The following is a 245,598-nucleotide window of genomic DNA, read 5'->3' as shown; positions in this document are numbered from 1 at the left end:
TAAGATGTAGCAGGTAATTTTACATAAAAGCAGCCATGGTAATGAGATACTGGTTTTGAGTTGTTTGTATAGTAGTTAAGTATTCTGGTATAATGATTTGCTGTTTAAACTATAATGATTTGCTGTTTAAACTATACAGATGCTCAAAGTCCGGCAACACCCTGCTGCTAAACTCAGTGACCTCAGGAAAGCATGACAGTTGAATGGAGTGATACTGGCATGAGGCCAATGAAGGGTGTGTGTATACCTGGCATGCTTGGCCTGAGTTCAGACTGTTTCTTCCAATACTCATTCTTCCACTCAGTATCAGTTCTGTTTCCACATGTATTCTAATTTATGTTTAAGCATAAAATGTGGGTATTTTTATTTCAACTTTACAGATCAAGAAATTCCTTAAGTGACAGGACAGGGACTTTGTGAATCCTTAAATCCACTCCTCAAAGTAAAAAACAAAATTCTAAAGGTTAACAGTGGCTGATGATCAACAGTCATCTCACTAAATACAAAACTGGGCAGTGGCATCAATCGCCTACAAAGTTGGTAGGTACTTTTTACACAACAGCCCAGCAGGATATGATCTTTAGGTTATAGATGAGTGAAGAAATGGAGTTTTGAATTTATCTGATTCCAAAGCATCTGTCTGCAGTATTTTAATAAGGAATTTTACAACAGGCATAAAGCAACATCCTAATGCTGAATAAATATGTGCTCAGCTACCCCCACCAATTTTGTCAAGCAGATATTAACCAAACTTCAGTCGTTACAAGACAAAGATTTAATGAAAGTTGGTCAGTGGGTATGTATTAATCCGAAGGGCTAAATAGTTAAATAGAAGTAAATGAAGTAAATGTTACATGTTATCATCATCTGATTCGTCTTCTTCCTTCAAAGATTCCTGTTAAAGAGAAAAGTGTTTAAAATCAATTTTTAGCATTGCTGTAACAGCCTGAATCTAATTAAGCACCTGTCATTAAAATTCTTTGTAAGTGGGCTTCCCTGGTGGCGCAGTGGTTGAGAATCTGCCTGCCAATGCAGGAGACACGGGTTCAGGCCCTGGTCTGGGAAGATCCCACATGCCACGGAGCAACTAAGCCCGTGAGCCACTATTACTGATAAATAAATTAAAAAAAAAAAAAAAATTCTTTGTAAGTGAAAATGAACACTGGTTTAGAATAAGACATTCAAGTAAAGAAAAGGGTAACTAAGTACATCTTGCTGTAACAATCAATGTCTATATTCTTGATAGGATACACACAATATGAAAGCATTAAATGTCCTGAAAAAACTTTGCCATTTTCACATGCACAAAAAAAATTTTTTTGGAACCAGGGCAACTTTATCCCCATTGAGGATAACCTAGAAAGTTTTCATCCTTTAGTTCAGCTCAATGCTTAAGGGTTATTTAATAGAATTCAACGTATCTCCATATCTTCAGCTAGAATCGTTTTCATGCTGTGGCTTACCTTGGCATATTTCTCTGCCTCTTCCCTTATATCTTTTGGAACAATTTCATGTCTTCCGTTAGTTACTGTAAATTAAGCCATATATTTAAATGAATTAAAAACGAGGACTGTAATTGTGATTTGCAACTACCATATAATCTAGCCAATCTACAAGTGTAATACCAGATTCTTTGAACTCATCTTTGTGTGTTTTCCCTACATAAGATATTAAATCTGCCCAAATTTAGCTCTTAGAACACATTATGCTAAGATTTATCCTGATGCTGTAAGTCCTGAGCATTCATTCACAGCATGGTTAGATTTTAAAACCTGTCCTTGAAGCCCTACAGTTGCCATGCTAGAAAGAAAAAAGGTGATTTCCCAGTAATTCTTTTTTAAATATGCAATGGATGTTTCAAAAAAAGTAAACAAACTACTCACAACTTTAGTCAATTATTAAGCAGAGCTTTTCCTTCAAAAAGAGAGTACCTCCTAAATTTGTTCTGCCTCTGTTTGTATTAGAAGGGCACCCAGTGGTCAGAACACATTGTGGCCAATATTGCAGTTGAATGTGTGCGTATTTCATGACCCAGCAATTCCACTCTTAACATATATTTCTAAAATGCTACTACATATGTGTACCACAATAGATGTACAAGATGTCCACAGCTGCACTGTTCATTTTACAGTAAACAAACACTGGAAAGTGCCTAACGAACGGTGTAACAATAGAAGAGATGAATAAAGTGTTATTTTCAGACAACAGAACACTGTACAGCAAGTCAAATGAACAAAAATACTACTGTATGTAACAACACAACTGATTTACACAAATATAATTTTGTGAAAAGAAATGAACAAAAGAATCCATAATGTCTAATTCCATTTATATAGAATTCAACAACAGGCCAAGAACTATGGTGTTTTCAGGATAGTGGTTACCTCTGGGGAGAAGCCTAAGGGGTGATCTGGGGGGCTGGTCTACTTGTTGACCAAAGCAGTATTTACAAGAATGTATCCATGTTGTGACAGTTATCAATTCATTTGTTATTTGTGTACTCTTATATGTGTATACACCATTACTAATTTTTTTTTTTTTTTAAGAAAAAATAAGGCACCCAGTAGTAAATTAGGTTTGGTACAGATGACTCTGAGAGCAAATAAATGTAGAAAAATAACTTACTTTCACCAACCCAGCTGAGCTCTAGTTCAAAAGCTTTATCCTTAACTTCATCATGTACTATGTAAATTCTAGAACAGAAAGAGGACATTAACATTCATTTGGTCTACATACATAGTTCATGCACCCAGCTCAGCAAATCAGAACAGCCATCCCTAATATAAGTATCTATAAAATTATACACACATTATATAGTCTATATTATGAAAATTACACTAGGACTGATAAAAAAATTAAACACTCACTACAAAGGATTCAACATACCTTACACCTTTACAACCCAAGTTGTTTCTTTTGATACATTCTTTTAGAGACATACCTGGAAAACGTACCTCCTAAGGAACGTATATTCAAATGGGAAAAGGCCATCATTCCCTGTGCGCCTTTTCAGTATATTTTTTTCCATTCATTAACTTGATTTTTTTAAAAAACAGACTAATCCATTAGTTTACAATTAGTGGTCTCTTCGTTCTGCACCTTCTTGGCAGGAATATTTTTAAACCCCTTAAGGTATGTCCCTTAACCTGGCCTTCAAACAGTACATGACAAATTGCCGCCAACAAGGAGGCACTGTCACACAACATATTAAAGTAGAAGTAAAAACAAAGTAAGTATCAGAGCAAAGCTTTCTTATTTTATACTTTCCACCATCTTACACAACAAAGTAACAAAAGTAATTTGGAGAGTATTCCTAAAGCCTTGCTTTGAGAAAGCACCTTAAAATTGCTAGAACTAAGTAAAAGAAGCATAGTGCTCCGTTTTATTAAATGATAAAGGGATGGCTTTCCTACACGGAACAAATTAGTCTAGTGTTACATCTAAACATAAAAGGTGCGGGAAGAACTGATTTCCAGAAGACTTCTCAGCGAAGGAAATTGAGTTATCATGTTAAACTGCTGTGCAATTCAATGAGGATTATTTACTTTTTAACTAGTTCTATTATATGTTAGTTGCCAGTGTCCCCTAGGTTGTTATCAACTGACAGTCATAGAATGGAATGGATTCTGCTTCTTCACAACTGGAATGGGGGGAAGGGTCACATGGTAAAGGGGGGGTGGGGAGTGAGGGTAGCAGGAGTGGTGGACGGTTAGTACAAAATTATAAAACACTTGTGATTTTAATACTTTGCTACAACCATCAGTATAGAGATTAAGGGTACCATTCAAATAGTATATTTATTATTATATAATAGAGCCCTCCAAGACTTTTTTTTCCTTGCATGTGTTATTAGATGTAAAACCTGAGACACGTGCACAAAATGCTGACTAGACCATGTTCATGTAGTTCTAATGTGGAATAGTTAGAATTCTCTGTGAATTCTCTGGAATGTTACATTTATTACTTTTAACTCTGAAAAGCTGGCTGCAACACCAGCATTTTATTAGATTTTTTGAAATACCAAATGCCTGCATTCTTTGATGTAAAAAAAATCATGGACTTTGAAGCACGGTCACTGAGCTTTACTGGCTTTGTTGTTGCTTACTGTTACTGTAATATGAACTACTTCAGGCTTTCTTCAGCTATTTCTAGATGTTTTGAAATACTGCTCTTCTCATCTTGTTACAACTTTAGCTGTAGACCTTAAAGTTGTAAGCTAAGGTTAATATTATTGGGACTTCTGAGACTTAAGAAGTCGGGAGCTATCAAATGAAGTCCCTAGAGGTTCACTATATCCTCCTATTCTGGAATTCTGCCACCTGAACAGGAGTATATTTGTCAAAAGCTATTTTTCCCCATCCTATTCACTGTCACCTGAAATATGGATATTCTCCTTAATGAGCCTTCTGAGAATGTTGGATTCACCTTCTAAAACTTACGCAACAAGTTATTTCCAAACAAAATGGCCTCTTAGGATTAATGTATAAGGTAAGGTCAAGTGAAATATTTTTGTCAATGCTAAGGAAAATTTCAACTTACATTTTTGCAACTTCTTTAACAACATCACGGCAGGTCATTTCTTTCATCTACAGAAAATAAAATATATATTCATTATGTTATGATTCAAAGAAGAACGCTTTCCACTTGTGTTAACTTTTCAGATTCTTTCTACAACTTTTATCAGTAACCCCATGCTCCTGAGATAGATTCTCAGATATAAAACCAAGGAAAATAACCTGAAATACAAAAAGACCAGAACCAAAGTTTTTTATTCACAGTGTAATGTTTTTTAATGATTATGCCAAAACATATTCTGGACAACCCTTGGGCACCACTAATTTTGTGAAAAATATTAAAGTTTATAAAAATCTAGATTCTTTTATGAATTTATTCACAGGCAGACCCTGACATTTAAAACATTAGCAAAGAAATGTTTTTTCTTTTCTTCTTTATAGCCAATTCAGGATAATAAAATGCAAACAAACCACGAATACCTTCTATATTCTAGAGGGGGGTGAAGGAGTGAAATAAATTGTCCCTCGTAAAACTCTTCAAGACAGAAATACAAAATGTCAGGGAAAGCTTTGAAGAACCAAGATCTGAGTGGAGTCTTAGAACATAGTTGGATTTGATTTGATTTTGAGGAAGATAAATGAACTGCACAAAGCAAAAGTGAACATTTGGAAATCAGGGTAGAAAAACAGCCCTTAAATGCCCAGCAGAAAAGTCTGCTGTACTACAGGTACTGGAAGTAACCAATGCAAAATTTATTTTAGGTATATGTGTTTCTGAACACAATTGACAAAATCAAACAAAGAGCAAACTGGTGTTCATATTCTGGATATGTGGAGGAGAACGGAAAATGGCAAAAAATAATGAATAGTCATACAGCAGTCCAGACTTCAGGTGATTCAATTACTGTGTATCTAGGCTTTTTTTTTTTTTTAGTATTTTTTTTATATTTAGAAATCTTGATGCCCCAGCTCATACAAATAGGTAAAATATTGGAAAATAACAACTGTTCACTCAATCTAGATGGAGATATTTTGTTGTACTTTTGCCCTTACAAGTTAAGTTCTATATTTAGTATATTAATTGTAACATACAAAGACAAACTTAAACAAACTTGAAAAGATACATCTTAAATGTCAAAAATATTTTACATATGTTGGTAAAGTTTATTTCATAAAATTATATTCTTGGTAAACAGAACACAAGCAGAAAAGCACACCAGAGTAATGCAGGGGTTGGCAAACTCTTTTTGTAAAGAGCCAAGTAGTAAATATTTTATTAGACTTATTGGGATATGGTCTTTGGTCCCCGTCACCAACTAAACTCCACTGTTGTACTAGGGCAAAAGCCAGAGACTGAATGTGGCTGGGTTTCAATAAAACTTTAAAAAGCACTGCAACTAGAGATTATCAAAGTGAAGTTAAGTCAGAGAAAGACAAATAACCATATGACATCACTTACATGTGCAATCTAAAATACGACACAAATGAACTTACCTATGAAACAAAAACAGACTCAGACACAGAGAACAGAGTTGTGGTTGCCAAGGGGGAGGGGACTGGGAGAGGGATGGAGTGGGAGGTTGGGGTTAGCAGATGTAACTATTATATACAGAATGGATAAACAAGGTTCTGCTGTACAGCACAAGGAACTATATTCAATATCCTATGATAAACCATAATAGAAAAGAATATAAAAAAAGAATATGTATTTGTATAACTGAATCACTTTGCTGTACAGCAGAAATTAGCACAACATTGTAAATCAACTATACTTCACTTTAAAAAAAAAAAATGCAGGCAGTGGGCCAGTTTGCTAACCTCTGATTTAGAGCATATGTTTTCATCATTAAGTGTATATGTTCCTCAATAGAAGTAATCGTTCTCAATTCTTAGGCACGATTTGTTAGTATTCCCATTCCTTGCTAGGATTTAACCACAGACAAAAGGATAATTGTACTAAACACTCTATTTTCAAATTTCCACATAATACTAAGGAGAGATGAAAGCAAAAGAGAAGAGAGTAGAAGACAGGAACTTAGCACAAACCAGGGAGTATATGATGGAAAAGAACAATGGTCTAAGAGTTATTAGGTCTGTGAATTGTTCATAAGCAATATTCTATGACTCTAGCCAGTGTGTTTAACCCAGGGCTGGACTTGGGCTAAGTGATCCCAAGGTCCTTTTGTCAATTTTATCAATACTAAAATACCAAACATAAATTAGGCTTTTATAGGTCTAGAACTTGGCATTAAATTCCAAGCACTAAAAAAATGTTTTCTAGGACCTAGCCTTAAATAAGCTGAATAAGTTAATTAGTTGAGCAAGGCTCCAGTACAGCATTAATATTTAAATGTATATAAAATTTTTTCTCACTGTGATTTACCAAAATGCTGATGAATCATACGCCTGTCTTTTAGGGAAGTTTCTGATAAGCAATGAAGAGTTGGTACTGTTTCAATATTAAGTTGATCAATTTATGGCTAAAAGGAAAGCCAGCAAATTTTTAGGAAACCTTTTTCACACTAGGAGATGATGGGTTCCCATGCCCTATTTAGCTAGGAACAAAAAGGAAAGAGAAGCAAAGGAGCACAGACTCTTAATGTGTAAGACTTCCATAGACAAAAGCTGTTTTCCAGATGGAAGAAATGATACAGTAAAAGAGCAGAGTTCTCAGCCTAAGGGTCACAGGGCTCCATGAATGGGCTTCAAGGATTTTGTGACATTACATGAAAATTTGTTAGCATTTTTTTTGGATTAAGCCAAAATCATAAAGGGATCCATGACCCAACTGTACAGGTAATATGCTAGCAGCTTTCCTACTCAGCCACCTAGCAGCTTCAGAAAGCTCTACTCAAAACGGCAAACCACACTTGGAGTAAAAGGTTTAGTTTGTGGCGATAAAACTTCACCACATGAGGATAATGCTGTAGCAAAATTTCAAGCAGTAAATATGTATGTATTACCTGAAGCTTTTCAATTTCTGTCTTTGCAGCTTGTCTGGCTTTGCCAATGGCACAGCCCCAATAACCCTATTTAAAAAGAACATACACCAGAAATACATATGTAGTATTAAATTAATATACTATCATAAGTCATTAATGACTACTGTTTTTATTTAAAGGTTAATGAAATGAAAGGTTGTTAAATGACATTCAAAAGCACATCTGGAGAAATAAAAGACATTTTAATGACCACCAAGGGACTCAAAAAAATTAAAATATCTAACTTAAATCTAGAATAATCTGTATTATTTTCAAGAAGTATATCCAAAGAGAAACAAATTATGTCATTATATATATACACTTCATGAACTAGAAGCATTTCTGAGGACAGGAATAGAAAAAATTTTAGCATTCTGACAATAGAAATGAAGTTATTTCTGAGAGAAAGAAATAATTCCTAAGAGTTAAATAAGCCTTTTTTAAATTGATATATACATATGAATTGTGTGTGTGTGTGTGTGTGTGTGTATATATGTATGTGTATATATATATACACACTTTTTTTTTTTTTTTTTGCCACACCAGCACGACTTGTGGGATTTTAGTTTCCCAACGAGGGACTGAACCTGGGGCCTCAGCAGTGAGAGCACGGAGTCCTTAACCATCGGACAGCCAGGGAATCCCCTAATTTATACTGTAAAGGTTTTTTTAACTTGTGTAACCTGTGTATAATGACAAAACATAAAGAGCCTTCATTTTTTTTAATGAGTATAATAAAAACCATAAAAATCTCAGAAGACACTTAAGAAAAGGTAATTAGAGAAAGGTCCAAGAAATCCCACTTGAAATCCTTTTTTAAAAGGGAATTGGGGAATTCCCTGGTGGCGCAGTGGTTAGGACATAGGCTTTCACTGCCATGGACCTGGGTTAGATCCCTGGGTGGGAAACTTAAGATCCCACAAGCCACGTGGCACAGCCAAAAAAAACCAACAAAAACAAAACTTTAAAAGGGACGGCATTACATTCACTTTTACATTCATTTTTAAGATACTGCTAATATTTGTAATAAAGGAAATGGCACATATTCAAAATTTTATGTTCACTATGCAGTTTCTATAATAGCGTATTAAAAGCCACAAATCTGGGACTTCCCTGATGGTCCAGTGGTTAAGACTCCACACTCCCAATGCAGGGGGCGATCCCTGCTGGGTGAACTAAGATCCTGCATGTGGCATGGCTCGGCCAGAAAACAAACAAAAAAGCCACAGATCTTTCCTCTGCCTTATATCCATAGGTTATTGTCATTAATGTTAAAACAAGAAAAATTGTTACCTTCCTTGAATGAATATTAAAGAAACCTCATATAAGCCAAATATATGATTTAAGTGCTAATGAGAGACCATTAAACTAGAAATAGAATTTCAGATGATTCAAAACTACTCACATATGAAACACCCGATGGGTCAATCATGTAGAGTTGTGCACCATCATTCACACTGTAAGACCCTAACATGAAACTACATAAAAGTAAATTAGTAATTTTAAACCATGGTTCTTAATACCAGAAAAGTATTAAAAAGTACAGTGATAAGGCTTCTCTGGTGGCACAGTAGTTAAGAATCTGCCTGCCAATGCAGGGGACCCGGGTTCGAGCCCTGGTCCGGGAAGATCCCACATGCCACGGAGCAACTAAGCAACTAAGCCCATGCGCCACAACTACTGAGCCTGCGCTCTAGAGCCCGCAAGCCACAACTACTTAAGCCCACGCGCCTAGAGCCCGTGCTCTGCAGCAAGAGAAGCCACCGCAGTAAGAAGCCCGCGCACTGCAACGCAGAGCAGCCCCCGCTCGCCGCAACTACAGAAAGCCCGCGCGCAGCAACGAAGACCCAATGCAGCCAAAAATAAATAAATTTATTAAAAAATAAATAAAATTTAAAAAATAAAAAGTACTGTGATAAAAATGCAATTGTACTTTCTAAGACAAACATTTACTAATACCCATATAACGCATAGTAAGCACTTTGATAATGTAATTTGGATAAAAACTAGTATATACTTTAAAATGTTCAAAATTCATGTGCCTTTGCTTAGTATTAAACTTTCTGATGAAACTTTCCTGAGAGGATAGCAGTGGAGAGAAAGGAGTACTGATAGATGGACAAGTAATAAGGGGGCCCAAAAGCTAAAGGAATAAACATGAAAAAGCCAAGGGGACAAAATTCCTGATGTGAATACACTGAAACTACCTAAAACTCTTGTTCCACCCTTCATTCTTTTCTGGCTATTCCCCGGTACTCCTCCATTTATTTTCCTGCAATAAAAATTGCAGGAAAATTGGTTCAATGAATTTTTTTATGCTCAACAAATTAAAATTAGGGTATTAAAAAATCATATGAATTACTGATTTTTTGAAATTACAAGTAGAAAAGAAACCAGCCTTATCATTTCATGTGCAGAATACTGTAACAGCCACATCCCATTTAAGAACATCTGACCTATTGCTTAAAGTGTATTAGATGGAAACTAATGAGAAAACTGAAGTGTCAGTATAATTGGCTACTAAATAGTAACAACATGGAATATATTTAAAATCAGTTTGCCATTTCCTGAAAATGCTTGCGTTTAGTTCCAGAGAATTTTTTCCCCCAGTTTTATTGGGAAATAATTGACATACATCACTATATAAATGTAAGGTGCACAGCATGATGGTCTGATTTACATACACTGTGAAATGATTAGCACAATAGGTTTAGTTAACATGCATCATCTCATATAGATACAATTAAAAGAAAAAGAACTCCCTCCTTTTGTTGAGAACTCTAAGGGATCTACTATATTAAAAATTTTCCTTTTTATCACACATCAATGTTAACTATAGTCATCATGTTGTACATTACATCCCTAGTACTTACTTATCTTAAACTAAAAGTTTATATACCTTTTGGGACTTACCTGGTGGGACAGTGGTTGGGAATCCGCCTGCCAATGCAGGGTACACGGGTTTGAGCGCTGGTCCTGGAAGATCCCACATGCCACGGAGCAGCAACTAAGCCCGTGCATCACAACTACTGAGCCTGCGCTCTAGAGCCCGCGAGCCACAACTACTGAGCCCACGCGCCGCAACTACTGAAGCCCACGTGCCTAGAGCCCGTGCTCCACAACAAAGACAAGCCACCGCAATGAGAAGCCCATGCACTGCAACGAAGAGTAGCCCCCTCTCGCTGCATCTAGAGAAAGCCCGTGCACAGCAACGAAGACCCAACGCAGCCAAAAATAATTTTAAAAAAAGTTTATATACCTTTTGACCACCTTCCTCCAGAGAATTTATTATAATTAGATTAAAATATTACTATGAGTTCTGTGTTTTATCCTGTCCAAATCTGCATAGTCTTTCATTTTTCAAAGTTTTTATTTTTATGTACATCATTTTATTTAATCACTGCCCTAATACTTCTTGATGATACTTCATTTTTTAAGGGTATAAAAGGCTAATTTGATTCTGAGAAAACAAATACCTACAGTACAGATATCACTGAATATCTCAGTAAATTTCATACCTGCAGCCAAAAGGTCTAACAGCACTGTAGAGTGTATAGGCATGTACATACATGGCCACTCTGTCTGCAAGATGCTGTGGGGAAAACAGAAAAGCTTATTAATACTCTTCTCTTTCTGTTCCAAAGGCTCTTCAACATGTTATCAGCTTACTTTTAGTGGAATGTTATATCCAAAGTTAGATCTAAAGTTGGAAGCCTCTTCTCTCGCAATGTCTGCTAAAGAACGAGCATCTGCCAACAAACCTGCTACTGCCTGAAAAAAAAAAAAGTACCAATTCAGTAGATAACATTCCTATCAAAAATCAAGGAAAGTATGTAATTATTACAGGCTTATTTGATATTTTTAACAAGTATCACCATTAGAATAAATCTGTTTGGCTTAAAGGTCTTTCTTTACAAGGCATTCTGGCATTTTGATGCTTGAGTACGGGATTACAATTTGGAAATTTCCCAAGTGTGACTACATTGTTTTGTCCATTGATCACATTCAGAAAAACCTCCATGTCTCCCCATTCGCCACTTCATTATAAAGAACAAAACAACAACAAAAAAGAATAAAACCATTCATTTTGGTTAGAACTGATCCTTTATTTAAAGCCATTCTGTGTTCAAAAAGTTATTAAAAGTTTTCATTTAAAAGGCACAAGCTCAAATTCCTTTTTCAGCTTACTAATAAATTGTAATGCCAAACCAAAACATGACAAACCACAAATCTGGTGGCTTAGAACTGCAATTACCAACCCACGTGCTGAGACATCCCAGGGCACTATAGTGAACTCAGAGTTGTGGGGCATTTTAAGTTTGGGGGAAACATATGTTGAAGTAGTTAACGGTTTCAACATTAGATCATTCTACATTCCTTTTACTGCCATCCGCTCGTTGAAAAGCTGGGTTGCCGTGATATAAAATAAGTACTGTGCAAAAAACAATGCGGAACAGGAAATGGGGTGGAGGTGGGGGGGCGGCATCTAATCCAATTCCAAAGTTTAAGAAGTTGTGCAGTACACATTAGTTAACTGTGATTGTTTAAAAATAAAAATATTTTTATTTTGCTGTATGTGGTGAGTTTGTTTTTGTTTTGTTTTTACAGCTACTAAGTTTTTAGGACACAACCACTTAGTTGTTAGACCTACATATATAATAAACAGAACCACTGGGTATTTCTTTTGGTCTAGGGAAGCCATGAAAACAGAAAAAACTACTGAAACACTTATGGGTACTTGGAACCAGTGGCACAGAAGATTTGCAGAATTTAAAAATAAGTACTATCAAAATTTTTAATAGCCTTTTTTCTACTGCTACCTAGTAATAGTAATAATGATGAAAATCCTTAACATATTATTGATCATTCATTACATGCTAAGCATTTTACATAATTATACATGAAAGTAGGTACTATTACCACCATAGTTTTGCAGGTTAGAAAACTGTTGTTTAGAATAACTTCCACAAGGATACCCAGGTAGTAATTTTCACCATTTAAACAATCTTCCATTGCTTTGGATAAAACCCACTGTGAAGTCTAAAAATTTATCAAATCACGTGGAGACAGAGCATTAATCCTTCATTTTCTCCAGCCCTGTTCAATGTCTAATGTTTTGCCAATTTCCAGCTATAACGAATGCCATCAGTTTCCTGGCTTTAAATAACAAATGGGACAAATGTGAAAATTCTAGGATGATAAAATTCTTTCCATCACTAAAGTGCTTATAAGCATATATGATTTTTTTCCAAAATATACCTATCTAAAGTTTTTTTCAGTGAAAGAAAGCAGGATTCACTACCTCATACCAGCTAGGTTACAATCTGGCAAGTTTCAAGAAAACATACCAGTTTCACTGGCAATAATAAATTTGTTCAGGAGAGAAAACAAGTTCAGAAAAAAATATCTGAAGAAGCAAAAAAAAAAAAAATTTATCTGTAGCTTCATAGTTTACTGGCTATATTTTGCTAGTCCTTTTTGTGTTTGTAACACATCTCATTTAGAAATAACAAAGCTACTGGTATTTCAGCAGAATGAGTGGATCCTATAGGATCTCACCCTGCAGAATGGGCTCTAGAGTAACACATAGACCATGCAGACCCAAGTATGAATCCCAGCATATTTCTTTACCACCTGTGAGTCTTTTTCTCATCTGTAAAAATGGGATTAATATTACTTGCACTGGGTTGTCAGGATTAAATGAGATAATTTATGTAAAGAATTAGCATAGTACCTAGCACACAGGTGTTCTCTTTTCTTCCTTGACTTTTCAGTAAGCAAAGTTAAAAATCATTTCTTTTCTTTTTTTGGATTGTTGTTCTTACTGAAGAAAGTCTGACATCTATATAGGATGACTTCAGTATATACCAGTAATGTATCTGTCTTGGCCTGCAACTGTGCAAAGCAGTCACTCAAGATACCAGCTGCATGAAATAAATACAGTGATGCTTATGAAGCTACTAAAAAGCATGTGTTCACTTTTCCCTTCATCAGACATCCTTTCCAGATGCTCCACCTTACTATAAAGGTCTTCTCTTTCTGATAACATCTTCAGTGTAACAGTGATCCCCAGAAAGGATACAAAAAGCCAAAGATTCATTGCCTCTCAAGCATGTACCTTCATTGATCTATGCTGCCAAGATTTCTTTTTTACCCATACTTCTCACCCCATCCCCCCTCCCCTCCTTTTCTTAAGGCAACTTGGTTTTTCATATCTATCTCCTATCAGGTTATACAATAAGAATGCTACCTTCCTTTTAGACAGTGAGCTGTTCACAAACCAGTAACTTTCTGATTACTTCTGTAGCTGCTCTCTGCTGTTTCTGCCTCAATGCTAAAGTATTAAACGGGTTCTTAACAATCACATTTTAATATATTCCAATTAGTTACTTCACAAGAAACTGGACAAGGCAAAAAGGAACATTTTTAAATGTAACCTTACCATTCCGACATGCCGATCAACATTAAAAAGTCGTTTGTTAGAACCTTCTTCATAAAGTTTAGAAAGGACTAATTTTTCTACCCCAAAGACAACGCCATCTTTACATCTGATTCCAATAGCTGTACTGAAACAAGTAGAAGAAAATCAATTTTTTTAACTGAAAATAAAAGAAACTTTGTAAACCCAAGTTTTAAAAAAAAACCCCACAAAAACAGGCAAATTTGTTTCTTAAAGCATATCAAGTCTTTAAAATAAATACATGTGAAAACTAGAAAGGGCAAACAGCCTAAAATGTGATGAATTAGATCCATATAAATAATCATGTGACCAAAAAAAATCTCATATCATGACATGGAAAGATATTAATACGTAAATGAAAAAAGATGTCAACAAAATATGTACCAAATGGCACAGTGTCTAGCATATATTAGCCATCTTATAACAAATGCCGACTAAAAAGTCATGTGCATTAAAAATGGTATGTAAGGTGCCGTGGAGCGGCTGGGCCCGTGAGCCACAACTACTGAGCCTGCGCATCTGGAGCCTGTGCTCCGCAACAAGAGAGGCCGCGATAGTGAGAGGCCCGCGCACCGCGATGAAGAGTGGTCCCCGCTTGCCACAACTAGAGAAAGCCCCTGCACAGAAACGAAGACCCAACACAGCCATAAAAATAAATAAATTAAAAAAAAAAAACTAATTTGCTTAAATTAAAAAAAAAAAAAAATGGTATGTAAGGGCTTCCCTGGTGGCGCAGTGGCTAAGAATCCTCCTGCCAATGCAGGGGACACAGGTTCGAGCCCTGGGCGGGGAAGATCCTGCATGCCGCGGAGCAGCTAAGCCCGTGTGCCACAACTACTGAGCCTGCACTCTAGGGCTCGCAAGCCACAACTACTGAGCCCATGTGCCACAACTTGAAACCCATGTGCCTAGAGCCCGTGCTCCACAACAAAGAGAAGCCACGGCAATGAGAAGCCTGCGCACCGCAACAAAGAGTAGCCCCCGCTGACCACACTAGAGAAAGCCTGCATGCAGCAACGAAGACCCAACGCAGCCAAAAAAATAATTAAAAAAAAAAAAATGGTGCATAATATGCATACAAAAGACGGGCTACATACAAACTAAAAAGTTACCAGTGACTAATCTTGGTGGAAAGATTATAATTCTTTTTCTTTCTTTTGCTTTTTCTGCAATAACCATGTGTTGCTTACAATAAGTTTAAAAGAATAAACGTTTTGTACAACTGTTTAAAACAAAGTAAATCAAAAAATAATCTGAAGTAAAATGTGGAGAAATTATACATTGCCATTTCAAGATGAAAATACATGAATTACTTTAATCTTCTAATTCTTTTAACAAAGAGAAACAACCAGAAAAATGAGCTGAGCCACAAGCACAAATATGTAAAGAATTTCAGACACTCCTTCCCCCACACTTCAGGTATCTTTTCAAGTTTAAACTCCTTGGCCCAGCTTTCAGAACTCCCCAAGAATCTGCAAAGCCCATCTAGCGAATTCAGTTTCCTGTTATAGAGGTCTTGTGCTCTACCAAATTCAACCTCACTGTCACCCCTCAAACACCTTAATGTTCAAATTTGCTTTTCTTACAAAAAAAAAAAAAAATTTGCTTTTCTGTCTTTATTGCGGTTATCCTGGGTACTAGAATACACGTCCTCCTCACCAATGCCCATTTAAATAAATTTCCAAAAACTTTTGCAAATTCACGTGAATAGCCTCAGGTAGCCGTTCCCAGTTATTCCAACTCATCATCTTCCTCACCTTTCAGAATCTAAAACATTTTTTCTAAACTAAAAGTTCTAAAAGTGTGGTTTGTGAGGTCAAAATTATTTTCATAAAAATACAAAGACGGGACCTTCCCGGCAGTCCAGTGGTTAAGATTCCACGCTTCCACTGCAGGGGGCACAGGTTCGATCCCTAGTCAGGGAAGTATAAGATCCCACATGCCACAGCCAAAAAATTAAAAAAAAATATATATATATATAAAGACATCATTTGCCTTTTTCCACTGTGTGGATGTTTGCACCAATGGTACAGAAGCACTGGTGGGTAAAACCGCTGGCACTTTAACACAAATAGGGCAGTAACAGCAAATGGCAGCAGTAAACTACTAATCATTGTATTCTTCATTGCTACGCTCTCACAGTTTAAAAAAAAGCCATTTTTAGTTAAGAATGTCCTGATAAAGCAGTAATTAATTTTATTGGGTATCAATCCTTGAGTACCTGTCTTTTTATTATCCTAACGAAATGCAAGGTAGTCAAAGTACTTCTGCTGTACATCAAAATACAATGGTTGCCTAAAGGAAAAAGCACTGATAAAACTGTTTTGAGTTGTGAATTTTTTCATGGAACATCTGTTTTTATCATCAAAGAATAATAACTATGGTTATTTCCACTTAGGTGTGTGGCAGACTTTTTTTCTAAAATGAACAAAGTGAGCCTGTTGCTTCAAGGTAAACAAATGAAAAAATTTTCTTGCCAGTGATAAAATTTGAGTTTTCAAGCATAAATTGGAATTTTAGAAAACATATTCACCACTGTGAGCTTGTCTGCTTCCCAAAACTTTAATAAACAGATTGGTGGTGATATTAACAATTGTGATGCTTCTGATAGTTTATAATGAAATATGTCTAATTTGGAAGCTCTGTTATAACTCAGTGAACCAGTATTTTCCAAATGACCAACTCACAATGCTGACGGGTAAAACATGCAAAGTGTAAGACAGCCCAACAGATTTTAATGTAAAAGTAGAAAAAGTTCATTGTTATGTTTTCAGACTCCACTCTGCAACTAATCTTTAAGAAACTAACATTTGTCCAGTTTTGGTATAGTATCAAAAAACAACATGCATAATGCTATTAAAATACGCCTCACTTTTCCAGCTACTATCCAAATGAAGCCTGTTTGTTTCACAAGCTCCAACAAAAGTAACAACATATTGAAGCAGAAGGAGATATGAGACTCTCTTTTATTAAGATTCAATTAATTATTGAGATTTACAAAAATGTAAAACAATGCCACTCTTCTCACTACATTTTTTTCTATGTTTTGGAAAAGTAATTTGCATTAAAAATGTTATTAATGTTACTCAAATATTTTAATAAATGTTAATTTAAATTATTTGTTAACATGCAACTGTGTTTATTACTGTTACTTAAATGAATTTATAAGTATTTTTAATTTTTCAGTTTTAATTTCTAATATGGTAAATATTGATGAACCTGCATAAATAAATGCTCTTCGGGGTGATGTTAAATATTGATAGAACCTACAGCCTACATAATTAAATGTTCTTCAAGGTCCTCAGTGATTTTTTTCCCCAAGTATAAAGGGGTCCTAAGGCCAAAATTTTGTGTACATTTTTGTTCCAAACAATCTAGGCTTTCAATTATGTTGCACAATCTTCCTTTCATATATTGTCTCCTCAATGAGGCTAAAGGGAAATATTATAATTTTACCCCTTTTTTTCCTTTTGCATATTACCTTCTAGGAGCGTACTTTTATAAAATAGTTTTGATCATGATATATTTTTTTTTTTAAATAAAATGTTTTTAAGTATTCACTTATATGTCAATTATTTGTTTTGGTAGTTCCTATGCTTAACGTAACAGGTACTCAAAAGTATTTGCCTTCTAAATTCCCGAGATTGAATTTCTACCTCCAGGACTTCCCTGGCAGTCCAGTGGTTAAGACTCCACGCTTCCATTGTAGGGGGCACGGGTTTGATCCCTGGTTGGAGAACTAAGATCTGACATGCTGTACAGGCATGGCCAAAAAATAATAATAATAAAATAAATAAATAAATTTTTTTAAAGAATTTATCTCTTTTTAATGCAGGAATATAATCATATCAAATTATTTGGTTAAATGTTTTCTAACCATCAGTTTATATGCCAGACTCGTAAGAAAATTCATATGTAATTTTTCTATTTTCTACTTTCTGTGCCCACAAAACAAACATTTTCAAATTTCATTCTTATAGTAAGGTATGTGAAGTAGTTAGGTTAGATGTCCACATCCCAATTTTACAGACAGAAAAGTAACATTCAGAGGACTGAATAGTGGAAACCTATGTAATATTACCATTAGGCAGCAGCTAGGAGAAAAATTCACATCTTCTGATCCTCATCCAGTATTCCATCATACCAAGTTACACAGATCCCTTTAAAAGAGGAACTTTCCTAGTAATTTTTCTTTATGCAGAAAAAAATACATTCATTTTTAATGTTTCCATTTTTTAAAATTATATTTCTTCAAGTTTGCTTAAATGTTAACTGTTTTAAACCACATTTAGAAATACTTTATAGAAAACAAATTGCTAAGATACACAGATCCTCACAGCCTACTCTCAATTTTCTGGGTTACAGATGACTTCAAAATGTATCTCCAGTTTTTCTCTTAGTCAAGACATCTCCCACCAGTTTTTTACACCAATGAAAATGCAAGAATGCAAAGGAGGAAGAGAAAAACAATGACTTCCTCAAGTCTTTCTCCAGCTCCTTGGCCTATGAGCCTGTCTTCTTTTACCAACAGGAAAAAAATGTGTCAACTTATTTTTTTCTTTTTTTTTCTTTTAGGTCTTTAATCCATTTTGAGTTTACTTTTGTGTCTGGTGTGAAAAAATGTTTTAATTTCACTCTCTTACATGTAGCTGTCCAGTTTTCCCAGCACACTTATTTGCTTTCATTTTTTTTTTAATTTTTTAATTTTTTTATTGTCAACTTTTTTCTTGAATTTGACTCTCTTCTGAACTCTTTCAGGCCTTGTACACAACAACAAATACAGTGCAGCCTAAAATTCTTAACAGCCTTACTTCTATTATATTATCAGATACTGACAGTTTGTAAGTAACAATATCTATAATAATACATTTAAACACAGAATCTACTAGCTTCATTAACAAATCCTGTAAGAAGACTTAAAATGTATTTTTGCTCAAAAACTTTAAAATACTATTTCATAAACCATTAGAAATCCACATACCTTCTTTCTACCACCCAGAAAATGGAACAAAAAATGAACATTTATTTATTCAGTAACTACTGAGGGCTACGTGCTAGCACATGCAAAGCCCAGTTACAGTCTCTACCCTCATGAAACTTCCATAATCAAATATCGAAGATACTAGTAGAAAGTGAAAAAACTACATCTACACGTGGACTTTTCTAAAATTCTGGAAACATTTCCCTACTACACAGGTTTTCATTATAATGAAAACACCGAGCCCAAACACCAACACCATTTGTTTAGTAGGCCTAAAAAAATTTTTTTGAGAGATCTGAATGAGATGACATGAACAAAATTTTTTAAGTCCTTTATTTCATCCCAAAGCTGCTTTAGAATCAAAAATACAATGATTATTTATATATATATATAACTGAATCACTGAGCTGTACACTTGAAACTAACACAACATTGTAAATTAACTATACCTCAATAAAAAAAAAATTGAAGGGGCTTCCCTGATGGCTCAGTGGTTAAGAATCTGCCTGCCAATGCAGGGGACACGGGTTCGAGCCCTGGCACGGGAAGATCCCACATGCCACAGAGCAACTAAGCAACTCAGCCCATGCACCACAACTACTGAGCCTGTGCTCTACAGCCCGTGAGCAACAGCTACTGAAGCCCCCATGCCACAACTACTGAAGCCTGCACGCCTAGAGCCTGTGCTCCACAACAAGAGAAGCCACCGCAACAAGAAGCCCAGGCACCGCAATGAAGAGTTGCTCCCGCTCGCCACAACTAGAGAAAGCCTGTGCGCAGCAACGAAGACCCAATGCAGCCATAAATAAATAAATAAACAAACAAACCCTATTAAAAAAAATTAAAAATGAAACCAGTTTGTGCAGACTATGTTCAATTAGAAATGATTTTTTTTAAAATGATCATATATGAGAAACAGATGTAGAGAACAAACGTATGGACACCAAGGGAGGAAAGCGGCGGAGGGTGGGCGTGGTGGTGTGATGGATTGGGAGATTGGGAATGACATGTATACACTGATGTGTATAAAATGGATGACTAGTAAGAACCTGCTGTATAAAAAAATTAAAAATTTTTTAAAAAAATTATCATATAAGTATAACTGATTGCAAATATTCTTCAATATAAGACTCAGAGAATTTGCCAATAAGCCCGTAATTCAACTAAGATGTTATAGTGGTGGCAAGGGATCATTTTAGTGAATTACTCTAAACAAAAAAAGACAGAGTGAAGGAAGTACAACAGGAAAATATCTTAGTGGTCCTACACCTTTTGGAGTATGGCAGCAGAAGAGAAAAATAAAAAACATCCCTGCTGAGATGATCATGTGACCACCTGCACAGGACATTTAAAACACAAGGAAATAAAAGATCAGACAGTAAAGTCACAATCCTAATGGCCAAGGAAAACAATGATATATATCAGGAATTTGAAAAAGGAAAAAAGGGCTAGCAAAGATGATGAATTTGGTTTTACGCACTTCATTTGAGACTTGGCAGAATGTCTAAGTGGATAATTCTGGAGTCAACTGGAAATATAGGCACATGGAAAGATCTGACCTAAAGAGAGATCTGGAAATGACTAATAAATGGAGATTATTTTAGGGCATATATTATTCTGTGCCAAAGTAACATAACAAACCCTAATTACCAAAAATACAGAAAAGAAGACATTTAATACTTGGTTAAAACATGCTAATTTCAAGTAAAACAATGTTTCTTACCTACTATTTTCCACAGCCTTCATAGCATACTCAACTTGAAAAACTCTTCCATCAGGAGAGAATGTAGAGGCTGACAGGTCATACTAGGAGGAAAAGGCAATAATAAGCTTATAATGATGTATCTTTGGCAGTAATAACCTTACACTTTTTTTCCTAAATGGCTTACACATCAGAAATGTGTGTTAAATCTCAACAAAGATTTTGCTTTAAAGAGAAAGGGGAAGCATGTCAGAGCAGCAACAGAAGCTAAGACAAAGTTATACACTTTAGATTTCTGCTAGAAAAGCAATGGATACAAGTCCTGCATCAACTCAGAACTTTTCCCACACAGAACATGGCTCATTTCTGAAAAAACTGCTATGGTAGAAACAGCATTGGAGCATTTTAATTCATAGCTGTGGCACTAAGAAACTGAGGGACCTTGGACACATCATTTAGCATTCAGACATTTAATAAGCATCTATTATATGTTAGTCACTATAAGGAAATACAAAGACTACTCATTCTATAAGTCCTTCATCTTCAAAAATCAGACCACGAACAAATCTAGGAGCTGAAGGCACAGCAGTAAATCAGAAAAGGTACTGTGATGAAAATAAGACAGGGTGAAGTGATAGTCTCAGGGACTACCACAGACTACCTGATCAAGTAAGGCATTGCGGGGGCAATTATATTAAGTTATTTAGGCTAAGCTAGAATTAATAACAAGTAATTAGTCATTTAGGATATGGAGGAGGAGCGTCCTGGTATTTGGCATAAAAGACCTTTGGGTACCTAAGTGTCCATCATCGGATGAATGGATAAAGAAGATGTGGCACATATATACAATGGAATATTACTCAGCCATAAAAAGAAACGAAATTGAGTTATTTGTAGTGAGGTGGATGGAGTTAGAGTCTGTCATACAGAGTGAAGTAAGTCAGAAAGAGAAAAAAAAATACAGTATGCTAACACATATATATGGAATCTAAGGGAAAAAAAAAAAAAGTCAGGAAGAACCTAGTGGTAAGACGGGAATAAAGACACAGACCCACTAGAGAATGGACTTGAGGATATGGGGAGGGGGAAGGGTAAGCTGTGACAAAGTGAGAGAGTGGCATGGACATATATACACTACCAAACGTAAAATAGCTAGTGGGAAGCAGCCGCATAGCACAGGGAGATCAGCTCGGTGCTTTGTGACCACCCAGAGGGGTGGGATAGGGAGGGTGGGAGGGAGGGAGATGCAAGAGGGAGGAGATATGGGGATATATGTATATGTATAGCTGATTCACTTTGTTATACAGCAGAAACTAACACAGCATTGTAAAGCAATTATACTCCAATAAAGATGTTTAAAAAAAAAAAAGACCTTAGGGTAGAAATAAGCTGAGCACAATAAGAAAAAGAAATAAGGCCACTGTATATTGAGCACCATAAGTGGTAAACAGAAGAGTAATCTATATCAGAGGCATATAAGGGCCAAGCTATGTTAAGTCTTTTAGGCTGGAGTAGGAAGTTTACATTTCTATTCTAAATCCAACAGAAAGTCATTGGAGTTTGGGGGGAAGGGGGGAGAGGTTATGTCTAATTTTTTTAAAACGTTGTTCATCTGGAAAATTAATTATAGAGGGAACAAGAGTGGAAGCAGAGATTAAGTATTCCAAAGGTAGTGTCTTAGACTAGAGAAAAAGAGGTGGAAGGTGTTCTCGTTGGAGGGTACAATCAAAAAAACCTTGCTAATGGATTGGCTCTAGGAGTAGAGTAAAAAAGAAATTAAAAGTGCATCATAGATTTTTTTTCATTTGCGCAACTAGAACTGGCCCATTCACCGAAATGAAAATTGTAGGAGATGCAAAATGGCAAGGGAAAAAGAAAACCCAGAGATCTACTTTGGACATGTCATTTGAAATGGCTATTAATCAAGTGGAGAGAAATGTCAAGAAGACAGGTCTTCATATCCGGAGTTCTTGGGACAAGTAAAGACAGGAGATAAGTCTTCAACAGTGGTGCTTCCTGGTCTCAGTTTGTTATTTGTTAAATGAAGATCCTCAACTCTACCACTGTAATACCGAAATATCTCACCTGGTTATATTATCAAATATTTTTAAAGGGTTTGTAGAACCCTTTAGAACACTATTAATCTAAGATAATATTAATGTAGTTGCAAAGTCAATTTGCTACAACAGGCATTACTGAGCATCAACTAATCCAAAAACGGTATGACAATCTTAGCATCTCATAACCGAATGGATTAAACCATTCCAAGTATAAGTTGCGTATTATCAAACTCGGAAAACCAGTATTTGGGCCTAATGGTGAGTATAAAAGTCTTGTGCACAGTAGGAGTATAAAATGAACTGAGAAACCCATTATTCAATGCCTCTAGTGGAAACCACCAATAAATATTTCTAAACAAAAACTGTATTTTCTACATGGAGAAATACACAAAAGGAGTAAGCAGAAGATTGCATATATGCAGTACGTTTGACAAAGTAGTAGGCCGAAAAAGTTAACAAATCCAACTCCAAAATCCTGAACTGTCTGTCCCTTCAAAGTCAGAAGCGGTTAAGCCTGTAGCTAACCATTTAAAGGCTTAACGGTATTGACAACTCATAGTGCTGTTAAGTAATTTGTACAGGAAAAGCTGAGACAAAGGAAAAATGGAAAGGATTCTTCCGATTCCGCTTTTTAGACTGTTTTTCTTATCAGTTCTGAGAAGGCTCCAGGGACTCATACAGAGCGGTCCATCACCACACTCGAAGGAAAGACAGAGAATCCCCGTGAGGCAGCAGCACCCCAGGAACTGCAAAGGGGTTCCTTGGAAAGCGGCGTCTCAGATCCTGGACTCTCAAGCCGCCTTGCCTCAGTGGTTCTCAAGAGGCTGTCGCCCAAACCCTTCACTCACACAATTTCAGGCCCCACGAGTTTCCACTTTCGGTTTCCCTAAGCGACTAAAGAAAGTGACTCAGCAACCCAAAGCGGCTCCAAATCTAACTGCTGCGCGGCAAGCCCGCCACACCTGAGCTGAGAAGCTTCAAGCCACGGTCACTGCAGACGCGGGCCTAGTAATCAGCGTCGGAAAGACCGCCGGTCCACCGCGCAACTGGAAGCGGCCCACCTGCCTCCAGGAAGTACCAGCGCACCCCGAGTCGGCGCACCCCTCGCGGTCCATCCGCGTTCCCTTCCCACGCTAATCCTTATGCTAGACTATCACGCCGAGAGACAACGAACTCACCCCGGTGCCGATTGAGCTCATCGTGCTTAAACCCACTGGGACGCCTAGGTCTTCAGGGTCTAAAGCGATCCCCCTACACCACAGCACGCAGACTAGTAACAGGCTCTCTCATTGGCTGTTCTTTCCACCAATAGCCTTCTCTGTGGCTCGTTCCTGTGGCCTCAGCCCAGGAACAGAGGATTGTGGGAAAAGGAAGGGGATGAGAGTGGGGGGCAACGCGCATGTGCAGAAGCATTAGAAGTGGGGTTAGGTAGGATACTGCTTCTTACTTCTTCTGACAGTCAGGTTTCGATCCTGAGTGTCGTTGAGAAACTAAGTTTTCGGGTGGCTTGAGGAGCGGCGCCATTCCTTTTCCTAGGAATTATTATTTATCTTTTATCCCTCTCTTTCGCTGCCTAATTCTTTCTTAGAGCAAAGCAGAGAGATGTTCTTATACTCTTACAAAGACCAGAGAAAACGGTAGGGGAGAGGGTTTCCCTCCACCCTTGGCGGCCTGGTTCTAAACCAGTATATTGATGGCATCCCCTTCATCCACCTATTCTAACAAAAAAGAAGGAACTTGCGCTCTAAGGGTTTCACCTTTAAGCTCAGGTCGGAATTTTACAGAAGCATTAGTACTCTTTTTGAGTGTGACTCTATTTAGTGGAATTAAGGATAAGACTGATTAACTATTATTTGTTGAGCTCTATATGTCCCAAGTACTCAGTTAAATACTGCTGGCTGATAAAACGGTGAAGGAGACATTTACATTCAGTGGGAAGAAATAGGCAACAGAGTAAATAGGCAAATAGTTGCATCTTGTGGTAAAAAAGAAGAGACAATGGAAGTTTGAACTTTAGACCTATTATTGATACTTGAGGAATGACTTTCTGAATGGGTGATATTTAAACTGAAACTTGGGATTGTTATCGGAATATAAACTTGGCTTGTTATAGGAACTGTCAGATCAGTGTGGCCTGTCATAGAGATTAAGTGGGGGAGAGTGACAGGAAGTGAAATCAGAGAGGTGGACGTGGGATCAGAACTTGTAGTGGTTTGGATTTTAATCTGATTTTAAATGGAAAGCCATCAGCGTTTTTTTTTTTTTAACTGCTAAATACTTCAGTGTGTATTTCCCCAAAATCAAGAACATCATTTTACATATCCACAGTAAAACTATGAAAATCAGAAAACTAACAATACTTTTTTCTGATCTGCAGACTTCATTTAGATTTTGGCAAATCTCTCAGTAATACCCTTCATAGCAAAAGAAAATCCCAAGATCACACATTGCATTCAGTTGTCATGTCTCTAGTCTCCTTTAATCTGGAAAATTGTTTCTTAATATTTCTTTAGGTTTCATGGCATTAACACTTTTGAAGAATACAAAACATTTACTTTGTAGAATATTCTGCAGTTTAGGTTTGTGTGACTTTTTTCATGATTAGATTCGGGTGATGAATTTTTTGTCAGGATGCCACAAAAGTTACCTTGTATTCATATTAGAATCTTATATTAGGAGGCACATGATGTCAGTTTGTTCCACTACAGATGATGTTAACTTTGATCACTTACTTAAGATTTCTCCACTATAGTTTCAATTTTGCCCTTTGTAATTAATAAATATCTTGTGAAGAAACACCTTGAAACTATGTAAATATCCTGCAACTCCTTCACCTTTCACCCACTAATTATAGTATCCCATGATTCATATTTGAATCAATTATTATGATAATGGTTGCCAAATGGTGATTTTCTAATTCCGTCATTCCTTCCACAGTTAATGATTGGCTTTCTACCATGAGGTCATTAGCAGTTTTTTAAGCAGAATGATATGATCTAATCTATTAAATGATCTCTCTTGCTTCTGTGTGAAGAATGATAAATACAGGGAAGAACAGAAGCACAGAGACTAGTTGGAAAGCTATTGCAGTCCGGTGGGCAAGCAGTAATGGAGAATGAGCAGAGTGGCAACAGTGGAGGTGGAAATACGTGGATGGATTTTGGAAGTGTAGGGCTTGCTGAAAAATTAGATGTAGAAAGTGAGAGAGAAAGAGGAAATTCAATTGCTTCTTTCTGCTAATGAAGCATTATAATTAAAGGTTAGTTTTTATTCTTGAACAAATGGATAAAGAAAGGATTTGGATATACTTGGAAGAGTAGCCATTTAATTTGCCTAACCCTCACTGAAATATTCTAGTTGCAATTTTTTCATGAAGGGTCCTGAGTTAGACCAGGGTAGGCCAAGAAAGTGCTGAAGAAAGCTGAAGAGTATAGTCCTAGGAGGGTTCACCTTGAAGGTAAACTACAAGTACTCCAAACTTGTTTAGGGATCCAGTTAAACTCTTAATTAACTTTCCTGCTTGTGTGTGATAAATACAATTTGAATGTCTAACGCCTACTGTGTATTCATTAATAATTATGAATTTGGAGCTCTTTCTGAACTCGATGAACTGCCTACTTTGGGGCTGGATTGTTGATATATCTCGTGTCTTGGAAGAATACATTGAATTGTGGTCTAAGGTTCGTGATTGTTTGCCTGATTCATTAGAAGACTTAAAAGGTGTGAGTATGGATGTGTTTGTTTTAATTACTTTAAATTACTTTGGAAGTAGTGCATATAAAATCGGTATGTAATCTACACGTTTTTCTTATAGGGTGATAAGGTTTTTCTGGTTAACAGAGTCTGGTTTATACTTCCATCTATTAGAATACATAACAGTGCTTTGCACATGATAGGTACTTATTAAATGTGTTGAAAATGCAAATAAATACAAATTCACTTCCCAGTTACGTTCTGCCAAGTTATAAAATGTCAAAATAAGCCAGAATTTGCAACTGCAGGAAAAAATTGTTGGTGAATAATTGCATTAATATTTCAAGCTTGGAAATTTTAAATATTCTACTTAAATCCTAGGTGCACTTTGAGGAATCTAAACATATTTTTGCCATAGCTTATTATTATGTGTTAATTAAGTAGCTCGGAAATGTGATGCCCAATGTGTTTAACTTCTAAATACTGTGTTTTAGGGTTTCAGGGATAGTATCCTAAGGATTCTGTTACTCCCAGGTTTACAATTAGGCTTTAGCGTGCTGTTCTGAGCAGTAGGATAGACACCACTCCCATCACAGAAATCTGCAGAGTGCCTTATCTAGAGAACTTCACTAGTATCTCAGAATATATGTATTTCCATAAAAGATTATTCCATTGTCTCAGCTTGTCATAATTTGGTCAGAATCAGTTCTTCTCCTTTTCTCCTAGAATTAACTTTCTTTGCCATAAGACTCACAAGTCTCTACAATCCTTTCCTCTCAGCTTGTCTCTTGAGATGGATGCCAACCTCTCAGGGTCCTATCTTTCAATTGTCAGGCAGTTACCGGAAAGAGGAGTTATTTTAACTGAACCAGTATCCCCTTCCTCAATTTAACTTTCCTTGACTAGATCCTATTAAAGGAAAATTGCTAAACTCCATTTTTCTTCCGTGTGTGTAACTAACTTCATTAAAAACTTTGTTTTTTAACGCCGCGCCCAAAATTGTAGGAATCCATTATGCCATTTGATAGAAAGTGAACAGTCTTGATACGTGTTTATGTAAAGAAGATAACGTATTGGGCAGTAAATATTTTAAAACACTTCAGAAAAAGAGATTCAGTGATTCTGTAATGAGAAACGCGTGTTTTCAGTGCCTTTGGGATACACACGCACTAAAAATTATTAAATCTAAGTACAATTAAAGACCTGTTTCAAAGAATTTAAGAAACTAATTTGGAGGTTATAGTATGACAAAGAATTAAAGGCAAACAAAATCAAATATATTGAACACTTGAAGGGAAGAGAAAATAAACCTGCTGCCGCAGTGCCCGGCTAGCTCAGTCGGTAGAGCATGGGACTCTTAATCCCAGGGTCGTGGGTTCGAGCCCCACGTTGGGCGCAGCACACCTTTTGTTACAGCACTTCATTTGCCTTGAATATTTTGAGGTCTCTCCACAGCAGTATAATTAAGAACGGTTTGGTGCTTTTTTTTTAACCGGATTAATTTAGATACTGTGAATATTAACCAGATCTTCGGAAAAAAGACCAGTTTGCAAACGAAACAGTTCTCAAACGGCGCTTGCGCACTTAAAAGCACAAGTTTTTCTTCCTTTCCCGGATCCCTCGCCTACCTCCTCCGTAAAGCACAGAAGAAACTGAAAAGGCCACTGTTTAAAGTTGAATTTGATTTTCTGTGTTACTGTGCATACCTGCATTATTGCTGATAGAGGGCAGTGTTTTATTTTATCGGAACAAAATTATGAGCCTCAATATTGGCAGCTTTTCTAAAACAAGCGATCCTATGTAAAAGCAGTTAGAGGGTCGGAGGACTTAGAAGAAAGTGCTTTCTTGTTTATTTTACTTTTTTTCTTCTCAATATAGGGCTTGTCCTGGGGTGGAGGTGGGGGAATGTCTTGTGGAGAAATACACAGTGAGAAATGTTTCATTCTGTTGTGAGATCTAGACAACCAGGGCACAATCAGGTTTTCTCCCATTGTTCGTGGGACTGTTTGGAATCTAACCATCCAATTGGATAGATATTAGGGAAATTAATATTCCGGTAGAGGGGAGGCTCTTTGAAACAGAAGCACAAAACAACTGAGACGTGAAATTTCGAATAGGCAATTAGATATTGTGGGAGGCAGGACTTCCGCCTTTTTCGCCTCTTCACGGAGAACTTTGAAGTAATCAGGAAGAGAATGTCCACATCACAGCCAGGCACGTTCCAGGATCTCACTCACCCGACCGTGCAGGTGAACGACGCATGCTCCTACCTAAAGCACTAGTTCCTGTACTCGGCGTGTTACCCACTAGCTTTTCTCCTACTAAACGACCCATTTGTCTCTCCTCGGTTTTTCCCTTCAACGTACAAACATGCTGTTAATTCTCTATCTTAAAACAAAACGAAAACTTTGACCTAGTTTCCCTGCAGGCTACCATTCTACTGTATTTCTCTGTTCCTCTTTGGGGCAAGTTACCCCACAGTTGCCTAAGGTCACATTCCTCTCCTCCCATCTCTTAAACCTGACAATGCCCTTCAGCCAAAAAAAAAATCCTTGCAGCGAGGGAGACCTGTGGGGTGTCTCAGTAAGAGGGAGTTAGAAAGAACCTATTATAGGATTGGGGCTATAGTTGTGGAATTTTGCGGAGGGTTCCTTCTGGATTGGGTGTTCTCAGAAAGCAAGGGCAATTCTATCATCTAAATAAATCTTACCTATAGGGAAAGCCGACTAAAGGATGGATAAAGCTGAAACTGGTAAAGTCACTCATTTAGCAGGAGAGGATGATGTTTGGTGTTTTGAGTTGGACAGGGACCAACTTGTCTAAAGTGAATGGTTCTGTGAGATGCCAATTCCAAGTCCAGGCCTCCCCACTTGTGACAAACCCACTATAAATCAGGGGTTCCCACAATCTCTCCTGAGGTTTGTTAATTTCCTAGAATAGCTCACAGAACTCCGGAAAACAGTTTACTTATTCCTGGTTTATTATAAAGGATACAACTCAGGAGCAGCCAAATGGGAGAGATGCATAGGGCAAGGTATGGGGAAGGAGCATGGAACTCCCACATCCTCTCCTTGGCATGGCACTCTCCCAGCACCTGAATATGTTCCCCATCCTGGAAGCTCTGTGAACCCTGTATTTTAAGGATTTTTATGGAGGCTTAATCACACAGGCATGATCAGTTATTGATCAATTTCCAAGTTCTGTTTCTAATCATGACTTAGACTTTCTGGCGACCAGACCTCATCCAGAAGTCATCCAGGAGCCCTCCAAGAGTTGCCTCATTAGAACAAGACACTCCTACTACCCAGGAAACTCCAAGGGATTTAGAAGCTCTAAGATGCTCCTAACACCCCCATCACGCAGTAATTGACAAGGATTTTAGGAGCTCTGTGTCAGAAACTAGGGGCAGACACCAAATATATATTTCTTATTATGTCACACTTGCCTAATTTGTCTTTGAGTCACTATAAGCCCAACCACAATCACCCTGACAACTACCCCACCATCGACTTTATCCTACACTATTTTTTCTATAGAAGGTATCATCTTCTTTTATTATTACCTCTCTTCACTTTCACCCACACGCTTGGAATGTTGGTCCACAAAGGCAGGATTTTTGTCTTCGCTCACGAATGTATCTCAAGCACCTAAATTAGTATCTGGCAGATGTTCAGTAAGTATGTGTTGAATTAGTGAATTAAGAAGGGTGTATTAGTTTCCTAGGGCTGCCATAACAAAGTACCCCAAACTGAGTTACTTAAAAGAAATGTATTGTCTCACAATTCTGGAGGCTAGAAGCTTGAAATCAAGGTGTAGGCAGAGTCATGCTCTCAAAGGCTGTCTTGAAAAATCTGTTCTTTGCTTCTTTCTGTTAGCTTTCTGCTGTCATCAGCAACCCTTGGTATTCCTTGGTTTGCAGGTGCCTAACTCCAATCTCTGCCTCCGTTGTTACATGCTTTCTCCTTGTGTTTCTGTCTCACATGGCATTGCCCTTTTCGTATAAAGACACCAGTCATAGTGCCTGATTAGGGCTCACCCTAATAACCCCATCTTAATTTGATTACATCTGCAAAGACTTTATTTCCAAGTAAGGCCACGTTCACAGGTTAGGAGTTAGGACTTCAACATACCTCTCTGGGGCACACAATTCAACCCTTAAAAGAGGGCTCCATTCCTTAACCTCAGCCACTGGGTGTCTGCCACTTAATAGCTTTCTATAAAGCTATTATTTCAGCTTATATTTTGTATTATTCAATAATGACAATCTTTAATAAATAATCCAAATTCTACAAAAGACAATTTTATGTTTACTACAAGAGATAATGTTAATAAAATACTGAATCCATAAAGCTGACAATGAGTACACCTATTCCTGGCCATCCCACTGGTTGGTTTCAAAGTTAAGAAATGGAGCTTTGTTCTTATGGAACTTATATTCCAGAAAGGAAGATAAAACCTGTATAGAAACAAATACAAGGTGAAATTGTAAGTGCCTCAGTTACAGATAATGTGCTTATGGGAAAGATCACTACCTTGGGGGAAAGGGTGCTGTGGAAAGCAGTAAGTCCCAGAGGACAGAGGGGTCTAACTTTAGGAATGAATATATTGGGAAACTGAATGGTAAAACTGAATTTTCATAGTTTTATTCACTGGTTTAATATGGCTTTCAAGTTCTTTGTGATTTAATCCTAAATTATAATTTGCAATGCCTCATCTCAATGCAATGCTTTAAGATTGTGTGTCGAGAATTCAGTTCACATAGCCTGGAGTAACCCCCAGTTATTGAAATTCTCCTTATCTTTCAGGAACAAGGTCAAAAGCCTCCTCTATGAAGGCTTCCTTGGCTCCCTGGTCAGAACTAACTACATCAGCAATAAGCAATTGATCCCTTTATGGCACACACCACACTGTTTTGTATCGTCACTTGTGTACACATCCACTTCTGCTAACCTGTAACCCCTCTAAGGGCAAAGGTCCATGTCTTCCTGTTGCAGCATTTATAGAATCTAAAACTATACTAGGTACACAGCAGAGAGTCAATAAATACTGAATGAATCTTAGTTTGGGGCTACTAAAGTAGTATTACATGGTGACAAAGTAGAGCTAGAAGTATTTTAAAAAGTAATACACACACACACAAATGAATCCTTTCCTATTCTTTCTTTTTTTTTAATATATTTATTTTATTTTTGGCTGCGTTGGGTCTTCGTTACCGCACACGGGCTTTCTCTAGTTGTGGCGAGCGGGGGCTACTCTTTGTTGTGGTGCCTGGGCTTCTCATTGCAGTGGCTTCTCTTGTTGCGGAGCACGGGCTCTAGGTGCACAGGCTTCAGCAGTTGTGGCTCGCGGGTTCTAGAGCGCAGGCTCAGTAGTTGTGGCGCACAGGCTTAGTTGTTCTGCAGCATGTGGGATCTTCCCAGACCAGGGCTCGAACCTGTGTCCCCTGCATTGGCAGGCGGATTCTCAACCACTGCGCCACCAGGGAAGCCCCAATCCTTTCCTATTCTTAATGCCAGGAACCAGCTCTTTCAAGTGTGACTTGGTGTTGGTATCTTCATACATAAAGCATATAGCAAAAGTACGAAGGATCCAGAAAAAGGACAATCAAAATGATTAAACTATGAGTAAAAATGGACTTGGGATATATAGTCTAGAAAATGTATAAATTCATACTCGGTCTTCAGGACTATGAGCATACATATGCATATACTTCCCATCTTCACAGGTACTTAGAAAGAATGAAACCAGCAAAATTCTAGTAAGAGGCAGTTCATTAGAAACAAAGGAAGAAAAACAAACAAAAATAAAAATTAAATAATGACTGAGTACATATTTCAAACAACCCCTGCCTTAGAAGATAAAAAGCACAAAAGAGAAGATTAAAGACATTATGAATACGTTTATAAAGCAGTTTCATAAAAATGCATAAAATGAGTATCTCCGCATAAAAATGAAATACCTTTTTTCTTAGAAATTCATAAAATAAACTGTAAAGTTAAAAAGTGAACATTTCCCCATTTTCCTTACCAAATGCTTAACTATGCTACCCAACATTCTCAGCCCAAAAGTAGCATTATTATAACATGGACACAAACATCAAAACAAAAGGATTTTAAGACACAGACCCATGTTAATATTTGAAATAACTGGAAATGGTAACATTATTCTTTAAATAAAATAATTGTTGAACACAATGAAATTAATGAAGTCTCCAATGCCCAGGACAGATTATGTGAATTGTGGAGGGACAATGTTTTCATTCTTTTTGAAAAATGAACTATGTAACAAACTTCCAAAATTAACTGCTTTACTATATTTTATTGATATAAATACAACTAATTTCAATAAGCATCAGCTACCATTCTACCATTACACCAAAGGCAAAATGATTAAATACTAATGTGAAGTATAATTACAGAAACGCTTTCACTTCTACTAAAGTCGTCTCTAACACCATCCTATATACTTTGTACAGTTTGCTTGTAATTGATGAGATATTTGAAATGAAGCAAAGTTGAATTTTAATCAAACTTTCATTTCTCAGTGGAAAATGCTCTCTTCATCAGAGGTGGTTGAGCCTTCCCGACATCAAACATCATTTCCAAAGGTGGGTTATTAAGAGAACACCAATCAGGTATACGGCCTGTCTGGTTATAATATTCCTTTGAGACTGAACGGCTCCCAAGTATGTCTTGCAGTGCTCCAAAAATAGCTCCTGTGTGGTAAACATATTTTTATAGCTGATATGAAAACTTTTACTGGAAAATTTTATGTACACATACATCCACTTCATTATATGACAAGAGAGAATAGGTAAAATTAAGTAATGCATATTCACAGTCTTCAAATTAATTCCGGTTAAGTTGTTCTATATCCTGTATTTTGAAAAACAGGGTAAGCCATAACTCCTATGTTGAAAATAACTTAAATGGCGTAAACTACATTATAGTGAAAATGATAAGTATTAATGTGTTTAAATGCAGGGAGAGTAAGGTTGAATAAGGTGGAAAGTATTTTCAACTCTGTGTAAACACAATAAATAACAATCTTAGTTTTCTTTGCCACACTCTAAGATTATATGTCAGTAAAAAAACAGCAGTGCAAAACTCAATAAGCCAACCATAATATCCTAAGAGTCTATGCTGAAGACCTTATAAAGACCCACAAGGCAGTTTCAAAAAAATAACTTAGTGACTAAATCCATTCTTCCTAGATCAAAATTACATTTTGACCAAATTCTACTTTACAAGAAATATAATACGTGTCAATTTAAAATCTCAAGACTTGGTTTTTCTCTCTAAATGATCCTGATACCTATGAGCTGTAACTGCATCATAAGACACATATCAGAACTTACAGATATACACATCCATGATTGTTCTCTCTTCAAAGTAGTCTCTTTATTTGGCTATTGCCTTATTTCAATAAAACTATCATTTCCTAAAACATTCAATAAACTCAGTCACAAAATATAGTGTAATTATAAAACAAAGAGATCAATTTTCATATATGGCTCACAAATTAGCTTTGTAAGGAATTAAAACAAGTGTTTTAAGCAATGGTCGCATAATTAAAACAAATGCATAGCTATCACTATCATTATGCGGGATGACTTTAATTGAACAGAGTTCACTAAAAAAAAATAGAAGTGCAAATGATAAGAGAAATAAGTATACAATTCTGAAAACTAATAATTTAAGGAAAAGTAAATGTTCAAAGAAAATTATTTAATAATTCTATTAGTTTACTATGTACACAATTTCAAACAATGAATCATCTATTCTAATATAACCATTAGTAATGTCATTCAGGAACCAATTACTATATAATCATTATTTTTAAAAGTGAAATTCTTGGGAATTCCCTGGCAGTCCAGTGGTTAGGACTTCACACTTCCACTGCTGGGGTGCCTGGATTCGATCCCTGGTTGGGGAACTAAGATCCCGCAAGCCACATGGTATGGACAAAAAAAAAAACAAAAACACAAAAACAAAAAACAAAAAACAGAAATTCTTACCTCCCAACCAGGCTACACAATTAGCCTTTGCAGGTGGAGTATGAATTCGGAATGTCTTGGTGCCAAGTGTTTTTTTATATTTTGGTTTTTCTACCAAATACCTTATTTCTGCAAGTAGTCTGTGGAGGAATCCTGGCAACATAGACGTGCCACCTATGACTACCAAATTCTCTGCTAGTTGCTTCCTGGTGTCTATTGGGCACTGTTATTAAAGAGAAAGAAAAAAAGAATTAACTATAAATGATGCTTGATTGAATTTAAGAAAACATACAGATTATTAGGTGATCATTTGTATTACAAAAAAGAGCCACAGCAAGGTTTCTTTTTTTAAATTAATTAATTAATTTATCTATTTATCTATCTATCTATCTTTGGCTGCACTGGGTCCTCGCTGCTGTGTGTGGGCTTTCTCTAGTTGTGGCGAGCGGGGGTTACTCTTCATTGCAGTGTGTGGTCTTCTCATTGCAGTGGCTTCTCTTGCTGCAGAGCATGGGCTCTAGGCGCGTGGGCTTCAGTAGTTGTGGCACGCAGGCTCAGTAGTTGTGACGCATGGGCTTAGTTGCTCCACTGCATGTGGGATCTTCCCAGACCAGGGCTCGAACCCGTGTCCTCTGCATTGGCAGGAGGATTCTTAACCACTGAGCCACCAGGGAAGCCCTTTTATTTTTTTTCTTTTTGTTTTTTTAATTGGGGTATAATTGTTGTACAATGTTGTGTTAGTTTCCACTGTACAGCTAAGTGGAGTTCCCTGTGCTATACAGCAGGTTCTTATTAGTTATCTATTTTATAATATTAGTGTATATATGTCAATCCCAATCTCCTAATTCATCCCACCCTCCAAAAAGGGCCACAGCAAGGTTTCTTTAACAACAGAGTTTTTCAGGTGGCAAATAAACCCCATGATGATATTACCACGTACTTATATAAATCCTTAAAGATTTAAAAAGCTAATAGTGTAGACTTTTAAATTCCACAGGGAATATAGTAGTAATATGGGAGTATTCTCATTTTCAGGGTAGAATGACTGAGCTGAGCAAAGAACATGAGAAGAAATAACTTTTCGTTTCTTTTTTAGTAAGGAAAACATGTGGAAACCTAATTTTTCTAAGGTACTATATCCACTATATCCAGAGCCAGTTATCAAGTGGGAAGATAACATTCTTAGAAAAATTATGTTTCCACATCAGTTCTCTCTAAGCATCAGGAATGTTACAGTCCTTCAATGATGTTATGTTTTTCATAAAGTCCCCAAGTAGAGCCATAGAGGTAGACAATATCTCCCAAAGTGATAGTATTTTACAGGAGTTCTATGGTCCCACAGTCATTAAACAAAAGAGACATATACCTTGTGGAATGAAAAACTTAATACTACACAAACCTGCATTTGAAGAAACTACAAGCCATACTAGGTACAAAATAAAAATGTTATTGTTGTCAGGGAAAAAATGCATGATGTGTCTATAGAACATATTACCCCGGGTTTGAAATGTTGTGGGTACCATATATAAGTGCCAAAGTAAAACTCATTAACCATAAAACTTCACATAAAAGCTAAAAAATGTAACTAATGGCTAAAATTAAAAATACAGACAATATGATTTTAAAAATTTCTCTATAAAGGGCTGTATTCATAAATTGAAACCTTTTACAAAATAAAAGTACCTGCATAAGGGAATCCAATATTAAAGTGGCAACTGATTTCTCTTCATTATCTTGTTCAAAAAGGATTTCCACAACTGAATCTCTAATGAGATTAAAAACAGAGAGTGTTTTGTTGGCATCACATAATATGACATAGTACATACCATTAGTTCTACTGACATATTTTTAGGTACCAGTACTATATTAATGTAGAGTAATGGTTAAAACACAAGGTGTTTGCATTTGTAAATGAGAAAAATAATAGCACTTGCCTCACAGGTGTTGCGATAGAGATTCAATGAGTTAATAAAACAGTGCCTGGCACATAGGAGGTACTCCCTAAGTACTAGCTATAATTATTATTATGTATAGATTTACAAATATTTTGTCCACCTTAAACCTAATAACAGAAAAGGAGCAGAATTCTGTAATAGTCGGTAGAATTCAACAAGCAGATCAGTAGTGATGCAACAGATTTAAAACCAAACAAGACCCTCCCCCACCCAGCCCAAAGTATTTCTTTGTTTTTAAAAACAATACATGGCAAAGATGGCTAGTTGCCTAATAAAATATTCATGTGCCTGTTCATTTTCAAATTAAAAGATATAGAACTATTAGGGTTATTTTTGGTAGCACAAGGAAGATCTTTGTTGTGATGGAATAGTTCTATATCTTGATTGTGGTGGTGCTGATTATGGAAAGCTACATGTGATACAATTACACAGAACAATATATACACATTGCACCAATGCCAATTTACTGGTTTTGATATTGTACTATAGTTACATAAGATGTATCCATTGGGAGAAACTGGGTGAAGAGTACATGGGACCTCTCTATATTATCTTAGCAACTTCCTGCGAATCTGTAATTATTTGAAAATAAAAAAAAGATAAAACTCCTATAAGCTGGATACAATGCCCCTCCCCAGTTGAAACACTGTATTTATCAGCCTCCCTTGCAGCTAGATGTAGCTAAGTACCAGACAATGAGATGGAGGCAAAAGTAGTATGTGGGACTGCTAGAAAGTCTCCTTTAAAAGGAGAGGAAGCATTTTTCTCTTTTCCTTCCCAGGATTGCATGCTTGAAACACGGATGGAGTAGCTAACTCCACCAACCACCCTGGACCCCAAGGACAAGGGCTACACCTCAAAGATGATAGATGGAAGGAAGCTTGGGTCACTAGTGGCAGTTATCATACCATCCTTGGACTATCTACCTCTGAACTTCTTTTAAATGATAGATAAATTCTATCTTGTTGAAGCCACTATTTTCAGGTTTGTATAACTGGTAACCAAACTGAACCCTAACCAATGCAATATAAAACTATACATATAAATATACATATACATACAATATCTTTTAAAATAAAACTGGGACCATACTATGCATACTACTTTAAAGTTTTTTTGAATCTTTTTCAAAACATAAAATTCTCTTCCTGATATTCAACCTACTTGCTAAGTGTCGATTTCATTGGTACAGTCTACTGAGGTCTACAGTATGCTGAACACTCACTCACTCATAGTTAGTTAGCCACTTGCCTCTATGCCTGCGTACTTCTCCTTCTACCAGTTGAGCTAAATACTCACAAAGCATCAGTTTTCTTTTTCCAAATCTTTGTCAGTTAATTTGATATTGAAATGACATAATTTAACAATTATCACTTAAGCAATGAAACATTACGGTAGAAAATAAACACTTATTTTCTTCTTCTCTTATTCTGCGCTCCACTAAACAATCAGGAGAAATTTTTAAGTAGTAAATTAGTGAATATAACTTAAATAAAAGGTAAAACGATAGAAACTTACTACCAAAAAGTGTTACATTCTTACTTTTTTGTTTCCCCAACCTACTATCTTTAACATCTGTATATTTATGTTCACCCTTCTAGTATCTCAACCTCTACATTAATTATCTCAAAATCTAACAGGATCTTCTATATTTATATAATTCTTTTCTGTTCATCTTCTGATCTAATATTTTACAGATGAAACTTTTATAATACAAATTTTATATAGCTTGGGTATAAACAAAAATTATATTGTTACCAATATAATCATGTAAGTCCTTGACAACTTATATTGCATCATCAGACCGAATAATGAATAATAAAAAGGTGAATTACTAACTGGTCCTAAAGATTTAGTATATTTGGAAGAATGCATTCTTTCTAACAAGACAATGTTTTAAAGCAGGAGTCAGCAAACTATGGCCTGCAAGCCAAATCCAGCCCACTGTCTGATTTTGCAAATAAAGTTTTATTGGAACACAAGTCATGCTCACTCATTTACACATTGCCTATGGCTGATTCTGCACTCCAACTGTAGAGCTGAGTAGCTGCAACAGAGACCATATGGCCCACCAAGCCTAAGGTATTTACCATTTGGTCCTTTACAGAAAAAGTTTGATGAATCCTGTTTTAAAGTATCATACTTTATTCTCCATCTCAAAGAATGGTTGATTCTGAATTACTTTGAAGAACAGAAAAAAAATTTTTTTTAAGTTTTATTTACATTAAAAAGTTGAATAATAAAAATAATCATAAATGATGAGGCTTAATGAAAAACACATAATTATTAAATCAATAATACTAAAGGTTTATACAAATATTAAGGCCAAAAATTTATTTTAGTTCATTATTTTGCTCATAAAAATTAAGGTCTAACCTGATTGATCCAAGGACATGTAAAATCTTCTCTCCATCTAATGGGTAGTCAACATTTGGCGGTGGTGAGGGACGCTGAAATATAAATATCATAAGCATAAGTATACAAATTACAACCTCTGAAAAAAAAATATACATTTATTTTTAGCTTACCTCAGTATTCCCATCAATATTAAATTTTGCTTCTTGGATTTTTAGTCCACGCTTCAGATCACTAACAAAGCAAGTGCGCACTTAAAAGAAAAGGAGACATTGTTACGGTTTGTGATTGAATCAATGTCCCAGTTAAAACAATTCTATTCAAGTGGACATGTTAATCATCTGTTCCTTCCGATTTTATAAACTATCTCCGTCTTTAGTTAGCTTATGACAATTTATACACATATAAAAAACTTTTCATTCACTGAGGAATCATAAGACATGTTCCATGTTCGTCTTCCACAAAGCCACGTTAAAAAAAAACAAAACCACATTTGAGGAAACTTATGTTCTTTGATATTCCTTGTATAAAGAGTACCATAATAAAAATAAATTTTAGCATCATGAAAATGTAGCCATTCTAATTGAACAGCATATCTCTTTGAACCAGACTGATTTATATCTAATCTTATTTATCTATCCTATTCTTTTTTAAAAATGTTGGTTGGTCAGAACACAAAGCTAAATTTTGGTCTTAGTTACAGTAACACTCCTTAGTTTAGGGTTTTCTGGCATGATTATTTTCTCCCTCTTGCACACTATATCTTTTTTCTCACTTTGAACATTTATTCTTTTAAAGATTATTTCTGTTGCAAAATACCTTTTATAATAAGCGGGTGCAAATTATTTTCAGGAATAGGTAAGGAATAAAAAATTTTTTCAAGTAGAGACAAAATTGATGTTGAGGGACTTCCCTGGTGGCTCAGTGGTTAAGAATCTGCCTGCCATTGCAGGGGACATGGGTTCCAGCCGTGGTCCGGGAAGATCCCACATGCCACGGAGCAACTAAGCCCGTGCACCACAACTACTGGGCCTGCGCTCTAGAGTCCGCGTGCCACAACTACTGAAGCCCGTGCACCTAGAGCCCGTGCTCCACAACAAGAGAAGGCACTGCAATGAAAAGCCAGTGCACTGCAACGAAGAGTAGCCCTCGCTCGCCGCAAATAGAGAAAGCCCATGCGCAGCAATGAAGACCCAACGCAGCCAAATAAATAAAATAAATATATTAATTAATTAAAAAAATTGATGTTGAGAGCAAGAAATCTAATGATTTGATTAATGACTTGCAAAACATGCTGACATAGACTTATATATCATACAAAATTCTTTTCATTTACTAATTCAAAATATATTTGTTAAGAATCTACAATATGCCAAAAACTGTATAGCGCAGGAAACTATATTCAATAAAATCTTGTAATAACCTATAATGGAAAAGATTCTGAAAAAGAATATATATAACTGGGGACTTCCCTGGCAGTCCAGTGGTTAAGACTCTATGCTCCAGCGCATGGGTTTGATCCCTGGTTGGGGAACTAAGATCCCATAGACCGCATGGCACAGCCAATTAAAAAAAAAAAAAAAGAGTATATATAACTGAATCAGTTTGCTGTACCCTGAGACACTGTAAATCAACTATACTTCAATTTAAAAAAAAAGAGTTTACAATATGCTAATATGCTAGACAGTAAGCTATGTGCTCGTTACTTACATATTTTATACTTTAAGTCCTCATAACTAAGCAATGTAAATACTTAGACTTCAACATCTTACATACTTGGCATATGAAGGTGTTCTTTAAAGAAACCAAATTCACTGAATTAAAAATCCAAGAACAGATAAATTACACTTAAGGATTTTAAAATAATTGAAAAAAATGTAGGTACTACATAAGTAACTAATATAAATGAGCGTGCAAGAGTATGTGTATGTACTGCATATTTGTTTTTAATAGAAACGGGTTCCTACTGTACATATTATTCAGCAACATGCTTTTTCCCTTAATACATTATGGATACCCTTCCAAATCAATACATCTAGCTCCTCCTTTTAAAAAGCTATATGGTGGGACTTCCCTGGTGGTCCAGTGGTTAAGAATCCACCTTGCAATGCAGGGGCATCTAAGCCTGTGCACCACAACTAGAGAGAACCCACGCGCCGCAACAAAAGATCCTGTGTGCCGCAACTAAGATCCGATGCAGCCAAAAATTAAATAAATAAATATTTTACAAAACAAATAAATAAAAGCTATATGATATTCCTTATTATGAAGTCACCAAACTTCATTCAACATACCCTCTTAGATAGGATGCACACTTTTCAATTTTTATATATATGCCAGAATGCTTTCCAAAAAGGTTAGTTTTCAATTCTTACTAATAGCAACATATTAATTTTCCCATAATCTCACGAATACTAAAGGTCTATCTTTCAAATTTTTGCCAATCTGATGTTTCCCTGGGTAATGGGAAAGTTAAACATCTTTTCACAAGATGGAAGCTATATGGAAAGAAACATTCCAAGGAATTATCAACTGTTACATCATGGGGGATAGGACTGGAAGAACGAAAGGGAAACTATTTCACTTGAGGTATTTCTGTATTATTTGAGCTTTTGCAATAAGCGTGTACAAATGACTGAAATTTTATAATAACTGAAGAGATTTTTGGTAATTATACAACATAAGTTAGCAATATAATGAAGAACAAGATCCATTTTGCAGCCCTAGGTCTAACCCTACCTATTGTGTGACAATGAACAAATCATTTAATATTTCAGGGACCCAATTGTACCAGATTATCTCCAGGTCCCATTTAACTCTAAAATCCATTATTGTCTAATTCTCTATTACATATTCTAGAGTATTAATTTTACATGACACTTTCAGTAATGAAGAACTTTACATTACAGTTTAACTGCTTTTCCTTTTAGTGAATCGAAATACCAGAAAACTCAATTTAAACATTATCATAAAAATACACTCTAGCAAAGGAGAAGTAATATATCTTATTAAAGTGAATCTAATATACTTTACCCAACTGTAGAATTTCTGAAGTCAGTAAAATGACTGACCTTATAAAAATGACCTTTAAAATGCTAGAGCTTAAAAAAATGCTAAACAACATAAAATCAGTGGCTTTCATAAGCAATGTAACTGTTAATTCATACTGTGAAAACTACTAATTCCTTAGTAACTCTCTATACTCTATTTATCATTGAGAAGTTTCTTCAATAATACATCAAAAGTAATGCCAAAAGGGAATTCTCTGGTGGTCTCGAGTGGTTAGGACTCCGTACTTTCACTGCCGAGGGCCTGGGTTCAATTCCTGGTCAGGGAACTAAGATCTCACAAGCCGCATGGTGTGGCCAAAAAAAAAAAAAAGGAATACCAAAAGCTTCCATAAATCTGATGAAATACCAAAATGTTATTTACGTTATTCCATAGCTTAAATGTTAAATATTTTTAGGATATTACATTATGAATTTAATATATTTTATATCTGTGTAAATACTTAGAAACACTTGCCCTCCAAATGAATACTTAATGATGAAGGGGACAAAAATGGGAACTTAGTTTACCTTTAATGTCCTCCAAGATACCTTCTGGAATTGAACCTAAAACAGAAATTTTATTTAGAACTACAGAACTTTATAAGCAGAAACAGTCTGTAAAATTGCATTCACATTTCCATTTTCCATTTCAGCAAACTAAAAAAAATTAAAAAGTACCGTAATTTTTTAAAAGCCAAATAAAAAAATCAACTTTGCTTTTAGGGAAGAAACTTCAGCATTCGAAGCCAAGCCAAAGCACGGAAGTTGAAGCCAGATGTGCACAAGGTGCTGAAGAATGTCACTAATACTCATAAATTTGATTAAAATAAGACCTTAAAAATATCATAGAATAATTGGCACTAGATAGGAATTGACCAAGAAAATATTTTCTACCGTAAAAAGATTTGCTGGTTATCTGTGTTAAAGTACTTAGAAGAAATGGTAGGGCTTAAACATGAGCTATTTACTTTTCTTTTACAAAAAGTGAAGTTTCAAGTTTGCTTATCTTTTCTGTGATAATAAATGACTGTCAGTGACATGCTAACCTAATACATATTTGTAAAAAGGATCACACACAGACTTTTAATTTTTTTCAAGGTAAACGTGACATTTTAAAAAATGAGTGAGAAAGTACCTATTCAAAGAAACCTATATAATACAGGAAGACTTTAGAAGATAATATTTGCATATGTTACCACTGTTATGTGATTTTGTTGCCAATAAATCTAGTTTTCCAAGTCAGACTCAGAAACAACGTTTTCTAAGTTTAGAATCTTCTAAACTCAGAATTTTTAACTCATTGTTAAGTATGTAAAAATATTCTGATTGATCTGTAAGAACAAATTATTTATATCAATGAAGACAGAAATTTATAGCTACAAAAGGAATCATGATTTAATAAGGGTAATCAGGCACTTTTTCCATCTGGAGCTACATATCTTGTTAGCTACATCTTTACGTTATGACAGCTGATGAAACTAAGAATTAAGATAAAGTTAATACCACACTTTCAAAATGTTAAGCCATAACCTTTAAAAAGTAATAAACAATATTTAATCACATTGCTTTTCTGAGAGGGAGCAAAACAAATTTACCATTAGTAAGTATGGCTTTAGAATTATTATTTTACCTTTATTATATTTTTCTTACTAAATTCTTACCTTTGTGTTTTGTAATACAGTAATAATGATACATATAGTTTATAAATAAATATAGACATAAATATGTATTGCAGGTACATGCTCAAAATTTTTTACTGATGTGGCCAGTGTGTGATCAAAAAGTTTGAAGATTCCTATTGTTAAATGTTAAAATTTATCTCACAGGGGGATAAAGATTTCCAAAATGATTTAAACCTGGCTATGAACAGATAAATGTAACTAGATTATAAGAACCTACAAATTTAAGAATAACTGCTAAAAACCATAACATTTCACATGTGCTAAACTCTCTCTAGGAATATTCAAATAAATTCCAACATGTGCCAGAGACATTTGGTAATATGAAAAACAGTTTTCTTTAGGCAACATGGAAGGCAGGCTTCAAAATAAAGGGCTTATTTTAGCTGGGCGTAGATGGTGCTTTGGGAAGGGGCTTTTCAATCTTAGGGAATAATCACAGCCATTTAAACTTTGCAAATGAGGAGTAGAAATAAGAGGCATTCACTGGCTCTGGCTTTGAAAAACCATATTTAAATTTCAGCTAATTTAGGAGAATAAGAAGTATAATATTTTATATATAATTTACTTTTCAACTGTACACTTTTCAAATCAATGTACTTAGGTTAGTCTCTGTAAGTTTTAAGTTAGTATATTCATTCTTTTTTGAACTAGGTTCTAAATACTAAATGAAAGCGGCTCATTCAAAGTTCACTTAAGGATATCTGAGTATATGTAAGACTTATATCTAATCTTTGCTAAGGACCTCGACAAGATATTTAAAATACATTTGCATTTCTGATCCTCCTAAGTGGATCCTTCAGCAAACAGTGATATGATTTAATTCCTCAATTATTAGGATTGCAGACTCAAGATTTTTGGGGCGTATGAGAGGGAAAGATTAGAATCAGAGTCCAAGACAGTTGGTTAAAGAAAGGGATGTCCAAGAACATACAGTTTAGAATTTTAAGGAAATGTCATAGTTTTAGTGAAGAGCTTTATTAAAAACATCTGGGAGACTTCCCCGGCGGTCCAGTGGTTAAGACTCTGCACTTCCATTGCAGGGGGCATGGGTTCGATCCCTGGTCGGGGAACTAAGATCCCGCATGCCGTGGCATGGCCACAAAAAAAAAAAAAGAAAACAAACTTGGGATGCTACACTAAACTTATTATCTTTGGATATCTTTTATTAACTAACTGTCATCATGATATACTAAAAAGGTAACAAAGTTTATCTGGAATAGAAAAATAATAATCTGATCTACAAAATGAAGAATGTGCTATTATCTTAACTACCTAAAGAACAACAGGAAAACAATATATGCAAGGATAAATGTCCTAACAACCCACCTTTCTCTTTCCAACATTTATTCAGTGCCCAGGCACTTGAAAAATAAATAAGACAGGGATTCTCAGTCTATTGAGGGAAACAGTTATCAGGTAAATGAGGCTGTTATATGTACTATAATAAATACTGCTGAGGGTGTAACAGAGAGGGGAGCAATTTATTCTGCTTAGGGAAAATGAGGAAGGTTTCACAATTAAGATGACCTTTCAGTTGAGGCATGTAGGGGGATCAAAAACCCAAATAGGTAAAGAAAAACACCCAGGTAAAGAAATAGTATAAATGAAGGCACAGGGTTGTTGAAGAACAATGGTGCCAGGAAGATGTATGAAATTTACTGTAGCTGAAATAAGGTGCAAAGGGTTGAGTTTAGTAGTTAAAGCTAAGAGGTAGAATAAAGTTGGATTGTGAAGAAACATGCATATCAAACAGATAATCTGGATTTTAACCTGTGGGGGCCAGCAAAAATTCTCAAGCAAAAGAGCAATGTAATAGGATTAATTTTGTGAAAGTTATTCCTGCCAACAGTGTGAAATAGACTAAATGGGTCCAAAAAGTAGGTTCCTGTAATAATCCAAGCAAGAAGCAATGAGGGCCTAGTTGACAACGTCTTTGTTTTCAGATGTTCTGTGTTGTGGAGGACAGAAAAAAAGAGATGAAAGAGAGATTTCTGAGGGAGAATTGAAAGGACTGATAAACTCTGTTATCTAAAATGGGAGCTCAGTAAGATATTATCTTTATCTAACCATGATTTGTTAAAATGAATTTAGGGAAAGAGATAATGTATTTACTTCTGGAAGTCTTAAGTTTGAGGTGTCGAGAGGGATGCGTAGTTTATATCCAGTAATCAATTGGAAATATGAATATGAAGTTTAGAAGAAGGGTTGGGCCCAGTGATACACTTAAGAATCAACAGCATACTGATGTAGCTGAAGTTATGGTAACACAAGAGATCACTTTTAAAAAGACAGCAGGAGGAAAAGAAGGAACAAAAAATAAATCCCTAGAAGAATATCAGCAGAGAAAGCAAGAGCAGAGGAAATTAAGAAGGAATACTTGGAGAAATAAGAGAAAACCATAAAGGAAGAAAAGTCCTGAAAGCCAAGGGAAGAGATAATATCAAGAGTATATGATAATCCAGATGCGAACTATTATATATAGGATGGATAAACAACAAGGTCCTACTGTATAGCACAGGGAACTACATTCAATATCCTTAAATCATAATGGAAAAGAATATGAAAAAAGTATATATATGTATAACTGAGTCACTTTGCTATGCAGCAGAAATTAACAACATTGTAATTCAACTATACTTCAATAAAATTTTTAAAAAAAGAGTATATGATAATCAATAATGTCAAAAGTTCTGGAAAGAATGAATAAAATTCAACTACTGGATTTGGTGATTAACAGCTCAATGATGACCTTATAATTGGAGCCATGTCATCAGAGTGATGTGAGAAAAAGAGAATAACTATGCAATGGGGGGAAAAAAATGAGTTGAACAAAAAGGGAATGTAAACCACTCAAAGTTTATAATGATTTTACCCATCACAGAGGGAAGGCTCTGTTCTTTAGCAGCACCTGTGTCAACAGTACATTGTTCCAATAGTTGAGTTTCCAACTCCCTGAAGATTAAAAAAAAAAAAAAAGTCACTGGAATTACAATAATGCAACTGATATCCTTTTCTTATTTAATACTTTTACTTCATAACAGATCATGATGCTTTAAATAAAAGTGGTTTTACCCTTAAAAGATGAATATACTCAAGGCTAGTAAAGAATGGAATCAATAACATTAAATGTCCATATTACAAGTCCTCTATTGATCACTGTAAAAAAATTTGCATTTTTTTTTGGCACAGGTGAAGCAAATGTGCTAAATGCCATGAAACTTACTTGTGAAGAGCTTTTCCTCCTAGGGGGAGTGCTCCCCAACAATTTAGTACTGGGATTCCTTCATATATCTATAAGGTAGTCAAGGGTATTACTATTTTAGGAGGTAAAATGTGTTTCCCTCAGTATTTTCCTCACCTCTGCATTATTGTTCTAAATCAGCTTGGCTGGCAAATTCTTATTTCTTTTTTTAAAAAGAGTTACAGAAAAATCAAAGAGTCTTTTTCCTTCTCCAAAGAAAACAGTTAAACATATACGTACACACATATATACACACACACACAGAATTCATTTGTTAGAGCTTGGGTGTCCAACAATGTAGCCACTGACCACATGTGGCTATTGAGCACTTGAAATATGGCTGGTCCGAACTGAGATGTGCTGTAAGAATAACCTCCACAGCAAACACAGAAAACTTAGTAATTAAAAAAAAAAAACCTGTAAAATATCTCATTATAATTTATTATATTGACTATATATTGAAATGATAGTATTTTAAATACATTGGGCTAAATAAAATACACTACTAATTTCATCTCTTGCATTTGAACTTTTTTTTTTTTTTTTAATAAATTTTTTATGTATTTATTTTTGGCTGTGTTGGGTCCTCGCCTCTGTGCAAGGGCTTCCTCCAGTTGCGGCGAGCGGGGGCCACTCTCCATCGCGGTGCGCGGGCCTCTCACCGTCGCGGCCTCTCCGGTTGCGGAGCACAGGCTCCAGACGCGCAGGCTCAGCAGCTGTGGCTCACGGGCCCAGCCGCTCCGCGGCACGCGGGATCCTCCCGGAGCGGGGCACGAACCCGTGTCCCCTGCATTGGCAGGTGGATTCCCAACCACTGCGCCACCAGGGAAGCCCATTTGAACTTTTAAAATTTGTAGCTCTTAGAAAAATTTTAAATTACATATGTCTCACACTGTATTTCTATCAGAGCTGAGAGGACAGTGGACAATACTGTACTGCGGGTTTGCTACCTTATTTTACATATTGTTTTTGCTGATGTTTCATAAGTACATTATTTATGAAAAAGAAAAAAGTATATTGGTAAGAGCACTGGCTTTGGAGACAAACATGGGTTTATATCTTGGCTATACACTTCTATTAACTTGGGTCAACTACCATCACAACTTTCAATCATCTTATTCATATATTGAAGAGAATAATACTTTTGTTGCAGGGTTGTTATGAGACTAACACACAAAATACTTTATATTTAAAAAAAGCTATTGCCTAATTTAGTTCTTTAGGAGCTAATGATTCTTGATTTCCTTCCCATGAGTACTTCTTCTAATAAATACACACATAGGTCTCAAAATTGCAAGAGTCTTGCATTTATGTACTTCAAACTCCTTTTCAAATGTAGCAAATGTCTACTGTAACATTTCTAAGAGATGTTTACCTATACTCTACTTAAATTCTTCTAATGATGGGGAATGGACCAGTTTATAGTCAGTAATTTCATTTTGGAACAGCTTAAATTATTAGGGAGTTCTTCCCAATGGCAAATGATATAAAAACTACAGCACTTACTGTGCAATTTATGTGCTAGCTCTTATGCTAAATATTTTACATACATTATCTCACTCAAGTCACACAATGCCCCTATGAGGTGGAATTATTATAATTCCCATTTTACACATGAGGAAACTAAGCCCAAAAGAGATTAAGCTACTTGACCAAAATCATACAACTAGAAAGAAGCTTAGCTGTCATACTGCCCCCATCATAGCCTCAGGAAATAGAAAAAAAAATCTATTTACTTTTCCACAGTGAGCCCTTCAGCTATTTGAAGGCAGATTTCACGTTGCCATTTAAGTTTTATCTTTTCTTGATTTAACTTTCTCATTTATTTCTTTAAATTTTTAACTTTTTATTTATTTATTTTTCATTCCCCTATTCTACACTCCCTCTAGCCCCTGGTAACCACTAATCTACATCTGCCTTTTTTTTTTTTTTTTGATGTGGACCATTTTTAAAGTCTTTATTGAATGTTACAATATTGCTTCTGTTTTATGTTTTGGCTTTTTGGCCGTGAGGCATGTCAGATCTTAGCTCCCCAACCAGGGATAGAACCCGCACCCTCTGCACTGGAAGGCAAAGTCTCAACCACTGGACTGCCAGGGAAGTCCCTAACTTTCTCATTTCTGTTTCCAGTTATTCTTCATATGATCTTTTCTTAGAACTTGACTATCCTACCCATCTTCTTTGACACATCTTAATTACCTGATGTTCCTCTTAAAAACTGAACGTAATAGGTCTGATCTCTGGAGTTTATACTGGGACCAAGTCATAATGACAATTTCTACAAAAAGTAAATTTAAGTCTCACAATCCTGTGAATTTTTTCCACATATGTCATATTTGTACATGATAACCCAAAATACCTTGATGCAATAAAAACAATTTGTAGTAAGCCTAATTATTCTAAAGTAGAGTAAAAACTGCAAAATTAGCTGGTTTACAAAAAAGATACAGGTAACACCAGGCTTTCCCTATATCCACAATCCAGGACCATGGCAGAGTTTATCCCAAGTGTAAGAAGAGCCATTAGATGACTTGGAGCAAGCAAGACAGATGGAACCTAGAAAACAACAAATCCAAAACAACAACAACAAAACCAGAATGAATGTCAGTAGTTGAAGGTGTTTCCCTTACATTTCAAATATATTTGAAAAAATTCATAATTATGATACCTACTCAACCATATTACGGCACTAAATTAAGAATTAGTTGATTTATTTGAATTTACACAATAAACAAAATACACTGTAATAAATAGAAACACTCTGTAAGTTCTCTAAGTCTTTTCATTCTGAAATGACAATTATGAAGCATTTTTATTAATTCAGTTCTCTCTCTTTTGGAGGGAAAACTGAAAAGGATAAAAGAAGAGGTCCAGAAACATACATTCAAAGGAAGATGCTAAATTTAAAAAATAAAGAGATGCCTTTATCATCAAAATAGAAATAGAGAAAAAGAATTCTTGATTGTCCTCATTCACAAAGTTCACAATATGAACTATATTCTAAAAATATTATAATATAGCGGTTAAAATTAAATTGAAGAACTACAAAAATCCTTAGCTCTAAGTGACATTTTTCAGTGAAAATTTGCCAGATCTGGTGACATCCCAAATATCAGGTAAATATTCAATCAAAATATGGAAGTCCATAATAACCAAGCGGCAAACAAAATAATGGCTGTATTTCCTTTATCTAAGTACAGCAGGTATTCTGGTTATATACCAGATAAGGATACTAACATAAATATAACTAAAATGCTAAGTTCAAGTAAAAATACAGAAAATCATCTATTTTATTCAGATAAGAGCTAAAGTGACTCCTGCTGTGTTTTGTGTTCTCCCTATTGCAAACCAAATTCCTGAATTAGTGACATCAGTAAGTACAGGAGGGTATGTAACCTGTTTCTCTGTGCCTGTCTTACTAAATTATAACTTAGAAATATTAACTGCCCTTATCTCATAAATACATTGTGATTTTTGATATATTTTGTGTTCAGTAGAATGTATGAAAATTACATTTACATGTGCTTAATTTCTTATATACTATACACATTTTATACACTCTTCTAAATTGCTGAAAAACTCTAAATTCCTAAGGCAGAGATTTTTTTAAAAAGTTAAATAATAAAGATTCTGGCCTACTATGAAACGTAATCATTTAAGTCATAATTTTGGTCTTTAAAATAATCTTGACTCCTATAAAATGAAAGCTACAAGTAATATAACTAATATCAAGATGTAAGAGTCACTCCTGGCATTGCCCACTTACTCAATGGGAGACATTATTTGAATACTCCATTTAATGGGAATTTAAAGCCTAAAATGAAAGAATTGGAGAATTTAGAACAGTCAGCATAACTAAGCAATGAAAACTAGAAAGACCTGGAAGAAAAACATCATTAACTTCACAGCACAGAATATAACTTTTAATTTCAGAAAAAAGTCCCAAAACTTAAAACCTGTACTAAAATAAACAAACAAGGGAAACAGCAATAAAAATAAACCTTCAATTATCTAAGTATTAGATGAAATGCTTAATACGCATGAAATAACCACACAAAGAAAGAAAATAAACGGTCAATTTGTAGAGGATTCAGTTTATTTTATCATCCAATTCCTCTTTCCAATGAAGGAAATAAAATGAGGACCTTTTAGTTTAAGCTTTGAGTACCTACTAAAAACAACAACATAAAAAACAGGTACCTCAAAATACTTGAAAAGAACACGAGTGAGTGTCTCTCTGAAGTGGGAAGGACATAATACCGACTCAATAACCACAACTCTGCGGTCTCTGGGATTCACCAATAGATGCCTGAAAAGTGATAGTTTTGTTTTTAAAAGTAAATAAAAGTTTGTATTTATTTTGGTACATAATGCAGTTTGTTAAGATTAGAGAAATTGTACCACCTTCACTTAAGAAGCTTTACAACAAAAAGACATCTTCATTTTATTATCCGTGAAAGATAACGTTTTCATTTTTTAAATTTTTAAATGTTTTTAAATTTTTTATTCAATTTTGAAAGGTTATTTTCTATTTACAGTTATTACAAAATATTGGCTTTATCCCTGTGTTGTACAATACAGCCCCGAGCCTATTGTACACCCAGTAGTTTGTGCCTCCCACTCCCTCACCCCTATGTTGCCCCCGGTAGCCCTTAGTTTGCTCTCTATATCTGTGAGTCTGCTTCTTCTTTGTTATATTCACTAGTTTGTAGTATTTTTTAGATTCCACAAAGAAGTGATATCATATAGTGTTTGTCCGTCTCTGTCTGACTTGTTTCACTTAGCATAATGCCCTCCAAATCCATCCATGTTGCTGCAAATGGCAAAATTTCCGGTTTTTTTTTAATGGCTGAGTAGTATTCCATGGTATATATCAATATATATGCCACAGAAAGATAACATTTTTGACCTCTTACTACGTGCCATGCACTGTCTCAGGAAATGTACATCTATTAACTCATTTATCTCAGAAAACAAAAACTATAGCCTATTATGAATACTAACTTGAGCCATTAAAAAGATATTTTCTTTTTTTAAGCTACAAAAGTAGTATATGCTCACAAGACTCCAAATATTATAGAAGCTTATAACTTGGAAAGTACAAAAATACCATATACCTCTACTACCCAGAAACTTCCACTTACAGCAGTTTATAGATTTTCATTATTGTGTATATATATGCATATATTTTAACAGAAATATTCATTCCATAGATGTTGTTCTGCAACATGCTTTTTTCAATTATCAGAATATCTAAGACATCTTTCTGTATCAGTACATAAAGATACAGAACTTTTTAAATGACAATATAGTGTTTCACTATATGGATGTACAATAATTAAATTATCCAATCCCCTTTATTAATGGACATTTGACTTATTTTCAATATTTCCTTATGCTTGCTAGTTTCCTAGTCTTCAAATATATTTTTGAAAAGATTGAAAATAAGAAAGTTAAAATGGCAATGGAAATTAACCTTTTTTTTGCATTAGAAATAATACAACCAAATATCAGTATGACGAGCACTAGGAAAAGCTGGGGTGGGGGGGAAAACACAATTGCATTTTACCTGAAATACAGTATGTGGATGAATTCCTTTAGGTAGGAATATAATTCTTCTGTATTGATATTATATTGTACAACTTGAATAGGCTATAAAAAATTAAAATGATTTATTAATTTATAATCATAAAATAATCTCAAACTAAAACATGCTTATTTATTTTTCTAATGGATTTTCTGGTAATAAGTCAAAAGCAATTTGTATTGAGAATAGATACAAACATCAAAAATAGATTAATCACTTAAATTAGAAATGTTTAAGAACTGGCATGTCCAAGATGACAAAATGTTTTGGTTTATGCAATGAAAATCTGTGTCCACAGTAAGTAAAGAGCTGTGCTCATCACATTTTTCTTCCATCTGACATTATTTTGGCATCACCGATAAAAACCAGCATCAATTAAAAGGCATCAAAGGCTTCCTCAAATACTCCAGACTTGGTTCAGTCCCTGTTATTTACTCCCAAAGCATTGACACTTTTCCTTTTGTAATATCACCCCACTTAATTACTTGTAAAATGTCTACCTTCCCATTAGATTACAAACTCCATGGGGCAAGAACTACTTCTGGCTTGCTTATGATATATCCTCCTTCAACTGATACAGTGCCAGGAACAAAGTAAACAGCTCATAAATATGTGTGGCAAAAATGAAAACATGCACCATTAGCACTAAAGTAAACACTACCAAACCATGGGTGCTAAGTCAACACTAACACATCACAAGGGCTCCATTTACTGTATCCTGCTCCAACATGTGCTTTTATGAAAACAAATATGTTCGTATTTGTTAAATAAGGGAATAATGTCTATATAATATGAAGGTTGTACAGTTCATATTAGGCAAGAGGAGCTGAAATGATGATAGCAGAGTTATAACCTTCATCAAGGTAAAGAAAGTCATCAACTCAGTGGTCACACAAATCAGCATTCTTTCAGATCTATTTTTAAAACGTTTAAATGATCCCATGTACCAAGGGCTCCCGTACCAGAGTGGACCCTTTCAAGACTCTTTATTGGGCTGCATTTCTTCCTGGTCCCCCCTTAACAATAGCCAGAGAGGCTCAGAGCTCACTTTTATATCTGCATTGTCTCAGCACCCACCAACCAACAGTTTCAATTATTTCATTTTATTTTAAATATCCCCAAGAGAGCTTCCAGCCACACTCAATCGCAACTCAAAGCTATTCCAATTTTTTCCTGAGGTATTAATTTTTGTTTTTGCTGATGCTCGGATTACAAAGTTCCATGGGTTTTAAATAATCTACCCCAACCTATTTTTCCCCAAAACCTGTTTTTGTTTGCTATCAAGGAGAGGTTTTTCAGGAATGCAAATACTAAGTTATGGTAGAAAAATCTGTATTTGATTTTAACAGGCAAATTTTATGGCATGTAAAATTATTCTTTCTATTGTTCTACAATTCCTACTCTGCAAAATTAACTTTGGCAAGACTTTCTTTTAAAAAATGTGTTTTTCACAGGTCTTTTGAATTACAGATAAAGAAATGAGGACCTGGCTCATATTCTGAACAGGGTAAGAATAAAATGATTCTATAATTACATTACAAGGCTCAGGCAATTATTTTATTGAGCTCAAAAACTTTCTCTTAATGTTATATAATTTCATTTATATAAATTAAATAGAAAAAGCAAATCTATAAAGACAAAGAACATCCGTGGTGGGCTCGGGGTGGGAATGGGGATTAACGATAAGCAGGCATTAGCGATCTTACTGGAATGACAAAAATGTTCTAAAACTGAACTGTGGTGATGGCTACACAACTTGATATATTTACTAAAAATCACTGAATCGCACACTTAAAATAGGTGAATTTTATGGTATGAAAAATTAAACCTAAATAAAGAATCAAAAAAGTTTTCTTGGAATACAGTCTAAGCTATACATTTAGCACTGTTCTAATCAGTCCTACTTAAAGTCACATTTAAAAATATTTTACAGTACAGCATTTATTTTGCTAATTTGTTATAAAAAAAAATTACCTTAGGCATGCCAGCTTTTTTTATCACACTAGGAATTATGCATCTTGGACCAGTTTCTCCAGCAAATCCACACCTACAAATAAATAGAAAATTGAAACAATTCAACTTATTATAACATTCTTTTTATATATTTGTCACAGAAACAAGTTTTTCTGTATTTTTTTCAAAGCAGTGGTCACAAAAACATCTAGAAACATCTCTGATGTATTCAAAGGGACAAAAAAACTAAGGAAAAGTTAATACCATCTATTCATAATTATGTATTAAAGGTAAAAAATAAAATTGTTTCAAATTAGTGACAGTGAAATAAACCAGTGTATTATTTTAGGGTAGCATTTACTTTTCTTTCTGTTTTTAATTTTACTTGAATTTTAGGTAACACATCTCTACAGTCCTGAATCTGTACTCCATTATCTGACTTCATGCCTATAATTCATGTTACTCATAATTCCATCATTCTAATATTAGCTTCCATATTGATGCATTTCCTTTGGTCTAGTTTTTAACCTATGCATATGTGACATAATTATAATCACACTGTTCGCACATCATGAATTCATAAGATTCTGCCCATATTGTTAGTCTTCACTGCTATCATTTTTTAAATTGCATAAGATATTTCATCCTTTTTAAAAAACTATTCTCCTTTCTAGAGTATTTAAGTATTTCCATTTCTGTTTCACGTAAAACAAAACTTTGCTAAAAATGTTGTTAAAAAGGATTGCCATGTAAGTTTAGTCTTAATATTATCTTTTCTTGTCCTGTCTGGTTTTCAGTACTGCTCTCCTCCTATTCCTAAATAGCTCTCTCCATCTTCTTTTAGTCACATCCCCATGTTTATTTGACTTGTACCAGTGCTCCTGAAATTCCCCAGGATGCATAAACTCATCTTATCACCCTCCTGTTGTCTTTGTCAATAACCATCCTCCTATATAGTAGTTCCATTTCTCATTTCCGCAACATACCTAAAATAATTATCTTTGGGTGTCAGCCTCAAGGTACTTACTATGGTATTTAAATAAACCTTTAAAAATAAATAAAAAATATAATTATGGGAGGATCTTGCTTAGAACAGTAAGAGAATATCATGAACTAAGGACTATGTTTAATCCAATTCTGGAGCACCTGAAGTCCAATATTCCTGTTTTTTTTTGTTTTTTTGTTTTCTTTGGCAGCACTGGGCGTCTTGTGGGATCTTAGTTCCCCAGCCAGGGATTGAACCTGGCCCTCGGCAGTGAAAATGCCCAGTCATAACCACTGGAGAGCCAGGGAATTCCCTCCTGTTCTTAAATAGGCTCTTTTGACCACTTGTTCAACAAATAGTTATTAAATAAATACTACATATCAGGCACTGTTCAGAGATACACAAAATTTTTTCAAATGTTTCCATTTCAGATAGAAGATGCAATTCTGGCTGTCACGTTCCTTTTTCTTGAGCGCAGTATAAGGGCTCCTAATCTGGAATCCAAGGACCACTGCGATGGTCCACCAACCCCTGAAATTGTGTGCAAATATTTTAAAGTTTGTGTATTTGTGGCTTTCTTTCGGTCGTCAAAGGGATCTATGCCATCCAAAAGGTTGAGAACCACTACTCTAGTGTTTACAAGTTGCCTTTTAAAATGTTAAATTTCCTAATCTAAGAGTTGGTGGGTGGGAGCAACGAAGACTCTCTAGAGAATTATCTATAGGGTTTCAGTTTTTCATGCATTCAGCCTTCCTAATTCGACTTCCTACTCTTGGGAAGCAGTAGCCCTGTCTTAAACATATTTGAATTTCCAACACCAATAGCATCTCTGTTCAATAAATGCTTAATAACGGAGGTCGTCATCAAGCATTACAGTTCGGTTGCCACCTCCCTAAGCAGATAAAGCCAGATAAGCGGGGCCTAGGTCATCGCTGTCATCCCCTGCATAGATGACCCCAAAGGGTCCGTTCAGTTTGGGGTGACGACCGGGGCGGCAATGAAGGCAATTTTCCCGAAGCCTCCTGGGCCTCTCTAGGAGTCAGAACCTGACCGCTCCACCGGATTCCCGGGATCTGCATCGCCCACCGTGCAAGTAACAAGGGCTGTCATTTGCGGAGGTCCTGGGGGAAGAACTGGAGACGGAACAAGCCGCCTCTGGAGCCTGCGACGAGGACCCGGGCTGGGCCTGAGACTCGGCTACCCGCCCTCCCCTCGGGACGACGGCAGCTGGCGCCGCGGCCACTCACTTGGTAAAAGCCTCTCCCAGGTCTATCACGACCGCCGTTTTCTCTCCGCCGCTCCCCAGGCCCTCGTACAGCGGCATGGTGGCAAACAAGCCGGTAAGGAGATGGGCGCGGACAGACCTCGGCTGCCGACAGCCCTCGGCTCTCGGGGGGCGGGGCCGGGGCGACGGCGCGCGGGCGGTGGCGACGGCGGGGGCCTCGCGTGGCCGCGGCGCACGGGGCCCGGGCTGTCCCTGGCTGTGCCTCACTCCGCGTAGGGCCTTGAACCCTCGCAGGAGCCCGCGTCCCGGGAACTAGGAAGGTACGGGTTCAGGCAGCTGCTGATCTGGATGCGGGGGACGCAGAGGACCGAGGCGATCAGGCGCGCCGGGTGCCCTGAGTTGGGGCGGAGCCAACCCCCGGGTCCTTCCCTCCGGACACGCCCTCAAGTGGTGCCGGGGCTGGGGTCTATTTTAGAGCTTCCGTGGTTAGATGTCTGAGCCTTTCCATTGCAGGCGACGCTGAGAGAAGACACGACCCCAAAAACTTTGATTCCTGCAGTCTTGGGACAAAATTTGCTGTGCCAGGTGTTTTGCCTATCATTTATTCTTCGCAAGAAATACCGGAAGTAGGTGTTACCTCCTTATGTGTTTGAACCGAATGTTCCCAGTGCCCCACCGCCAAGCCAGGATTGGACCCCAAGACTTTCTGATTTCAAAGCCTGTACTACTGATGCCTTAGAGAAGAACACGTACAGACAAATTTTTATTTGGTGGTCATTCTGCTGAAAGTTAATTTTAATCTAAAAGAAAGCAGTTAGTAGCATCTACAGATCTGTCTGTGGAGGAACAATCAAGGTGGTTTAATGGAAGGAACATTGAATCTGGTTCCTGTTTACTCTAAAACTGAGGAACTGTGTAACCTGAGAAAAGTTAGGTTAGGTCTATTTTCTTTCTGCTGAAATTGCCTGTGAAAACTGGAGTCAGTGGCGTAGGTTGCTGCCTTGTCTCTGTGACTGTAGAAAGGGGAATGACCTGTTTTTCCCCAGTGTGTCTTTCTTACCTACTGTACGTGCCTGAACCTCCCCACCGAAGGATAAGGTCCTTCTGTAATAAGAGTTAAAGCTATACAATGCATAAGCTTGGAAAATGTGACGTTAGTAGAATTCACTGATCAGTGGTCTTCCTGAAATTGAGTTGCCGGAGGTAAGAGGATGATGTTGGAGTTGTGATGGGGAAGGAAACTTCAAAAAGGTTGAGAAAGGATGAAGCATTTTGCTAACTAGGATCAGAGTGTTTGAACAGGACTCATCTCTCAAATTCTGTTTCTGCCACATTCTGTCAAGTCTCTAATACTTTTGATCATCCATTTACTTATCTATAAACTGCCCTGCTACTTCTCAAAGTAGTTGTGAGGATCAATTGACATTGTATTTTGAAACTATAAAGTATTATTATCCATTCTGTGTTTTCCCTGACTGCTCACCAGCTATATTAGTTTCCTAGGGATGCCATAACCAAGTACCACAAACAGAGTGGCTGAAAGCAATAGAAATGTATCCTCTCATAGTTGTGGAGGCCAGAAGTTTGAGATTAAGGTGTCAGCAAAGTCATGCTCTCTGTGAAGGCTCTAGGGGGATACTTCCTTTCTTCTTTCTAGCTTCTGGTGGTTGCTGGCAACCCTTGGTCTTCCTTTGTTTGTGGATGCATCACTCCAATCTCTTGTCTCTGTTGTCACCTGGTCTTGTGTCTCTGTGCCTTCATATGACGTTCTCTTCCCAGCGTTTTCACAATATTTTCTTTCTGCGTAGCTCCCTGTGTCCAAATTTCCCTCTTACAAGAAAACCAGGACTTCCTTGGTGGTCCAGTGGTTAAGACTCCGTCTTCCACTGCAGGGGGCGTGGGTTCAATCCCTGGTTGGGGAAGTTCCGCATGCTGAGCCGTGCGGCCAAAAAAGAAAAGAAAACCAGTCATTGGATTAGGGCCCCAATCCTAATCCACTATGATCTCATTTTAACTTGATTATATCTACAAAGACTCTATTTCCAAAAAAGATCATATTTTAAGGTTCCCAGTGGACAAGAAATGGGAATACTGTGCAACCCAGCACAACAGCTAAATGTTGTTCTCCACAGCCCTGCCCTCAGACCTCTTTTCTTCTTACTCTGTACCCTCTCCTTTAATAATCTCTTTCACTCCCCTGCATATACCTAGAGCTAATATTTGTTGAGTTCTGTTTGCTAGCTGTTTGCTGTATATAATCCGATTCATTTCTCACAATAACTTTATGAGCTAAGTATTATTATCTCCATCTTACAAATGAGGATACTGAAGGTGAAAGAGGTTAAATCATGTGCCCAAGGCCTCTCAAAAGGGTGAGTGGCAGAGCAGGAATTCGAACCCAGACAGTCTGACTCCAGGACCAAAACTATACTGCATGGTTATAATGTAGTTATGTATTAATTCAAGTAATTATATCTTATCATAGAATTTTACAATCTTAGTATATGAAGTGATATAAGAGTTTTTCAAGTCTAAACTCCAGCCTAATACAAGACTTCCCTGTTCATCTCTGATGAGAATTATCTCCTCATATGGTTCCAGTGATGAACAGAGAACTCATGACTGGTTGGGATCTACAAGATACTGAAAATGCATTTGCTAATACACCTAGAGGTTTAAAAAAAAGAAAAGAAAAGAAAAAAAGAAAATGCTGTAAGGCTAAGAATCACTTTTTTATTTCCTTAGGCCACACTGTGTGGCATGTGGGATCTTAGTTCCCAGATCTTTTCGAACCCTCACCCCCTGCATTGGAAGGGTGGAGTCTTAACCACTGGACCGCCGGGGAAGTCCCAAGGATAAGAACCACTTTAAAGAAACCCAACTTCCAGCAGCTTGGTATATGAACCTGAGTTTAAGTCCTAAGTCTGTTAGTCAGCCTACTGACCTCAGGCAACTCCATTAAACTCTCTGGGCTTCAGTTTCCTCCTTTGTGTTTTGTTTGTTTGTTTTTGTGCCCTGGTGGTTGCTGATTCTCCTTTGGATGGAATGATGCCTTCTTCGCCCATCAGTCAGCCTGAGTAGATAATTGTAACTAGTATCAAGATTTATCCTGGTTCCTTAGGAAACCTGAATCTTTTTTTCCTCTCCAGTTTTATTGAGAAATAATTGATGCATATCACTGTATAAATTTAAGGTAAGCAGCATGATGGATTGACTTACATATATTGTGAAAAGATTACCACAGTAGGTTTAGTTAACATCCATCATTTCATATGGATACAAGGAAAGAAGAGAAAGAAAATTCTCCTTGTGATGAGAACTCTCAGGATTTACTCTTTTTTGTTTTGTTTTGTTTTTTTAATTTATCTAATTTTAATATATTTATTTTTGGCTGTGTTGGGTCTTCGTTGCTGCTTGCAGGCTTTCTCTAGTTGCGGCGAGCAGGGGCTGCTCTTCGTTGTGGTGCGCGAGCTTCTCATTGCGGTGGCTTCTCTTGTTGCGGAGCATGGGCTCTAGGCACATGGGCTTCAGTAGTTGTGGCACATGGGCTCAGTAGTTGTGGCTCGCGGGCTCTAGAGCGCAGGCTCAGTAGCTGTGGCGCATGGGCTTAGTTGCTCTGTGGCATGTGGGATCTTCCTGGACCAGGGCTCGAACCTGTGTCCCCTGCATTGGCAGGCAGATTCTTAACCACTGCACCACCAGGGAAGTCCCAGGATTTACTCTTTTAACAACTTCCCTGTATATCTTACAGCAGTGTTAACTACAGTCATCATGTTGTACATTACATCCCTAGTACTTATGTATCTTATAACTGGAAGTTTATACCTTTTAACTATCTTCCTCCAATCCCCCCCGCCCCCCACCCTGCCTCTTTTTCTTTGAGTTTGGTGTTTTTGTTTTTTTTTTCTTACATTCCACATATAAGTGAGATCATAAAGTATTTGTCTTTCCCTGTCTGACTTATTTCACTTAACATAATGCCTTCTTCACTTGCAAAATGAGGTAGATGTATAAGCACTAATAACCTAAACTAAGTTGAACTGGAATCTTCATCCCTTTGGCTAATACTGAGTACTCTTCCCTGCTCTTCCTACCTTTTTTTCCCCCAAAGCTAGTCATTCCTATTCCTCTCTATCCCTCATTTTCATGGTTTTCAGGCCACTTATGAGCCCATTTACCTACTTCTGGAGTTTCTCTATTTTGGTATGGGCCCATAAATTACACAATATCGAAGATATGTCTGAAGAACTCATGGTATGATAGGGCTCAACTCTCTTGCTCCAGTTGCATTCTCTACTAATATGTAGCAGTAGGTTTCTTTGTTTTATTTTCAGTCATATCATACTGCTGATTCAGTTCTCTCTCACCTGGCAAATGAAAACCTAATGTCTGCCTAAATTTGGAGCTTTAGACCTCTCTCTGTTAAATTGTTTTTTTCCCTTTGGCTGTGCTGCACGCCATTCAGGGTATCAGTTCCCCAACTAGGTATCGAACTCGTGCCCCCTGCAGTGGAAGTGTGGCGTCTTAACCGCTGGACCGCCAGGGAAGTCCCCTCTTTCTGTTAACTTTAATCCAGCAAGTTTTGTTTCATCTTTCCAGCCATTCCATATCATATTTTTTAAATCCAGTTTTTTTTTTTTACATATATTTGCTTTATTAATCCTCATTAGAAAAAACATGCTGATTTGGTTTATTTAACAAATAATGTGAACAAAGGTTCGGAAGGAATGATATCACAAAATTACATGGTTAGACAATGCCACAGCTGTAGTACAAATTTTGCTTTGTTTTCCAACTTAACATTTCTAAAAATGGGATACATACCACACTTAGGTTTCACCATGAATGTGACCTATAAAATCAATAATCAGAGACCACATCCAGCAACCACAACATTGTCTACTTCCAGCTCATTCGCAGGATCACTCCCCATGTATAAGCTCTCCTATCACATGGGACTCCGATATTCCATTGTCCCCACTTTCCATCCATCAGCCCCTAGCATTCCTCATTCTTACTGCCTAATTTAATCCCCATTTACTCATTTAAACCTATTTTAATAAGACAAATGATTCTTAAGTTTATCTGACCTCTTACCATATCTCCTGATCAAGATACCAATCCCAGTGACTCAAAATTCTTCCCTATTCAGTGGCTGCTTCAGATGAAGCACATTATTAGAATATTGATCCTCATCTAAACACAGAATCACAAATCCCAGTAACTTTCTAATATATCTGGCAATCCAACTATACCTTGGTAACTATTCTTCTGTGCTCCATAAACACGTTCATCCTTTTCTGAATCTTTTCCATCTCACACATACTCTCACTTTCCACAAATGGGATTGACGCCTACTACACTGACAGATCACCTGAGTTCACTGTTGTTGGGCTGCACCCCACAGGCCTGCAGGCCCTGTACTTACCCAGCCTCAAGACCAAAGAAAGAGCCCGAGTCAGCAATGGAGACATCGATGGTGTAATGGATGGGGGGGATCTTACATGTCTGAAGCAAGGTACTGGAGCAACACCCCACCGTGTGCAGCAGACTGCAATGGGCAGGACATGCAAGACATGGCAGCAGTCTTTGCTCCCTGGGGTGGGGAAGGGGTGTTTACCAGTTTTAGGGGAAATTGATGTCAGGTCGGCTCATCGGTTACCAGGGAAACCAGCAGAGGAGCAGGCCCCTCACCACCCCTTTGATAAGTTATCTTGGTGGAGATGTTCTGATCTAAAGATTAGAACAATCACTAGCTGGGGCTAGGGGCAAGTACATAGGCATTTACTGATGAGGCTCTATGATTAAGAGGGAAGGTCAGTCAGGGGAGTAGGGTGTAGGTGAAGCAGGGACTGGTCAAGCAGGGGATGTACAGAGAGCAAGAGAACAACCATTTCGGCGGGCCTGACCATACCCTCCACCCTTACGTACCCTGCACGACCCTGACAGTCTTGGTCCACCCCTCTTCCGAGATATCCCTGGGTCAGCTATATAGAGGGGCACCAGATACCACAGATAGAATGCAGACAGCAGCAGCCGCCAAGGGCTATCAAGAGTAAGATACCCAGTATGCTAAGAACAGTCATTTGCCAGGATATGGGCAAATCTTGGAGCCAATTGCTTACCAGGTCAATGGAGAGTCGATGGCAGCAGTGTCCTGTCCAGTTATAAGGAAGGTAAGTCCACCCCCGGTTTCCACAAACCCGGAGGCACCTTCACGGAGAGGGGAAGGCCCAGCTTTAAAAGAAACATTCTGGCGGCCTAGGCAGAAGTCAGCAGTCACAGTACAGGTCTGGCACCCCACGTTATTTTGGGTGCTATTAGGGGTGGACCAATTATATGACTTTCCAAACAAAAAACAGTTAATCCTGCTAGTTGGACTTGCATGTCCAAAAGCCAGCCTATTCCATTCCACACAACATAGCCTGGGGTGGGGGTGAGGGTGGGGGGCTCGTGAGCAGTAACCTTGACAAAGTGTGTGATGTGTACAGTAACGTTTACCGATGAGGGTTCTTTTGACATACTGGCTTGCGGGACAGGAGGGTGGTTTGTCTTTTCCCCCCATCGTCAGTCATCCGCACATGGTCGCGTTACCTGGGTCAATTTTCCATGGACGTCCAGAGGAGGATGACAACAGCAGCTCACTGTAGACCCAACAGTTAGATTCATCTTGCAGTGAGGCCATTGTTGCTTCCCAGTCCTCAAAGCGATTTCCTTCGCTCAGGCTAGGGATGAAATGTAAGACATGTGTCTGAAGCAAGGTCCTGGAGCAACACCCCACTGTTCGCGGCAGACATGGCAGCAGTCTTCTCTCAATCCAAATCTTTTTGAATCAAGAGTCTGGCATTAAACATATTAAATATAGTGCAACCCACAAGTTTGAGGAGCATGCTTTCAAGGTTTTCGTCCTTTTAATAAATACCTACTGAGGGCCTATTACATGCTAGGTTCAGAAACTCTAAGAATAAAGAATGGTCTCAGCTCATAGACTGTATTGGGGAGATAGACATATAAAGTAATAAGTACTGTACCGTACTGGCGATAATATGGTAAGTATTAAAGGAAGACAGAGGAAGGGACCAGTCGACTGCCTAGGGAATGGTGAAGGGCAGCTTCAGGGAGGAGATGTTCATTTATCCATTCTTGAATTCAAGCAGATGCTCTGTTAGGCACTGGAGGTACAAATGTAAAACAAAATTACTAGCCTCAGGGGCTTATAGTCACATTTACAGACAAAAAAACAAACTTTTAAAACTATTGATAAAAGCTAATGCTTGGATGAACATGGTACGTTAGAGGCAGAGACCAGGGAGCAACTTGAAATTTTTTCGGGAGAGGTGGGAATGGGCATACATAATGGAGGACATAATACGTGAACTCTCTAGATGCTTAGTGTCAGTTTTCCAATCTAGAGCTACAGGGAGGGCATTCCAGGTTGAGATAACTGCACATGGCATGAGTCTAAGAAAGTTGGTGAGGCGTAGTAATATGCTGTCTATTGACAAGAAATGATGGGTCCAAATCATTAAGCCCTTTACTAATATGCTGGGGAGTTTGGGCTGTATAGTTATTAGTCACCATTCAAAATATGTAAGGGAAATACAATGTCAGGTTTGTGTTCAGTTTGATCAGTTTGTGTTCACTTATTCTGAAGTGGGATAGACCAGGGTGAAATGGAGGGGACAGAGAACTGTGGTGAGAAACCAATTTGCAAGCTATTGCAAGAGTCCATGAGAGAAATGATGACCGTTAATTAGGGAATAATAATGTATATGTGACAAATTACCTTTAAAATGCTATCCATATGGGAAACGATGTAATTTTATATTTAATGACAGTAAAATTGTAGTAAGGCATTGATCACAGTTTAGAGCTGTTTTCTCAAGCACTGTGCTAGAAAAATAATACTCCGATTTAGTCAACTAAAGTTACATGGTCAGAGAGGCTTTATAGTTCCAATTTTATTAGTGCCTTCTAATTAATCCTTTCTAAAGTACAAGATGTAATCATAATTGCAGCTCTCATAATGTAGCTTTATTATTTTTTCTAAATTTATTTATTTATTTTTGGCTGCGTTGGGTCTTTGTTGCTGCGCGCGGGCTTTCTCTAGTTATGGTGAACGGGGGCTACTCTTGGTTGCGGTGGGCTGGCTTCTCATTGCGTTGGCTTCTCTTGTTGCGGAGCATGGGCTCTAGGCGTGCAGGCTTCAGTACTTGTGGCTCGTGGGCTCTGGAGCGCAGGCTCAGTAGTTGTGGCGCACGGGCTTAGTTGCTCCATGGCATGTGGGATCTTCCCGGACCAGGGCTCGAACTTGTGTCCCCTGCACTGGCAGGCGGATTCCCAAGCAGTGTGCCACCAGGGAAGTCCCTGTAGCTTTATTTTTAACCTCTTTTTCAACTACCTCTGCAGGTTATGTCACCAAAATGAAAATGATAACTAGCTCTTGAACCCATGTTAACAAACTGTTCATTCTTAGTCATCAAAGCCCTCCTCAAAACTAACAGTCACTTATGTCTCCAGGAATAACTCACCTTCTTTAACTCAGAAACCAATTTTGGGTCCAGAGTGGCTGGGAAGGTGACCTAATCTTAGGCTTCTTGAGTGCACTATACAAGCTGTCCAGTTTTTAGTTGATGAAGAAGGGTTATCATCAGCACCAATGACTCAAGTAGTAGCATTTATAGCCAGAAACCTAGAAGTCTCCTAGGCCCCTCTCATTCAGTCTTTTACTATCCTAATCAGTTGCAAAGTCCCGTTATAAGTTTAGTATAAACCTTGTCTTCTCCATTCCTACTCTGCAATCAGGATTATGACACCAGCTACTTAATTGGTCTCTCCATCCTCTCCACAGTCCATTTTCTGTATTGCAGGCAGAGTGAGCACTCTCACATGCAAATACAATCATGACACTCTTTGCTTAGTCTTTCAATGATATTCTGCTGTTCTCAGATAAGGCAGCAGCTATATCAGCCTGCCAGTGGTTTCCCAAATGTATCCTGCTACTTCACACCTCCCGTAATGTGCCTAGAATGCCTGCTTTATCTAGTGTCTTTTCTTCTTTATCTTTCCAAACTCTGCTGAAGTATCACCTCCTCTGAAAAGCTTTCCCTGACCCCTGTGCTATTAGTCTATCTAGATCCTCTTATCTGGGTCTCCATGGCATCCTGTGCACATTACAGCACATTAAAATATTTTTGTCTGCTTAGTTTACTGTTGTTTCCCTAGTGGCCTAACAGAGCACCTGGTATATAGTAGGTTCTTGGTAAATATTTGATAAGTGACTAACACTTATTACTGTAAAGTGATTGCTTATTTACTGTGCCTTCACCTGGAGAGCAGGGCCTCTGTAGACCAGCACCTGGCATAGGACTGATTATGGAGTAGGCACTCACTAGTTTTTTAAATGGGTGACAATGACATGGAAAAGTGGCCAGCTGAACTGCTCCCAGCTCACTTTGTAGCTGGTTGGCAAATGACAATAGAAAACTGCTTTAAACTCAGTATGTAGCTATCCATCTACATGATTGACCACAATAGTGCTTTTGAAGCTGACCTCTCAAAGAATATTTCATGCCACATTTCGTGAATGCTCATGACACATTGTAATAAAACTTCAAGTAATGAATCAGAGCTTACAGTGAGCTGGAATTACAGTGGTGTGTCCCCTTTTACTAAAGGGAGGTAATTCACTAGAGAATAGTACCAGGAACTGTGTTAAGGTCAGGACACATTTGGGCTGATTTATTACACGCTTCATTTCTGAGGAACTACATAATGAAGATTTATTGCTAACTATGAGGTATGGCAAGATCCTAAACCATCAATCACAGAATCAGTTACCCACAGCATATTTAAGCTTGTAAAAGCAGAGAAAATTGACTTAAACATTTAACACGGATTTTCATAAACCATACATTGAGCATAGAAGTATTTGTTTGCTGAACTAGCAACCTATTTCATTAATATTCTACTATAAATGATTTTCATTCTATGCCTACAAGTGGATGGGCAAAAATGGAAGTTTTCTGGTTTCCTCACACGCATAGTTCAGGCCAGGGACAGGTTTGGAATAGAACCTAAGAATGTAGATTTTTTGATATTGTCTCTAAGATGAGAGAATTAGACTTTTTTGGTCTTTCCCATTATTTTTGTGTTAGTTTCAAACAGAAAAGTTTGATATTTTATTCTGAGAGGATAGAATAGATAAAGATGGTTGAATTGACCTAATTTTAAAAAATAGATTCAAAATAGAATGATTTAAGAGAGTGTCTATCAGCTACAGTTCTATTACTCTAAGCTCTTGTTAACATTCGAGGCAATGTAAATTATTTCTTGGCTGTCTGATCCATGCATAGTAACATTATGGTTTTGTTGAAGAACCAGTAAGAAATAACACTGCTAAAGAAAAACTATCATAGGGGAACTTTTGATAAATTATACATTTTTATTACAGAAAATTCCTCTTTTTTAACAATAGCTATGATTTCTTGATGCAGGCATAATCCTAAATTCATTATCTCATTTAATCCTCAAAAATCCTTATTGGCCAACAAATGGAAAAAAAAATCTTGCTCAGAGAGCTTAAGTAACTTGTATAAGATCATACTGCTCCTATGTGACAAGTTGGAATTGCTTTTCCTATTGCCCCACACAACCTTTTGAGAAAAATGACAGCTAAGTTATAAATGCGGACATCAGGCACGCCTAAAGGAAAAAAAAAAATCCAGAGCCAAAATATTTAAATAAATGTGTCAAGATATATCTAAAATTAAACAGTGTATTGAAGGGTGTGATTTGTTCTGCTACAGAGAAACTATTCCCAGACAGTCTAGATTATGTCTCTAATCAATATGCTCAGTGAGGGAAAGATTCCGTTTTCTGAAAAAGAGCCCACACATTTTAGCTGCAAATAGTTAATTAGTCATTTCATACCCAAAAGAGGAGAGTAATTCTTTAATGTCCATATGGCATACGTTTTCCAAGCTTATTTTTGCATTCCCTTCTGTCCTTTAAAACCCAGCCCGACAAGATCACTTGGCAATGTGAAGAAATGTTACCATGTGTATTCTATCAAGACGTGCATGGAGCCCCTCTTCTCCAAGTCTTTATCTGATAGAGGTTGTTTTGCCATCTAGGCTTGTTGCTTTAAGTTATAAATTCACATTACAGGAACAATGACTGGAAAATTTATGTTAAGCAATTATTATTATAATATTTTAGATGTGATCATGGTATTGTGGTTATGTTATTCCAAAAAAATTCTCCTGTAGAGTTGCATGATGAAATATTTATGGATAAAATTATATGATGCCTGAGATTTGCTATAAAATAATATGGGGGGGCAGAATTAATTTGTGGATGGGGCAGATTTGTCATGGTTTGGTGGTTGTTGGGCCTGGGTGATAGCTACTCAGGGACTTTTTTATACTGGTTTGTATACTTCTGTGTATTAAAAAGTAGAAGTTAAAAAAAAAACTGGGCTTCCCTGGTGGCGCAGCGGTTGAGAGTCTGCCTGCCAATGCAGGGGACACAGGTTCGAGCCCTGGTCCGGGAGGATCCCACATGCCACGGAGCAACTGGGCCCGTGAGCCACAATTACTGAGCCTGCGCGTCTGGAGCCTGTGCTCCTTAGCAGGAGAGGCCGCGATAGTGACAGGCCCGCGCACAGCGATGAAGAGTGGCCCCCGCTTGCCGCAACTGGAGGAAGCCCTCGCGCAGAGGCGAGGACCCAACACAGCCATAAGTAAATAAATAAATAAATAAAAATAAAATTAAAAAAAAAAATTAATGAACTTATATTAAAAAAAAAAAACTAAAAAATACAAAATGATTGAATCACTTCTTGGGATTTGTATTCATTTAGTGATAATTCTTACCTTCAAGTGCACCATTTAGGCTGTACATACAGCTCTCAAAGTATGTTCTGAGAAGGTTGCTTATTGTCCGCAGACATCAGTGCATATAGGACAATGTTTATATTAGGACAACATTTTTATTCCTATTTTGGCATAACTGATGTAATTTTTCTCGTTGGATTCCCCCCAAATAGCATCATTCTTCCCATTATTTCCTGGGAGGTTTTATTGTGGTGGCCATCACTGTTATTGTCATTATTGTTTTGTGCTGTTGTATTGTAATGGCAGCAGTTTCGGAGTGTGTGAGGTATCCTTTTGTGGATCGTGGCAGGTATACATCCTGTCACAATTGTCTGTGGTTTGGAAATATTTGTAAGGCATTGGTCTAATCATAATGTCCTTATCCTCACCAATTCCCAAAAAATCGCTTTATCCTTCACCAAAAAATTGGCAAAGCCTAGCTTCACACCCTTAGGAAAATTGATATGCCACAGTCTCTAAAATTGTGAATAGGCATATTGAAAGAACGAAGAGAAAACTGTCAGCCTGTGCCCTGTCATTCAGGGGCAAAGGGGGAAGCAAAAGCAAAGCAGCAAATGTTCAGCTGGTGAATAGATAAACAAAATGTGGTATGGCCACACAAAGGAATACTACTCAGCAATAAAAAGGAATGAACTGCTGATACATGCTACAACATGGATGAGCCTAAAAGTCAATTAAGCTGAGTGAAAGAAGCCAGCCAAAAAACCACATATTGTATGATTTATATGAAATGTCCAGAAAAGGCAAATCTACAGACATGAAAAATAGATTTGTAGTTGCCTAGGGCTGGGGTGGGAATGGGGATTAGCTGAAAATGGGCATTAGGGATTTTACTGGGGTGATGGAAATATTATAACACTGGATTATGGTGATGTAACCAAGCAGGATTCTATGGCACCTTCCCAGGACAAGCCCCCACCCCCCACGTCCTGTGCCTGCCTCTTGTTTGTAGAAAAGCTTTAGTTTCCCAGGCCTCCCCTGAGTCACAAAAGGCTGGCTCAAGAGTTAATGATTAGAAGAGTGTGAACATGTAGTAATGAAAGATAGCAGTTGGGCCAGAAGAACTGGTAACAATTTGAACAATAGATCAGCCATACAGTAGAGTCACAGAATCTTTAGTTCCTCCCTGAAGGACATAGATAACAGTGTCTGACACACATTCCTGAGTTGTTTTACAGATACTAAAGCCCCCACCAGATGGAAGAAGCTAACTGCCTGTTGACCATGAGCACATAGCCCCCAGATTGGCTGGAGCCTATGATGATGTTAATCCCTGTGACATCACCCTGTTACCTCACCATCAACCAGTCAGAGAATTGTGCATGAGATGATTGTGCATCCTGCAGCTCTCTCCCTCACCTTGCCTTTAAAAACCCTTCCCTAAAATCCATTGGAGAGTTTGGGTCTTTTGATCATTAGCTGTCCATACTCCTTGGTTGGTCTTGCAATAAACAAGGCACTTTCCTTCACCACAATCTGATGTCAGTAGATTGGCTTTACTGTGCGTGGGCAAGAGACCCAAGTTTGGTTTGGTAACAGTGATGCTTGCATAATTTGGTAAATTTACTAAAAATCATTTAAGTGTACACTTAAAACTGGTGAATTTTATGGTATGTAAATTATACCTCAACTAAGCAGCACTAAGGACTTGGTTTTCACTCTACTTTTGACATTACTGAACATGTGAGGTGCGGCAGTTATCAAAGCTGTGGAATGGGGTGACCCAGGGAGAGGGTTTGCTTGTCACCTCTTACAACATTGTAAATGCCTACTCTCCATCTGATTTGGAACTCCAGCACCAAGAAGCTTTGTATCAAAAAATTTTGGTGGGTGGTGGATGTCTCTTAGAAATATATCTGCATGGCTTTCTTCTTATCACAAGGGAAGAGGCTTCCCTTCTTTTATCCAAAGCTAATCCCTCCAGCTGGGCTCTAGACCTCATTCCCCGACCTATTCAGTGGCCATGCATCCTCAATTACCTGCCTCCTTCTCTTTCCCATCAGCATCTTTCCAAAAAAGAAAACCCTCCCTCAACCTATCTTCTTCTCTAGCAACAACCTTATACCTTCTTTTCCCTTCCCTTTCTTAACTCATTGCATTCTAGATTTTTCCACTTGACCAAGATTGCTATTGCTTAACACATCGGTGACTTCTTTGGTTGCTAAATCCAATGGACACATCTCAATTTTTAACCTATTATACATAACTTCTCTGCAAGTTTTCAAACTGTTTTTGGAATTGACTTTGGCATTTTATTGTGTATTCAAAATTCTGTTAATACTTTTAAGACTTAAGATTTCCCTCCATTTATAATTTATATAAACATGTACAGAATGCACAAATATAAACATGTGTAATTTATTAGTTTATCAATAAACAGAATTTATCAATTAAAAAGCGAGTCTATGTAGGCTCCTGTTTTTCCCAGAACACATTCTTGGGAACTGCATCAAAAAATGGATCATTATAAAGCCAAGGGTGCTTTCCATAGAAACAAATTAGAATCAGGTGTCCTAGGGAATTCCGTGGTGGTCCAGTGGTTAGAACTCGGCGCTTTCACTGCTGAGGGCCCAGGTTCAACTCTTGGTCGGAGAACAACTAAGATCCTGCAAGCCAGTGGAGTGGCCAAAAAACAGAAACAAAAACAAAAGAATCGGGGGTCCTGTTACTTCAAAGCTTTAGCTTCAAATAAATCATAGGCACAACTAACAATTCTTCTTGAAACTTTCTCTTCTCTTAGCTTCTACATTGATGCCCTGTTTTGGTTTTTAACATATTTTATGGGTATTTCTTTGGAGTCTTCTGCTATTCTATCTACTTCTTAATACATATTCTCTACCATTTGGCTAGAGAATCGTTATCTTTGGCTCACTTCTCTTCTCACCTCTACACACTCTCCGTGAGTCATCTCATTCTCCTCCACAGCTTCATTTACCATCTTATACTCATGTCCACCCACGCCACCCACTCTCTAACTATCTGTACCTTCAGCCCAGTTCTATTGCCTGAATTTAAAAGCTATATTATCCAACTACCTACTGATCTTTGTGGATGTCCCTCAACCATCTTAAATTCTGTATGTCCAAAAACTTAACTCTTTGTAATCCCTTGAAAAGTGGCCCCATATCCTACTTTTCTTATCATTCTGAAAGACTTTTCAGGAGCCAAAACCCAAAGTAGTCATTCTCAACTTCTCCCTCCCTCTTACTTGCCACCTTCAATCAGTCATGAAGTCCTCTGATTTCTCCTTCTTGTATATCTCAGTCTTACCTCCTCTCTATCCTTACTACTACTACTAGTAGTAGTTCAGATTAATCAGATCTTCATCATCTTTCTCTCTCACTCTTTCTTACTTTTGCTTGTACTATAAGAACCGAACATGGTAGCCACAGAAGGATTCTATGGGTTCTTTGCACTGTCACTTGAGTCTTTATGATCAGTAAATCTCTGAGAGGTAAATTTGATGAATATGGTCTCTTTGCAGAGTTCAGGGTCTGATAGCTGCAGGACTTGGAGATGGCATCAAAGATGGCTTTAGCAAAGTTGCCCATAGAAGTGCAGCTCTTAGCAGAGGTACAGCAGTTACCCACATCAGCCGTTAGCAGCAGTGTCTTAGGCACAAGAGCAGAGAGATAGTGTCAGTTATTTTAGGAACAAGAACAAGATGCACCCCTAATGAGACCCTGCACCCTGTCACCTTGCAAAGAGAAGGTCACCTGGCAAGAACAAAGTGCTTATTGATTTTGTTCTCCCTTCAGTTGCCTCATCCCACAGGAATTAAGGTGGCTTGGTCAGAATGATGGTACCATGGATGATCGTTTGGCTTTCTTGGGGCATTTGGACTGCCAGATTAACCCAATGGACGCAAATTCCTTCAGCCTCAGTCATTTACTGCCCTGGGTCTGTTTCAGAATGGACAAGATCTTCAGGACCTTGGGGGATTTCCCTGGGAAGGAGTTAAAAAAAAAATCTCAGACTCTCGGTGGGCAGAGAGAAGAAATGTCCTCCAGGGAAGTAACCTCCATGACCTTAAATGAGTGGCCCACCTTATATAACAAGTACCACTCCTTGTCTTAGGCCTTGCCTCCAAAGGCCTGACCATCACTGTCAAACGCTTCTATAAACTGCCTCAGCACTGTCCTCCAGAGTTCTTCCCAGGGCCTCAGGGTCCAACCAGAGGACTGATGTCCTCATCTGTCATTTGGTATGTTCTTTAAAGACCAAAAGCACTCATCGTCTCTTTCCTATGTTACTGCAAGTTTTCTATCTTAAACATTGTCCTGCTCCTTCACATTACTCACACTGCTGCCCAAGAGATCTTTCTAAAACCCAGCCCTGATCATGTCATCCTCCTGCTTAAAACCCATAACTGTTAGGACAAATTCTAGATTTCTCATATGGTGAACACAGTCCTTCAGGACCTGACCCCAGCTCACCAATCCCTGGCCTTGTCTTCCCACCATTCCCCTCTTAGAGCTCTAATAACCATCCTGAACTATGAGCACTTCCCTAGATGTGCTGTGTTTTTTTCAATTTACTGCTGTGGGTATACACCGCTCCCTCTTCTCTGGATGGTCTTCATCCCTCAGGACTTGGTTCAAACATCCTTTTTGCTGGGAAGTCTTCCCTGGGTCTTAGGTGCCCCTACTTGGGGTTCCATTTCTGTATGAACCTTCTATTATGTTGTTTTCTAATTTTCTCTTTTTCTTTTTTATCTACCTTTAGTATCTACTTTGAGTCTAAGGATGGTTTTTTTCTTTGGCCGTGCCAAACGGCTTGCAGGATCTTAGTTCCCCAACCGGGGATTGAACCCAGGCCCTTGGCAGTGAAAGCCCGGAGTACTAACCACTGGACCACTAGGGAATTCGCCAGGAATGGCTTTTTAACTCTGTATTCCCAGAACTGAACATACAAAGTATTAGATAAATGTTTTTTTAAATAAATCAATGATACATAGAACAATGAATGAATGAAGGATATAATGAATTAATAAAACAGAGCCTGTAATTTTTTCCCTTCATTTATAATAGCTCAAGAAGGCAAGCCAACTTACCTTCAGAGGAGAGGTCCAGACTTGTTGCTCTAAATTACTCTTGCACAGTAAAATGCCTACAAAGAAGGAAATTACTGAGAGGTTTATCCTAGTAAACTCTAAGGGAGCAAGTTCTCTTGATCCTTTCTTCATTCTGACCTTTGTTCTGACTGCTGCCAGCTGGTTTATAAACACAATCAGCATCTAGTTTCAGACTTCCCAGAGATAAATACTTTGATTTTTGGATTATTATTCCCTCTTGCGTATGAGAGAAGGCAGTGGGGAAGAAAACTAACTAGAAGTGGGTTATTTCAGTGGGTATCATGTTGCTTAACCCTACACACTTCTTTCCGGCTGTAGTCTTCTTTTGCATTTACACATCAACGTACACCACAGTGCAAATACATCATTAAGCATTTCATTCTGGGGTAGCACTTCTTTCTAATTATATCTTAATTATGATTCAGTGTTTGTTTCTAGTTTGGTAAGCAGGACACGAAAAAAATGTCAAACTAAATACAGTTGGCAGATGTTTTGCTTTAAACACATAAACAACTATTTTTTTCCCCCCCAGTTGTAATTTAATTCTTCTGGAAAAATACAAACATGCTTTGTAGTTTTTGACAATATTCAACCACTTTAAGTCCATAGAATAAAAACATCTTTTATTAACATTTTTTCTTGGCAAATATTCATATTGTACAGAAATATATCAAGCAAAATGTGCCCTTTCCCCCCACATATGTGTGGATATATACACATTGTTTTGTACAAATGTGATCATTGGTTCTAAAACTTATTTTTCACATAATATACCTTAGAAATCTAATTCAGTCTGTAATATACTCTCACCTCTCTCTTTTTAATAACTATAGTTTAATAGTTTTTCATGGATTTTTTTTTTTTTTTTTGCTGAGCCCTTTTGGTGACATTTAGGTTATTTTTAGTTTTCCACTATTATCAAAAGCTACAATGAACATCCTTGAAAATAAATATATAATGTTTGTGAACATGGACAACTATATCTATAGGATACATTTCTATAAGTGGAATTGCTCAAGGTCCGTATCAATATATGTCTATACAGATAGATATATCTTTTATATATCTGTAATGCATCTCCAAAAGTTGTACCAATTACACTCCCACCAATTGTAAAGAAGATTGCCCATTCACCTTTTCAAGCACAAGGTATAATCTGTCTTTTTAGTCTTTGCCTATTTGATAGATAGAAAATGGTATCGCATGATTATTTTAATGTAATTTTCTATAACAGTGATTGGTATTGAAGACCTTCTCATGTGGTTATTTTATATTGCCTATTTATGTTCTTTGCCCATTATTCTACTGAGTCGATATCTTCTTATTAGTGGCAACACCAGAATTTCTATATAGGAAGAGCTTAAGTTAAGCACCCTTGTTGGAAAGGTTAAAGCTAAGGACCTTGCCTTGCAATTGTGATGGCACAGTACTTTACATAAGATTGAGAAAAAGTCAATTGTCCTTTTCAAAGAACAGAGGACAGGTAATGGAAATAGCCTACCCATCTCCCAGTTCCTCCTTGATTTCATCACTGCTTTTATTTTTATAAGAGCTGTTTGTTTATTAAATAAATCCGTCCTTTTTATGTTTGCTGCAAATATTTTTCTTAGTTTTCTTTCAACTCTATTTAAAGTAATTTTCACCCTTAAGAATTGTAATTTTTATATGAACTATTTTATCATTTTTTATGGCTTCTGGAATAACTATAATATTTAGAAAATACTCCCATAATACATTTATGGTGTCACACACTTATGTTTAAATTTCTGATCCACCTGGGATATATATTTTTGAAAAGAAAGAATACAGAGATCCAGATTTTTAAAAGAATGGTTAGCTGGCTAACTTAAGGAAGATAAACACATGAGCTTCCTTTTGTTGCGATTACTCAAAACTGGTTTCTGTTGCTTTGTAATATTTCAGTGAGGACACTATTTATCCAATATTTATTCTGGTTCAGAATACACCTTAAGACAAATTAAAGGCTTTTAAAATAAAGTTATCTCAGGGGAGAATAAAATACAAAATGGCTAGATGCCTACCTGCAGTGTAGTGTAACATGAAGTTGAATTTATTGCCACCAATACAAGACAATTCTTTGTGAGCCAGTTTCTATTATTTTGCGTGTGTGTCACTCAGCAAACTTGCCCAAAATATTCTATTATGTACCTGATAGGATGATATGATATATTTAGGTGATTTCTTTTTGTTCTCTTTTTAAAAATAAAAAAATTGTTTATTAGAGTATATGATTCTTAAAGTCAGGGAGTACGTTTTATTCAGCACCATAGTGATACTAAATAATTTTTGAATAAATAGATGAATGTCAAGCTGTAGAGTATATATCTTAAAAGGTAAATTTGTGATCATTAAATTTGGGATTTAGAATTTTAAAAAGTGAGGTAGTTTTCAACCTGTGATTGGGGGTTTTCTTCTATAATTTTTTCTTTTATTAAAGAAGAAGAAAAACCTAGGTCACATTCATGTCCAGAGTTTATACACTGAGCATAGTTTAGTTCAAAATATATCAAGAGTCAAAAAAGATAACATTGTACTTGGATACAAAAGAACCCCGTCAGAAGAATGTCCTCATTTATTAAAAGGATCACCAGTAAGATAGATCAATCAAGCCACCCTCTCCTCTGGTGAGTCTTGGGAATTAACAACCCAGGATATTAACAGATAAGGCTCTGCTTCTTGCACCAATGCCCTTGAGGCTGAGGGACCATGACAATGGTGTACAGCAGTGGGAGAAATGAGTTGGGAGACAACAGTATAAAAGCATATAAAAGGTCTGAGCCCTGATCATCTGAAGCTTCTGAGCGTGGCATTTGATATTCCTCATAGGATGATGACCTAAGACTTTACCTGACTCCTCTGGCCCTCTCTTGAACTGGAGAGATGGGGCAAATCCATGCCTTGGTTTAGGGCGCTTCATCAACATCACTTCTGTTTTAAGCCACTAATAACCCTGGGGAAAGCATGACTTGGTGGTCTTTCTACTCTGGGACCAGAAGCAGGAAATTGAGTACTGGCTTTATTGGTGTCATTTTTATACTTCCCTTTTCATCTATACATATCCTAAATGAAACTTTTCTTTCTTTTTTTAAAAAAATTATTTATTTATTTTTGGCTGTGTTGGGTCTTTGCTGCTGCGCGCAGGCCCTCCCTAGCTGCAGAGGGAGCGAGTGGGGGCCACTCCTCGTCGCTGGGCGCAAACCTCCCATTGCGGTGGCCTCTTTTTTTGTTGCGGAGCACGCGCTCCAGGCACGCGGGCTCCAGGCACGCGGGCTCCAGGCACGCGGGCCCCAGCAGCCGCAGCACGCAGGCTCAGCAGCTGTGGCGCACGGGCCGGCTGCTCCGTGGCATGCGGGATCCTCCCGGACCAGGGCTCGAACCCGTGTCCCCTGCACCGGCAGGTAGACTCCCAACCACTGCGCCACCAGGGAAGTCCCTCTCTCTTTTAAGTGCTGGATTTTAATGAGTGCTTAATTCAGTTTGATCATGTGGGTGGGCTAAGGAAACTACAACAGGCAGTAATTTTTTTTTTCTTTGTCAGCCCATAGAAGTCATCCTTAACAAAAACAACCTTGGCTTCGGCAAAATGTAGGCAGTAGTATTAAAATGTAGGCTTTTTGCTTAAATTATTAAGAGAGTTTCTTTGATTTTCCTTACCAATGGGGCATTGGCCAGGGAGAACAACGTGGTAAGATTTTTGACCTCTCAGTTTCTGAAGAAAAGCTTCTCAGGGACATAAAAAGCTTTCTCATTAAGTACCAACAGTTGTTTATATGTTCACATCTATTTGTTGATTTTTATGTATTTATGTAAGATATATATTTTTCTTTATTTAAAAAATATCTTTTATTACTACCCCCTCCCTATTATCATACAATGGAGAAGTGTTCCTCGGTCATTAATTTTTTTTTTTTAAACATTCACGTGACTCGCTTTTTTTTTTTTTTTTTTAATATTTTTGGCTGTGTTGGGTCTTCGTTGCTGCGCACGGGCTTTCTCTAGTTGTGGCGAGCGGGGGCTACTCTTCTTTGTGGTGCGTGGGCTTCTCATTGCGGTGGCTTCTCTTGTTGTGGAGCACGGGCTCTAGGTGCACGTGAGCTTCAGTAGTTGTGGCTTGCGGGCTCTAGAGCACAGGCTCAGTAATTGTGGCACACAGTCTTACTTGCTCTGCATCATATGGGATCTTTCTGGACCAGGGCTCGAACCCTTGTCCCCTGCACTGGCAGGCGGATTCTTAACCACTGCGCCACCAGGGTTAAAAAGCCAAAAGTCCCTCAATCATTAATTATTACCCCCCAGGGTTTTTTTTGATGTCTTCTGTGGTTTTATTTTTAATTATAAAATTAATACATGCTCTTGATAAAATATTCAAACAATACAGAAAGGTATAAACTAAATTTAAATCCTCCTTTTCTCAACCCATTTCTACTCTTCAGTAGTAGTCACTGATAGGTAGTTTGGTGTCTTTTCAGACATTTTTTATGTGTATAAAAACATTTTAAACAAAAATTGTTCTTTTTTTTTCAGAACCCGGTTTGTATTATAGAGAAGAGAGACATCATTACTTTGGGGGGGGGATTTTTTTAAAATTAATTTCAGACTTGTAAGAGAGTTGCAAGAATAGTACAAAAGCTCTTCTACACCCTTCACTGTGATTCTCCACCTGTTAGCATTTTACCACTTTTACTTTATGATTTTCTATCTATATACAAACATATTATTTTTTCTGAACCATTTGAAAGTAAGTTGCATTCATGGTGCCCCCTTTCCCCTAAATACTTCACTGTGTACCTCCTAAGAACATTCTCTCTCTCAACATAGTACAAGTATCAAAATCAGGAAATTAACATTGATAAAAATACTATTATCTACTCTACAGCTTTTATTCTATGTCTCACTTTTAAAATGCATTATCTTTTTTTGAAAGGAATACATCAACAGATAATGTGCCTCAAAATTTTTTTTACACTTGTTCAAATGAGCAAGCTGGTTGACTAACCACAGGTGAGTGAGGCATGTCTACCTCCCTTTTAGCCCCATGTTTCTTCACCTCTCCTGCCACACACAACCCTCAGTAACCAGGCTTAGCATTTCCTGAACTTGCCTTGCCTCATGCTGTGATTCACATTCTCTTCCCCAAATGTTGTCCTCCTCCTTTCCCTTTTCTGGCTGGCAAAATTCCACTTCACATTCAAAGCCTCTATCTGAAACCTCTCCTAACTCAACCCCCCTCTGCAGAACCCCTAGTTCTGCTTCATTTATATTCCCTCAGCTTTCTGTCCAAGGCTGCTTTATAGTATTTCCCATTATACCATCAGTGTTTGCATTTTAACCTGATACTCATACTATTTTAAACTTATGGAAACCAGCACCTAGTTCAGGGCTCAAAATAGAATTGTCAATAAATGCTCGTTTAATACTGAGTGATCTATAAGTCTTTTCTTCTCATGGGTGGGTGCGAACAAAATGAAGGAAATACTGACTGCCTTCCTGTAAGTTTTATTCCTTTCTTATTTGATCTAAAGAGTGTCATACTGAAGCAAGGGAAGAAAAACTTTATAGTTTAAGAACCTACCCAAACTGGAAACTACAAAACATTGCTGAAAGAAAGAAGAAGACCTGAATAAATGGAAAGACATTCTGTATTCGTGGATTAGAAAACTTAACATTGTTAAGATGGTAATATCCCTATTTACAGGTTCAATACAATCCCCATCAAAATTCCAAAAGTGTTGTTTGCAGAAATGGAAAAGACGGTCCTTAGATTCATATGCAATTGCAAGGGACCCAAAAAGCCAAAATAATTCTGAAAAAGAAGAACAAAATTGGAGTAGTTCACATGTTCCAATTTCAAAGCTTATTAAAAGTGAGAGTAATCAAAACAGTGTGCTCTTGGCATAAGGATAGATAGACTAGTGGGGTAGAATTGAGAGTTCAGAAAAAAACCCATTCATCTATGGCCAATTGATTTTTAAAAATTGTAGTAAAATATATGTAATATAAAATGTATCATCTTAACCATTTTAAGTATTCAGTTCAGTGACATTAAGTACATTCATATTGTTGGGCAACCGTCACCACCATCCACCTTTAGAACTCTTTTCATCTAGCAAATCTGAAACTCTATACCCATTAAACAGTAATAATATGACCAATTAATCTTTGACAAATGTGCCAAGTCTATTCAATAGGGAAAGAATAGTATCTTCAATAAACGGTTCTGGGTCAGCTGGATTTCTACACGCAAAAGAATGAGGTTGAACCACCCCACCTCATACCATATGTAAAAATTAATGCAAATTGGATCAATAACCTAAATATAAGGGCAAAGCCTATAAAACTCTTAGAAGAAAACATAGAGATAAACCTTCATGACCTTGGATTTGGCAATGAATTCTTAATTTGACACCAAAAGCACAAGCAACAACAATAAAAAGTAGATACATTGCACTTCATCAAAATTGAAAACTTTTGTGCATCAAAAGACATCAAGAGGACTTCCCTGGTGGTGCGGTGGTTAAGAATCCGCCTGCCAATGCAGGAGACATGGGTTCGACTCCTGGTCCGGGAAGATCCCACATGCCACGGAGCAACTGAACCCGTGCGCCACAACTACTGAGCCTGCACTCTAGAGCCCACGAGCCACAACTACTGAAGCCCATGTGCCTGGAACCTGTGCTCCACAACGAGAGAAGCCACCGCAATGAGAGGCCCACCACTGCAGCGAAGAGTAGCCCCCGCTTGCCACAACTGGAGAAAGCCCACACACAGCAATGAAGATCCAGTGCAGCCAAAAATAAATAAATTTAAAAAGAAAATCAAGAAAGTGAAAAAGACAACCTACAGAATTTGAGAAAATATTTGCAAATCGTATATCTGATAAGGGTTTAAAATCCAGAATATATAAACAACTCCTACAACTCAACAACAAAATGACAAACAACCCAATTTAAAAATGGGCAAAGGAGTTGCATAAACGTTTCCCTTGAGAAGGTATACAAATGGCTAGTAAACACATGAAAAGATGTCAACATCATTAGTCACTACGGTAATGCAAATAAAAACTACAGTGAGATACAACTGCACACCTACTATGATGATTATAATTTAAAAAATGGAAAACGGCAAATGTCATTGAGGATGTGGAGAAAGTGGAACCATAGTACATTGTTAGTGGGAATGTAAAATGGTGCAGCTTCTGTGGAAAACAGTTTGGCAGTTCCTCAAAACTTTAAACACAGAATTAGCATATAACCCAGCAATTCCACTCCTTGGTATATACTCAAAATTACTGAAAAGAGTGACTCAAACAGATACTTACATGCTAATGTTCATTGAGGAATTATTCACAGTAGCCGCCACCTAGAGGGGTGGGATAGGGAAGGTGGGAGGGAGACGCAAGAGGGAGGGGATATGGGGATGTACGTATGCATATAGCTGATTCACTTTGTTATACAGCAGAAACTAACACAACATTGTAAAGCAATTGTACTCCAGTAAAGATGTTAAAAAAAAAGAGATACATACACCCCAATGTTCATTGCAGCACTATTTACAATAGCCAAGACATGGAAGCAACCTAAATGCCCATCGACAGATGAATGGATAAAGAAGATGTGGTGTATATATATATACAATGGAATATTACTCAGCCATAAAAAAGAATGAACTAATGCCATTCTCAGCAACATGGGTGGACCTAGAGATCATCATACTAAGTGAAGTAAGTCAGAGAAAGACAAATACCATATGACATCACTTATATGTAGAATCTAAAATAGGACACCAATGAACTTATCTATGAAACAGAAACAGACTCATAGACATAGAGAACAGACTTGTGGTTGCCAAGGGGGAGGGGAGTGGGGGAGGGATGGATTGTGAGTTTGGGATTAGCAAATGCAAACTACTATATACAGAGTGGATAAACAACAAGGTCCTACTGTATAGCACAGGGAACTATATTCAATATGCTGTGATAAACCATAATGGAAAAGAATACGAAAAAGAATGTACATATATATATGTATAACTGAATCACTTTGCTGTACAGCAGAAATTAACACAACATTGTAAATCAACTATACTTCAATAAAATAAAATTTAAAAAAAAGAATTATTCACAGTAGCCAAAAGGTGGAAACAACCCAGGTGTCCATCAACAGATGAATGGGTAAACAAAATGTGGTATGTACATATTATACAATGGAATATTATTCAGCCATAGGAAGAAATGAAGTTCTGATACATATTACAACACGGATGAACCTTGAAAACATTATGCCAAGTGAGTGAAACCAGATACAAATACTGTATGATTCCACTTACATGAAATATCTAGAATAGGCAAAACTGTGGAGGCAGAAAGTGGATAAGAGTCACCAGAGCTGAGTTGGGGGCAGGGGAAAATGGGGAATCATTGCTTAATGGGTACAGGGTTTCTGTTAGGAGTGATGAAAAAGAAAATAAATAGTGGTGATGGTTGCACAGAATAATTGATACTACTGAATTTTACACTTAAAAATGGTTAAAATGGCATATTTTATGTTATATATATTTTACAACACCAAAAAGAACCTATTTGAACCTACCTCAGTCTGAACTGCATATGGTTATTAGAAGCTGGTTACTTTCTAGAGACAGTGAGGGGAGAGACAAATACAAAAATTCAGAATCAAGGTAAGGAAGATTGTCCTCCTAAAGTTTAGAATCTAAACCTCTGGGTTTCCAACTTTAGTGTGCATCAGATTCACCCGATCCAGTTGATTTGTCCCTACCAATAAAGATCCTAATTCATTAAGTCTGAGGGGGGCTGACCACCAGCATTTTAAACAGGTTCCCCCCAGGTGAGTGAGAGGCAAAAACAGTGAAAAGAATTTGGCGTTTGCTATTGCCTGGAGAGAACCTGACTGCAACATTCTACCGAATCTCTGCCCTTTTAGTACCAAGCTCAGGTTCCTGCTCTCACAGTCTGTCCCGGCTCACAGCAAGGGTTCTGGACTCCCACTTGTGCCCCCAAGCCTGGGGACCAATCAGAGGGTCCGTCTTACGCTGACTCAGCACCAGGTCACAGTGACAGCACCAGGTCTCAACTCTTCCTCCTGATCTGATCTTGTAACCCAGCTCTAACTTTGCTCCCATTTTCTATCCCAGTTTGATAACCGGGTCTTTGTTCTGTCACCAAACCCCTGTCCTCTTCTCGCCAGTTTTCTCAGGGGAGACTGTCCCTGAATCTTGGTCTCAGGACAATGGTTTTCTTACCTTGGCTCAGATTTTAGTTTTTTGTTTTTTTAATTGAAAACACTCACCTTCAGCACTTTGTAAGCCCCACTCTATTCCCCAATCCCTCCTCACTCCCATTCCCTCCCTCCACACACGTACTTTCCGTTTAAATTCCCTTTCTTTTCCACGCCATCTCCAGGTGTTTGGTGCCTTCCCTGGGGTCCACTTCTGACTTCATTCACCTTCCCATGAACATCTGTGAACAGACTCTGCAGTTCGATCCCAGCAAGCTGTATGCCAGCTGTGGAGGTGTGTCCCCAACATACTGGCACCCAGCCCCAGCCTTATTCTCCAGGACTTGCCTTGTCTTGGATTCCCTGGTCCTGGCCCCTGGAAAATCCCATTACCTCCACTGTTTCCTTCCTGCTGCCCACTGAAGGGAAGAGAAAAGGAACTAACAGTTATGGGCCTCTTCAATGTTTTGGGTGCTTTGCTAAGAGGTATTTTGCAGATGGCATTTAATGTAACACATTATTTTAACTTCTTTCGGGGGCGGGATAAGAATATGACACAGAGAGGTACGGTAACTTGTCCACAGAAAATGCAGCTGGTAGATGGCAAGACTAGGATTCAACTGAGCTGTCTCTAGAGTTTCTGCTTTCTGGCTTTGTCATGCAGGTCTGGACTGTCCTGCAGGTTGCTGGGGGGAGAGGCATGACAGCTGCAGGTCTCCACTGCTCCCTTTCCTCTCAGTTCACTCTCCTGTGCAGTATTGGAGCACACCTGGCTCCTCTCCTGGTTTGTTGAGTATTCACAGTGTGTCCCAGCGCCAGCAAGAGGTATTTTTTCTCACATTCTTTCCGTTCTTGTTTACTGCTAATTCACTCTGTGCATGAAAACGTATGTCTTTTAAGTTGCGTGTTCATTGCAACTAAACTCCTAAAAACAGTGAAGTATCTAAAAACTCCTAAAAACACTGAAGTATCTTTTTCTTTTTTTGTTCCATAATTAGTTTATTATTATATTATAAAAAATGTATTTTGGTGTGGGGAAAATTTCAATTTAGTTGAACATTTTATCTGCACATAATCTCTAAATAGAATTAGATAATGAGATAAAGACCACCAACTCCCCCCGCAACCAAAAAACCCTTCTTATCTTTCAAAATGCCTTATGTAAATCTCCTTAAGATTGAGTTTCCTCAATGCTGTCTTCTTTTTAAAGAGGTATTGAGCTACTTTGTACAGGGCTTGTACATCTCCTACACTTTCCTTCTCATTTCTACCCTTTCTCTGATCCACTCCAAATACATAAGTCCCTGCACCTGGATGCACATCTGCCTCAATGGACATATTCAAATTACATATGAAAACTTCTGTGGTGTGACATTCTCAGAAATTCTAAAATCCTATTAGTCCCTTGATGAGTTAAGTTCAACAAACTTTTTTTTTTTTTCACACTCATACTATGTCATAATATTGACATTCAGTCCAGTAATCCTCCACTGTAACAGCTCCTTTACTTTGCAGTGAAAATTGATTTGTATATTTTTTGCCTCTGAGTCCTTGTGGGATTTTTTTTTTTTAATTCAAACAGAAAGTCACAAAAATTATAATCATCCCCATCAGTTCACTCAGTCCCATGTAATTTTTTTTTCATCTTGATCTTTTGTTAGCACTTTTATGAGCTCATCAGTTTTCCATTAGAGTTCTGAAAATGCTTATTCATTCAGTTCAACAGTATAGTCAGTTACCAGAAACCTGTACTTGTCAGAGTCTTTTCCATGAATTCCTTGAAGATGAAACCCTTTTATAGGAACATATTTGCAAAAGCATCAGAGTACACCCAGAACTGTCTGTAAATGACAAAAGACTTAAAAATGACCACAGTTAAAGATTTGATGAAAGTTCATAATAATGCAATTGACAAGGAAATTTAGTTATTTCTGAGATACACATTTTAAAGTAATAACTAGAATTATGACTTATAACATTATACCAGAACATATAAGATTTTTAGAAATTTCATGTAATGTCTGAAACATTTATATTAACAGATTTCCATACAAATAACCCAAAGAAAGTTTAGTATTAGTTGTTTTGTTTGTTTGCTTGTTTGTTCTTTTATACTGCAGGTTCTTATTAGTCATCAATTTTATACACATCAGTGTATACATGTCAATACCAATCGCCCAATTCAGCACACCACCATCCCCACCCCACCGCGGTTTTCCCCCCTTGGTGTCCATACGTTTGTTCTCTACATCTGTGTTTCAACTTCTGCCCTGCAAACCGGTTCATCTGTACAACACTGAAGTATCTTAAAAAAGCTGGAGAGTATACAGTGATGACCTGCAATCTGTACCTGTTGACCAGCAATATTTTCTATGCCCTCAAATTAGACCTGCTTTGATCTCATGGTCAACAGAAACCCACTTCTCACCAGCTGGATATACATACAGAGCAAGAAAGAAACCCCTAGAACTGAATTCCTCAGTCATTCTGTTTAGGCGATACTACCCCGGAAGGCAACTGGGTCATTGCCAAAATGCCCATAGCGTAGCTGGAGTTTTTGAATTTTTCTATAAGGAAAGGAGCATCTACAGGATTCTGATGATACTGTTAATTCCTCATATTTGTCTGGTCCTATACAAAATTTTCCTGGATTGCTTTATGGAGAGGGCAAATGCAACTTCCATCCCAGCAGAATTTAAAGACCAATCATATGTGTAACTATTATAAGGAAGCACATTTCAATTCCAAATAGAATTTAATCAATTTCTATTACTAAAACTAAAATTATTCTAGACACCGAAGCACTAAACCTTGGAAAAATTTTTAAATTCTTTTCATCTTCCAAGTCCAGTCAGTCACCATATTCAGCTGCCCCTCCCTTCTCACGAATCGCTTGCTTAGAATCCTTCCCTTTTGCCTTGTAACTAAGGCCAGATTCCTTGGCTTGACATTCAATGCAGCGACAACCCTGTCTCCAGCTTTATTTCCCATGATTTCCCTATGCAAATTATGGTAACAGAAAATGCATGTTCTCACTCCTATGCCTAGTTCATTCCATTCCCCCGACTTGGAACACCCTACCCTTGTAACCCTGAGTCCTAATTTTCCTGTCATGCTAGCTCAAGCCCCACTTTCTCTGTGGAAAATTTCCCTATGACTTCAGCACACAGTTCATGCTAGCTCAAGCCCCACTTTCTCTGTGGAAAATTTCCCTATGACTTCCGCACACAGTTCATGCTAGCTCAAGCCCCACTTTCTCTGTGGAAAATTTCCCTATCACTTCAGCACACAGTTCTCTCTGCTTTCTCTCCTTCTCCTTTGTCACATAAATTGTGCACACACTCTATTTAGCACAGTGATCCTGACACCTAGTAAGTGTTCAGTGGAGCAGGCAAGAGGATGGGCTCTGGAGCCAGACTTCCTGAGTTGGTATCTCAGCTCTGCTGCTTGCTTTGCTGTGTGATCTTTGACAACTTACTTAACCTCTCTGAGCCTCAATTTCCTCATCTGTGAAATAAAGAGTATAACTGTACGTCATAGGGTTATTATATATAAAGGTATTTATCCTTTTATGCTAATATTCCATCTTCTTCACCTAATGTTTGCTTTTTGAAGGTAAGTATTAGCAGCTTATGCCACTCATCCCACCACCTCAGAGAGAGTTCTGGTTTAGGTACAAGGATATATTATGGAGGAATACATGACTGAGAAAAGCACCATCTTGCAAATGTAAGTTGTGGGATAGCACAAATGGAAAAAAAGTCCAGAAGGAGAGGAAACAATGCTTGGCCCTGGAACAGAGGTGGGAAATGCAGGGAAAGAAGGAATGTCAGCAATACTCCTGAAGGAAAGGGATTTTCAGATCCTTAGAGAGGAGGGATGAAAGGATTTTGGCCAGTGGGTTTGAGGCCCAGTTCATTTCCTTTGGAAATGGAGTACCTTTGGCCACCTGTAGGGGCCCTCTGATTCTAGAGTGCTGGAGAAACTAGTGCAGGGCTCAGAGCTTAGGAAGTGGGGCCGAGAGTCTACTCACGACTGGCTTGAGACTCAAGGGAGCAAAGGAGGAGAGACTACAGTTTTGCTTTTGGGATGCCCAGCCCTGCTCACTGGTCTTGGAAAGGAGACAAAATCTCTATATGGTAATGTGGACCGTGGATTTGACTGGTGTGTTCCTTGGGCTGAATCATAGGAATCGGTGCTGGCAGTGACACCAGCGTGTGTGTGTGTGTGTGTGTGTGTGTGTGTGTGTGTGTCTGCATTGATGAGGGCGCTGCATGTGACAGGCTGTGTGTATGTGGGCGGGGAGCATTCAGGCTGGGGAATGGCACCAGCTGGGAGTAACGCAGGCCAGGGGGATCCCTGCTGGGGCAGGGGTGCAAAACAGGCTGCAGAATGATTCAAGCTGGGGAGATACATCCTGGGGAGATTCAGGCTTGGGAGGTATAGGCTGAGGGGATACACACTGGGGAGATAGAGGCAGGGCTTGGTTGTGTTAGTTTTCTATGGCTGTGTAACAAATTATCACAAATTTAGTGGCTTAAAGCAACACCCATTTATTAGAGGTCCAGTCATGGTGAGGCTGAGTTCTCCACTCGGGGTATCACAAGGTTAAAATCAAGGTGTCGACTGGGCCGTGTTCCTTTCTGGAGCTCAGGGGCCTCTTTCAAGCTCACATGGTTGCTGGAAGAATTCAGTTCCTTGTGGCTGTAGAACAGAGGCCCCCCTATTCTTGCTGGCTGTTGGCGGAGGCCACTCTCAGCAACTGGAAGGCACCCATAGATCCTTGCCATCAGGCCCCCTCCACATGCCCTCCCATGCTTCACATCTCTCATTTCTCTGTCTCCAACCTTTAGACTCAGATTTAAGGGGCTCATGTGATTAGATCAGGCCTACCCAGATAATCTCTCTATTTTAAAGTCACCTAATTTGGGACCTTAATTACATTTGCAAAATCCCCTTAGAGCAGCACCTAAATTAGAGTTTGATTGAATAACTGGGAGAAGGTGTGTGCATATCAGGGACCAGGCATCTTTGGAGCTGTTTTGTTTTTTTTTAAATTTATTTATTTATTTTTGGCTGTGTTGGGTCTTCGTTTCTGTGCGAGGGCTTTCTCCAGTTGTGGCAAGCGGGGGGCCACTCTTCATCGGTGCGCGGGCCTCTCACTATCGCGGCCTCTCTTGTTGCGGAGCACAGGCTCCAGACGCGCAGGCTCAGTAATTGTGGCTCACGGGCCTAGTTGCTCCGCGGCATGTGGGATCTTCCCAGACCAGGGCTCGAACCCGCGTCCCCTGCATTGGCAGGCAGACTCTCAACTACTGCGCCACCAGGGAAGCCCTGGAGCTGTTTTATTGATAGACTTCTTCCTTTCACAGGGGGATATAGGCTGGAGGGATATGGTGAGAAGATACAGTCTGGTGGGGAAAGACGCAAGCTAGGGCACATTCAGGTGAGAGGGGATGCAAGCTGGGAGGGATACAGGCTGGGATGACTACTAGTTGGCAGGGGAATATGTTGAGGGTATGTAGGTTGGGAAGGATATAGGCTGGGAGGACAAAAGCTGAGAGACATACAGGTTGGGGAGTGGTACAAACTGAGGGGGAATATAGGCAAGGGCATGATACAGGGTAAGGGGAGAATACAACCTGGAAAGTGATAGAGGCTGGAGCGGGATGCAGGAAGCAGACTTTGCACAGCACCAATGCAGAGACTGGGTGCCTGAGAAGTAGCTATTCTGAACCTGAGTGCTACGACAGAGGTGTGCCCAGGTATGATGGGGGCCTGAAGAGGGACACTTAGCCCAGCCTGGGTTATCAGAGACAGCTTCCTGGAGGCGATGCTCCAGTTGAGTCCTGAAGAAGCGTAACATCCTTAGTCAGCCAAAGAAGAAAGGTGACACAAGTGTTCAAGTCAGAGGAAAGAACAGGAGCCCAGGCACAGAGGTGTCAACGTATATTATGATGCTTCACTGTAAAGCTAAATCTTCGATTAAGCCATTAAACATGTTTCTCCCACTTTGAAACAGGACCATGCCACTAAAGATAGCCTGTATAGGAGAGGAAGAGCCCTGGGCTACAAATCCAGAGGTGAGGATTCCTGCATGGGCTTTCCCCTGATATCGGGCAACCTCTTGCAGTTTCAGTGTCTCATTTGATAAATAAGGAATTTGGAGCAGAAATATACCTCCATAACTATAAAGTGTTTTGAGATCCCTAAATAAGGTAAATCTACTGAATGTCTGTAATAGGCCAGATACTATTACAGTTCCAACCTATTTTCAGCTGCGTAAGTGATGTAATTGGTTCTAGTTAAGTGCATTTTCATAAAATGCCAAATCATTTTCAATAATAGCATAATCTCACCAAATTAAAAAACGTTTTCTCCCTATTTAAGAATATTTCTGTTTGGGGAAAAAATGTGTGTTAATGGGAAGCCCCTGGTGGACATAGTCCAAATTCCTTAGTTAAATTTGAGAACTTTATTAATTTGTTTGGTGAAATTCCAAGAAAATGCTACAGAATTATATCAAACCCATCACTCTAAAATCTATACCCAGAAAATTATTCCTTCCACCAAAACGTGAAATTTAAATAGGGGGATATCAACAGGTTTACTCCTTTTTTTTGGCTGCATTGGCTCTTCCTTGCTGCACACGGCCTTTCCCTAGTTGCAGCGAGAGAGGGCTACTCTTTGTTGCAGTGCGTGGGCTTCTCATTGCGGTGGCTTGTCTTTGTTGTGGAGCATGGGCTCTAGGCACGCGGGCTTCAGTAGTTGCGGCACGTGGGCTCAGTAGTTGTGGCGCACAGGCTTAGTTGCTCCATGGCATGTGGGATCTTCCCGGACCAGGGCTCGAACCTGTGTCCCCTACATTGACAGGCGGATTCTTAACCACTGTGCCACCAGGGAAGTCCCAACAGGTTTACTTCTGCTCTCAGAAAGTTCCTCAAAAGACAAAAAAAATCCATTAGCCATCAACTCAGGACACACCTCCTTTTATACCTAAAAATCAATACTTCATCAACTGGGTCTGCACTTTGTTTCAAACAATGGTATTTATTGAACATGTAATGTGCATTAAGGATACTGTGCTAAGTACTTTCTACACTATCTCATTTAATCCAGCAATCCTAGGCTAGCAAAACTATTATTATCCTATTTTGAAGCTAAATGCACACTCTTGGTTCCTAAGCAATACTTCTTCTTAGATTCTAGAACACTTGTTTGCTCTCTTATCCTAGAAGGCCAAAAATCCCCAGGCGACCTATGCAGCAAGTTCTACTTCCTTGTATTAGACACAGGCAGAACCCACCATTAGGGAGGGCCACTTTGTAACAAAGATGCCACTTGTGGGCTATCTAGTCTGAAAATGGGCTTTTGGGGGGGAGATGGTCTTTCTCATACTCCCTCTCTAAGGACGTCACTGTTCTGCTTTAACCAGGAAGCTACTCAAAATACCTCGAATGGCATGAGCACGACACTAACCAATCAGAAATGACCTCCGACTGTGCCAGGCATTACCTGTGCCCCACCTTTTACTTTGGGATGACAGGGAGGAGGTGGAGGAGTTGGGGCTGCTGAGGGGAGGGTTTGGAGGAACAGCTTGGGATAATGGCTTCTCACCAACTGATAAGGAAGTACTTCATTATTTTAACAAGCAGTGTGACTGTCCCAGTGTGTATAAAGTTAAACTCCACGATGGCCCAACCCCACTGAGCTTTCCTGAGGAAAGGGCACCTCTCAGGCATATCACTTCCAGTCCTAAACTGCACCTCCTCAGTGTCTGCCCTCAAGGTTACTCTTAAAGAAGGCTAGAACTGGGAAAGCGGCAGCCTAAGAGTCCCCTCTGTATCCCCTAACTCAAGTGCCTTGTTCCTCATTTCTCCAGCCAGAAGTCTACCTCCTGGGCCTGGAGGCAGGAATGGAGAAGGAGGAAGAAGGTGGCGGAGGTCATCATCTTTGCCTTTGTTTCTTTTTTTTGTGATGGGGAAAATGTTTCCAGCTACTAGTACTTTTATTTCTCCCATATCTTTTTTTTTTATCATCTGCTTATGATGCCCTTCCTGCCACATTTCCTCCTCCCACGTAGAGCCAATTGCTGAGATTGTGCCTTGGGCAAAGGAATGGGTCTGTAAAACTCCTCCTGAATGAATAGGGCATTGCATCACCTGGGATTTGGTTCTAGTCCTCGAGGCTGCCTCAAACGCAGCAGTAAACTGGAATTCAAGACTCTGACATAAAAAAGGATCGGGCCAAAGTGCCCAGGCTTGCATCTTTGAAACAAGGAACAATATACGCACTGGAGAAGACAATAAATTTCAAAAGCAGCAGCGTGGAATCTAGGAAACAAGCAGAGAGGTATGATAAAAGAAGACCAGAGAAATAGAATTTACAGGAATAATGAAGTCTGACAGGGAAAAAAAAGAAGTTTTATATTTTTGATGAACTAAGCAGAATATGGTCTGAGTGAAAAGTGCTCATCTATGGAAGATGACTGCTGAGAAAAATGTCATAAAATGAACATTAGCTGGCAATGGTAAGTGCCTTAAAATGCCTTTTACAAAGAGAGAAATGGAAGGAAAACAAAACATGTCACTAGGCCTGAAAACCACTTATAGAAAGCTCCTAAAAGTGAAAAGAGAAAAGAAAAAGCATCACGTGATCATCCCATTTATCTTTACTGGGAATCTTTTGGGGACCAATTTATTTCTTCTTTTGTGGTGATGCCTCACACTTTAGACCAGTACAAAAGTAAATAATTTTTTCTGTGTGCAACATATTTTCAATCACTCTGATTCTGAAGAAAATTTTTTTCCCTTTGGCTCTTTTTGTACACTAGTTATGGAAGAATTGCTTTGAACTCATTCTGCAAAATGCATCTTTTATGTCTCCTTTAAATAATAGGTCATAACAAAGAATAAATAAAACAAAACCTACTGCTCTGGCTATTTCAAGGGATTTGGGCCTGGATAGAATATGAGTTCTAGATTCAGCTTGAAGCAGTTTTTTCTTCTTTTTAATCTTATTCTCAGGGTATATCTTGTTTTCATGTGCAACTTCTCTTTAAATGAATATGAACTTTACCAATGAAAAGGACTGCAGACTTGTAATAGGAAGGGGACTTGATATATCAATTGGCCTAGTTCTCTGGTTTCAGACAAGACATATACAGGCATGGAATAACCCTTCCACACGGAATGTAAAAAATAATTAAATCCTAAGTCTCAAAGCCACTTACAATGGAATATATCTTCCCAATTTGTATGAGATTAATATATTTCATTCTGAAGCTGGTCAAACTTCCTTTTTGGTTAGTAGTATTTAGTTCATGCTTCATAGTTGTAAGATAATGGGCGTTACCCTGTTTATTTTGGTAATGGGCTTATGGCCGTAATTAAATAGTCAACAAATACTTTTTGAATAGCAAGGCACTGCCGTAGGTGTTTGGGGACATGTGAGACTATATAAAACACACTGTCTTAATTCAGAGAACTTACAATTTTGGGGGGAGAAGGGAAATGGTTACATAACACATGTACTAACTGTATCAGGACATGGACTTTCCACGTAGGCTTTCTCAGATAGTTCCTCTCTGTAGTGGTATCATGAAAGAAGATGATAAAAAATCAGTGCCACTTTTAGAAGCATATGAGGAACTTTTATATTATGTATTATTCATAATGTTGTGTGTATAAACTTTTTCTCTCAGCTAAACTGAAGATCTGTGAGGAAAGTGAAGTCCAATTTAGATAACTTCACATAAACCACATTCTTTTCATAAAACAAAAACCCTTGTTGATTGATTAACCATGGAGCTAAACTCAATGCCAAAATAAATGCATAGCCCACATTAAATGATGTGCTGCTCATTGCTTAATGACTATGAGACACAGACTCAATTCTGCTGCTTCTTAGACAGTTTAGCCAGAAGAATTAGCCAAAATGTATAAGGACAAGGAATTTAGCCTGAGGCTGAGTGCTATACTGAAGGAAAGTCTTTTTTTTTTTTTTTTCCACACTGATGTCCATGCCATATTTAAACCTTAGTAAACCAGTGTTCAAAATGTTCAAATTGTTGGTATTATTCTGATTATGAGTCTCAAGAACATCTTCATTGTAATGGTATTGATACCCCCTTCATCATATCCTGTTCTCTGCTTTTGCTGTCAGTGTGCTGCAGATTGATATAATGTATCCTGAGTGTGATATTGATACCCAAATCATATTTTTAAAATGTAAAATAAGCAACATTTGTTGGAAAGCAGATAGTAAACAACAATGTAGTTAGCCATAGTTAATATATTTGGTAGTTTTCCCACACTTAAAACGATCCCGGGCTTCCCTGGTGGCGCAGTGGTTGAGGATCTGCCTGCCAATGCAGGGGACACAGGTTCGAGCCCTGGTCTGGGAAGATCCCACATGCCGCAGAGCAACTAGGCCCGTGAGCCACAACTACTGAGCCTGCGCGTCTGGAGCCTGTGCTCCGCAACAAGAGAGGCCGCGATAGTGAGAGGCCCGCGCACCGCGACGAAGAGTGGCCCCCGCTCGCCGCAACTAGAGAAAGCCCTCGCACAGAAACGAAGACCCAACACAGCCAAAAATAAATAAATAAATAAATTTATTAAAAAAAAAAAGACTCCCTGTTTCATTAAAAAAAAAAACAAACTATCCCTGTAATTTCCTTGTTGAGTGAGCTAACGGTGTTTCGCCAGAAACCCCCAACCCAGCCAGCATAAAATTCGTCCTTTTTTAGAAACCTAGAACAAAAGGGAATATATAACCTCTTTCACTAATCTATTCCCATCTCTAAGAACTTTCTCTGGCAAGAGTGGTTCCTTGGACCTGAGCTTTGCTGTCCCTGGTAATGCCATTTTCTTTAATTCTGTCCTTGGTAGAGGCAGAAAGGAGTAAATTTTTCTTTGCAACGTAGGCAGTAGGTATATACACCATATGTCAATAATAAATATCTCATGCTCATTATTTAATATTAGGAATCTATTAACGTCATCGATTTATTTACCATTAGGCATGTAAAAAAAGAGACAAGGATGGAGCTAAGCTCTTTTGTCTGACATTGTAAAAGGCAATTCATATCTTTTCTAGAGTTATAGATGCCATTTTTTTTTAAAGATTTATTTATTGATTGATTGATTGATTGATTGCTATGTTGGGTCTTCGTTTCTGTGCTAGGGCTTTCTCTAGTTGCGGCGAGCAGGGGCCACTCTTCATCGCGGTGCGCGGGCCTCTCACTGTCGCGGCCTCTCTTGTTGCAGCGCACAGGCTCCAGACGCGCAGGCTCAGTAGTTGTGGCTCACGGGCCTAGTTGCTCCGTGGCATGTGGGATCTTCCCAGACCAGGGCTCAAACCCGTGTTCCCTGCATTAGCAGGCAGATTCTCAACCACTGCGCCACCAGGGAAGCCCATAGATGCCCTTTTGAATAGAGTTATTCATGATGACCAATTCATTTAGGATTAAAGGGTATACTCCACAGGGGACATTAGACCTTTGATGTTCAAATCTCTTAAATTTTTTTTTTTACCAACAGTCTCACAGGACATGATTTATGGCTGAAAAAGAGAGAGAGACAGAGACAGAGAGACAAGATTTCTTTTTTGTAAATGTTTTCAGCCTTGACTTTATCTAAAAAGTTTCTTTTCAAATGGCTGTACTGTTAGAAATTTTCTTTTTGTACCTGCATCAGTAGCTCTTTACTCTCTTATCTTGCTTTTTTAAGGCAACAGACAAAATTCCACTTGTTAGAACAGAATCAGAGAGTTCAAGGCCTAAAGAAACCTGAAACTTAATATGGGAATATAGAAAATAACAGATTTTAAAAAGAAGGGACTATAAAGCATATAATATTCTGCTTCCACAATTATAGTAGGTTTCTTGGGGGAAAGAAGAGAAGCAAGAAGATTCATCCGGGTGTTTGCATAATAAGAGTTAAATAATAAAGGTAGGTAAATATTGTGGCCTTTGTGTTGACAGTTAAAAGCAACTACAGTGTATAAAAATTTGCTGTTCCAGAAACAGACTGACAGACGTAGAAAACAAACTTATGTTTACCAAAGGGGAAAGGGGGTGGGAGAAGGATAAATTAGGAGTCTGGGATTAGCAGATACAAACTACTATATATAAAATAGATAAACAACAAGGTCCTACTGTATAGCACAGGGAACTATGTTCCTTATCTTGTGATAAACCATAATGGAAAAGAATATGAGTATATATATGTAAAACTGAATCACTTTGCTGTACACCAGAAACTTGTGCAACATTGTAAATCAACTATACTTCAAAAAAAAATTCTGCTGTTCCAAAAGTTTGCTTAAAGAAAACCATTTTATTATTGGATTTATTCTACCTACTTGTCTTCCCAGTAAATGGCATACTAAAGACATAATTTAGTATAAGGTAAAAATCTAAGCTCATTAGTACTGAAATAAGTCCTGTCAAGTGTTTGAGGGTTTTTGGTTTTTTTAAAATTAATTAATTAATTAATTAATATTTATTTATTTTTGGCTGTGTTGGGTCTTCGTTGCTGCGTGTGGGCTTTCTCTAGTTGCAACGAGCCGTGTGCAGGCTTCTCATTGTGGTGGCTTCTCTTGTTGCGGAGCATGGGCTCCAGGCGCGCAGGCTTCAGTAGTTGTGGCACGTGCGCTCAGTAGTTGTGGCTCACGGGCTCCAGAGCACAGGCTCAGTAGTTGTGGTACACGGGCTTAGTTGCTCCGCAGCATGTGGGATATTCCCGGACCAGGGCTCGAACCCGTGTCCCCTTCATTGGAAGGCAGATTCTTAACCACTGCGCCATCAGGGAAGTCCCCTGTTTGAGGGTTTTGAATGCAATGAAAACATGTATCAGAACTTAAACAGCTTATTCTAACATCATTACCATTATTTACTACATCATCATCACCACAACCATCAAATATTTATTGAATACCCAGAGTGAGTAGAGTATACTTAGCAATACTGTTTTATACTGAAGTCTACTTCTAGGAATTTCAACTTAAAAAATTAAAAGCAAACAGAAAGTCCTCAACAGAGAATTAGAGTCAGGGAGCACCTGGGCAGAGAATATTGGGAGATGCTGCAAAGCTCGTATTCATAAACTTTTAGGAAGGCCAGGAAAATAAGACAGTCTTCTGTAGTGAGAACCAAAATATCCAATATGCAAATGACCACTACTTTAGCAGCTCCTGTCCTTCTTCCATGGATGGACCTCTTTGTTGGGTGCCTTGGGAGCTTATAAGAACAACAAAATCCAAGGAAGGAGTTTTAAAGTGTTCAAAAATAAAGGGAGGGAAAATCACTGAAAGAAAGAAACTTTCAGAAAGTTGAGGGAAATGTTTTGAGGAGATTCCAGGGAAACTCAGCCTTCCAAGAAGAATTTTTTCTCGTGTGCCTCTTTCACTTAATTTTGTTCTATTGCCTCACATGCTTGTTGCTGGTATAATTTCAAACGAAAACAAAACAAAGCAAACAAACAAAAAACATCCTCAGGAAACAGCGGTGCAGAGTCTGGGGAAGTCTTGCCAGCTGGTTTTCAAGAGCCCTTAATGTGAGCCCTTAAGTGGTACTTACCTTGGTGATGTTACCTTGGTTGCAAACAGACACACACAATCCAGCTCACATACACTCATTTCAGCAGTGCCTTATAGGCAACACACATGGGGAAACAAGCTGTCAGATAGATTACTTGGTACTTGGTAAAGAAAGTTAGTTGATGTACTGTAGAGCATTTCTACCCAATTTAGTGATAGCCTTACCAAGGACACCACAATGCTCAGGTCCTCATTACCAAGACTCTCTCTTCTGGGTGGTATTTGCAGGGATGTTGTCCACTCCTGGCTCTTTGGCTGGTTATCCAGTTCTTCATGTGACCAAAACCTTTCAGACAAAAAGGTTTTTACCAACCAGGACCAGGTAATGACCTAATACTGCAAAGGTTATCAGATAAAATACAGTCAAATTCGAATTTCGGATAAACAATAATTTTTAGCATAAGAATGTCCCAAATACTGAATGGAAATTCTCTATTTTAATTTACTAAATCTGGCAACCTCAAAACTGCCTTCCTGAGCTTCCTTCCTTGTTACATTGATTGGAGTTTTGGGTGTTCCCAAATTCTCTTAATGTACACATACAATTTCTTGCTTTACCCATAAAAGGCTAATAACATTCACAGTGTGTGGATTTACTGATTAGAGTGTAACTTTTCCTGATTTATAGTTTGTGTGTATGCTGGGGTGGAAGAATGGATCTTATTATCACTGCCACGTACCAACAGCAGCTGTTGAGATAAATTGCATTCATCAGAGTTGTTTAAAGCAATACAAACAATTTAAAGCAATACAAACCATTGGGGGAAGGATAAAGGACTAGTATAAATGAGTTCCAATAAGATCACTTTAACTGCAAGCTGAAATAATTTGTATCAAGGAAAAGGGAAATAGGAATTCTACTATGGGAGAAAGGTAATTTTGGAGAATGGAAAACTTTGAGAATAAGGCAGTCTGGGAAGTGGAGTTCTATAGTTGGGACTTAAGAGTATTACGGTCTCTAAGAAAAACACTAGGATATTTGAGAGAGATGCAGAATGGGAGCCAGGAAGATGTCAAAGAAACTGAATATTTCAAGTTTGTGTGTAGGGCTGGCTCTAGATGCATGGAGAGCTGGAATCCCTTTCTCCTGCTGGCTTCTCCTATTCTGCTTGGTCCTTTGGTCCACCTGATTGATTTTGTTGTTTTTATTAGTACTATTATTTAACTGCATTTGGGTCAAATAGAATCAATTTTGCAGTCGAGCTGGGAATCTCACTATACTATATAACATTATTTTTATGAGATACGGTATGAATTTCAAACAACTGACATGAAAATAAAATGTTTTTTTTTCATATAAGAAATATCACCTTTAATTCTGGTCAAGCTTAAAGTGGCATCTACATAAGTGAACATGCTTCTGAGTGAAAATCCAACAGCTGCTAGCCCATTTTTCTTAAACAATGTTTTCTAAACAATCCACCAGGCCATCAATAACCAAAAGCCCAAATCCTGGATGTATATATTGCTATATTCATTATATAGAATATTTACTATCTTTCAACGTGAACCCACACGCACACACACCTTCTTGTTGTTTAACAAAAGTCATGTCTCATGGCCAGAAAACGTTATTACATTTTACATCTTTCACTTGCAGTGGCCTTAACAAGTAGATGGGAAGCTTCAGACTTCTGAACCCCCGGGTCCACGTCCCTGCATTCCCAGGCACGAGGGCAACTCCTGGGACTCATCACAAGGCCCCTCCAGCCCTGGCCCAGCTGGAGTGTGGGCAGCGGAGGTAAGGAGGGTGGAGGAGGCTCTGCAGCTCCCTGTGCAAAGGGAACAGCCAGCGGGGCTGAGGGACCCCGGGCTCTGCACTGAACCACAAGCGCTGGCCTCCCAGCCCCCGGGGAGGGGGGCACAGAAGCAGCAGAAGCAGAAAATAAAATGTTGAAACACATCTTGGTTCGGCTGGATGTGTGGCTTATCCATCGGGTGGATCTTGAATCCATGTAGAAGGCCTGGTCACAGTACAGTGTATTATATTGTATTACACTGAATACACATCAAAAACAGATCTTACAGATTCAGTTCAATCAGATGCATTTGACACCTATTTGACTACCTTTCTAGAAATACAAACATATTTTAAAGAGAAGTGGAGTAGGAAAGATAGTGCATAGTTGTGCATTGTGTTAGATGTGGAGGTCCAAGGTGAACAAGACCTTGCTCTGACTCCAAGATGTTTACAAATAGCTACAAAGCGGACTAAGCTATTATAAAGAAGGGAGTTAATAAGTACAAGAGATGATGTATGTGGAAAGTGCATTGCAAATGTAAAGTGCTGTGGGGTTCTTCTAGAATGGGCCTTTAGATTCTATCCAAAATTAGGAGGATCAGATAAAGGAAATTGAGTCCTTGAGAGACTCAAGAACGAACGAAGGTCATGAATTCCCGGTGGCCACCTTAGCCATAAAACCTTGGGCAACTTGCACAGCCTTCAACCTCAACTTCCTCCTTTGTTAAATTGAGCGGATTACCAATATCTATATTTGAGGGTTGTTGAGTAGATTAAAAGCAGGTAATGAGTGAAGCACCTAGCATTGTGCCCGGCAGGAGTAAGGGCTCAAGAAACAGTCCTTCTTATTACTCCTTATTTTCGACTTCTTCGCTGATTGAGAAGGGAACACTTTGTGTAGGGCTACTTTAGTGGGTCCTGCTTAGGGGCACGGCTGAGGGCTAAGCCGTACAGTTTTCACAAGGAACAACCGGCGGCCTCCAACTTAACGCCCCTCGCCCCAGTCACGGACCAGAGAAATTAGGGCTCTTCTAGAGAAAACGGTGCCCTGGTCTCTTCTCTGTAGGCACTAAGGGAGAGCTGCCGCAGAAGCCCAGGTTTCGAAGCGGGGCAGGAGGGCAGGGAGGCTCCGAAAGGGTCGCGGGAGCCCGGACGCTGGGAGGACCCGCGCGGCCCCGCGCCTCGTCCCCATCGCGGGAGCGGAGGCGGGGAAGTGGGCGCTGAGGGGCGCGGGGCGACGGCCCTCTTGTCCATGCTCGCCGAGCCGGGGCGGGCACATCTTCCCGCCGCCCAATCCCCAGCCTTAGCCGCGGCCTCATGAATAAGCAACAAAGCGAAGCGCCCTCCCCCTGGCGTCCCAGACAGCGGAGGGAGCCGCCACCGCTGCAGGGGCCGCCGCGGGGATGCCGAACGCGGGCACCACAGCTCTCCTCTGCGCGCTGCGCGGCTGAAGGCGCACAGGTGAGGACGGGCCAGGCTTCTGCCACTCGAGCGACCGCGGCTGCAGACGGTGCGCCCGGGCAGAGACGGAGCCGGAGCCCCTGGTGGCTCGGGGCCGCCCCGGGAGCTGTGCAGCCCGGGGAGCGCGGCAGCCCGGGGCGCGCCAGGTGTGCGCCCTGCGCCCCCGCCGGAACGCGGTGCCCCGGCGCGGGGGGGCTCGGGGGCAGCTCCGGGAGCGTGGGGCGAGGCGCGCAGGCCTCGGAGGACTGGCCTCTCTCCTCGCTCCAGCCCAGCCTCACGGCTCCACACCAGCGAGCGGGCCTTTGTGCTGGCGGAGCTTGCAGGGCTGGCTGCTTTTGTGTGGGCTTTTCTTTCTTCTCTCCCTCCCCTCTCAGTCTCACAGCGGTGGTAGAGAAGTTCCCGAAGACTAAGATTTGCTCCTTTCAAAGCATCGATTGCAATGACCCCGATGCCAGTCAGTGCGAGCAGCCGAGGAGCTAATGGGGGCTGTGGTGGCCGCCGAAATGTGTTGTGTTACTTTGCAGAAAACAAACAGTTGAGTGTTTAGCGCAAGGATGTCACGGAGCCTCCTTGCTCAGACCCTGACCGGTCCCCCACGACACGGCAGGAGCATGCTCCTTGGAAAGGTCACTTAATTGGAAAGAGGGCCTGCGGGTTAGACTCCAGAATGGTTGCAAGGTGATACCTGGAGGTGCCCAGATGTCGCATGTGCGTCCTGGTCACTGACAGAACCCGACCTGTGTACATTCCCAACATGCAGAGCCTGGCTGGCGAAAAATCGGCCGGGCGCACAAAATATAGGACCTTCAAGAGTTTGGAGTTCTCAAAGATAAGAAATCTTTGCCTTTCCAAGCTGATGCCGAGGATCTGCCAGGCTCTTGGCACCTCATTTCAGTGTAGAGCTGCTGTGGAGGAGAGGAGAGAGGCTGCTTTAAAGAGTCTGCTTTCTTTCTATGGAAGTTTTAGTTTGAAACTTAAGGGGAAGAGGGAGTGGCTCCCAAAACCATCCATAGAACTCTGAAGGATTGTTTTTCCTTAGGGAGCAAAATGTGTGGCCATAATTTGCATGTCTCCCCTCCTCTCTGTGAATTTCCTTCATCACAAGTGATGCTGTTGGGCTCCAAGGAGTCTTGTTTAAACACCTACAGAGTCAGTCACTGACCCACTTTCTGCTCACTTGCAGGCAGAATCCCACTGTAGCATCTACTGAAAGAAACTCAAAAGTGGGTGAGATTTCACAGTATCAGAACACGGACACACAGTAGATTTAAGGGTAGCCTGACTTACTCTTATGAATAAGGTAGAGTTGTTATATTTGTCATATTATGAACCAAGCACTTATGCAGCAGACTTGATATTGGTTGTCTTTATTCACAAAACTCCCAAGACTCAGCAAGTCTAAGGTAGCTACAGCAACAGAGCCAATTAGGGAGATGTGGATGTCTTTGTTTTCATGGGAGGCTTCTTAACGTTATATTCAGCATTTCCTGCTAGACCTTTCAATATCATAATTTGGTTTTATGGAAATGGTTTGATGCTAAATATAAGTATAGGATCAAAATGCGGACGATGGGTTTACCTGCTATGGAAGATTTCTACTCGTCAACTAAAGTTGTATTTCACTTTTTATTCAGCAGGTGTTTGCCTGAAAACTTGTGTAACGAATTGTATTTTTGTTCATTGAATTTGTGTATTCTCACATAGGGAAGCTGCCTATTCAGAGAGAACCTGAGTTTAATCTCTGTAAAATGAAAGCTCACTCTCTAATTAAGATGTGTAGTCAGTCCTGTTTTTTCATATTGTGTTTACTTGGTGATTTTAAGAAAAGTATCTGAATCAAGTTTCAGCTTGAAATGTTAGAGATTATGCTTATTCCGTGAAATGTCTACCTGGGGATTACTTTCTCCTTAAATGCCAGCTAGTATTTAGAGATTCTGTCAAGCAAATGAGGTTTGTGAACTGCAGAGAACAGAAATGAAGTGTCCCATTGGGTCATTGAAAAGAACTGTATGATGGATGGACAGGAGCTTGTTGACCAAGATTGATTAGGATGGAATTCTGCAAACATCAGACAATTCCCAGGTCATTTGGTCTACATGAAAAGCTGAAAGGGGAAGCTCCATGGAAATAGCTTAGGAGAAAAAGGATGTTATGGATGTTTCAGACTGCTCATATTTCGGTATTTTGAGGGGAATGAATGGCAGTACCACAATAATATGTCTTAAATTGTATGATGCTTAAACATTTTTTTCTTCAAACCATTTTTATGTCTATTTTCACTTTTGTTGGTCTTTCACCTTTGAAGAAAACAGAATGAGCATTATTATCTCCATTTTGCAAAGAAGAAACTGAGTTTCAGTGATTTGCCCAAGGTAGAGTTGGAACTCGAAGCCAGCTTTAAAGCTTCAAGTCCAGCTTCTTTTACCAGGGATAGGATTATCCACTGGGAGTGATAAACACAGATATCTTCATTTGTCTCCATCACTAAATTGTAGAGAATAAAGCTTGTGGGGTTGATATGTAGAATTTAGTTGTGGTCTGCAGGAATGGTAAAGCACTTTGCTGGCAGTTGCCAGAGTAATCGTCTTGACCCCAGCCTACTTATCGTCTTCCTGTCAGCACGGTGCCACTTTTCTCCTGAGGGACTATGATTTTTCTTTGTGGTTACTCTATTCTCCCTCCTTCCACTGTGGTTGAACATGCTACTGAGAGGATCATCTGTCATTCCAGCCACTTAATTTATAGTGAAGGATGACTGAGATCAGTCATCTTAAAGCCAATATATCAGGCCAAGTAACAGTAGTCAATAGCAGTGAATAGTAGTGAATCACAAATGGGGTACCTTAATGCTGTGTGCCACAGCTGGGTTAATAGGGTCAGAGTCTTGCTAAGCTCTGCTTCAGACAAATGAAATAGGCTTGGCAATGAGAGCCTTAAGGATTAAAAAAAGAAAAGGTAAGACAATGGCCAAATTATCATTGAGGATCAGGAAAAACACAAAATGGAAAGATTATTAAGACACAAACGAAGAAGGCAAAGAGTTTTCTTTTCCCATTATTAATTAGAGAATTACTAATTGGATTTTGAAAGGTGAAGGGGAATTGGGAAGCAAGTTAACCTGAAGCTCTGAAACTTGTCCCTTGTTCCTGGTGACCTCTCTCTCTCTCTTTTTTTTTTTTTTTTAAATGAAATACACTCTGAAAACCTAAAATATAGCAGAAATGAGAATACAGAAATTATTACTATTATTAAAATCACACACTGGATAAGTAGCCAAAATTGACTAGGTGATGAACAAAACGTACAGTTAAACATGGATAGACCGTGAAATGTCATTGAACATCGTACAGTATAAAATAGAGATTCTGAACACTCTTTTTCACACTTTTAAATGGTTATTTATATTCACTTTATACCACTGAATATTTATCGAACACCTCTCCTATGTGTCTACCATTATTAGCAATTATATGGTAAAGGAAGCTGAAAGACTAGTGTTTGCATGCAAAGAACATATTTTATTTGAGGTGGTAAGGCTTACAGACATGACGATTTGCGCTGGAGAAGCTAGGAGAGGGATGGGAAGAGAACGGGCCAGGCAGTTTTGTGACAGCAGTTAGTAAACAGGACGTGACCTGTGGGACCAGGGTTTGGGTATCTGGGGTAGGGAAGAAGGAGGGAGCATTCTGGCTAGTGTAATGGCATGAGCAAAACTTGGGAAGCTGAAATGAGTAAGGCACGTAAGAGGGCAATATACCCAACTGGCGACGGTGTTTGTACCGGGCACTGGTGGTGTGGGGTTGCATTATAGATGTGGAGTTTGGCAATTGTATGTTTGGGGTCATTAGATGATGTGTTTTGGGAAGGCAGAGGGTTGCAGTGGCAAAGGCAGGAAACTTGATGTCCGACAGACACGATCACACAGGCAAGTTAATTAACCTCTGTGAGATGGTAGTTTTCTCACCAAAAAAAAAAAAGAAAAAAAAAAAAAAGGAAAGGATAATGGTAGTACCTATCTCATTAGGTTGTTGTAAAGGATTAAATAACATAATTTACATAAGACACTTAAAACACGTGGCATCCCCTGAATGGTAGCCATTTTTGATTGATTATTGTCATTTTTTTTCTTAAGAGTAAACCATCTGGACCGTATAAAATGGATTGGAGAGGAGAGAGTCTGATCAAGATCATCAGTTAGAGGCAGTTAAAATAATGACAATCCAGTGTCCCCAAGAAGGGACAATTCCAAGAGATATTATGAGGGAAGGATCCACAGAAGTTGTGAATCTGGAATACATAGGAGAGAAGAGTTCAATATGACACCACAGTTTACATGAAGATGGTGTGTTTGAGGTGGCACCCAAGTAACATCCAGTAGACAAAGAAAATCTAAGGCAGCTTTCTTCCCAAAACTCCACATCAGCTATTTATGGTATTTGTGTTTATCCCCCGAAAAGGAAAATATCAGGCAGATTGTCACTAGTTTTTTGGCATACTCTACAGGCCTCCTGTGTCTCGAGTACCCTTAGGGCAATGCTCATGTTCCTTATATATTATACATGAAACTCAACTTGCTTTGAAAAAAGCAGCTTTGTCACTGATGAGAAGTGATTGAACACACTGTTTCCCTTTTGTGTCTGCATTTTGGTAACACACTGAACAAGGGCAGCATACATTTTAGTTGGAAAAATATTGACCAAGTGTTTGAAAAAAACCTGATTATTAAGTCTAACAAGACGGCTAAGGCTGTATTTTTTTATGTTGCCTTTCATTTGTCTTTGAAACTTGAATATGCCTAGACTTGACAAAGAAACAGATTCTGGACTGTATCTATTTAAGATTGTCGAAGATAAGGCTTGACAGAACAGCTTATCTGCTCACTGGTGGCAGAAACGCAGTAAATTGTTCAGAGGACTGCCAAGCCATTAGGATACCTTGATAGCGAATGACATAGTGCTATGACTTGCTCAGAAGGAGATGCTTTTTAAGCTATTAGAAGCTAATGTCCACTATCAGTTAGCAACTGGGTGAGAGTTCATTTATCTGAATTAATTTGCACTGACGGATATAGTGAAAAGAAAGGAGCCTCCAAAGTCACAGTGTAAAGGAGAAGTTAGAGAAATGTTTTGTTTGTTAAATATTCTGATATTTGACTTAATTTAAGATAATTAAGACCCAATTTCTAATAAGCAATGAAATCTCCCCTCCCTCCCCCTCCTCCAGCAAAGCAGGGCTGTAGACATCAGCCAGTATTTACTAAACATTTCCTCTGTGCCAGGCACTTTGTCAGGGACAGGAGACAATATCGAGGAAAAAAGGAAAGGCCTAGAGCCTTCAAAATGTGATTGCAGATGGTTATTGAGGCTGAAATATTGTCATTGAATTGACAAGGGTCAGTCTTTCCTTATTTATTCTCTAACATCATGCAACTCCCAGCGAAGGACACCAAACTCATGGGAGTGTCTATGTGAACCTGCGCTGTGCTTGGAAAGACAGAGAAAGACCTGGAACTTGAAGGTCATCTACCAGTTTATCTGAGTTGCAGATGTGTTCCCTGCTGCCGTTCCTACAGGCTGTCTTTTCTTCTTCTTTTAAAGTTCAGGCGTCACTTTGAATAGTGGGGAGAAGGAGCATATGGCTGGAATATGCAGACGTAGAATAGGCTTGCAATTCACCCCACTTTTTCTGTCGTAATTGGATTTAGAAAGCAGGTGGCTGACACTTAATTACAGGAGGGAAGTCTTTTAGAGCAATGGCAGAATTCCCTTCACCCAAAAATTCTAAAGCTCAAGATGTAGATGAAAATGAAACCTTGAAGGAAAAATCTGTTTTGGAAAGGCAGTAGAGGCTATATTACATCTTTATTGTTTGTCCCCACTACCCTCCAAATCTGATTTGTTCATAAAAGTCTCAGTTCACATGGCTCCAGAACATATAAATAAAATGTGAGGCATTCGTGCAATCATTTGGGTGCCTTGATGGCAAAATTGTGGGAAAATTGTGGGAAAATGAAAACATTTGTATTTTTATTTTGTGTTCTATAGATAAAATATGAAAATGGAATCATGGAGATAGAAAGGAGTTCAAAGATGATTTTGTTTGACTCCTCATTCTGTCAAAGGAGAGACTGCGGCTATTTGTCCAGTATCACATAGCATGTTTTAACAACAATAAAGCTAGGATTCATTTTTCTCATGCCTGTCTATGCCCCTCTAAACTCTACTGCCACTCATGATGGCCTGTTTTTTTCAGGTTTTTATCCAGAAGCATGGGGTCATGGAGACGCAACTTTTAGGCCACATCCTCCATCTCCTGGGGTGTTTAGTAAGATTTCACTGAATGGGAGAAATATTTGTATAGGAAAGGGCAGATCTCTGAACAGATCAGAAATGAACCAGAGAGTTCTATAGCTTTTATGTATCTTTGACTATATAGTTTATAGTTCAGCTTGTATTTTCAGAAATCAAAGGTGTAGTTTCATCAACTGTGAGCACCCTTGCTTTACAGCTATCATATGTTTTTGTTTTAAGGAAGGAAAATAGAGGTAGCTGGCCAAATACTGCTACTAATTCTGTTACCTGGCTATGAACTGGGATGCTTTATGGCTCATCCAAAGTATGGGGATAACTAATGTCCAGAATGTGCACATGCTATTCCCTCTTTTTCAAATATCTTTCTCATATTCTCTCCTTTTAAAATAATGCTAGCTACCTGTATGTAATTTAATATTTAAATACAATTGCTTCAACCTCTCATCCTACATGTGAGGAAATTTAGCACTGCTTTCACCATCTCTGAGGATTCTTGGGTGGGGTGGCTTACATTTCTCCTAGTCATCTCTGGCTTCAGTTTTCTTCTGCTTCTAAATTTATGATCCCTGATATGCTGTTCCTTTTCTGCACATGGCGTCTCATGACATCTTCCCATTCCTGTATTCTCCCAAAGAACTGTGGATTCAGGATTCCTGTGTAAAAAATTACCCCCGACTTGGTGGCAATAAATATTTATTATTTCATCCCATGTCTGTGTATTAGGAATTTGGGAGTAGCTTAGCTGGGTTGTTCTGACTCAAGGTCTCTCAAGAAGTTGCAGTCAAGATAGCAGCTGGGGCTGCAGTCATCTGAAGGCCTGACTGGGGCTGGAGGAGCTGCTTCCAAGATAATTCAATCATGTGGTGCTGGTAGTTGAGCAAGATGCCTCAGCTCTGAATTCATGGATTCCTCTTTCCTCACGTAGAAAAATTCAACCTTCTTTTTCTCTTCAGCTGTCTAGATTATGCCCTGAGCACGTGACCTTTTCTCTATCTCAAAAGGACCTGTAAGACTGAATGGGGTAACATGTACAAGCTTCAGACTCCTTAAGGGGAGAAGACCCTATGAAAATGTCAGTTTTTGTATTTGATGTGTGCACATCACATGCTTAACCCAGATAGTTTAATGATCAGACATGGAAGAAAGGAAAAGTATAACTTTTATAAAGATAAGGTCTTTATATTTAGATTTAGAATTTTCATTCCTAGGTTTAATTTTCTAGAAAACCCGCAGTATCTAAGAACTTTCTGATGATGGGATAGATAAGACCTAAAACCCTTAAGTTTGGGGGGAAATTAGCAGTTTTAATATAAGTTTAGTTGTCATGAGAGTGTGAGCAGTTTGTAAAAAAATACAATAAATCTTAATCTTACAATAATGTGCATTCCGTAAAGACTGCTAATTTAAAATGTGTTTTGGTTCTCTTAAAAAAGTTTTTTTCAAAAAAACACACTTGTTTACATTGTTTAATGATTTTACCTTTTCTAATCTTTTTTGAGACATGAAGGTTTTGCCTATAATTTTTATAGTTGTTGCAGGGAAAACAATTTAAGTATTTTAAAGATAAATTTTAATTGAAAGTCATTTATATACTTTAAAAACTCTTGAATGAAACTGGTACTGGTATTCAGTATTTTATGATGATATTTCATAAGTTTTAAAACATACTTAAAAGGTTCTGTGACAGTAATGTAAGTAAATGTTAAGATTTACTTTTTATTTCCTGGATGTGTTGCTATTTTTGTAGTCATTTGACTCCATGATTAATAGAAGAATTGGGGAGAATATTACAAATGTGACTTCAAGGGTAGTTTATTTCAAGTAGGTATTTAAAAAACAACGAACTTAGTAACTATGTGTACCCTTTGCTAGAGAACTTCAAGTTAAATCAGCTGAAAATTCAGCAGGGAAAAATGAACTGGGTTATCCACGTCTCAAAGGTACAAAGAAATGGAACATTCCTCTCCTATGTACTGTCTCTGAGCTGGGAGTCAAGGAGATTATTTTACTTCTGGTTTAATTTAAAGGGGCTTATTTACAACATATATTTATATGACAGTTTGATATGCTTTATTTTTCTGCAGGACTCAATTACTGGAATTGTCAACTCTCCCAATTTATGTGCACGTTTCTCTTTCACTATGAGCAGACCAGTTGTATTGCACATTTGTCTGGCTTTCTGTAGCCTTCTACTTCTCAGCTTTGCCACACAATGTCTGGCCTTCCCCAACGTGGAAAGAAGGGAGATAGCACCTGTTCATGAAGATAAAGGGCAGTCTGAGAGGCTGAACATAGATGACCTAGAAAATAACTCCATTACTTCAAAGTACATTCTGGTCTCTGAAGAACCAATGATAGTGTTAGCAGGACCATCAACAATGTCATTAAATAAAGTATTCCCTATTAACAAAGAAACCCCTCCTATAGGAGCTGGGCTCACGCAGCCTGATAGCCCTGGCATTTACACTGCTACTGAGCCAGTGATCTCAGCAGGGGAAGAAGTGTTTGGTTCCAGCCAGCCAGAGAGAATGTCTCCCGAAAGCCGACTTTCCAAGGCCATGTTGACCAACCCTATCACTCCAACTGCTTCTCTGAATATTGATGACAAGGAGGAACCCTCCCGTAGTACCATCATTCAGCCCATTGTGGAAGGGATCACCGAAGCAACACAAGGTTTTCTGCACTACGTGGATGATCAATTGTTTGCAACTGAAAATCAGGCAGGAGTTAGTCTGGGACATTCGCCTTTATCCTATGTGAATGCTAAAGAGTTGCTAACCACCCGTCCAAGGACTGAGAAATTTGAAGCCGACCCAGAGCATAAGACAACTTCTTTTCCTGGTGCTGAGCCCACAGCAGGCGCTGAGCCTTCCCAGATGTCAGCTGATAATACCCAGGCTGCTGCCACCGAGCACTGGCTCGCAACCTCCGAGTCCACCCTGAGTGTTGAGCCAGAAACCGACAGCCTGCTGGGAGCCCCAGAAGTCACAGTGAGTGTCAGCACAGCTGTTCCAGCTGTCTCCGTCGTAAGTGTTGAGTGGGATGACACCAAATTAGAGAGTGTAAGCCAGATAAAGACCCCAAAGCTTGGAGACAATACAGAGACTCAGGTGAGCACGGAAACGTCTCAGACAACCCAAGCAACCAGTAATGGTGTGGAAGGCGTGGAAGGGGGCGAAACTTTGACAGAGGCTGCAGATGCGGCTCTGAGGCTGCCTGAAGGGGAAGCACACAGGGGAACAGCCCTGCTAATAGCACGTGGGGATGAGAGATCATCTGCCTTCACCGATCAAAGTTCCTTTACTCCCACAAGTCCAGTGGAAGGTATGAAAGTCTCTGTGGAAAACCTGGTCCAAAATACTGCAGACTTCATGGAATCCGCCAAGGAGAACAATGCCAGGCTGTTCTTAGAGACCACTGTTTCCATCTCAGAATATGAGTCTGAGGCATATCAGCCATTGGGAAATACATTTAAAGGTAAAAGAAAGAAAGAAAAATAAGCTTTCTTTAACTTGGAATGTTTCTGTTTGGTTTTATTATTTTTTAATTGACATATAGTTGACACATAACGTTGTAATGTTTTAGATGTTTTATGTTTTTTTTTTTTTAATTTATTTTTATTTATTTATTTTTGGCCGTGTTGGGTCTTCGTTTCTGTGCGAGGGCTTTCTCTAGTTGTGGCAAGCGGGGGCCACTCTTCATCGCGGTGCGCGGGCCTCTCACTATCGCAGCCTCTCTTGTTGCGGAGCACAGGCTCCAGACGCGCAGGCTCAGTAGCTGTGGCTCACGGGCCTAGTTGCTCCATGGCATGTGGGATCTTCCCAGACCAGGGCTTGAACCCGTGTCCCCTGAATTAGCAGGCAGATTCTCAACCACTGCGCCACCAGGGAAGCCATTATGTTTTTTTTTTTTAAAGTGACAATTTAGAAGTAAGTTATCTAAGTTTTAATGAAAAACAAAAGTAAATAAAAAATGCATTTTTCATAAAAATTACATCCAAATATAACCCCTGCATATAGACCTGTGGTATTCAAATGGGAATAATTTGCGTCATGCCTTCTGCCCGCCCCCGCGCCACTCATTTGGCAATGTTTGGAGACATTTTTTCCAGTTTTATTGAAATGTAATTGACATATGGCACTGTGTAAGTTTAAGTTGTGTGGCATAATGATTTGACCTATATATATCATGAAATGATTATCACAGTAAATTTAGTGAACTTCCATCAACTCATATAGATACAAACTTAAAGAAATTGGAAAACATTTTTTTTCTTGTAATGAGAACTCTTAGGATTTACTCTCTTAACTTTCATATATAACATATGGCAGTGTTAATTATATTTACCATATTGTACATCACTAGTACTTATTTATCTTACACCTGGAAGTTTGTACCTTTTGACTGCCTTCATCCAGTTTCCCCTCCCCCCATCCCCTGCCTCTAGTAACCACAAATCTGATCTCTTTTTCTATGAGTTTGTTTGTTTTTGAAATAGAATTGGCCTAAAACACTGTGTTAGTTCCTAGTTAGTTGCACAACATGGTGATTTTGGTATTTCTATACATTACAAAATGTTCACCATGATAAGTCTAGTTACCAGCTGTCACCATACAAAGACGTTACATATTTATTGACTGTATTCCCCACACTGTACATTTCATACCTGTGACTCATTTATTTTGCAGCTGGAAGTTTGTACCTCTTAATCTCCATTACCTGTTTCTGGAGACATTTTTGGTCGTCACAATAGAGAGCATCTAGGGGGTAGAGGTCAAGATGCTGCTAAACATCCTACAGTGCACAGCAATATATTTGAGCCAAAATATATATATGTGTGTGTATATATATATCTGAAAAACCCTGATATAGATTAATATTTTTCAAACCTTTTATTATGAAAATGTGTATATTTACAGGAAAATGTGAAAAAATTAGCTATATGTTTAAATGATATAATCAACAATGTTGGATACTTATTTATACATTGTTGTAAAAAATACTCACATTCCTGATATTTCTTACCAAAAAGCCTTAGGTAAATATTTATCTCATAGTATTAACCATATGAGTTCTTTGACTTTGTTTTCCTAAAAAGAAATTCTTCTAGAAATAAGGGGGAAAAAATACCAGTACAGATAAATCCTCTCTGCTGGCTTGATTCTGTACTTTCTACTTCCTCTTGGCTTCTACATCTGTGAATGCTATGAGCTGACAATCCTTGCGTTTGTTGCTGATGGATGATGTTTTTCTTTTATTGTGTGTAGTTGGTCAGATAACAGAATGGGAAGGGAAAGACTTAGTGTAATGTGCATATGCTCATTCCAAATTGTTTTGGAATATGTACAGCTGTTACTCCAGCTAATGGAAAATAGCAAGTTAGTAATATGTTTTATAAAGTGTTATGGAGATTGAATTAGAATGATAAAAGATTGAATTTTACATGTCCAATTCATTTTTTAAAGACTGTAAGACTTAGTATACTGGAAGTTTTCATAGAAGCTTCCAGAAAATGTTTTGTAAGTTGGGTCCACATGACAATGAAAATACTAAATATGACCAAACAAGAAGTATATTTCAGTTCTCCATTACACTTTAAGATATTCCTGGAGCATTAAATCATATAGTTCCAGATTATTCACTGCACAGTTGAATCCATGATTCTTATGTGCTAGACTTGCATTAGCTTCCATTAATACAGCCTAAAAAAGTAAAATGAATTTGGTAATTGATTATTTTTTTTGATTATTGAATATGCTCCTTACTTAGTCATAATTGCCTCACTTAACTACAGTCTTTTAACAGGCAACTTCTTTTAATTCCCAGCACATAGCACAATATATGGCACATAGTAGGTGCTCAGAAAATATCTGTTCATTGAATGACTAAATGAAGATAGAGAACCATTCAGACTAGAATTATCTAATCCGATTGCCTGCATTGTCCAAATTAATCAAAAAGCTTCTAAATATTCTTGGTAGAGAGAGGAATGGTCAAATAATTCCTTTCAACTTTACTTTTTTTGTTGTTTTGTAGAGTTAAAAATAATGTGAAAAATTGAGATTACTGACAGCAGTAGTAAGAGAATAGCCAAAAAGCTTTTCTACCCATTTTCTGGTGATTACAAGTATTTCTGAGAAGTAAACTACTCAATCCCACACAATCTAGTTTTAAGAAAGGTCACTTTTGCAGAACAGGTTTGGATTTCCTCCTTGAGTCTCCTTCTCAAGATCACTAAGTGACCTCAAAGCCCCTGCCCAGGACAAATGCTGATCCTAGTGACCTCAAGGAGGGAGGGATATGTGACAGCTACGGTCTGTGGAGCCCCCAGGAGGGCGATAACTTTCACCTTTTCTCCACCCAGAGAGTGACATTGTCAAAAGAGTGCTTCAGAAATATCCTGGATTGTGTCTCATCCCAGGAGCTTCTGAAGGAGCTGGAGAAACTGCAGAGTCATTAGTTTCTGAATGAAGCCAGTGGCACCTGGTTGCATTGGCAGAGGGACTTTGGAACTGTTCTGCCCAATAAGACATTTTTTTTTTTTAATTTATTTATCAGTAATAGTGGCTCACGGGCTTAGTCGCTCCGCGGCATGTGGGATCCTCCCAGACCAGGGCCCGAACCCGTGTCTCCTGCATTGGCAGGCAGACTCTCAACCACTGCGCCACCAGGGAAGCCCCAATAAGACATTTTAATCAATCGAGAAGGTTTAGTCACACTGATGTGGTCAGCTGGTTTCACAACTGAGCTTGATTAAAATTTTTCCAATATGTTGGCCTCAGTTTCTCCATCTGGAAATGGGGAAGGCAAAATTAAATCTAAGGGCCTTCCTTCCTTATTTGTCTAAGAGGGGTGTCTAAGGTCTAGGCTCACCCCCTGCAGGGCTGGTAAATGTTACTGATGAACTGTCATGACCAAGCCATTGCATTATCCTACCACATTCTTGAAGTCAACTTTCAGCAAACCTACTGGCTGTGTTCAGATTTGTTGACTCCTGCAGGTTAGGCTCTAGAGAAATTTTATACAGGAGTTCTGTAAATGTGATGGGGGTGCAGGTTGTGTGTTTTACTCATCATCGGAAAAGAAAGAGGGAATAGGGGTGGGTATATGTGAATAGCTGATGATGGAAATTCAGCCAAGGAACTGGGGGTAGCTTCCAATACTTGGAAGATGGACTTTTATCCCTGGGTGTCCTGAATTTTTACTCTTAATTTTTACTCCATTAAAATGCCTTAAATTTCAAAAAAAAAAAAAAAAAAAAGAAGTAAACACCTCAAATACCAATCATTTTAGGGCCCAGGGACTACTTAAGGCATTCTCTTCTTCAGGGAATGCAATAATTTCTTGGCATTTTTGGGTATAATGAACAGATGAGGATCCTGAGATTATAGTCAGTTCTCTGATTCAGCTGGTTCTTCAGCTGGTTCACTTGAAGATCAGGTTTTAAAAGCAATCTATAATAATTAGGTATTTTTTCTCTACAGGAATTGGGAAGAATGAGAGATGTGGAGAAATTCTGAATGTTATTTTAAAAATTCCCATTACTATTTCTAGCTCTCACTCTTCTTTCTCTAACAGCAGTCACTTATTCAAAGTATTATACCATGCCCATTTTTGAAAAAATTTATTTGTTTTATTTATTTATTTTTGGCTGCGTTGGGTCTTTGTTGCTGCGCGCGGGCTTTCTCTAGTTGCGGTGAGTGGGGGCTACTCTTCACTGCGGTGCATGAGCTTCTTATTGCAGTGGCTTCTCTTGTTGTGGAGCGCGGGCTTCAGTAGTTGTGGCACATGGGCTCAGTAGTTGTGGCTCGCAGGCTCTAGAGCGCAGGCTCTGTAGTTGTGGTGCATGGGCTTAGTTGATCTGCGACATGTGGGATCTTCCTGGACCAGGGCTCAAACCCGGGCTCGAACCCATTTTGCCTGCATTGGCAGGAGGATTCTTAACCACTGTCCTACCGGGGAAGGCCATACCATGCCCTTTTGATATTTCTTGCTGTTTCATGAAACTATGACCATAGAGTGAACATTTATTTTGACATATTTTTTCTCAAAAGTGTTCATTATGCTTTCAAAAATGAGGGCAACATGGAGAATGCATACTGCTTAAAATGATAAAACTATATATTATCTTTTTATGGCAAACATAGCATTGTCTTAGGTGCTAAAGATACAAAAAGGGCAATGGATCCTATCTCTCAAGAGATGTGTGATCTTATTTCAGAAAAAAAACTTAATGGCACAAAGAGCAAATATGAATATGAAGCACAAGTAAGGTTGTCTTATAACCAGGTATATCAATCCATCAAATGTAAAAATCTCCAGTTCAAAGAAAAAATAGTCCAAACTGATTGGGGACCAAGAAATGGAACTGCTTGTACTAAAAAACATCCAAACACTGTTTTAAAGCAAAAAAATTGATTCTGAGGAAAAATATTTTTAGTAATAGGAAGAACAATGATGTCATTAATAAAAACTTTGAGAAAACCTTTTCACCTATTTCTAGAATGTTATTTCTCATTGCATAATTTACCGGACTTGGTAATGTGCTAAGTATCTAGGATTAGTATTTAAAAGAAGAGAGATAATAGAGTCTTCTAGAAATTAAATTTTCACAGTGGCTCAGTATTTGAAATTTCCAGCATAGCCCCTCCCTAAGAGGGGGGCAAATATTAACCCTTATAGATAGTCTTTAATAATGTATTTGAGTGGATTATAATGTTGTAAAGAAAGTGGACCTCTGATAGATACGTCATACCCCACAGGTCTGTTTCATTCTGTTTTATGATTTAAAAGCAAGTGCAGATCTTCTACAGAGGCTACTCCAAGTTGTTCCTTAGTCAATGGCAGGATTTTCTTTCTCATGGCTGAATAATATTCCTCTGTGTGTGTGTGTGTGTGTCTGTGTGTGTGTGTCTGTGTGTTTATCCATTCATCTGTTGATGGGATAAGCACAGTTAGCACAGTGGTTAAGAGCCCTAACTATGTAACCTTAGTCAGGTTCCTTAGCCTCTCTACACCTAAGTTGTTTGTAAAATGAGGTAATAATAGCTGATATTTATTGAATACTTATGAAGCACTGGGCGTGTACTATTTTACATGTGTTATCTAATTTAATCTTTGTAAAAATGCTATGAGATAGATACTCTTATTATTTCCATTTTACCACTGAGGAAGCTCAAGGCCCAAAGAAATTAAGTAATTCGTTCAAGGTCATGCAGATAGTAGGTGGCTGAGTCTGAATTGCGACCCAGGCAAATTGGGTCTAGAGCCTGCGTTCTTGGCCACTATGATATATGGCTTCCATAGAATATTAGTACCTACCTCCCCTTAGTACACATGGGAGGATAAAATAAGATAATGCCCGAGAAGCAAGAAGAACTACAATCCTGCAGCCTGTGGAACAAAAACCACATTCACAGAAAGATAGACAAGATGAAAAGGCAGAGGGCTATGTACCAGATGAAGGAACAAGATAAAACCCCAGAAAAACAACTAAATGAAGTGGAGATAGGCAACCTTCCAGAAAAAGAATTCAGAATAATGATAGTGAAGATGATCCAGGACCTCAGAAAAAGAATGGAGGCAAAGATCGAGAAGATGCAAGAAATGTTTAACAAAGACCTAGAAGAATTAAAGAACAAACAAACAGAGATGAACAATACAGTAAGTGAAATGAAAACTACACTAGAAGGAATCAATAGCAGAATAACTGAGGCAGAAGAACGGATAAGTGACCTGGGAGACAGAATGGTGGAATTCACTGCTGCGGAACAGAATAAAGAAAAAAGAATGAAAAGAAATGAAGACAGCCTAAGAGACCTCTGAGACAACATTAAATGCAACAACATTCGCTTTATAGGGGTCCCAGAAGGAGAAGAGAGAGAGAAAGGACCAGAGGAAATATTTGAAGAGATTATAGTCAAAAACTTCCCTAACATGGGAAAGGAAATAGCCACCCAAGTCCAGGAAGCGCAGCGAGTCCCATATAGGATAAACCCAAGGAGAAACACGCTGAGACACACAGTAATCAAATTGGCAAAAATTAAAGACAAAGAAAAATTATTGAAAGCAGCAGGGAAAAATGACAAACAACACACAAGGGAACTCCCATAAGGTTAACAGCTGATTTCTCAGCAGAAACTCTACAAGCCAGAAGGGAGTGGCATGATATACTTAAAGTGATGAAAGGGAAGAACCTACAACCAAGATTACTCTACCCGGCAAGGATCTCATTCAGATTTGATGGAGAAATCAAAAGCTTTACAGACAAGCAAAAGCTAAGAGAATTCAGCACCACCAAACCAGCTCTACAACAAATGCTAAAGGAACTTCTCTAAGTGGGAAACACAAGAGAAGAAAAGGATCTACAAAAACAAACCCAAAATAATTACAAAAATGGTCATAGGAACATACATATTGATAATTACCTTAAACATGAATGGATTAAATGCTCCAACCAAAAGACACAGGCTTGCTGAATGGATACAAAAACAAGACCCATCTATATGCTATCTACAAGAGATCCACTTCAGACCTACAGACACATACAGATGGAAAGTGAGGGGATGGAAAAAGATATTCCATGCAAATGGAAATCAAAAGAAAGCTGGAGTAGCAATACTCATATCAGATAAAATAGACTTTAAAATAAAGAATGTTACAAGAGACAAGGAAGGACACTACATAATGATCAAGGGATCAATCCAAGAAGAAGATATAACAATTATAAATATATATGCACCCAACATAGGAGCACCTCAATACATAAGGCAACCGCTAACAGCTATAAAAGAGGAAATCGACAGTAACACAATAATAGTGGGGGACTTTAACACCTCACTTACACCAATGGACAGATCATCCAAAATGAAAATAAGTAAGGAAACAGAAGCTTTAAATGACACAGTAGACCAGAGAGATTTAATTGATATTTATAGGACATTCCATCCAAAAACAGCAGATTACACTTTCTTCTCAAGTGCGCACGGAACATTCTCCAGGATAGATCACATCTTGGGTCACAAATCAAGCCTCAGTAAATTTAAGAAAATTGAAATCATATCAAGCATCTTTTCTGACTACAATGCTATGAGATTAGAAATGAGTTACATGGAAAAAAACATAAAAAACACAAACACGGACTTCCCTGGTGGCGCAGTGGTTGAGAGTCTGCCTGCCAATGCAGGGGACACGTGTTCGAGCCCTGGTCTGGGAAGATCCCACATGCCGCAGAGCGGCTAGGCCCGTGAGCCACGACTACTGAGCCTGCGCGTCTGGAGCCCGTGCTCCACAACAAGAGAGGCCGCGACAGTGAGAGACCTGCGCACCGCGATGAAGAGTGGACCCCGCTCGCTGGAAGTGGAGAAAGCCCTCGCACAGAAACGAAGACCCAACACACCCCAAAATAAATAAATAAATAAATTAAAAAGGAAAGGAGGGGGGAAATTGATAAATGAAGATTAGTGTTACTATACGTATACAAATACATATTAAAAAAAAAAACACAAACACATGGAGGCTAAACAGTACATTACTAAATAACCAAGAGATCACTGAATAAATCAAAGAGGAAATCAAAAAATACCTAGAGACAAATGACAATAAAAATATGACGACCCAAAACCTATGGGATGCAGCAAAAGCAGTTCTAAGAGGGAAGTTTATAGCTATACAAGCCTACCTCAAGAAACAAGAAAAATCTCAAATAAACAATCTAACCTTACACCTAAAGGAACTAGGGAAAGAAGAACAAACAAAACCCAAAGTTAGCAGAAGGAAAGACATCATAAAGATCAGAGCAGAAATAAATGAAAAAAAAAAAAAAGATAATGCCCATCATGCACTTAATAGGAACTCAGTAAACATTAGTTATTGTAATTAGTATTCCTTTAATTCAAAATGTCAACTTCCTGTTCCCCTTCAGGAATGCAAATGTGAAAATTAATATATACAAGTGCTTCTGAGATTTTTTTTTTTAAATTTATTTTTATTTATTTATTTATTTTTGGCTGCGTTGGGTCTTCGTTGCTGTGCATAGGCTTTCTCTAGTTGCGGCGAGTGGGGGCTACTCTTCGTTGTGGTGGGTGGGCTTCTCATTGTGGTGGCTTCTCCTGTTGTGGAGCATGGGCTCTAGGTGCGTGGGCTTCAGTAGTTGTGGCATGCGGGCTCAGTAGTTGTGGCTCGCGGGCTCTAGAGCACAGGCTCAGTAGCTGTGGCTCATGGGCTTAGTTGTTCCGCGGCATGTGGGATCTTCCCGGACCAGGACTCGAACCCGTGTCCCCTGCATTGGCAGGTGGATTCTTAACCACTGTGCCACCAGGGAAGTCCCTGCTTTAGATAATTTTTGAACTTAGTTTTGTATAATTTGTTTCTGAACAAATTGATTATGTTGATATTCAAAAAAGGGAGCTTAGCTGTTGATTTTCCTGTTTTTTTTAAAATGTTATTCTTTTTTTTATTAACATCTTTATCTCTGTCTTAGATTGATTCATGACTCCTGAAAACAGCAACACTGAAAACATTTATTTACTGTCAGTTTGTTTCTCTCCCTTCTCATTCCCTGAAACGGCTGTCTGCTTTTTTTAAAAAAATTATTAATTATATAGTGACTTCTTCAGGTATAGGGATTTAGTGTATTTAAAAATGTTGTTTCCTCCCTTTTAAGACATCATCACTCAAGAGATGACAACAGCTGTTCAAGAAGCAGAAGCCACTTTATCTTCAGTGATGCAAGAGCAGCAGGTTTCTACCCTCGCGGTTACCAGAGGAGATGTCGAGATTGAGGGAGGGAAAGAGTTGCCCTCTGCCACAGCTGATGCTCCTGGTGTTACTCAGCTGTCGAGAAGATGGGAGCCTCTGGCCACTGTGGTTTCAACGACACCCGTCCCTCTGTCTTTCGAAGTTACTCCCGCTGGAGAAGGTCTGTAAGGGAGAGAATTGTACTCAGCGTTTTGGGGGTGGATCGTTTCTGAGTTGATAAGGAGTAGAATGAGTGAGGCAGATGGCCCTGTCACCAGGGCACACACACACAGACACACACACACACATACACACACACATACACATATACACACACACATACACACACATACATACCCCCCCACACATACATACCCCCCCACATACACATACACACATACCCACACACACACACAGACACACACCCAGACACACACACATAGACACACATAGACACACAGACACACACACAGACACACATACACACATACCCACACACATACCCACACACACAAACCCACACATACACACACACATACACACACATACACACACATACATACACATACACACACACACATGCACACACACACACACACACACACCCCTCACCTGGAGGTATATTTTTTCAGCAGGAAAGGTAGGTGAACTCTTTCTTGTTTGGAGAGGTGTGGCACAGCTAAAGGACAAGGGGTTAGTTCCCAAGTAAAATCTCCTGGTGGCTCATCTCTGAGGCCCACGAAGCCCAAGCCTCCTGAGAACTCTCTCCTAGTTTGACACGTCTGGCTGCTAGGTGCCAGAGTGGTGAAACCAGCAAGGACCTGGGGGTGAAACCAACAAAGACCTGGGTTTGAATCCCAGCTTTGGCCCTCACTAGCATTGTGGCTTCAAGAAAGTTTCTTAATGTCTCCAAGCCTTGGTTTGTTCCTCTTTAAATAATGCCTACCTGTCTTATGGGTTATTTTAAGGATTTCGAATAATGTATAAGAAGTACTTTCTATGTAGGAGGCCCTCAGATGCTCTGATATCTTAAGGACTGTGAAGTTTTCGAATCTGGGTGGTCATCAGAATCACGTGAGAATTACAAAAATTATTATTTAGTTATTATTTTTGGACTTCATGTCTCTGTCTCATCATTGGTCTAAGTAAATCCTACTTCTATTTATTAACTGAGTTATCTTTAACAATGTAATAAATACCTTCTAATCCTGCCTGCCTCCCCTGCAAAAAAAACCCTTAGGATCTTGTCAGTAACCTACAGGTAACCCCATGACCCTTCCCATCTAAACCCCATCCTCCTCTGTTAACCATTAACCTGAATCTTGTGTTCATCATTTCCTTGACTTCCTTTTCTTTTAGTTTTATCGTGTCTGTATGTACTCCTGAGATTATACATTTAAAACTTTTAGATTTTTTTACTTTATCAAAACAGTATTGTGCTGTGGATAGCCGTTTTGGGACTTATTTTTTTTTTACTTAATATTCTAAGGCCTATATTTACTTACAGCGGTTCTTTTGCTTTGACTGCTTGCAATATTCCATTATGAAAATGTATCACAGTTTATTCACCCAATCTTCATCCAGTCTTTTCTAGTGATTTGCATTTGGGTCATTTCCAGGTTTGGCTATTGTGAACACGGCTGCCATGAATATTCTTTTACATATTCTCCATTGCACGTGTGTAGGAGATTCTCTTGGGTATATACCTAGGAACTGAGTTGCTGGACAATAGGGCATATGAATATTTGACTTTAGGAGGCAATGCCTAACTGCTTTCCAAAGTGGTTGCTTCCATTTATACTGCAAACAGCAATGTATATGAGAATCTGTGGATCCATGTCCTGGGAGCTTTCACAAATAGTTTCTCAGGCTTCATTACCAAGGAGGTTCTGATTCGATAAGTTGGGATATGTAGAAAGCATGAAAACTGACATTTAAAAAATTACCTCAAGAGATTCTGATGATCCACCAAGCTTGCAAAATACTACTATTCTAGAGTTTCTAGATTTGGGAATATCTGGGGCTAAGTTTGGCTGCTTTAAAATTGAGCATATTGCAGACACAGATCTAAGCTTTTACTCTTTGACTTGATTTTTAAAAGTCATCCTTGGGGTGTATGTAAACAAATTTTTGTTAAATTTTCTACCTTTGGTAATAGGTTATATAAAATCCCACAAAATCTATAATATTGTTAATAGAATAAATGGGAGATTAACATTTGAAAACAAAGTTCTGATTTGAGATAATATATTTTCCTGGAAGATAAAGTGTTTGCCTCGGGTGGCTGGATTGGTGCAATGTGGGAAGGAAGAGCTGGTCTAAGTGCCAGACTTACTGTATATAAGATACTGGCTTCATTCGTCATTTCTTGCTTAAGAAGTAAAAGCATATGTATATATTCCCCTTACTGATCAACTTTGGGTCATGTCTCTTGTGTTTGGCAGACCTAATGGACGCAGTCACAGGGCCAAACGAGGAGGTGTTCACACCAATTGTGGGTTCTCCAGTGACGCCCCCTGGGATGATGGAGGAAGCACCTAGCACTTCCCCAGCGCTTGCTGACCCTGAGGCATCTTCCGAGAGAAGAACAGCTGCTCCATCCATTAGCTATGTTAATACAGCTGCCTCCTATGGTCTGGACCAACTCGAATCTGAAGGTATCCATGCTTTGAAGGGGATCTTTTTCTAGGACAGATTCAGTGAGTCACTGAGCAACTGTTGTCTTTGAGAAAAGATCCAGGATAAGTATATTCTGTGTGTAGTGTAGATGAGGGGTCAGTAGACCATGGCCCAGCCAGATCCAGCCTGCCGTCTGTTTTTGTATGGCAAGCTAAAATTGGTCTTTACATTTTCAAATGATTGAAAAAAATCAAAAGAAGAATAGTATTTCGTGACATGTAGAAGTTTTTATAAAATCCACATTTCAGTGTTCCTAATTAACAGCCACACTTGTTCATTTGTGTATTGTCTGTGGCTACTTTTGTGCCAGAGCAGCAGAGTTGAGTAGTTGTGACAGAGACTAACTGCCCACAGAGCCTAAAATATTTATGAGATGGCCCTTTACCGAAAAAGCTTGCTGACCCCTGCTCTACATCAGTAGTTCTCAATTACAGTTGAACATTAGAATCACCTTGGGGAGCTTTTAAAGTATCCTAATGACCGAGTCCTTCTCCCAGCGATTCTGATTCAGTTGGGATGGAATCTGGCATCAACATTTTTCAAGAGTTGCTTGAGATGATTTCAGTGTGCAGGCTGAATTGAGAAAACTGGTTTAATGGTAAACTTGAGTTTCCCCATCAGATTTTCTTGGGTGGAAGTTTTAATGTGGATTGTATTTTCGTAACACTGCTCTGGTTGTTAATGCTGGGTCATTCTCCCTTAATTACGTCTCTGGGTTAGATGTTCCACTTTTTGGAGATAGTCTCCTCACCTGTTAAGGCTGAGAAATTCTTGCCCAATTTTACTTTCCAAGACATTGGCTTTGAGCATGAAAAAAGATGCTTGGAGCACAGCTGCACATCCACAAATGAGAAGTCGGGAAATATAACGAAAGGTCGTTTAATTAATCAGCATTTTGGCAGGTGAACAGCTCCTGGCTGGATTGCAAAATGCCCAGAGATTTGTAGTGCTGTTTCTTAAACTAATCTGGAAGACAGGTAAGCTTTTGGGCACTAAATTAGCCATGTGTTTGATGCAGTAAAGACATAGGATGTGCTGTTATTTTATATTTTGTCTACTCTGTAACAGAGAAGGTGGTTCAGCCAGGTTTGCAGCAGGCTGTATTGCAGACTTTCAGGGTAATACTGGTAGTTTTCTGGCGGAGAAATGTGACATTTTAGGAGGAATGTGAATTCCATGGAGTGCTGGTTTAGGAAATGGATCAAAGCGAGCTCAGAGGCCAACAGCTCTTGCTCTCCACATTAAGATAAAAACTTGGAATGTAGTCTCATATTAGCTGTCTGCTCTCCTTGATGCCATCTGGAAAGACCAGGTTTCCCCAAATTAACCTGAGTTAGAGATGACAGCTTTACCCGGCAGGGCTCATTTAATCAGAGGAAAAAAATTGTGTTTGTGAATAATCCATACTTGTGAAACTGCAATACTTTTCTAAATTTAGTAGATGATGGCAGTTATATTGAGATGTGTGAGAATTTTCTTAACTTGCCTAAGATGTCCTAGAGTTTTAGTGCTTTTCTTCTACACAGCTCAATTCCAGCTTCTTTTTGAGAATATATTTTGTCAGTTTTGATCTAAGTTATGATCCTTGTCAAGGCTTATGAAAGACATTTTTGGTTTAAAAATATTCTTTCTGCTACGTTGTTGGGCTTAAGACAAGATTTTGAATGAGCACACCTTTTCTCCTAAATACCAGGGAGTACAATTTATATTTAATTAGTATATGTTAGTAATGTCACAATTAGTTTTATGTTGGTCTATCTAGTCCTCTTAAAGCAGGAGTGACTACACTTATTTAAATCGATAGATTCCTGGATGTATTGGAGGCCTCCATTTTCAGTGCATGTTTTTCCACTTTGTCCAGGAATATAAGTGCAGCCTGAGGCTTTGACTGGATGAAACATTTTAATTCTTCCGTAGCATTGGACCCAGGGGAAGATAGTTTATTCTTACTTAGAACGAGGTTGTGTGATGTCAAGTTATCTACCTTTCAAGTTTGAATCTCTGTGATGTGTTGATAAATGTCAATTCTCCAGTTAAGGTGTGTGTTTATTTAATTATATTATTAAACTCCCTATATGTTATTTGAATATCTTCCTTCCCACTCAGGGGCAGGAGCACTTCTCCAGAGAATGGGGTATTTGTCTCAGTGAGATATGGACAAGAGACCTGCCCCTTTTAGACACCACACACCCAAGGAGCAAGAACCTTTGTGGAAATTTCTGAATGTTTTTTCTTTTTTTTTTTTTAATTTTTATTTATTTATTTATTTATTTATTTATTTATTTATTTATTTATTTATTTATTTATTTATTTATTTATTTATTTATTTTTGGCTGTGTTGGGTCTTCGTTTCTGTGCGAGGGCTTTCTCCAGTTGCGGCAAGCGGGGGCCACTCTTCATCGCGGTGCGCGGGCCTCGCACTATCGCGGCCTCTCTTGTTGCGGAGCACAGGCTCCAGACGTGCAGGCTCAGTAATTGTGGCTCACGGGCCCAGCCGCTCCGCGGCATGTGGGATCTTCCCAGACCAGGGCTCGAACCCGTGTCCCCTGAATTGGCAGGCAGATTCTCAACCACTGCGCCCCCAGGGAAGCCCCCTGAATGTTTATTCTTTAAGGGATAGTCAATGTCCCAGATGAGCCTAAAATTTGTATCTGCGTGGTACCCTGTCTTGTTGTCTTCTCCTTCACGTCTCTACAACATAATGACTAAGAGAGTGTATTAGTTTTCTAGGACTGCCATAACAAAGTCTCACAAACTGGGTGATTTAAAACAGCAGAGATTTGTTCTCTTGCAGTTTTAGAGCCTAGAAGTCTGAAATCAAGTTGTAGGCAGGGCCGCGCTCCCTGCAAAGCCTCTGGGTGAGGATCGTCCCTCGCCTCTTCCAGCTTCTGGTGCCTCAGGCATTCCTTGGCTTGTGGCAGCATCACTGCAGTCTCTGCCTCCACCTTCACCTCTTCCCTCTTTGTGTCTCTGTGCCCAAATTTCCCTTGTCTTATGAGGACATCAGCCATTGGGTTAGGACTCACCCCGATAATTACATCTGAGCTTGATTACATCTGCCGGAACTCTATTTCCAAATAAGGTCAGATTCACAAGTTCTGTGGTTTAGGACTTAAACATATTTTCTGGGGGAACACAATTCAACTTGTAATAGGAGGTCTGCTTCTGAGGAGTTTTCCAGCTGGCTCTGAAGGCAGACTTGCTCTGCCTCTGGAACGCCCACTTGAGAGATGTGCGTTGGTAGAGTGGGAGAAGTTTGGTGTGGTTTACATTTCTCAGACATTGAAGAAAGGCTGCTTCTATAAGTGCGTACTGCCCTGTGCCTATTTCAGTACGCCTTTTACCTTGTCAGCAAAAATGCACTTTGATTTTTGAAGGGATAATGGTTTATCTGTCACCTTGCCTGATATACTTTACTTCTCTATATTTTTTTTTTTTAGGGAATAAATGTTTTCAGGATGATAAAAAATGCATTATACTTATCTCAGGCATAACTCTACTAGGGCTGTGTTCAGCATCTTTGAAATATAAACATGACAAAGTGTTCTAACTTTTAAATCAAAAATTGGATAATGGCAAAGTACATGTATATGTATATATGTGTATATATATACAGGTACATATATATGTACATAAACTAATTTTTGTTTTTTTAAAATTAATTTTTATTGGAGTATAGTTGATTAACAGTGTTGCATAATCTTATTTTTGGACATGATCTTTGTTTAGGTTGATGTCCTTTTTGGTTGACTGTTAATATCTTCCTCTGCTCCAAAACGGCAGCTTAAAATTTTTGATTGCTTATGAAAACTTACTTGGAGTTTTTTCATTTGGGTTAACTGTCTTTAAAATATTTTAATACTAATATCAAATGAACTAAGGCCTTCAATATTTCTTACTGAATGTAATTCTGCTTTCTGAATTTTAGAAGTCCAAATGAAGATATCTATTTACTCTAAACAAATCAGACTTATTTCGGCCTTTCCTATGTTTCCACAGAAGATGGAAATTCATCTGTGCTGTAAAATTGTAGCAATAATTCTGTAGGGTGGAAGGTTATGGCTTTAACAGTTCAATACTCAGAATAAAAATCTACTGTGGGTCTCTTTGTACCAGGTACTAGGTTTCTAAGAATGTGTGAGAGGTAAGAGAACAAAAACGGAGGTGTCTCAGATCTTGTGATTAAGGTGCTGGTAATCCTTCTTCACATCCCCAGCACTTTCTCCCTTAAAGTCTGGAAGTCAATAGCCGGGCCTTCCAGCTGTGAGAGGTGGGAAACCACTTGGTGCTCCCCGTGGTGCTGACCGGACAGACTTGGGAACAGGGTGAACTTGCTTGGACTCTCTCAAGATGCGCCTGGGTTAACGTATTGCTTTTCTGCAAGAGAAGAAGAAACACCAGTGTCTTTGTTCTGGAGAATGTGAATTCTCGATCTGACTGGTCCTATTTAAGGTGTTTCTATAGGCATAATAGACTGAGTGGTGGGGCTGTAAAATCCCGTGCCGTTATTCCAGACAATTCCTATTTCCTCATCTGTTTCAAAGTGCCTATTTCCTACAGGGTTTATTACAGGGTTATTGACATGCCAGGGAATTACCTTTTTTTTTTTTTTTTTTTACATATGACACATTATATATAAACATATAGCATATTACCTTTTTTAACATATAAAGAGGTTTTTAATTCTTAGTATCCAACAGGAAAGTCATGTTTAATTTTTTAATATCTTGATTTTTAAAAAATAAGACCAAATATATCATTTGACTTCAATTTTCTCTCTTCTGACCATTTTTTCCTTGTTTTTCAAAGACCATTTTGGATGTCCTTATATTTAGGTTTTGAAAGATTGTATTTTTGACATCTTTTCCCAGCGAGGAAGCACACATGGGGCAGAAAGCTGTCATTTTTGTGTCATTTGTTGTTTAATCTACTTCAGTGACGTCAATTTTCCTCCCTTCGTGAGTGTGTGTGTGTGCACATCTGTGTGTGTGTGTTTAATTTCATGGATGTTTTTTCCACAGTCCTCTGACAGCATGTGCTATATACACTTTCAGCATCTCTTAATTTCCTCTGCTGAAAGACAGTGATGTTATCTCTCCTTTCTTATCTGGAATTCTCAGTTCTGTCTCTGTTCTAGGATTCTCTCTACAATAACAGGAATTTCAATAGCATAGGGATTTCAGGAGAAAGCCCTGTTTGAAAAGTATGCCTTTGTTCAGATGACTGAGTGATATTTTTTGGCTGTGTGATCTCCTAATTGGTACTGAAAAAAAGATGCTTAGTTTCTGTCTTTTATTGGTCAATCAGAAATGAATTGGGAAATGCATTCTTTAAGTGGCTTTGTGGAGAAGCCTCAGAGATATTTTTCTTTAAGAGTTTCATTGAGGATTCTTAAGAGCTCATGTAATTTTTATGAGAGAAGTGTTTGCTCTTCAACTGCACTTTAATTCACAAAATCAATTTTTTTTGGTCTTCCCAATATGCACTCATTTTCAGAGAATATTTTCTTATTATTTTCTCAATTCTCATATAATGTTTCAACTCAGAAGGCAGCTTGAATGGATGAATGAGAAAGTGTAGTCAAAGATCTCATCTCAAGTCCATGTTTATGAAGCCAAGTTTATGTGACTTACTTTTGGGAGCTGCTATGTGGATATAATATTAAAGATCCAGTAGAGTGTTATAAATTTGAACTGTCCACTGTTACTTATGATACTGTAGTATGAAGTTAAGGATGTTCACTCTAATTTTTACTCTGAGTATGTTAAGAATGGATACAAGTTTTGGCTTTTGTTCTTGAAAATGCTTTGGATTTAATTTTGCCTCAATAACAGAGGCAATGATTTCAGTCATTGATTACCCCTTATGGTACGTCACTTTGTTGGCTTGTCCTGAAATCATCATACTTTCTCTGGCATTTATGATAGGTCTCTGTTCTTAAATACCTGTATGTTCTATAGGCTAGTACAGTAAATTATTCAACTCTCGGAGTGGTCATCACATGTCTGTTGCTAATGCTCGCATAGCCAGTGGTATTTCAAAAATATTTAGAATCAATATTATGATGTATTACCATAAAGCTTTGCTACAAATTCTGCTGTTGAAGAAAGATAACTGACATTCACTCTAAGTTTTCTGGTGTGCTTTCTTATCATAGGGAATTTATTTATTGGTGTAGTCACAATTAAGTAAGCATTGTTATAGAGTTGATTCTTCCCATTTTTTTTTCTGCATCTTTGTTGCCCAGCACCAGAAAGTTACACTGCTTAGTAAAGCTCATTCTTAGACACTTAGGAAATTTTATATAACGGCTCATGGTGACAAAAGGATTTAGCTTTGTACATATTCAGTGGTTTTGTTTATTCATTCATTTATGTGTACACTTAGCAAGTATTTGGTCATTCAGATAATAAAAAGAAGTGAGAGTAGATCTTATGTAAATTTTAGTAGAAGTTATGATAAATACATAAATAGCAGACACACAAGGTAGAAGGTGGGAAAGTATCACAAAACAATTACAGAAAAAGGACTGTGAGAGATAGGAGAGAGAACTTAGCCCCAGCTTAGAGAAATAAAAAATTGATATTTATGCTGGGGAGTCTTTTTTTTAAATAAATTTATTTATTTTATTTATTTATTTTTGGCTGCATTGGGTCTTCATTGCTGCGCACAGGCTTTCTCTAGTTGCGACGAGCGGGGCTACTCTTCATAGCGGTGCTCGGGTTTCTCATTGCGGTGGCTTCTCTTGTTGCGAAGCATGGGCTCTAGGTACGCGGGCTCAGTAGTTGTGGCTCGCGGGCTCTAGAGCACAGGCTCAGTAGTTGTGGTGCACGGGCTTAGTTGCTCCGCGGCATGTGGGATCTTCCCGGACCAGGGCTCGAACCCGTGTCCCCTGCACAGGCAGGCAGATTCTTAACCATTGTGCTGCCAGGGAAGTCCCACTACATTATTATTGAGGTAAATTATTTCTTAAGAATAGTTTTTAGATGCAGCAACCAGGTGCTCAACCTCAGGCCAAACAAATACATGATTTATAGGAAACTGTACCAGGTCTCTCTTGAGGGAATTGTTCAGAATCCTAGGCAAAATGATTGGTTCTGAGTGTTTCATCTGGGCTCATACTCCAGGACTGACAATCCCTGTGAGGAGTGGTCCAAGCAGGGCTTTCCATGTGTGGTGGTTTTTGCAGTTGTCAAAGCAAGCATGCAGCTTGCAACTGCACAATAGGATGTGGAGATTTCAAAGACATTTTAGATGTTTGCAGAAAATCAAGGCATTTTTAAAAGCATGATTTTTCAAACATGATTTTTCAGTATGAGGCTAGACATAACTATCCTTTTACTGGTATAATCATTGAGAATTTTATTGCATCGGAGTACAAATAATTAAAAACCTTAACAATGTATAAAATAATGTAAGAATATTACCAACTGCACTTTATCAGGCTGTGTTCATAACCATGAAATTATTTTGGCATCAGACTACCTTTTATTATTAAAGTGCATACATATCCCCAAAGGAAAAGATTAGAAGAAAAATATAATACATCAATTTGAATGGCCTTACAAGATTTTAAAAATGTTCACACTTGGAAATATTAAATTTGTCTTGAAAGATTTACATTGATTCTGCCTGCATTTACCTGTGTTTTTTGTTCTTTAGCCATTCTACCTCCTTCTAATTGTTCTTTTTTAAAAAAAATTAATTAATTAATTAATTTATTTTGGCTGTGTTGGGTCTTCGGTGCTGCACGCGGGCTTTCTCTAGTTGTTGTGAGCGGGGGCTACTCTTTGCTGCAGTGCGTGGGCTTCTTATTGCGGTGGCTTCTCTTGTTGTGGAGCACAGCTCTAGGTGCGCGGGCTTCAGTAGTTGCGGCACTTGGGCTCAGTAGTTGTGGCTCGAGGGTTGTAGAGCGCAGGCTCAGTAGTTGTGGCGCATGGGCTTAGTTGCTCCGTGGCATTTGGGATCTTCCTGGACCAGGGCTCGAACCTGTGTCCCCTGCATTGGCAGGCGGATTCGTAACCACTGCGCCACCAGGGAAGTCCCCTTCTAATTGTTTGATATGTCCAGACAAAATATTCTGTGGAAACTTCTTCTATAAAAAACAGTATAAAGAGGGACTTCCCTGGCAGTCCAGTATTAAGACTCCGGACTTCCACAGCAAGGGACGGGGGTTGGGGAACTAAGATCTTGCATGCTGCGCAGTGCAGCCCCCCAAAAAATAAAAAGTATAAAGACTCTCCAAGGTTTTATCACAAGAAGGAGATTCTCCAGGTGGCCAGAGGGGCCGACATTGCTCCCTCTGGGTTTTCTCAAGGTATCTGCCTCACGTGCTCTCTGAGGAGCCCTACTTCCTGTTAAAACTCCAGCTCAAGCATAGATAAAAACCCTCTCATTTGTTTCAACTAAAATTAGTGGAAATTTAAAAAATACTTGGCTTCAACCTAAGGGAACATAAAACAAATGAACCAAGAAAATAAAAGAAACATAAAATGAATTAGGCTTACGAGGTACACATTTCTCTCTGATTGTACCTTAGCTAAGGAGCTTCCAGGGCTCCCAGGCCTCGACTCATTCCATGGTCTGAGAAGGTTTTTAATATTCGGTACCCAAAGCTCTGGAACAGTTTTTCAGGCACCTTGCTAGGCTTTCTGGCTTCACAACTCTTGCCTTGTTTCCCGTTCTGAGGATAACTTATTTTCTCCTTCCCATCCCTGCCCCCATGTGGAAGAGCCAAGACAAAGATGTAAATTTCCTCCAGGGCCCACCACCTTAGGGAATCCCCAACCCCACTTACGTATCGTCTGTCCTGCTTTCCAGGTTGAAGGACACACCTCCAATCCCTAGGCAACTGACAGCCAGATAACCATCATGATTGACACCATGTACATCCCACTCTTTAGAGGAAATCCCATCTCTGTTAAAAGCCTGTCATGATTCACATCTGGGCAATATCACACTGTTCTTACTATACAAGAAATACACCTGTATAGAGTCATTCTGTCATATTGTATAGCAAATAATACTCAGTGCTGTGTTACTCCATAATCAGAGGGCTATGAAGTTAAAGTTAAAAGAGGACAGGAAGGAGAGACAGAAACCATTCAGCTCAAAGTCATCTTTCTTTCCTTTTCTTTTTCTTTCTTTCTTTCTTTCTTTCTTTCTTTCTTTCTTTCTTTCTTTCTTTCTTTCTTTCTTTCTTTCTTTCTTTCTTTTCTTTCTTTCTTTCTTTCTTTCTTTCGTCTTTCTTTCTTTCTTTCCTTCTTTCCTTCCTTCCTTCCTTCCTTCCTTCCTTCCTTCTTTCTTTCTGTTTTATATTGGAGTATAGTTGATTTACAATGTTGTGTTACTTTCAGGTGTACAGCAAAGTGATTCAGTTATACATATACATATATCTATTCTTTTTCAGACTCTTTTCCCATATAGGTTATTGCAGAGTACTGAGTAGAGCTGTCTGTGCTATACAGTAGGTCCTTGTTGGTTATCTATTTTATATATAGAGTGTGTATATGTTAATCCCAAACTCCTAATTTATCCCTCCCCCCCACCTTTCCCCTTTGGTAACCATAAGTTTGTTTTCTAAGTCTATGAGTTTGTTTCTGTTTTGTAAATAAGTTCATTTGTGTCATTTTTTAAGATTCCACATATAAGTGATATCATATGATATTAGTCTTTCTCTGTCTGATTTACTTCACTTAGTATGATAATCTCTAGGTCCATCCATGTTGCTGCAAATGGCATTATTTCATTCTTTTTTATGGCTGAGTAATATTCCATTGTATGTGTATGTATATATATATATATATATATATATATATATCACATCTTCTTTATCCATTCATCTGTCTATGGACATTTAGGTTGCTTCCATGTCTTGGCTCTTGTAAATAGTGCTGCGGTGAACACTGAGGTGCATGTATCTTTCCGAATTATGGTTTTCTCTGGATATATGCCCAGGAGTGGGGTTGCTGGATCATATAGTAGCTCTATTTTTAGTTTTTTAAGGAACCTCCATACTGTTCTTCATAGTGACTGCACCAATTTACATTCCCACCAAAAGTGTAGGAGGGTTCCCTGTTCTCACACCCTCTCCAGCATTTATTATTTGTAGACTTTTTGATGATGGCTATTCTGACCGGTGTGAGGTGATACCTCATTGTAGTTTTGGTTTGCATTTCTCTAATAAGTAGCAACGTTGAGCATCTTTTCGTGTGCTTTTTGGTCTTCTGTATATCTCTTCTTTATGAAGCTTCTCAGACCACCCAGCCTGCATTGATGAGTAGTACAGTAAAAAAATAGCTCTGGTTATGGTCTCAAATGGACATACCTGAGTCTAAGTGTTAGCTTCATCATGAATAAGCACTGTAATATTGACCAAACTATTTAATTTCTTTAGACTTCAGTTTTTCCATCTGTGTAAAGCAGAGATATTGGTGTTCCTGTCTCCTATTATGAGGTTAAATGAGAGCTTGTGTATAGTAAATAATGCATGACATAGAGTAAATACATAATAAATATGAACTTTTTATATCATTTATCAATTAAAATTATGTATTGTGATCAAGTACTATTATGTATTAATTGTTATAGTGAAATATTCACATCCTCTGCATGCAACCAGTGGGTCAGGGGCCAGGCAGATAGTGTAAGTGAGCAAAGAGGAAGGTGCCTAAGACAGTAGGGAGTGGTGTGTTTCAGTAGAGAGCACACACTCCCTCTGATCCAGACAGATTCTGCTCCTATGGTTGCCAGGAGGAGAATGTGAGTGCAGTGATGCTAGATCTCAGATTTTTTCCAAGGTAAGCTGAAAATTCCCATTTTTATATGAAATATTCTGATTTTTTAAAGTGTCAGAAATCAGGTCTAGTGTTTACCTATCCTATTTCATTTTTATTAGTATCACAACCGAAATGAATCTGTCTTCCCAGCCATTGATCATCAGTTTGTGCTCTTAACTGAATTCTCCAAACCTCTTTAAGGGCAGGGTCAGAGCTTTCTGCCCTTGTGTCCCTAGTGTCTGTAGGTACCAGGTGTTGGGCAAGTGATGATCAGCGATGTAGTGGATGGTTTTAGGACCATTATCTTCTTTAATTGATATGTTTTGATTTGACTTGCTCTACTTGTTATTGTTTTAAATCCAGTGCTTATTTTGGGCCTGAAGTTGAGCACTTTTTATGGAACAAAGCAGTGGCTCCCAATTACCTTATGCTAGAAATCTATTTCTAGTAGGAATTTGCTTAGATTTTTTGCATCCCACTGTGGGGTTGAACATTATTTCATTTCCTTCTTACTGGAATCCATACTGATACCTGCACTTAGTCAGGTAAGGCAACTCAGTAAACTTAAATTATTCTTTAAACCCACTTTGAGAAGCCAGAGTGGGAGGGAAGGAAGAAAAGCTAAGGGGGGAGGAGGGAGATCCTTCTCTAGAAACGTTATTGGAGTTAATTTGTACAAAGATCATTTCCCCCTGTGGGCCACCCCTCTCCCCAGGGTGACAAAAGCATGTAGGTGGATTTTCCTTAAAAAGTTGATATCATGCTCATTTGAAGTGAATACATAATATAAATTAATAAAAGTTATATTGGAGTCCTATAAAGGCATTACTACTTATTTTGAGGAGGAAGATAATGAATTAAAGTTCTGTTCAGTTTATTTCTGTTCAATCACCATATATTGAGGGCTGATTTTTTGCAAAGCACAATGCTTGATCCTGGGGGGTAGGGCACAAAGAAGAATAAGACAGGAACTCTGGTTTCAAGAAGGTAAATATATACAGGTATGATAAAACAAACACATTTCCACTAATTAATATGTAAACCTCATTTTGAATTACTTGAGTTATGTTTTAAAGGGGATATCTACTTTCATAGGTATTTTTGCAAAATCAATAATCAGCCTAACCAACCCATGATTTATCTTTTGAGTGTATGTGGATTCTTATACACAAGTTTTACATATGTTTGCTTAAAGCAAATATTCCTTTAAGACTACTAAGTTACTGCAGAGAAAGGCTTTATTCTGGATGGCTCAGAATTTATAGATACAATAATAATAAAGCTTTCATGTTTCTCTTTACAGCACCCTTGAGAAATAGAGCAATATTGCTGTAGTCTCATTTTCCAAAGGGAAATACATAAGAGTCTGTCATCTGAATCCAAAGTGAGTTGTTTAATGAACAGGAGCTAGACTTGAGAACTTATAATTATTGCTCTAGGGCTCTCTCTATTAAGATAACTCAGTTTAATTTGGGGCAGGATTTATAGAAGATAATGGAGAACACTAATTATATGAGGTCAGGGCTGAAAAGGGATTATGTAATGACCAGTAAATGTGAGGTTAGTTATGTAGACTGATATTTTTAGCTTGCTAACAAGATATAGGAGATTACATTATCAAGAGCAGAATCCTCTAATTTAAAAAAAGTAATATTAAATTAAACAAAAATTTTAAACGTCTACCTGAAATGTGGGTTGAATCCAAAATATCTTTCAAGGGGTGTTCGAAGTGTGCAGATTATCTTGTCTCAAGCTTTTAAATTTTCTCACGTATGTACCTTTTGAATATTGTTAAGGATAGAATGGAGGAAGTTTCTAATGATTATATTTACTATTATAGAGTTATTGGGAAGTTTGAGCTTTAGTAAAATGTTTTCAAGAAATTTGTATAGATTAGTATAGGAGGTTTTAAAAAAATCACTGTGAGGAGATTTTGAAAAGAGAGAATTAAAGAAACAAATGTTTAAAGCAGAATATTTAATAAACAATAACATTTGAGATTTTATCTAATTTAAAAATGCACCCCAGATTACAGTTGCTCTTATGAGTGAAATTTGGAATTTGAAAATGGTGTTTGAAAAACCAATAAACGCTCTCACTCAACTTATTGGACAAATGTAGATGATATGGATGCTTTTGGAAGACTCATTGTTTGGATTTCAGCTTCTGATGAAGACTGTGACAGACCCAACCATAGCGAAATGCCTAGATCTTGGGTGAAACACATGCTTTAGTACATTAATGAAATTGCAAGCAGTCAGAAAAAATCTCCAAAGACTGTACTTTTTAGCTCAATCCATCCCAAAGTGAGCTGAAACCCAACAAGTGAGCTGTAAGGAGAAAGCAAATTGGAAAGGTAAAGGCGCTCTAGGACAGTAGTAATATCAGGAGTCTACATTTGGACTTGTAGCAGGAAGAGGGACCCAGACTGAAATTTCCACATTAAGTCTGTATCTTTAAAAGGGGAATAAAGTAGTTCCAGGTTTGTGTCACAACCTGACTCCCTACAAAAGCAGATGTAAATGCTCTCTGGAAAAGAGCATGCCCAACTGAGATGCATAGTTTACCCACAGATTAAAATCAGGCAAATGTGGTATCATAATAAAAGGTCAATAAACTAACAAGGAAACAAACAGCCATGATTGAGAGAGTCAGCAGAAAAGTCAAACAGTTGATTGGCATACTCCTTATCCAGGACCTTAGATACTAAAATGATCAGAGTAGAATATAAAATAACCATGGTATAAAAGGTTGAAGGAAAGAAAAGATGAAGTCACAAAAATGAGCAAGTAATAAGAAACTAACAAAAATGACTCAGCAGATTTTTTGAAAGAACCAAATAGGGCTTCCCTGGTGGAGCAGTGGTTAAGAATCCGCCTGCCAATGCAGGGCACATGGGTTTGAGCCCTGGTCCGGGAAGATCCCACATGCCGCGGAGCAACTAAGCCCATGCGCCACAACTACTTAGCCTGCGCTCTGGAGCCCGTGAGCCACAACTACTGAGCCCGTGTGCCACAACCACTGAAGCCCGCGCACCTAGAGTTCATGCTCCACAACAAGAGAAGCCACTGCAATGAGAAGCCCGTGCACCGCAACAAAGAGTAGCCCCTGCTCACCACAACTAGAGAAAGCCTGTGGGCAGCGACGAAGACCCAATGCAGCCAAAAATGAAAAAAAAAAAAAAAAGGAACCAAATAAAACATTTAGAAATAAAAATAGAATTGTTGGGGAAAAACCTTTGATAATTAAATGGTTAAATATGCAATAAGAGAGAGTTAGTGAACAGGAAGATCAGTTTGAAGACATTATAGAGAGTGTAGCATCAAGAGACAGCAAGTGAGACAACAAGAAGGAAAAGAATAGAAAAAGTGGGAATGAATAAAGGAACAAATTCAAATATATCAATAATGACAGTAAATACAAGGGAACCAAATATGGTGTTAGCTGTGGGATTTTTATAGATGTCCTCTTTCAGGTTGAGAAAGTTTCTGCCTTTTTCTAGTTTGCTGAAACTTCTTCGTTTTGTTTTGTTTTTTGGTCATTAATGGATATTGGATTTTTTCAAATGGTTTTTCCGAATCAGTGTTTCGAATTGAGATGATGATATGGTTTTTCTGTTAATATGGTGAATTATACTAATTGATTTTTTTATTGTTGGAGTATAGTTGCTTTACACTATACTGATTGATTTTTTTTTAAATTTTATTTATTTATTTATGTATTTATTTATGACTGTGTTGGGTCTTCGTTTCTGTGCGAGGGCTTTCTCTAGTTGTGGCAAGTGGGGGCCACTCTTCATCGCGGTGCACGGGCCTCTCACTATCGCGGCCTCTCTTAATGCGGAGCACAGGCTCCAGACGCGCAGGCTCAGTAATTGTGGCTCACGGGCCCAGCCGCTCCGCAGCATGTGGGATCTTCCCAGACCAGGGCTCGAACCCGTGTCCCCTGCATTGGCAGGCAGATTCTCAACCACTGCGCCACCAGGGAAACCCTGATTGATTTTTGAATGCTAAGACAACTTTGTAGTTTTGGGATAAGCCCAACTGTATCATCCTTTTTATGTGTTGGTTTCAGTTTGCTAAAATTTTCAAACAAAATAAAATTTAATACAAAATGCACTAATGGACATATAAAAAATAGTGTACCAAACTATTAGAGAATACACATTATCTTAAAGCACACATGAAATATTTACAAAGACTGACCATATGCTAGTCCATAAAGCAATCCTGACAGATTTCAAAGAACTGGTACCATGCAGGCCAATTCCCTGATGTCTGTTCAATTAGTTAGACATTTAAAATAGAAAGATAAATTGTCCTGTACCTTTGAAAATTAAAAAAACACACTTCTAAATAACTTATGCATCAAAGAAAAATTATAGTATAAAATAAGAATAATTAAAACAGAATCATAGTGAAATATTATATCAAAACTTGTAAGATGAAGGTTAAACGAATATTTAAAAGGAAATATTTAGCCGTTAAAGCTTCTATTAGAAAAGAAGAAAATCTGAAAATTAATGACCCAAGCAGCCTCCACCTTAAGCTATAAAAACAGAAGAACCCCAAAGAAAATAGAAAGAATGAAGGAATAAAAATAAGATTTCATTATTATATTTTTCCATTTCATTAATCCATGACAGTTTGACTAACTTATTGTAAAAATTTGTATTGAAGAACAAAAGCCCAAGAAGTAATTGCCAGTGCACTGCTGAAGAAGAGGAATAAATTGGAGGAGCCCAAGAAGTAATTGCCAGTGCACTGCTGAAGAAGAGGAATAAATTGGAGTCTTTATATTAAGACTTATAAAGCTCTTATTATATCTTTATATATTCAGACAATGTGGTCATGGACAGGGATAGTTAAAATAACTAATGGAACAGAATAGAGAGCATTGAAACAGACACACTCCTGTAGGGGTTCTTAATGTAGGATAGAGATGGCACTACAGAGTTGTGGGGAAAGCATTTTTTTTTCCCAATAAAAATTTTGGGACAATTGGTTGTCCGTTTGGAAAAAAATTAAATCAGATTGAATGTACCCTGATACACAAAACCCAATTCCATATGGTTTAAAAACAGATGTAAAAGATGAAACAAAAATCTGAGAAAAATTATAAAATATCTTTCTGAACTAAGGATACAGAAGGATTTTAAAAATCATGACACAAAAATTGCTTACCACAAAGGAAAATATTGATAAATTCAGCTATATTAAAACTGAAAACTTTTCTAAAAATATACTAGAAAGGCAGTGAATGTACAACTTCTAAAATTAGGGAAGGTATTTGTAATACATATCACTGATGAAGGATTGTGTCCAGAATAGAAAGAACTCCAAAAAATCAATAGGAAATGACAGACAACTTAAAAGAAAAAGGAGCAAACATGTGAATAGGCATTTCACAGAGATACACAAACTTATGATAAGATACACAACCTCATAAATAATTAGGGAAATGCAAATTACCTCTACAGTGACCCATCATTTTATACACACTAGATTGAAAAGAAAAAGTTTGACAATAGCAAAGGTTGGTAAGGATGTGGAGCTAAGGAAATATATCTAGACATCATTTAGCATGTTGAACACCTCTATTCCTTTTGACTGAGCGAGTCCACTTTTAGGAATATGCCTTAGAGAAACCAGTGAGTAGATCCACTAGAGATCATATATGAATGTTCATAACAGTACTATGCATAACAGCAAAAAAAAATTGGCAACAACTAAATAACCCAAAAGTTTATTCACATGAAGCTAAATAAATAAATTGTGACATGCTTGCAAAATGGAATACCATAAATTGGTGAAATTAACAAACCAGTGTTTTGTTAGATGTGTGAAACCTAAAGTCATAATTTTGAGTGGAAAAAAACATCCCAGAATATAACATTCAGTAATTCTTTCCCCGTTACATGCTTCTAATTGAAGTACAGTTGATTTACAATGTTTCAGCTGTACAGCAAAGTGATTCATCGTTCAGTAACTTTTTATGGCGTTCAGGGGAAGTAGGTCGTTAAGATGATAGAGGAATATGCAAATAGATGCCACAGTAGTAATATTCCAGTTCTTTAACTGAATGGTGAGTTCTCTGGAGGTGATTTCATTATTATGCTTAATAACAGAAACATTATATACATATTCTCTTGTATATATCTAATATTACATGATAAAAATGAAGAAGCACTTAGTTGGCAGAAATATTTAAGATTTAAGAAATGTAATGAAATTTAACATTGTGAGCTGCTGAATTTTGTGGTCTTATTTCAGTAGTTTCTGGGGTTTCTCAATCCCTTTCAATCTCAGGGAGCCATCTGCTGGAGAATTGCTTCATCTCCTCAAAACAAGTTTAATCTTTTTTTTCTCTGGCCTTTAAGTTTTGCATCCCATTTGAAGCCAAAGTTAAAAATAAATCTGGAAAATTAAGGCAGTACCATCCTTAGTACTTCAGTCGCTCTTTATGTGTGGAAAACCATTTTGCTACAGTGGCTCTTGATTATATTGTATAGGGGTTCCCAGGAAAACACTTGCCAACAAGTGTTTCTTCTTTTAAAAGTCTGCCACTTGGATGTGTCACAGCCATTCTGTTTACAGGGGAAATGGGAGAAAGACTCATGCTTAGCCTCTTCCCAGAGAATTCACCCTGTTTCTTTTCATGGTATCCTTCCTCTTCTTCACGTGTCCTAATTTGTGTACCTTAGATTTAATTTTAAACTTTGTAAAGGAAAGAAAAAGAGAGGTTTGACCCTGAAACCTAATGAATAGATAGGCAAAAGACAAGGATTCAAATTAATCATTGCTATTCTAAACAGACAGAAAGTACAGGCAGGAGCCTATTTTTCCTATAAGTCAAGGATAGAGAGGTCATGTTGGGGAACAAGTGTTACAGGTGGGGTTCTTCCTACTCCTATTGTTGGGGTGACATTCTCAACCAAGGGTTCCCCTTGGACTCATTAGCAATACTCTGGGAATGCTAGGTATGTCTCTATCTTCTGGAAATCTTAAAATGTCTAAACTGTGATAAAAATAGATTGAGAGAAACTGAGCATCTTTGGTGGGAACTGCCTATTAAATGGTAACTGGACTTTGTAGCAGAACCAGATTATTCGGGCCCAGACCACAGGGCAAACTTTCTTCCATATCTTCTATTGATTTTGTTGGGAAGATCATGGCCCTGGTTCTGAACAAAATGAAAACTCTTGGTTTTGGTAACCTTAGGCAGAAATGTTTGCAGTAAATAAAGAAAACAGGCCTGACCTGGAGAGTCAAAATTTGGGGTTTAACAAACCCATTTGAGGCTCTCTTGTGATATTTGAGCACCCGAGGCAGTTATATCACCAGCGAAGTAGGCTGTAAGTAATACAGAGCTTATAAAACTTGCTCTCCTTAGCCAACTGTGTACATTTGGAGAATAATGCCTGCAAAGCATTTTGACTTCCTCAGAAGAAAAGCCCCATGTAAGTACAAGGTATTGTTATGGGTTATGAAACAGCCGTGAAGAGATTCTGTCAGAGAGTGGCCAGACACATGAAATTGGCTTAGAGATGGTACTGTCTAGACATATTTTTTTTTCTTCCTGCCACTTGCAACAGGCCATTTCTCTGTTTGAGCTGTTGCCACACTACTTAATATGATCAAGCACCTCTTGGCCATGTGGCACGTAACCTGGCATCTCTGTTTAAGGTTTTACAGTTTTAATTTTAACTGTTTCAGTTCACCTCAAGCCCATCAATCAGATATCAAACCATGTTCTAGACCCTGTTGCAGGCTGAGCTGCCTAATGTCCAAACACCTGTGTAGGCGCTTTGGCTGACACCTAAGTCGGTTTTCTCACTATTGTTAGGTGTCGGAATTCTTGACATTGGACATGCTAGCCAGTGACTTGATCTTGGTAAGAGTACTATGGAAAAATCCGTTAGCTCCACAGCAAGTAGCCTTAGTCATTGCCTGACTGTGCATCCTGAATTCAGTGGGACGCCTTGAGCAGATGCTGGTTCAGCACGAATGACCAGGGAATTTTATGTAATCCATGTCAGGTGTTTGGGAGTGGGAGCGGTGCGAAGTGGTGGGAGGATTTTGCCTCTCACGGGAGATGGTTACTCGGAAACCATCATGACTGCCCCTTTGATTGCTGTTAGCATCAGCGTTATTGTTTGGTTTTATGAAGTAATCGGTGTCCAACCTGGGAAAAAGAAGCATCAGTTACGAGGATGCACTTTCCACTCCAGGGGACATGACTAGAAGAAACTTCTTAGGCTGAACTCTCTGAACCTTCACTTCCTGGGTTGCAGTGTTCTTTAGGGATTCTCAGGACAAATATAACTTCAGTCTCTGGTCACTGTCGCCAGATGTTGATATATGAGGTGTATCTGTTATAAATGGTAAACCAAGAGCATTTTTAAAGGTTCATTTTTTCTTTTTCTGTGCTATCTTTATATGGAATAATTGTGCGTGTGTGTTTTATGTTGATCCACGTGCTTATTTGGGATTCAGATAAATGAAAATAAAATCTGGGTTTATCTTAACCCCAAATTACAAAATTCAGAAAGCATTACCCTATAGCCTTTAACATATAACCTGGTAGTGTTATTTGAATGAGTTCTTCGTTTAGTTTCAGTTCTTTGAGTTGGGGATCCTGTTATTGTTTTTGGCACAGTTTTATTTGCTGAATGATTATTTCATGTGATTATCCTTTGTGCTCAGAGGTGTTCATAACATTATTATTTCTCTTAGATGCAACTATTGAAAGACTGGCTAAATACAGATGACTTTCTTTTCAGTTTTTATTAGTGCAAGAAGCATGCATACCACTCTGGGTTCTTTTGTACCTGTCCATTTGATATGTTGCCTTTGTGCTTGTCGCAAGATTACTCAGAGGAATGTGTTACTAATTGCTTATTAAATGCTATTCTGTGTTTCCTTAGATCTAGTTGTTTTGGATCTAGCTCACTGACTGTGCATTCCTCCATCTATCAATTCATTCAGCAAATACTGAGTGCTGCAGACTGCCAGGCACTGGGTTGGTCACTGGTGATACAGCAGAGGACAAGATTGTCCTTCCTTTATCCAATAGTTTTTCACCTTTCTGGGCCAAGCTGCTGTAAAATACATTATTTTGCTAACATTAGAAAGGTTATCATACCTGTTTTTGTTACTGATCTGTAATAGTAGTCAACATTCCACTGGAAATTGCAGCAGGGTACAGGTGACATTCTACTAAAGATGTTTAACAGCTACAAAATGGTTGTAGCCTCCTAAAAAATAAGAAAATTCCCTGGCAGAAAAAGATAATGAGGGAATAAAGCTAGACTAAAGGAGAACTCTCACTCCTGTAAGGCTTGTCTCCCTCCTATTTTCTCTGCACAGTTTCTGAAACTTCCTTTTTCTATAGCTGTCTCCCCAGGCTTGCTCAGGTATTAAAAGTGACAACTAGTAAACCTTATACAGTCCTTTGTGTTGAAGGTCAGTGTTGCTGGGACAAGGAGAAGACTTTCCTCTTTCACCCCACACGTCAGACAGGGTCCTTCCTTTCCCTTTCTCAATATACAATTGAATAATTGTATATTACTCAATCATGTGTTTCTGGAGAGAGTATTCCTCAGTTTTATTGTCTGGCTTGGAGTTAGACATCTCATGTCGGGCATTTCAGGCCAGGGAGGAGAAGGAAGGCTTTACCATGGGGGGTGAGTGTGGGAGAGATTGTGAGACATGAGACACGTTGACCTGAGCAAGGTCCTCCAAATCCCATCGTGAAGGCAGCAAACATTTTGTTTGCGTAGACTTGCATAGATGCTGCCCTCTCCTCAGGATGCAAAAGGATGGAGGAAGATGACTTTTGAGGTCCCGTTCATTATTTTTATAGCTCTGTATTCCTCCCCTCAGCTTTACTGAGGTATAATTGACAAATTAAATTGTAAGATATTTAACGTGTATGCTGGTGAGTTGATACACACATACATTGTGAAAGGATTTCCACCATCAGATTAACACATTCATTGTCTCACATATTTACCTTTTTTATTTTTGGTGAGAACATTTAAGTTCTGTTCTCACAGCAAATTTCAATTGTACAATATGGTGTTTTCAGCTGTAGTCACCATGTTATACATTAGATCCTCAAACTTTATTCATCTTATAACTGAAAGTTTGTATCCTTTTGCCAACTTCTCCCTATTTCCACCTGTAACGGCAGACCCTGGCAATCACTTTTCTATTCTTTGTATGAGTTAGACTTTTTTTTTTTTTTGATTCCGCGTATAAGTGATACCATGTAGTATTTGTCTTTCTCTGTCTGGTTTATTTCACTTAGCATAATGCCCTCCAGGTTCATCCATGTTGCAAATGACAGGATTTCTTTTTTTTTTTTAAAGGCTGAATAATATTCCATTTATGTTATAATATATTTATATTATATTACACCTATTTATGGGTATAATATAAATTATATAATATGAATAATACATATAAGTATTTATAAATATATACCACATCTTTATCCATTCATCCATTGATGGCCACTTAGGTTGTTTCCCTACCTTGGCTCTTGTGAATAATGCTGCTGTGAATGTGGGGCTGCAGATGTTCCTTCAGGACAATGATTTCATTTCCTTTAGATATATACTCAGAAGTGGGATTGCTGGATCATATAGTTAGCTCTATATTTTAAAGAAGAGGAACTGACTGAACACACTGAGGACCAAATAGAAGTTGTCCTTGGTGGTTGGTGGTGGTCAGAGCAGGGGTCCCCAACCCCAGGGCCGTGGACCAGTACCGGGCCGTGGCCTGTTAGGAACCGGGCTGCACAGCAGGAAGTGAGCAGCGGGTGAGCAAGCCAAACTTCATCTGCCATTCCGCATTGCTCCCCATCTCTCGCATTACTGCCTGAACCATCCCCCGTCAACCCCCACGGTCTGTGGAAATATTGTCTTCTACGAAACCGGTCCCTGGTGCCAAAAAGGTTGGGGACTGCTGGGTCAGAGGACAACGGTTCAATGATGAGAGCTGGAAATCCATGGCTCAGAGCTCTGGCTTCGCCTTTGACGTTCTTAGGGGATCAGTATCATATTGTCACAATTATTCCATCTAGTACAACCCTCTTAGGTTTGTGGAGAGGAAACTTAACTAAAAGTGATTTTATAACATTTTAAAAATAATGAAATGTTCTTTTTAGCCTATGACAAATTTCTGTCTATAGCAGGAAGGTCAGCAAAATTGTCAAATAGTCTTGATGATCCCTGGTAGTTTTCTCCATAATCCAGTGACCCTGTTACTTTTTCTCTATCCACTGTCCTTCTCAACTTCTCTTTAGCTAGAGTCCCTGGTCCATCTTTTTTACCCCCCCAGCTTTATGGAGATTTTATTGACATATAACATATGTAAGTTTAAGGTGATGATTTGATACACACACACACACACACACACACGGTAATCATTTTGCAATATATATATATATATATATATATATATATTGCAAAATGATTACCACAGTAAGGTTAGTTAACACTTCCATACCCTCACATAATTGCCATTTTTTTTGGTATGGTGATAACATTTAAGATCTCCTGTCTTAATAACTTTCAAGTATATGATACTGTGTTGTTAATCATAGTCACCATGCTGTACATTAGATGCCCAGACACAATCAACTGCTTCTTCGTCCCCCCCTCCCCAATTGAGCTCTCCTAGCAAAACTTGGCTCTGGTTAAATGTCTCTGCCTACTCTACCCCTCCACCCATTCCTGCACCCAAGCAGCTGAATGTGGCTGAAGAAAAACACACGATCATCTTAACACGCCTTACTTTAAATTTATGACATCACATCTCATGTGGACTCATAGGGTTGCCTGGCGGTCCTACCTCATTTTCCCCAAGAATTCACTCACACACTCTTCAAGATGACTATTTCACACTTTTTCCTGTTGCCTCAAACCACCAACATTTCTCTTCTCCTTTCCATTTTTTTATTTGACTAAGTAAAGAAATATGATAACTTTCACGTATTCCCACCACCAAATCTACCCACCCGCTGGCACCTGTGCCTGCTACGGCAGAGGATGTAGTTGAGCTGGCCGTGCACTGGGTCCCCTCCCCTCTCTGTAATAGCAAAGAAGCCAACCTTATATGGTGGCCACTATGTGCCAGGCTTAGTTCTAAGTACCTGATATATTAACTAATGTAATCCTTACAACAGCCCTGTGAGGTAGGACTCATACCAGTTTTACAGTGAGAGAGCTGAGGCACACCAAAATTCAGTAACTTGTCCAAAATCACTCAGCCATAATAAGTTTGTGTGGCTCCAGGGTCCATGTGTGTAACCTGTCCATTATACCTCATCTCTTGGGACATTCCTCTAGCCGCTCTCTGCTCTCTCCTGCGTCATCAATTTCCCCCTGTCTACCAGATATTACTCATCAATTACAAGCAAATTCTAGTAGCTCCTATTTTAAGAACCTACCCTTGACCCCATATCTCCTTCCAGCTACCCCCTAATGTCCCTGTTCTCTTTTTCAAATTTCTTGTGTTTTCTCTATTTGCTGTGTCTACTTCCATTTTCCTAATTTTCTTTGGAAGCACTTCAGTCTGACTTTTGTCCCTACCATTCCAGGGAAACAAGTTCTGTCAAGGTCACTAATGACTTCCCAAATGTCAAAGCCAGAGTCTCAGTTTGTTACTCAGTCCCTCAATCTTAGTTTTTCTCCCACCTGTGGTCATTTTTCTGTCTCCTTTGCTGGATCTCCCTCTGCTGGCCAACCTCTAAATGTTCGATTGTCCAGGGCTTGGGCTGGACCACTTCGCTTTCATCCACTCTCATTCTCTTGGTGATCTCAGCCAGTCTCAGGCTTTAAATATAATTTATAAGTCGATGATTCCTAGGTTTTTATTTCTAGCTTTGACCTTCCTTAGACTTCCAACATTTCCATTTGTATGTCATAGGCACAAGGCACCACACAATTAATATATCTCAAATAAAATTCTTGATTTTGCTCTTTATTCTTTAGTTCCCGTTTTCAGTAAAGTGGGGTCTTTCTCCCACATCGCACATTGTAATTATCAGCAAGGCTCTACCTTCAAATTACATCCCAGATTTGACCACTGCTCTCCTTTTCCCCTGGGTTTTGAAATAGCCTCCTATTGGGTCTCCCTGCTTTGTCTCTTGCTCTGATATAGCCTATACTCCGCCCTGCAGCAGAGTCATTCTTTATAAATATATGTTAGATGTGGCCCCTGCCTACCCCTTCCCCCTCATTTCCTGTATTCTCTCTGTCCCTCCCGCCCCCCAGCCAAGTCTTCTTTGCCATTCTTAGAACACAGCAAGCAGACATCTGCCTCAAGGTTTTGGTCTTGCTGTTCCCTCTGTTCTCCTCTGCTTGGAATCTTTAATGACCTAAATGAAACAAGAGAATTCATTATTTTGGTATGATCTCTGTTCAGACTTTACCTTATCAGAAAAACTTTCCTTGATCTCTCCATCTATAATAGTAGTACCGGGCATTTTCTATCTTCTTGCTGGTTTTAATCAGAGTGTAATGTATTGTATATCTATTTGTATATCTCTTTGTTTGCTGTACATCTCCTGAGGGACATATCAGCTCCATGAAGGCAGAAACATCATTGCTCTATCCCTAGTGCCTGGAACTAGGTGTTTGATAAATATTTGTTGAATTTTTGGAACAGTGACAGGTATTAAGGCCCACAAAGTTAAAGGATATATAAGACTGAGAAAGATTAGAGGTAATATTTTTTTAAGTTAAGAAAACCTGTAAATGATAGATGAAGAGGGATATATGTGGAGAAAATTGTCTGGAAGAGGAAAAGGAAAGTCTCAGAATTCTTGGGTGGCTTTACTCCTCCCTCTCCTCTTTACCATCTAAAGAGCGTTCCCTGTTGCAATCACCACTGTGTTTGGAGGCAAGGGGGAGACCAAGGAAAAGGCCTTCAGTGGATTTTGTGGGCCCTTGTCCAGGGCTTCAGGGGTGACTTCAGGATGTGGGTGGGGGCTCAAAGTATTCCTAGAAAATTAAAATTAATGAAATAAAATGAAATTGGGGGCCTTATGTTTCCTAAACCAACAGTTTTTGAAGCACCACAGATGACACGTTGTGAATTTAACTCTTATGATGATGGTAATGATAATGATTTTTTTCATGTGTTGCTTTTCTGACTGTCCTTGATCAATATTTCATTTCCCAGTCCCCTTTAGAATTGTATGGAGAACGTTGATGTAATGGTTTCCCGTCTCTTGGGTCACTCCTCTGTAAGGAACACAGATACAGGAGTGGATTTATGGACCTCTCACTTAACACTGTTGTGAGTTCTACTCACTAATGTGGAAGAAGAACAGAAAGAAAACTGTGCCAACATAATGAATTCTCTTGTTTAGTATTATGAGATAGAAAGAGATTGGAACACTCCTTTTAAATTCTGTTAGTATTTCAGTGTGCTTTCTAACAGATAAATCTTTAATGATCTCCAGAAAACAGGAAGAGGATGTTTCCTACCCTTGTAAGTATAAATATGGCTTTAACAAAAATCCGTATTACCTGAACTTTGACTCCCAATAAACATAATGCATGATAATCATCTGACATAGCTGTGGTTTTGAAAGTTTAAAATGTGAGTATACAGTGGGCCTGTAATCCCGCAAAGCTCATATTGCTCAACTTTGGCTATAAAATTTGTTTTGAAAGGCCAATCATGATTGTTTTGTAGTGTTTGGGTCATTTCCAAAGATTCATTTGTATGCACTCACTGTATTTCTTCATGTTCCCTTTGCTTTCTTCTTGCCTAGAGGGAGAAGAAGATGAGGATGAAGAAGATGAGGAGGAGGAAGATGAGGAGGATAAAGATGCAGACTCCCTGGATGAGACCTTGGGTGGTGACACCGAGCCGCCTGGGTTTACTGTCCCTGGCATCACGTCTCAGGAACCTGGCTTAGAGCAGGGAAACGTGGTCTCTTTGGAGGGAGCCACCTACCAGGTGCCGGACACCATCGAGTGGGAACAGCAGAGTCAGGGCCTGGGTAAGAGTCATGTGTGTTTCTTTCCCTCCTCTCTCCCCTCATTTTAGTTTTCTTAGGTGACAGCTTTCCTTCACTGGCATAGATTATGGAACAAAATGGATCTTCTGTTTACGGGTGTTTCTCAGTTCTTTCTTCACTATGTTTATATTTATGCTCTTCAATAGTCAGGCTCCAAACAGTCTCCATCTGCCCACGAAGAGCACGGTTACCTAATTTTTGGAAGGAATTCCATCTTTCCTTCCCAGCTGGAGGACAGCTGTCGGCTATGGGAGGACTTCCAAATGGGGAGGAGTTGTGTGTAACCAGTCAACTGCACAAGCAGTGTGAATGGACTGGAGTCAGAAAACAAATGTATTTTGTCATCCTCTGTCCTTTTAGAATTTCCTCCCTGGGGAAATTCTTCCTTCACTTCTGGGTGAGCTTGCAGCCGTCCCATGACTTTTCTGCTCATTCTCGTGGTTGCATTTCATCATCAAATACAATCTTGTTTCAGCAGTTAGTGTCCAGACAACTCCAAGCTTACCCTCTCTTGTGCCCGGCCTGGATTTTCGGTGAGAGCCTCCGCCGATGCAGGCTGACCCCGACTCTGACACTCTCTTCCTGTCAGCAGGGACGTTCCTCTGTCCGTCTCCTCTTACCTTTTTCTGGAGAGATGCTATTAAGCTCTGGGTGATTCTTTGAGGCCTCACTCTCTTGACCTGAGGGGAAGTGACCTCTTCTCCAAAGAAATCTCCCTGAAACTCTTTTAGTCTTTAAAAGACCCGTTTATACCTTAAGTACAGCAGAGGTTAGATTTAAGAGTCATATAACCAGCGTTTGGAGTATTTCATTGAAAATTTGGATGTTGGTCTTGGACTTCACTCTGGAATATCATACTAGTGTATTCTGGTGCCTCGGTTGAAACTTCCAATTTAGAATCTTATTACATATGATTTCTTAAAGATTGTTCTCCTCTCCTCCCATGAAAACTCTTTCAGATTAGTGATGAGGAGAGGTAAGTGCATTAAAATAAGTATGGAATGGGAAGGTCGCATCATCTGTGTATCACACGCTTGTGTAGTTTAAAACAAGCTCTCTCGCTTTTTTCAAAGCTCAGACTGAAGTTGGTAAACCTTTAAAGGTTTGCAGTCAAAGGAGGAATCCTTTTCATAATCTCTAAAACTAAGGAAACATGCATAAGGATCTTTAATCTTCTCTTCCATTATAGAATTCTTTCATGAGCTGTCCTTTAGATTTGGTTAATTAATTTATCCAAAAAATGGAACACCTACTATGTTCCTTTGCAAGGCATTGGAAACAGAGAAAAATGAGGCAGTGCCTTTTCTTGATTAGAGCAGAGCCCACTCGTAAAGGCTTCAGTGCCGGGTGGGTGAATTCTATAATAAAAGTAGGGTTATAGGAGGTCAGAGCAGAAATGTAGAAGGGGGCCATTTAGAGTAGCTTGGAGAGTTCAGAGCTGTCGCTTGAAGGATATATAAGTAGGAGATAGCTTGCAGGAGAAAGAGGTCAAAGACAGAACATACACAGAGGCATTGGAGGGAGGAAAGAGCATGGCATAAAACAGATGGGTTGGCAAAGAATGTTGTAAGTGGGTAAAAAGAAGCTCTAGGAGATACAACACCAGACAAGGCTGGAAAGGTAAGGTAAGCAAGGATGCATCACGAAGAGCTGTGACTGCCAAGATATTTTCCCTTGTCCTTTATGAAAACCATTCTAGTGATAGTGCAGTGGAGGAACAGGGGAGGAGCGTGAGACTGGGGAGAGAGAAAGGACACTTATGAGACCAATGAAACGTCCCTGTGCGAAACGAAGGTGTGAACTAAGGCAGAGGAAGTGGGATGAAGAAAAAGGAGCCAACCTGAGAGCTTTTCGTCACGGGTACTAACTGATTTGGGGGGATGAGGAAAAATAGAAAGAGAGTGGAGGATGATTTCTAGGTTTTTAGACTGGGCGAGCAGGTGGAGAGTGATGTCTCTGATGAAGAGAGGGAATAGAGGGAGCGACGTGAACTTGGCATATTGGGGAGATGATCAGCTAATTCTGGGCACATTGAATATGAGGAGCCTGTGGGGTGTCCAGGATGGACTTGGATTTTGAGTCTTGAGTTCAGGGAAGAAGTCTGGGACTGAGAAATTATTCTGGGATTATCACCCTCTAGGTTGGCATAAAGGTTGTAGTTGAAATGTACCTGGGATTTCCTGTGGAATATGCTTATGGTAAGCAGAGGAGGTGATAAAGGATGGACTTCCACTGGACAGGCAGAAGGTATCATACATGTGCATACAACGCTGTATTTACTAAATTATTTCCTGAACAAATCCGGCATGTAATTGGGCAGTAATTACTTTAAAAACATATCAAATGAAACTGCTAAAAGCTTATAAATATATCAAAATATTATAAAACAAACACAAACACTGGACTGGGAACATGTGAATAAATATTTAGTCTGAAATGCACCTGTTCTACATGAACTGGTTGAGATCAATAAAATAAAATACAAAATACCAATGTAAATACAAAATTACAGAGGTTAAACACAAAGACAAAAATCTACACATCAAGTGACTCCTCAGGTAGTGGATTTATAATATGGAAGGATCATGGACAGCTGAACAGTCTTTTAAGTATGGATTGGGTGAATATTTAGGGACTGTACCCCTTTACTGGAGAGAGGGTTGCTTTTGTACAGAGGTACTCTATGGAGGCCATATGGCATCTATTCCTGGACTGTGGTCCAGGAAGCCAATTTTCCCCACTTAGGAAGTTGGCTTACCACCTATGATAATTATAAGCAATCGGAGAGGCTATGAATCTTAGAAAAATCTGTAGCGGTTACAATTCAAGGGTAGCATGATCATTTGGGCTCTAGCCTTTTTCAACACAAATTTACCATTGAAGAAGAGTCAAATTTTTAAAAAATCAACTTTATTGAGGTATAAATTATATACGATAAACTGCACTCAGAGTATGCAATTCGACGAGTCTTGACAGTTGTCAAGATGGAGGCTACACTCATGTAGCCTCCATCTCACTGAAAATGCAGAATATTTCCATCACTTCCCTTTTGTCCCCCACAATGATTCCTCATGCCCTTTGCAGTCTGTCTCTCTCTCAGTCCCCAATCCCAGGTAACTACCGATCTACTTATATTACTACAGATTAGAGTGCATTTTCTAGAATTTTATATAAGCGGAATCATATAATACATACCTTTATGTACCTGGCTTCTCTCACTTAACATAATGATTTTGAGATTCAACCATGTTGTGGTCTGTATCAGTAATTTGTTCCCTTTTTATAGCTGGGTAGTATTCAATTGTATGGATATACCACATTTTGTTTATCTAGTCACCTGTTGATGAACATTTGGGTTTTCCCCAGGTTTTGGCTAATAGCAGTTACATTTTAAGGTGCGTAGGGTATGAGGCACAGGACAAATAGCCCTATTGTCCCCCTGTCCTGCCTCCTGATTCCAGCCTCCATGCATGGCTAAGGTTTCTTAAATTAGTGATACCAGTTTAGTGATTTGCTATGCTTTTAAAAGTGATTTCCCTAAGTCCTGAATTTTTATTTCATATCAGATTTTTCCTTTTAAGAAAATTTACCATTTTCCTGGTTGTCTCCTACCTTTTACTGCCACTTCTTTTTCTGATATCTTCAGTTTGCCAACATGTTTTTAGCATTGTAGTTTTCATGGGAACCAAAATAAGGAACAAATCTTTCAAGCCCTTCCTTTTTTTCCACTGTGGGAAGACTGGGTTAGAGTAGTAGTGTCCAGGTCTAGGATTTTATTAGCTCACCAACTTTTTCTTGGAGGGACAGGAGTATTTCCTATTAACTCAAAATGAGTGACAACTTCTGGATCAATGTTAATTGATACAGTTTCCTAAATGTTCTCAGGTCATGTGAAATAGAGGGAAACCTCCCCTATTTGTGATGGATTTTGTGGTACCAAGAATAACGGCTCCCCAAAGATGTTGACATCCTAATCTTTGGAACCTGTGACTATGTTATCTTACATGGCAAAAGGACTTTGCTGATGTGATTAGGTTAAGGATCTTGAGAGGGAGAGGTTATCCTGGATTTTCTGCAAAGGCCCAGTGTGAACACGAGTGTCCTTATAAGCAAGAAGCATCAAGTCAGAGTCGGAGAAGGAGATGTGATGACAGAAGCAGAGGTCAGAGTGATGTGGCCATGAGCAAGGAATTCTGGCAGCTTCCAGAAGCTGGAAAAGGCAAGGAGATGGATTCTCCCCTTGAGCCTCTAGAAGGAACACAACCCAGCTGACACCTTGATTTTTAGTCCCTCAAGACCCATTTTAGACTTTTAACCTGCAGAACTGTAAGGTAATAAATTTGTGTTGTTTTGAGCCCCTAAGTTTGTGGTAATTTGTTATAGCAGAAATAGGAAACTAATACAGATTTCAGTAAGTATTTCATGAGCAGCTTCATTTTAGAAGTAGAGCTTGCGTGGCAGCTGTAGTCTGAGTGTGAGTGTTGTAAACTTAACTATGGTTTTTTCTTAATGAATCACTAAAAATGCAAAGATTGAGACCTTTAAAAAGTAATCCAATTTAATATAATTATACTTTAATTGGCCATCTTATTCATTGCTATTTTTAAGTGTGTTATTTTTATTTATAGACTATCACATCCTATTTTACAATATGAGTAGTATTCCAAAGCAAATGCTAAAACCCATAGAAACCTTTAAAAATGAACAGATTGAAGTGGGTAGTTGGGATTGGCTAAAAATAATACATACTCTTTGAATAGATTATCGTTTCATTTTCTGTGAAGTAACAGGAGCAGAAAACTTAGATGACTTTCTGAGGCAAAGCAGTAGATCCATGGCTTAATTCTGTGCACTTCTGTTTTCTGTATTGTCACATACACATTGCCTGTAAAGCTTTGGAGAGAGAGAGCCCAATTTCTTGATCTTGCTGTTGGGAGGTGTGATTGTGGACTGAACTATAGAGGACAGAGCATCAGGAGTGAAAGTTCCATGTTATGACTGAGGTGCATTGATTGGTAAAATGCTAGTAGCATATAGGAAGCTCTTTATTTACATATGCAGAATCAATTTCTTTTCTGATCTAACAAGTTTATTTTTAAATTTATTGGTAAGAACCTGTACAGAGAGCAGATACTGTGACCCACACTACTTCTTATCCTTTCACTATAATAAATCACACGATTATTCTTTTAAAAGTATAAAATCAATATGGGCAAAGTTGAGTCAACATATCCATTTTAATGTTTAAACATGTGCAATGTAATTAATGTCTGGTGATTCTTTCCTCTGTGCATTCTGTATCTGCTAGGATGCCTTTAGCTACACGTAGCAGAAACCTTAAATTGACTTAAAGAGTAAAGAAATATATTTTCTCTGAAAACAAGAAGTCCAGAGATGGAGCTCCTGGGTCAGTTGACTCAGTAGCTCAGCTGTCATTGGTGACTCATGTTTTTCCACCTTGCTGCACTGTCCTCCTTGGGATGTTCACTTTGGCCCCAGGCTGGCCTCCTTACAGTTGCAGTGGCTGAAGCAGTTTCAGATGTCACACCTAGACAAGACATTGTTCAGACAAAGAAGAGGACTGTCTTTTTACTGTGTTCCTTCCTCAGGAGAGAGGAAGACTTTCCAAGAATCCCCCAGTAGAATTCTCACCTCTGATTGGCTGGGATTAGGTCACATGCTCATTTCTAAACAATCATTGACAAGGGGAATGTGATCACATGACTGGTGGAATGGATGGGGGCATGTGTCAATCACTATACCTATCTATGATTTCTGTGTTTTTCTGTTTACTTCTCTTGCGGCTGATTCTTATCCATGTTTCTTTTTTTTTTTTTAATAAATTTATTTATTTATTTATTTATTTTTGGCTGAGTTGGGTCTTCACTGCTGCGCGCGGTCTTTCTCTAGTTGCCTTGAGCGGGGGCTACTCTTCGTTGCAGTTTGCGGGCTTCTCATTGCGGTGGTTTCTCTTGTTGTGGAGCACGGGCTCTAGGCGTGCGGGCTTCAGTAGTTGTGGCACGTGGACTCAGTGGTTGTGGCTTGCGGGCTCCAGAGCGCAGGCTCTGTAGTTGTGGCGCACGGGCTTAGTTGCTCTGCGGCATGTGGGATCTTCCCGGACCAGGGCTCGAACCTGTGTCCCCTGCATTGGCAGGTGGATTCTTAACCACTGTGCCACCAGGGAAGTCCCATGTTTCTTTTATCTTCCAAGAATCCTGTGACTAATCTTATTAAACTAATATATTTATCTTAAATATGTTTTGAATTCATGAGTTCTGGATGAGGGCCTGAGGGTGGTGGTATTGTTCCAAGAAGAGACCAGTTTTTGGCCACTTTATGGTTTGGTTGATGTTTGAATAGATAAGTCTTCCAAAAGCCATCAGTTAGTTAAGTGCAGAATTACTATAGCTGTCTTCACGTTTTTTTCAAAAGCCTGCATCTAACATTAGGATGGGCTCCTGATTTAGGAAGTGGAATATTTTTCTCTGGAGGTCTTTAAAAAACATGATAAATATTCAATTAACAGTATAGAGATGTTTGTGGAAAGCAGAAGAATGAAGAGCATTCATGTTTCTAGTTTCTCACCAGACATTCATAGAGCACCTACTAAGTGTGTGCTATATGTTGTGGAAAGAGTGAGAGGTTGACCTGTAAAGAGGTAAATTACCATGGGGCAAAGAATGGTTCTATAGATGTGAGGCCAGTGGCTGAACGATTACACAGTGGGGAATTGAATCATCATTTACAACCAGAGGTTTCTTTGAGCGGGCAGCCATCTGTGGGGTGTGACTTCGGGAGTGCTTGTGTGATCTCTAATTTATATCCCCCTCCCCATTTTAACATGGTGCCTACTCTTCAATATTAAGAGCCTTCCTTTGGATTGCAATAATATACCTTGAGAAGGCCTTACAAAAATGTAGATCTGCTGTCTGGATAGGATAACCCATAAGATGTTATCATGGATTTATTATTATTTATCAGGTTCATTACCTGGTGATTTAGGATGATTTTAATGTGAAAGAAAGAGAAAGTGTTTTGAATTGGTAGAAAGGTAGAATGAACTGCAGGCAAAGGGTGAGGGGGTTCGGCCTTAGAGAAACTGAGCATTGGTCTGTGAGAAAGTCAGAGCCTTCGTCCTCAAACGTGTCAGCTCTTCTCTTTCTTCTCCCATCATCCTTCTTGTTCTTTTAGAACACTTAACATGTAGCTAAGACTGAACACTTAAATATAGTGCAACACGGGCTGTGACAGCAAGAAAAAGATGCTCCGTAAAAGATAGTGGGAAGTGTGAGATTTCAAACAACTCTTCACTGCAACAAATGTCAGTGTATTTTGGCATATAACATCTTAAGCTGTGTATTACGAGGTTGCTCAGGAAGTTGCCGGGCTAACGTGGTTAAATATGTGTAAGGAAGGAGAAGGAAAGGAAACTTAATCCAACGTAACCAGCGTGATGTGAGTGGCAGATTGGCTAAAGCCCCCGCACCAGTGGTTCTCACTCTTGGCTGGAACCCCCTGGAGAGCGACACAAAGTACTGATACCTGGGTCCCACCCACGGAGCACAACTGTCCTAGACTGGGTCTGCTGGTTGTTCCCTTGGGGTGAGGCAGCTTCTGTTTGTGAAGGGGATGGAGAAAGAGGATTATCAGAAGTGTTCTGTGCTCTATGAATTGAATCTCCATTAGTGAAGATTTACGTTGCTTGTAATGATCTTTTGTGTATTGGATTAGTGTGCCTTAAAAAAAAAACCCCAGCTTTTTACAGTCACATTGAGATTAAAGTCAATATCCATGGTTTAGTTTTCCCAGAAAGCCCATGGTCACATTGATTTCGGATGCACGCAGCAGTTAAGTGGCAGCTTGCAGCATGCAGCGCGAGTAGTAGCTGGAAGCAAGATCTTAGTTCCCGGACCGGGAGTCCTAACTACTAGACCACAGCGGGTAGGGGCTAGGGCCTGGATCCCTCGTTCTTGCCTGCCTTGTCAAGAATGAATTCAGGTGAGGCGGCAAAAGGTAAAGAGAAAAGTAAAAAGTTTATTGGAAAAGCAAAGTACATGCGGAAAGATGCACGGGTGAACTCAGAGAGAGAGTTGCGCCTTTGGGAAATACTTAAATTCTTTATAAAAGGGCAGTTTTCCAGGTCTTTGTCTTCCTTCTGGCCAATCATCTTGTTTTGTCCCCCCTGGCTAATTTGTCTCAGGACCCTCCCCTTAGGTGCGCACGCACCTTTCAGCCAGGATGGATCTTGATGTGAAGGCGTCTGGGAGAAGCAAGACTCAGTGTGGCCTGGCATTGTCCCCTGACTTTTGACCTGCAAGGAGCCTTTCTGCGCATGTGTAGTGTCTCCCTTGCCCCAAGGATGGGAAGTATATGGCCTCTTGATCCTTTACTCAAACAAGGTCTAGCTCCTCTCTGCTCCTGCCACAACTGTTATCTTAAGGTGTCCACAGGAGACAAAGCCTGGCTTTTTACCCTGTTTCAGTTGTTACTTCCGTTTTGGAGTGCAAACAGGAGGCTGACTGTAAATGCCTAACCTGGAGCCCACCTATCTCCTATCTCAGGAAATGTAAACAGGAGGCTAGTTGTGAATGTCTGGCCTGAAGCCCACTTTTTCCTGCTTCATGAGATGTAAATGGGAGGCCAGCTGTAAATGTCTTACCTAGGGCCTGTCTGCCTCCTGCCTCAACATGACAGACTTCTAAATCTGTACCATGGAGGTCTGTACCCTGACTTCTGCATCTGGAATGAGTGAGCATCTCCGGATGTGAGTTTCCTTGAGTAGGTACTTGCCAGTTACTTGGAGTTCCTTCCTGTCCTCAGATGGTACCCAGGGTTTGTGGATTTAAGAGTAATGCCATTTACTCTTTCTTTGGAAAGAACTGAATTATTTTTCTGAGACAAGAGGAGCAGAACTTGGGTGTAGACCTCCTTTTTCCACATTAGGCAGGACACACTGGTGCCAAAGTTTAAATTAGAGATTGTGATCCCTGCCTCTCCCCACCTCAGGAGGATGAGTGCTTAAGGGATGTTAGGTCTGCAGAGCAGGATGCCTTCCAAGTCCAAGAAATCATTTCTTCATAGATCTTTCCATCTGAGCCATTGGTTACTTGCAGATTATTAGTAGCTGGGGATTTCTATGGGAGAAAATCTGTCCCCATGCCTGTGGTGAAAAATCTGACAAACTCAGGATTTGGGGTTTTAAATGCATTTATTTCCTGAGTTTTCCACTTATTTATTTTTAACCTGTTATATTGTAGGTATTTTTGTTAGAAGGTGTAAATCCTCTTTTTAGCATGGAGTAGGTTATAAATAGGTTAAATACATAAAAGTGAATAGACTTCCTTCCTGCTGCCCACTTCCAACCGTGCTCGCAGGTATGTTCTGAGGACACCCGTCTTGAATCAAAAATCAAAAAGATAGCTGGTCAAGGCTGAACAAAACCAGGTTCTGGCCTAAAAAGAATGTAATGTATTCTGGGTTTTGTTCTTTCATTTTGGTGTTCATGGCACTTCTGATGAGCAGTTATGTATAATGGCTACAGTCAAACTCTTATGTTCCTTCAACATAGGAAATGTTACGTCATTTGGAAGGAGGAAAGGATTGATGGCATGGATGATTTTGTGGGTTGTGTTAAATTTTCTTTTTAGGACTGACACTTAATGATTTTTCACAGCTCTATGTAGGACTTTTGCACCAAGAATTTCAGGCAGACTGGAATTGAGGCTTTGAAATTCATTAATTCCAAGAGTTGTAGAACTCAGATCATTAACACACACACACACACACACAAACACACACACAGTTCCCTTTGCCCAAGTCAGCTGTGGGACACTGCAAATTCCCTTATTCTCCTCCAAAGATTTCTTTTGAGAAAACTAGTGAGGAGTCAACTCTAAGTCAAACGCTAATGAGGGAAACTCGTAGAATAGAGTTAGTGGAGAGCACAGTGGCAGCCCCAGCCCCGTCTGCAGCTAGCTCCCCTATGCATAAAGCTTCCCTGGGGATGTTCCTGTGTGGAGGAAGGGAAATCAGTCTTGGTTGTTAAAACATTGATCTTTGTGCAGCTGGGTCTCTCCAGTACTGTATTAGTAGGTTCTGTGTGATCTCAAAGAACTGCCAACCTCTCGAACTGGCCTCAGGAAGCCAGAGATATTTTTGAAATTCAGAGGATTGGTGGTGCGAATTAAAAATACACCGCAGCAGAAGTGAAGGAGAGATTGAATATAAAATCAAGGAATCAGAGATTTCCATCAGATAACTCAGGGATGCAACAGTTCATGGGTAGGAAGCGTTTCTTATAAGTGTATTTGTTTCTTTTATACACCCCTGATATATTCAAGGACCTCCAGGATCTGTCTGGGGTCTATCTTCCCTCCTCATTTCTCTCGACTGCTTTGTCCAAGACCTCTGCCTTCATCGGGCTGTAATCACTGTCACCAGAACATGCATCAGACATTTCTGGATCCCGCATTTTTTTTCTACCATTATTCTTTTTTCCTGGAATGGTCTTCTCCATTTTCTGTCTGTCTGCCCCCTCCCCCTGCCGGCTCTCGCTGAAGCCTTTCCCGGGAACCCTAACTCCCACTCAGTCCTCCCCTGTGAAACTCCCCCAGCCGTTCTTGGCAGTAGGGCTCATTCCCACTCCAGTATCTCATTTTGCTTAGGGCTTTTTTGGAAGTGCACAGTATCTAGTACTCAGCATTGAGTACTGTTGATTGATTAAAACGGGGTTCTCTTCCAGCTGGTAGCCATGCTGGACCTGAAACTGTCCAGCACAGTTGGGAGGAGGGATGGGGATGCTTTATTGCGCTCTGACAATTAAACAGTAGTCCCTTATTTAACTATCCTGGATAGCAGTGTGGGGGACGGGAAGGGGCGTGTTAAACGGAGTTAGTTGGATTTGTGGAAAAAATGGTAACTGATCAGTACTGAGGGTTCTCTATGATGCTTATAACTGAGATTAAGCTTAAATATCACATGACAGGTAGAACTTCATGTGATCTTAACTTTCTCTGGTTCTCTCTACTTACTTCAAAATAGTTTTTACATCTACAAAGCCCTTAGTAATGAACTAATTATAGCATGCCTTCAGGTCATCAACCATAGATAACATTTTGAGGCTAGGTTTTTTTCCGGAACATAATCTAATGTTTTATATTTTTTCCAGCTGTATTGAGATATGATTAACATAACATTGTGTGCAACGTGTTTATTTGATACGCTTATATACTGCAAAATGATTACCATCATAGCATTAGCTAACACCTGCCCTGTGTTGAGTAAACTACCTTTTCTTTTTTGTGGGCAGCAATCTAACATTTTAGAATGAGCTTGGAGTGATTCTACGCCGTTTAATGATCAGACCTTGAAAATGTTGGGCCAGCTACCTTCATTACCTTAGAATCTGAATCAGATGAGAATCAGATGATTGCATTCTCATAGCGATCAATCATTTAAAAAATTTCCAAATAGCTAATTAGGTGGTTTAACGGCGATAAGGCCTTTGATAGCTTCTACCAAAGAATAAAAACAGCCATAGCATCACCTACATGGAAGTGAGAAATTTATTAAACCTGATTTGCTTTGCCACTGGATCATTGCTTCTCCAAGTCAGAGAATTGAGTTGTCTTTTTGTATCTCACTTCTGGCTGGAACAAACTTATAATATAGTATTTTAAATGTTTTAGGGTTCTGGTTTGAACAAAATTGTTCTCTTTTCATGTCTTTAAGGCCCTTTAAAAGGCCCTGGATAATAGGTTCTTGTATCAAAGGTTTAAAAAAAGAAGTAAATTTGGACTTGTTGATTTAGGAAGAGCCTTCTGGAACTAAACCCAAATATCTCAGCTTCACATTATTCATCTTTATTTCTGTTAATGATCTGTGTGAGATAATAGACTTAATGCTTTCCAGAAGTTGAAGCCCTTATCTGTATTTTCATGATTAAACTATATTGAATTAGAGAATTGGAAAAAAAATCACATTTCATTCATTAAGAGTGAATTTCTTATGTGAAAATTCAGCAGTCACTTTTCCTTTGGAGAGCTAAAAAAGGATTCTTGGAACTAAGCCAGAAAATAATCTCTTCATCAGCTACAGTTAATAAAAACATTAATAAGGCACATTATATCTGAGGAGAGTGCTTTGAACTAATTTCTTTGTAATCAGAATGCACTCATAGGCTCAGTTGGGGAATTATTAACATATGAAAACATCTAGTAGGCTCTTCTGGGAATTAAACAAGAAATACAGAGAGGACTGAAAAAAATTTCGGAAATGAAGAAACTGAGTATAAATTGTCCTCTTTGAAAAATACAGAGGAAAGTAAACAAAGATGATGTTAAAAAGCTTCCAATTGTGTTAAAACAAAACTGAGAAAGTAGTGAAAACAGTGTCCTTATCTCTTGATTTGAAGTTAATGATGCTAAATTAAGGTGAATTAATCGAATGTTATAGGTCCGCTGTGTTAAGAATCTGGAGTATTTGTAGTCTCCCCAGTTTTATTTGTCTTCCTTAATTTGGATCAGAGAAAGAATGCACTTAACTTTTGCATTTCAGAAAATAGAGCAATTCAGTAATTTCCCCCTCTCTCTACTGAGATCATAAAAAGAAGATGCTAAATCCTCAAAGCTTAGCTTAGTGATCAGCTGAGGTTGAAGTCAGCCAGTTCATTTCATTTCAGCATTTGAGAATTAATAACCATGGGGTTCTGATTTTCCAACTAAGAACTTTTCTGATTTTCTGTTGGACAGAAAGATTTTTTCACAGAATCTGGCACAAAATATAGATATGTGTCCAACAAGGAATGCCCAGTTTCAATTCATGTCAAGAATCTTTAAAATAAACTTTACAAACACCCAGATTATCAAGACCCAGGGAAGGAATTTAAAAGAGGAGTGTTTACAGCTGAAGGAATTTTTTTTTTTTTAATTTACCATTTAGCTATTTTTTTTTAAGAATTTCACTTTTTAAATTAATTAATTAATTAATTAATTAATTTTTGGCTGTGTTGGGTCTTCGTTTCTGTGCGAGGGCTTTCTCTAGTTGCGGCGAGCGGGGGCCACTCTTCATCGCGGTGCGCGGGCCTCTCACTATCGCGGCCTCTCTTGTTGCGGAGCACAGGCTCCAGACGCGCAGGCTCAGTAGTTGTGGCACACGGGCTTAGTTGCTCCGCGGCATGTGGGGTCTTCCCAGACCAGGGCTCGAACCCGCGTCCCCTGCATTGGCAGGCAGATTCTCAACCACTGCGTCACCAGGGAAGCCCCCAGCTGAGGGAATTTTGATCTACGCTTTCCACCTCTAAGTTTTCCTGCAGGGCTGAAATCTTTCTGAAATAATGGGATTTGAATTTCAAGCTGCTCCTCTTGAGAGAGGACAGCAACTGTTTGGAACAGGATGGCTTTGATGAATCCTTGGGGATAAATGCTCCAAGTAATGTCGGCAGCTTCCAACGGCATAAGGTTTGACATGAAATCAGCCACAGGCACCAGGGGAACTACCACCTAGGTTTGTTTATCACAAGCTTGATAAAGTATTGCACATCCTGCAGGACCACGGCCTTGGGCTTCTGAGCCCTGCCATGTGGGAAGCAGGTGGGTGATGGAGACCATGCACACAGAGCTAAAGTGAAGAGTTGTTGCTAGGTAGGCCTTACTGTTCAGGGCTGAGCCACAGAAACGACAGTTCTAAAAACAACTCATTTACTTAATCCACTAATGAAAAGGAGGTAGGGGAAAACCATGGGAAAAATCATGATGCGGGGGAAGTTTGTTGTGTTCTCTTTTCTTCCTCCTTCTGCCTGGTCATCATCCTTATCATCCTCGCTTTCCACCCTTCCTTTCAGCACTGGTAGTGGCCACCCAGGACTGCCCTGGGATCCAAAGAGGCTTCAGTCTTTTCTTAATCCCTTTCACTATATCAGAACACTCTTTCTTTAAGAACTTGGTTTAAAGACTTTGAGGGACCGTCAATAATTCATAGTTGTTAAAAGATATATTTTTATTTTATTTATTTATTTATTTTTAAATAAATTCATTATTTATTTTATTTTTGGCTGCGTTGGGTCTTTGTTGCTTTGTGTGGGCTTTCTTTGGTTGCAGCGAGCGGGGGCTACTCTTTGTTGCGGTGCGCAGGCTTCTCATTGCGGTGGATTCTCTTGTTGCAGAGCACAGGCTGTAGGCGTGCAGACTCAGTAGCTGTGGCTTGCAGGCTCTAGAGCGCAGGCTCAGTAGTTGTGGCACATGGGCTTAGCTGCTCCGCGGCATATGGAATCTTCCCGGACCAGGGCTCAAATCCATGTCCCCTGCATTGGCAGGCGGATTCTTAACCACTGTGCCACCAGGGAAGCGCCCAAAAATATATTTTTAAAGAAGATATAATTATGATTCTTGATATAAAATGAACATGTGTCAAAGATTTTAAAAAGTTCATTAATTAATAAAGGAACCAGGTGCATGCCACAACTGGTTCAAAGGAAAGATCAAAGAATCACAAATTTACGTGGAGTCAAGGACTGTTTCAAATTTGGCTCCAACTAAACCATAAAATTTGCAAATCACTTGTGTATTGTCAAATAAACTCTAACTTTTAAACAACAACAACAAAAAACAGACTGTTAAAATTAATTTACAAATGGATGCAGGACAGACTTTTTCCGAGGGATGGGGGCTGTTTCTCCACTGGACAATTAATTTTCTTGTCTAGAGAAGAATTATTTGTATGGCTATCAGTTATCTGCAGTTTAAAGAGTTGTGAAAGAGTCCAAAGGTGATTCAGAGACCTAAAGGGAATCAGATAATTCTCAGGGGCTCCAACACTCCATTAAAGGAATATTCAGTAATGTCTTCCTTATCTCAAAGAATACCTTGTAGCCCTAATTTGTATGGAAGCATTTGTATTGTAAAAGAATACATGTTAACTAAAAGAACTGAGTGGTAGACTTTGGATAAATGGGGATGTATCTGTCAGGGAAGGTCAGTTGCTGTAACAAACAATTCCAGTCTCAGTGGCTTAACACAGTAGATTTATTACTTCCCCTCTTCACAGTTCCACTGTCACTAGTTACACTTCCACCAAGTGTCCCCACTATCTTCTTGGGCCTATGCGACCTCAGTGGATCCTCTGCATCCAGCCAGGAGGCAGGAAAAAGAGAGAACTTAGGGAAGGCTGCTCGTAATTCCTCAGCCTGGAATGGACTCATTTTCCTTCCACTCAGATTCTATTGGTGAAAACTAGTCATGTGACCCCACCCCACCCAGGTGAAGGTGGGGCAGATGGTGGTGGTGGTGGTCATGGTGGTTATTGCAGCTTAGCTGAAGCAAAACCAGCTTGGTGACCACTTGCATTTTCAGGGGTATGCTTCCAGGGGCACTTCCTCTAGGAAGGCAAACCCCAGAGAACTGAGGAAAACCCAGTTTTCTATTTATAAATTATTACTAGATCCTTAGTGATGAGCGGAACACAGTGTCTGCTCTCCAGGAGCATATGAGTCATGGGGACGAAAACTCTATAATGTGAGACAGGAAGTGACATATGCTGTGGAAAAAAATGCTCTGAAAGTATGGAAGGGTGAAATAGTAATTTTATTTATTTATTTATTTAGGCTTCATTGGGTTTTCATTGCTGGGTGTGGACTTTCTCTAGTTGTGGCGAGCAGGGGCTACTCTTCGTTGCAGTGCATAGGCTTCTCATTGCGGTGGCTTCTCTTGTTGCGGAGCACGGGCTCTAGGCACGTGGGCTTCAGTAGCTGTGGCTCACAGGCTCAGTAGTTGTGGCTCGCGGGGGTCTAGAGCTCAGGCTCAGTAGTTGTGACACATGGGCTTAGTTGCTCTGCGGCATCTGGGATCTTCCCGGACCAGGGCTCAAACCCGTGTCCCCTGCACTGGCAGGCGGATTCTTAACCACTGCACCACCAGGGAAGTCCTGAAATAGTAGTTTCAACCAAGGGGAACCATGGAAAGCATTAGAGGCAACATGCAGGACGGCAGTTGAAAGCCTAGAATTTGGAGTCAGGACATCCTGAATTCAAGTCTTCTCTTTGCTGCCATTGACCCTGGACAAATCTTTTACTTCTCTGAGCCTTGGTTTTCCTAACTCTAAAAAAGGGCATCATAACTGTTAGCTCATAAGGTTGTTGTAACTTTACATATGTAGGTATATACATGCAAAGTGAAGCAGAAGCTCATTTATATGAGATTTTGAAGGTTAGGTCGACTTCAACAGGCAGAGAAGGCAAGGGACCTGGTAAGAAAGACTCCTGGGTTCTGTCCTTTGTCCGTATTTTCTCAAGGAGCTTGTATACATTGGGAGTTCCCAGTAAGACTATTTGTAAGAAGAGGGAATCCACTGCCCAGCACAAATTTGAAGACCTAGATGCTCTTGAGAGTGCAATAGTTGAATTATTTAAAAATCTGACAAGGATTTCTAGTGGCTTTTGCTGATTCATTCTTTTTTTTTTTTTTCCAGCATGACCCAGTGGTTGTCCACCCAACACTCCATTAACCATTCAGTTTAATGAGTGTAGTGTGAGGAGATTTAAAGTGATTGCCTGTCTTAGAGACAGCACAAATAATTGATCAGAGTTTTTCACTTTCCAGATATTAACTTCTTCAAGCTGTAGGTAAGGTTTCTGTGTCTTTCCTATATTTTTACCTCTAAGGGTTATTTTTCCCCAGGTTAATTATATATTCTAATTTTTGGAACATGTAGGACAATTATAGAATGCCATTAGGAAAGAAAAACTCACAACATGACTATTTTCAGGACATTTAGTATAAAGGCAGTAGCATTAAGATGTGAACTTGGAAATTGCGAGTGTTTTGTACTGCTTAGTAGCCTCATGCAATTTTATATTCCAACTTCTCTGCATCATGAATGTCTTAACAATAATTTTATACAGCTGAGTATAATCCTTAGGAAAAAGGAGATACGGTGCTTCTTGAATATTAACGTGCATCCAGATCACCTGGGGATCCTGGTAAAATGTGGGTTCTGATTCAGTAGGTCTGAGGAGGGGCCTCAGATGCTGCATTGCTCCCAGGAGATGTCGATGCTGCTGGTCTGTGGACCACACTGTGAGGGGCAAGGGGCCAATGGGCATACTTTTTATCTGGGAAGTTGAGGAAGCCTTACTTGGGAGATTAAAGGGTCTAGAGGTCTTTTAAAAAAGGAGTTAGAATTTTATAGTATCTGCTTTTATTAAAGCTGCAGTTGGTTGGTCCTCTCCGTCCTCCATTAAGGACAGAATTCTCTAGATCCTTAGACTAGTTAGTTTTGGCTCTGCTTTAAAGTTTTTACTTATTTAATTTATTATTATTATTTTTTTACTCGTAATGATAGCGACAAGGGCGTTTCATCTCTCTCTGCCTTAGTATCCTCAAAAGTAAAACCACCTGGCTGTTACCTGCTGCAGAGGAGGAGTGGGGATGGACTCTGCCACTCTTGGCTAGTGTGTGTAATCTTACTGACAGATCTTCTTACCATGAATCCAGCTACTCAGATCATTTCCGTGGTTATTATTTGTGCTTATAAGAAGTTTGGAATTTTAGGACTTCCCTGTGGCTCGTAAGAGCAAAGTGCCAAGGAAGCCACCCCCCAGCTCCCTTCAGGTAAGGATCACAGGCTGAATCCTAAAAAAGAGCCACGTGAATGTGCCATTTATCACGGGAGAGTCCCAGTCAGAGCAGATTAGAACAGGGCAAATCCAGCCTTGCTCTTGGGAGAAAAAACATCAAAGTACATACTTCTTCAAAGTTTTTATTGAACACCTACCTTTTACATAGCGTTTTTATGGGCACATAAATGTAGAGTAAAATTACCAGTAGTTGCTGGGTGCTTGCTCTGTACTCATATTGCAAAGCACTTGATTTACTTTGCATCATTTAGCTTTCATAGGTAGATATCATTGTTCCCTGTTCACACTTAGGAGAACATCTGGGTGTCCCACAGGTCAGAATGGCTCCCAAATTTCCATGGTCTCAAAATGGCTGTGACATTTCCGGGTATCACATCCTGATGTGATTATGGCCAGCAGAAAAGAGGGATCATCTCTTCCTTACTATCTTTTAAAAGAAGGAAGACTCGTAAAAGCTGCTCAAAGATCTTCCTTCATCTCTCATTGTCTGTAGTTATATCATATGCTCATGTCTAAACCAATCACTAGCAAAAGAAATAGAACTACAATGGTCCCTTTGCATTAGTCTAGGGGTCAAGAGAGTACACCTCAAACTCATCCTGATGCCTGTTCTTTAAATAAAGTTTTATTAGAACACAGCCCCACCCATTTTTTTTAACCTATGGCCTGTGGTTGCTTTCACCCTGCAACAGGGGTCCCCAACCCCTGGGTCGCAGACCGGTACCAGTCCGGCCTGTTAGGAACCGGGCCACACAGCAGGAGGTGAGTGGCGGGCGAGCGAGTGAAGCTTCATTTGCCGCTCCCCATCGCTGACATTACTGCCTGAACCATCCTCTGCTCCCCCCACCCCCATCCATGGAAAAATCATCTTCCACGAAACCTATCCCTGGTGCCAAAAACGTTGGGGACTGCTGCCCTACAACATCAGAGTTGAGTAGTTGCAACAGAGACCTTATGGCCTGCAAAGCCAGAAATATTTACTGTCTGGCGCTTTACAGAAAAGGTTTGCTTACTATTGGCTTAGATGAGTCAGAATCCACATCCTGCACCAAGGAGGGGATATTTGGATAGAGTTGGGGTTCTATCAACAAAGAAGGAGTGAGTGGCCTTGGATAGGCCACCAGCAGTGCCTGCTACAGAAGGGCATCTTTCTTCCAATGAAGCAGATGTGCTTTGAAGGACATTTGTCTAGGAAGGTAGCTGTAACCTCAGTGACAGTACAGGGTCCTAGGTTGAGGCTAGGTATAGAGTATTAAATGGGAATAAAAATAGAAAGAAGCAGAAGTGATGTCTCCTAGGTCTTGGCGTGTGGAAGATGTGAACAATCCTTTCAAAATTCAGACCACTGGGAATTCCCTGGTGGTCCAGTGATTAGGACTCAGTGCTCTCACTGCTATGGGCCTGGGTTTGATCCCTGGTCAGGGAACTAAGATCCCACAAGCCAGCAGTGTGGCCAAAAAAAAAAAAAAAAATATTCAGACCGCTAAACAAGTGCCAGGTCCCATGTAGTTCCCAGTGGTCACATGAAGTTGTGACAGGGAGCAGAGCAGCTCCTAAGCTTTTGTCTTGCTCTGGTGATGGTTTTAATGTCTGAAGATGAAGGAGACAAGAGGAACTGCAAATCCAAACAAGGCAGAACTGATAGCTGAAATGTAAGAGGCAATGTCCATTTCATCTTACAGTAGGAGGGATTGCTGAGCTTATTTAACCATACTCTGGACTTCAGCAAAGCAAATGTCAGGAAGCTAAGAAAGTAGTCTTATCTCTGTTCATTAACTCTAAATGGTACACAACTCAAGACTGGTATGATTGGTAGTAGTTCCTAAAAATTTCTGTTAACTAAAATGATAGTACAACTAAAAATGAACCTGATGAAGAAGAAAAGGGTGGAATTTTAAAGACCAGTATGGTTTCAAGAGGAATTTGGATTTCAGAAGATGTGTGTATGTGAGCAGTAGAGTCATAAAGAGGAGATATGTATATGTATAGCTGATTCACTTTGTTATACAGCAGAAACTAACACACCATTGTAAAGCAATTATACTCCAATAAAGGTGTTAAAAAAAAAAAAGATGTGGATTCAAATCCTGGTTGTATCACTTACTAACTCTGCGAACTTGAGAGCATTATTTGACCTCTCTCAGCCTCAGTTTCTCCATTTGTAAGTTAGGATATAATTTTTAGCCATACAGAGTATTCTTGGAGGCCAGTGTATCCACTTTTGCTCTTGACCTCATTTTTTTCACCTTGAGACATCAGTTGTCACTCTTGAAAATCTTTGGATCTTACTTATCCTTATAGGGAACAAAACCTTTTATAACTAGTGTGTCATTAATGGCTAAGAGTGGGTTAGCTCAGGGGCCGTTAGGTTGTTTCCTTCAGCCTCCCCACCCCCTGCTCTGTGTGCCTACCAAATACACACTACCACGTGCTCTGTGGGCCCCTCGTGGGGCTTAAGAATGGTCTGGGGCATTGGCCATGGTGTGGAGAGCTCACAGGGTATTCAGAGGGGACTAAGCAAGGTGACGGCTTGGACAGACATCACTGCTGCTGGCCAGTCAGGCTGAGGCCTTGGTGCAGACAAAACAAAGTCCTGGTAGGTGGCCCTGACAGGAGGGTCAAGCGGCTCAAGCCTGGGTCAGCAGTGTGTTCTTGGCAGGGCACCTGGTCTGCAGGCAGGTGGCAGTTGCTCTCACGTGACTCCTGGGCACTCAGGTGATGCTCTTTCAAGTTCCCCTTTCCCAAGTCTCCTCTTATCAGGTGGTGGCTCTCTTGCCCTCTTGGTCAGCTTCCCTAGGACCAACTTTCAATCCTCCCGGGTAGCATATTTTTTCTTTTCATTTTTAATCCAAGTAACATTGGTTTATAACATTACATAAGTTGCATGTGTACAACATTGTATTTATACTTCTTTACACCCTACAGCATGCTCACCATCAGAAATTTATTTTCCATGCATCACCATACAGTTCATCCTCTTTACCCACTGTGCCTTCCCCCCAACTCCTTCCCCTCTGGTAACCACTGCTCTGTTCTCTATATCTACTTGTTTGTTTTTATTTGGTTTGTTCATTTATTTTGTTTGTTTTTTGCTTTTTAAAAATTTTTTTTAAAAAATTTATTTATTTAATTCATTTATTTTTGGCTGTGTTGGGTCTTCGTTGCTGTGTGAGGACTTTCTCTAGTTACGGCAAGTGGGGGCTACTCTTCATTGAGGTGCGCAGGCTTCTCATTGCAGTGGCTTCTCTTGTTGAGGAGCACGGGTTTTAGGTGCATGGGCTTCAGTAGTTGTGGCATGCAGTTTCAGTAGTTGTGTCTCGCGGGCTCTAGAGCACAGGCTAAGTAGCTGTGGAGCATGAACTTAGCTGCCCCGCGGCATGTGGGATCTTCCTGGACCAGGGCTCAAACCTGTGTCCCCTGCATTGGCAGGCGGATTCTTAACCACTGCGCCACCAGGGAAGCCCTGTTTGTTTGCTTTTTATACTCCTTATATGAGTGAAATCAAACAATATTTGTCTTTCTCCATCTGACTTATTTCACTTAGGATAATACCCTCAAGGTCCATCCATGTTGTCACAAATGGCAAGATTTCATCTTTTTAATGTCTAATATTCCATTGTATATCTATACATCACATCTTTTTTATCCCTTCATGTGTTGGTGGACACTTAGGTTGTTTCCCTATCTTGGCTATTATAAATAATGCAATATAGCTTTCAAATTAGTGTTTTTGTATTCTTTGGATAAATATGCAGAAGTGGGATAGCTGGATCATATGGTAGTTCTATTCTTAATTTTTTGAAGAATATCCATACTGTGTTCCATAGCAGTTGCACCAATTTCCATTCCTGCCAACAGTGTATGAGTGTTCCAGGTCTCACTTGTTAACTCTCCTCCTTTCCAACTTCTCTTGCTTTATTAGCTCCTACGCCCATTTTTATCCCTCTTCCATTTTCCAAAGCTTTGTTCTCTCTTTCTTTCCAAAGAAATAAATATCTGGGTTGAAGTGAAAATAAACTTAGTCTTTTAATATCACTGAGCTACTTGTATAGGGAAGAAAAGATTGGACTTATGGCTGATGTTCGGCGGAGGTGCTGTCGCTATAGATATGGATGTCGCTTCAGGCCTTAATGAGTGAAGAGATTACTCCTCCACTCCAGTGAAATCTGTCTTCATTCTTTCTTTCTTCATTCCTTTCTTTCGTCATTTACTTTCTTTCTTTCTTTCTTTCTTTTCTTTCTTTCTTTTGTTCTTTCTTTCGTTCTTTCTTTCTTTATGGCTTTTACTTTTCTTTCTTTCTTGCTGTCTTTTCTTTCTTTCTTTCTTTCTTTCCTTTCTTCCTTTCTTTCTTTCTTTCTTTCTTTCTTTCTTTCTTTCTTTCTTTCTTTCTTTCTTTCTTTCTTTCTTTCTTTCTTTCTTTCTTTCTTTCTTTCTTTCTCCTTTTCTTTTCTTTTCTTTCAGTAACACTAGATAGCAGTGATTCTTAGGAAAAGAAAGGATAATGATTTGAAGACTTCATGGGTCACTCGTCCCTGGCTTCATTCCCACAGTGATTTCCATGTGGATATCTCTTCCATTTCCATAAACTTTCAGAGAAGAGGATTTGATCATCTTCCCTGGAAACTGATTACATTGCTTAATGATGAGAAAATTCTTCAACAACAAAAATAACATACACTTCTTGCATGTTTCATATGTACCAGGTATTGGCTATGATGCTAACATAGAAAAAATCTATTTTATTTATTTATTATTTTTAATTGACATATAGTTGATTTACAATATTATATTAATTTCAGGTGTACAACCTAGTGATTTAGTATTTTTATAGATTATACTCCATTTAACGTTATTATAAAATAATGGCTATGTTTCCCTGTGCTCTACAATATATCCTTGTAGCTTATTTATTTTACACATAGTAGTTTGTACCTCTTAATCCCCTACCCCTATCTTGCCCCTCTCCCTTCCCTCTCCTCAGTAGTAACCACTAGTTTGTTCTCTATATCTGTATGTTTCTGTTTTGTTATATTCATTCATTTGTTTTATTTTTTAGGTATCACTTATAAGTAATAACATGGTATTTGTCTTTCTGTGTCTGACTTATTTCACTAAGCCTACTGCCCTCTAGGTCTAAGCATGTTGTTGCAAACAGCAGACTTTCATTCTTTTTTATGACTGAATAATATCCCATTATTATATATCAATATATACCACATCTTCTTTATCCATTCATCTGTTGATGGGAATTTAGGTTGCTTCCATATCTTGGCTATTGTAAATAATGCTGCTATGAACATTGGGGTGCGTGTTTTCATTTTCTATGTATATACCCAGGAGTGGAATTGCTGGATCACATGGTAGCTCTATTTTTAGTTTTCTGAGGAATCTCCATACTGTTTTCTACAGTGGCTGAACCAATTTACATTCCCACCAATAATGTACAAGAGTTCCTTTTTCTCCTCATCCTCACCAATATTTGTTAGTTGTAGACTTTTTGATGATAGCCATTCTGACAGGTGTGAGGTGATATCTCATGGTTTTGATTTGCATATCTCTGATGATTAGTGATGTTGAACATCTTTTCATGCGCTTATTGGCCATCTGTACGTCTTCCTTAGAAAAATGTCTATTCAGGTCTCCTGCCCATTTTTTAACTGGGTTGTTTATTTTTTTGAATGTTGTATGAGCTGTTTATATATTTTGGAAATTGTCTCCTTATTGGTCATATAATTTGCAAATATTTTCTCCCATTCAGTAGGTTGTTTTTTTGTTTTGTCAGTGGTTTCCTTTGCTGTGCAAAGCTTTTAAGTTTAATTAGGTCCCATTTGTTTATTTTTACTTTTGTTTCCTTTGCCTTAGGAGACAAATCCAAAAATATTTTGCTACAATTTATGTCAAAGAGTGTTCTGCCTGTGTTTCCTTCTAGGAGTTTTATGGTATGCAATCTTATATTTAGGTCTTTAATCCATTTTGAATTTATTTTTGTATATGGCCTGAGAAAATGCTCTAATTTAATTGTTTTACAGAAAACCTGATTTAATCCTCCCAGTAACCCTAAGAGATAGTAATGTTTTCTCCATTTTAACTATGAAGAAATTTAAGATCAAGTTCATACATTCAACAAGTGACAGAGCCAAGAATTAAACCCACATCTGTATTTGGTTGTGAAAATGCTGCTCTTTTTAAAAATTGAATTATAGTTGATTTACAATATTGTGTTAGTTTCAGGTATACAGCAAAGTGATTCAGATATATATGTATTTTTCAGATTATTTTCCATTATAGGTTTTTATAAGGTATTGAATATAGTTCCCTGTGTTTTACAGTAAATCCTTTTTGTTTATTTCATATATAGTAGTTTGTAGCTGTTAGTCCTATACTGCTAGCTTATCCACCCCCACCACCGCCCCCAATCCGTTTCCCCTTTGGTAACCATAAGCTTGTCTTCTGTGTCTGTGAGTCTGTTTCTGTTTTGTACATAGATTCATTTGTATTATTTTTTAGATTCCACATATAAGTGATATCATATAATATTTGTCTTTCTCTGTCTGACTGGCTTTACTTAGTATGATATTCTCTGGGTCCACCCATGTTGCTGCAAATGGCAATATTTCATTCTTTTTTATGGCTGAATAGTATTCCATTGTATATATATATCCCACCTTCTTAAACCAATCGTCTGTTGATGGGCATTTGGGTTGCTTCCATGTCTTGGCTATTATAAATAGTGCAGCTATGAACATTGGGGTGCATGTATCTTTTTGAAATAGAGTTTTTGTCTTTTCTGGATATATGCCCAGGGGTGGGATTGCTGGATCATATGGTTGCTCTATGAAAATGCTGCTCTTACTGTATGAAGCCAAATCCCTCTCACAGTTTTGGGAGCCCCATGCTGGAGCTAGCACTTACTGAATTGCAAGAGCCAATTGTTAAAGTTTCAGGAATTTTGTAAACCAATTGTTAAATCCAGCCATTATTTAAAATCAAATTATTATTACATAAATTAAACTTACCTTTAAATAAATTTAATTTAGTTAATAAGGTAAAATTAAACTTAAATAAATTATATTAAAAATAGAAGTAAACATACTCAAAACTTTTCATTTCCTAATTATTCTACTACATTTTAGTTCTCTCTGTGCTCTTGAGATTATTTACATCTATTGTGTCTGTATGGTGGAAGTGCTATATAATGGTGGGCTGCTGTGTCTCTTTTCCCAACTCTGCATTCAGTGATGTCATATTGATAGCTTAGAATTGGCTATGGTGGGAATAATTATACCATAGAAATGGGCAAATGCTACAAATCAGGGCTTGATTTACTGTTCTGTTGATTGTCTAGAATTAAAGTGATGGAGAAAAACCTTAATAATGCAGATAAAAAGTGTGTTGTGTCTAGTGCCAAAGCTGAGAGTGGCTTCAGTTTAATGAATATAATTTGTATCAGGATGAAGAATAGCTGAACAATAGATTACACATCAGATTTAATGACAGTAAATGTATTGAGAAAAGAGTTAGTGGGATGGGGTGCAAATCCACTTGTCAAATCATAGATGAATTGCAACCGTAGGTTACTTACAGCTAGAAAAGTTTGGCAGAAACTAATGAAAGGGTGGAACCAGAGAGTTGGCACCGCACACAACACCTTTGGCATTTATGCCTTGTGTCTTTTTCACACCTTAATTCACTGGCAAGCATCCCTCGTACCAAGTTGAGCTGTGTGGCTGACAGGGTCTTGGTGCTCCGGCCGGGTGTCAGGCCTGAGCCTCTGAGGTGGGAGAGCCGAGTTCAGGACACTGATCCACCAGAGACCTCCCGGCTCCATGTAATATCAAATGGCAAAAGCTCTCCCAGAGATCTCCATCTCAATGCTAAGACCCAGCTCCACTGAACGACCAGCAAGCTACAGTGCTGGACACCCCATGCCAAACAACTAGCAAGACAGGAACACAACCCCACCCATTAGCAGAGAGGCTGCCTAAAATCATAATAAGATTACACACCGCAAAACATACCACCGGACTCGGTCCTGCCCACCAGAAAGACAAGATCCAGACTCATCCATCAGAACACAGGCACCAGTCCCCTCCACCAGGAAGCCTACACAACCCACAGAACCAACCTTAGCCACTGGGGGCAGACACCAAAAACAACGGTAACTACAAACCTGCAGCCTGCGAAAAGGAGACCCCAAACACAGTACGTTAAGCAAGATGAGAAGACAGAGAAACACACAGCAGATGAAGGAGCAAGGTAAAAACCCACCAGACCAAAGAAATGAAGAGGAAATAGGCAGTCTACCTGAAAAAAAATTCAGAGTAATGATAGTAAAGATGATCCAAAATCTTGGAAATAGAATGGAGAAAATACAAGAAACATTTAACAAGGACCTAGAAGAACTAAAGAGCAAACAAAAAATGATGAACAACATAATAAATGAAATTAAAAATTCTCCAGAAGGAATCAATAGCAGAATAACTGAGGCAGAAGAACAGATAAGTGACCTGGAAGTTAAAATAGTGGAAATAACTACTGCAGAGCAGAATAAAGAAAAAAGAATGGGGACTTCCCTGGTGGCGCAGTGGTTAAGAATCTGCCTGCCAATGCAGGGGACACGGGTTCGATCCCTGGACCGGGAGGATCCCACATGCCATGGAGTGGCTGAGCCCGTGCGCCACAACTACTGAGCCTGTGTGCCTACAGCCTGTGCTCTACAACAGGAGAGTCCGCCGCAATGAGAAGCCCGCTCACCACAGCGAAGAGTAGCCCCCACTTGCCTCAACTAGAGAAAGCCCGAGCACAGCAATGAAGACCCAATGCAGCCCAAAATAAATAAATAAATAAATAAATAAATTTAAGAAAAAAGAATGAAAAGAATTGAGGACAGTCTTAGCGACCTCTGGGACAACATTAAACGTACCAACATTCAAATTATAGGGGTCCCAGAAGAAGAAGAGAAAAAGAAAGGGACTGAGAAAATATTTGAAGAGATTACAGTTGAAAACTTACCTAATATGGGAAAGGAAATAGTCAATCAAGCCCAGGAAGTACAGAGAATCCCATACAGGATATATCCAAGGAGAAACACGCTAAGACACATATTAATCAAACTATCAAAAATTAAATACAAAGAAAAAATATTAAAAGCAGCAAGGAAAAACAACAAATAACATACAAGGGAATCCCCATAAGCTTAACAGCTGATCTTTCAGCAGAAACTTTGCAAGCCAGAATAGAGTGGCAGGACATATTTAAAGTGATGAAAGGGAAAAACCTACAACCAAGATTACTCTACCCAGCAAAGGATCTCATTCAGATTTGATGGAGAAATTAAAACCTTTATAGACAAGCAAAAGTTAAGAGAATTCAGCACCACCAAACCAGCTTTACAACAAATGCTAAAGGAACTTCTCTAGGCAGGAAACACTAGAGAATGAAAATACCTGCAGTAACAAACCCGAAACAATTAAGAAAATGGTAATAGGAACATACATATTGATAATTATCTTAAATGTAAATAAATTAAATGCTCCAACCAAAAGACATAGACTGGCTGAATGGGTACAAAAACAAGACCCGTATATATGCTGTCTACAAGAGACCCACTTCAGACCTAGGGACACATACAGACTGAAAGTGAGGGGATGGAAAACGATATTCCATGCAAATGGAAATCAAAAGAAAGTTGGAGTAGCAATTCTCAAATCAGACAAAATAGACTTTAAAATAAAGAGTATTACAAGAGACAAAGAAGGACACTACAAAATGATCAAGTGATCAATCCAAGAAGAAGACATGACAATTGTAAATCTTTATGCACCCAACATAGGAGCACCTCAATACATAAGGCAAATGCTAACAGCCATAAAAGGAGAAAGCAACAGTAGCACAATCATAGTAGGGGATGTTAACACCCCACTTTCACCAATGGACAGATCATCCAAAATGAAAATAAATAAGGAAACACAAGCTTTAAATGATCCATTAAACAAGATGGACTTAATTGATATTTATAGGACATTCCATCCAAAAACAACAGGATACACTTTCTTCTCAAGTGCTCATGGAACATTCTCCAGGATAGATCATATCTTGGGTCACAGATCAAGCCTTGGTAACTTTAAGAAAATTGAAATCGTATCAAGTAACAACGCTATGAGAGTAGATATCAATTACAGGAAAAAATATGTAAAACATACAAACACATGGAGGCTAAACAATACACTACTTAATAACGAAGTGATCACTGAAGAAATCAAAGAGGAAATCAAAATATACCTAGAACAAATGTCAATGAAAACACGATGACCCACAACCTATGGGATGCAGCAAAGGCAGTTCTAAGAGGGAAGTGTATAGCAATACAATCCTACCTCAAGAAACAAGAAGCATCTCAAATAAACAACCTAACCTTACACCTATGGCAATTAGAGAAAGAAGCACAAAAAAACCCCAAAGCTAGCAGAAGGAAAGAAATCATAAAGATCAGATCAGAAATAAATGAAAAAGAAATGAAGGAAACAGTAGCAAAGATCAACAAAACTGAAAGCTGGTTCTTTGAGAAGATAAACAAAATTGATAAACCATTAGCCAGACTCATCAAGAAAAAAAGGGAGAAGACTCAAATCAATAGAATTAGAAATGAAAAAGGAGAAGTAACCACTGACACTGCAGAAATACAAAGGATCATGAGAGATTACTACAAGCAACTGTATGCCAATAAAATGGACAACCTGGAAGAAATGGACAAATTCTTAGAAAAGCACAACCTTCCGAGACTGAACCAGGAAGAAATAGAAAATATAAACAGACCAATCACAAGCACTGAAATTGAGACTGTGATTAAAAATCTTCCAACAAACAAAAGCCCAGGACCAGATGGCTTCACAGGCGAATTCTATCAAACATTTAGAGAAGAGCTAACATCTATCCTTCTCAAACTCTTCCAAAATATAGCAGAAGAAAGAACACTCCCAAACTCATTCTACGAGTCCACCATCACTCTGATACCAAAACCAGACAAAGATGTCACAAAGAAAGAAAACTACAGGCCAATATCACTGATGAACATAGATGCAAAAATCCTCAACAAAATACTAGCAAACAGAATCCAACAGCACATTAAAAGGATCATACACCATGATCAAGTGGGGTTTATCCCAGGAATGCAAGGATTCTTCAATATACGCAAATCAATCAATGTGATAAACCACATTAACAAACTGAAGGAGAAAAACCATATGATCATCTCAATAGATGCAGAAAAAGCTTTCAACAAAATTCAACACCCATTTATGATAAAAACCTTTCAGAAAGTAGGCGTAGAGGGAACTTACCTCAACATAATAAAGGCCATATATGACAGACCCACAGCCAACATCATTCTCAATGGTGAAAAACTGAAACCATTTCCTCTAAGATCAGGAACAAGACAAGGTTGTCCACTCTCACCACTATTATTCAACATAGTTTTGGAAGTTTTAGCCACTGCAATCAGAGAAGAAAAGAAATAAAAGGAATCCAAATCGGAAAAGAAGAAGTAAAGCTGTCACTGTTTGCAGATGACATGATACTATACATAGAGAATCCTAAAGGTGCTACCAGGAAACTACTAGAGCTAATCAATGAATTTGGCAAAGTAGCAGGATACAAAATTAATGCACAGAAATCTCTTGCATTCCTATACACTAATGATGAAAAATCTGAAAGAGAAGTTAAGGAAACACTCCCATTTACCATTGCAACAAAAAGAATAAAATACCTAGGAATAAACCTACCTAACGAGACAAAAGACCTGTATGCAGAAAACTATAAGACACTGATGAAAGAAATTAAAGATGACACAAACAGATGGAGAGATATACCATGTTCCTAGATTGGAAGAATCAACATTGTGAAAATGACTATACTACCCAAAGCAATCTACAGATTCAATGCAATCCCTATCAAACTACCATTGGCATTTTTCAAAGAACTAGAACAAAAAATTTCACAATTTGTATGGAAACATAAAAGACTCTGAATAGCCAAAGCAATCTTGAGAAGGAAAAACAGAGCTGGAGGAATCAGGCTCCTGGATTTCAAACTAAACTACAAAGCTACAGTGATCAAGACAGTATGGTACTGGCACAAAAACAGAAATACAGATCAATGGAACAGGATAGAAAGCCCAGAGATAAACCCATGCACCTATGGTCAACTAATGTGAAAAGGAGGCATGGATATACAATGGAGAAAAGAGAGTCTCTTCAATAAGTGGTGCTGGGAAAACTGGAGAGCTACATGTAAAAGAATGAAATGAGAGCACTCCCTAACACCATACACAAAAATAAATTCAAAATGGATTAAAGACCTAAATGTAAGGCCAGACACTATAGAATTCTTAGAGGAAAACATAGGCAGAACACTCTATGACATAAATCACAGCAAGATCCTTTTTGACCCACCTCCTAGAGAAATGGAAATAAAAAGAAAAATAAACAAATGGGACCTAATGAAACTTAAAACCTTTTGCACAGCAAAGGAAAACATAAGCAAGATGAAAAGACAACCTCAGAATGGGAGAAAATATTTACAAGTGAAACAACTGGCAAAGGATTAATCTCCAAAATTTGCAAGTAGCTCATGCAGCTCAATATCAAAAAAACAAACAATCAATCCAAAAATGGACAGAAGACCTAAATAGACATTTCTCCAAAGAAGGTATACAGATTGCCAACAAACACATGAAAGAATGCTCAACATCATTAATCATTAGAGAAATGCAAATCCAAACTACAATGAGATATCACTTCACACCAGTCAGAATGGCCATCATCAAAAATCTACAAACAATAAATGCTGGAGAGGGTGTGGAGAAAGGGGAACCCTCTTGCACTGTTGGTGGGAATGTAAATTGATACAGCCACTATGAAGAACAGTATGGAGGTTCCTTTAAAAACTAAAAATGGAAGTACCATACGACCCAGTAATCCCTCTACTGGGCATATACCCTGAGAAAACCATAATTCAAGAAGAGTCATGTACCACAGTGTTCATTGCAGCTGTATTTACAATAGCCAGGACATGGAAGCAGCCTACGTGTCCATCGACAGATGAATGGATAAAGAAGATGTGGCACATATATACAATGGAATATTACTCAACCATAAAAGTAAACGAAATTGAGTTATTTGTAGTGAGATGGATGGACCTAGAGGCTGTCATGCAGAATGAAGTAAGTCAGAAAGAGAAAAACAAATACCGTATTTTAACACATATATATGGAATCTAAAAAAAAAATGGTTCTGAAGAACCTAGGGGCAGGACAGGAATAAAGACTTAAACATAGAGAATGGACTTGAGGACATGGGGAAGGGGAAGGGTAAGCTGGGACGAAGTGAGAGAGTGGCATGGACTTATATATACTACCAAATGTAAAATAGCTAGCTAGTGGGAAGCAGCCGCATAGCACAGGGAGATCAGCTTGGTGCTTTGTGACCCCCTAGAGGGATGGGATAAGGAGGGTGGGAGGGAGATGCAAGAGGGAGGAGATATGGGGATATATGTATATGTATAGCTGATTCACTCTGTTATGTAAAGCAGAAACTAACATACCATTGTAAAGCAATTATACTCCAATAAAGATCTTAAAAAAAAAACTAATGAAAGCATTCTGTAAGAATCAATTGGCTGTATGAGATTTACAATAAAGAATATTATGTCTCTTATGGCTATTTGTACGTTGTGTGCTACACATCCTTTATATCAATAAAATTTATAAACACACACACACAAACACACACACACACACACACACACACACACACACACACACACCCTTTTCTCAGGAGAATTGGTTGTTAAGCATTACCAGTATATCGCTGCCATCCCCACTTGTTTGGTCCTCAGTGGAAATGAAGAACATTTGCAACCATGCTACTTATGGAGTTCTTCCACAGCTTTCTCTTCTCTAAGTGGAATAATCTGTGATTCATTGATCTTTCCCTATAGGTTTTATTTTCCAAGTTTCCTCTGAGTGGTCTGGAATCAGGTAGGAACCTTTCTTTACCTGAGGGGTGCAGAACAGGACACATGACAATATTCTAGAGAGGAGACGATCCATGCTGGGTGGGATGGGAGACCTGCCTCGCTGGGGACCGCCAAGGACGGTGCCTGGAAGGAACATGAGCTGGCAGTTAGGAGACCTGGGTTACTGCCCTGCGGGAGGTTGTCCTTATGAGTTATCCCCTCAGTTATTTAATCTTAAGCAAAAGTTTGAATTAAGGTAAATTTCAGAGTCCTCTGCAGTCTTAAATTCTGCAGTCCTCTTGTTTATCAAGGTATATGAAAGTATAATAGAACCTCCTCAATCATTCAACTTGGAGGTTTAAGAGATAACACTTCCTTAAATTTGTATGGCCCTCTTAGAGTTTACTAAACGTTTTAACACACTTTGTCCTAACAATGATATAAACAGAGAGTCATTAATATCCCCACTTTACTGCTGAGAAAACTGAGGCTCAGGGTCATTCATAACTTGTTCCAAGTGCAGAGCTAGTTGGCATAGAAGCTAGATCTGGGGTTTCCAGGTCACTTTCTCCATCTCCAATGTCCTTTACCTTTGATCTGCTGAAACAGAAAATCCCACATAGTATTCGTCACATTATCTTATGTCTTCTAAGCACAAGTTGAAGAAAAAAGTCTGTTTAAAGGTAGATTGCAGCTTTAGAAAGATGATTTTTTTTTCTGGTTAAGTCAATAAGTTCATCCTTTCTGAGATCAAGCAAGGAGGCTAAGAGGAAGCAACAGTGGATTGCTTGCTAGGATAATACGTGCTTTAGAGCTCAAAGGCATTGAGCATGAATGTGCACACACCAGACTGAGCATCAGAGGACAGAATGACCTGATGAGGAGACAGCAGCTCGGGGTGGGTGGTGTTTGACTTTTTACTTTATTTCAGACAACATAGTCCTGTGTGAGATTTGGAATTTCGTAAGCATATGAGTGTATAACTTGGAATATGTTTGGCTGTAATCACAAGCAATGCTATCTCTAGTATTTTTTTTTCTTCTTTATATAGCATAAGCAGCAGATTGGCTTTAGTGATGAGCTAACACAGAGTGACTTCCTTTTTTTAAAAGAAAATATTTATTTATTTATTTATTTTGGCTGCTCCGGGTCTTAGTTGTGGCACGTGGGATCTTAGTTGTGGCATGCGGACTCTTAGTTGCGGCGTGCATGCGAGATCTGGTTCCCCGACCAGGGATCAAACCCAGGCCCCCTGCATTGGGAGTGTGGAATCTTACCCACTGGGCCACCAGGGAAGTCCCCAGAGTGGCTTCTTAAGTGAACAAGAGGCACTAGAAAAATAACGGGGTTATATTAGTTTTGCAAAATGGCATAAAGATGTTTCCTTTTACTATTCTAGGTTTCCTGATTTTTTTCCTCACCATTCATTTAGTTTGGACTTGCCACATTTTTATGGGGCAAATTCTCAAAAGGGTGGGAATTTCTTGAAGACAAATATAGACATAGAGGTAGTTTTCAGATACAGAGGAGCTACGCTAGCGGTTCGTTTCCTCTAGGGAGGCATTTGTGTGACAGTCGTCCCCCTCCTCATTCAGCAAGGCTGCATTGAGGGGCGTTGTAGCCAGGAGTCGTTATTGAGGGCTCTGTCCCTGGTTTGCTGTGGGATATGTGAATGAAATATGCACTCAAGTCTTCTATCTGTAAAATGGAGATAACATTCTGTAAGAATCATTATGCAGGATGACAGGGCGACACCTGAGTGAATGCCCTGGGGTCTAGTCTCAGGCACCACCTGCGACCAGCATGTGAAAAGATGGCTCTTCCTCTGACTTGTCAGTAGATGTCACTGCAGTCAACTGAAACTCCAGGAAAGTGCTGGCCAAAAGGATTCTATTAGAGGAAAAAGGAAAGGAGTACTAGTAGCTTTTAAAATTAACTGAGCATGTAGCTTTCTTCTCCACCTCAAACTCAAATCCTTTACAATATATTACTGTTTATTATTTTTAATAACATGTGTCCAGCTATGGGCAAATCTTTTCAGAAAAAAAGTTGATTCAGCAAACCATTCCATTCCATCTTTCTTTCGTTTACCAATTCATTCATTCAAGAAATACTAGGTGCCTATGGTGTTTGAGGTACTTGCCAGGCTGTGGACTTACCATGATGAACAGTACAGACAGTCTGGCTTCCTGTTGGGTGGGAAAGACAGGCAATTAAAGAGGCAATACCAAAAAAAAAAAAGAAGTATAGAGAGATTAGTGTAATCACAGGGCAACTACTAGATGAAAAGAAGTAGACGACAAGGGGACCTGACTGAGTGGAGGGGTCAGGGATGGTCTCTGAGATAAAATGGTGTTTCAGAAGGTGCCCATGTTATACATCAAGGTACAAATTAGAAAGCCAGCACCTGGATTCCTTCACTCTAAGATTCTCACGGGTTCTTGTGGTTCATTTTATCTCCTTTGTTATCAGTACCATCTGAAATACATAGAAAAATGTCTTCCTTCCTGATTTTATGGTACTTAGATAATTTGACAGATCTAAAAAATTAATTTTTTTTAAAAAATTTTTTTTTGGGGTTTATTTATTTAGTTATTTAGTTATTATTTATGGCTGTGTTGGGTCTTCGCCTCTGTGAGAGGGCTTTCTCTAGTTGCGGCAAGCGGGGGCCACTCTTAATCGCGATGCGCGGGCCTCTCACTATCGCGGCCTCTCTTGTTGCGGAGCACAGGCTCCAGACGCGCAGGCTCAGTAGTTGTGGCTCACAGGCCTAGTTGCTCCGCGGCATGTGGGATCCTCCCAGACCAGGGCTCGAACCCGTGTCCCCTGCATTGGCAGGCAGACCCTCAACCACTGCGCCACCAGGGAAGCCCAAAAATTAATTTAAAAAAATTAATTAATTAATGTCATTACCTCTCCCTTGAGATATTGAAAACTTTGTGCCTTTTATATGTCAGATACTTTGACAGATACTCTTGATTATTTTCTTGGTGTGTGATACTTGGTAGGTAAAACTGAATGTTGACGTGGTCTGTCTTGCCCTTGTTTCTACATTCACTCCACACTGGGGTGTATGGATTAAATGAAAAGCTTCACATTCCATTAGGGTTTGAAGTCAGCCTAAAGCATGACTGGGAGCTACTTTGGTAAGAGTTATGTGACCCGGCTGGAGGGAAGCACGGAGCATGCATTAGATCTCGAATATTTTAAGCAGATAATAAAGGAAGAAATATTGACAAGGAACATGAAGTTACTCTGTTCAATATTTGCTGTATCTCCAGTGACTCACGAATTACATTTTGAAACTCTAAATTCAATTTATTAAGAATCCCAGATAATGACTTCTGGATGAATAAAAACAAGTGAGTAAATCTGAATGCCTCCTTTTAAAGAGACTCAAAAATTTGTATTGCAAAGACAGCAGAAATGTGTTCTGGTGAATCAGTAACAACTTTTCTTGCCTTTTTTTCAGTTAAGAAATTGCAAAACTAAGCTTTTTTTTTTTTTTTTAAAAAAACCTTAACTCCGGGGTCTGCACTCATCTGTATTTAATTCATTCAAAAACATTTATTTGTCACATTAGAAAAACCATGGCCTCAAGGCTAGTATGACTATATCTATTGATCTTTCCAACTATTTTCCTTGGAATAAAGAAAACAAATGTTCCAGTGTACAGTTCATAAAACAGATTGCCAAGAGCTGAGCAGAACAGTGAAAGGCATAGCTGTACACAAGTTCTCTTAATTTACTTACATGTGTCCTCTTCCATTTCCATACTCAGGAAGTTACAGTGTTTGATATTATGTTAATTTGTGAAAGGAAATATTGTAATATCATGGGAGGAGCCCTGGGGAAACTTCTTATATTGCTCTGGCTTTGCTTCTAAAGTATGGTGTGGTCTTGGGTGTCTTTTAATTGCTCTGAGCTTCAGTTTTTTCATCTACCTAAAGGGGCTTTGAATGGATCTGAGGTCACTACATAGAAGCCCCTTTAATATATATATATTTTTTAATATTTATTTGGCTGTGCTGTGTCTTAGTTGCGGCATACAGGATCTAGTTCCCTGAGCAGGAATCGAACCCAGGGCCCCTGCACTGGGAGAGCGGAGTCTTAACCACTGGACCACCAGGGAAGGCCAGCCCCTTTAATTTTCCTCTGTCCTCACTTCCAGTGTATCGGGTCTGCCTTCCTTTTTGACTCAAAGGAAGAGGTGATCCACCCCCTGTTCAAGTCTAACCCTTCCACCTGTGGTCTGGATCCTGTTGACTTCTTCCTCCTCTTTGAGCTGATAGGGGTAACAAGCCATTTGGGAACACTCATTGTCTAAGTTAGAAATCAAGGTGTCATCTCTGATTCCTCTCTGTTCACTCAATTCCCACATCCAGTTGGTAGCAAAGTCCCATTAATTCTTTCTCCTAAGTGGCTATTGGACACATCCTTTCTTGCCATCCCGCCTTTGTTAGGCTGTCATCCTCTCTTGCCCAGACCATTGCAGGAGCCTCTTTACTGATCTCCTTCCTTGCAGCCTCTTCCACTTCTACACTGTTTTCAGTGAAATCCTTCTAAAACACAAGACCGATGATGTCTGTTGTAGTAGCAGCAACCCCACTGAACAGGTACTTATATTGTGAGAGGGTGTTAGGCCAGGTCTGAGAAACAGTCAATTTGAATGAGACAGCATAGTCCCATTGAAATGAAAACCTTGTGTTGGCTACCTCATTTACCTATGTGATAATACGAGTCTCTTTTGCATGCCCTTTAAGGCTGTGCACATTTTGGCCTCAAACCTGCCATCCTATAACCTTACCTTCTGCTACCTCTGCTCCTGCCTTGTGTACTTCACATCCCTGCCACACTGAACGCTTCTTAACCTGAGTGGGCTGTGGTCTGTCATGTGTCTGAGATTTTGCATATCCAGGCCTCTCTGTCTGGAATTCCTTTCTCCCCTTCTCCTCTTTTGGTCTGTGGAATGCTTACTCATTCTGCAATACCTGATGCAGATATCGTCTTATTGGGGAGAATTATCATGAGTTGATTACTTCCTTGTTTATACTTGTACTTCTCTTTGCTGTTAGTGTTATATTGTATTTGTTAATGTCTGTCTTCCTTATAGGATTGTGAGCTACTTGAAGGCAAGGAATCTTGCCTCATTCATCTTTGTATTCCTAAGACCTATCATAGTATATAGCACATTTTAGCAGCTCAGTAAGTGGTTCTTGATTGACTGAAATAAATGAATGAATGTACGTGCATCCATGCATGGATAGAAGTGGTAACTACAGTATTTCTCATCTCAGTGGAAATGTCAGTAACTGTGGAAAGAAGAAACTTGGAAGTTACAGCTGGCTTGATCTTCTGGGGAAGGCTTTGACATCTGCAGGTAGATTCTGACCTGATGGCCGGGGAATCTTTGGACTAGATCTTTAGAGTCCCCTTAAGCTGTAAGAGTTGATAACTTTATTTTGGCTGTATGACTTCAAATCCAAGAGTTGAAACACTTGCCTTGTAACACTTTTACCAGCTGGCTGAGAAACAAGGGTAGTTTGCTCAACACAACTTGTCATTGCCTCTTGTCTTGGTTCTCTGAAATCTACTTCTGTGTCGGTCAATGACAGATCATTAGGCTCATTCCCAAATGAACTGGTTGTCAGGTAGGCATCATTAAAACTGGTGAAACGTCTTAGTTTCCAGCTGAGCAAGGCAAATATGATGCTATCTAATCATGACAGGCATGGTGATGTGATGTTCCGAGAAGCGAGGAACATCTTTCAAGACTACTGCCTACCTCAGTGTGGGCAATTACTACAGTCAGTGAGTAGTGATCAATATGCAAAGCTTAAGGTAGAAACATTAATCCATCCTTTAATGCAAAAACATCAGCAGCTGAAGGTTTTCTTGGAGGGGGAGGAGTGAACTGATAATCCATCACGTCGTTTCCAAACGTGGAAAGTTGATTTTTATAATGAATTTGCAGACATATCCATTTTCAGATATGTGAATAATGGAAAGAACTAAAAGCTTTCACAAGATCTTTTTTCAGTATCTGCTTGTCTCACAGTCTTGCTTCCTTTTAGTCCTCTAGCCCCTATGCCACATCCATTATCATCCTGAAAACAAAAATAATTCAGACCACTTAAATGATGTTTCAATGACACACAATCCATTAGCATTCAGAAAAAGCCAGAACTTTCCAAAGAGAAATGTGACACTCTCTTTCACTTATTCTTTCTCTCTTGTTTCTTTACTTGAGGTGAAATTTCAGCTTAATAAAATAAGAGAAGTTTCAGCTTCTCTTATTATCTTATAAGAAAATAAGAAATTTTCATAAGGTGGTTATTTTTGCAGATAATGACCTGACCCCTTCTAAAACCACCGGCTTGGTTGGTTAAAAGGAGTAAGGTAGGGGTTAATAGTAGTCCATTTCATTCATTTTTGTTTGTTTACTGTGATTGTGAAGCAGTATAGGCTCAAAGCAAAAATTTTGGATAAAATATACAATCCTGGCATTATGCCCAGGAACAGCTGGGCAGGCTTCTGGCTCTGTACACCAAAGAACCTTTATTTAGAGCAGACCACAAAATAATTGGAGGCCAGAGAATGGTGCAGACATTTTGCTACCATTTCCTTTGGGTTGCCATTCAGGCAGTGCTGACACTTCTCACATGACTGGTCAGAAGTCCCTCTTTTTTGGTCTCCTACCCCTTCCTCTTTATCACTCTCCTGCTGGGGCTCCAGTTGTACCCTATGGTCGTGGTTGGAAGTTCCATAGTCAAGACGCTTTTTGTATTCACAGTCATCTCCCTGGTGTCTAGAATAATGCCTACCATGTAATAGACCCTCGATATATTTTTGTTGACTAAATGAAGTTTTCAGAGGAAAATATTGACCTAGATAAACCACCCTCTCTATTGCCATCACTTTCCCCTCTCAATGCATAACGTTGCTACCTGAGGCTAGAAGGCCCTCTTCCTACCAGAGGAAGATGGGAAGGCACAAAGACGATGAAAGGGAAGGAAACCCTATCTTGCCACATTTCAGAAGTGTTTGAAGAAGATGGGAAAACTCATCCACAATCCCTCTACTCAGAGGAAGCAAATGACCTATTATCTTCCAGTCTTTTTTTCTATGCATTTTTTTCCCATAGTTGACATTATAGTTAAAAAATTTTTTTATCAGTGTATTCTAAATTACATTGCAAATTGGTCCAGTAAAATGTATCTGCTTAGATTAGTAGCAACCATGTTTAATTTATTTGTGATAGTATTTCCCTTTGATTCTAATACCAATGATTTTTGCATTTTAATGCTTCTAAAATCATGGATAATTCTTGCAGTCAATGTGTATTTTTTTAAAAAATAAATTTATTTATTTATTTATTTATTTTTGGCTGCGTTGGGTCTTTGTTACTGCATGTGGGCTTTCTCTAGTTGCGGCGAGGGGGGGCTACTCTTTGTTGCGGTGCATGGGCTTCTCATTGTGGTGGCTTCTCTTGTTGCGGAGCACAGGCTCTAGGCGCGCGGGCTTCAGTAATTGTGGCACGTGGGCTCAGTAGTAGTGGCTTGAGGGCTCTAGAGCACAGGCTCAGTAGTTGTGGTGCATGGGCTTAGTTGCACCGCGACATGTGGGATCTTCCCAGACCAGGGCTCAAACCCGTGTCCCCTGCATTGGCAGGTGGATTCTTAACCACTGAACCACCAGGGAAGCCCTGAATGTGTATTTTTAATGTTGATGGTAAATCTTATCATCAATGACCTCTTAGAGTCCATGAGTATAGTATTTAGAAATAGTATAGAGTACAGTTGCTTTTGATTTTTTCCCTCATGGAAAAGTGACTGGACTGACCTGCCTTTGTTTTTATTTTTATTATTTATTTATTTACTTATTTGGTTGCACCAGATCTTAGTTGTGGCAGGCGGCATCCTTAGTTGTGGCTCGCCAGCTCCTGAGTTGCAGCATGTGGGCTCCTTAGTGGTGGCATGCAAACTCTTAGTTGTGGCATGCATGTGGGATGTAGTTCCCTGACCAGGGATCGAACCCAGGCCCCCTGCATTGGGAGCATGGATTCTTATCCACTGCGCCACCAGGGAAGTCCCTGGACTGACCTGCCTTTACACTTCAAAAAATATTTCTCTGAACCTTTCATAGCCTTCTTGGCCCCTACTTCTCCCTGTTTACTTTTTTTTTTTTACATAAACATATTTTTATGTGGTAAAATTCACATAACATAAAATAACCATTAACCACTTTAAAGCATCCAATTCAGTGGCATTTAATACATTCACAATGTTGTGCAACCATTACCTCTATCTAGTTCCAAGACATTTTAATCACCCCAAAAGAAGACCCATTAAACAGTCACTCCCCATTCCTCTTTTCCCCTAGCCCTGGAAACCACTAGATTGTTTTCTGTCTTTATGGATTTACCTTTTTTGGATTCCCTGTTTATTCCCGAAGGTAACTCTGAAGGACAGGCCTTCTCACCTGACCTGTGAAGGCAGAGAATGCACGGGCCTGGCTGTGGCATATTATAACATGTTTATATGTGCTAAGATACCAGTATCAGGATTGGCCACTAAACATATATGCTGTTGGCAGTTGTAGAACTGTCCTGGGAATGTTTACAAATTACTGGTCATTTTATGTGAAGTCAATGAACAAGCAAGACTACTAACATGGTGAGAAAGCTTGTAGAGATGAAGTAATGTTAAGAGCAAGGCACGGCTCAGGTCTTCTGCTTCAGGATCTTAGCTTTAAGGTAGCAGCTGAGGCTGTGGTCTCATCTCAAGGCCCAGCTGGAGAAGGTCTGCCTCCAAGGTCACATGGTTGTTGGCAGATTTCAATTTCTTGTGGGTGGTATGGCTGAGGGCTTCAGGTTTTTGTTGGCTATTGGCTTGGGGAATGCCCTCAGTTCCTTGCCACATGGGTCTCACCATAGCTCACAGCCTAGCAGCTTGCTTCATTGAAGCCAACAAGGGAGAAGGTCTTTGGGCAAGACATACATGACAGTTTTATGTAACATAGTCACAGATATGACATCCCTCACTGTTAACCATATTCTTGGTTAGAAGCAAATCACAGGTTCTGCCCGTGCTCAAGAGGAGTATCAGGACACTCAAGGACATGAGTGTTAGGAGGCGGGGATAACACGGAATCATATTGCTATATAAATGGGTCATCCAGTCACTCAGATCTGTCTGCAGAGCTGGCTCATTTCTTTTTTTATATATATTTTTATTGGAGTATAGTTGATTTACAATGTTGTGTTAGTTTCAGGTGTACAGCAAAGTGAATCAGTTATACATATACATATATCTACTGTTTTTTTAGACTCTTTTCCCATATAGGCCATTACAGAGTATTGAGTAGAGTTCCCTGTGCTATACAGTAGGTTCTTACTAGTTATCCGTTTTATACATAGTAGTGTGTATATGTCAATCCAATCTCCCAATTTATCCCTCCCCCCACCCCCCTTATCCCCTGGTAACCATAAGTTTGTTTTCTAAGTCTATGAGTCTGTTTCTGTTTTGTAAATAAGTTCATTTGTATCATTTTTTAAGATTCCACATATAAGTGATATATGATATTTGTCTTTCTGTGTCTGACTTACTTCACTCAGTATAACAATCTCTAGGTGCATCCATATTGCTGCAAATGGCATTATTTTGTTCTTTTTTATGGCTGAGTAATATTCCATTGTATATATGTACCTCATCTTCCTTATCCATTCCTCTGTTGATGGATATTTAGGTAGCTTTCATGTCCTGGCTACTGTAAATAGTGCTGCAGTGAACTTTGGGGTGCATGTATCCTTTCGAATTGTGGTCTTCTCCGGATATATGCCCAGGAGTGGGATTGCTGGATCATATGGTAGCTGTATTTTTCGTTTTTTAAGGAGCATCTGTACTGTTCTCCATAGTGGCTGTATCAATTTACATTCTCACCAACAGTGTAGGAGGGTTCTCTTTTCTCCACACCCTCGCCAGCATTTATTGTTTGTAGATTTTTTGATGATGGCCCTTCTGACCGGTGTGAGGTGATACCTCACTGTAGTTTTGATTTGCATTTCTCTAAAGCTAGTTCATTTCCACCCTGCATTGAAGAGTAAATTAGGTAAAGAAACAGGCTCATTCTGAAGGACAGTGGGGGTATGAGGAGAACTGTGCAGAGTATGCTGAATACTTGCACTGCTGCCTAGAAACCACAGCGACTCACCATTTGGTTTGATCTCTTAAGGGAAACTGGGAAAAATGGCAGTCTTTGAGGAAGATACTAAATGGTGATGCTGCCTGATGGCCTCAACCTAAATGCTTGATTGGAGGTGTTTCCTGGAGCCTTGAGGGAGCAGAATGGCTGCAGTCACAAATAAGGCAATGCAGATAGATTCTCTTAAATCAGTGGCATTGTTTGTTAAAAATTCATCCTCCAAGGTCCAGTGTCAGCCAGACTTAGTCTGAAGAAATTCCAGAACCATTGAGGGGTTCTACTGGATGCATAAAGAGCGAACTATACTCTGGCTAGCAATATACTTTTTGTGAAACATTTTTTGATCACAAATGACATGACCCTGCTTGATCAACAATATCGTTTGTCTGATTTTTCTCTGAATTGCTCCTGAATCTTTCAAAATCTATGACACCTAGCACAGTATCACATACATGGTAGGCACTGTATAAGAATTTTCTAAATTAATAAATGAATTCAAAAGAATGTTTTACATACTCTGGTGGTAATCATAGGAAAGGATTCCCTTAAAAAGTAATTTTGAGTAATAATTGGTATTACTGGAAGAAATGGTAGCCTTTGAGTTGCTTATTTGAATAGGGCAGTATCCATGTGTATAAATAGTCATGTGTTTGTTTTAAGAGCACTCTTGCCCTTTGATAATGTTGTTGTCTGCTTCCTCAGTTGGGAGTCGTCATTCTTTTTTTTAAAATTTATTTTATTTATTCATTTTTGGCTGCGTTGGGTCTTTGTTGCTGTGAGCAGGCTTTCTCTAGTTGCAGCGAGCGGGGGCTACTCTTCGTTGTGGTGCGCGGGCTTCTCACTGCGGTGGCTTCTCTTGTTGCGGAGCTCGGAGCTCTAGGTGCATGGGCTTCAGTAGTTGTAGCGCACGGGCTCAGTAGTTGTAGTTCGTGGGCTCCAGAGCGCAGGCTCAGTAGCTCCACAGCATGTGGGATCTTCCCCGACCAGGGCTCGAACCCTTGTCCCCTGCATTGGCAGGCGGATTCTTAACCACTGTGCCACCAGGGAAGCCCGGAGTCGTCGTTCTTTGCTTCCAGGTACTGTAGTGAATACAGTGGTTGTGAATTTAAAGGGCAAAGATGGTGAGAATCAGAGGTGTCTCTTGGTATTATAAACCCTTTGACAGCTACTACCTGCTCATTCTTTGTAGGTGTTTTTAATTAGAGTTTAGCTAAATTTTCATGCTTAGGATATTATGCTAAACTAGTCAGGGAGGAGTGAGTAATAATTAAACAAAAGTTTTGGGAAAAGTTAATGCATGCATAAATGTTATGAGTGGCAATTTCTTTATAGGTAACTAATCTTGTTCTGGAATTGTTTAAAGCAAAATTTTAATGCCAATATTGTGATGGTTGGAGCAACCTACTATTGCTATTTTAAGTATAGCTAATCTCTGGTTAAAAGTGTATGGATTATCTACACGGACCATTTGCTCCCAGATTGGCTTCCTTTTGCTAATCTAGCTATTTCCAGGCTACTTCCTTGGACTTCTACTTCCATTTGATATACACTGAGGGATTATGAACTAATTTTTTAAATTGCCTAAGAAAAATGTCAATTAAAAAACCAACCAAACTCCAGCCAGGTGGAAGGTTTCTGTTTGTTATTTTAATGTTTATACAACTGCTTGCCTCTGTCAGTCTGTGTGACTGAGAGTTAACCGTGCAGCTTGACATGGACATCAATTCTGCGTTCTTATTGATCGGGGAGACATGAGCTGGGGAGGTTGTGATAGATGGCTCATACCAGAATGTTCCTGGCAAAAGCTATGAGGCTGTGTCCTTCTCCAACTCATTAAATTAAAGCAGAATACTAAAAATGATATGCCAGGCATGGCAAGCCTTTCTTGGGATGCAGATAATCAGATTTTCTGCTCGTTTGGAAAGAGCCATGACCTACCTACTGATCTTTAATAAAATGTTATTTTGAAAGAGCACATACATCATCTTTCCCATCTTTATCTTTAAAAATCCTCCCCTTGGACCCATGGCTCTTGTTATGGGTTGAATTGTATCCTCTCCCCTAAAAAAAGGGATATGTTGAAGTCCTAACCCCCAACACCTGTGAACATGACCTTATTTGGAAATAGGGTCTTCACAGATTTAATCACTTTAAGATGAGGTCATTGGGATGGATCTTAATCCAATGTGACTGATGTCTCTATAAGAAGAGGGAAATTTGGGCACAGACACAGCCACACAAGGATGCCACGTGGAGACACAGAGCCACAGACACACAGGGAAGGAGCCATGCGAAGACTGAGGCAGAGATTGGGGTGATGCTACCACAAGCCAAGGAACAGCTAGGTCTACCAGAAACTGGCAGAGGCAAGGAAAGATCCTCCCCTTGAGGCTCTGGAGGGAATATGGTCCTATCAACACCTTGATTTTGGATTTGTAGCCTCCAGAATGGAGAGATAAATTTCTGTTGTTTTAAGCCACTTGGTTTGCAGTACTTCATTGTGGCAGCCCTAGGAAATGAACACATTCCCCCTTGAGCTCCTGCTTTCTTTGCCTCCTTCCCTTCATAGCCAAGTTGCAAATTGGCTGGATTACACCCCCCTCCCAAAATTGTTCTTGCTGAGGTCTTCAGGAACCTCCCATGAGGGACTAAGCCTACAGACCCTGGAGCCCACTTGACTGGGTTCAAGTCCAAACTCCACTCCCTTCTCGCTGTATGAACTTGGGCAAATTATTTAAACTTTCTGTGTCTTAGTTTGTGTTTATCAATAAAATGAGCCTATCCTGGGGGCTGTTGTAAGGCTTAAAAGACTTAATACAGCCAAAGCATTTAGCATAGTTCCTAGCACATAACTATCACTTAATGTGCATTTATTTCCATTAATACCATTTGCCACATATGTCGTCCCTTTTCAGATCTTACACTGCCTTTCTGCAGCATTGGGCTCTACTGGCCTCTTTCTCCTCTTGACTCTGTCTTCCATTGCCTTCTGGTCATCCTTCCTGCCTCTGGCTGAGCTTCTCCTAGGAAGACACTGTAGCTGGTGGGTACAGCCCAAGGGTTAGAATCTAACAGATCTGGGCTCAATGCTCAGCTTTGTACTTATTAAAGTGACTTTGGACATGTTAACCTTTCTGAGCCCTAATGTTTTTTTTGTTTTTGTTTTTTTTTAATAAAATGTGGCTAGTCTGACCTCACTGGGCATTTGTGAGGAGTAAACGAGATAATATAAGCAGAGGGCCCAGTGTAAGCTGGATTCTTCTGACTTGGACCTCCACCTCTGGCTCATCCTCCAACCCCCTAGTTTAAAGCTGCCATGTAAGGCCCTGCAGTTGGGGTCCTCCACAGCGCCAAGGGGAGTCACGTACTTGAAGTAAAAATGGAATGCAGCAGCCCTGCCCGCCTCCACCCTCCAACTTTTGATGTAGAGATAGATCTGTGGAATATTCTTAAGGAGCTGGGGAAAGTCCTACCATACTGAAACTGGTCATATTTGCCGTTTTAATCTCACTAGCCTCTACATTCAGTGGTTACCAGGTGCCATGGCTTTGCTTTCTTTTGCATCTCTTAGAAACATTCTCCTTTTGAAGAAACCAGACTCTGGCTCTGGAGAGGATAGCAGGGGAACCAGACTTGATGTCTGATGGAAATCAACAGCTTCAGCCTGACTTCAGAAATGATTGATTCTAAGGCAGCCAGTATGGGGAATCCAGAAGTGGTTCATGTGTGGTGTTACACAGAAAGGTGGGCTACAGGTATGAGAATTGGATTCTGGGAGGTAGGATGTCAGGAATGAGCCTTGGAGGAGGAACTGACATAAACCAGGCAGGATTTTAGGGCCTGACCAGTGAGCTGGGGCTTGGGGAAGGTCTCTGGTCCCAGACTGGGCAATCAATCAGAATTGAGAATTTGGATCCTCTGGACTGAGCCAGCACAGGGCTAGGGAGTAAGGGCTGCGAGGGATGAGCTAGATTCTTCTCTAAGCCTGCCCTGGGCCAGGCTAGTCATGGAGGAACCTCTCCGGGTGGGAGTACAGCCTGGATTTTGGAATGTAAATTAATTCTAAGCCTCATCAAATAGGGCGGAGGGCCTCAAGCATGGGCTCTTGGTGCAGGCTGTCTCTGCCACCGTTACCTTGGGAACTGAGGTAGGCCAAGGCTGCAACAGTGCTCCCAGCTGGGAAGACCAGGAGAGGGAGAGCCAGGGAAAATATAGCTAACAGATGCATGTCCATTATTGCTTGTGACCATTAGAAAAACACACGGAGGGCTTCCCTGGTGGCGCAGTGGTTGAGAATCTGCCTGCCAATGCAGGGGACACGGGTTCGAGCCCTGGTCTGGGAAGATCCCACATGCCGCGGAGCAACTAGGCCCGTGAGCCACAATTACTGAGCCTGCGCGTCTGGAGCCTGTGCTCCGCAACAAGAGAGGCCGCGATAGTGAGAGGCCCGCGCACCGCGATGAAGAGTGGCCCCCACTTGCCGCAACTGGAGAAAGCCCTTGCACAGAAACGAAGACCCCACACAGCCAAAAATAAATAAATAAATAAAACCCAAAAAAGTTAAAAAAAAAAAAGAAAAACACACGGAGGAAGTCCGGGAATCTGGGAACTCTGAAAACATCTTCCCTTTGTACATTTGCTGTACATGCTCTGTGAAAAGTCCCTTGACAGCCCCAAATGCCCTAGAGATACCTTTCTCCCTGGTCTTCATTGCTCTGAAGAGCAGTCACCTTTTTCTGCCAGAAAGGTATTTTGAAAATGATATGCTGACTCAGAAATGCTCCTTGTGGTTGCCTTATTTTCACATCTCTTAATACAGATTTACTGGACACAGTTCTATAGGGATATCTACAAGATCAATGTCATAGTTGTCCAGTTATTCCTTGTTAGCAATATCTGGATCTAAGACTCACAAATGCTGCAGTTTCTAGTGATCAAACCACAGTTTTGGAGGACTATTAGTTATTAAAAGGAAAAGATATTTTCAAAAGATTTATACCTCTACCAGACCTTCACCAGTCTTTGCTGATGGCAGTCAATTTTTCTGTTAGAATTAGGACCAAATTGCCTTCCATGAGCTTGATGGAGTTAAAATAAAGAGGCAAATTTGTGCAGCGGGGGGTACAAAGCCAAGAACAAGCTATTCCCTATTAGTGACAAAGAGTTACGAGGAAATAACTGCAAAGCTGACTCATCAATGCTGCTTTTACTACCCTGTTTAGGAGGCTCTAGAGATGAATTACTCAGTCTTTTCAGTGTAGGCAGACGAGTGAAAGAGTGAATGCGATATAGCTCAGGAAAAGTTGAAGATTCAAAACCAAATTCAATATTGCTTAAAATGGGCTATAATCCAATGAACTTAATACGAAGACGTTGAAAGCATTTTTTCCTTTTTGCAGATTCTAGGACCATTTTATGTTTCAGTTGGTCTGAATCTTACTTTGTTTTCTGTGTGTTGACAACATGGCTTAAACTGTAAATATCCTCCTGACAGATCCTGTTATTTAGCTTTCCAGTTGCTTGAAATCCGGAGCTGTGGTCACAAGGGAGTCCACCAGGCTGTTCATAAATACCAGAGAACTCACACACAATGCATCTTCTGGGGTTTTATATTCTACACACATCGAAGGATGTTACCTTTGGAAAAATCAAGAGAGTGTAAAATTTTTTCTATGAGTTGATAGCTTCCGGTTCTAGTCAAAGTCTATAGACTCCAGTTGGTCATTAATTCCCCATAAACGCCTTATGCAGAGAGAGTTATTGCTTCAGAGGGTTTTCAGTGGCATATTTTTGGTGAGTGAATTGGCATTTACAGGGTACTTTTGAGATGATTAGTGTTCTAAACATTAGTTGAGTCATTTCCAGCAGACTATTTGGAGTCCTCTCCACAGGCAGCAGCTGAAGAGACATTTTGAATCTCCATTCCCTAGACCTTGGGAAGGCATACTTAATGTAAAAGCCTGGCCATAAATGTTGACTTTAAAATTAGAGCTCACCCTGCGATGAGATTGAACATCCTTGCCATGGCGCTTCTGAAATCTTGCCCCCCTTTCTACAGTGACCTTGCTCTTTAGGGTGGGACAAAGTGTTTTGTAAAGTGGCCTAGTGTCATTCAGCGGGTCCACCAAGAGCGCGACCTCCCAGATTTATACGTACCCTGGGAAACCTGAGACGCTAGAAAGGCTATTTAAATATTTTATGCAGCCTTCTCCTGTTGCTGAAGACTCCCAGCCTTAACCTGTGCTAATGCAGCTCTCTTGCTTTGATCACTTATATCCCACAAAGCCTTCTCTTTGTGTCTCGACGATGGGTTATGTGCTCCACTTTAAACTGTCTGCTCTTTTTACCTCTGTCCACCGCGTTACTCAGCATTTAAAGATTCCTCCTATAGGAATCAGTCACCACTTTCCTGAGTCCTTAGGGCTTATCCCTAAGACTCTTCCCAGTTCTTCTCTTTAAATGCTATGGCCTATGATAGAGTATTCCTATGCTTACTTCTTTAATTTACTGCTTTAAAAAAATTGAAGTATAGCTAATTTACAATGACATGTCAATTTCAAGTGCATAGCAAAGCGATTCAATTTACTGCTTTTTGAGCAAGGCTGCAATGAAAAACAATGGTAGAAAAGAGCTGATTTTCCTACCTTTTCATTCTGGGACAGTTATTAGTACTGTCTTCCTTTTCTGAAGAAAAATGAAGAACCCGATTTAAACAGGAGATAGGGCAATGACCTGTGACACTCTGAAACTCCACGCATTTGAGTTTATGGGTATACCGTGGTTGTTTTATATTTCTTATTTAAACTTTTGTATGATCCTGTGCTTTCAGACCTGCTCAACCCTTATTTCTCCAGCAAGGTGTTCTGCTCGGTTCAGATTTGAGAGTGAAAGAGTGTTCACATAGGTGGTAGTGCGTGAATGATAGCTGGGTCTTTGTACGTCTGCTGCAGACTGCTAGTTGTTTCTTTAAAGATCATCTGGTTTAGGTAACACATTTAACGCTAGAGGACACTTAGGCCCTGAGAAGCTAAATAGCTCGGCCAGAGCTATAACTTGTAAAAATCCAGCTCTCTTGTTTCTTGATCCAGTGTTTCTGGTCGCCACATCTAGCTGCCACACTTATTTTATTCGCTTGATCCCTGTCTATCAACACACACACACAGACACACACACACACACACACACGGAATATAGCATTTTAGGAAACAGCACTGGCTGTAGAGTCAGTCCTACTTAGGTCTGAATTCTACTCAGCACTAACTAGTTATAGACTTAATTAATTCATCCCTTTAAGCCGCATTTTTTTCTCATGTGTAAATCGAAGATAATAAGAGTACCAAGCTCAGAGAGTTGTAGTGAAGATTAATCTAATGTGCATGTAAGTTGTTTAACAAATTGTCTGGTACCTGGTAAGTGCCCAATAACATGTCTGTCTGCCCAATAAAATCTCTTTCTGTATCTCCATCCATGTATACCAGGAACTGAGCTAATGCAAAACAATACTTCTTTTTTGTTTTTAAAAGTTTTTATTGAAGTATAGCTGATTTACAATGTTGTGTTAGTTTCTGGTGTATAGCAAAGTGATTCAGATATATATACATACACACACACACACACACACACATACACATATGTATATATACTTTTCCATTATGGTTTATTACAGGACATTGAATATAATTCCCTGTGCTATGCAGTAGGTCCTAGTTGTTCATCTATTTAATATATAGTAGTTTGTATCTGCTAATCCCAAGCTCCCAATTTATCCCTCCCTCACCCCCATTCCCCTTTGGTAACCATAAGAAACTTCTTATTAAAGTAGGAAAGTATCAGACTTCTTTTTACAGCTTTTATACCATTTCATTGAACCCTCCTTTGGTTATATTATATCAGTTATAGACTATATTGCTTAGGGTAAGTCTGGACTGTTATAGCAAAAACATCCCCAAATACTTAAGTGGTTTAAAAAAGAGAGAAGTTTATTGCTTTTTCACATGGAGTCCAAAGTGAGCATTCCAGGTTGGCAGGCTGTTCTGCTCCATGGATGATTCAGGGATGCAGGTTCCTTTCTAAGTTGCTACACTGGCATCCACTAGGGTGCTGTCAGTGTTGGGGATGCAGTTGGTGGGAAGGAGAAGGAGAGTGTGAAGGAGGCACTTCTGGGCCCCAAAGTCACACATGTCACTTTCACTGACATTTCACTGGCAACAACTTAGTCACAGGGCCAGCTCTAACTGCAAAAGAACAGAAAATTAGGGCAGCTGGGCAGCACATGCCAGATACGGTTCTGTGGCTATAAAAGAAGGGGAGGATGGATTTTGGTGGACAGCCAGCAGACTTTGCCTTCGAGCTTGATTCTAGGGAGCCAACAGTGCCGAGGGGCTGTGTGGCACGGTGGAAGGAGTTGTTGGTCAGGAGCCTGGGCTTCTCACTCTGCTTCTTCTAGAGACTTGCATCATGACTTTGGCTAAAGCACCTAACCCCTTGCACTTCAGTTTCCTTAGTAGGAAGAAAGACCTGGGATTGATGAGCTCTAAGGTTCCTTCCAGCGCTGTGAAGCCCTCCCTGACCCCTTATCTCAAGGGATCTCTTTCTCCTCTAAGCATCTCTTCACTGTGCATCTCATGGCACATAACTCATGGCAACTTTGTTAGGAGCTTTTATTCCATCTCATGAAACTATGAGCTTTGTAAGGGAACAAGTATATCTTTCTGTCCCTACAGCACTTTGCAGGTATCAGAAGATCAAAAAATATTTATGGGTTGGCTGATTGGTTGGTTGACAAATGTAAACCACTGGGAGCTCATTGGAAAAAGAAACTGTAGATATGAAGTACTGCAGACTGATTTTCTCTGGGAATGAAAGCAGAGCTGAGAGAATAACCTCTAAGGTTGTTTTTGTTTTTGTTTTTTTTTCTATGCTCACAGTTTATGATTCTGTGACTCAGCAGCTCTGAAGTTGGGAGGAATCCCATCTCAGTTCCCTCCAGTGACATTCCCTCTAGAAGTTTTTTTATCATCAGGTTGAATATCTGGACAAAAGTTTCCATCTCCTCCAGTGGCTTCTGCAAGGTCAACCTCATACATATGAAGCTTTAAAAGAAAATATTCTCACCTCTCTGAATAGAGCTATATTTTTAAATCCGTTAGTGTTTCAGGCAAGGGTCTGAGTACTCACAGGATATTAAAATGCAGGGCCATACAGTGTGCTAAGCTTTTGAATCACATTTTGTACATTTAAATTCTAAAACAAAGCCCTCCAAGATTCACTTTAAAAATAGTGAGTTAAGCATTTATTCTATAAAAATCTGAGTCCCTGTTTTGAAGTCGGCTACCATCAAGTGGTTACTGGCGGACAGTGATTGAATGCCAAATAATGTAAAGCAGTGCTTCTCCAAACTTTATGGAGCATTTGAATCATCGGGCATCTGATTAAAGTGCAGATTCTGATGCAGTAGGTGTGCGGTGGCTCCTGCGATTCTGCATTTTTGACAAGCTCCCACAGGGTGCTGTGATGCTGGGCCGTGGCTCAAGCTTTGAGCAAGGATGTAAAGAATATTTCCTATTAACATGACACTTTAAAGATGCTCTGCCACTAGTTAATTAAATATGAGGTAATTATGTTGCCTCATAAGTCAAGTTATTTGCATATATGATCCCTTTAAGACAGTAAGATCCTGAAACCCAGGGAAGAGCCCTATTTATTTCACCTCACTTTCTCCTATGAATTTAGCACACTATCATGTATTTCATAAGCCTTTAAATTATTTTTTAAATAAATGATTGACAAGTTTAACTGGATGCTTGTTTTGTTCCAAGTAGTAAGTATATCTGTTTGACCTGGGACGTATTTTGTTGCTTTCTCAGGAAACATGGCCCCATAGAGGATCACACTGGAAATATTTTTTCATAGTGCTTTATTTTCTTCTCCGTTGATGTATGCATTAGCACACGGCCTGAGCATCCTCAGGGCTCCGGGAAGACACAGCCACCATTTTGATTGAAGTCACGCAGGCTTCCATCACTTTTTCCATTTAGCAGTGGCAGCGTGGTCTGTGCATTTCTTGAAATCCAGGTCCAAGGGAGAGGGTGCCTCCAAGGACTGACCCAGGACAGATGGGAAGTAATGAGTGTGTTTGGTTGTCCTGAACAAAACCCAAATGAAATCAAAGGACGTAAGTGGTGAGGCATGAATAATTATATTTTTATCTAAATTTTCAGTGTGGTATTTTTGTGTTCAAACCATCACAAACACACTATATGTAATACTGCAGGCCTTGGTAGCTTGACTGGCAAGTGACATTCCCAAATTCTTTTTTTTTTAAAAAAAAAGAATGTCCTTGGATGGTATGTCATCGGGAAGCCATATAGATATTAACCTGGTAGGTAGCTAACTCTTCATTGCACATTTCAGTATGGTTTCAAAGCCTTTCTCGTGACTCAGTTGGCCAACATAGACACTGAGAGGAGTGGAAACTGGTCTTGATAATGCTGAGGAATCTATGTGCCGCCAGTCTCCACGTGAGAAGTGAAATGGGTTATGTAATCATTCACACCAAACCTGCTTGGCTCCATCCTCCACTTTACAGGTAGAGTCACAGCCTAGCTTTGCCATCACTCACGTGCTCTGCCAGACCATGAGCTCTGGGCCGACAGATCAGGGTTTGATTCCTGGCTCCACCACTTACTGAGTGTCCTCGTCTGAGGTATTTTGCTTTTTTATGTCTTGGTTTCCTTAACTGTAAAAGGGGGTTAGTAGAATCCCTGGTGGTCCAGTGGTAAAGAATCCGCCTTCCAATGCAGGGGACGTGGGTTCGATCCCTGGTTGGGGAACTAAGATCCCACATGCCGCGGGGCAACTAAGCCCGCCAGCCTCAACTAGAGAGCCCGTGTGCCTCAAACTACAGAGTCTACCTGCTCTAGAGCCCAAGCATCACAACTAGAGAGAGAAAACCCGCACGCTACAACTAGAGAGAAGCCCATGCACCACAGCAAATAGCCCGCGCAATGCAACAAAAGTTACTGAGTGTCCTCGTCTGAGGTATTTTGCTTTTTAATGCTCGGTTTCCTTAACTGTAAAATGGGGATAGTAGGATCAACATTCTTTGAGAAGTACTGAGGGCATTAAGTCTTGGTATTAATTTCTCAGCATCCCAGCTCTATAAATTTATTTATTTATTTATATTTATTTTTGGCTATGTTGGGTCTTCGTTTCTGTGCGAGGGCTTTCTCCACTTGCGGCGAGCGGGGGCCACTCTTCATCGCGGTGCGCGGGCCTCTCACCGTCGCGGCCTCTCTTGTTGCGGAGCACAGGCTCCAGACGCGCAGGCTCAGTAGTTGTGGCTCACAGGCTTAGTCGCTCCGCGGCACGTGGGATCTTCCCAGACCAGGGCTCGAACCCGTGTCCCCTGCATTGGCAGGCAGATTCTTAACCACTGCACCACCAGGGAAGCCCAGCATCCTAGCTCTAAGAAGTTAAACCTTTATGACTCTCTAGAGCTTACAGTCTAGGATATGATAACATATTTATAACCGTGTATGCATAGAAAAATGAAAACCATTACATGAAGACACATGCATGGTTGTCACATCAGGATGGTGACTGATGTGACCTGTGAAACATATCAACATTCTTAACTAACCAAAGTTATGGAAACCTAGGTAAGAATCCTGCAGTGCTAGAGACAACATAGCATACTCCCAGACACAGTGACTGCCCTCGTGACACCTACATTTCAGTGCGGGGAAGGGAACAGACATTAATCAAGCAATCACCAGTCTTTAAGTTACTATTATGATTAGTACCATAAAGGAGTTTAGGTAGCCAGAGATCTTATAGCAGGGGTCCTGACCTGAGGGGGATCAGAGAAGGCTTCCTGGGGCAATGTATTTGTGAATTCAGGTGCATAGGAAAGGGGGAGCAGGGGCTGAGAAAGGAGCATTTCAGGCAAAGGGAACTGAATTGTAATGGCTGGAGGCAGGAAGAAGTATCTGAGGACCTGAAAGAAAGCAGGTGTGCCTAGAGTTAAGAGGAAGTACAGGGAGGCTAGTGAACCTAATAGGGACCAAACTCTGCAAGACCTTGCTTCCCAGGGTAAGGATGTGGGATTTCATCCTGTGAGAAGTGGGATGCTGTGGAAGGGTTCTAATGTGCTATTTGAATTCTAAAGGTGTCGCTCTGGCTGCAGGATGGGTAGGGGACGCTACGGAGAGAGTGACAATGTAGTAGAGAGAGGGAGCAAGAGCAGATGAGGGAAGCCAGTGAGTAGCTTGTTGCAATCGACTGGGCAAGAGGAAAGCTGGCTTTTGCTGGGATAGGGAGGAAAATGGATGGATTCAGAGTGAGTTAAGAGGTAGAATCAAAAGGTCTTCATGGTGATTGGATCTTGGGAGGGACGGATGGAAAGTGTAAGGGTGACCCATATGTTTCTGGCTGATGCAGTTGGGTGGGTAGTGGTGTCATTACTGAGATGGGGAAGACCAGGGTATGACCCGAGTTAGGGGCAGAGTAAGTGTGGGGAGAGGGAGAGATTACTGGTTAAATTTCAGGTACATGAAAAGCACTTGAACGAGAGATATGTCTGGAGCTTAGAGGAGAAGCTGAGCTGGAGCTGTCCGTTTTGTAGTCCTCAGTATTGGATGGTAACTGATGCCATGGGAGTAGATGATATTGCCTAGGGAGCAAGTTTAGAGGGAGAAGGATGGTGACCTGGAAAGGGACCTGCGGAAGCTTTAGTAATTCAGAGATGAGATAGAGTAGGTCAAAGCCCCAAAGGAGGCTAAGGAGGAGTAAACTGAAAGGCGAGGGGAAGCGTGGTGTCATAGAAGCCAAAGGAAAGGCCTGTTTCAAGATAGAGGAGTGGTTGGCTGCGAAAATGCAGCTGAGAGGCAGGTGAACCAACCAACAACAGGTCTGAAAATGCTTGGATGCAAAGCTCTGAAATCAAGAGACAGTTCACATTAAGTATTTGTAGAATGCCCCCGGGAACCTAGCACTTCCTCAGCTCCCTCCTTTGTGAAATGGGCATGGCAGTAGAGTTGTTTTAAGAATTACATGGCATATGTGCAAAATATTTAGCACAGGGCTGGAAACCAGTAAGCATACAGTAGGTGTTAGTTGGTATAAGAATGACCAAAAGTGTTATGGAGGAAATGAGAGTTAGAGAAGCTGGGGACAGGGTTGTAGATGATATAGGGCCTGGTCTGGCTGGAGCTTGGTTTGTATCTGGGAGGGTGGAAAAGTGCAGGTGGGTCCAAATGAAGGAGGGCCTTGGATGCTGGGAGTAATCTGAGTGGGAGATGACCAAGGCCTGGGATAAGGTCAGGGCAGTTGGGGGAGCAGACAACTTTTAGATAGTATATCAGAACTTTGATAGTGGGCTGGACTAAAATAGAGAAGTTGAAAATAGTTTTGAACATTCAAGCTTAGAATATGCTAGAATTTTCTCTTTCTTTTAGTGTGTTTAATTTTGAGTTGTTAACTATGTAGTCAAGCCTAGGATGTCTTTTAAAGAATGCTCTATGAAACTCAGGTGGAAGCAATAGGCCAGTGTCACCTTGTCTCCTGATGTAGAGTGAAGGAAGGCTGAAGGCCAACGGTGGAGCCCAGAAGGACCTCCAGAGGCCAAAGGAGGAAGTTCATATAGACCTTTTTTTTTTTTTTTTTTTTTAAATTTTTATTGGAGTATGGTTGCTTTACAATGTTGTGTTAGCTTCCACTGCACAACAAAATGAATCAGCCATACACATACAGATATCCCCTCCCTTTTGGACTTCCCTCCCATTTAGGTTACCACAGTGCATTAGGTAGAGTTCCCTGTGCTATACAGTATGTTCCCATCAGTTTCATATAGACCTTTTGAATTCAGAGAAAGAGCATTTAAATCCAGAGTGGTGATGCCCTGGACTGAAAAGGACATGGATTATTTGCTGTAACAAACGATGACCCATTTTATCAAAAGTTGTGGAGAGGCTAAAGAGTTTTCTCTATTCCATAAATGTTATCTATATGAATGTATTGGCAATGAAAGTCTACTTATTTGTTTTCTTTGGCAGAACTGTTAACTTTATAATCTTAGCTGAGCTGGATGTTGCATCAATTGAACACTTAGTAGTCTTGGCCTGGACCAGTGGCGTGCTAGGATGTGCGGACAGTAGAATGAGTGCAGCCCTCTTGTAAGGGTGGTTCTATGTCAAAGTTTTGTGGCATCTGTCACCTTCCTGGCCAGGCCTATCCCAGGGAGGCTGAAGCTGCTGAGAATATATGACTTTCTTTTTTTCTTTCTCTCTCTCTCTTTTTTTTATTGTGGAGGGGCTGTTTGATTAATTTGGTGTTTTCTGAAGTTATCGATTGGCTCTAGACATGGATTTGGTTAGTTTTAGCATCATCTTTTAGTGCTGATCTTCAAACTGCATTATTTGTTTGCTGAGCTGCCACAGATTTTGCATTGCTGTAGATCACTGGCAGGAGAGTAGGAATAAATATTATTAGATTCAAGAACCTTGGATCCTTTATGGGTGTCTGATTAGCCAAAGCTGCATTCCTGAAAGAGATGCTGCCTGACTTTATGGTATACACAGAGCAACAAATCAGGAATCTTTCCTTTATTTGTAAAATTATCCTTAATTAATGTCCTTTATTCCTATTTCATTGCTGTTCGTGACATGATGTCACATAATGTTGATATTATTATGAAGTGGAGGAGTTTAATGCCACTCTACCCAGCTCTGTTCCCTCCTTCTAAGTAAACTTACCTTATAATTAAAAAACAAGAGCAGGTGGATGCCAGGAGCTGAGGGAGAAGAAAATGGAGAGTTGTTTAATGGATATAGATTTCAGTTTTGGAAGATGAAAAAGTTCTGGAGATCCATTGCACAACAATCTGGATATGTGGAAAACGATTGAACTGTACTTTTAAAAAAGGTTAAGGTGGTAAGTTTTATGTTCTGTGTGTGTGTGTGTTTTTAATCACAATTTAAAAAAAGCAACAGTGAAACAAAAACAAAAGAAAGAAGCAAACTCAACACAAAGCAAGACCGGGGAAACAGCTGGGCTCTTCTTTCTCTGGTTACTCAGCTGGGCAGCTTGTTCCCTCGCCCCCAGGACTGTTGCCCAGGAGTAACTGCAGGTCTCAGTGTCTGTGCCTGGTCTCCTTATGTTCTTCCCTTGATCGGTTGCTCACTGTGGGAGAGTGCACTCACATGGTTGATTTGTTTGCCACTGGCTCAACCCAGGTCCAATGCGGAGAGAGAGAGAGAGGAAGGCACAGGTTTGAGTACTATAAGACAGGGCTTTCAGGAATATGGTCCTTCTTGGACTTGCTTAGACTGAACTGAATGCAAGTAAAGCAGCCAAGAGCTGTATTTCAGCCTCCACAGACTTCGGAGAAGGGTCTGTTTTGTCTCCCTCCTCCCCATGTTACTTCATCTGCAGGGTTGGACAGTGTTATACTAATGGCAGTTACTTTGCCAGTTGAAAAATCAAAACAGAGAGGAAAACCATCTGGAAAATGCTGCACTTGAAGCCAACAGTTAGAAAGTGAATGTCATGCTGTGGGACCTGAGATGTAGACAAATTACTGCGAAATCCAGGTTCGAATTGGTTGTTTTGATGCCTGTGTGAGAACCTAGATGGATACAAAAGCCGTTACCAGAAATACCTCTGGGTAGAATCATTCACTCTCTAAGCCATGGGAACTTTGAATCATAAGGGGATCAAACTCAGATTCAGGATCAGGGTTGAGACTTAAAATAAGTGTTGTTCTTCTTTAGAGCTACAGTGAAGGTGCTTATGCTGTTGGAAGGGTGAGCTTACTCTGTGGCACCTCGTGTTACTAAGTCATCATCCTTGAAAATCCTCAGCGGGAACTGAGCTCTCTCCCTGAGCTTCTGCAGTAGTAAAAACACTCCTTAATTAATGCCGTCATTCATTATTTGTGAGCCATTTTTGCCATCATGGGGGCTTAACCACTTGTGTTATTCATCCTCACGAGGTCGTCCCTGTGAGATATAAGGTCTCTGAAGGCAGGGACTGTGTCTTAGTTATCTCTTTATTCATCCTCCAGCAAGTGCCTGGTCACAGAAAAATCTTAATAAATTGTTAAATTGAGTCAAAACAGAGAATCTAGGTAGGCTTATCAGATTAAAAACATTTGGTTCTTCTGGGTCTACATCTTTGCTTCTACTTTGTACCATAAAATAAATGCTACTTTTGATGTGAAACCATCATACCTAAAACTTACTGCTGACACAGACGGGGAGAGAGGCTCTTTGAAAAAAATGTGAAATGTGAGTGTCTATGATTATGACATTTTTTGTAGTTCAGAAATGAGTACGTATATGTTGCAGCAGTAAAAGATCATCTATTCTCTGTGGCACAGTTTTTCTTTGATTTTCCTTAAGTTTCTTTCTCTCTCATCAGTGAGGCTTATTAATGCTATTCTAAAGTCCAGTGGGTTGATTTTCTTATTTATGAAGTAAAAGGTTTAATTATGGGCACAAAGCATTTCCAGATTGCATTTGAATGACTTTCTCTCTTCTTACTCAATGTCAATCAGCCACTTAAAAAGGCTACTTTGCTCTCCCTTCTCTAGCTTTCATATGTCATATGTCTCTCTCCTGTTTCTCCTCTTGCTTATTAGGCTTTCACATTCTTTTTACTTTCTTTCAGTTCTTCTCATTTCCAACATTTTCCTTGTGATTTTTTTGGTTGTTGTGCCCTTCTATTAGAAGAAGCGCCAAGATCTCTCCAGGAGCAGACAGGCATAAAATGCTGACTGCCAAGGTGAACGTGCAGATAAGTTGAAGGGCAGGAAAAGCCATATTGGTCAGTATGACAAGGATATCTTTTGTCATCACCACACAAACCCAGTTTTCCTTTAAGGCAGCCTCCTATTAATTATGTCCAGATAAGGTTTTTGAAAAGCATGCTATTTAATTTTCTTGCTTCATCTGTCATTGACTCTGTAGCAACTTGATATAGCCTGATGTCTTTATATTTTTAGAATGTGAGAAGTAAGTATTAGTTAGCAAAGTTCATTTAAACACCTGGCAGATGACCAGATAAAAGATGCAGTTGCTTTGAGGAGGGAGACTTGGGTTTTTCCTGCTGTGAGCTTTCATGACAACTCTCCAGAGATCCCAGTGTCACCTTTACCTCTCTTGTGAGGGGTCCTCCTGGGCAACATGTATAAGTTCATACTCAGCTGACTGGGGTTCTTTTTTGCAGGATTCCACTGCAGCTAAATTGGCAACTTTAACATCTTCCTGTCACACTCAAGGCTGCAGACGTTTCCCTTTTCTGCTTAGAGAATATTTCTAAGTTCTGTTTCGTTCTGCTTCAGACCTGCTCACTCATCTGGTTTCCTTGGTTTCCGTCCTATTGTTATTCACCCAGATATTCCTACTTTAGCCAGCTTTTCTGGATGGATGCCTGTTTGGGGAGGGTTTGCTGGGCTTTTTTACCCAGTGAGTCCCTGAGGCCCTTTGTTTCTATCTCTATGCAGTGCAACCTCCCACCTCTCACCCAAGTTCCTAGTCAGTGCAACTCATGCCAACCTGGAACCAATGCCTCAGATTCCTACTTGTTGGGAGTAGAGAGAAGTCAGACTCTACTATTAATCTTGGAATATGAATACCTTACTTGAAAGTATATGTAATTAGTGGTAAAGAGCACAGGCTCTGGAGCCAGACCTCCTGGGTTCAAATCCCAGTCTGGCCCTTACGAACTGGGTGATCTTGGGCAAATTACTTACTCTTTCTTGCCCAGTTCTCTCATCTGCACAGTGGCGGTAATGGTTCTACCTGCCTTACATGGTTGATATGAGGAGTAAACAAGTTAGTTCATGTAAAAGGCTTAGAACAGTGTGTCTGCTGTAGAGTGAGCACAATATAGTGTTAACTGTTACTAAGAAATTGAAACCCACATCCACTGAATTCTGACTCTGCCGGAAGGAGGGCAGATGGATTAGATCAATGTTTATCAAAGGGAAGTCCACAAGTTTACTATGAGAAACTTTAAATCTTGTGCTTGCGTTTGGATGAGAATGTGAATCCATTAGGATAAGCATATTTTGGATTATTTGGATGATTCCTTAGAGCTGAGCGTGCCGCGTGATTGCATTGTGTTTATGATGACGTTCTCATGCAGTGAAGGCCACGGCATTGAGGCAGGCAGGCAGGCAGGCCCGGCCACGGTTCTTGGAGAGAAGAGGGGAGGGGATGGAGTCTCCTACAGCATGTGTGGCCTGAGCCTGCTATGCTGTCAGGGACCAGTCCTGCAGCAGTGAGTACAGTAGCCATAGAGCCACTGGTGGTGTCGATTTGGATTTTTATTGGGATTCTGTTTACTTTATGAATTTGTTTTGGTTTTACAGTCATATAAAAGAGCTATCAGGATTAGAGGTTTACATCTAGTCTTGGGGTTGTGGTTATCTAAGTAACATTAGAATAAAAATAATTTGTTAGCACTGCTATATATTCCTCAAACCTGAGAAAGACAAGACCAGTCTGTGAGTCCCAAATGCCAGTTCACAAATCGTGCTATCAGGTTATTAAAAAACAATTCCTGGGCTTCCCTGGAAGAGAATCTGCCTGCCAATGCAGGGGACACAGGTTCGAGCCCTGGTCTGGGAAGACCCCACATGCCGCGGAGCAGCTGGGCCCGTGAGCCACAATTACTGAGCCTGTGCGTCTGGAGCCTCTGCTCCGCAACAAGAGAGGCCGCGATAGTGAGAGGCCCGCGCACCGTGATGAAGAGTGGCCCCCGCTTGCCACAACTAGAGAAAGCCCTTGCACAGAAACGAAGACCCAACACAGCCATAAAAATAAATTAATTAATTAAAAAATAAAAATAAAAAAGGAGCAGGAGAGAGGGGAGGATTATCCTATTAAAAATAAAAAAATTCCTTGAGGAACTTGTTAGAAATACAGACTCTTGGGGAATTCCCTGGTGGTCCAGTAGTTAGGACTCTGAGCTCTCACTGCCGAGGACATGGGCTCAATCCCTGGTCAGGGAACTAAGACTCCACAAGCTGCGTGGAGCTGAAAAAAAGAAAAGTACAGACTACTCTTGGGCTGTGTCCTGGAGCTGCGGAGCTGGGCATCTATCTTTGCTGAGTTGCTCAGGTGATTCTGCTAAGCAACAGGTTTGGGCCTCTTTGGAACCGATGACCTCTCAATACTCTTCATAGTCTTATGAAGAGCATTCATAAGGATTCAGTGGATTCAGTGTCTTCATCTTCAAAATGGAGATAATGCTACTTGTTCCTTTCTTACTGCACAAGGGAGTAGGGAGAAGTCATGAGGCAATTTTCATAAGTATTCTGGAAGAAAAGTACAGTTTAAGTGTAATGTATTGAGGCCAGAATTGAACTAGATCATCTCAGCATGCAAATCGTTCCCTAGGAACAAAGAGGCGACTCGGGTCTATAGAGAGCATCAACAGGCTGAGTTTGCCACCAGGGTTCCAGTTTCCAAGAGCGTTGGTCCACCTTTGGCATGGAATCAAGCCCTGTGGAACCTGGTGCATTACTGTGAGATTTACAGGTCAGAAAGTTGGTGGTGACAGAGGCAGGCAGGCATGCTGGACCGGGAGGTCTAGTTTCCTTGGGCTGCCATAACAAAGAACCATACACTGGGTGGCGTAAAACAAGAGAAACGCACACAGTTCTAGGGACTAGAAGTTGAAATCAGTGTCAGCAGGGTTGGTTCCTTCTTGAGGCTGTAAGGGAGAGTCTGTTCCGTGCTTCTCTCCTAGCTTCTGGTGTTCTGGGGGATCCTTGGTGTTCCTTGACTTGGAGATGCTCACTCCAATCGCTGACTTCATCATTACATGGCCATCTTTTCCCTGTGGGTCTCTGTGTTTTCCCGTGGCATTCTCCTCTCTCTGTGTCTCTCTCTTCTTCTTATAGGGACACCAGTCATATTGGATTAAGGGCCCATCCTGCTCTAGTATGACTTATTTTAATTTAACTAATTATATCTGCAAGCATCCTATTTACAATTAAGTCACATTCTGAGATACTGGAAGTAAGGACATCAACATGTCTTTTGCAGGGGACACAATTCAACCCATAGCACCATTTTTCTGTTTACGTAAGCTAACACGAGATATTTCTGAGTGAATTCTTTTCCCCAGATTGATTTGAAACGCAGAGGGCATTACCCCTTAGAAACCATGTTATATGTCGTGGTGAGGTCCTTGGGGCAACCATAACTGCAGGTTTAGCTCACAAGATACTGGCAGCAGAATTTCTTCTAAGGGTCCTACAGAATCTAACCAATGCACCAGAAAAGGTTTCAGTGAGAAAATGTGTTCCAGGTTTCAACGTTGGGTGCTAAGAACCTATTTCTCCCCATCAGCTCTTAGAAACTTCATTCTTAGGTTTATTTCTCTCATCTTGATTTTTCTGTGCTTGTTTACATTTCCCTTTTTTTGGTGTGTTCTTCTCTATTTTGGTTCTGATATTACCTTTAATGTCGTTATCACACCTGAAATCCTTTGTGGAAGGAGTGGAGCATGGGGAAGAGAAATGCTCTGTGCCATAAAGTCTTTTTCTCACTTCTGCATTAAAGTTTGCTTTTCACAATCCTGTTTTCTCAGCATCTTCTCTGCAATTCTGACTATACCTAGCCATCCAGTACATGAACTTCTCTACTGTGTACGTGGAGTTCTGGTGCATTCCATAGTATTGAGTCAGAGGGGCTCTCAAAAATGAGAAGTAGCATATTTTGATGGGTTGACATTGTGTTTACTTCAAATTATATTGTTTAAAAAAGTCTTCGTGCTGGCTGCAGGCCTCAGCCCTCTTCCTCCTGTTCCAGGCTTCTTAATGATCTGTTGTCATCTGTTCAGGGAGGCTAGTCCTTGGCCTTAACCCGATATGGCCCTTCCTTTAGAGACCGAAGAGTTCATGGGAAATGGTTTAAAAATTTTCTATAAAGCCCTTTTCTGAAATCAGGTAGTAGATATTGGTAAAGTGTTATAAAAGCAATGTGTCCAAATATCTTCAGAATAATCAGATCTGAATAAAATCAGTTAAATAGGCTTTTCTTTTTTTCTTAGATTAAAAGGGATGGTTAGTTCAGGTCCTCTGAGAAGCAGAGTCAGGATGGGATTATGTGTACAAGAGATTTACTGGGAGTCCACCTGGGAAGGATAAAGGGAAGGGAGCAGGAGTGGGGTAGGAGAGCTTTCAGATTGCAGTGCAGGTCTGACTTCTGTGAAGGGAGCGGTGGAAGGAAGGAGGACTGGTAGGAAAGGATGCAGATGACAGCTCAGTTCTGAGACTGTTTTGGCCAGGCTGATTGTGAGTTCTTGAGCCCAAGTTGCCCATTAGAGGACCCCTCTGCCCCACAGGCCTGGGCCTGCACCAGTACCCACCCCATGCCCAGCCAATGTCTGAGAGCAGCCCAGGGGACACATGCACACTGCACACTGTGGTGGTGGATCCAGAAGTGGGGGGCGGGTAACCCATACTTCCCTGCAGCAGGAGAGCTAAGCATGCAATTCCATGGCTTTCACGAGGATCTCTAGGGGTCCGTGAACTTGGACGGTAAAAATTACATCCTTATTTTCACTAACTGAATTTTAGTATTTTGTCTAATCATGAGTGGAGCCAGTAGCCATAGTAGTATTAGCAGTAACTGTGTCTTTCTCACCAATAAATATTACAGATAGTTTTATATCAACATTATGGTTGTCACAGATATCTTAATATGTCATTTATGCTCATCATTACTTTGAAAGTATGGTGGTTATTAGACCCATCCCTTGATCTTCTTATTGAATGAGAGAGTAAAAAGGCATATTTACTATTGTGTCACAAATTTAAAAACTAATTTGATAATGGAATTTAAATATAATTGTTTCTTGAGAGTTTTATACATCTTATTTTATGCATTTATAAACATGATTCCAAGCAGGGGTCTATAGTCTTCTCTGACAGACAAAGGAGTCCATTGCACAGAAATGGTTAAGAACCCCTCCTGCAGATAGTATTCAGTAGAACCCTTTTATTTTTTAAAATATTTGTTTACTTATCTATTTATTTATTTTGGCTGCACCGGGTCTTAGTTGCGGCATGTGGACTTCTTAGTTGCGGCATACATGTGGGATCTAGTTCTCCGACCAGGGATTGAACCCAGGCCCCCTGCATTGGGAGCGTGGAGTCTTATCCACTGGACCGCCAGGGAAGTACCAGTAGAACCATTTAAATTGTATTATCCCAGTTGTCCTTTACCTCGCTCCAAGTGTATGAGAACAGTAGCCCCAGTCCTCATGAGAATATGTTACTGTGGAAGATGATTCATTAATTCAACAGTGTCCCTCGCGTGCCAGGTGCTGTGTGGTGCTGAAGCTGCAGCAGTGAGAAACACAGGCACGCCCTCCCTCAGAGAGTTTAATCGACTAACAGGAAGGACAGCCATTAAGCAAGAACAGTTATGGTTATATTACCGTGTGCCATGTGATGGTAACAGTATGGGAGCCACAGGATGCTCTGGCTGCCCCAGGAGAGGGACCTGTGTAGGTGTCAGAACAGATCTCCCTGAAAAGTGCCCTTTAAGCTGAGCCTGAAGAATGAGAGGAGTGAGTTGGGAAAAGAGGAGGTGGAGACAGAGGTTAAAGTGTGAAGATTTGACCGTGAGACACACTTAACTCGTGAGAGCTGAAATCACTCAGACCTTGTAAACCGTGTGAAGGCGTTTAGACTTTTCCCCAAAGGCAAGAGGAAGCTTTGAAGGGGTTTTAAACAGGGAGTGATGTGATCAGTTTCCTTTCAAGAATATTACTTGGAAGGAAACAAGGGAGGCTCTTGTGGCACTAAGATGAAAAAAGATGGCAGCCTCCTAGGAAGTACATGGTGGGAGAAAACAACGTCAAGTAAGACAATCAAGTTATTCTTGTTTGATTTCTTTTTGGCTGTGTGTGAATGAGTGGGTCTTGAATCTCTATTTGTTAATCTATCACAGACTGCCTTACAATTGTGGAAACATCTTTCTTAGAGTTGAGATGTTCATAGTAGCTGCAGTTCTCTCCAAAGTCTATTGCAGATGCCTCTGTGTGAACATAAAACCTCACACAAATCTTGGAAAACTATTTCCCTATAATGTTGGACCACAGAGAATGTGGATGTTGTTTGGTTAGGTTCTCTTAGAGCACATTTATTACTTGCTGCAGCGTTGATGGCCTTTAGACTTCTACATTAAGAAGAAAATAAGCATCATTAATAATGTAGATGCTTATATTGCCAAATAAACAAAAGGTTTCTGGCTGCTTCTTCATAAGAAACTTGTAAATGGGTTCCAGGTTTGTTTGTTACTAGGTAAAAACACATCCATTTTGGTTGATGGCTAATTCAGGGCCATGTGTATTTAGGCAACTCATAAAAGTGTTTGTATGGAAACAAGTCTCCGAGATAATCAGATTTTATTTCTAGTGTCTAATTGATGCTCAGAGCTTTGGGATTTAATTATGTCTGTTGAAAAAATACAGTTCAATTTCTCTTCCTCCCTTTTAAACATAACTGCAGACTTAACTGTAATTCATAAATTTACAAGGCTTTATAGATGTTTTCTGACAAAGTACCTGGTACCTATTAGATACTCAGTAAATGTTGACTTCTTCTTCTAATTGAAAGAAAACATATCAAATAAAAAACCTACCTAAGACTTTGCTTCTGATTCCTGTGTTTCTTGCCTAGCAGTTGACTTGGTACATTTTGTGATTACTCCAGAGAAGTAAATAATTTAAGCGGAAAATTGTTTTGAGAGGAGACTGCTGTTTTCTAGTCACTTAGGTAGGCTGGCTTGAGCGTAATGTTGGGTGTTTGTTCTAGTAGGGAGTGTAGCCGGTGGTTTTCCTGTGGGGTCTGAGGCATGATGAGTTGAGTATGTGTGGATGGAATATAAGTTCTACCTTTTCCTTTCTCTGTGGCACCTACCCAGCTTCCAGGAGGACCCACATAGCTTCTTTACCTCATCTTCCATCACTTAGTGTGTCCATCTTCTTTCACTCAGCACAATGTTTTCAAAGTTCATCTGTGTTGTAGCAAGTATCAGTATTTCATTTATTTTTATGGCTGAGTAATATTCCACTGCATGTATGTACCACACTTTGTTTATGCATTCATCAGCTGATGGGCATTTGGATTGTTTCCGTCTTTCGGCTATTGTGAATAGTGCTGTTATGAACATTAGTGGACAAATATTTGTTTGAGGGCCTGTTTTCAGTTCTTTTGGAAATTTATATATGAATGGAACTACTGAGTCATATGGTAATTTTATGTTTAATTTTTTGAGGAACTGATGAATTGTTTTACCCAGTGGCTGCATACTTTCCATTTCTACCAGCAGTGTGTGAGGTTCCAATTTCTCCACGTTCTTGCCAACACTGTTATTCTCTCTTTTAATTTTTGTTTTGTTTTGTTTTCAGTATGCCTTCCTAGTGGTGTGAAGTGGTGTCTCACCGTGACATCGATTTGCATTTCCCTAATGACTAATGATGTTCAGCATCTTTTCATGTGCTTCTTGGCCATTAGTATACATGCTACAACCTGGTTGAACCTTGAAAACATTACGCTAAGTGAAAGAAGCCAGACACAAAAGGTCACATATGGTATGATTCCATTTACATGAAATATCTAAAATAGGTAAATCCATAAACACAGGAAGCAGATTAGTAGTTGCCAGGGGCTGGGGGAGGGGAGAATGGAGAGTGACTGCTTAAGGGCATGGGGTTTCCTTTTGGGTTGATAAGACACATTTTGGGATGAGATAGAGGTGATGGTTATGAAACATTGGGAATGTGCTAAATGTCACTGAATTATACACTTTAAAATGGTCATTTGTAGGTTTTGTGAGTTCCACCTCAATAAATAAAAAAGCGAAAATTCCTGGTTAGAAGTTGAGTCTCGACTTCCAGTTCCAGTAGCCGACTTCCAGTGCCAGCAGCATGGTGGACTGAGTGTAGATTTCCACCTCCTGTTGCAAACTGAGAAATTCTGCCTAAAGCAAAACAAAAATGTAAAATATGCAAGTGGGCCTGAAGGGAAAGCTGTTGTTGCCAGGGGCGGAAGCTTAAGGCTGGAGCAGTTGCCTCCTGAGCTGAGGCTGTGGCGTCTAAGGGGGGACTAGACCACCTATAGATGCTGGGATGAGGGGTGGAGTTGAACACCAATGTTGGGCCAAGAGACATGACCTTGGGCTGGGGTAGGGCAGGGAGCAGGAACTAAAACCCCTGGGTAAGAAGACATTCTGGGAAAGCTGCCTCCTTGGTGAGAAAGGGTGTAGAAGAATAACCGCCTCAAGTCAGGGAAACCGAAAGGGGCTCTGGTGGGAGAGAAACATGAGAGCCCCAGGCCTACCTTCATCATGCGAGACCCCACAACTCAGAAGTGAACGCACAGCACTGTTCCGGGTGGGTGAGCCTCCTGGTGTTCAGCACAGGCAAACAGAAACTGCTTATCTGTAGTGACACGTCTGCAATGCGGGCTGCCCAGGACTCCTAGGGGGAAACCAGTGTCCACTGAAAAATCCGCCCCCGTGAGAGACTACAGATCACACAAGGAAACACCCCAGCATGAGGGAAAGTAAGTAGACATAACGGATGGTTAGCATCTGAAGAACTTGGCAAAATAGAAGTATGTTTGAAATGATTAAAGACTAAGGACACTGAGATTGACTCCGCTGTTTTAATAAAATGTTTCCCCATTTAATAAAATGTTGAACAGCTGCTCCCAGGGAGTGTGTGCAAAGTTTGCATAAGGGATTTAGAAGGGGAAAGGTGGGGACGGAGGTCGTTCTCCTGCCGTCTTATAGTGGTCTGACGAGGCCTTTAGGTTTTTTCCTGAGGATCAAGAGCTCAGGGAAACTTTTATATTAACTGCGATACTCAGGTGCTCTTAGCCAAAGATTTGCCTCCATTTCTCTTGAGAGTGCACCTTGGTATTTGCCCATCATTGTGAGGTGTGTTGCATTGTGAACTGGTAAATGGAACTTTTGGAAACAAACCCCAAAGCTACCTTGAAAACCACTTTAGTACTCATTCAGCGCTCCACTTCTAATTGATTTGATCTGTTGGCTGAGCCACGGCACTAGGAAATCAGTGAGCTTCATGGTGATTAAGTAGAATCATGTCAGAAAGTTTACATATAAGGGTCATCAGCAAACGTGAGACTTCAGAGTTACCTGGTCACTAAGCCAACCTTCCCTTTACCTCATCCTATGATCAAGCCATGGCTTTTATCAGTGGAAGTCCCAAAAATTATATAAAGAGGAGGAGTGCCTGGGGATCTCGTCTTGAAGCTGAAGCAGTCTGTCACTTTACATAACATTGAAAATAGATGGGACTGCAGATGCAGGCCTGATGGACTTCATGGTTGTGACAGCCTCACTGACACCTTGAGATGGCAAATGTTAGTTTCAGTGCATCTGGCCAGCAACACACACAGACTTGACTTTGCGCTGGAAGCCGGATGATGCTGTACTTTGGGAAGCAGTAAAGTTTCTATTAAAAATAAAGTATGGGGACTTCCCTGGCAGTCTAGTGGTTAAGACTCTGCGCTTCCAGTGCAGGGGGCGCGGGTTCGATCCCTGGTCGGGGAGCTAAGATCCCACATGCCGTGAGACGTGGACAAAAAAAAAAAAGTATGAAGACCAAACTCTTCTTTTTCACCAAGGGATTGAAAATTGGATAGTGCAGATGTGAAGAGAGAGCTGTAAGAGTGAGCTGGGGAGAATTTCAGGTCCCCTGAGTGTGGCCTTGTTGCTGCCGAGTAGTTAAACCATAGATCAGAAACCTCAGTGCTCAGGAGAATTTTCAAGGGTGTCTTAGGCAAAGTGCAGTGTTTTTGTTTTTTTTCCCTCGCAATCGGGTGTAGAGGAGGGGCCTAGACAAGTTGTATTTTCCCTTCGTGATCAATGTCATATATCATGCTTGCCTTTTTGGGAAGAGAAAGAAGCACACATGGAGGGATAGTTTCTTCTTCATTAATGCACCATGTACTTCATGTGGTTGAAGTTCGTGACAGCCTTCTCATCATACAGTTGATACATGCAGTTTATGGTTTGTCCGTATGGTTACCGTTAATAAATGACCCCAAGAAGATGTGCAGTTGATTACAAGATGTTTTCTTTGCAGCTCCCCAGTAGGTATCTAGTGTCATTCCTAAGTTTGCTGTCAACTAAAGACGTCCTTAATATTACTTGAAAGTAGAGATTAGGGTATCTGGGCCCTTTGCACCCTTCTCTGTAAATATCGGGCAGAGCCTTCAGAATTAATTGCTTCTTGGATGCACCATTACTGCTCAGTTAGCCCTATGCAAAGAAGTAGGTCATTCTATTCATCAGAATCTTGCTGTTCTGTAATTATGTGAGGAGCAAATAATTATAGATATGGTTTCTGTGTAATTTTAAAGCAGGTAAATATAGCATCATTAGAGCATAATCTATAGCTGGAAAAACTCAAGTTTCTTTAAAAAACATGCAGACAACCTTTAAACCTTGGTAAGTTTTATTATTCTCAAATGTGTTATGTAAGTTGGAAAAAATCTTTGTTTCTTGGGCTGGAAGAGGCACTTATGATTAAATATCAAGGAAGAAAAAGAACTGGTCTCCATTTCTTTCGTTCTTTCTTTCTTTTTTTAATATTTATTTATTTATTTGGCTGCATCAGGTCTTATTTGCGACATGTGGGATCTTTCGTTGTGTGCGCGGGCCTGGTTGCCCCACGGCATGTGGGATCTTAGTTCCCCGACCAGGGATCGAACCCACGTTCCCTGTATTGGAAGATGGATCCTTAACCACTGGACCACCAGGGGAGTCCCTTCCATTTATTTCTTGACACTATAGAAACACCATAATTGAAATTTAGTCACATATGCTTTGAACAAAGGACTATGTACTGATGTTTCATTTTTTATGGGTGGAACATACATTTCTCTTTTCATTGATTAAGATAAAAATCAGGTTTCCCACTTTACTGAAAGATGTAAATGATGTTGAAAATTTGATTATTACAGAGACTGTGTTTATAACCCTTTCAAAATTGAATGTAAGTGGAACTAGACATAAACTACACCTTGCACAATGCTATATGGAAGGGGTATATTTTTTAAATTCAGGCAGCCTGAAGTCCTTCGATTAGAATTAATTTACATGAACGGAGATGGCTTCTTCCTTGAACTTGGCCAGCTCGCCTGTCTTCCTTGCTTTTTTACTTCTGTTTATTCCGAGAGTTTGTTTTAATGTACAAAATGAATAAAATTGGTATGCCAAAGTGCAGGCCTGCCTATATGGTTGGCAGAATTAGACTAGTGTCTTAGTTTGCATTCTCCCTAAGAGCAAGACGGTGACTTCAGGAAGCGCGGCGAGGGAGTAGGAAGTGAGACGGGGAAGGTGGGGGGCCAGTGAAGGGGGTGGTGCTCATGACTGGATTGTTGCAGGGGCTCCTTGCTGCTGGGGATTCTCTGAGAAGCTGTGTGGAACACACCTCGGGGGTGAGGAAAATGAAGGGATTTACCCGATGTGGTAGGCAGAATAATGGTTCTTCCAAAGAGGTCTACATCCTAATCCGTGGAACCCGTGAATATGTTACCTTACAAAGAGAACTTTGCTGATGTGAATGAGTTAAGGACCTAGAGAGGGGGAGATTATCATCATAATCTTCTTATAAGAGATACTTCTCCTTATAAGACAGAAGTAGCAGGCTCAGAGCCAGGGAAGAAAATACGACAAAGGAAGCAGAGTTTAGAGAGAGATTTGAGGGGCTATGCTGTTGGCTTTGAAGATAGATGAAGGAGCCATGAGCCAAGGGGCCACAGTCTCCAGGAGCTGGAAGAGGCAAGGAAACATATTCTCCTCTAGAACTTCCAGAAGGAACCGACCCTGCTGACATCTTGACTTTAGCCCATGAGACTGATTTTGGACTTCTGACCTCCAGAAATATGAGATCAGAAATCTGTGTTGTTTTAAGCCGTTAAATTTGGGATAGCAGCAATAGGAAACTAATATATCCACCAACTCACAGGCCTCATTGATTGAGGATGGCCTCTAGGACAATATTTCCTTGGTGCTTCTAAATTTATTTATTTTATTTACTTATTTTTGGCTGTGTCATGTCTTCATTGCTGCGCGGGCTTTCTCTAGTTGCGGCGAGCGGGGGCTACTCTTCGATGCGGTGCGTGGGCTTCTCGTTGCGGTGGCTTCTCTTGTTGCGGAGCACGAGCTCTAGGTGTGCGGGCTTCAGTAGTTGTGCTGCGTGGGCTCAGTAGTTGTGGCTCTAGGGCTCTAGAGCACAGGCTCAGTAGTTGTGGCGCACGGGCTTAGTTGCTCAGCAGCATGTGGGATCTTCCCGGACCAGGGCTCGAACCTGTGTCCCCTGCATCGGTAGGCGGATTCTTAACCACTGCGCCACCAGGGAAGTCCCTCCTTGGTGCTTCTAGCCACGCCCATGCAGGCTCCTATGACGGATGGACGCCCTCAGGCAGAGAAACCCTCAGCCTGCACAGGATGGGAGTGGTCTGCAGGGCACCTCTGCAGTGGGCCGGGGCACCAGTGGGCTTGGCTGTACCTGGACAAAGGATTTGATCAACAGAATGTGTAAACGTCCTCATAACCACTTGGAACTAGGTCTGTTGGGTTGTTTCATATGAACAGTCCAGGTTTCTGAGCCCCTCTGACCATTCCTTTGCTGTCTCTTCTCCTGGCCCATTCTCTTCTGCCTGACCTTTAAATGTTGGGATTCCTAGGCATTATGCCCTTGGTCTTGTCCAGTTTACTCTGTGATGGTTAATTTTATGTGTCAACTTGACTGGGCCATGTGCTGTCCAGACACTTGGTCATTTTTCTGGGTGTACTTGTAAGAGTGTTTTTGGATGAGATTAACACTTGAATTGGTAGACAGAGTAGAGCATATTGCCTTCCCTAATGTGAATGGCCCTCATTCAGTCAGTTGAAGACCTGACTAGCATAAAAAGGTTCACCCTCCCCTGAGCAAGAGAGAATTCCTCCTGCCTGACTGCCTTCGAGCTGGGCCACTGGTTTTTTTCCTGCGTTTGGACTTGAACTGAAACATCAGCTTTCTTGGGTCTCTAGGTTGCCAATTCACCCTGCAGATCCTGGACTTGTCAGCTTCCATAATTGCATGAGCCAATTCCTTATGATAAATCCCTTTATATATATATATATATCTTGTATTGGTTTTGTTTTTCTGGAGAACCCTGTCTAATATACACTCCATACTCCAGGGGGATTTTCTCTGCTCTTGACTTCAGCTTCTATCAATAGGCTGGTCAATCCCAAACCTTGGTCTTCAGCCTGGGTTTCTCCATATCCCAATTTTAAACTGCCAACAGAAACATCCCCATGGATATTGTATAGATACTTTAAACTCCACATATTCAGAGTGAAACTCATTATCATCCCCCTAGGAATCTGCTCCTGCTTTCTGTATTCTGTCTTTTTCCATTACGTCACCATGTACTCTGATCCCATAGTCAGTATCATCAGCATTGCTCATTCTGAGTTTTAAACTTTCAGGATTTCTGCCATTTAGCTCTGTTGTTCCCCAATGGAGAGCAACCCTGGCACACAGGGCTGAGTTGGAAAAATCCTACGACTAAGAAGGAACTAGGAGATCTAGTTTATCCTCATACAGAGACACACACACACACAAACACAAACACACTGGGCAGGTTGAGGAAGAGAAAAAGACAGCTACATACAGAAAGCAACAGAGCCATACAGATAGGCAGACAGACAGAGTCTGACAAGGAGGGGAAAAAAGGGAGGAAAAGAAAGAGAGATACAGACTACAATGTGATATAAAGAGGCATAGAGTGAGAGATAGTGGGAGACCCATGTAGAGGCAGAGAGAGAACATTTGTCAGACAGGGAGGAGAATGTAGAGAAAGCAGGAGCCAGACTAACAGAGGTGAGCAGATACACACTGTGCCCCAGAACTTGAAAAAGCCCTACTGTGTGCTGTTATGGTCACCTGGCCCACCTGCCCACACCCCTCCCCAAAGTGACCCACTGGCCTGCTGAATAGGTATATGCTTTAGAGCTATAGGGCCTGGGTTCAAATTCCAGCTCAGCCACTGTTTAGCTACATGGCTTTCAGCACTTTACTTAAGCTTCATTTTCTTCATCTATAAAATGGGGATCGTAATACCTACCTTGCAAGCTTTTTTGTCAGTTGCTCAATAATTATTAGCTCTGCCAAATCCTGATATCCTCTGGCTCCCATCCATTCCCCCTTTTTTTTTGAATTTTTGAATTTTTTTTTATACACCCCCCCCTTTTTTAAATTTTTTTTTCTTTTTTAACATCTTTATTGGAGTAATATTGCTTTACAATGTTGTGCTAGTTTCTGCTGTACAATAAAGTGAATCAGCTAAACATATACATATATCCCCATATCTCCTCCCTCTTGCATCTCCCTCCCACCCTCCCTATCCCACCCCTCTAGGTGGTCACAAAGCACTGAGCTGATCTCCCTGTGCTATGCAGCTGCTTCCACTAGCTATCTATTTTACATTTGGTAGTATGTATTAGTCCATGCCACTCTCTCACTTCGTCCCAGCTTACCTTTCCCCCTCCTTGTGTCCTCAAGTCCATTCTCTACATCTGCGTCTTTATTCCTGTCCTGCCCCTAGGTTCTTCAGAACCATTTTTTTTTTTTTTAGGTTCCATGTATATGTGTTAGCATACGGTATTTGTTTTTCTCTTTCTGACTTACTTCACTCTGTATGACAGCCTCTAGGTCCATCCACCTCACTACAAATAACTCAGTTTCGTTTCTTTTTATGGCTGAGTAATATTTCATTGTATATATGTGCCACATCTTTATCCATTCAACTATCGATGGACACTTAGGTTGCATCCATGTCCTGGCTATTGTAAATAGAGCTACAATGAACATTTTGGTACATGACTCTTGTTGAATTATGGTTTTCTCAGAGTATATGCCCAGTAGTGGGATTGCTGGGTCGTATGGTAGTTCTATTTTCAGTTTTTTAAGAAACCTCCATACTGTTCTCCATAGTGGCTGTATCAATTTACATTCCCACCAACAGTGCAAGAGAGTTCCCCTTTCTCCACACCCTCTCCAGCATTTATTGTTTGTAGATTTTTTTGATGATGGCCATTCTGACTGGTGTGAGGTGATACCTCATTGTAGTTTTGATTTGCATTTCTCTAATGATTAGTGTTGTTGAGCATCCTTTCATGTGTTTGTTGGCAATCTGTATATCTTCTTTGGAGAAATGTCTATTTAGGTCGTCTGCCCATTTTTGGATTGGGTTGTTTGTTTTTTTGATATTGAGCTGCATGAGCTGCTTGTAAATTTTGGAGATGAATCCTTTGTCAGTTGCTTCATTTGCAAAAATTTTCTCCCATTCTGAGGTTGTCTTTTTGTCTTGTTTATGGTTTCCTTTGCCGTGCAAAAGCTTTTAAGTTTCATTAGGTCCCATTTGTTTATTTTTCTTTTTATTCCCATTTCTCTAGCAGATGGGTCAAAAAGGATCTCTCTGTGATTTATGTCATAGAGTGTTCTGCCTGTGTTTTCCTCTAAGAGTTTTATAGTGTCTGGCCTTACATTTAGGTCTTTAATCCATTTTGAGTTTATTTTTGTGTATGGTGTTAGGGAGTGTTCTAATTTCATTCTTTTACATGTAGCTGTCCAGTTTTCCCAGCACCACTTATTGAAGAGGCTGTCTTTTCTCCACTGTATATGCTTGCCTCCTTTATCAAAAATAAGGTGATCATATGTGTGTGGGTTTATCTCTGGGCTTTCTATCCTGTTCCATTGATCTGTATTTCTGTTTTTGTGCCAGTACCATACTGTCTTGATTACTGTAGCTTTGTAGTATAGTTTGAAGTGCGGGAGCCTGATCCCTCCAACTCTGTTTTTCTTTCTCAAGATTGCTTTGGCTATTCGGGGTCTTTTGTGTTTCCATGCAAATTGTGAAATTTTTCGTGCTAGTTCTGTGAAAAATGCCAATGGTAGTTTGATAGGGATTGCATTGAATCTGTAGATTGCTTTGGGTAGTATAGTCATTTTCACAATGTTGATTCTTCCGATCTAGGAACATGGTATATCTCTCCATCTGTTTGTGTCATCTTTAATTTCTTTCGTCAGTGTCTTATAGTTTTCTCCATACAGGTCTTTTGTCTCCTTAGGTAGGTTTATTCTTAGGTATTTTATTCTTTTTGTTGCAATGGTAAATGGGAGTGTTTCCTTAATTTCTCTTTCAGTTATTTCATCATTACTGTATAAGAATGCAAGTGACTCCTGTGCATTAATTTTGTACCCTGCTACTTTACCAAATTCATTGATTAGCTCTAATAGTTTTCTGGTAGCATCTTTAGGATTCTCTATGTATAGTATCATGTCATCTGCAAGCAGTGACAGCTTTACTTCTTTTCTGATTTGGATTCCTTTTATCTCTTTTTCTTCTCTGATTGCTATGGTGAAAACTTCCAAAACTATGTTGAATAATAGTGGTAAGAGTGGGCAACCTTGTCTTGTTGCTGATCTTAGTGAAAACGGTTTCAGTTTTTCACCATTGAGAATGTTGTTGGCTGTGGGTTTGTCATATATGACCTTTATTATGTTGAGGTAAGTTCCCTCTATGCCTACTTTCTGGAGTGTTTTTATCATAAATGGGTGTTGAATTTTGTCAAAAGTTTTTTCTGCATCTATTGAGATGATCATATGGTTTTTCTCTTTCAATTTGTTAATTTGGTGTATGACATTGATTTGCGTATATTGAAGAACCTTGCATTCCTGGGATAAACTCCACGTGATCATGGTGTATGATCCTTTTAATGTGCTGTTGGATTCTGTTTGCTAGTATTTTGTTGAGGATTTTTACATCTATGTTCATCAGTGATATTGGCCTGTAGTTTTTTTTCTTTGTGACATCTTTGTCTGGTTTTGGTATCAGGGTGATGGTGGCCTCATAGAATGAGTATGGGAGTCTTCCTCCCTCTGGTATATTTTGGAAGAGTTTGAGAAGGATAGGTGTTAGCTCTTCTGTAAATGTTTGATAGAATTCTCCTGTGAAGCCATCTGGTCCTGGGCTTTTGTTTGTTGGAAGATTTTTAATCACAGTCTCAATTTCAGTGCTTGTGATTGGTCTGTTTATATTTTCTATTTCTTCCTGGTTCAGGCTTGGAAGGTTGTGCTTTTCTAAGAATTTTTCCATTTCTTCCAGGTGGTCCATTTTATTGGCATAGAGTTGCTTGTAGTAATCTCTCATGATCCTTTGTACTTCTGCAGTGTCAGTGGTTACTTCTCCTTTTTCATTTCTAATTCTATTGATTTGAGTCTTCTCCCTTTTTTTCTTGATGAGTCTGGCTAATGGTTTATCAATTTTGTTTATCTTCTCAAAGAACCAGCTTTTAGTTTTATTGATCTTTGCTACTGTTTCCTTCATTTCTTTTTCATTTATTTCCGATCTGATCTTTATGATTTCTTTCCTCCTGCTAACTTTGGGGTTTTTTTGTTCTTCTTTCTCTAATTGCTTTAGGTGTAAGATTAGGTTGTTTATTTGAGATGCTTCTTGTTTCTTGAGGTAGGATTGTTGCTATAAACTTCCCTCTTAGAACTGCTTTTGCTGCATCCCATAGGTTTTGGGTCATCGTGTTTTCACTGTCATTTGTTTCTGGGTATTTTTTGATTTCCTCTTTGATTTCTTCAGTGATCTCTTGGTTATTTAGTAGTGTATTGTTTAGCCTCCATGTGTTTGTATGTTTTACAGATTTTTTCCTGTAATTGATATCTAGTCTCATAGCGTTGTTACTTGATATGATTTCAATTTTCTTAAATTTACCAAGGCTTGATTTGTGACCCAAGATATGATCTATCCTGGAGAATGTTCCATGAGCACTTGAGAAGAAAGTGTATTCTGTTGTTTTTGGATGGAATGTCCTATAAATATCAATTAAGTCCGTCTTGTTTAATGTATCATTTAAAGCTTGTGTTTCCTTATTTATTTTCATTTTGGGTGATCTGTCCATTGGTGCAAGTGGGGTGTTAAAGTCCCCTGCTATGATTGTGTTACTGTCGCTTTCCCGTTTTGTGGCTGTTAGCATTTGCCTTATGTATTGAGGTGTTCCTATATTGGGTGCATAAATATTTACAATTGTTATGTCTTCTTCCTGGATTGATTCCTTGATCATTATGTAGTGTCCTTCTTTGTCTCTTGTAATAGTCTTTATTTTAAAGTCTATTTTGTCTGATATGAGAATTGCTACTCCCGCTTTCTTTTGATTTCCATTTGTATGGAATATCTTTTTCCATCCCCTCACTTTCAGTCTGTATGTGTCCCTAGGTCTGAAGTAGGTCTCTTGTAGACAGCATATATACGGGTCTTGTTTTTGTACCCATTCAGCCAGTCTATGTCTTTTGGTTGGAGCATTTAATCCATTTACATTTAAGGTAATTATCGATATGTATGTTCCTATTACCATTTTCTTAATTGTTTCGGGTTTGTTATTGTATGTCTCTTCCTTCTCTTGTGTTTCCTGCCTAGAGAAGCTCCTTTAGCATTTCCTTTAGTAAAGCTGGTTTGGTGGTGCTGAATTCTCTTAGCTTTTGCTTGTCTGTAAAGGTTTTAATTTCTCCATCAAATCTGAATGAGATTCTTGCTGGGTAGAGTAATCTTGGTTGTAGGTTTTTCCCTTTCATCACTTTAAATATGTCCTGCCACTCCCTTCTGGCTTGCAGTTTCTGCTGAAAGATCAGCTATTAACCTTATGGGGATTCCCTTGTATGTTATTTGTTGTTTTTCCCTTGCTGCTTTTAATATTTTTTCTTTGTATTTAATCTTTGTTAGCTTGATTAATATGTGTCTTGGCATGTTTCTCCTTGGATTTATCCTGTATGGGACTCTCTGCACTTCCTGGACTTGATTGACTATTTCCTTTCCCATATTAGGGAAATTTTCAACTATAATCTCTTCTAATGTTTTCTCAGTCCCTTTCTTTTTCTCATCTTCTTCTGGGACCCCTATAATTCGAATGATGGTATGTTTAATGTTGTCCCAGAGGTCTCTGAGACTGTCCTCAATACTTTTCATTCTTTTTTCTTTATTCTGCTCTGCAGTAGTTATTTCCACTATTTTATCTTCCAGGTCACTTATCCGTTCTTCTGCTCCAGTTATTCTGCTACTGATTCCTTCTGGAGAATTTTTAATTTCATTTATTCTGTTGTTCATCATTGTTTTTTTGCTCTTTAGTTCTTCTAGGTCCTTGTTAAACGTTTCTTGTATTTTCTCCATTCTAGTTGCAAGATTTTGGATCATCTTTACTATCATTACTCTGAATTCTTTTTTAGGTAGACTGCCCATTTCCTCTTCATTTGTTTGGTCTGCTGGGTTTTTACCTTGCTCCTTCATCTGCTGTGTGTTTTTCTGTCTTCTCATTTTGCTTAATTTACAGTGTTTGGGGTCTCCTTTTAGCAGGCTGCAGGTTCGTAGTTCCTGTTGGTTTTGGTGTCTGCCCCCACTGACTAAGGTTGGTTCAGTGGGTTATGTAGGCTTCCTGGTGGAGGGGACTGGTGCCTGTGTTCTGGTGGATGAGGCTTGATCTTGTCTTTCTGGTGGGCAGGACCATGTCCGGTGTACACCGTCCCCCTTTTGTGAAAGGGAATTTATATGTGTCTGGGATAAATATAGCTAATAAAACTTTATTATTGGAAATAAAGGAAAATTAAGAATACCCTTCTAAATTAGCAGTTTTGGAGACTTTTCAGCCACAGTCTATTTAAAAACCAACCATACTTACAATTGACAAGATACATGGAAATGTTCTTTTATCTGCAATTTCTTTTTTACTCTCCCCCTCCTCCCTGTTTTCTAGTAGATAAGCTAGGAGAGGGCAAATTGCTGCTCCTGGAACTCCTGTACACAAGAGGGCACTGGTGAGCACAATGGAGAACTTGCTTTTAATGATCCTTCTCTACTTTTTTTGCTTTTAATAATCCCTGTCTACTTTTTTGCCCACATCTACCTCTCTCTGTACAGAAGGAGACCACAGGCATAATTATATTGCTACACTTTCAGACTTGCATCAGTAAAATTTCAAGAAAGAAAACAAACCAGAACCAGTAGGATTAGAATGAATCTGTAGCTGTGGGCTGAGGAATTAACCAAGTGGAAGGGCCTCACCTTCTCGTGTTCCCAACTATCACAATCTACCAGTAACCTCCAGTTGCAAATGTTTACAGAATTTTGTAGGGGTTTTGGGGGGTAAGATTTGTTTTTTAAATTTTAAAAGTACTAAAAATTAGAAATAATTTGGAAAATCCTAAAAACACTGTGTAGGGAATAAAAGTCATCCATAATTCTACAACCCATTGATGACTTCAGTTAACATTTTGAAGTACATCATTTCAATTACACACATAACATTTTTATCCACAAAGGGACTCACATTATACATACTTTATGTTTTTTTATTTGTAATATATAATGCGAACACCATGTCATTATTTTTGTTTAAATAATTTAAATTTTTGTATAATATTTCACTCTGTAGTCATAGCCTAAGGTTTTATTTCCTTTTGAAAGTGTTTAAACCATTCCTGCTGTTCCATTCAGTGAACAGCATTTAAATAAAATTTTTTATGCATATCCGTGATTAATTGTTTAAGGTACATTGCTTCTACAACTGGAACTTTTGATAAAAAATTTAAACTTTTTAAAAAGCTTTTGATATCAATTGCAAATTCTCCATGCAGTTCCAAAAAGTTGTGTCAATTCATACCCCTTTCATCAGTGTGATGTCTCTCTATTAAAAAAAAAGAACTGCAGTTTTTGGTTCTCCTCTTCATAAAGAATCATCTTTTCTTTTTATTAAATATCTTTCCAATATTCTCTCTTCTAGCTTTTGTATTCCCTTATTGATTTCTACTAAGTTTCAAAACCATCATTGTGTTAGATTTATTTTTACACTGCCTTGAACATTTTGCTGAAAACAGTTTATAGAAACTTCATGAAAGAAAATCGTGTTTACTCAAAAGTTGTGAACTCATTTAAAAGCAATATATATTTGCTGAAAGAAGGAAAAAATATTTATTGTCTAATACCGTGTCAAGAACCCTGGTGGATGCCTGAGAAGCACAAGGTGTGATCCTTAGGGGTCGCATGTTCTTAATTGGAGAAACACAGCCAAGCTCACATACTCTGAAGAGCAGTTTTTTCTCAACCTTGTTTAGACCCATGTCCCCCCAAACACTGTCTCACTATCTCTAGTGAATCACCCCTCTCACTAGCCATGAAGAGTTTGCCCAGCTTTCTTTCTGTAGTTCCTATTATAAACTACAGAACTAGATCCATTGAATGTGCTCTTTCAGATTACCTGTGCGCATACGTACATCCCATGCTAATATGCCTTCCCTCCCCCAGTGAAGAATGACTGCCTTAAGAATCACTCAAAGCAGGACTTGGAAATTTACTTTAAGCACCTAATATCTGGATAGATTGTCAATGAGATCTGGCTCGATAAGGCTTAAGTTAAAACGTTTCTCTTGGCAATGAATTTTCTACAGTTGGAAAGCCTGTCAGTGCCTCAGACCTTGGTGCCATCTGTGCCTCCTTTCCCTCTTCTCCAAGCTACCCCTGGGCTGCCATCGACAGGTAGTCAGCCGGCCCCTGCTCACCTCCTCCATGATGTCCTCATACCAGCATTCCTGCTCCCACCTCTCTTTTGCTTTGCTCTTTACGTAATATCCAGCTGATTCCCTGATTCCGGACATCTTGCTTCCGAGGTTGGCGTTCTGCTGTGTGCCCCAGTAATTGGCTCTCCTGCTCTGTCCCTCACTCTCTCAGTCCCTACGTTGCTGCTTGTCATCCGTGTCTCATAGACCTGATGTCCTAACCTTTTCTCACTGAAATTAGGTCCCCATATCTTCTACTGATACAGTGTTGAGCACAGTGACTGGCCAACACACTGTGCATTGTAAATATTGTTGAACGAATGAATGAATTGGAAGCATTCTCTTGCTTGACTTTATATCTTGGGCTTAGTTGAGCCATGTTAACACAATACTCGTATTTCACGTGTCTTTCTTTTCCCCTTCCTATCCCAGAATTCTTATTTTGGTTTTCTACACTAAGTTCTGTACTAGACACTTTGCACATGTTGTTTCTAATCTTCACAGCCATCTCGTAAGACAAGTATTACCATCTCCATTTCACATATGAGGAAACTGAGCATCCAAGAGGTTTGCTAATTTCTCCAAAGCCACTCAGTGAATCAGTGGTTGACCTCACTTCTCCATGGAACCACTCCCAGAATCACTGATCCATGGCTTAGTTCTTGAGGTGCCTGCACTTTCTTACTTTGCCCTTCCCTTGACTCTTATTTTATTCTGATTGAGCACCACCGTCTTTGCCTGAATCCCAGTTGAGACAGAAGGAGCGATGAGGGGAGGACAAATCTGAGAGGTCTTGCCAAGGTCTTGACATGAGAGATTGAGACTGGGGACTGAAGGAGATAGAAAAGCCAAAGGTATCTCCACATCTTCAACCTGAGAGAGCAGAACAGCAGTGGTATCGCCAAAAGAAATGGGTAATTGGGAAGTCTTATTCCTGTAGGTTGTTAATCAGATGGTGGTTGGAGTTCCAGTGGCTCTTTCCTCCCTGGTTAACCTGGCAATTCTATTAGTTTTTCTGAGTCTCAGTTTCCTCTTCTTTCCCCTGAGCATCATCTTACCTGACTCTCATGTTTGTCATTGGTTTGCCTATCAAATGATGCAGTACATATGAACATGCTTTGTAAGGGGTAAAGCCGGACACACATTAGCTGTCATCACTGATGTCAGCTATGTTATTACTAAAGTCAGATAGTAAATGGAGACACCAGCTTCTTGAGTAAAATATGTCTATGCCTGGGGTCAACAGGCTGTGACCAAATCTGGCCTGCTGCCTGTTCTTATACGGCCCATTGGAATGTTTTCCAATTTTTTATTTGGTTGAAAAAAATCAAAAGAAAAATATTTGTGACATAAAAAAAATCACATGAAATTCACATGTTGGTGTCCATACATAAAGTGTATTGGAACAGAGCCAAACCCACTTCCTTATGTGCTACTGTCTATGGCTGCTTTCTCAGTGCAACAGCAGAGTTGAGTAGTTGTGACAGAGATTGTACAGCCTGCAGAGCCTAAAATATTGACTACTTTTAGTAAGAGCTGAGTAGCCCTGGCCTGCCCAGTGCACATTCCTACCTTTGCTCTCTGACACTGATTCAAGTGCAGAATTCCCATTGAACTTAAAAACTGAGAAAGATGAGAAATAAAGGTAAGGAGAAAAATGTGAATTCCCTGGCGGTCCAGTGGTTAGGACTCTGCGCTTTCACTGCCAAGGGCCCAGGGGGTCAAAAAAAAAAATTAAAAAAAAAAAGATAAGGAGAAAATGTCAAGTTAGAAGTAAACTTGATATTCTGAAGATGTTTTCCTCTCTCTTCTCCCAGACCTCCCCCAAAATAATAGAAAATACATTTAGCAAACAAAAATATTCTCTGTTCCTTTAACAATATGTGAGGGATATGTTTGTGCTCTTTTTTTTTTTTTTGTATTTTTAAATGAATGAGAATAAAAATAAGACTATTGCTGTCATTATGTTAATACTGTTGACCCATTCACTGTATTTCATACAATAATACCTTCATTGTATCAAATTAACTTAATATATGAAATATAAGTAAGTTACCAAATGAATTTAACACAATGAACTATAAGTAAAACGATGGCTATTTACATTTTCTTTTCTTATTTTCTGTAGTGAGAAGCTGGATGGAAAAACTAAAAGACAAGGTAAGAGAAGTGTTTTCTTCCTTTGGATTTATCTTAGAGGGCATGGCTTTGTCAAGTAAAAGATATTGAGAGTAATGGAGCTTTATTTCATTATTCTGATTATGGTAATCTATGCAAAGATACAGGGCCACTTCAGGTGCCCAGCAAGAAAGGAGGTCTTCCCTTTAAGGTCTGTATAATACAAGGGATGCCTTATTCTTTGGAGTGCCATTCATACTTATGGAATGTAATTCCTGGTATGTACAACTGAGTAACACCCTTTACATATCAAGGTGGAGTTCCTTTTAGGGAATTGCAGGAGTGTGATCCCATTCTAGTGCGCATTTCATGTCCCAATGCAAGGATCTTTTAAACCTGATCTTCCTATATGAGGAAGAAATACCTTGGATTTTGGAAGGCATTGATTTTTCTGACCCAAGGACATAAATTGATGGACTTGATTTAAGAATAAAACTTTGTGATGGAAAGGGCATCCTTAAACTATAGTGGGAGGTGGGATTAAAAACACCTGAACACCTAAGCACTCTCCTTAGGCCCACTTTTATGTAGTCTATCATAGTGCCACTGCTAACTGAGTGATAATGAGCTGACCTATCTGGAATGGCCAACTATAGAGAAATATTTTCCTCTCTTGCATTAATTCTGCCATCAACATCTGTGACTGACAATATTAACTTCCTTCCAGGTTTATATTTTTCATTTTCTTTTAATTTTCAACACTCTCTAAGGTTTCATTTTTGGTACCTTGTAATTTCAAACTGGAATTACTCATAAAAATATTGGTGGAATTCTGAACTCCTTGCTGTAGCCTGTGTCAGATCCAATTACTATAAGCCAGCTCAGATTTCACTGGGGGTTTAGTTAAATGGAAATCGTTTCAACTGCCAGATAGGAGTTACTTCCAATTCTCCTGTCTTAGAATATACATCTGTTGATGGTATCCCATATCTTGTTTTATTATTTGAGGTCGATTTCCCCCATATTTGAATGATTAATATTTATTTTACTACAGTTTAATGTTAAAGGATAAAAGAAAACATTCAACTGCAATTAAAATTGTATAATTATATTAATTCTTCTCACTATTATTTTTCTGCTTCTCAGTAAAATTTGGCATATATAGTTTTTGAGAATGAGATTATTTTATGTTCATATATATTAAAAGTGACGTTGAAGAATTTTAAGCCTGTTGACATCAGTGGAGGCCATTTTGGTATCTGTAATGGGTCCAGTTATCTAAGGGAGGTGTAATCAGAGGACTGAGCAAGATTTGGGGTAAGAGAAGCGCAAAAGTTTAGAACTGAATATATTTACATTGATAGTGCTTCTTGTTATTTTTCAGGGGAAAATATGATGCAATGAAAAGTAAACAGGCTCTGGTAGTTTAATCTAGGAGTCCGTATATCATTGTTTCTATAGAAAATATCCTTCTGAATTACAAAAATGGACAAAAAATAGACTTAAGAAAACAAATGTTGGCATGTAGCCTGTTTTGAAGTTGGATGTTGCAAAGTTTCTTACCTGTATGTATATATATAGCTTCACCACTCCGTTTAGAAATCTGTGTAGCTTTGGAGAAAGGCTGTATTTTCTCTTCTTGCGGACCATTCCTTCTTGTCTCAAAGGCCTGGCACCCTCTCCCTGCTCCATTTCACCAAGAGAAATAATTTTATGTATGGCCTCAGTTTTCTGGACTATTTTGAAGGCTTTCCAGCCCTCTTTTCATTTTATTCTGTAGTATTTTTTCAGTTATGTCTTAGTTTTAAAAAATTGGAAGAAAAATAGTTGAAACTCCCACCGGGTTGACTTGCTTTATGCCTTGTCTTCATTTTTTTTAAAATTTAACCATTTTTTAAATTGTAGTTAATTTACAATGTTGTATTAGTTTCAGGTATACAGCAGAGTGATTCAGTTTTACACATATATAGATCTCTATTCTTTTTCAGATTCTTTTCCCATATAGGTTATTACAGAATGCTGAGTAGAGTTCCTTGTGCTATACAGTAGGTTCTTGTTGATTATCTATTTTATATATAGTAGTGTGTAAATGTTAATCCCAAACTCCTAATTTATCCTTCCCCCTCCCCCTGCTACCTCCTTTGGTAACTATAAATTTGTTTTCTATGTCTGTGAGTCTATTTCTGTTTTGTAAATAAGTTCATTTGTATCATTTTTTTTAGATTCCACATATAAGTGATATCATATGTTATTCGTCTTTCTCTGACTTACTTCACTTAATCTGATAATCTCTAGTTCCATCCATGTTGCTGTACTTGCCTTCATATTTTGATTTTTTTCTTGGAGGGACTCAGTCTAATCAGTCCCCTCCCTCTGGGAGTGGAATATTATACACTTACTTGATACATACAATCATATGTGTACACACATATATGTATATATGTATAAAATATATGTATACATATCTTCCTCTCTCTCTCTCCCTCCTTCCCTTTCTCTTCCTCTCTTCCCCCTCTCCCTCTTTCTCTTCATATGTCTAGCTAGCTAGCTATCATCTATAAAAGTCTCATGAGTCATTATCTTCAGAAACTATTTGAGAGTGAAACTATTGCCGTTTTGTTGAAAGCCACAGAGTCCCTTAGAACTGAAAGCTAAACTACATATTAAACTGGCTCTTCAGTCAACCCAGAATATCTTCTCAGTTTAGCTTCATTTAATTGGTCCTGATATTGGTTTCCCTGTTAGTTAGCTGGACTCTAGAAAGGGTGGTAGGTGTTCTAAAAAGTTCTGAATTATTCTCTTTGTTGTTATTGTTTAGTCTTCCTATATTAGTTAGGATTAAGATCAGCTATGAGTGACACACAACCCCCAATGACAATGGCTTAACCAAGAGAGAACTTTGTCTCTCATTTATGAGTCTGGAGGTAGCAATCAGGGGTTAGTGCGGAGCAACACTGAAGGCTGAGTCTCCTTCTGTTTGATGCTCCATGATTTGTGACCTTATTCTCAAGGTCATCTCGTGGTCCTGGATGGCAATTAGGTCCATACTCTAGCCAGAAGGAAGGAAGGAAAAGGGAGGCTAAGATATCCCTCCCCCTTTAAAAGGGAAGATAAAGGCACTCTGCCATTCTTAAAGGGGGGGTGGGTAAAGGCTGTGCTCCCCCCTTGAAGAGCATGCTCTGGAAGTTGCACGTGTCACTAATGTATCATCTCCTTAGTGAGGCTTATCACATGGTCACATCCAGCTGCATAGAAGGCAGGGAGAAGTAATCGTTATTCTGTGCCCAGCCCAGATGGGAGGTTCTATTGCTCTAGAAGAAGGGGCGAATGGCTATCGAGGGACAGTCCCTATACTCATTCCATCATTAACCTTCTTCCTGTTTAAATGTCCAAGGTAGTGATGCTTGTTTGGCAGATCCTTACCTGGCTACCTATTGATGTATTTTTTCAACATCTATATTGTTTCTCAAAATTGAAGATGCATCAAAATTTTAGTTGTATATTACAGACCAGCCCTGTTGTTATATCACCAAGATCATTCTATTTCTTCTGGCTTTAGGAAATAATCCAGAAAATGGATGATCCAGCCTCTACTTCATAACAGTGATTCTCATGTAGAGTCTGCACCAGTAGCATTGCATCATCTGGGAGCTTGTTAGAAATACAAAATCTCAGGTCCCTCACTAGACCTACTGAATCAGAAACTCGGGGAAAGGGGTCCAACAATCTGTGTTTTGACAAGTCTTGCAGGTGATTCTGATGCATGTTCAAGTTTGAGAACCACTGTTGAATAGACATCATAAGGGTACTGACTTCAGCAGACTTTAGGCAGTACAGTGTATCATATGGTTTTCTTGAAAACCAGTGTTTCTGAACAAATACAGTATCCTGAGAAGGAAGGATACCTTTCTCATAAATATAAAACAAAACAAACAAACCAAAACGAAACAAAAACAAAAAACAACTATATCTAGTAAATTTTATCTTAACAATCCATTTTTTAAATTTTCAAACTGTTTATTTGGAAATAATTTCAAATTTACAGAAAAGATACAAGAATAAGGATAGTACAAAGAATACCCCTGTTCCTTTTCTCCAGATGCACTTATTCTTCCCACGTTACCCCATTTCTATCTCTGCTCTTTTTTTCGGAGCCATTTGAGGGAAAGCTGCATACATCATGGTCCTTTTACACCAAATACTTCAGTGCGTATTACCTATGAATAGGAATATTCTGTTAGCAAACCATAATACAATTATCAGCTTGAGTACATTTAACATTGATATCATACTTTTATCTGTTCTGGCACCTGGATTTCAGTCTTTTGGTTAACAGACCCAAAATCTCCTTTATAAATTCATTGTTCTCCTCCGTTACCGGATCTAGTCTAGGGTCATGTAACACATTTAGTTGTCAGGATTCTTTAGTTTTCTTTAATGTGGACCATTTGCATAACCATCTTTTGTCTTTCATGACTCTGATATTTTTTTAAGAATACAGTGCTTTAAAAAAATAGAATATTCAGTTTAGGTTTATTGGACGTTTCCTCATGATTAGATTCAGGTTATGCATTCTCGGTTGGAATATGGACAGATGCAGTTGTGTACTTCTTGGCAAGTTATGTGTGGAGGGATGTGCACGTCCAATAATTCTGAACAGAGAAAAGGTGCTAGGCAGAATTTATAACTTAATATGCACGTGTCTTATTTGTTTTCATTTCTACAGGAAACAAGTCATGGGCAATTCTAAAAACAGAGCTTATTTTCAGTTAGTCAGTTTTGTATGAGGGATGGTTAAATTATATTTGAAGAGGGTAGGTTGCTTTATTCCCATCTTGTAATTTACTTGTAATTTCAAAGCACAGGCAGATCACACACACACACACACACACACACGAGGGAATACAGAGAGGAGAGAGAGAGTAATTGAATTTTTGAGAAGTCTACATGATTTAAAGCTCTAGAAACGAGAAGCCTCAATGTGTAAATAAGAAACATGCAAAGAGTGACACATTTTGTAATATTCATATTTTTGGTGGGGGGGTTGAGTTACATAGTGTGAGGAGACCCACTCAGAGGTTGATCAAGTTGAGCTTCCAAAAGTTCAAATATCATCCTTTCAATGTACAGCTCTGTAAAATCTAATCTACTGTGCTTAAAATTATCGTACATCAACATATATATATATTTCCATGCACTGGGAATGGTGATGTAAAAAGAAATTCCTAGTTCTGGTGAGAGCAATGGAAAATTACAGACTTTTATAAGCCTTTCGTAGATCTAGAAGAAAGTTTGGGTTTCTGTAAAGCATATTAATTTGTTGGAAAATGACTGAGCTTTGTTTCTTGGGGAAAAACACTTAGTATGCTGAGGAACAATGCTATGTTCTCAAATTAATGGAAAAAATTCCACATTCTGCTCTAACTCAAGATCCTGGAAAACAAAACCAGTGAACGAGCTGGCTGTGTACAAGAGGATGCTGCAGTTTTGTAAGGTCTTGTCCCTTTGATTAATTCTAGAAATGTTGGGAAAGCATCATAGCCTGCTTACTTCGGCACTTGTTAGAAAACTTTTATTTTTTGTCCTTCTCTGTTTGGGGCTCATTCTGAAAGATACTGGAAATAGCTTTTGCTATATTAAAATTTTTAGAAATAGTCAAATAAGTGAACAGACTCGTGGTTTTTCCCCCATAAAATAATGTCTATCAAAAGTACTTATTACAGCACTTTTAAAATTGTTAATTGTTTATGGTTTTTTTCTGGGTAGGCTTCTAGAAGGGGCCATCGTGGAAGGTAAACCAGTGTCAGTGTCGTGTTCCTCTATGAAAGGCTCTGGTTATTCATCCACCTCTATCCCTTAGGTGTCTTATTGGCCAAGATGCAGGGAGCACCCTTAGGGTGATGGCCTTACCTTGAACTTAGGTTGGTCCTGAGCTACTTACTCAAGCCCAGGGATGTGTGGAGATCATGCTGCTCTCTTAGGACTGAATTATCCATAGTAACACCTTGGGGATGTTGGAGACCCACATGCATTTGAAACCTCCAGGCTCTTTTGGAAGTACCAACCAGTGTTGTTAGCAATGATCTTTGTGCCCCTCTCTGCCACTTTCTTTCTTTGGGACTGGGGACACTCAGAATTTCCTTCCAACCTTCAACTTTGGCCTTGTCCACTGGGCAGATATTTTCTTTCATATAAACGAATCCATCCACATTATGTGCAACTCTCTCCTCATCCTTGTCTTTTTTGCCTGGGGTCTAACACCTAACATACTTCCTCTTTCCTTTGCAGGTCCTTCTCTTCCCTGCTGTCTCCAGAAACTCTCACTTTTCACTTCCATACAAGCACATTCCGCTTTCCTTTCTTACCGTGACGCAGCTAAGATTGTGAGAGAGGGACCACCAAAGTCAAGGCCCTCCTTCTGCCCTCTAAGAAGCACAGTATTCCATTGGGCACTTCAACTCCCCCTGGAGCTTGACTCAGGCTGCTATTTCCAATTTATAGCATTTTAATAGTCCTGGTATTCTCAGAGGCTTACTTCATCCGTCTTTAATACAAATTATATTTCTGTCACCAAAACCTGGTGTTGACAAATGTGCATAAGCAAGTGGCTGGAGGTGCCACTAGGTCTGGCTGATTTATTCGGTACTTCTTCTACGTATTTGAAATACCCAAAAATCTCTCTCTCTGTTGCCTTCTCTCTAAAAAGTAACTTTATTCCAGGTGCTATTTTATAACAAAGCAGACAGGAGATTTCAAAATGTCTAAAAACCCGCTGCCCTCCAGGAGAACTGGGAAACCCAGGGCAGCAGTTGTTTAGCATCCTAATGTGTGTTTCTTTTCCTGTGCAGGCTGGCTATATGTCTGGGATGCTGGTGCCCGTAGGCGTTGGGATAGCTGGAGCCTTGTTCATCTTGGGAGCGCTCTACAGCATTAAGGTTATGAATCGCCGAAGGAGAAATGGCTTCAAAAGGCATAAAAGAAAGGTATGGAATCAACAACAGCAAAACCTAATCAGTTCCCGAACATTCTTCACTTTTCTAATTTGCTTAATAAAGCACACGGGGCTTAATGATGCATGAATGGTACTGACGTGCCCAGCGGTTCTGATTAGCTGCTGCAGCTGCTGCCTCGGCTTGGTTTGTTCACGTGTCTTTTAAAGGGGGCCTGTTCCTCAGCTTTGCTCTGCGGCAGAAAGAGTTTAATGCTTTTCTGTTTTCTTTCCCCAGCAGAGAGAATTCAACAGCATGCAAGATCGAGTAATGCTCTTAGCTGACAGCTCTGAAGATGAATTTTGAATTGGACTGGAATTTAATTGGAAGAGTCAACGACCTTATTATTTTATTTTTTATTTGGGTGCAAAAAACAGAGAACAACATTCTGCCATACTGGGGCTGTCAGGCCATCAGTTTCATTATCTGCTGGGTAGTAGATTTTTCTTGTACTGAGCAGAAAAGGCATGCTGTATATGAACTGTAATATGCAGTATTTGTTTTTATTCTGTAGTGAATTTTCCACAACCATGGGCTACAACTCGTAAATATGCAGCATACATGTTGTTCAGTAGGAGTTGCTAGGTTAGGTAAATATTTTGTATTTTTCGACATTGTCTTGTCCTTGGTTTGGATTACATGCACTGAAGTATAACAATTATTGCTGCCAAGGCACACTTGACTCTGAAATAGAAATCTTAACAAAGAAGAACTTGTGATGACTGTTCTACCTACTTGAATCCCTAGGCTTGTGGGCCATGGCACATACTACATTTGCATCAAAACTAGCAGCAACTCAGAGTGAAATCTTTTTCATCAAGAAGATCTCTCAGCACATTAGGATATATATAGATTTGTTTGTACCTTACATTATGTACTTGTCTCCTGGTTTTTATTATTTTTCCCCTTCCCTTTTATTCTTATTCTTGGCAAAGAAAAAATGCACTAGAAATAATGCATTAAATTGACTCTCGGTCTTAATGTAAGCTTGCTTTCTTAAATCGTGTAATTGAGTCCAAAAGACCTATCAATAGATTCTTACAAGTTTATCATTAAGAGACGTCCTTTTTTGTGTATCATTGACTTTGTCAAGAAGAAATAAGGAAGAAGTCAAGAGGAAAAGGAGGATAGATAAGCTCCCAGAGCATGTATCTCTGCCATTTGGCTCTGTGCTTGTGTGGCTACCATTCTGAATTATTCAAAATGTTGCTTTTCTGCATCTGTGGTCTTGGCCATGCAATGATTGGGCTGCCATTGGTCCTCATTTGGCTTTATTAGAAAAACACATTCTGTGGTAGGAGCAGACTCAGGGGCTAGAGTCCTGGCACATGACGGAACTTATGATAAACCAGCCTGTCTCAGGGCATCTCACTTTGGGCGATGCTGGACTGTGTTAGATCATTTCTCATTTCCCTTGGAATGTAATTCCTTGCCCTGTCTTTTGCATCTAGGTATTTGGGACTTGCAGGAAGTAGAGTTTTTGGGTAAAGACTTGGCTTGTTTGCGTGGAAGAATAAAGGTTACTAATAATACTGTCCATGGTGCTTTACACTATGGAGAACTTGTTCCCATTTATTGGAACCTGCTCTGCTGTGTTCAAGGCAAGCTGCACAGTTATTTCTAATAGCCACTGTGTGACGTAGGAGGTATGTTTTTATTCTCCCATTTGACTGAAGACAGAGCTGAAGCAGAGAAGTGAAATGATTATCCAAAATTATACCCAGGAAGAATCAGGAGTAGAACCCATGGACTCACAACCACGCACCCCGATCTTCAGCTCAGTGCCCTTTCCACATACTTTGGAGGAACCAATAACATTTCAGAGTCTTTCTTTAAAACCAGGGTTCTAAGGAAATAGCTTCTTGGTCCAAGAACATGTCATACAAGTTTCTGTCCTTGGTAAGTGAACGATGTCTTAGTAATGTCTCTCTTATGCACACAAATTCTTTTCCTCTCCCACATCAGCTGTTTCCTTATAATCACATAAATTTAAGTATCACCTCTAGGGAACTCATAGAGAAAACTTTCTTGAATTCATTCTTGAAGGATAGCTGGCTTACAGGAATGTTTTCGTCAAATAATTTTAATTCTTTTTGCCAAGAGATATAAGCAAATGGGTGAAAGTGATCAAGAGAAATGAAAAGCTCTGTACAGTCAAGTAGACATTAGCAATCGACACACAAGCTCACAGTCAGGTTTTAAAAATAGAACTCAGAATCATGACTCTCCAGAAATTTGTAATTTCATGAGTAGAGACATCGTGATACTGCATAGGGTACGTTTGCCCTTTCCAAGAGCAGCCCCTTCCTGTAAGTGTTTCTAAGGTTAGGAGGAGGTGAGCACAATGTAGCATTACTGCCTTTGTGTTCTTGACAAGCTGTTCGTAGGGAAAACACAATAGGCCGCTTCATGCAGCATCATGTGGGTGATACTGATGGCCACTAACACCTCGGGCTACTCTTAGTCTGTAGTGTTAACTAGACCATGGTTAATAGGTTGAACCTTCAAACTATAGTATAATAAAGTCACCGATGACAGACATAGAGTCAACTCTATTCTAACAACTAAGCTTAAATATTTAAGCTGGCGGTGCTGATAGCTGCAGCTTCAATTGCTAACACCTTCCGCTCTGAACTGAATTGATCCCATCAGAACGGCAGGTGTCCCACTGCAGGGGCAGGGTCTGTGTCTTATTCTCATGGTGGTAGGCAGTATTTCCCAAACTCTGTGGCCCCGAAGCATTGCCTCGGATACTTGTTAAGCATACATATTCCAAGGCTCCTTCTCAGACCCACTGAATCAGAATCTCCAGGGCAGGAGCTTGGGATTCTCCTGTCCAGGCAAGTTTGAGAACACAGCTAGAAAAGCTCTATGCAGAGAACAGCTTTTCCTTATTTAAGGAGACAGGGATAGCAGGCCCCTGGGGAGAGACCCTTTTCCTAGTCAGCTGTCCAATCAATCACACCTGCCATAGTGGAGAAAGGAAAACGAGGAAAGAGAAAACGGCAGAAGCTTCTAGAGAAAGGGTGGAATGCTGGGACAGCTAGAGAAGGGTTCCTCCTGTGCCCCTGATGTCTTTCTCTAATCAGAACACAGTACCTTTCTTTTAAGCCTCTTCAGTTTTTCCTCTCCTGTAAGTTGCTTCTTTCAGTAGCTGCTGGCTTAATTTATATGCAATATTTGGAGTTAATTAGTATCCCAGGGAAACAGATTCCCTTAGCAGTGCTTTAGCCTTGGCTTCAGCTCATAAACTGCCTCAGATGCAGTCTTCCAGAAACATTTTCTTAAAGTACCTGTATCTCTTACACGGGTCAAAAATGTGGGGAAATTTTTTAAAGCACAGTTTTAGAACATATTGAAAGTAGTTTTAGCACGGTCAATCAAAGCTGGTTCTTTTTTTAAAAAATATTTTTGTTGTGGTAAAGGTCACATAATATAAAACATGCTATTTTAACCCTACTTAACTGTACAGTTCAGTGGCACTAAGTACATTCACATTATTGTGCAACTCTCACCATCATCTATCTCCCGAATTTTTCACCTTCCTAAACCGAAACTCTGGTTATTTCATTATTTATTTTTTTTAAAAAGGCTAAGACTTCAAAGTCAAAACGTCATAGATGCCGGGTGCTTCTCTCCATGAAGATATCTTCTTCACGTGGAGCCCAAATGAAACCCCTTAGTGAGGTCACATCCACGACTTGGGGGAGAAGCATCAAATCATCCACAGGCATCGTGATTTCTGTGGATATAAATAATAATGTTTCTACCAGATGCCAAAAAAGCAGCTTTTGGGAACAGGATATATTATTTGGCACAAGGTTTCAGCTGTGTGACCTTTTGGCAAGATAGGCTTTGTTCCGACTACAAGGAAATCTGAAAAGGTAGGTTTAAAACTGAAGGAAAAAAATCTCAGGAGTTCCCCGGTGGTCCAGTGGTTAGGACTCTGCTCTTCCACTGCTGGGGGCGTGGGTTTTATCCCTAGATGGGGACCTAAGATCCCATAAGCTGTGCGGCACGGCCAAAAAAAAAAAAAAAAAAACCAAACAACTCTGCTTTTTAGAGTATGTGAAGGTACAGTTACAAGTGAATAACTATGGGCAGAAGAAGATGGAAGAAAAATCATAACAGAAAGCAGATGTAAAAATGGCACAAAACATTAGAAAGTGCTAGAGGAGGCTGAAGTTCTGAATGCACCGATGCTTGGAAAAATGATAAAGACAAGTGAGGAGAAGAATGCAAATGAGGTAGACCATTAGCAGGGGAAGGGGCCATAAATCTACATGAATCTATAGCTCTCCATCCTCTCCATGCCCTAGGTAGAGCGGACATGGATGGGAGGGAATTGAAATCCAAGATCAGCGAGATGAAAGGAGCTTGGTTCCTTTAAATAAGCTTAAGCTCAGTTAAGTACCTTTCTTAATTATGCAAAGTTTGAATGACTGAATATGAATTTCTAGGAATAGGAAATAACTTGAAAACAAAATAATAGTGTTGACTTTTACTAAAAGCCCCTTATTTGTACATTTAGCACCTCCCGTAACATACATACCTCTTTTGGGGAGGCAGCCATTAGACTGATAAGCTGGGGATGGACTGAGGAGAGACATCTAGTTATCTGCTTTGATAATTATCAACTTTGGCAGTCAGCATAGCTGGAGACATAATTCTGTGGCTTAAATTCTACATGCAGAAAGAATCATCGGCATTTATTGTGTAAGCCACTGTTAGCTGTATAAATGCATTGGCATTATCCTATTTTGGGTATCTAACTCCCTATTAATTAGCTCAACTTTCTATTATGTGTATGTAGGATAAGAGAGGAAGGGAGGAAGGAAGAAAGAAGAAAAGAAGGAAGAAAGAAATTTCCCCCAGTCAACAGCAGCAAAAGAACAAAGAAACCAATCACATACTCCATTGTTTTACTTTGCTTAAAAACACACATGAAATATTGGGGTTAAAAAACGTCTCAAATAGTCCACTGAGTAAAGCAAAGATCTTAACTTTCCCTCCTCAAAAAGCAGCAGGAGCAATAAACAAATAACCATTAATAATTTGCAATATAGTGTATAAATTCTCACCCTAAGATTGTAGTCTCCAGATCCAAAGTTCAAGACTGATTTTGCTGAGAAGTGAATCTTTTGTGGGATAAGGATGGAGGAACTGAGAAGGAGTCGAAACAGAAGAATTAACTGCAGAGGGGGATATCCTCTTAATTTTCTTCTCATGTTTCACAGGTAAGGGAACAGAGAGCAAGCAGAATGGAAGGCAAATGGAATGCTCTCTTGGATGATTTTATTGCTTTTGAGGTGGGCAGAGAGGTCAGTTGCTCTGGTCTTAAAAATCTGAACCTGGTATCAGGTGAGAAAACTGGGTTTTTATTAACCAGTGTCCTGTGCATCTCAATATTTTCTTCCTAATTCACAGTGAAATGAAGGAACCAATTGCGTTAGAGATGTTTCTCCAGTTTTATGCCTCACAGCCATAGAGTTTGTATAGTTTCAGACTTTGTCATGAACAGATAGACCAAAATATACATGTAGGAAAGTATAAGCACAGTCTTCCAAAACAGAAAGATATTTGGATACCAGCTGATTCAAGCCTTTTCCAAAAAGGAATCTTGATACAAAACCTCCAATGATCAGTTTTCCTTATTTCTTTCTTTGTGTAGGAGATAAAGGAAAGGAGAAGAAATCTGAAATGGTTCTGTAATGGAACTGATCAAATCCCAAAGGTCTGCGTCAAGGGGAGTGAGGATGGTTAGAGAGTCTATCTTTGGTAAACCAAGAGCACTGTGATGTTATTACTTCTTATGGAATCAGTATTTACTGAATGCCTTTATTTGTGTCTGGCAGTGTGTTAAGAGCTGGGGGAACAAGGATAATATAAGACACAGTCCATGAAAAGTCCAGAAAGAGTTATGGACTAGTGGGGGAGGAAGTAAATGGACCATTTCATCAGAGGGACACAATGGGATCCAGAAAAGTAGCGTCTAACCCTGCCAAGATTAGAGATGTTTCTCCAGAGCTGGTAGCATCAAACTCGAGGCTAGAGGGTGGAGTAGGGGTTAGTCAGGTAAAGGGGAGAATGGGATGAATGCTCCAGCCAGGGGAACCATGTGTGCAAAAGCCAGCAGTGAGAGATGGAGTAGTTAAGTATGGCTGGGGTGCTGGGGACACTAGGGAAGTGAGGGCTGGGGTTGGTGGTGTGGGAACATACACTGTAAAATATGAGGTTGATCCTGAAGGGTCTGCTAGGTCATGCCAAGGAATTTGGACTTTATTCTGAGGGTATTTAGAAAGTCATGGAAGGGTATTTTTAAATTAATTAATTAATTAATTAATTAATTTATTTTTGGCTGTGTTGGGTCTCCGCTGCTGTGCGCTGGCTTTCTCTAGTTGTGGTGAGCGGGGGCTACTCTTTGCTGTGGCGCGCGGGCCTCTCACCGCGGTGGCTTCTCTCGTTGCGGAGCACGGGCTCCAGGCACGCGGGCTCAGTAGTTGTGGCGAACGGGCTTAGTTGCTCCGCGGCATGTGGGATCTTCCAGGACCAGGGCTTGAACCCGTGTTCCCTGCATTGGCAGGCGGATTCTAAACCATTGCACCACCAGGGAAGCCCATGGAAGGGTATTTTGCTGAGAAGTGATATGATCAGGGTTGAGTTCCTGGGAAGGCTAGACTGGCAAGGTTAGAGTCAAGGGCTGATGAACCAATGCAGGTGAGAGATGACCGTGGCCTGGACCAAGGCTGCAGGAGTGAATGTGGAAGGGGAGGATGGGTTCCAGAGGTGTTCGGGGTGGGGAAGCAGTGGGACTTGGGGGTTGGTTAGAATTTGGGGGATGAGGGAAAAGACAATGGTTGAAGCTGACCAGGGTCCTGGCATTTCTGAGGCCCTGTAGATATCCTGGAGTCCAGTGTCCCACCTTCCAGAGAGACGGACCCTGTGTTATCCCAGCAGATGCAGCCTGAGAAAAATAACCTACAAGTCTGCAAAAAATGTGTAGGCAGCTTTAACTTTCTACAGAATGTGTGTACATATGTGGTCATTCTTTGTAACTTTTAATAGTAGGTTCCAAGGAAAGAACTTTGAACTTAATAAAACTTAAACATTTGGGAAAACCCTCCAAATCCCTTTAGGTGATTACGTTACTTTGGGTGCGCCCCAGGTATGGTTATTATCTGGGACCTGACTGGCTCCCTTGCCTTGTAAAGACTAACGTGAGAGTTTCTTATTCTTTGATACGAGGACCAAAACTCGGGATCTTTTTTTTCTCTCTCTCTCTTTTTTTTAGGAAATGAAATAATTTATTATTCATAAGAACTGATTTTATACACTTACGGAACTGCTTTCTAATCTTTTTTTTTTTTGCCAGTTTTACTGACATATAGTTGACATACAGCTCTGTGTATGTTTAAGGTGTACAGTATAATGACTTGACATACATATACGGCAAAATGATTACCACGAGTTTAGTTAATGTCCATTTCCTCATATAGTTACAAATTTTCTTTTTCCTTGGGATGAGAACTTTTAGGATCTACTCTCTTAGCAACTTTCACATATACCACACAGCAGGGTTAACTATAGTTATACAATACATCTCCAGTATTTATTTATCTTATAACTGAAGTTTGTACCTTTCCACCACCTTTATCCAGTTCCCCACCCGCCCCTGCCCCGCTCCCCTAGGATTTTGTTTTTCTTGAAAACAAAACCAAGAAGCTTCTCTCAAGGCTGGACCATGTGAAGATGATGTTGGGATTTGGATATGCAGCCTGGAGAATCTCATGAACAATGCAGGTTCCATGTCCCTTGCTGAGTGTTTCTGTGACTTTTTGACAGTTGTCATGGATGATCATCAAGTAGTATATCTTCTTTAGCATAGGAAAAATAAAGCAAGTTTTTCACGGTTGCCATATTAACACAAGGATCGGTTCTGGAGGGCTCAAGGCAACAATGTAGAATTGAGGAAATGCAGAAAAGCATAAGAAGAAAATAATTATCACTTCAGTCTCACCACCAGAGATAAACATTGTTAACATTTTAGTCTATATTCTTCCAATATTTTTTTATATGTAGTTATGATATGTTATATAGACATACTGTTATTTTTATAATTTACATGCTATCTTGTTGCCTCCCTATGGCTACAATTTCTCACGGTTGTTTTAAAAGGACTAAAGACAAAGAAAAGAGCTTGTGAAAATCCTGAAGCTGCATTTGAAGGAACAAGCTGTTTTTTTTCGCATTAACATTTATTTGGCATGTGATTGTCAATGACTGCCCAGTTACCTCAAGACACTTCCAAATGATATAAATGAAAACATAGTTGAAAGAAGAAAAATCTCCATAAACAAATGCTGGTGGGCAAATGTCATATTCTTGTGCCCAGAGGGATTAGAGAAGGCTTTTCTCTCTTTGCTTTTGCCACTGAAGCAGAATCGTAAGCTTTTATAATTAGACAGTAAGACCGTGAGTGTAGATAATACGTAGTATTGTGAGAAATATTGGGGAAAAAACACACTTATTGATTAAAGGCTCATTCAGGTCAAGTCTTTTGAATTTAATTAGTATTTTTATGGCAATCATTATTATAGTGGAAATTGTTTCCTTGGGTTTCTCAAAGTGTGTGTGTGTGTGTGTGTGTGTGTGAGAGAGAGAGAGAGAGAAGGAGGGAGGGAGGGAGGGAGGGAGAGAGAGGAGTGAGGGACCGCTAAGTGAGCATATCCTTATGTCTAAACTGGGACATATATGAGACTGAAAGGGGAAACTATTAATAGTTATGATGGGACAACAGACATAAACTAGGCTGGTCCTGGGCAAACTGGGACCTAAGGACATCCTGGGGAGAGTATATCAGACACCTGTGGTACCACTCCAGATCCCAGCTCTCATTCCAGCCACTGCAGCAGCATCAGTTCTGCAGAGAGGTCCACCAGTGTGAGCAGGTGCAACCTGCCAGCACCTCAGGTTTGCTCTGATGTCATGGAATGG

At 39.4% G+C, this 245,598-nt stretch overlaps 3 protein-coding genes, 1 long non-coding RNA gene and 1 other non-coding gene across 5 annotated transcripts; 3 read left to right on the top strand and 2 right to left on the bottom strand.

Moving 5' to 3' along the window:
• Positions 1–752: 752 nt before the first annotated feature.
• PSMA3 (proteasome 20S subunit alpha 3) lies at positions 753–23,998 on the bottom strand. The gene is made up of 11 exons (XM_036842152.1): positions 23,877–23,998; positions 20,660–20,742; positions 13,938–14,061; positions 11,165–11,266; positions 11,014–11,087; positions 8,901–8,973; positions 7,478–7,543; positions 4,540–4,586; positions 2,626–2,693; positions 1,464–1,528; positions 753–895 (listed from the first exon to the last, which is right to left on the bottom strand). The coding sequence occupies exons 1-11, from the start codon at positions 23,895–23,897 to the stop codon at positions 851–853; spliced, it is 768 nt and encodes a 255-aa protein (XP_036698047.1). The 5' UTR covers positions 23,898–23,998; the 3' UTR covers positions 753–850.
• A 3,716-nt stretch (positions 23,999–27,714) lies between these two features.
• TRNAK-CUU lies at positions 27,715–27,787 on the top strand. Its single transcript has one exon. It is a non-coding gene; the product is annotated as a tRNA-Lys (tRNA).
• A 4,361-nt stretch (positions 27,788–32,148) lies between these two features.
• ACTR10 (actin related protein 10) lies at positions 32,149–56,636 on the bottom strand. Its single transcript, XM_036844039.1, has 13 exons — positions 56,443–56,636; positions 54,232–54,304; positions 52,240–52,322; positions 50,871–50,979; positions 49,119–49,226; positions 46,653–46,720; positions 46,302–46,381; positions 42,276–42,311; positions 38,871–38,950; positions 38,719–38,792; positions 36,071–36,152; positions 34,409–34,610; positions 32,149–33,106 (listed from the first exon to the last, which is right to left on the bottom strand). The coding sequence occupies exons 1-13, from the start codon at positions 56,517–56,519 to the stop codon at positions 32,925–32,927; spliced, it is 1,254 nt and encodes a 417-aa protein (XP_036699934.1). The 5' UTR covers positions 56,520–56,636; the 3' UTR covers positions 32,149–32,924.
• A 230-nt stretch (positions 56,637–56,866) lies between these two features.
• On the top strand, positions 56,867–59,402 carry LOC118890962. The gene is made up of 2 exons (XR_005018869.1): positions 56,867–57,046; positions 59,166–59,402. It is a non-coding gene; the product is annotated as an uncharacterized LOC118890962 (long non-coding RNA).
• A 39,962-nt stretch (positions 59,403–99,364) lies between these two features.
• On the top strand, positions 99,365–237,585 carry ARMH4 (armadillo like helical domain containing 4). The gene is made up of 8 exons (XM_036841361.1): positions 99,365–99,446; positions 107,842–109,234; positions 118,422–118,676; positions 120,940–121,152; positions 146,743–146,973; positions 229,626–229,657; positions 236,464–236,598; positions 236,842–237,585. The coding sequence occupies exons 2-8, from the start codon at positions 107,899–107,901 to the stop codon at positions 236,908–236,910; spliced, it is 2,271 nt and encodes a 756-aa protein (XP_036697256.1). The 5' UTR covers positions 99,365–99,446; positions 107,842–107,898; the 3' UTR covers positions 236,911–237,585.
• Positions 237,586–245,598: the final 8,013 nt, after the last annotated feature.

This window comes from Balaenoptera musculus, chromosome 2 (assembly GCF_009873245.2).
Source record: "Balaenoptera musculus isolate JJ_BM4_2016_0621 chromosome 2, mBalMus1.pri.v3, whole genome shotgun sequence".
NCBI lineage: Eukaryota > Metazoa > Chordata > Mammalia > Artiodactyla > Balaenopteridae > Balaenoptera > Balaenoptera musculus.
The sequence above is the reverse complement of the archived record's forward strand: the minus strand, read 5'-3'. Positions and strand labels throughout refer to the sequence as shown.

Bases quoted from the DNA above. Each gene is read 5' to 3' on its own strand.
- PSMA3 (XM_036842152.1), bottom strand. From the start codon at position 23,897: ATGAGCTCAATCGGCACCGGG. The intron at 20,743-23,876 runs GTGAGTTCGTTG...TTTTCCTCCTAG, and splicing joins TGAGCTCAATCGGCACCGGG to TATGACCTGTCAGCCTCTAC. The intron at 11,088-11,164 runs GTAAGCTGATAA...TTTTCCCCACAG, and splicing joins GATATAACATTCCACTAAAA to CATCTTGCAGACAGAGTGGC.
- ACTR10 (XM_036844039.1), bottom strand. From the start codon at position 56,519: ATGCCGCTGTACGAGGGCCTGGGGAGCGGCGGAGAGAAAACGGCGGTC. The intron at 49,227-50,870 runs GTACCTGTTTTT...GTTGTTTTCTAG, and splicing joins TTCTTTTCAAGTATTTTGAG to GTTCCATCTGTCTTGCTTGC. The intron at 33,107-34,408 runs GTAAGAATTTCT...TTTACCACACAG, and splicing joins TTGTGTAGCCTGGTTGGGAG to GAGCTATTTTTGGAGCACTG.
- ARMH4 (XM_036841361.1), top strand. From the start codon at position 107,899: ATGAGCAGACCAGTTGTATTGCACATTTGTCTGGCTTTCTGTAGCCTT. The intron at 121,153-146,742 runs GTATCCATGCTT...CTTCTTGCCTAG, and splicing joins GGACCAACTCGAATCTGAAG to AGGGAGAAGAAGATGAGGAT. The intron at 236,599-236,841 runs GTATGGAATCAA...TTCTTTCCCCAG, and splicing joins TCAAAAGGCATAAAAGAAAG to CAGAGAGAATTCAACAGCAT.